At 40.7% G+C, this 288,358-nt stretch overlaps 2 protein-coding genes and 4 long non-coding RNA genes across 24 annotated transcripts; 2 read left to right on the forward strand and 4 right to left on the reverse strand.

Moving 5' to 3' along the window:
* Positions 1 to 340: 340 nt before the first annotated feature.
* LOC131485318 (uncharacterized) lies at positions 341 to 13,921 on the reverse strand. The gene is made up of 3 exons (XR_009248770.1): positions 13,491 to 13,921; positions 589 to 899; positions 341 to 495 (listed from the first exon to the last, which is right to left on the reverse strand). It is a non-coding gene; the product is annotated as an uncharacterized LOC131485318 (long non-coding RNA).
* A 206-nt stretch (positions 13,922 to 14,127) lies between these two features.
* SERP2 (stress associated endoplasmic reticulum protein family member 2) lies at positions 14,128 to 36,488 on the forward strand. Of its 8 annotated transcripts, none has more exons than XM_058684654.1 (5): positions 14,128 to 14,302; positions 14,493 to 14,610; positions 19,472 to 19,544; positions 28,702 to 28,949; positions 35,095 to 35,535. In XM_058684654.1, the coding sequence occupies exons 1-4, from the start codon at positions 14,292 to 14,294 to the stop codon at positions 28,899 to 28,901; spliced, it is 402 nt and encodes a 133-aa protein (XP_058540637.1). In that variant the 5' UTR covers positions 14,128 to 14,291; the 3' UTR covers positions 28,902 to 28,949; positions 35,095 to 35,535. The 8 variants fall into 8 exon arrangements, 6 of the variants coding, with proteins under 6 accessions (XP_058540637.1, XP_058540651.1, XP_058540613.1 ...); XM_058684668.1 differs by having other exon boundaries at positions 14,135 to 14,270; XR_009248760.1 differs by lacking the exon at positions 14,128 to 14,302 and adding an exon at positions 35,894 to 36,019 and having other exon boundaries at positions 14,344 to 14,610; positions 35,095 to 35,318.
* Positions 36,489 to 40,668: 4,180 nt separating this feature from the next.
* LOC131485320 (uncharacterized) lies at positions 40,669 to 56,012 on the reverse strand. Its single transcript, XR_009248771.1, has 4 exons — positions 55,715 to 56,012; positions 46,453 to 46,606; positions 43,619 to 44,362; positions 40,669 to 41,346 (listed from the first exon to the last, which is right to left on the reverse strand). It is a non-coding gene; the product is annotated as an uncharacterized LOC131485320 (long non-coding RNA).
* A 16,145-nt stretch (positions 56,013 to 72,157) lies between these two features.
* On the reverse strand, positions 72,158 to 206,070 carry TSC22D1 (TSC22 domain family member 1). Of its 12 annotated transcripts, XM_058684694.1 has the most exons (5): positions 205,411 to 206,070; positions 201,906 to 204,961; positions 172,481 to 172,637; positions 74,697 to 74,748; positions 73,436 to 73,536 (listed from the first exon to the last, which is right to left on the reverse strand). In XM_058684694.1, the coding sequence occupies exons 1-4, from the start codon at positions 205,618 to 205,620 to the stop codon at positions 74,719 to 74,721; spliced, it is 3,453 nt and encodes a 1,150-aa protein (XP_058540677.1). In that variant the 5' UTR covers positions 205,621 to 206,070; the 3' UTR covers positions 73,436 to 73,536; positions 74,697 to 74,718. The 12 variants fall into 12 exon arrangements, 9 of the variants coding, with proteins under 9 accessions (XP_058540723.1, XP_058540715.1, XP_058540758.1 ...); XM_058684740.1 differs by lacking the exon at positions 172,481 to 172,637 and having other exon boundaries at positions 72,158 to 73,536; positions 205,401 to 205,498; XR_009248784.1 differs by lacking the exon at positions 73,436 to 73,536 and having other exon boundaries at positions 74,729 to 74,748; positions 172,481 to 172,650.
* Positions 206,071 to 212,849: 6,779 nt separating this feature from the next.
* On the reverse strand, positions 212,850 to 240,149 carry LOC131485367 (uncharacterized). Its single transcript, XR_009248794.1, has 2 exons — positions 240,000 to 240,149; positions 212,850 to 215,072 (listed from the first exon to the last, which is right to left on the reverse strand). It is a non-coding gene; the product is annotated as an uncharacterized LOC131485367 (long non-coding RNA).
* On the forward strand, positions 218,433 to 231,511 carry LOC131485368 (uncharacterized). Its single transcript, XR_009248796.1, has 3 exons — positions 218,433 to 218,634; positions 229,429 to 229,570; positions 231,107 to 231,511. It is a non-coding gene; the product is annotated as an uncharacterized LOC131485368 (long non-coding RNA).
* Positions 240,150 to 288,358: the final 48,209 nt, after the last annotated feature.

A 288,358-nucleotide genomic window follows, 5' to 3' on the forward strand; every position in this document is an offset into this window, starting at 1 on the left:
CTCCCCCACTCACTTGCGCACGCGCTCTCTCTCTTTCTCTCAAAAATAAATGAATATACATTTAAAGTGAAATCAAATCAAATCAAGTAGGGTTTGAAGATTCAGAATCTGGAATTCCCATGAGACATTGAGTGGCTCTTGAAATAATCCTGCAAATATTAGTATGTTTTGGCGTTCATATATTCAGTCAATCGATACCATTTTCCTTTCTTCTTCTTGGTCCTGGGGATGAAATGGTGATAGGCAGATATGGTGTCTGTCTTCACGGAGCCTACAGCCCGGAGGGAACACCAACTGCTAATTGAATAATCGCACAAGTGAATGTCAAGCTACACCCCTACAAGCTCTGCCACATTTAATGTGATAAAGGAGATGTATGGTACACGTTCGGGGGGACCTGACCAGGTCTCAGAGGTGATGACCGGCTTCAGAGTAGGAAGTGTTGACATCCATGACCCATGAAGCACAACACTCGGTGGGTTGGCGCCTCTAAAGCTGGGGAAACAATAGGAATGACAACCATTAGGGTTTCTAACTGAGTCCGGCCGTCAGTGCTTTCAAACTGAATCTCCTATGTCCCCTACTGACCTGATCCCTATTCTCTGAGAGCAAAAGACGTTGTCTCCAGCTCTTTCAACTGAACCCAAGTGTGTTCAAAATGGCCCATCCCGTTAATGGCATGGACGTGGAGAATACTCGCGGAGAGCAGAGTCGAGGAGGACTCTGCAAGTATAAACGTGGGTAGCTAGGAACTGAGCTCCGTCCTTCAGTAGCAGCGCTGGAGTTGAACAGCAGTGAACAGGGGAACTTGGATTACAACAGTATATATCGCATTTCAGGCTAAGAGATTCAAGCCATGGTAAAATATCCAAGGGGAACCAGCTTGCAGACTGGCAGTGCTGGGGGAGGAGATAAGAACAAATTGTGAAACTGAGTCTCAGACCAGAATGTATCTGCATTCAGTAATAATGAGTCTTTATGATTACATACCATCATCATCATTTCGCATGGTGTTTATCCCATGCTTCTCCCCCCACAGCAACGTGTTCCCTCGACAGAGGAAGTTTATTGTTCTGCTTAGCTTTACAGAAGGCAACACAAAAGCCGGCCCACAACAGAGGGTTTCAGAACTCAAACCCATGTCTTCTGATTCCAAATTCAGTATTCTTTCACTCCACCAACGCTGCCCTTGAAAGCTCAGGAACTCCCGCCTCAGGCAGCACAGAAGGAAAAGAGGGAATTCTCACAGGTGTTGAGGAGAAAAGAGGGACGGTGTAAGAATGAAAAGCTAGAAAGCTAGAAAGCCGAATAAAGATTTTTTCCCTTCTAGTAACAACCTTACCAAATCGCGATTGATGACTGTGGGCAAAGTGCTATGTTTGGTGATTAATAAAAGCTTGTCCAAGATCAGATGCAATGCTAAATACCTTGCAGCAGACCCGATTCTTGTCCTCGATGAGCTTACTGTCTTGCTGGGAAGTTAGTCAGACTTCAAACACAGGGAAAGAATTTTTTAAGGCAGTCGTACTGCCAGTTGAATGTCTGGGAGAAGAGCAGGAGGATTTCGGAGAAGGAAAAGTTACCAGCTGAATTGTTACAGAGAAGTCACAAAAAATGTCTCACGGGGGAAGATGGGTCCTGAGCAGTTTACATAGAGAAATCATTCTGTGCTCATGCTCTTCTGTTTATTTTTATTTTTTTAATGTTTGTTTGTTTGTTTATGTATAGATGGATGTATTGAGAGAGAGAGAGCAAATGCAGGAGGGGCAAAGAGAGGGAGACAGAGAATCCCAAGCAGTCTCCATGCTATGAGCACAGAGCTCAAAACCGGCTCGAACTCACAAACTGCAAGATCATAACTTGAGCCAAAACCAGGAGTCGGTCGCTTAACCGACTGAGCCATCCAGGTGCCTCTCTTCTGTTTATTTTTAATTACGTCCACACATTTATCCTGATCCTTTAGGGACCAAGATGGCAGAAAACAAATTCATATCCTTTCCTCTATGCTTCCTCTCTCTTGCCAAAAAGTGAAAAATAATAACAACTTCTCTAAACGCAGCGTTGAGGTAGTTACCTGAGCGGCCTGTTCCAGTTCTAGAAGCTCTCCTTCCCCTGCCACAAGAATAAGTTTTATTTACACTCTTACCCCAAAGGAATTTGAAAGTGCTCTGAATGTGCCCAAGGGGCCACCCTCCAACTGTTAACTAAGTCAACAGTCCCTCAAGGAAGTAATTTTGCTTTTAGAAACCGGTAAAGCCCCACCTGTAGCAGAAGAAACATAGTCCATGTGATTCCTATTTCCCAAGAAGAAACTAACCCAATGTGGACAGCGTTTGTTAAAGTGGTTTCCTTATCACCGTAAAGGAATCTCAAAAAGCCAATCTATAACCAGGAACCCAGCTGTAAATCTCTCCAAGTCCACCTGTGTTAAAACAGATGCCTGAAATAAAGACCAGAAGTTGAACAAATCCCTTTCCCCTTGATGCAAAATCCCGTTGCTGCTGTTGAACAGGATTTACAGACCTTGAGTCAATTAAAGGGAATTATATGCGGCACCCAGAACAGGCAAATTCATAGACATGATGGTGGTTACCAGGGGCTGGGGGAGGGGGAGACAGGACAGTTGTTTTTAATGGGAACAGAGCTTCAGTTTGGGGAGATACAGATGTTCTGGAGATGAATAGTGAATTGGAGCACAACAACGCGAACGTGCTTGATGCCACAGAACGGATTAAAATGGTAGATTTTATGTCCTGTATATTTTACCACAGTTTTAAAAAAGGAGTAAAGAGAATTTGTTTCAAAACCTGGAATCTAGAGTCTTTCCTAATAACAGTGACGAAGGCAACTGCCACCTTTTTATGACAAACTAGTTTTTAGTAAACTATTTTTAAAATACCATAAGTGAGGGGTGCCTGGGTGGCTCGGTCAGTTGAGCATCCGACTTCGGCTCAGGTCATGATCTGAAGGTTCGTGAGTTCGAGCCCCGCATCGGGCTCTGTGCTGACAGCTCAGAGCTTGGAGCCTGCTTTGGATTCTGCGTCTCCCTCTCTCTCTGCCTCTCCCTGGCTCATGCTCTGTCTCTCTCTCTCTCTCTCTCAAAAATAAACACTAAAAAATAAATACATAAATAAATAAGTAAAATAAAATACTGTGAGCGAAGGGGAGGGAGACAGTAAGGCTTTTGAAGAGCGTAATATGAAGAAGAATCAAACTGTTTACCAGGAGCCATAGTATGAGTAATTCAGGTGCACCATCATTTCCTGGATTATTTGAGGAACAACTCAGCCTGCCAGATGGTCATTCAGCAACCTAACAGAAGTGCGTTGAGGGTTTGAGCCAATTCTTATCCATTTAAGGAAACTAAGACTGCAGAACTATATTTCGGCGCCTGGAATAGACCAAACTCATAGAAACAGAAATAGACTAGAAGTTACCAGAGGCTGGGGAGAGTTATTGTTGAGTGGGTACGGAGTTTCTGCTGAGGATAATGAGAAGATTCTGGAAATAGTGGTGATGGTTACATCACATTGTGAGTGCCCTTAATGCCACGGAATTGTACCTTCTGGAATAGTTACATTTTATGTTCTGTATATTTTACCACAATTTTTTAAAAATGGTAAACCATCTCAGCCACTTGAAATAACAATAAAATGAAAATCCTTTCCAAGAAAGAAAGAGGGAATCCTGAGGAAAAGGACGAATAAAGAGTTGGTAGTTGGTAGACAGCGGAAGGAAGAAACCGTATTTCACAAAAGGGCCACTGTGGGCATGAGGCAGCACGTAGGCAATCTACCCTGCAGACATCTATCCCGGATCTCTGCTGGCAAGGTCCCATTCAGCCAAAAGTTTTTCTAGCGGCCCAGCCCCTCTTTCTCTGTCCTCCTGTCCCCTTCCTCCCCCTCCTAAACTATTCAGAGCCCTAACCCGTCATTTTCTTTCTTTTAAATTGGCAACCGCCCACATTGGATAAACAAGATACACAGGATGGAGGGGGGTGGTGAAGCGGAAGCACATTGCAGGGCTAAGAAAACAAATAGCCAATGAAGCAGAAGAAACCACAATGTGACTTAGACGAGCTTGGCCCTGGAGAGAAGTGTCCGACGAGTCAATTATTTCCAGATCTCCACCGGCCCTGGGATGGAGAGGGCAAACCGCACCGTTTGTCGGAGTGAGTTCCTATGGGGTGGAGTCCGAGTCAAAGGAATGGATAGAGAGAAACAAGAAGGGGACTGAAGGTCCCTTTTCATTAAGTTGTCACTGGGAAAGCCAAGTCTGTAATAAAGCTTGTTGGGTACTGATTAAGCTCTGCGGGTTTGGGCAAGGAGGAAAAGGATAAAATAGCAGTCATGACATGACACCTTCTCCCTGGCTCTCACTGGAGCAAAGCCGGAAGATGTGGCCCACGCCAGGCACGGAGGCCACAAAGCCACATGGCCACACACTGAGAGGTTCCCATGGGCGCTCAGGTCCGCGCATCTCGGGAAGGCGGCAGAAACAGCAGGAGGAAGGGCGGATCACAGGCAGGTGAACGGGCTCTGCCTCTTTGGCACTCTTAGCCATTGGGAGAAAGACCTAGATGGACCTTGCCTTTCCATGAGCTCTTTCCTCAGCCATGAGCACAGAGGCAAGGAGACCCTTAAAAAAAGTCAGTTGTGGTTTACTGTAGACAGAGGTGAGCAGGGCCCTGTCTCTCAGACAAAGAGAGCTGCTGGATGAGCTAGATGATTTGTTTGTAAGTCCAGCCTACCCTTTTGGCAGGTAGCAGTATAAACACTCGCCCCCCGGCCCCATTGCATAGAGTCAAAACGTGGGATGCACCCTCAGGATATTTTTAATACAGGCCAGCTTTGCTGATGTGAAGTGCACTCACTGCCTGAACGTCAGTGCCTTTGAAACGTTGACTGTGCAGAGCGCTGTGAAAAGCACCGTAGGGAAGGTGACCAGAGAACAGATCATGCAAATACGAACCATGTGGATACGTATCACATGGATACGAATATCAATGACGACAAAAGATAACGCATAAAAGGGGCACCATGACACTGGGTGACCGGGGAAGATGTGTAGATGGAAACAACCCTGGGACTTTTCTGGAGAACCAGGCTTGCCAGTAAAGTGGTGAACTTTTAGTATTAAAACAGTAACGCTAACATTAACCACCATTAACCTGAAAGAAACCTATGTTTGTTCCTCCAGAACAAAGGAGCAACAAAGCCCTCAGTCGACCAGTCACATTTTCTTCCTTCTGGACTTTGTTCCTTTAATTGCCAAACCGTGTTTATGACTTTTACTACAGAATAATGACTACCGTGTTCAAATGAAGTGATTTATTTTAACTACGTGCACTACATATTATCGAAACGAAGAGAAAATGGACCCCACGTGCTCAGATTCTTTGGGTACAGTTTTTGCATACGAAAATTACCAGTCTCAGTTACCAAGCACGATCATGATGAATTTTCCTCCTTTTGACTTTTGCTCTGCACCCCCTTTAAGTGGGAAGTTGGACTGGATAATCCCCAGGTCCCTTTCAACCCCAAAGTCCCATGAGTCCATGTAGGAGGGGGGATCGTGGACTGTCAAATGAGGAGCTCTGACAAAGAGAGGGGAGGGGCGCCTGGGTGGCTTGGTCGGTTAAGCGTCCGACTTCGGCTCAGGTCATGATCTCACAGTCCGTGAGTTCGAGCCCCGCCTCGGGCTCTGTGCTGACCGCTCAGAGCCTGGAGCCTGTTTCAGATTCTGTGTCTCCCTCTCTCTGCCCCTCCCCTGTTCATGCTCTGTCTCTCCCTGTCTCAAAAATAAACGTTAAAAAAAAAAAAAAAAAAAAAAAAAAAAAACAAAGAGCGGGGAGACTGGGCGACCTGAACCCTGACCCACTGCCACCATTGGTATGCCCGTGGGAACATCCCCCCACTGCCCCCCGGCAATCAGCTGTCACTGTGGGCAATGGGAGCACCAAAGAGATGGTACCAGGGTGGCTGGGCACGTTTGGGGTTTTCTCAGGTGTGTATAAAATGTTTTGCAAACACGACTTCAGGACACATTCCTACCACTGCCCACCCCATCCCCCTCAGACCAGATTGTTGCCCCTGAGACCCTCCTGTAGAGAAATCCTGTAGGGTCACCATCTGTGTGCTAGTGTCTCAGCTGTAAACCTGGAATAATAATAACATTGACCTCTCTCCCCATAGTGGCGTGGGGATTGACTAATTAAGCCCTGTAAATCGCCTTGAAAACTGGACAATAGAATTCTCTGCCTGACTGTCAGAAAGAATTCACACCATCCCCCGGGCCTGACCCGAGGGTGGTGGCACAGCTCTCTAGTCCCTCTTTGCTAGTATTTTGTCACACTTGGACAAAGGGCTCTGGAGTCAAAGGGCAGCTTAAACCACACACCCAATATCTCGCTAAAAGGAATTCCTGAGAATCAGCTTAGTGCTGATGATGATTGCCAAACGCTCTGAATCACTTCCTTTTCTCCCACAGACTAGCTTTTTCTTGATTTGTGTTCCCAGATGAAATGGGTGTGTATGTGGGTGTGGGAGAGGGACAATGCCTGTACCCCTAGGCTTGTACTTCCCAGTGACATGGCGGCTCTAGATGCTGCCACGGTGACCCAAATAGGGATTCCCTTCAAAGCTTCCTCTTCCTAGTCCCTGTTTCCTAATCTTGGTTCAGATTTCACTTTGAAACTACTCAAGGGCAGCCCCTGCCTGGTTTTCCACCCAGATGAAGCCGAGGAAACCAGTGTGGCCCAGAGCCCTCCACGTACAAAATCATGCAGGGATGTTGTACAATTAAAAAGCTGCTATGGTTTCTGTGAAAACAGCTCCGTGCAAACATCTGGACCTTCTGCAGATGGTTTACTAATCCATACATATCGCTGCCAATGAGCTCTTTGCAAAATCCTTTTAAAGTATATCAGATGTGACAGGTTTCCAGAAGCTGGGATCCTGAGTTTAATGTGCTGACATTCAGAAAAGCCAATAGCATTCCTGATAATTCACAAAGCTCCTTTCAAGTAACTTTGTGATGCAGTTATTGAAAGGGCAGGACTTTTCTTTAAATCAGACCTGACAGAGATTAAAAAATAAATAATAACTATAAAGAGGAATGAGTGAATTGGATCAGGAAAACACGACTGTTATTTAAAATGGTAATTTAAATTTTCACTGAGATCAAAAACAAATAGCAAATGCAATTAAATGAGGGCTTACACCGTTATCTGTTTTAGACACCAGGGTCACAACTCGGAGTATGAACCTGTTTTGTGTACCTAACACAAGTCGACAGGTACTCTGAATGAATGAAATACCAACTACATAAAATACTGAATAGATATTAATTGCAATACCCAAATCCCCCAAATCTTCTCAGTTTTCCACCATTCTTTCATTCCGTATTCACTGAACACCTACTGTTTGTCACCATGACAGCTTATGGGGTCACCGTGATGAACAGCTGTGGTCTATGCCATGAAGGAGCTAACGGTTTATGAAAGGCAAGGATTATTCATAAATATAAGCCCTCTTTCTCTAAATTGTTTAGAGCAGTCTACTAAAGACAAATATGTCTTGCTAAAAATAATGAAGCTTAGCAATATTATCATTTTTAAACATTTAGATCTTTCAATAATTCACCATTAAAAAGTTACACTCTTTAAATCCAGAAATGGTCAAGAATATTGCCTATCTGTCCATTTTCTACTCTAGTCTCTATTGTGACTCACAGAACATGGAAAGAACTAACCTTGACTAAAGTGACAGCAAAGCTAATTGAATAGTTAGTGCATAAATTCATGACCTTGGCCTCATTAGCAGAGCACTCAATCTAGTAAATATAAAGAAATAAAATGAAGCAATGCTCTTTACCCAGGATTGTTTTGTTCACGGCCATACAACTTGGAAATAATAGCCTGAACACAGTTATATACATTATGGGAGGAGTATACATTGATACAAGTTCTCCAGAGATAACTTGGCAATATCTATTACACATTTGTGCACATAACTTTTGGCCCAGTAACTATACTTCTAGGAAGTTCTCCAACCAATAGATGCATGCGTATTTGCAAAAACACACACACAAGGTTTTTCATTGATTCATAGTAGCGAAAAACTGGAAATAATCTAAATATCCATCAATAAGGGATTGGTTAAATCAATTATTATATCTCCATGCTGTGGAATACCATGCAGCCATTTTAAAAGAATGAAATAGATCTAGACGGTGTAGATCAACCTCCGTGATATACTACCAACTGAAAAAAAACAAAAATAAGGCACAGATCATATTGAATAATATGATACTCTTTGAGATTTTCAAGAGGAGATTAAAAGGATTTTGTAAAGAGCTCATTTAAATATATATGTGTGCATATATAAAGTGTATTATGCATGCATGCTTGAATTTACATAGAAAAGACACACAGTGGTTGCTTTGAACTTTAGAGTCAGGGATGAAAAAGACCAATTTTTCTTTTCGATATGGTAACGCTTGAATTTTTTTTTTTCAGATTTTAATGTAACTAAAAAGAAATTACCTGGAAAGATTGTCCACATGTTCTGTCTCTCAATTCAATGGCTTCTTGTGTTCATCCAGACTTGAGACATTCAGTGGTGTTTAAGTACTTCAAGAACACTCCAAACTATCTGAAGGCAGGGACTATGGCTCGTGGTCTTGACCTTCCTTGGGCAAGTTACCTATCTTTCATAAACCTGTTGCCTCAATGGTATATGGAGACAATAACAGCGGTAGCTAACATTTATTAAGTAAGAACCACGATCCAGCCTCTTACTGCTTTTAACGTGGATTGCACCGAGTCTCGAAACAATCCTAATAAGCATTATTGCTGTATCCCATTTTATAGATTAGAAAAGACACATATCACTAAAGTTATAAGTGGAGGCTTTGTCTGTGTCCAGGGCCCTTGTACCTACTGGGTTGTGTAAGAAGTGAGAAGGTGCATGTAAAACACTTGGCAATGTCCGGCTCTTCAGGAAGTGCTTAGGAAACGTTAGATATTATTCCTGATGTTATTTCTTCCCTGCCAGGAAACTCTTCCAGCCATTAAAAACATGCACCCAACTGAACTGAAACAAGGTAGCTCTGTGCCGAAAGCACTGAGATCCTAGCAGGGGCAGGCTCATGGGAGATACATAGCCACTACTTGGGCTCAGACATGTGGAATCACCTCACATGTCTTCAGCCACGTGTGGATTGCCACGGGAAGTCATTAGGGAAAGTACTGTAGCAGGGTATGTGTTTTCCCCTTGGGATATGAAGGTTTTACTGCCAGTAATGACAAATGTGGCCAGCCAATTACAGACTGGAGATGGGTAATCACATCTTGCATTTTAAGGTTTAATCTGATCACCTCTGGGGTCAAGGAATGACAGTTATCGTAATGGCTAAAGTTTGTTTCCACCTCCACTTATGGACCGAAGTTCAAGCCTTGGAGGTCTGAAATGGAAACTATCTTTGTTCTGCAGTATGCATGTATGCATGCACAGGTGTGCATTCCTGCGTGTGGGTGCGTGTGTGTGTGTGTATGTGTGTAAGAGAGAGAGAGAGAGAGATTTTTTGTGCACACATAAGATGCTCCAAAGCTTGGCCTGTCACCCTGTCTCCAAGTTTACCTAGTAAATATTTCTTTTGAGAAAACGGGGAGTCAGGAGGCCTCAATTTGGCTTTCAGTTCTGCTACAAATCGCTTTGCAATTCCGAGGCTGTGGCTAATCTGTGAAATTAGGGCAGTCTCCAAACGTTTACTTCTTCGTCTCCCCCCACACAACTGAGAAATCCCCAAAGGCAGAAGCTCTTGTATCAATCATCGAATTCTCAGTGTCTAAAATAGTGTCTGGCATACAGTAGACGCTCAGTAAACACAGCAAACGACTGAGTTTCTTTCCAGTGACAATGTGGCGTGAGTCCACGAAATCATAATCTAATGCATTGAGTTGATTCCAGCGCGTGCAGCAGATAACATTGGCTGTCAGCTCTCTTCTTTTCTCTGCCTACCGTGGAGACACCTTCGTGAACATTGGCACCAGAATCTAACATGTGCGAAAGGAGATGATGTTGAGATCTGCCAAATTTTTCTCTACTCCTGCAGTAGTGGAAATGATTTGGATGAAGAAGAAACAAAGTATTGGATGAAGAAGAAACAAAGTATTAATTTGAAGGGCTGGTGATTTGCTGGTTTTGTTGAAGCAAGGTGTGTCTGTCAATGGCCCCAGCCATACTCACAACTGGCCACCCACAACACTTGTCACCAAGGCCTCTATCCTCAGTTCCCCTTGGCGAGACAAGTCAAAGACTGCTGGCTAACAATGTCTGAGGGCTTCCAGTGACATGGCAATCATTCCAGATCTGGAAGGGAAATGACCAAGGAGGACCTTCTGGGTTTTTGTCTGTTTCCATGAATGTCAGTCAGGGTTCTTGGATGCAAACAACACAAACTCTGACCAATGGAAGCAGAAGGGGGGTTTAAGAATTTCAGGTACCACAAATCAAGTGGGATCCGCCCCTCTACCACCCCCGCCTTTACCACCACTCCCTCCAGTGATGAATGCTGCTTGCCTCTTGGGTACCCCACCGCCAGGGTGAACGTTGATTGGTCCCTTGGTTTTTGTGCTGTTTGATCAAAATTCGAAGTTCCAAAAGGAGCATATGATTGGCCAATCTGGGCCTCACCCCCCCCCCTCCCTGCCAACCACAGGCATACACCAGATATACTGCAGGTGCTGTTCCAGACTACTGTAATAAAATGAGTATCACAGTAAAGCCAGTCAAATGAGATTTCTTGTTTCCCAGTGCATATAAAAGTTATGTTCACAGTACACTGTAGTCTATTAAGTGTGCAATAGCATTACACCTAAAAATAAAACAAAGCACATACCTTACTTGAAAACTACTTTATTGCCAAAAGATGCTAACCATCATGTGAGCTCTCACTGAGTTGTAAACAATGATCGCAGATAACTGTAACACATAAAATAGTGGAAAAGTGTGGATATGGCAAGAATTGCCAAACTGCAACGAATGAAGGAAGCAAACGCTGTTGGAAAAATGGCACCAATAGACAGGCTCGACGAAGGCTTGCCGCAAATCTCCGATGGTAAAAAGCGTAATATCCGCAAAGCATAATACGGCAGAGCACAACAACACAAGGTATGCCGTATCTGTCCCAGTGGGCTCCCACAGTGGTAAAGAGGGTCCTAACTCTCACACGGCGCGGGAGTCCCCCAAGCAGAAAGGAGATGTGCACGCTGGTCAGCCACAGAAAAGTGACGGGTAGCCACTACATCACAACCCGGTAGTGTAGCATCTGTGGGCCTTGATAATACATCATTTGTAAAGATGGGTAAAACCTAGAGCCTACAGTCACAAACCCGAGCACTCGAAGCGGGGCAGACTCGTGATGGATAGACATAGGGCTTATTCGAATTCCTGCTCTAAAGGCTGAAAAAATTACCAGCCCAAATTAAATTTTAATCACCGGGCAGCTTCCCGCAACTTCACCCAGAGCCATTTTAGAAGTTGTGGTTGAGCGCCACTGGTGTGCCCTAAAGTTCCTGCTGCCACCACGAATTCAGCCAAGGGGACTTCCGGCTCTTGATCAAGCTTCCATTGCTCTCTTAAGTCCTCCCACCTCCAAAACGCAAGATGACCCCACGCCTTGCTCCTTCTTAGCCCTGGGGTCACTCTGGAACTCCAGGGACACAGCTTCAGACCTTGGCCCCGGCTTCCCAGTAGAAGGGGATGAGCCAGCTCAATCTCTAGTTCACGGCAGCCTGACGGTGGGGTAGGAAGGGACAGAAGCCAGGGTGAGAGGGAAGACCCTTCTCAGCAAATAATGCTGATGTTCAAGGCAATGAGCAGGACTGGGATCTACAGAGTGGGGGCAGGAGGGGAGGCCCAGATGGGTAGGGTGCAAGTCACGGCCGATGGACCCGTCCCAAACCGGCAGCAGTGACTCTACCAAAGGACTTGAAAAGGTGCAGCAGTGTCACTCCCAGCCATCTGTTGCACATGTGTACTTGCACAAGTGCAAGTGCATAAAGGTAGATGTGCAAGGATATTCACTAAAGCATTGTAGACAAACACACACACACATGTGCACACGCACACACACACACACTGGAAATAACTGCCTAGCAGTAATTCAACAAATTCTATACAATCATCCTAAGGGGTATTTGTATATGAATAAAAAATACTGGAAGGGTCACCTAGGACCCGTGGGAATTAGTGAGAAGGGCAACGAAAAACCCTTACTTTTCACTGCACAGCCTATTTCATTTACATGTTGACTGTGGGTACGCAGCCTCTGCTGTATAATTAGAACCACACATTTAGGGGCGCCTGGGTGGCTCAGTCGGTTGAGCGTCCAACTTTGGCTCAGGTCATGATCTCATGGTTCACGAGTTTGAGCCCCACATAGAGCTCTGTGCTGACAGCTCAGAGCCTGGAGCCTGCCTCAGATTCTGTGTCTTCCTCTCTCTCTGCCCTTCCCCTACTCGTGCTCTGTCTCTCTCGGTCTCTCAAAAATAAAAACCTTTAAAAAAATTTTTTTAATGATGTAAAAAAAAAACACAAGCAAAGCAAAGCAAGAAAAAGGCCACCATCGAGCAGGCATTAGGGGTCAAGAATTTCTTCCCAGACAAGGGGTGTGGGAAGGCAGGCTTCTCTCAGGTGAGAACACATTTCTGCTTGCAGGCCCAAAGGGATAACCATCTCGGCCCGTATCTTTTCCTTAATGGTCCCCAGAACCAGGTCTGTGCTCAACTCAGGCGGAGACTTACCTTCCGCCTCCTCCGCGGGAATGTGGTCAAGATTTGTAAAAAGTGAGTCAGGGAGAGGAACTTTCTGGGCCTCACATCACGGTGGGGGATGGGACGGCCCTCTCTCCCCATGCAAAGGCCCGCTTGGTTTGTAGTTCTGTACTGATGGTGGAGATGTTGGCGGGAACTGGTTTGCGAACTCAACTGACCTCTAGAGCCAGAAAAGTCGTGGCCAGACTTTACTAACTGCTAGGTAGATTGTCTTCTTCTGGGCTGCCGAAAGCAACCCCCCAAAACAGCTCGTATCAGAGCTGGGACAACAAGAACTGGGGAGGAGGGCGAGGATGAGCTTAATAAAGGGCCCTTAAAAGAAAGAAGGAACTTCCCCTAAATTCCTACTGACCCTAGGACACTCTCTCCACACAAAACCTTTAGAAGCCCGGCCACAGATGCCTGCAAGGGAAGCACTGGGGTGCGCGAGCCAAAGCCAAGCCTAATGCCTCCGTTCTTCCCACCGCTTCCTGCTGCCCCGGACCTTCCAGGCTGACGTTCCCCGTTTTCCTCAACGCTTCTGAGCTTCTAAGAGCTCACCTCGGTTCATGCGGCACAAGGAAAAGTGAGGGACTGAATCCCTTTCCCCCTGCCCCCACCGCCGACCAGGCAATCTGTAGGGCCCGAACACCAACGTCTGTGGGTCACATACACTTCAGTTTTTATCCCTCCGCTGCAGGGAAGCTCCCAGTTCAGAGCCCTTGGGACGCGGGTGGCTGGAGGAGGGCCAAACTGCTCCAGGCAGGTGGGGAGCCTAAGCTGGTCAAATCCGTCCACTTTAGGGTAGTGACCGCCACATCTGGCTGGGCTGCAGGCCTAGGACCTTCCTCCACTCAGATGCTGACGGTTGCTGCCAGTGTTCCATGGAAGGCCCTCAGCTACCAAGGCAAGATGACAGAGCCCACTCCATCCTCGCACCCACTTATCCGCATCCTTGGGGAGTTCCAGCCCTTTCCGCAGTACTTGAGAAGGGTCCTGTGGTGGGCTTCTCTCGCCCAGGGCCCTTCCCCAGACCCCTGAAGGGGAGGTTCTTTAAACTGTCCCCCAACATCGTGGGCCGGGACTCGCCCTCATTCCACTTGTCTTTTGAGAACCGCCCCCCCCCCCCCCCAAGGCCCGCCGGCCGCTGCCTCCAATCCGGCCCTCGGCCAGGGGGTAGTGGTGCAAGGCAGACTGGCTTAAAGCGCGGCCGCCCCTATCCTGGCCCCGGGCGCCGGCGGGTCCCCGGCCGCGGAGCCCCAGAGCGGCTGCGCCCCCGGCCCCTATGCGCGCACAAAGCCGGCGGCCGCCGTAACCCTCGGCCCCGCAGCGTTCGGCCGCTGGATCCCGAGCCGGCAGGGGCCCCGGGCGGAGCGGCTCCGCGCGCTGCGCTCCGGCCGCCCAGCGCGGGGAGGACGCGCGGCAGCGCCAGCCTCGGGGCCGCGCTGGTTAGGTAGCAGGGGGGACCGGAAGGATGGCGAGGAAGTAGGAGAGGGTTTCCTGAGATGAAAGATTACTTCCGTCCGGGCTCTGGCCTCTCTCTGGAGCCGGCTCGTTGGGGGCTGGGGAGCGGGGTGCGCGGGGCTCGGGGGCCGCGCCTTGCCACCTGCAGCGCCCGCAGCCGGCGGGACGCGCGCGGCCGGGTCGGGGGGCTAACGCGGGGGGATTCTTGCAGGTGGGACTCGAGGGCATTGCCTAGCGCCCAAGCCATGGTGGCCAAACAGCGGATCCGGATGGCCAACGAGAAGCACAGCAAAAACATCACCCAGAGGGGGAACGTAGCCAAAACCCTGGTAAGGCGGGGGCGGCGCCGACCGGGCCGAGCGGGGCAGGGCCGGCAGGGGCGGGGCGGGGCCGGCGGGCGGGTGGCGGGCTCGGGGCCCGGCCTCCCCGCTCCCCGGCCCGGGCCCGGGCCCGCCCCTCCCGCGGGGTCCCGCAGAGTGGGCGCCGAGTGCCGGGCTCTGGGGCGCGGACCTCGCGGAGCCCTGGCGGGCGGCGAGGGCCGGGTCGGTGGTGGCCCCTCAGGGGGTGGCCGCCGGGGCTACCACGGAGGCGCGGGAGAGCCTCCCCAGGAGAGAACTGGGCCTTTGTCTCCGGGAAAAACGGAAAGTCCCATCCTTCAGGAACAGTTAAACCAACTGCGTGACACAGGACCCGGAACCCAGTAGGTGCTAGAACGTTCGATGAATGAATGAGCAGGTAAATGGAGGCCTCCTATCATCACCCCCTTCCAAGCTCCGACTCCTGGCCTCCACCCTCAACAGACACCCACCAGGATAAGGTTTCCCCTCCAGCCTCTTTGTTATGGCGCTGAATAAGTTGGAGGGGCGCAAAGTGCGAAATGAGGTTCAGACCCATGTTTCCCTCCATCCTCCTTTCTCTCCTAATCCTCTTCTCCAGGGAGGCCTCTCGCTACCGGGCTGAAGTTTAAATGCAACATTACTCTTGTTCACCCTGTACATTCTGACTCATCCTGATGGTATGATCCAGAACTTTGGAGACTAAAGCTTTGTAACTGGACTTTAAAGTAAAATCTGTGCCTTATGCACCAGGGTTAGTTTTAACAAAGCAGAATGTCTTCAAGAGAAAATGCCAGGTCCGTGATTTTGGACACTCAGAGGCATGCCTGGGATGAGTTGTTGGGCAGTGTTGGTCTCCAAGTCTGTGAGCCAAGATGCCTGGAATCTGTTACCCCAGACACTTAAGTGAAGTCCAGCTGAAGCTTTGGGTTTGGCTGGAAAAGCTCGCAGACCTGATGAGGCACTTCCTTTTAGCCAAAGAAATGATCCTGGTTTGAGTAACTGAGCAAAAAGCTAGAGCTGCAATGATCACACCAGAATTCTTGCAAAACTGAGTAGTACCACGGCAGAGAAATCTTAGGATCAAAGTCTGTTCTACTCAGAGCTTTATCCACAGTTCCAGGCTTAACTTATGCTGGAAATTCTCTCATTGGGAGTTAGATCATTTAGTTGTGACTGAACAGTAACATGCTAATATACCATTGAATTGGAACCATTTTTCACATAGATCTATTTTTCCTATTTCTTTTTACTCAGAAAAACAAACCTTGCTGTCCAAATTGACCTTGAGAAACAAATTTTAATCGGTGTTAAAGCACTTAGGGTTTTATATCCCTAGGAGGTCACTTCTTCCTAGATATCATACAGACTAGCTGAGGTACTGAAAATCTCCATTTGTGTGGTTCTTCTGAATGAACTAAGAAACTACAGAACTAACAGTTATGAACTAAACTCAGTTGACAACATATCCCACTGCAAAAGTAGCAACACGGTAACTGATTTGCAAAGCTAAGTTATCCATCCCGGCTTGGTGAACTCAAGGTCAGCCACCTTTAGCTTTTCAAGACCATTAGAAGGTGTTTGAGACCTGGGGGAGGGGAGAGGGCGAGTTAGTGGCTTCAAAATAAGAAAAGAAAATTTAAAAATTGGAGGAAAATATTTAAATATCTAGGAAATGTAGTTACTCTCATTTCAACTCAACTCAACTTTCAAAGCTACATTAGGACGAATGTTTAATCTATGGTGTGAGTGAATTTTAATAGGTTCGGATATACCATGGCTTGGGGCCCTTCAGAAGTGCCTGGTACCTGTGAGGATGTTCAAACGGCCCTACTACATTTGTAATGAAAGGCTCCCAAACCAAGCCATGATGTATGTTTATTTTCAGTTGGCTAGGAGAGCCTTTTGGTTAACTTTATTGTAAATAGGCCAGCATCCAAAAAGAAAACCAAAGTACTTTAAGCCCTAAATCTCATTTTCCTAATTACAGGTCAAACCCAATTATACTTTGAAAGAAGTAACTTGCAAGAGATAACTTGTTTGGGAGGAAATTGGGAACATATGAACAGATTCGAACTGAAAAGTCAGCATAAGCAGTCAGAAATAAACCCCTTCAATTGTATGCAGATGCTTCAGTATTTCATTAGCTAATAGCTATGGAGTAAATCGATATTATTCTCCCAGATAGCAGATATATCCAAAAAACAAAGACGTAATCATTTTGTGATTATACGGTAGTAACTTCTCCAGAATGAAGGGGATTTAAAGTTCAGAGTTCTGAGTTACCCTGCTAGTATATAATCATGGGGGAAACGAGCCCCTGACATTATGAGGGAAGTAACATACTCCTATTTGAAATGAACCATGTCATTTGCAAGATTCTGCTGCTTTTCTTACCTTTACCAGCGATAGATTCAGGCTTAGGTGAATTGCCCCCAAAGGGATTGTGCTGGGTACCGCTTCCAAAACAGGAATTCAGAGCTCTCAAAAGAAAAGGATATATTGGTGTTCTTGAGCTCTGAAAGTCCCCAGATCATATCGAGTCACTGGAAAATGCCATCAAACAGATGTTTGTATTACATAGTCCAAGCTCTGCACGTTGATAATTTGTGTTTTTCTGCAAAGGAAAAATAATGGACTCCACTGCTATCTACACCAGGCCAGTAATTCATTTACAGGCTCCTGAATTCACTTGTTGGCTTTGCTGGAGATCAATGAGCTTTTTATACAGCGTTAGTGGGATGACAGCAACAGAACTGGTTTCTGGTCAACCGTGACAGATGGGTTAGGAAGTTAGTGAAAGAGGGTGGGGACGGGGTGAGTGCCGCACTCTGTTCAGGTAACTTTATTTGATATCTCTGTTATTTACGTGATCTGGCCTTGACCTGGCGTTAGGTGCCAAAGAATGACACAGTGACAACACTGGTTCAAGTTATCTTACGCAGTTATCTAAGACTGATTTTGTCCTCGTCTGGTCAAGAGCGGGCACCTATTCCCTTGCAGTGCGATTTGTTTGTGCAGGCGTGGTGGTGGAAACAAGCTCGTCGAGGACAGAGAATCGAAGGGTTTTAATCCTTGGAGTCTGCCTGCCACTAACACTTTAATCTCTACTCTGGTATGGAGAGAGTCAGGGATAACCCTATCACCAATTAGGAAGTATTTACAAAAAAGGTAATATCCTTCCTAGATCCCGTCTTTACTCTGCTTGACCTAAGAAGCCATATTTAATGACGTTTGTGTGCTTATTCATTCTTCAGTGAACGCTTATTGAGCACCTACTGTGTTTAAGTCCTGTGCCAGGCATTGCTATATACACTGACACGTGAAAGAGACACAGTGCCTGCCCTGGTGGGGTAGGGTCCGGTGGAGAGACAGACAGTAGACACATTATCATGAGAATAAACATGAGATACAAACTGGGATAAATGCTGTGAAGAAAACGTACATGGCGATTTAAGTGGTAAGGGAACCCACTTGAGGTAGAAGAGAGAAGGCTGTCTCAGAAAGTAACAGGTAAGCTGAGAACCGAAGAATTGTTGCCTTATTTATAATAAAATGAATTCTTGTATTGACGTGGGTAACAGCCTATTTCTGGCTCACACACGTGAGGAAATGTTAGTGAGTTATTTTCCTCACTCTAACATCTCCCTTTTTATTGGAGAAGATCGCTATTTTTTTGGATGCCTCTCTCAAAAAAAAAATAGTTTTTCCTTGATCGATTTGATTTTTTTTAATGTTTACTTATTCACGAGAGAGTGAGAGACAGAGTGCGAGAAGGGGAGGGGCGGATGGAGAGGGAGACATAGAATCCGAAGCAGGCTCCAGGCTCTGAGCTGTCAGCCCAGAGCTCGACGTAGGGCTCGAACCCAAAAACCGTAAGATCGTGACCGAGCTGAAGTTCTACACTTAACTGACTGAGCCACCCAGACACCCCCATGGGTTTGATTTTAAGGACCAAGCCGTACCTGCAAATAGACCTAGAGGAGTTGTGGATGGTTGTTCTTAATACGTCTGTGTTTTTAGTTTGAGGGGAGCAGGAGGTGTGCAGGGATTGGGTTCATGTGGGCACAGTAGTGCCATTCTGCTCCCCAGGGAAGGAAGAGATTTCTTCAAAGTGTAAGCTTCATTTGGGTTGAGGAACTTTTCTCATTACAAAATGCTGCTTCCTTTGCATACGCACTCACCGTTGCTGTGGTGCTTCCGCCATTCTGAGAATTTCCACAGCACTCACCTTCCCCATGTTCTTGGCGTGTGGAAGGTTTTGAGAAAATGGCTGTTCTGTGACCTTATTTGGAATCCACAGATTCGGGAATTTAAGATGATTCTGTTGGTGGAAACCACCCAGGCTCTGTAATGAGGCAAGTCTAAATTTGAATCGCAGCCCTTGATCAAATTCACAAACTCTGGGTGTCAGTTTCCCAACCACAAAATGGAGTTGATAACACTTGCCTGGCATGGAGTTGTGAGTGGTGGAAAGAGTGGTTGTAGATTGCCTAGGATAGAGCCTGGCATCCAGTGTGCCTTCAACAAATGGAAGCAATTATTAGTACTCTCATTTGGGACTCCCAAATCACTGTATCAGTTGGGACTTATACCCCATCTGTCCCTAGAATACTTAAGGGTGCCAAGTGCGCTGAGTTACAGGAGTATAAATAAGGTTATTGGTTAATTTTTTTCACACCTATCTGGATCCTTCACAATTGGCTTTATTCAGCTATTCCCTGCCCATTGGGCATTGAGAATGGATCCATCTCACCCATCGTGGTATTCCCAATCTTTAGTAGGATCTAGTAGTACCCCACAAATGTTTCCTGAATGAATGAACCTAATCTTACTTTACCCCATTCCCTTTCAGAGGCCGCAAGAAGAGAAATATCCTGTGGGACCATGGCTGTTGGCACTGTTTGTTTTTGTTGTCTGTGGCTCAGGTATGGGTTTTTCGCTGACTTCATAGACCATGCTGTCCTCTGTCCTTCAAAAACACAGGTTTTATTCACAAGAAAATAGACAAAAAAAAAAAAAAAAGTATACACACACACACACACACACACACACACACATTGTTCTGGGATTCAAGTTAATCTCTGCCTGAAGCCTTCATCTTAATGGGTTTTGATTTGGTCTCTAGTCCAGTAGAGCAAATATGAGTAGAGACAAAATTGATATCCTATCAAATCATAATCATAAAATGATTACACTGAGCAATTAAACTGGCTGTTTACACTTTAGAGTTCAGTAAAACACAGCCTAAAAAGGGCATTTAGAACAGAAAGTGGAACACCTGTCTGTCTACCCAAGGTAGATCCAGATTGCAGAGAAAGGGAGAGGCTTTATGCCTTTCTCAGAGGAAACTCTACAGAACTCATAAATAGAACTGAGCCTTTGACCTGAGCCTCAAGGTGCAGTCACCTCACACTGAAAGGTGGCCAAGTTCAGAGAGCTGTGCTTACACTCACGTGCAAACATGTGCACACACAGGGGAGGCTTGAGCAAAGGATCATGCAGTTGTCTCTAGTTGAATTTGGTTACTGGGAGTCTTGTAATTCCTGGTCCCCATGGGTTGGGTCTCTAAGATAGTGGTAAGTGAGGAATAGTGGGGCTACTTCTAACAAGGCAGGCCTTCCGAGGTTCCCGAGATCTCTCACTCGAAGAAGCAAAACTGCGCACCCCATTCCCAAGGATGTGACTCGAAGGGAATATTTTACCCAATACAGGGAATCCCTCTTCTTTAACAGAGTTTAGCCAACCTCTACTGGAATACTTCTGAGGGTGGAGGGCTCACTTCTTCAAAACGCCTATCCCATTTCTGTACAGCTCTAGTTATGTTAGAGACCTCTTGCACCTTTTGAACTACACTGAACTATCTTTTCAGTAGTTCAGGTGCGAACTCCTAAAACCGCAAGGCACGGACTCATTCTCTTCTGAACATCTTGAATCATCTTGACTCTTCGGATATTTTAAAGATGAGTTTAAATTCCGCAAACTACTTCTCTCAACTTCTCCCTACTTCTCTCAACCTAGCCTCAAAAGATGTGGTTTCTAGACCCCTCTTCCGGGTACACTCCATGAGTGTCTTAAAGTATACAACATTTGCAGCTGTAGAAGTTGGTCTAGAAGGGGTGTGACTGCTACAGAAGCATTAGGATTGCCACTGCCCTTGATCCCATCACTCTGCTTCTATTAATGTGACCCAAGCTTCAGTTTATTTTCAGCAGTCACAGCACATCCTAGACTCACATCGAGCTAAAGGATAGCCTGGCCCCTCCAAACTCTCCTTAACATAAGTGCTCTACAAGCTTCAGAGAAGCATGTACATACCTCCCCCCAATCCAGAGCTGTCCCTTACCCCATCACACGTTGTTTATTTTGTTCATGACCCTCATCAACGTATGACATTATTTACTTTGCTTCTTTATTATATATTTCCCACTGCTGGGACATAAGCTCAGGGAAGGGAATGTTTATTTTCCACTAAACCGGTAGATTCTTACAAGTATTTAGCATATAGCGAGTGCTCAGTGTGGTTGGCTGAATGGATTCACGGATGGGTGGATGGATGAGTACAGCAAGATGTTCCCCATACTATAGATATCCAGCTGACTTTCTTGAGACCCAATATAAAGCTTCATGAATATTTCTATTAAAATTTTATTGTTGGTTGTCAGTTGTCTTTTTATAGCAGAGCCACAAAGTCTAGAAATACAGAAGAACATACATAGTAAATGGCTTGCCGAAATTGCATTATCATGTACGATATGGTCAGTGACATATGATATGGTCAGCGTATCGCTTTCATCAGCGATGCGTAGTTCAGAACGCTGTACAAAATTCCGAGGAATATGGTGCATTAATGCAGCATTTCCATCACTGCCTGCATATTCGTCTGCCGTGCGTTGCCTCAGATGATTGGTCTCTGATTTTCACCCAAAAACAAAACAAACAAAAAACCATGTGCCTTTAGCAAGCCATACAAAAATCAAGAAAAATAAATCTATGTGAAAAGGTGATCTGCCCTTTCAGGCCTTATGGCCAGCCTGTAGATTGTTAGATCTTGAACCTTGAGCCTCCTATCTAATCATCTTTCTTTGCCAGCTTCATAGTCTCAGAAAGTATACTGTACCTCCAAGTCACTGATAAAGTCTAGACTTGGAGAAGCCCATGGAACACAATTCGAGACAACTCCCTCCAGGTTGACTTTGAACCTCTCTGCAAAACTTGCACAAACAATCATTGTGTCTTGGGGGCTTGGCGGGGTCCGCTGTGTGCCTGGCACTGTGCCAGGCTTTGGAACAACCACTTTCAGGAGGCTGCAGGCAACGGGAGAGGCAGATAAGGAAGCTGTCAGTTGTACCTAGGGCAAGAGTTCTATGATAGCAGAGTGCCCAGAGTGCTTGGTGGGCACGGATAAGGGACTGTGTTAGCCTGCTCAGGCTGCTATAACAAAATACCACGGGCTAGGTGGCTTAGAAGTAGCAGAAATTTACTGCTCACAGTTCTGGAGGTTGGAAATCAGATTAGGGTGCCAGCCTGGTCTGGTGAGGACCCTTTTTCCGGTCGCAGACCTCTCCTCATATCTTCATATTGTATCCTCACATGGCAGAAAGGGTAGGGAGCTCTGTGGGGTCTCTTTTATAAGAGCACTGATCGCATTCATGAGGTCTCCACCCTCATGACCTAATCAGCTCCCAAAGCCCCCACCTTCTACCACCATCACATCGGACATCAGGATTCCAGCACGTGGATATGGGAGAACACAATCAGACCATAGTGGGGACTTCTCAGTCATACTGAGCAGAAGAGAAAGTTTCCCAGAGGAGGTGCCATTTGTGGTGAGTTTTGAAGGACAAACAGCCAGACAAAGGAAAGGTTGTTCCACATGAGAGATTACTACGTGACAAAGGCACATAGACTTGAGATAGCGTGCCGGGCTCAAGAATGGCCAAAGCCCAGTGGCAAGGACCTGTGAGTCATCACGCAGCCCGTGTTGTCAGGGGCTACAAAGGTACAGAGCCAGTATTGTTTTCTTTTTTGGCGTCCAGATACATATTAACCGGTGCCCTCCCCAGTCTGCACTGTGAGGTAGCACATGGAGGGGGTTAAGTCGATAAAGTGATTTGGTCTGTTTTTCTCAAACCGGTGTTAGTTCTCAATATCCACCCTTTTCAAAGGGCTTGAAAACCTTCTCTACATTACACTTTAATTAAAATCTTGCCAGGCTATCGGTCTATATAGTAGGAACTGTATCTCCTCCCCCCGCCCCCCCCCCCCCAACCTCCGGGTAAATTGGGACATCTGCTGACAGCAGTCTCTTGGAACCCTCCCAGTCTCCATTCGTTTTCTCAGGGATCAAGTACATTGGCTCTGTTATCCTTTCTGGGATGGGAGATCTATCAGGGGGCTGGAATGGGAGCCTGCAGGGCCCAGAGACATGGATTTAAAGTGGCTAAGAGGACACAGCACTTACTAGCATGCCACACCCCCCCTGTCTGAGAACAGCCTGTTCTCTCCCGGTGTCGCTTCTTTAAATCCTTGTCGTCAAGACCGCGTTGCTTTTATGGAGAGGCTAGTTAGGAGTTGGTTAACATGTTACCATGATCCCTAAGTAATGGGCTTCATCTCTTTTTTAATCGTAACTAAAAATAATCCACTAACCCACCTTTAATTTTTTCCTTTTTTTTTTTTTTTTTTTGCTAACTTACCTTTTTTTTTTTTTTTCCCCTGCAAGCCTCAGCTCAAGTCAGGCACTGTTCTCACAGAAATGTGTCACTCTTCTCAGCTTGTCCTTGGTGCTGTGCCCTTCCTTCTATCTTTGTACGCGTGCTTTTCTAAGCCAAACATGTCATGAAAAACACAATAACTCCTTTAGGTCTGTCCCGGTTGCCACCTCGCTGGGATTAGTCACGATTCAGTTCGTCTTGCAGAGCCTACTGCCCTTCTTGAGTTTCTCCTCCTTCAGGTGGTGGGGCCAGTGTCTTCTCTATATTTAAGAGAGTGTCATGTCCTAACAGCTAGCCATGCCGTCTGTGGGTTCCTCTGCCTCATGTCACGAGCCTTCCTGGTGAGAGGATGACGGAAGCCTCGTGTCACTATTCTCTCTGAGGCCAGGTGGCTGGCAGCTCATATGTTGTATATTTTTATACAGACAGGGAAAATATGAAAGCTTCCAATATTAACGAAGGTGCTGATCAATGATCTGATTCTCTTGAAAGACAACGCTCCCATCACCTCACTCTGTTGACCCACTCTTCCCATGATGATTGGTTGGGCAAAGTGCTCTTTTTAGAAATAGTGTCCGTGTACCTAGGATAGGTAAATATTTGGGTCAGGCAAGTAATAAGGAATGCACATCGTATCCGTTCTCCTGGCGAGATTGTGGGAAAGGATCAGGACCGGGGAAACGTTGGCATTTAGGCTCATGCACTCTTATTGGCCACCCTTACTCCACTTCGTGTGGAAAAAAAACAAGTTAACGAACCTCCAAGAGGTCACAGGACCCCTTAACTATACGGGGAGTGATGTGTCACAGCAGTCTTGACCCCTTGCTTCTTGGCTTCTTCCCTGTGGCCTTCCTCATTCTCCACACATGCCTTTAATGCCTGCGGTGCTGATAAGAACAAGATAACAAAAAAGAAGGGAGAAGAACCAGGAGAGCAGCAAGGGTACAGAACGCAGAGGCCCCCTGGCACAAACATGCACCCAGGGAACACTCACCCCCTCATCAGGAAATCAGATAAGAGCACCAGACCTCCTGAGGCTGCCCTGAGGCCCCCAAGATGTGAGTCCAGCCCAGGTACACGGTGGTAGCCTCTAATACATTACCCCGTTGACATGCAGTTGGAAGGAGGCTATCTAAATGCACCCCTCTTCAAAGTAAATTTCCACTCTCCATGATTGCAAAAGGACTCTTAGTCAAGACGCTTCTTTGAAGCCTGACTGGTTGGCAGGAACAGGATGAGAGATGAAGAGGCCTCAGAGAGGAGGGTAGTTCTGGAATCTGCCAGAGGTAGGTTCAAAGGCTAAGATTCACTGTCAGCTGGACAACCTTGGACACGTTATTTACTCTCTGTATCGATTTCCTTATTGATCAACTAGGGATAAGAGTAGCCCCTCCAAAGGGCATTGACTGGCTCCGGGGATATTAAGCGCTGGCCCACAGCTCGACACCTGCAGCCTCAGTCACTACCACCATCCCCATCAGCGTAGCCCCGATAGCGGCACCGTGGGTGGGAGGGACTGGTGTGCCATGGGTGGGGGGGGGGGGCTCAGGTTTCCATTTGCTTTACATCTTTCCCGGCTGGGCCTTCCGTGGGCAGCCCATGAGCAAGGCTCAGCCACTCACATGGGTCTCGCTCTTCAACGGTAGGCCCGGCCTCTTCGCTCCAAGGATGAGTGTCTGCAGTTTGATAACATTCCATTCCGAGGGTGTGAGCCTATCTTTCCATGATAAAGCTTCAAAATCTTCCCGACCTCCCCACGCAGGGGAAAGGAGGAACCCACCTACAGACTAAAATCAACAAACAGGGGTTTGTAGTTTACGTCGATATCAGAAATATCTATTTCTGATATGTCGACCTGAATACACCACTGTTTTGCTATAAAAGTTCTCTTGGTGAGATACAAAAGCTCTGGGAACAGTACGTTCTTTTGAGACACAGTATTATCCAGATAGAGGACATCTCAGGGCCATATGGTTCTTTGTTTTGTATAATTTGGTAACTAGCTGTACGGTTAGTATATACATCCTATCAGAAATCTGAAACCTGTTTCTCAGAAAGCCTGTTACGAGAAAACGTCATATGAGGTTTATGTTATGAGTTATGAGTGTCCTCAGATAATTACTCCAAACTTTTCTTGTTCAAGTCTTGCTTGGCCTGGGACTTTGTTTTGCTTGGGCCTTTTTAACTGGTTACATTTGTCTTTACTTGATTTCCTAGGGCCCCAGATCCACACTGAAGCCTTAAGGATTCAAGCATCCCGCCCCCCGCCCAGCCCCCCTTAGAGACTCTGCTGTGTTTTTCTTCTCTTTTTATAAAAACACTGTCTTCCATTTCTGCAGGCAGTGGGGCCTCTTTCCAGATAAGCACCTAATCCTGTCTCTCCTGGCCCTTGGTTTCAAACCTGCCTCTTTGAGAACCGTGTGATAGCTTCTGAAGAGTGCTGGTTTTTATCTCGAGACTCAGAGACAAGCGTGACCCAGAATGTCTGTCTGAGGCGGCAAAGATGCCATCGCTCAGACCGGCCCGCCGCTATCTCTGGGAGACACTTGCAGTCCTGATGCACTGCCCCAGACCATGAATGCCATGAATGAAGCCAGTCACCCTGCTGTAACCCTGGATTTTCCTCTACTTTTGTCCTCAGCTCCTTTAAGAGTTTTCTAGACAAGGATTCTGAGGCCACGCCCAAGCTCCGGGGGGGGGGGGGGGGGGGGGGGGAAGTGTGCTGCAATTGATTAACAATGTCCATCCTACACCTGGTGTGGACAGCGGGGTCCCGTGCTCCCCCTTGCCATCCCTGGCCTTTCCGTGATGGGAGTGCCATGGGGTTCACAGGACAACTGTCTTCCGCATTCCCAGCTTTCCTCTTTGACCAGAATGCCCCCTGGACTCCACGAGATTGATTAGGTCTTTTCCTTAACACGTTCGTTGTCCAGACAATCGGGCTGTTTAGTCAGCATATACGCGCATCTTGTGATCCTGTAGCATGATTTCCCTTCTCCGAGCCCCGTGTGAAGCTGCACGGTGACAGATGGCAGCGGCCCGAGACCAGGCTCTTTGCAACCTGCTTGTCCCCTCCCCTGTCCTTACCCCTCACTGAGGTTTCTACTGGGATTAATGGAGTCCCCGTTTAATTCCTATTATCCCTTGATTCCCAGAGGGAAACTCTCACACATCAGCCGTGCCCCAGCTCCCTCCCTCAGACCGTTTCTCCCTCATGTATTCCTAATTTCAATTTTATTTCTCTCTCTCTGGCCAAGCCTGATATTCATTTCCTAATTAGGGATTATGAGAATTTTAATGGTTACTGAAGCCTGAGCATTCTTGAAACTGATGAGCTTATATCCCCCATCAAAGGGGAACCTCTCGGGTAATAGGATTAACGAGTGGCTGTTATTTCCTTCAGACTTTTCTATTTCCCCGTGTGAGCATATATGACTTTTATAATATAGAGAAATACAGAAAACTTTTATAATCTAGAAAAAATTAAGTGTATCTTAAGAAGAAAACATCTTGACTAGTGGTTTTTAGCCTGTTTTTAACAAGCAGCCAAACTCTGTTCATATCTTAGGAACAAATGAAAGAGCAGCTGTTCTGGTGGAAGTGGGATCTGTGTGAGTGTGTGTGTGTGTGTGTGTGTGTGTGTGAGAGAGAGAGAGAGAGAGAGTGAGTGTGTGTGTATTTGTGTGTGTGTGTGTGAGTAGGCGTGTGTGTGCATTTGTGAGTGTGCATATGTGTGAGTGTGTACATATTTGTGTGTGTTTACATTTGTGAGTGCGCTTGAGAGTGTGAGCGGATGTGCGTTTGTGTGTGTGTATGTGTTTGCGAGTGTGTGTCTTTGTCTGTGTTTGTGTAGGGGGTACCTCCGGTGTTGCTGGATATTCTGGGTTTTTTCCATCCCCGGACAGGAACAGACATCTGGACCCTCTTTGCCCATCAAATAGGAAGCTGCGTCTGGCCCAGAGCTGGCCTCTGTCATGACAGAGCTCATGCCTCTGAGCAAACGGCCTGCTAGGTTTATTTGGCACATGAGTTGTGAGTAGTCACACTGTTTCTGGGCAGGGACATTGCTTTCATCTGTCGGTTAAGGGGCTGTAGGCTCCCATATCCCCCAGGGAATCTGCCTGTGGACACAGGGGAGGTGGGAGAGATAGCATGTCATAGACCAGGGCATTTTTCAGGACAGCCTATTCAGAACGGATATGAAGAAGTGATTCCCTGAGATGTTCTTGGCTGGGCCTGAATCCCTCCCATTCCCCAGTCTCATGTTTCAGGTGGTCCAAGGATCTCCCTGTACAGAAGGCCTCTCCATTTCTGGAAGGGCCAACACCCCTGTCCTTCCTAGGACCTACTGTTTCTGCTGAGAACAGTGTGGAGGAGGGAAAGGATCAAGCCACGTGTGTGCCAGCTCCAGGGCCAGCCTCCCTGGGTTTGAAACCCAGCTCTGCCACCTACTAGCCATGTGGCCTTATCCAGCTTATGCCCGTTCTAAGCCTTGGTTCTCCCATTCTTAGAAGACATGAGAATGGTCCCTAACTCCTAGGACCTTGGGAGTTGATTGTTAGTCATTATATTCATGGCCCTTAGTCACGCTCTCTCCCCACATCTCAGCCTCCCAGGCAAGGTTCTGACCAAGACTCTGAATGCTCACAGAGAAAGAAAGATAACATTTGGATCTTCCTAGTGATTTTGCTTTATGGTGGTAAGAAAACTTGTAGGGGGGAGCATACTAGCTCTGAGATCCTGAGGAAGCTGTGGTGATGTCAGCCAGAGGTCGGTGGGGTCACCTCTGTAGGGGCAGCGGGAGCCTCCTCTCTATTTCTAGAAAGAATTCTTTATATGAACTAGCTAATAGGGATGAGCAGGACCTGTTCATACAACTGTCTTGGCTACTTACTATACACGTATATTTTCTCTTCTCGTCACATAATCCCTACGAAGGAGCTATGGTACTCGTTTTTCCAGATCGTAAAACTGAGGCTCCTAGAGGAAATCAGCTAGCATCGCACAGCTAAAGAGTGAGAGAGCCAGTACCCAAACCTGAACTCGAAACCCTATTACGCTGCCTTCCCTCCCTCTTACCACTTCTCCCAAAAGTACTACCAAGCAGAAGGTTTCCACCCACCTTAGGCCTTCAGCATATGACCATGTATCGAAAAGAATTCCTGTTAAAACATCTCCTACTTTCCCTGCCAGAAAAGGTGCGTTGTCCAGAGGTTCCACGTATACAGCCATCCTGGGTCTGCTCCCAGATGGATAAAGCCTTGACCCAGCCGTGGGCTGCTTGTTGACTGGGCCACCGGGGCACCCGACCTCCTTACCCTTTTCTGGACCTTGCTCCAGGACAGATTTGAATTCACCATGTCTACAGGTCGACCCAAAACACTGGCCTTTCCTGGGGACCGCCAGAACTGTCTCGAAATTGTGACACCCAAAGTGGCTGTCACTCCCCTGAGACTGAGAAGCAGGATGTTTGAGGAGCTGGGCAGCCTTGGAGAAGGTCTTCTATTTCACCACAAAGGGAAGACTGAGGACATGCCTCTGCCGAGAAACTCCTGCCTCGAGACCTGACATGGACACTCTGGAAAAGATGTCTCCTCAGCCACTGGCTCCCTCAAGGTGACCTGCATCCTCCCTTGTTCCATGCCCTGTACCCTGTGCCTCATGGAGCATTTGGGTTTGTGTCTGGTCTGCGGCTCGAAGAGCGTTTCTGCTGTCTGCCATTTTACTGTGGATAAAGGGCATTACGCTCTTTGCTAACGTCCCTTCTCTTCACAGTGCCTTTCTGCCCTCTATCCCAGGCACCTCTGTCTTTCCTCTCGTCTCCATCTCTGGAGACGCTACCAGGAAATGCTACCGGAAATAGCATCATGCCTTCGACTCCCTTTGTGCTGATTCTTCCTGAGAGCTTAACCCGCCTTTGCGACGTCTCCTTTCTTGACGTTTCTACTTGTCTCTCACAGGACCTATACTTTTTCCTACCAGCTTTTTCATTTTTTAAATGGAAAATAATCAAAATGATGTGATTTCTAGAGTGGTCTTGTCCTCCTCAATGGTATTCCTGTGGCTTCTCTCAATCTCTCTTCTCAGCAACTCTCTTGAGCTCGCTTATCATCAACCTTATTTTCAATAAAAGTGGCCTTCTGAAGCTTCCTGTTATCTTGCAGGCAACTCCGGCAGCCTCCCACTCTCTAGCTGTCTCCCTTCTGTCACCCCTGTGTCCTGGCGCTCCCAGTTAGCTGAGGTAGGTCTATCTCCAGGGTAAGAGTGGGCTGGGATGACACAGTCCCAGGCCTTAAGGAGTTTATGGTCTTTCATGACTTTCCTTCCCTGCCAAAGACCGAGCTCTTGCAACATCGGAATCTAAAAGCAGTTATTTGATGTTGTTTCTTGGTTCACAAAATAATTCTCTGAGGTTTATGATATGTTTTCCTCCATGCTCTTTGCAATTATTCACCTTTCATTTTCCTCCAAGAAATATTTACTGAGGACCTGCTACGTGCCTGGTGCTGAGCTAGGCCCAGGGTGGTCATGAGCAAAATCATCCACGGTCCCTGCTGTCCTGGAGCCTACAGTCTGGTGGGAAAGCAACATAAGTTCACCAAGTAGTCATGTTGAAACCTGCGCGATTTCAGTCATGAAAGCGGAGGAGAGACATGTAAAGCTGTGAAAGCGTATAAGGCAAAAGGCTGGGCAAGTGGTTCTCAAAGTGTGGTCCCTGGACCAGCAGCCTCAGCATCACCGGTGACCCAGTTAGAAATACACATTCTCAGGGCACCTGGGTGGTTCAGTCAGGTAGGCATCCTACTCTTGATCTCAGCTCAGGTCTTAATCTCAGGGTCCTGAGTTCAAGCCCCACGGTGGGCTCCCCCCTGGGCATGAAGCCTACTTAAAAAGAAATACACATTTTCATTTCCCACTCTAGACCCACTGGATTAGAAACTCTGGAGGTGGGGCCCAGCCTCTGTTTTCATACATCCTCAGGAGACTACCATACACACACAGGTTTGAGAACTCTTGCCTCAGATGGTCAAAGAAAGCTTCTCTGCAGAAATAAGTTCTGGATTATAAAGGAAAACTAGGCAATAGGGTAGGGCGGGAGAAGTATTTCGTACAGAAAGAGTGGCATATGGAAAAGCCCTGTAGTAAGAGCAGAGAGTTTTGAAAACATGAGGGATTAGCCCAGGAGAGAAGAGTAATATAAGATACGTCTGGACAGGTTGATAGGACCAGGATATATAGGTCAGGGAGGCCACATCAAGGATTGGGCAATAGGAAGCTTTTTGATGTGCTTGAAACACAGGGATGACACAATCTTACTTGTTTTCATTTATTTTTTTTTTCAACTTTTTTTTTTTTTTTTCTATTTTTGGGACAGAGAGAGACAGAGCATGAACGGGGGAGGGGCAGAGAGAGAGGGAGACACAGAATCGGAAACAGGCTCCAGGCTCCGAGCCATCAGCCCAGAGCCTGACGCGGGGCTCGAACTCACGGACCACGAGATCGTGACCTGGCTGAAGTCGGACGCTTAACCGACTGCGCCACCCAGGCGCCCCACTTGTTTTCATTTAAAGAATAAATCTAGCTACAGTATGGAGCAAATATTGCAGAAGAGCAAGGGTAGACCAGTTGGAGGTCATGGCAGGGGTCTGGGGAAAGATGGCGGTAACTTGCACGAAGGTGGTTTCTGGAGGGATGGAGAGAAAGTGCATAATCACAAGATTCATAAAGTCCACAGGTGTTGGTAATCAGTTGGAGGTGCCGAGGATGACTCTTGCGTTTTGAGTTTATATGCAAGATGGAGGGTAACGAGGCCAAGTTCGGCAGTGGGAAGGGATCCTGAGAAGGTCCTGTTGAGTTTGAAGCGTCTTTGAGCCACCTACGTGTAGATATCAATTCAATGATGGAAGGTGTGGGTCTGGAGCTCTGGGAAGTCAGGGCTGGCAATACACATAGGTGAGTCAGCAAAAGCTAAGGGCCAACTAAAATTGTGGGACAGGGTGAAGTCACCCGGGAAGTGAGAATGTGAGACATGAGTGAGAATAGAAGAAAGCCCGAGTGCTCATTGAGAGGTGTCATTATTCTTGTTTATTGGTCAGATGGAGTTAGGATGACCCCTGTAAAACTCATTTAGTGTAAAGAGCCAAAGAGAAGAAAACTAGAAAACCAGGGAAATATAGTGTCACAGAGGCCAAGGGATGAGAGGGTATAGGAGGGAGTGGTCAACAATGGTGAGTCAGGAAGTCAGGCAGGAGGTAGCTGGAAACTGCCCATTGGATTAAGTGACATGGAAGGCGCTTTGTGTCCCTAGCAAGAGATACTTTCGGTGGAGTGAAGAGAGCAGGAGCTAGAATAAAGTGGATTGAGGTGGGAATTGAAAGCAAGGAAATGGAGAAAGTGAGTATAGACAGTTTTTTAGAAATGGTTGCAAAGTGGAAGAGAGGGCACCTGTTGGTAGCAGATGTGGACTGGGGAGGATTGTTCCGGTTCATTTGATTGTTGAGTGTGAATGTTTCTTGTGTGCTAAAGCCTGAGGATTTCGTTGGAAGGGGATGGTTAAATAAAAGATGTGACCATCCGAGGTCACCAAAGATCAGGATGCCAAACACAGGTTGGAGAGGGCAGGGGCCCTGGGATTCTGTAGCTCCTGCGCTAGCCTGGATTTTTCTGAACCCAAATGACTTGCCCGAGGCCAGATGCCCTGACCTGGAATGTCTGCCTGTCCCTCCTTTCCTTGGCATCTCTCTTCCCTGCTGTCTGGCTTACCCACGGCCCCTTTCCTACAGCCTGCTCAGCTGTTTTCTCAGCTTTGTTCACCCACTGTTAAGTTATTAACTTGTCAGGGTCCAGACTCCCCACTTCCTTTCCCACTTTGAACCCACTGTTGGCTCCCTTCCTGGTCGCTGCCTCGGGAAGCCAGCACGTGGAAAGCCAGGGTGACTCTGCGGGTCATTACTGGCAGGCACAGAGACGTACAATTAACGTAATTGCTCTAGAATGTTGAAGGCTTCTTAAAGACATTGATACAACTGAAAAAGGAATAATAAACGCAACCCACTCTCCCTTATCTCAAAGGTGAAGGCAAATGGTGAACTTAAAACAGACTTTATTCAAAGTAATTTCTCCAACCAGGTTCCATTTTAAAGAGTCACCTGTACACCTGTTAAGGACCATCAGATTTTTACATTTAATTCACGGATTCAGTAGGGTCAAGGGTGATCTTTAGTTCTTAAAGCAGACTTAGGAACTGGTAAGTTGCTTTACCAGAAGTGTTGCTACTCCGAAACAAAAAAAAATCTCATCTAAGACTCTTTAGAGAAATTTGCAACCGTTCCGAAAAGAGAATTGAGTGGCTTTATCATTACCAAGCACTTTTGAAGTCATGAATTAACTTAATGGGGCATGATGGACCTAAGGCACAGACTGTTTCCTATTTGTTGACCTACTTTCCGCTGATAACGATGTCCTGTCTAAGGCTAAAATGAAGGGAGAAATAACATTTTTGAGCATTTTATTATGGGCAGATTTTTTTTTGCTTCTATCATGATCTTCATTCCTTGCCATCCTCTGAGATGCACATTATCTACAGCTTTACCAGTAGAGAAAGCAGGGCTCCGGAACTGTGTGGGAGTTTCCCGAAGTTCACACCACTAGGGAGTGGCAGGTAGCACTTGGTACTTGAGCTCTGGTCTCACGCTCACGCACGGAGAAGCAGCGGTCATGACCGGAGAGATGGTAACAATAGCAGTAGCTCCCACGCATCGAGCCCTCAGTGTAGGCAGAGCCTTCCTACGTGTCGTTATCGTTTAATCCCTATGACAGCACCGCAAGCACCATGGTTCTCATTTCACCCAAAAGGAGGTGGTCTGGAAAACGTTAACTAATCCGTCCGGTGAAGAACTGGAATTCAGACCTAGTTCCATCTGACCCTGCCCTTCCACGGTAGACTTGTTTGTCAAGGTTAGGGATGCTTCCCTGACCCCAAGAACAAAACATGAGGCATGGTAGATATAGATATTCTTTTTCCTAATGTTGTCCAATATACAGCTGCCTCCCAGCACTCCCGTTGAACCGGAATACGGCATGTTTATTTAACGTTTGTTCCTTGTCAGCCCTGGCAGGGGAGGACAGGAAGGTCAGCCATTTCTGTGAGCTTATCCATTTGGGGAAGGTACTTTCTCACCCCCTCAGCAACTTCTGCTGTCAAGACCCACCCCCAAACCTGGGATGGGCCAAGGAAACTTCCGAGCACAACCATAATGGAGGATCACAAGTTGTTGAATTCACTCCTTCGCTGGACGCCGAGAGGACAGTTCACACAGAACTGGCTAACTTCGATTTTCTGTGTAATTCTAAACGGTCTTTGTGTTCAGCTTGGTCGATAGCAACATAGTAACAGAAGAGGGCCCAGCACAGGCTGGTTTGGTAACACCAGAGAGGTGAGCAGAGATCATCACTGAAATAAAGGACGCAGAAGCAGAAATGAGAGCCCAGAGCACAGCCAACCAGAGCTGTTTGGGTCTCAGATCAAATACCTTGCACACCCCGCGCCAATACTCCATCGGGGTCTTAGCAATGACTGTTTTTCATTATGGTCACACTGAACCTTCGTGAAAAATTAATATTATGTCAGGTTTGGTGTATATCCAATTTAGGAGAGTAGTGATGATGCGTGCAGGGTTTTTGTTTTGGTTTAGTTTCGGTTTTTTAGGAAAAAAATGCATTCGTGCTTTATCTTTCCTTCAAATCTAGCTGTCCAAGGAAGATCCCCCAAGGCCCTGTGTGTTACTAACCTCTGCACACCCAAAGCACAGTACCTGGGGCACAGTACGTGCTCACTAACGTTAGATGATGGAATGTCAAGGGCTTGTTTCCCGAAGGTTCTGGATAGCCTGCTTTAGCGTGGCCGCTCAGCTCGTCCCTGTTTATCCTGTTTTTAGACGGGATTAAATGAAATGATACCCAGCCTCACCTCCAAGAAATCATGCAGCACGTTGTAGTGACAGTTCTCACCTGTTCTCGTCCTCATCAAGCCTGACCACCATTGCCCACTGGGGAGGGCGTAACAAAGACGCTGCGGCCTTATTTTCCCCGGGACACATTTAACCCCAACAGCTAGAACCGGGCTGGGGGAGCTAACTCGCTCTTAGCAAGATAAGCGGGGGTGCCAGGTGGGCTTCCAGGCTCCCCACCCCCTCGGTCAAAAAATCCTGGTGGCTCTGGATGAGAGGTAGCGGCATTTCAGAGAAGTTACAGGCAGCCAGAAGATCTCGCATCAAGGGCTACCGGCATCCAGGGGCCCGGTTTGATGCATCTGCTCCAAGCACCTGGCCTGCATTCCCTGCTCAGGGGCCGCTCATTTTCCAGGTCACTGCCGTTTTGAAAAGGCAGCCTCGATGACCTGTGAAATGAGTGCAGTGCCTGTATGAAAGCCCTGTCCCCTCTCCCCAGCAGCCACAGGACACTTCTGGGGAAGGGGGCCAAATCCGTGAGCGCCTGAGGGATCTCTGGCCTGAACTCCTGATGGAATTAGCAGGAGTTATCTATAAATCCCCGAGGCATCCATCAGCAGACAGAGCAAGGCTGCCTTTTTAAAGAAGTTCACCGACCTCTTGTTAACTTAACTCCTTGTTAGGAAATATCTAATCAGCTGGATGCTAACATGTCAAGGGCCCAGGGGTCAGCAGAAGCAGGGTTCGCTGTGGGCTTGGGTTTCCAGCTGTGTGCTGCCTGCTATCTGAGCTGTCTTGTTTTCCTCTTTCAGCTATCTTTCAGATCATTCAGAGCATAAGGATGGGCATGTGAGAAGGCCTGGGGATTTGACCCTGCCCCCCCCCCTCTGGAGGGCGGAGGACCACTTAAGCTTTTAGCCAGGGATTTGTGGGAAGCAAACAGCCACACCGAGTAGAAAAAAAAGGCTCCCTCCATTGTTCCCTGATCACTTCATCGTGGATGTCAGACCACATTGCCTTCTCACAGGACATCTTGGTACATCCGTATTCTCGAGCGGAAAGGACATTTTGCTTTTCTGTTGGTGGGATTGGTAGCTCCCAGATGTCTGCGGCAGCACCCTGTCTGGTTTTGCCCCTGGTCTCACAAATGTATGTATGTGGCCCTCCGAAGGATCACCAGGTTACTTTCTATGGATACAGCCTCTCCTCCGTTGGGGATTGGTTTTACGAATAAATGTCTTTGTTCAACCTTATACCATGTGTGGGTTACAGTGAGAAACCTGAAGTGAAGAACATGCCAGAATAGCTCCAGGTGGGGTTGGGGTGGGGGGTGGGGGACAGGACTAGACGTTTGGGAAGGGGTCAAGGAATCTGTGGCTGGGGAATTAGAGCTAGATTTACCTTCGAGGTCTTGGCCCAGAATGAAGCCCTGGGATGCTCTCATGACCTTGGATTTTCCACACATTTTACTTTTTTACTCTTTTTTTTTTTTTGGTTTTGGGCGGGGTTTTTTTGTTTGTTTTTTGTTGTTCTTTTTTTCGATGCAGAAAAGCCTACACGAGGTTCGTGTCAAGGTTCGATTAGCTGTTATCTGCTCTTTGTCTGTCTTAGGACTTGACGAGGAGCAGGTGTCTGAGGCCTCTTTATGAAAACCAGCCAACCTCAGGACCCAAGAGGGGTGGAGTCTCATCTCACTCTGGGTGGTCAGCCTGGAGGCTGGGAGAGTTTGGCCCAGGGCTGGTGGGTGCACACCTCTCCCTGGCCAGCCTCCCCACAGCCCCTCAGAGTGTGGTCTGCCTACATGGGCATCCCAGTGTGTGGCGGGGGTGGGGCAAGTGGGAGATGCATCTCAAAATGCAGACTCCGGGGTTCTACCTCAAGCCTGCTCAATTTAAGTGCGGCAGATGGGGCCAACGCTAATGTTTTGTACAAGCTGCCTGGGTGAGGCTTACACACTCTAAATTTTCAGGACCACGATCCTGAGAAGGCCCGGCTAAAGAGAAAGTTTTGTCCCATTCCAAGCAGCAAAGACAGCCCCCGCTGAAGCTTGCTATTAAGCGAGGCCTATCCTGTGGGCACGGCTGGCGGAGGAAGGGGAGAATCGGCCTGCTCGGTTGTTCTGACTTCTGCTACGGCCTCAGGAAGTCCGAGAGGTGACCACAGAGATCGGGATCGAGATTAAAGATGTTCAGTGTGCAACTTTAAACAGTCCTGTGTTGCTTCTTAAAATTCCATCTTTGCATTCTTAGCAATTTTGTTCATTCCTCAATATTGGGAGAACTTTAAACATGGAAGCGGTGGCAGTGGCCAGGACTTCTGCCAACCACTCCGGGGGCTTTGTTGGAAATGGTGCACTTGGAAATGGGGCGGGGGGGGGGGGAGCTTTTTGTCCACTGGAGTCTTTTACGAAACCCAGACCCTTCAGTGATATTCTTTAGGGCCTTCTTTTCTCCCATCCTCCTCCTCCTCCTCCCCCTCCTCCCCTCCCTCCTCCTCCCCTCCCTCTCCCTCCTTCCCCTCCTCCCCCCTCCCTCCCCCTCCTTCCCCTCCTCCTCCCCTCCCTCCCCCTCCTCCCCTCCCTCCCCCTCCTTCCCCTCCTCCTCCTCTCCCTCTCCTCCCCCTCCTCCCCTCCCTCCTCCCCCTCCCCTCCCTCTCCCCCTCCTCCCCTCCCTCCTCCCCCTCCTCTCCTCCCTCCTCCCCTTCCTCCTCCTCCCCTCTCTCTTCCCCCTCCCCCTCCTCCTCCTCCTCTCTTCCTGCTGAGAAGAGGGTTGTAGGCCTGCTTCAAAACCAGCAGCCCCAAGGACAGTCTACCACCCTTGTGCTCCCCACCACTGCCACCGCCAGGCCCCTCCCAAGCCAGCAGAAGGCATCTCCCACCACGAGAACTGCACACGAGATGCTCTGTGAGCTGGTCCCCTCATCCTGTTGGCTCTGCTGCCTGTTCTCTTCTAGGTCACTGAGTAAGACCAGTGTACTGTGAAAGATCAGACCTCAGGGCTCCTGCCAAGAGGCCAGAGGAAGAAAGGCTGCTTGACGTAGTTTACCTGGTCTGTGCTCCCTTACATGGCCTAACTCCCACATGGCCTAGTCTTGCTCCGAGTCTGGCCTTTCTCTTCCTGCCCTAACAGCATACCCGCCATGAAAGGCCTTTGCTGGGCCCACGCTTTGCGGGTCTTCCCCCACCACCAATTGGATTTTTCCCACAACAGTAACAGTCAACAGGATGATAATCCCTATTTTCAGGAAAGGGAAACTGAAATTTAGCCAGATCGGGCTCTGGATAAGCCCCGCTGTCCCCAGGTGACAGGTGTGGCCAGCTGAATCAGCTACTATTGGTAAAACTTCCTGTGATTGATTTATCTCCCCAGGCTACTCGGATCATCCACAGATTGGTTTCCTATTACTTTTCAGGGAGCCTCCCCGAAGTTCTCGTGTGTGACAGTCTGCCCTCCCCGGTGACTTCTGTCACTCTTCTGAAAGCGGAGACAGGGCTGCCTAAGTACCTTAGGGTCATGGTTGATTTATACCATACGGCAGAGACGTACAGACATTTTTTGCCACGACCCACGGTAAGAAATACGTGGCAACCTAAAGCACAACGCATCCACCAAAACAAGTTTTCCAGGACTACACTTATCCTTAACATATGTCATGTACTCTTTCTAACTACCCCTCCCCGTCCCCAGTCTCTTTCTTTCTTTGTTTTTTGGTGTTTTTTGTTTTTTGGGGTTTTTTTGTTTTTTTTTTTAATGCTGGTTGCGTCCCCCTCAGCTGATTTTATAGCCCATGAATAGGTTCCAACCCACAGTTTGGAAACGCTGCTCTTCCACCGAAAATCAAGCCCCTAGCGGGAGACGGATGAGCAGGTCTCGTGAGGTGAGAAAGTCTGAATCTCACTTTGCGTGCTGGTGAGAGCCTGGCGTCCCAACGGTCACAGCCAACCAGTACCTCCTGTGATACGTGAGCGCTTTCTCTGGGTATGTAAATTGCAGTGGCAGACCCTGCAAAGAGAGCACTAGCGACCCCTTGAATTCATTGTAATGTGAAATAAACACCACATTCCATTTGTCAGCAATCCCTTGCTGTTCGGTACCATCTCTTGGGGTGGGGAAGGGTGGGGTTTTTTTTGTTTTTTTTTTAATTTTTTTTTCTAATGTTTATTTATTTTTGAGACAGAGAGAGACAGAGCATGAACGGGGGAGGGGCAGAGAGAGAGGGAGACACAGAATCTCAAACAGGCTCCAGGCTCTGAGCAGTCAGCCCAGAGCCCAACGTGGGGCTCGAATTCACGGACCGCGAGATCGTGACCTGAGCCGAGGTTGGACGTTTAACCGACGGAGCCACCCAGGCGCCCCGGAAGGGTGGTTTTTAAAGCTGGAATCCACCCAGGGTCTGCAGAGAACCAGAGTCTCCAAGGACCACATGCATGTGTGTGTGTATCTTTTTAGCGTCCAGAAGATTCTGATGCTGCCCATCCACCAATTAGCATCTGGGAACAAACTCGCCAGCTTAAACTTTGACTTAGTTTAAGCTGAAGCAAAGACTCAGCAGGAATACCCCCAAACTGAGCACTGCATCGACGCTGTGCAAGAGCTTTTCCTGCCCGCGTTTTAAGCCTTTGGGGTTCTCCACGGAGTTCGGCAGCAATGAGACGCTGTGTCTTGTTTTGCTCCAGGTCTTGTGGGTCTTTGTCATCCCAAGTAGATCACACACCGGGGTACAGGGCGCTGAACCTCGACGCCCAAAGCTCTGTCCATGGTGCAAAGGCTAAGGGCTTTTTCCATGTCTCGACCTAAAAGACAATTCTCATCCTATGCAGACACGAGAATATTCTAACTTCGTGTCCGGGTGCCGCCATGTTGCAGTAACAACAGAAAAGCTGTCACTCAGCCAGTGGGTGCTTCCTTCTCGCTCACACAAGTCTGACCGGTGCAGGCTGGCAAAGCTTCCCTGCGAGGGGTGTCTCCATAGGCCAGCTGGCATAACACAGGGTCACCGCAGCACAGAAAGTGAGATGTAGGAGAGACACCACCCTGGCCCCAGAGGTGACGCTTCACTTCCACGCAGCATGACATTGGCCACCGCCAGTCTCACGGCCCAGCCTGTCTGCAGGGAAGACTGGGAAACATTGGGGTGCACACGGGTATTCGGTGAACTCTGTTTCTGCCGTAACACTGACTCTATTTAGCATTTTAGATTCAGTGTTTAGTTGAGGTCAGTTTTCTAGCCATCACCTTTTCTTATCGAGGAAAATTTAGATTTCTTCTAAATCTCACTGCTCTCCTTAGGCCTCGAGGGCCCATCTGTGCAAAGCTCACAGACAGTGGCTCAGAGTAGGCCAGCTGTGTGCTACGGGTAAGTGACCACGGCATTTAGCACCCCAGCCAGGATACTTGTAGGCACGAAATGGGATACTATAAATAATCATACCAGGACACCAAACATAAATGGTGACTGTCCTGGGCAGATCAGGACGTACGGTCAACCTGCCCACGGATTGATGCACGAACTGTCATCTCGAGAGACACTGGATTAAGTTGGAAAGTTTTGCACTTTCACAAGCCCCTTGTCCATAGCATAAGGCAGACTCTCCTAAGAAATTCAGAATTTAAACAATAAAAGTGATACAGGTAACTGACTTGCCTCGGCAGAGCTGTGAGAACACCCAAGGATATCAATCCTATTTGTGTCCCAGGGTGAGTGGGGCATCAGATGGGACCCTGGGCAAAGCCAAGCCAGCCCCTTAATGGCAGGGCCGGGGGAGATGCCTGGAGTCAAGTTCCATCTGTGAAGTAACTAGAAAGTTTCAGCCTTGGATGTTCATAATGCTGTCAAAACAGAGGCATAAACTGTACCACTGACCTCTTGAAAGTCCTCAGTATACACACCTATATGCAGACTTCTATTTTTATCTTACTTGGACCGACACAAACTTTAAATAATTGCATCAGGGACACAATGAGAGCTTAGAACTGCATGGAGCTCCAGAAGAAAAGCCCACATGAATAGTTTTTAAACTGGCCATGAGATTGGTATAACTAATCCATTTCTTCTTGGTGGGAGAAGATGAAAGGAGGTGCAGAGAAGAGAAGGTAAGTCACTGCTAAAAAGAAAAGGCCAGAAAGAAATAAGTGTAGGGGCGCCTGGGTGGCTCAGTCGATTAAGCGTCCAACTTCGGCTCAGGTCATGATCTCATGATTCGTGGGTCCAAGCCCCGCGTCGGGCTCTGCGCTGACAGCTTGGAGCCCAGAGCCTGCTTCGGATTCTGTGTCTCCCTCGCTCTCTGCCCCTCCCCCACTTGTGCTGTCTCTCAAAAATAAATAAAAGAAAAAAAAGAAAAGAAAAAAAGAAACAGGCATAAAGTCATCACCCAAATTTTACTGCAATGTATTCTTAAGCATTTTGCAATCTTCACACGTATTTAGGTTTTTCAGCCCCCCCATAAGATCGGTTGGACCCACCAGCAGCTTTTCTGGAGGGCTTGCTGCGTGCCAGAGACGACTCAGGTACTCATGAGAATACACTTGTACCCTCGTGTCCACCGCACTAAACAGCCCTCGAGGAGGTACTATAATTATCCTTGACTCACCAATGAAGACACTGAGATGCAGAAGGTTTGAAAAACTTGCCAGAGAGGCTGCTGCTGGTGACCAGGGGAGCTGGGACTCAGACCCAGGCAGCCGGGCCCCAGCCTCTGAGCTCTTTATCACGGCACTGCCCTTAACAGGGCCTAATCATAACGAACAGAAAGGGCTGGTTTGGGTTTTGTTTCATTTTTGTTTTCACTGCTGTGTATTCCAGACATACAACAGTGCCTGGAGCTCCATAATGGTTCACGAAAGGAATGAATGAATGAGTCAGCAAGGAGTAGCCTCTTGGTGAATACATACTTTTCAGCAAGACCGGAGTAGTGGGGGGAGGCAGAACTGAATTGTAGAAATGGCCCAGGACCAGAAATCAGGCCATTGGCTTCTCGCCCTGGCTTCTGCCCATCACTCTTTTCTCTGGACCTTGATGTCCTCAGCCATACATTTGAAGATGTCCTGCCCTCTCACGTCACAGGGCTGTCGTGGGAAGCAAATGATATGATGTATGTGACATTGCTTTGAAAAAACTGTAAAATGTGTGCAGATTATATATGCACGTAATTACATCTATGCATACAATTATATATGTAATCATTGCTGCAACCATATAATGATATAATAATAATTGCTCCTCAGGACAGGTGGGGACTGCATAGGTTAAAAAAAAAAAAAAAAAAAGATTCACATTCAAAATCCTACCCCTACCAGGATGCTATCTTAGAACAACACGCTCTCAGCAGCAAGAATGCCCAGACAGGAAAGTGTGGATGGGTCAATGCAATCCATTCCAGCTGATGGAGAGAATTCAAAGTTCAGATAGTATCTCGGTGCCATGATTATCTATATTATTGTTATTTATAATCAATAACAGAGGTTAGGCGAGACTGAGAATTGCTCTGGGCTCTGGAGGACCATCGGAATCTGTTAAGAGGCTGACCGACTGCTAGTTTCACTCTGATTGTATGTTTGTCATCTTCCAATCTCCTCCTATGTCACTCCTGAAGGGAGCGGATGCAGGACATGTGGTCAACTCACATGGAGCTGGAGATTCCAAAAGGATGGGGAAGGGGGGCTGGGGGAGGAAAGGAAGATAGAGAGGAAAGAAAGGAGGGGGAAGGGAGGGAGGAAGGAGGGAGAAGAAAACGGCGGGAGGGCAGAGATTTTCCGACATTTCAGTGATTCGCCTTATCACCCACTCGGAATCCCCGGACGTGATTTGCTTGGGCCAGGCCACAGGCCCTGCCTGTTCCACCTCCCACACTCTCGACCTTCACTCCAGAACCACATCCCAGAGGGATGCATCCTCAGGAAGGATGGGAGAAACTTGTCCAGTTCTGAGACCTGTATTATTTCTGTATGAGAGAAAGCCTTATTTCTCCTCTGTCTTTCGTCTTAACTATCATTTTGATAAACATCTTCAGACTGGATAAGCTGGTGGTGGCGGGGGACGAGCGAGAACAGAACAAAGGTACATTTCTGGCGGTAAGGCGTGAACAGGATTGTCAGGGAGTAAGACGCAGGAAACGGGCGCTAGATGCTGCGGACTGAGCGTGTCTTCGGAGTTCAGAACGAGCAGAGAGCCGGGGCCTGGGGCTGCTTCCTGGGCTCGTAGGCTCCTTAAAGGCCTCACGAGCACGAAGTCACGTCGTGGGGCCCACAGCATCTGGCATCCTCGGGACCCCCCCACCTTTCACACTGGTCCTGGGGGCACAATCTAATTGTCCTTTGAGGAAGTCAAGGTGGTTGCCAGAACACAAGACGACTTTCAATACGATGGTGGCACAGAAGGTATCTGTTTATTAGGCAGACCTCCACTAAATCGGTGTTTGCCCTCTCTTCTGGTAGGTGTTTTGGGAAAATAAAAGGAGAGAGGTTGGTGGCATTGTTCCGTGCTCTGTATGTGGGAAAACTCAGGCTTTTTACATAGTAGGAAAACACTCTGTTTGTTCCCTGCCTAATACGGTGGAGAACCTGGCCGGGGGTTTCTTTGCTGCGAAAAGCAGAGGATGGAAACTGAGCAGGAGCGTGCAGTTCTGTGAATTAAGGTCATTTACTGGCAGAAGTCACCAAACCTGTATTTCAAGGGACATCTCTCCAGCTCTCAGTCTCTTGGGCTGGCCTGCAGCCCTGAAGGGACTGGGCTTAGCTCCAAACCCTCGCAACCTGAGCGAAACCCAAAAGATGCCTCTCCCCATCTTCTACAATCAGGGCCGCTACCTAAAATTATCATTTATTTGTGTTGGAAAAGATTCCTGCTGCTTTCCAACCTGGCCGGCCTCCCCAGGGGCCGAGGAGGGGGAAAGTCACTGATGTAATCACCCAGCTTGGGATTTGCTGCCATTTGCACCCGGGACAAGAGGAAGCCAGCGCACAGCCTCCCCTGTGCACCAATGCCACAGGGAGGCTGGGCAGAGTGCCAGAGGACCAGCCATCAAAGCAGCCCTGAAAGCGAGGGCTCGCGCTTTTCCCTAGTAAGCCACCTTGACAAATATCCCTTGAGGGGGCTGGGGGTGCCTCTTTCTGCCTCTGTCCGTCTCAGTCTCTCACCAAGGAGCAGTTATCGCTACTCTGTGTCTAACACGACAACTTATTCTCTCCCCTGGACTTGGGTGTTCAATTAGCATTGCCTCTTCAAACTGCACGAGCTGTGGCCCGCTGGCTGGTCTCCAGCATGCCCCCCCCCTCAGTCCAGCGCAGGCTGCATGCTGTCCCCCTTCCCCAAGCCAAGCCAGCTCTTGCATTGTCTCACCTGAGAGGCCCGAAAGCTTCTGGATGATCTCCCGCAGCCTCAGAGGGTATGGGACTGACGCAGACGGTCACTGGGCCTGGTGATCTGCCCTTTGCTTGGCGCCGAGGTTCTGTTCGTGCAGCCACCACCAGCTCCAGGCACCAGGACAGTGCCGGGGACAGCAGTGTTTTCCAGGCCGCCAGCGCAGGAGCCGGCCCCGCTGGGGTAGAAACCCTCCTTGGGACGCTTCTCAGCCTCCATGGAGAGAGGAGGTCACATTTTTTAAACGTTAACCCAAAAAGGCCCGCTGTGATGGCCCAGATTGAAAATCAGTGTGGACCCGTGTCCCGCCCTTGACCCTTCAGAGCCATCACAAAGTGGGGCAGGGCCTCAAGGCACAGGTGGGGGACGGAGCTCCAGCCGCACAGCGTCGTCAGGGCCTGGAAGGGCCAGGACCCATCTCCGTCCAGGGAGCCCCAGGCTGTGTGGGCTTCACCCTCAATCCGACACAATCTGGGAAGGGGTTCCCTCTGGCCAAAGATGGGAGGAGACCAGAGGGTTCACAGGGGTAGGAGGGCAGGCACGAAGGCTCGGGCGCACTGCGGAGTCTTTACTATTAGGGCTGAGGCTGTATGTGGCCACCGGGCCCCTCCGGCACCATCCCTGGGACCTAGATGGCTGTTGCCAGGCAGACTCTCAACGCAGTGTGCTGAGGCGCTTCAGGGAATCCAGAAAATCGTGTTCCTTCACACAATAGAGGCTGCGCTATTTAGATTTAAAAATACAATGAGGGAGGAAGAGGAACAGAGTCAGCTTTATGGGAGAAGGGCCAGACAAGGGAGCCCCGCCCAGATTCCACCTTTTGTTGCATCGCTGGGGCTTCCGGGACCAGCTCCTGCCCGCACCACCCCCCCCCCTTCCCTTCCTCTCTCCCGTCCACCACACTCTCCACCTCTGCAATAATCAACAACATCCACATGGCACTTACCGTGCCAGGTACAGTTCCAAGTTCTCTTCAGGACACTTAGCTCCCAAAACTCTCTGAGGAAGGTTGTTTCTTTGCATCATTTCTCCTCTCTGCTGCCTCCGTCTCTACTACACCCTCCCCCACCCCCCTCCCCGCGCCTTGGGTTTTCTCACACACGCATTTACACACACACCCCCCACAACCTGGACCTCTGTCTGTCTCTCACACGCGGCCTCGTCTACGGTTTCCCAGGAAGCGAACCCTCTCCTCAGGGAAGGAACGGCCTCAGAGAATGAAGACCTTCATCAAGTTTTCCTCTTGCTGGACCATCTGGAGATCAGCTGAGCTACCCTGCGCTGGGGTTGCCTGGAGGGGCCCGGGGGGCTGAGTCCCCCCTCACTCCATTAAAGCTTGTGGGAAAGGAAGCACACTCCCCTGCTTATGGCAGCCCCACCGACTCCATGCTGGGCTGCCTGATCTGGCAGGGCCCCGACCCAGAGCCGGGGCTGGCTCTGGGGAGGGGTCTGCCCTGTCTTCTGAGGGAGGAGACAGGCAGAGAGCAAGGGGGGAAACGACAGAGGACAACCTCCCTTCGTGGAGAAGGCCGTGTGGCAGCAAGGCCAATTAGAGAATGGGGACCATGGATTCGGATCCTGGCTGGCCCACTAACTACGCCAGGATGCCTGGCAGATCACCAGCCCTCAGTGGGTTTCCGGTTTTCCCACAGGGAACTGGATTATATTCGTTTTTGTTTTTTTTTTTTTTATTGTTATTATTTTAGGGACGGTTTTTCCCTTTCAAACAAAATCAGAAAAACCCCATGTATAAAAATACACGCGAGCCGGGGCAGGAGGGCTCAGCACCACGCCCTCAGCAACAGCCCTGACCAGATTTGTTCCGTTCATAAGCCTTTCAGAGAGCAGACTGTGGGCCCTCCATGGCATCAGGGTGTGGGAATGTTGAACACGGTTCCCTGGCCACCAGGAACCTACAGTCCAGCGGGGAGAGACCCATGCCAACAGACAATGGCCACACACCTTAATAGGTGACAAAATTCAGGGGCGTCAGTCAGTTAAGTGTCTGACTTCACCTCAGGTCATGATCTCACGATTCTTCATGAGTTCAAGCCCCAAGTCAGGCTCTCCACTGACAGTGTGGAGCCTACTTGGGATTCTCTCTCTCTCTGCCCCTCCCCTACTTGCTCTCTCTCTCTCTCTCTCTCTCTCTCAAAATAAATAACCTTTAAAAACAATAGGTGATATAATTCTCAGGAGCCACCCAAAAACAACCGTTGTTCACCTCAAAGGAAAAGTGATCTACAATTGCTCATCCACTTCTGGGCACATACCCCAAAGAATGGAAAGCAGGGACTCGATGAGATATTTGCACACCCGTGCTCAAGGCAGCATGATTCACAATAGCCAACACATGGAAGCAACCCAGTATCCTTTGGTGGATGAACTGATAAGCAAAACGTGGTCTGCACGTACAATGGAGTATTGTCCAGCCTTACGAAGGCAAGAAACGTTCTGACACATGCCACATGAATGAACCTTGAGAACATGACACTAAGTGAAATAAGGCAGTCACAAAAAGACAGATACCGTATGATGGCACCTGTATGGGGTACCTAGAGTAGTCAGAGTCCTAGCGACAGAAAGCAGAATGGTGGGTGCCAGGGGCTGGGGGAGGAGGAGTGGGGAGTTGTCGGCTAATGGGTGTCGAGACAAGACACCCACAAGACATTGGGTGTCTTCTTCCGGACAACATTCCTGGAGATGGATGGCGATGATGGTTTCACAACAACGTGAATGCATTTAATGCCACTGACCCATACACTTCAAGATAGTTGAGATGGCAAATTTCATGTTACGTGTCTTTTACTCACAATAGTTTTAAAAATTGTTGATGTGGCTCAGGCCACTCTTGATTTCGGTCCAGGTCATGATGTCACAGCTTGTGAGATCGGCCCCCATGCCGGGCTCTGCGCTGACAGCATGGAGTCTGCTTGGGATCTTCTCTTTCTCTCTCTCTGTCTCTCTCTGTCTCAAAATAAATAAACACTAAAAAAAAATTGTTGAGTCTTTGGGTCAAAAGTGGCCAAGTTTCGCATGGGCTGTGGTGGAGAAGTATAGACAAGGCTGCTCAGCCTGCTGGGGTTCCAGGCCCCAGGCCTACCTCTATTCCACTCCCCGCCCCCCCACCAGGCATAAGGAATCTTCTTCATGGTCTCAAGGATTTTGCATGTGCTGTTCCTCTCACCAGACGCTTTTCCCCCAGGTATCTCCCTGGCTCAAACCCACCAGGCTCTCTCCTCAGATGTCACATCCTCAAAGAACCCTTACTAACATCACTAAAATAATGTGGCCATGTGCATGCACACACGGACACACACACACACTCACACACTGCCTAGCACCCACCTTACCTAGATTTACTTTCTTCATAGCACTTACTACCATCTCCTGTGTTGGCATTCAGATATTTATTTGTTTCTTTTCGGACTCCCCTGCCAGAACATAACAAGCTTCACCAGGACAGGGACATTGTTTTTTCCTCACCGTTCTCTCCCCCATGGCTGGCGTATTGTAGGCGCTGCTGATATGAATTTTTTGAAAGAATGACGACGAATAAACAAATGAATGACAGCTCGCCTGCACAGCTCACCAAGCCTCCACTCTGGAGCCCCATCTGGTCACAGGCCCGCCTACCTGGCATTGTCTTTTTTGTATTTACCTCTCTCGAGAACTTGGCCGAGAGGTGATGTCCGACTGAGGACAGGGGTTGAGGATTTGATTCCAAATCGCAGCTAAGGAGGAGCTATTACCACCTTCTCCTCTACTTGGCTTTACAGTTCAGATACCAGGCAAATGACAGATGGTGAGCCGGGAAGGGAGAGTCAATTTTAGAGAACGTAGAACTCAGTGTTTAAAATAGAATCCTACAGTCTTTGAGGTGGAGAGGGCCGCAGACTTGGGCTGGGCTTGAAACAGCGAGACGATTGCAAATGGGCCGCATGGCCCTGGCCGCTACCAGCCCCCGTGACATAGGCCGGCCTGGGTGTCCTCTTGGTCAAGCTCCACAGATAAGCAGGGCACTATGAAATGCCTCTGCTGAGGAGGAGAAGAGCTGCTGTTGGCAGCAAGGGCACAGAGGAGAGGCCCAGGAACCCTCGGACAGGCACTCGAGACGAGCTGTCCTCTCCAGGCTCGCTCCAGAGTGCTCCAGTGATCCCCGACATTGACTTCCATGAAACAGATGCTTAAAATCACTCATACACACCGGCATGCTTGAAGAGCTTTCACTTGCCCTTCCCTGCAAACTGGGCCAAACTTAAAAAAGGCCAGCTTGGGGTAAGAATTCTCCAAAAACCTGAAGATAGAATGGCGATGTTGTTTGCTTTTTTTTCAAGGCCGTGAAGCCAAGTCCCGTTAGATGCACCATCGCGGTGACACTATCACATTCTCATTCATGATGCCTTAAATTGTACCGTTGGAGTCACAGACTGTCCGGGATGGAGGGAATGCCGAAGGTCACTGGGCCAGTGCTGCTTAAGCTGTGGGTTGGAATTATTTTTCAGGTCATGAAATCAACTGAGCAGATCACAAGCGGAATTTGAACTTGACACAGAACAGAATGAAATAGAGAATATCGCAGTGTGTCGCACACGGCAAAGGTAGGCATTACTTCACCAAACTTCTCATTCAAACGTGTGTGTGTCTACAGCATTGCAGTAGGAGCTATGTTTCTTAATATGAATCCTGCCCCCCCCCCCCCAAAAAATGAAAGCTACTCCCTGGGTCCATTTTCCATGGAGGACTCAACACTCCTATACCCAGCCCATGTTGAATCATTTCTTAATCCTCGGATTTATTAAGTGTCCGTGACATGGAAGGTGCTGTTCTGGCCCCGGGGAAACAAAGATGAATAGAGAACAGTGTGTTAGGCAGGGTCCCGGCAGGAACCAGGTGGCATGCCTAATTCGGTAATACGAGGAGAGTTTAATAAAGGAGCTATTTATCTAGTGGGCAGGATATAGGGAAACCGAAAGAGATAGTGCAGAACCCAGGGCTGTGAACAGCATCGCAAGGCTGGAAGGAGTGAGGGAAGGGAGGTGTTTCCAGAGCCCAAAGCCATGTGGAGAGGCCTTTCTGACAGGAGCTGTCGCCTTCAGTTCAGGGAGGCAGCCTGTAATCCTGCAGGGAAGGAGCCGGAGGGATGAACATCTCAGCCTCACTGTCCTCTCTGTTTCTCATCTCCTGCCAACGAACACGCTGGCCTACCAGGCCCAGGGTGCCATGACGCAGTCCACATGGGAAAGCAGGGTGACGGGGGCGGAGAGTGACTATGGAGTTCAGACAGAGCATGACCCGTGCAAACAAAATCTCTGCCCTCCAGGAACTTATATTCCACGGATGGCCAGGTATGTAATCCAAAAAACCCACAGGTACCCCCATGCTGGCAGAGAGGTATTAACGAGGACTTCTGGAAGCACCTGCAAAGAAGCACTTGCCTCTCCGCGTAGGGTTAGGGAGGAGGGCTCGCCAGGGAGAGGACACTCTTTCTGCCCAACGCCCTTCCTTGGGAACCACCTTCTCTGTTTCCCTCCCTGCAGAAAGGGTCCTGGTTGGTCCCGGACATGGTGCTCCGCCCCTCTGCTGCAGGGACCAATCAGAGTGAGTCTTTAATCCCCTGGCCACAGTGATTGGCTCAGGGAAGGGCCAAAGTTCAGTCCCACGGACTCTTACGTGAGAATCTCCAGCTAAGGACCAAACTGTCTCTTGCCTCTGAATTGTGGTTGCTGGGAGGCTGTGAAATTAGAACTGTCGGCTGCCATCTCTCCCCTTTCCCCAGTAAGTGTAAATATCCAACCTAGGGGGGAAATGGAGGCAAGGCAGAGACTCATTTTACTGAGAAATAGTTTATGTTCCGGGTTACTGTACGTTCGGGCATATACTGCATGCATGATCACTTCTCCTTTTAAGTTAGTTGGAGTTGAGCTTCTGTCCCGGCTCAACATGCAAAGAAAACCGCCTATGCAAAAGTGTGGAGGGGAGAAAGCGGATGGCATATTGAGGGACCGGCTGGGTTTGTGATCCGGTGCTGGCAAAGTGGGCAAAAATTGGATAAGGCTCTAACAGTGGGCTTGGGTCAGATGCCGAATGTATAAGCATTCATGAAGGGGGTTAAGCAGGAAGTGACACAAACAGATGTGCATTTTAGAAAGCTCACCCTGAGGGCCATGTAGAGGACAGGTGGGGATGAGCAGGCCTGGGAGGAAGGGGGCTACGGCAGAGCCTGGGGCGACCTGGTGGGCGTGCAGAGCTCAGCTGGGGACACGCGGGAAGGAGGGCAATGCTGGGTTGCAGGAGGGATTGAGGGGAGTGAAAGAGTCTAGAATTCGTACCAAAGTGCCAGTTTGGGTGAGAAGGTGGATGACAACATAAATGGGATCTTACTTCCCACATCTCACAACTTGGAGGGCCTTCTCCTTCCTCAACATCATTTCCTGAACGCAGTCTGGGTTTACCCATCGCATATGTAAGACATGGGGGCCCAGAATAGGACGTATTACCCCAGATGTGGTTTGACCAGTGGAGGACCTGGACCATGACACATTTTCATGAATGGAGCCCATCCATCCAGAGGTTCTTCCTCGAAATCATTTCACTACGGTGACTCGTGAAACACATCACTGTCTAAAACCCCTAAGTCGTCTTTAACACAGGTTCCAGATCGCTTTTGTCATGCGGTGGTGAATATTTTTTCAAGTGAATAATTCTTTTACCCTATCTGAAATGCAAGCCTATGGCATTAAGTTTAGCACGCCTTCCCTGCCTCTGAAAACTACACCTCTCCAATTCTTTTCCTCTGATCGAATTCAACCGGCAAGCATGAAGCGAAGAGTCTGGAACGGGTACTATGGGGAACGCGTGAAAAGGACATGTTCTTCCGTTTCCAAGAAGCTTAGAATCCAATTATATGTCTATAATGAGGTGTACGTATAATTATTAAAAGTCCTTGGAAGCCTCTAGTTGTGAAACATTGGCGTGGAGTGCTCGCTATGATTTTGAAGGGCCCAGGAACATCCACCATGAGGTTCATCATAACATCTTCCCAGGCTGGCAAGTCTGAATGCTTTCACCGTGTCGCTTCTGATTGCCTGTCATCTGTCCACATTGCAGATAGTTCAGATTCGTCACTGGCACTTCACCTCTGTGGCCTTTGCCCTAGAATATGTCCCCTGAGTCTATTCATTATGGGTTGGTACCATTCTCCGCCTTCTCTTTTCTGGGGTTGATCTTTTATTTATTTCCCCAGATCTCACTAACTTCTACAGATGCGCGCCTTACAAGGGGCGGTAACAGAAAGCAGGCTTCTTGATATGCCTTTTGCAGGTGTTATGTAAACTCTCTTAAACTCGCAATTTCCCCCTCCTGTTCAGGAAACTCCCGCCTACCTCAGTACTCATCACCTGAGAATATGTTCCTCAGCGAGTCTTGCTGGAACCACTACGCCATCAACCTCTTTCCGGTTCTCCTGGATCACCTTTTTATTCAATCCCAGGAGCCAGGCCGTGGGCTGTGCTGTGAGTCCCCCACACCATGACAGTGGCCCTTTTCTAGGGATTGTGGGGAGCCTGACACAGAGCTCTCAGGACAGGGCAAGATGTGCAAATCTGGTCATCCTTCCAGTATTTTCTGAGTTCTTACTGTGTATCAAATGCCCTGGGTGAGCAGGAGCGTCCCCCCATCCCCACCCCCACCCCCCGAATGGAGTTGGGAGATGGGGGAAGGCGGGCCAGCTGAGCCCAGATGAAAGACGGAGAAGGCAGGGGAAAATGACTGGCCCGAGAAAGGGAGGAGTGTGGCTTCTCTGTGCCCCAGGGTGCGCGGGCTGGAGGGAATAGAAGAGGCTACCCGATGAAGGGCCAGAGGAAGCCACTGAAGCATTTTAATCATAAGCCATATGCTCAGACTTGTATTTCCTTCTTTCTTAGATAGCCTAGAAGCTCAGAACTGAATTTGCAGCCCACTGCTAGAAACTAGAGGGCCCATCCATGTGCGATTTGGAGATTAATCGACCTCTCCTTCATCTTGTTTTCCCTTAGTCCCCATGTCCTCATTTACTAACTTCCATTGTACTCCGTGCATCTCTGCAAGCCCCGCCAGGTGTAAAGAGATCTACCCTGTGAGCACAGTTACTCTCATAACGCCACCTGAGTGAAACACTTGTACGCCCATTTTATACAGAAGGAAACCTAAGTTGGGAGAAATTCGGGAACTTGCCCACATGGCCTTAGCATCATTTCACTCATTCTGGGGACTTGCTCAATGTCTCGCTTCCCCAACAGATGGCAGATACAAGGAGGCAGCGATGGGGGTCTGCCATTGGGGGGCGGGGGTGGGGTGGGGTGGGCGTGTCCACCTCATGAGCTGGAGGCCCCAGCCCCTGGCTGCCCACCGCTGACCCACCCTCCCTGCCCGGGGCTGCAGGATCCCTTCACCTGAGCACCGTCCACCCCCGCCCTCTGCCACACTGGCCCCTCCCCTCCTGCTTTGGTTCCCTGCCTGCTGCCTCCTCAGAGCCTCTCCTCTGTCCTCCACCTGTACATGCTTTTACAGAAGACTTGTCATTTCACTCAAGTACACCAAGTAACTGGAACCAGCCTAACAGGTGGAACTACATTTTTCGGACTAAAGAAAGCTGAGCAACGATTCTGATCTGACCAACTCTTCATGATGAGTTAACTCAGGTTAGGAGACGGTGGGTGGCTCCCCGCAGCTGGCTAATAGCCATTTTGGGGGCGAGGCTCTGGTTCCCAGGCACCTTAAAAATGTTCTGCCTGGTATTTGTAGTGTCAGTTTGTTCATTTGGAAACATGAAGAGTCCATGTTTAATTGGGGCTGCTCCTAAAACTAAGTCATTTGATATACTTAGAAGGGCTGGTGAGCGTTTGTTTTTAAGAGATGTTAAGCCACAGCCCCGTGATTTGTTCTGCCTCAGATACTCAGAAAACATCCTTACATGCTCTGGGCCACAGCTGTCCTCCCCCTCTCCCCACTCACTCACAATTGTCACGCTGGCCATCTCATCCGCTCATCAGCCTTCCCCCCCCACACACACACACGCACACTAACATCCTGGGGACCCCGGGGAGCCATGATAAAGCACTAACACACTTTGGGCACTTCTATGCACCAGACACTGTTCTGAGCACAGAGCCACCACCGCAGTCCACACTGTGCAGGGGAGGAAACTGAGGCCCTGAGAGGAAAACAATTTGCACAAGGTCACAGGTGGTAGCACTAAGAGTCCCCTAAATGCCTGACTGTAGCAGGTCTCCTTTACCGGTACAGGACCGTCCGTAAAGCTCAGCTCTGGCTCCTGGTTCCCTCTCCTGAGCTCCAAATCCCGGCAACCATTTGCCCACTGGGGGGGTCCCCACCAGGTCATCCCAGAACCAACTCAAAACTGAACTCGACTCCTTGCCTCCAAACTGGCGGGTTGCCTGGCTGGCACCAGTAATGGCTGGTCCTCCGTCCCTTGGTTCCCTTACCCACCACCTGCTACTTGTTCACTTCATTCCTAGTTTCAGGTCCGCTCCTTCCTCCCAGCGTCACAGTCACTGCTCATGGCTACAGTTTCCGAAGTGGTCTCTACGCCCAGTGCCAACCATAGCCCTTGCCCGGTCCCTCACCCCCAGCCTGCCCCCCCCCCAACAAGTGCCAGTGCAGGAGTTCTAAGGGCAAATCGGAGTACCTTCCCACCGACCTCAGCTCTCGGTGGCCCCAAGCATGACCACAATGCTCCCTGTAGCCACACTGCTGGCCTCCATTGGGGCGAGCAGCCTGGCCTTGGCTGCAAGACCTGGTTCCAGGCCAGACCGTCTGGTTTCACATATCTCTGCTCTCCCACCCACTCTTCCTTCCTTGGAATGCACTCCTCCCCTTCCCTCAGTGACCAGGACTGGACGTTTCCTCCTTTGCTCCAAGCCTGCCTCTTACACTTATGCTCAGGGACACCTGAGTGGCTCAGTCTGTTCAGCATTGACTTCAGCTCAGGTCATGATCTTGCAGTTGGTGAGTTCGAGCCCTGCATCGGGCTCTGTGCTGACAGCTCAGAGCCTGGAACCTGTTTCGGATTCTGTGTGTGTGTGTGTGTGTGTGTGTGTGTCTCTGCTCTTCCCCCACTTGCACTCTGTCTCTGCCTCTCTCAAAAATAAATAAACATTAAAAAAAAACATTTTAACTTATGGTCATCTAGCACCCTTTCTGGGTTATGATGACTTACTTTCCCATCTCCCCTCCAGGCAGCGGGAGCTATGGTAGGCCCTCATAGCTCAGTAGTGCAGGTAAGAGTTATATCCGGGTCTCTTTGGATGTAGGTGGATGGGTAGGGTGAGGAAAGAATGAGTGGCATAAAGCTCTGCCAGTCAGTGTGGCATTCACTTGTGCAAGGCCCTCAGCTCTACCCGGGCCCCTGTGGGCCCAACGACCCCAAGCAACTCCATCCTGTCCACATCTGCCACCCCCTCCCCCCACCCCTTCCAGCTTCCCAGCAGCACCCTCAGTGAGCCCCCCACCCCAGTCCGGGACGTGAATCCCTCCCCTCAGCCACCACGTCCTTACCTCAAGGGCTTCCCTTAACTAAACTGGGAAGAGTGGTTGGAATCTGCCAATGGATGGTGAACAGTAGCCCCGCCACCCCCCCAACCCGCCACTACCCCACCCTACCCTCTGCAGTCCTAGAGGGAGCCACCAACGTTTGCTCTCTCTGACGTGAGCACTCAGTAAATATTTGTGGAGCAAAGGCACGTCCTATAAACATTCGTTACAATTAACGCGCAGCTTATCTCCTCAAGAAAAAACTCGTAAAGTTAAGCAAAGCATCAGGATTTTCCGACATTTGAGGTTAGCAGATTTCAGAAGGCTGTTTTGGCAAAATGAATACGGATTCCTTGCCCAGAGTTGCCTGGGCCCCCGGCCCCTTCTAGGTGAGAAGGAAGGGGCCGCTGGGCCCCACGAGACGCTCACTGCTCCATACCTGTGTCCCAGCCCCGGGCGCAGGCTAGGTGACCCACAAGTAACACGCTGCTGCTCTAAGTGGCAGGCTGGCGTGGGCCCTGTCAGACTGGCCCCTGCTGTCAGTGGGGGTGGGGCCCCAGGGGGGAGGCTCCTGATGCTGACTCCCCACCCCCCCCCCCAAGAGATTCAGGCTTCTGATGATGAGACAGGCACAGGCTTCAAACCTTTCCCTTGGGAGCACTTTGCTGTGCCTTGTTGTTTTTTTTTTAAAGTTGCCTTCACTGAATTCACACTGCTGGGAGATGGGTTTGCCCTGAACTTTAATTTGGTGGAGAAGTGATTTTTTGGAAACATACTCGGTGGTCCTTCTGTCAGACACAAATTGACCAAATGTTTCCTCAAAAGCGAATGTGTCTGGCTAAGCTACATACTCCACGCTCCCTGCAAGAGGTTTAGAGAGCCTGGAAGAGCAGGTGGAGAAAAGAATGTGTGTGGGGAAACCCCATGGTGCAGTGCGCCTGAACACTTCCTGTCAGCACTTCCCGGAGTGGGCAGGGGTCTAGTCAGCTTCCCCATCGCTGTCGAGCTGTGATACTCTCGGATCGGCTACGTTTGGTTTCGCTCTCTTTGCAATGGATTATGAATGATTCCCTCTGGTTTGTTTTGTTTCGTCTTGTTTCATTTTGCTATTGTTAAAAGCATCGGCAAAATTTTTGTACACATCTTGTAAAATAATAGTTATTTCCTTAAGAAAAACTTCCAGCAGCGGGACCTCTGGACGGAAGCCGACGCACACATTTAAGGTTGGGGGTACTTACTGCCAAACCGCCCCACAAAAATGTCAAAACACATGCAGGGTGAGCTTTTCCGCACACCTTTCTCGACGCGTTTATTTCTGGTTCGCTACACAGCCTGAAAACAAACAAACAAACAACACCCTTCATCTGACTCCTGGTAACTCGAAGGTATTTATGCAGCTCCCAGGGTCTCGATGAGTTCTTGTCCTAAGGTGAAAAGGAGGCAATTCAGAGAGCATCGACCCGCTTCAAACCTCTCAAGCCAGGCGCCTCCTCCTTGGTGTCCCACAGTAGCCTGCCCACCTTATCCCAGCAGCCTCCTCACCTGCTAGAGCATTCAGTTCGGTGATTTTCCCGGAGACAAATCATTTCCACCTGCATCCAAAGGGCCAAAATTATTCGAAAGCACCAGCACCATGATTCACCTCCTCGCAGTGGTTTCTGGCACCAGGCTCTCGGTCTCAGATGTGCCCACCCAAAGCGACCAAGACTTTGCTGGAGACGCAGGTGCACGGTAGCTGAGGAATGGCGCTCGCAAGCCGGGAAGAGAACTCAGTGCTACATCACCTTGCACGGGGAGGGACCAGAGTGCCTCCTTGCTTCCCCGACCTCTGAGTGTCATTTAGCGTTTTCTTCAGTAATAAACAGGCCACTACCACCTACAGTGGAGACTGGATTATGAGTAGAAATCATAAGTATTTCCAGCTCCATTATGAATGTTGTGCATATTTCAAAAGGCCGTTAAGGTCATCGCCGCCTTGAAATCGCAGGAATTAATGAGAGCTGGATCTTAATATTTAACGTGTGGCTACGTGTTATTTGTTACTGCAACACGAATTTATTTTTTTAAATATTCTGAGAATTGCATCGTAATCTTTTTTACGATCCTGTATAAATTTTAGTATTTAAGCCTTGTTCTAAAAAAGAAAAAGAAGTAATTCACTCCTTGACAAAGACTGTAAAAAAAAAAAAAAAAAAAAAAAAGCCTTGTTCTGAGAAGGGCTCACCATACACCTAAGGCATTCAAGACAGGAAAAAAAGGTTAAGAATCCTGGAGGAGGAAGCTAAGATCTGGGTCCTGTTACCCACGGGTAACTAAGCCTTCTGTTCTGTAATCCCAGAATTACAAAACATTCCTCTGGGGGCAGAAGGATAGAGACCCTTTCCTATTCACTCATTCATTCAGCAGACATTTATTTAGCATCTACAAAGGGAGGCACACTGGAAACAGGACACCAAGGCAGCCCTGGCGAGGAAATTGCTGAGCCTGGCAGGTAAGAGGACGGGCAGGACCCGGAGGAGCCAAGGCTCAGAGAAAACGCAGATTCCAACAGCTCGCGGTTGTGAAATCCACGGAAAGGTGGAAATTCCATTAGAATAATTGCGGGCTCCCCCAGGAGAGCTCCTATCACCAGACGACTCCCCATCCGCCTTGTCAAAATCCTACCCATTCCTCAAGATCCGACCTCTGCTCCCTCCCCTTCCAAGCTGGAGTTCATCTCTCCCTCCCCTCAACGCTCTCCCTGGGACTTCAGCACTGTCGCTCTTTATTTGTGTTATTTATGAGCCTGACTCGCCTCCGGGATCAGAGTCTTCAGGGTGGTGCCGGGTGGCTCGGGTGCCCAGAGTTCTGATTTCGAGTTCTGCCCCCTCCAGTTCTCAGCTGAGCGATTTGCACTGAGCGGGCAGTGCTGCAACACACGCCCACCCAGCCCTCTCTTTCAAGTTTCCTCCTCCATTCCCCACCACTCAAAACGTGATTCCCGGACCCGAGGGCTGCTTCTGCACGGCGGGCTCGGTGGCCCGGTGTCTGCATCTCTGCCGAGAAGCCCTTTTCCACCCGATTTGCCTCATCTGCCAAGACTCAGTCAAGTTGCTTCCTTCTGGAAGCTTTTCCTGACACTCATCATCCACCCTCTCCAGCATCCCAGGCAGAAATGACTCTTTCCTCCTTGGTGCCCTGCCGTATTCGGCACACTTGATTCCAACAGCTGTCTGAGTCCCTTCCTTCAAGGCAGGTACCAGGTCACTTTCTTATTTGCAGCCTCAGCATCTAAAAGGCAATACTTATTTGCTGAATGAAGAAGTGAGTGGAGGAATGGATGAATGAATGAATGAATGCATGAACGAACGAACGAGTGCCCCTCCTCTTCTCCCCACCTCTCCCCGCCTCTTCTCTTTTCCTTCCAGTCACTTTAGGTTCCAGGGTTGTCGTGGTCACTAAGTCTGTGATCACAGATAAGTGACTTCATGCCCCTAGGACTCAATGTCACCTTCTGTAAGAGAAGGGAGGGGACAGAACCAGACACTGTTTAGGGAACACCCCACCTCCTATCTCCTGAGTACTGTGACTTTATTATGTAACCGTGTGGGGGTCAGTCATGCCAGGATAGAAGAACCTCCCGAGGCCATGCCCTCTGTCCCCGGCATCCACCCAGGACCGATGTGCCCACCCTCGTGTCCAATTGGTCACGCAGTCCTCTCCAACCTACAGCCTTTTTGTCTTTAAATCCCACCCCACCCCTTTACCGGAAACCACTGCTCATGCAGGCCTCCGTTTCTCCCAAGAGCACTATATTTTAGTTGCTGCCCGAGTGATGGCCTCCTCACATGAGTCCATCCTGCCTTCCGCACATCCCCCAGGCCACCTGATTTGGGGGCAGAGGCTTCTGCAGAGACCACGAGGTCTGGATTTGCTGTCCGAATTAATTGATGTCAGTTGCTTCCTTCCACAAATCTTCTGTGTGGTTCTATCTTCGGTGCTTTGCTCAGGCCTCCGGGCTTGGCCGTGTAAACTTTCCGCGCAGACCACCCCCCCTCCTGCCTTACACCGGACACATTTGGTTGGTGGGAGGGACCTTCCGTTTCCCAACACCGGCGAATAGGCCTGGGTTTACATCCACTGGCACTTTTTCACCCTTTGCCTGGGAAGACCTGATTCCTCCACCTGTGTTGCTGTTCCAATGTCTTCCTGCTTCCCAGGGGACTGTCAGATATTACTCTATGATTGATAAGTATGTGCAAATGTCTCCTATTAACATTCCCCCCTTGATCCCAGCTGTTTCTCATCTCTTTTCTTCCTCTTATAACTGAGTTCCTTAAAATGCTGGTTCCACTCATTGACTCTCCTTCACCTCCCGCCCTTCATCACCCCGGCCCCTGGCAGAAGTTTCTGCTCCTGCCCACCTACCTGAGTGCATCCTGTCCTTTCCTTGCCGACCTCCAACCTCTGACTTCTGGCCTCCAAGGACGCTTTCCTGGTTTTAATCCGCCCTGGTATCTCTCGATCCCTCTTCTGGATTTCTATGGCTCCGAGCCTGTCTTCTCACTTCTGCCTCTTCTCTGTCTCCTCCACGGGTGCTTCTTCTTCAGCTCCCCCTGCAGCCAGGGTGCCCCAGCTCCCTCCTGGGCCTCTCCTCCTGGACTAGGCTTTTCCTGAGCGGCAGGTCCACCCCTGAGGCTTCGCCACCACTCACAGGAATGACTCAACTCGCTTTCTTCATCTGTGGTAGTCACAGCCGGCCAACTGCTCTAACAAACGCTCTCCACGTGTCCGGGGCTTAGCTGCAGGTCAAGTTTACTCTTTACTGCCTTCCCAGTCCTTTCTGAGTTGGGAGGGAGAATGGGGAGGAGGTGCCCGGCTCTACACGGTCCCTTGGACAGCCTGGCTCCTTGGTTCACTGCTCTGCCCAGCTCAGCTCCCGGTGCCCACAGAGCGGGAGGTCCTGGGGCCAAGCCTGCAGCTGGGACACCCAGCAGCCTGGCTCACGTTCCACGGGCCAGGGAGGTTGGGGAAGGTGGGCGGCTGTGCTCCGGAGGAAGGGAAAGGCATGGGCCAGTCCTCCCGCCAGGGACCCAGAGCTGTTGGTGGGGAGAAATCCCCACTTGGGTACCTTGCAGCTTCCTCCCTTTCCATATTCAAAATGGAAGCATGGGGAAGCTCAGAAAGGGGTCTACCTTTCTCGTCCCGGTGGTGGGACTAGCAGCACCCAATTACCCGAGCCAGGAGGATCCCGGCTCCCCCATCCAGCCCGACAAGTCTGTATTTCCCCACGTTTCTTAGATTCCTCTCTCACGCCTGATCTATTTCAATAGCTCGATAATGGATTTCTCTGCACGCGGTCTCATCATTCTTTGCTTCTTCCTAAAATGGACTTTTCATCGTACTTTCTCCCTTCAACATCTCAGGGTGCTTCCAGGGCCCTTCAGGCTGGAGCCCAATCTCTCTTGCCTCAAACCACTCCAGCCCGTGCTCCAGCTGAAGGAAGCCGGCCTTCCTCTCCCCAAGGCCACAGGATGCCTCCCACACTGCCCTCCACACCCCCCAACCCCCGCCTCCTGGCCATCTCCAGTTTATCCTAGAAGGCACAGCCCAAGTTCACTTTCCCAAGGAGACTTCTAGGACCTCCCCAGAGAGAGTTGGCCACCACCACGATGTAGACTATGGTTGGTCATTTTACGGAATGGTCTCAACCATACGGACCGGTTGAATATGCCAGGGAACATGCCCTTCATCTATGGTATTAGTAAAATGTTTGCACACTAATGGCTCAGTTTGAAGCTATGGAAGGTTAGCTCCAGTTCCTTCTCTAGTACTCCTATAGGACTTTGGGAAGTCAAAATATGCAACAGTAATTATTTCTTCTGAAATTCAAAGTAGGCAACAATAACTCCTGTGGACAAAAATAAATAAATAAACAGACTCCCAAGCTGTTGACAAGAAAACAGAGAAAGGACCTGTATAAATTAGGGATCCTCTGCTTTGCAAGCCATAGAAAACCCAACTTCAACCAGCTCCAGAGACAAGTACAATGTCTAGGGATAGAGCTGGCTTCAGACTGGGATGAATGATGTCACAAAGATCCACATCGCAGCCCAGCTTTCTTTAACGGATCTATATAATGACTCCTGCAGGAACCCCAAGCTCTCTGCTCATGGCTGTGCACGTTTAAGAGTTTCATTTTCAAACTGCTAACCCCAGCAAGGAGAGAGAGAGAGAGAGAGAGAGAGTCTGGGACAAGTTTCTGAGCCCTTTGTGGGTTAAGGTTTACACTAACCAGACCAGGTTGGGTCACCAGGGCAGGGGCAGATGTCAAGCAGGGCCATTTCTGTACCCACATCAGGGTTTCCCAAGGGAAGGAGGGAAAATGAATGCTGGACAGCTAATAGCAAATGGTATTACAACGCTTCTTCCCAAGCAAGCATGGAAGGAGACAAAGATGTCCTCTATGAAGCCATGTCTCTTCCCTCCCTCGGTGACCCACTTCCCAGACAGAATTAATTCTTCCCTCCCTGTGTTCCATGACACTTCAGTGTATACTGTTTTTGAAGGAGATAGTCTTTTGCATTATAATAATTCTTAACATATCTGTCTCTGCCACTGGACTGGGCCTCTTAATAGCAGCAGTAAAGAGTTTTTATTGTTGTACCCACAGAACCTAAGGGACTCCCTAAGCTGGCACATTGTGGGTGCTCAGTAAACAAGGTGGCTTTTATCACTGAATGAATAGTAGCATCCTCTATAGAAGTATTTCATCCTCCAGGGCTGGCTTTTCTGGGTCAAGTGGCCATGATATTGGAGCAAGAAAGGGAGCTGTCTGGTCTATGCCATGGATCTATCTGTTGCCATGCTGGAGAAGGGGTGGGGTGCTTGCTTCTGTGCTATACATTCGCCTGTGGATCCTCTGACTCAATCCATACCCACTGTTACCTGTGGGGTATCTTAAAGGACATAGAATGCTACTGGGCCCTGCTGGCCAAGCACTTGATGGACAGGGAAGAGTTTGGGGCACAGTGCTGTCTATTGCCATTTTCTGGAGGGGATGGGATCCACACACCAGCCCTGACCTATACTGCCACACGCACCCCTCTTTAAGGCACACGGTGAGGGAGGGACAGAATGCCAGACATGCTCCACACGATAGAGCTGCTTGGCTTTGGAAGTGGCCAAAATGGTGGCCAAGAGCACGGACCCTGGTGTTAGACACACCTGGTTTCCATAACACTCATCAGCTCTTTCTTTACACTTGACTTGGCAAGTTACGCATTCTCTCTCCTTCTGTACCTCGGGATAATAACTTCTTCACAGGGTGTGAAGAATAAACGAGATGCTGTATTACAAGTGCTTAGACCACAGTAAGCGCTCAAACAATAAATAAGTAATAGTAATAACAAATGCGGTCCATTTTCCTTTCCCCAGAAGGAGTTTTAGTCTTCATGCTGTGGCACAGTTCAATCATTTCACATCGGCAAAGGAAAAAGCATTAACTGCTCATTTTCAACAGCATGGATCCATGAAGCAAAATAAAACCCAATAGATAACAAAACACGTTCTAGTTGTTTTCTTCTTTAAGGATCTAAATCATGAGCATTTCACAAGCAGGGTTAAAATGAATTAAACCACAAAATGTTATGAATCGGTGTTACTGTCTGGCTTTGGGACACAACCTCCAATGCCTACCTGAGCCGGGTACGTAACCAGATGACCGGATGAGGGAGGCACGCTGGCAACTGACAGTGTGGGGCCATCAAAAGCATGGCAGTCTGGAAGCCCACAGAACAGCCGCCAGCACTCAGCAGGAGCTGATTACTGTCATGCAGGAAACACACTCAAGGTTGCCAGAACTTGGAAAAATATCCCCGGTTCAGAAGGGATGTCACTGACTCACTTTTTTTTTTTTTTTTTTTTTTTTTTGAGGTCGTTGTCTTCAAATGCTGTGGAAAGCCATACCTGAAAGCCAGCTCTGGTCACTAGACTTGATACAGCCAGAGGATCACCAGATTGTGACCTCTAACCTAGCCAACTCCTGGCCAGAGGTGCTTCTCAAAATGGGTTACACTTTACAAGCTCAGCAGGCGGCTGTCACTGCATATAAGCATTTTTCAAAAGCTCTTAGGAAGATAATTTATTCCCGTCACAGGGGAAGGCAATTGCTTTCAATAATTAGATCAAAAGTTATTTTTGCTCGTATGTTGCTTTCCAGCTCCTTCAAAGTCCACCTCAAAGTTTCCGTCTTCCCGGAACCCCTCTGTGATATATTCTCATCTAACGCTATTTACTGCTTCTTGGTACTTGTATGCTCATTGGTTTTTTGTTTTTGTTTTTAGTTTTTATTTTGTGGCACCAGTGCCTTTAAAAATTTTAGTTCTAATATAATTCACATATAGTATTGTAGTCGTTTCAGGTGTGCAATATAGCGATTCAACAATTCTATACGTTACCGGGTGCTCATCACAATAAGTGTACCCTTAATCCCCCTCACTTATTTCACACCCCCCATCCCTGCTCCCCTCTGGTAACCATCAGTCCTCTTTATTTAACAGTCTTGTCTTTTGTTTGTCCCTTTTTTTCCTCTGTTCGTTTGTTTCTTAAATTCAACATACGAGTGAAATCATATAGTATTTGTCCTTCTCTGACTCGCTTCATTTAGCATTATGCTCTCTAGATCCATCCAAGTTGTTGGAAATGGTAAGATCTCATTCTTTTTATGGCTAGGTGATATTCCACTGTGTATATACACCACGTCTTCTTTATTCATTCATCAATTGGTGCACACTTGGGCTGCTTCCATATCTTGGCTATTGTAAACAATGCTGCTATAAACATAGGGGTGCGTGTATCTTTTTGAATTAGTATTTTTGTCCTCTTCGGGTAAATATCTTCAGTAGTGGAATCACTGGATCGTAGGGTAATTCTATTACTAATTCTTTGAGGAACCACCATACTGTTTTCCACGGTGGCTGCACCAGTTTGCATTCCCACCAGTAGCACACAAGGGTTCCTTTTTCTCCGCATCCTCGCCAACGCTTGTTTCTTGAGTTTTTTGTTTTAGCCACTCTGACAGGTGTGAGATGATATCTCATCGTACTGATTGTGGTTTTGAATTGTATTTCCCTGATGATGAGTGATGTTGAGCATCTTTTCATGTGTCTGTTGGCCATCTGGGTGTCTTCTTTGGAGAAATGCCTGTTCATGTCTTCTGCCCATTTTTTTTTTTTTTTTTTTTTTTTTTTTTTTTTTTTAGAAGAGACTTTTCCAACGTTTTTTATTTATTTTTGGGACAGAGAGAGACAGAGCATGAACGGGGGAGGGGCAGAGAGAGAGGGAGACACAGAATCGGAAGCAGGCTCCAGGCTCCGAGCCGGCAGCCCAGAGCCTGATGCGGGGCTCGAACTCACGGACCGCGAGATCGTGACCTGGCTGAAGTCGGACGCTTAACCGACTGCGCCACCCAGGCGCCCCTTCTGCCCATTTTTTAACTGGATTATTTGGTATTTTAGTGTTGAATGGTGTAAGTTCTTTATATATTTTGGATACTAACCCTTTATCAGATATGTCATTTGCAAATATCTCCTCCCATTCAGTAGGTTGGCTTTTAGTTTTTTTAGTTGTTTCCTTTGCTGTACAGAAGCTTTTTATTTTAGTGTAGTCCTGATGGTTTATTTTTACCTTTATTTCCCTTGCCTCAGGAGACATAACTAGAAAGATGTTGCAATGGCCAGAGACAGAGAAATTATTGCCTGTGCTCCCTTCCAGCTTTTTTATGGTTTCAGACCTCACATTTAGGTCTTTCATCCATTTGGAGTTTATTTTTGTGTATGGTGAAAGAAAGTGGTCCAGCTTCGTTCTTTTGCATGTAGCTGTCCTGTTCTCCCAACACCCCTTGTTGAAGAGACTGTCTTTTTCCCATTGCTTATTCTTTCCTCCTTTATTTACAATTAATTGACCTTTATTTATTTTTATTTTTTAAATTTTTTTTAATGTTTATTTATTTTTTAGACAGAGAGAGACAGAGCATGAACAGGGGAGGGTCCGAGAGAGAGAGGGAGGCACAGAATCTGAAACAGGCTCCAGGGTCTGAGCTGTCAGCACAGAGCCCGACGCGGGGCTCGAACTCACAGACCGCGAGATCATGACCTGAGCCGAAGTTGGCCGCTCAACTGACTGAGCCACCCAGGCGCCCCAATTGACCTTTATTACAATTTACAAATAATCGGGGAGGGTTATTTCTGGGCTATTATGTTCCATCGATCTATGTGTCTGTTTTGGTGCCAGTACCATACTGTTCCCATTACTATAGGTTTGTAGTGTACCTTGCAATCTGGGGTTGTGATACCACCAGTTTTGTTCTTTTTCAAGATTGCTTTGGCTGCCAAGGGTCTTTGGTGGTTCCGTACCAATTTGAGGATTACTTGTTCTGGTGCTGTTGCCCACTGCTTTGTCACACTGCATCAGACGGTCTGTGTGTTAGTGTACCAGCTAAGGTAATGAACTAAAAAGCATATGTCTGAAACATAAATAGAAATCTATTTCTTGCTGTCTCGTAACAGTCCTGAGTAGTTCCAGGGTGTAGGGTAGGGGGGCAGAAGAAGGGCTTTGCTCCGCTCAGTGACTCAGGGACCCAGGCTGTTAAAGCTGTGCAGTCTCCCACCAGTTGGCCGAAGGGGAAAGGGCATGGAGGATTGCCAATGGGAAATTTTATGAATCAGGGCTGGAAATGACAAGACAGCATTTCTGTCCATGTTCTTAAGTCTGGTGCAGATTCCATCAAATGGAATTTCCCAGCTGCAAGGGAATCTGGGAAATGCAGTTTGTGCATCCAGGAAGAGGAAGAGATTTTTTGGTCAACACCACTCTGTGCCACAACCCTTCCCTTTAGATCAGAATATGCGTATCATCTTCTTGCCCTCTCAGAACACGTTCACCCGCCCAGGGGGGCAGCAGCCCCCAATCCCATCCAGCTCAAACTCCAAAATCTCTGGGTGAGGCACAGGTCTGGGTGTGGCTCCTAAAGGCCTGGAACTTAGAGGCAAATTGATCTTCCCTCTACGGACAATGCATAGCGGGGGAGGCGGGGCACAAGATCTGCCATGAAACTCCCATTGGAAGCCTGCCCGGTCCTCAGCAGTTATGAAATCCTACTGGTCAGGCATTAAGAAGACCCCCTTACTCTGGCAGTGAGAGAAGTTCCCTCATTAGACCCTGATTCCGCCCTCTGGGAAAAATCCCTGACCCATCATTCTCCAAAGTTCTAGTGTCCTTCTTCTGGAAGGTTTCCTTGCCTGGTACCCTGCATGCTACCTGTAAGCGTGTGTTGGGGAGAATGCTCTCCTGGGGAGCTCTAGCTTCAGCCATCTGCTTCCCCCACTTCTAGCTCTTGTGAGTTCAGGGGCCTGAAGTTTATTTGAAGGTTCCAACAATGTCTTGCTGTAGTTGTTGGTTAAGTCTGGGCTGGCTTCTGTTTTCCTTGGCAACGGAAGTCCCTCAAAAACTTAGTAGGCTCCTGCCCTATTTGTATCTGACCAACTCAATGTGCCAGCAGCAAGACCTGAAATTTTTTTTTTTTAATTTTATTTATTTTTGGGACAGAGAGAGACAGAGCATGAACGGGGGAGGGGCAGAGAGAGAGAGAGGGAGGCACAGAATCGGAAACAGGCTCCAGGCTCCGAGCCATCAGCCCAGAGCCTGACGCGGGGCTCGAACTCATGGACCGCGAGATCGTGACCTGGCTGAAGTCGGACGCTTAACCGACTGCGCCACCCAGGCGCCCCAAGACCTGAAATATTTTTTCAGGACAAGATTGTGTTATGTTTCAATGCTTTGTCTCGCCCACTTCTATTAGCTGCCAGCACATCTGAAACCAAAAGTACATTGGGAGTCTATACCATCTTTGCTGAAGGGGTGAAGCGCCTTGTTTAACGGAAAAGTCTTAATGGGATCGCGAAGCTTTTCCTATGCTAGACAGCCCCAAATTTCTGCACCTTTCATTCCCTTTCCTTTCTACTTACAAACCGGGCAAATACTTTTCTGAGCTCACTTCTTTCTTGAAAGCCTTCGCCAAACACAGTGAAGAGCCTCGAGTCGCTGTTTGGCTCCCCAGAGCTACACACGCTCACCAGACACGGGGGCGGCTTTCTAAACGATCGCAGGCAACTTTTGCTGCCTCCCGGTAGGAGTCTCAACCTCTCAAGCCTCCAGCAGTCTCCGTGTCACCCGCACCCAACTGTAGTCAACGCCATATATTTTGGGCTTTGGGGCGGACGCGCTGTGGTTAAAGGTTCGCCACTGGGGGCGCCTGGGTGGCTCAGTCGGTTGAGCGTCCGACTTCGGCTCAGGTCACGATCTCGCGGTCCGTGAGTTCGAGCCCCGCGTCAGGCTCTGGGCTGATGGCTCGGAGCCTGGAGCCTGTTTCCGATTCTGTGTCTCCCTCTCTCTCTGCCCCTCCCCCGTTCATGCTCTGTCTCTCTCTGTCTCAAAAATAAATAAATGTTAAAAAAAAAATTTAAAAAAAAAAAAAAAAAGGTTCGCCACTGAAGCGAGCAGAATCTAAAATGCCCCATGGCTGAAACAGTCCTGCTCATGTAACTGTGCTGGCAGGTTCCAGATTAGAGGGGCTGCACACTCCACAGTCACTCCGGGACCCAGGCTGACAGGGGATCTGTCACGCCCAGGGCACCAGGCCTTATCTGTTGGGTGAGCAGAAGGGGAAGGAGCACAGCAGATCCCTGAGAATGGGTGTCTTAAAGCCAAGTCTGAAAGTGTGGGGTCACTTTAGCCCTTTGACTGAAGTTGGGTCCTGGGGTCACATCTAACTAACTTCAAGGAAGTCAGAGATGTAATTTAGCCGTGTGTCCAAGTAGAAGAGGAAATGGGATCTGGGGCAACCAGCTTGTCCCCGTTTGCCTGGGATGTCCCTGGCGTTAGCACTGAAAGTCCCACTTCCCGGGAACACCCGCAAGCCTGGGGACACCGGTACTGTTGGTCACCCTAACACCTCCATCAGATCTCCTCTCTCCTTAAGGTGAGAAACTTAAGTCTCCAGTTTGCCTGGCCCCCTAGTCTGCAGTGACTACAAACTACATTTCGGGGCATGAACTCCATGTACTTGAGACAACAGGGAAGATGATTTTAATTGAAATATATGTCATTCCCGGGAATTTGGAGCATGTGTGGCAGAACCTAGTAGCACACACATCTGCAAACACTGTCTTTGCCCCTTGACGGATCAGTCAGTTACAAAACGTAGTGGAGGGAGTTACACTACCATGAGCGAATGCCGCTGATTTAACAAGAGTTCTTGGAAATATTTTTGCCGAGAGGCTGATCTGAGGAATACAGAAGGAACTATTCAGGCATTATATTGCATAAGGCAAATTTCACCAGAAAACAAAATACCTCATTTAGTTTAAAAGAAGCTAGGGGGCTTCTTGAAGTCCTTGGAGGCAAGGACAGTGGCTCACCCACCATATGATCTCTGGCGTGTAGAAGGACTTCAATGAATGTTCTCTGAATAAATGTACACATAGTTTACCCGATCGCCTGTGTTCAGTTTCTCTAATCAAAGAGGAGGGGTTTTGTGATTAAAACCTTTTTGCTGAAGGATGAGCTGCCATTTAGGACAGGAGGCCGGTTCTTGAGACAGACACAGGAAGGGAGTGGAAACTTGGGTCCTGTGGGCCAAATCGGTATAGTAGGTGTGCTTTTGTTCTGCAGTGTCCAAGAGTCAGGAATCTTCAAACGGAGCCTGGATTTCAGTGTCTTGAAGAATTGGAAAACTTGGCAACACAGCATTTCAATCCCCACAGAGCAAAAACCGCATGGAGCTAAGGAGCAGCCGCACCCATTAGATGGGGCACATACTCTCCACAGCACTAACGCTTCCTATTGTCTTACCCTCACCTCAGTCAAGAAAGTTCTGTCATGGGGAGCCTGGGTGGCTCAGGCGATGATCTCGCGGTTGGTGAGTTCGAGTCCCACGTCGGGCTCTGTGCCGACAGCTCGCAGCCTGGAGCCTGCTTCGGATTCTGTGTCTCCCTCTCTCTCTGCCCCTCCCCCAATTGCGCTCTGTCTCTCTCTCTCAAAAATAAACATTAAAAAAATTTTTTTAAATAAAAAAAAAGTCTGTCATGTCCTATAGACATCTGAGTCTAAAACACCTGGATTGAAGCACAGATTTATATTGTAATATTATAGTAACTTTGCATGTTTTAAAATGGCCACCGAACCTTCCAATTGCTATTGATAGAGTCTGATTTCTAATGTCAGTGACTTTGGGCCTGACTGGCATTCTAGAGCACTGTTTCACACTGGGTTTTTCCATAAGAAAACTAATAATTTTATATACTTTGTATACATATTTATACAAATATTAAAAACTATATATTACATAAATATATAAAATCATATAAATATGTAAGATTATGTAAATTATGTGTTATATATAAATTATATAAAATACACATTTTATGTATATCTCCCACCTGTAATTGTGTATTTACTTCCACCAATATTATGTCCAACCATGAAGACTTCTCAACTAATCCCTTCTCTAACTCACATAAATGAAACAGCTGCCTTTAGGTACTGCTTCTGAGGTAAAGAAGAAATTGTATGTTTGTGTCCATATTCTAAATGTTGTTGTTTTTTTTTTAAGATTTTTTATTTTTAGGGGAGCCTGGGTGGCTCACTCGGTTGAGCATCCGACTTCGGGTCAGGTTATGATCTCCCGGTTTGTGAGTTCGAGTCCACTTCCGGCTCTGTGCTGACAGCTCGGGGCCTGGAGCCTGCTTCAGATTCTGTCTCCCTCTCTCTCAAAAATAAATAAAGATTTAAAAAAAAAGATTTTTTATATGATCTCCCGGTTTGTGAGTTCGAGCCCACTTCCGGCTCTGTGCTGACAGCTCGGGGCCTGGAGCCTGCTTCGGATTCTGTCTCCCTCTCTCTCAAAAATAAATAAAGATTTAAAAAAAAAGATTTTTTATTTTTAAGTAGTCTCTACACCCAACGTGGGGCTCGAACTCACAACCCCAAGATCAAGTCACATGCTCCACCGACCGAGCCAGCCAGATGCCCCCTAAATGGCACTTTTTTGTGTGTTTTTGTAATAAAATTTTAACAGTCACCACTATTATAAAATGCTAAGTCAAAAGCTATTAGAAAATAAAACTGCCACAGCTTTATTCCTACAAAAAATACAAAGTTAAATATATAAACAAAAGAATGAGTGACTCAAAAATTATAGAAAAGCTAACATTCCTTGAGCAGCGTGCTCTGAATCCAGCCCTGTGCTTACTGCTTTCCAGCACTATCCTTACAAAACCCCTGTGGAGATAACATGTCCCATTTTGAGCACGAGGAAGCAGAGACCAGCCAGTAAAATACCCTGCCCAAGGTCACTTAGCTAGTAACCAGCGGAGCGACAATGAAAACCCAATCGATTTTAGCCTAAGAAGTTAAATGAACAAACAAAACTGGCATACTCCCCCCTCCCCCCAACCAGCTAGAAGAATAAAAGAGTCATCTTAAAAGGCAGAGGATTGTAGCGTCTTAGGGCAGGACCGAGTCTTCTAACCTGATCCAACTCCTTATTTTAGGGATGCGAAAGCGGGTCTGAGAGGTTCCATTTCTTGTCCAGAGGCTGGTGACCGCAGGGCCCGGCCTGGCGGTCGCGAGGAGTCTCCTCGAGCAGCCTGGTGTCCTTCTCACACCTGCAGAGGAAGCTTCCCGCACGATCTGCTTCCAAGTGCCATTGGTGGGCACACTTCTCCACGCTGCGGCAATTTATCTAAGGGGAGGAAACATCGTTTTCTCTGCCTCCCGTTTCGAATCCTCAAGCCGTTGCTGCTGCTAGAATGGACTTGAAGTTGACGGCTCAAAGCAGGTGTGTTGGCCGGCTCCCAGGAGCTCCAACTACTTCTTCCACATAAAGCAAGGTCAGAGTGGTGTCTACTGAAATTAATTTTCATTTTTTTAAATGTTTATTTTTTGAGAGAGAGACAGACGGACAGAGGATCTGAAGCGGGCTCCGTGCTGACAGCAGAGAGCCTGATGCGCGGCTCAAACTCACGGACTGAGAGATCCTGACCCGAGCCCAACTCAGACGCTTAACCAACGGAGCCACCCAGGCACCCCAATTTTCGTTTCTGATCTCAGTTATAATGAACTTCTATACATTTCTTGTGTAAACTTAAAATTGATTCTGGCATGGCATATTCATCACACAATGACAAAGTTCTGTTTGTAAAGTATGCAAAAATAGCACAGAACTACTGAGCCATAAACATTGTTACTTTGAAACAGAAAGCAGACAGTCATTAAAATCATGTACAATTCCTTGTTTCTCCTTCACTAGACAGCGGTCTCCCCTGCTGCAGCTGATGATGTCATGAGCACCCAGTGTTGATACAACATTCCATTCCTCTTAAAAATCTTTCCTGTGCCACAAAACGTAAGTGTGATATAATCAATTAAATAATAACCCACAGGCCAACAAAGGCCTGTAAGCAAGCGGTAAAATGCCTTTTTTAAATTACCTTAAACATCTCTAAACATCAATCACTTTAAACATGTTTAGTAATTACTAAAGTAACCACGTACGGAAAAACATCTTTTGATTGTAATAATTCATTACTCGCATACAATATTCAACTCCCAAAGTGTCATGGGAGTCTCACATTTGTAATCAAAAGTCCAAAATTCTATTAAATAAGAGAGAAGTAAGTTCTCCATCGTCCTAATACATTGACATGAAAGTTCTCAAATTTTCTACAATTACCACCTTTGCTACTGAGATCTTCATTAAAAACAGACAATGAAATGGTTAGCGATTCGTTACGGTTTTCTTTTTAAAGGAAATGTAATTACTACATTAAGTACCCCTTTACTTAAAGCGGAGTTATATAGCCTTCCAAGTAAAATGACAAAAGACTTTTTCAGGTCCTCTCCAAATTCCCAAGCCATCTTCATGGCCATGGCCACCGGCCTATGGCAGTCAGTTTACTGCTTCAACAAGAGCTCGTGTCGCCACACCAGTTGCCTTGAGCTTTGTTACCACGTGCACTGGCCCGTTCTCCTCCGAAAGCACGGATGTTCCATTCACCTATCAATCTCCTACCAGCTCTACAGTACAAAAATGAAGGATTCAGGAAAGTTAAGTCCTCGTCCTGCCAGGGCTTACCTAAGCCTTAGAGTTCACAAATGCCCCAACTCCTATCGGGTGGAAGGGGCGCTGCGGAGGTCCCGGGGGCAGATTAGATTAGAGCTGATAAACCCACCCGTTCATGTGCTTGCTGATAGGGCTCCAAGAACATCTCAGGCACCAATTTGCCTTGGGTTTCCATCCTGCTTTTAATTTCGGCCTATTTTAGCCTTGGAGCATCAATCAAGAGGGAGTGACTGCCTTGCTCATCTGGTCCCACCTCAACTCCAGTAGAGGAAACACCTGCAGTTTATCCTGTCTTTTGCTTGGACATTTCCAGGAGCTGGAAACTCAATCCACGCTAGGAATGACATCCCAATCTCTGTCACAGAGTTCCTAAAGTGGAAACCAGCTTAACTTCCATCTTTTGATTCTAGAGCTGTTTATTGGGATTATACACAGAGTAAGGCTCATCCCCCCCCCCCCCCCCCAGCGCTGGTAAACACTTGAAAATTAAGGCTTCCACAGACTCCTAGGACTTGACGGCCACAGAACGGAGAGCTTTCTCTCTTTCAATGTCCCAGATCAGCCCTGAGAGGGTGAGACAACTTGTCCAGATGATACTGAAGAAATAAGCTCTCATCTCCTTCACTATGTCTCTCCTCCCCTTCCTGGCTTCATGGAAGGCAATGTCTGTTTCCTTTCACTTCTACAGTCAAGCCGCTAGCACCCTGACTTTGCCCACCCTTTGCACGCCCCTTCAAGATTCTGCTAGTCAAACGTTTTTCACTTTTGGAAAAAGTTGTGGAAGTGACTGCAGTTATGTTAATACTTTCACATGAAAACACTGGTTTAGCAACATTTTATATGCTTTATTGAAAGTTGACAAGTGCAACGGCTAAATACAGTGACACCTTACAGCTGTGTAGAGAACATGCACGGAAACAAATGCATAGAACTACTATACAGGTAATATGCAGAAACCCCTACTGGGCGATCCATTTCATTAGCTAGAAGGGATCATTTTTCAAAGTATTCAACCAGCTCAATCAAAAGACTTCAGCGAACAGGAATTTACTTCAAGATATTCAGCAACTAGAAGATTTCAGGTTACACAAAGTGACTGACAACGCCAAATTCTTACAATTTCTTCAGGTGTGGTTTTCTTCAGGTAGCATTTTTTCTGTAGATCTCTATATAAAAGACAATCCACACCTCTTCAGACAGCCAATGAGACACCTAGATTTCAATCTGTACAACCTAAATAGTAGTTACAGTCCTCTATTGTACAAAATAGTTACACTACATACACAAATATACAATAAGCAAAACAACCTTCATGGTAAGATAGCCTAGGTCCCAGCTACCTGTCACCGTCTCAGAGTTTTGTGTCATCCACTGTTTCAGAAAGAGGCACAGTACTATCGTTTTATGGATTTTTGGTGACAGTCGTCAGTTTGTACGATGAACTATGTTTCCCCTCATCTTAGGTGAGACTATGCGTCAGTCTTTACTCTGACCTCCCTTTCAAGTTCCTCATGGGGAAAAGGAGAGAGGAAAGTCCAGTGGAGCCCCACTGCTTCCAACCCCATGGAGTACACTACGTGCAAGCAGGAGAGAACTCTTGGGAGCGGGGATGGGGAGCAGGGAAGGGATGATGGAAAGGCACACAGCTCCTCAGCATGAACGGAACCACTTCTCACATATCTGCCAAGCTGCATGAGGTCCCAGTATATCCATGCTAATTCTCTGATTAACCTTTAATTCACCCAACTAAGAAATTTCTTCAAGCCAAAAGCACATGAGTGTTTAATACTGGAAAACAGAGACAATGGCATAGGTCAGCCTCACTTCTCTTGTGCAGCGAGCAATGAAATGGGTGACTGTAGAGGTGGATGGATTCCCCCTTGTACGTCTTCTCTGGTCTGTTCAGTTCAGACAGCAGCGGCCAGTTCTGCGGGGGCATGGGAGGCTATGCGGTTGGTCCTGAGCCCTGGGATGCTGGCTGGGCCGGGGGCTGTGTGGTCCCCTGTGGCTGTGTGGTCGCAGGCGGGGAGCCAGTCTGCAGCTGGGCCTGAAACTGGGCAAGCTGCTCAGGACTGGCCAGTGTCTTCAGCAGAGTGTTTTCCTGCTCCAGCTGGGAATTTTTCTCTATTAGTTCTTTGATTTGCTCTTTAAGGACCTCCACTTCCTCTCTAACCGCATACATCAAATGGCTTTTCACCAGATCCTGAAAGGGGGGGGGGGGGGGGAAAGGTTTAATTTAGTATTTCCCAGATTCTGAATTTCTAAAGCATTTTTGCATGATTCTCCGTAACCATTAGCAAATCCGGCCTTTATTTAAGCGGCCCTTTGAGCAATCTACTGAATACAACCACAACTGTACAATACTTAAGTTCAATGCGTAAGGGATCAGGCTTTTAAAAAGCCTATGCTTTTTCTGCAGCCGTTAGCCAGGGATGCATACAGTGAGATCTCCTACTTGAGATGGCAAAAGGCACTGGGGTTCAGGAAGGCGGGGCGGGAGCCTGGCCGCCGGGATGTCCAGGCCCACATCCCCGCAGCAACGGTAGCTGCTTCCCCGCCCCCAAGTCCCTCCTCCCACCCCCCACCACTACCCCCCCACCGCCTCCCTCAGCACCGGCTGCAGCCAGTTCCTACAGAGCATGTTGCCGCATTTTCCTCCCTCCACCCCCGCCCCCCCCTTTCGTGATTAAGCTGACATCACAGAAACCTGGGCAGACGACGCAGCCAATGGGAGCCCGAGTTATTTATAGCTCCGAATTAAAGGTTCGGAGTTTGCCTAGCAACAGTGGGCAGAGAATCCCGTGAGAAGAGCCACAGGCGCTGCTCCAATAACAAAGAACAGCCAAGGCGGAAATAAAAAATAGGAGAAATCCAGGCACAGGCTGAGAAGACAAAACTTTTCTCGGATTCTTCTTCATTGTGCAGTAGCCTACCTCACTGGGGATCTGTCTGTGCAAGGTCTAGAGGGCCCTTGAGATCCTCATTCTGTCCCCTCTCCTTCCCTAGTAAACCTTAAGATTCCTAGTAAAGCCACATCGCTAGAGACGTGACCACGACCAAAGGACGCACAGGGCAGAGCTTCCCTAGCAATTCCCTAGTAAAAAGGGGGGCACTTCGGCAAAAGTCCCGACGTTATGTGAAACCGACTGGGGAAGAGAGAACATTTAATACCGCCAAGGCCCGGATCTCTCTCTGTAGCAGCCATGGTATGTGGCTTCATGCTGGCAGAATGGAGACAGTGCCGGCATTTCTAAATGTATGAAGAGTAACCATCATAACTATGGATGCACTGCTTCCATCCTAATCTCTCGCTTTTTGTAATGTGCCCACATTTAGTACAAATGAGTTTTAATCAGTACATACCATAGCTTGCTCGATTTTGTTGTCAATAGCTACCACACTTGCACCAGAGGAGCTGGAAAAGAGGGGGGAGAAATCGATAAGTGGAATTTTTATAACATCCAAGACAAAAAGGATTTCCCAGTTCCGTGATGTTATTAGCATCATTTTTTGAACATTCTACAACGCTATGGAGTATATCACCCTCCAGAAAACACCAGCCACTCTCTTACTAACGAATATCCCGACATTTCCCTATTTTAGTGAGTCACAAAAGGCTAAATTACATAATGTGGTAAAAGCCTGCTCTCTGGCCAGACCTGCGAAAAGAAAGCGATTCTAAACATTTCAAAAAGCAACATCCATGTCACCGTAGTCTCTCGGCAATGGACAAAGGAATTCGCCTGGCTATCTTTCACCTGCATTATTAGAAGTATCTCACGAGAAAATTTAAAGAAACTATCCCAGCCGACATTTACCTATTGTCAAGTCTCACAGAAGCGTTTTCAGTCCCCAGCAAGGATGACAAGAAAGAAATTGAAAAATGTCTCAGTTGGTAAACTCCTAGATCCATCGCCACTGGTCTACACCATTGGGATTTCATGCAATTGCAGCCAAAAACACCCTCGCGGAAAAAAAAAAAAAAAAAAAAGGGAATACCAGCAGCCTTGTTTAAGCTAGATAAAAATCTTCTAGCTTTCTGCAGCCCAGGGAGAAACAGAAAACAGCAGCCCTAGTTTAAAGAAACCCAGCTTCTAGGGCTCGGCAATCCCGGGAAGATGCTGATCCCAACGCTGTGCGGAGAAACCTCCCAGGTCTACAGCCGGGCTCCACTAAGGTTTTAGACCAGGACTCGAGCTCGGTGCAGAATATATGGAGGCAAGAGCCGCGCCGATTGGCCAGCACTGCATTGGAACCTCCCCCTCTCCCTTCCCCGCCCTCTTCGCGCTTCCCCGGCCAACCCCCCCACCCCCACCTCCTGCCCCTGCCTCCCCATCGGATCCCGCTTTTCGGGTGGGCTGACCCAGGCCGCAGTGGACCCGGAGAGCTGAGGGGCCGCCTGAGGCCTCCACAGCCTCGGCAAGCTGCACCACTGCTTCGACAGAAAACGTCAAGGGGTCCCTGAAAACACAATTGGGGCCCCGCACGTGCTTACGTTTAAGGGAGTCAGACCCCGTCCCAGGAGCTGCCAGTCCCTGAGGCTGCCGAACGGCGAAAGCTTCCTATTTGCAACCAGAACCGTCTGAGCTACTGGGCATGCCCAGTCCCACCGCTAAGACTTGGAGGAGCTCGAGTGTCTCGATTTCAATTATCTTGTTCTTACAGGCAGCAGTAATGGGAGGATTTTATAGGCAGTTTTATTTATAAGGATAATAATCGTACTGTAATAATACTTTTTAAAGAGGGAGTGAATTTTGGAGGGAAAAAAATCACATTTGCTTTTTGAGAAATACTACCTTTCCATGGATTTATTACTTGTGGCAACAAAACAAAAAATACTACATATTCTTTGCTAGGCATGTATCTACTGAAGCAAAAAGGAACCCATCAGATGAAATCTGGTATATCTTCCCAAAATGTCCCTAGAGCCATAAACCTTAAAATCACATCTCCCCTTCTTCCATTTACAGCTAGAAAACTCAATCCACAGGTTGAATCCTACCTCGATCTATTTTCAGTAAGTCCCTAAAGCAAGTTTTTGGAAGTGGCAATTCCTATAAGTCTCAACCCTATGAGCCTTCTTACATCAGAAGGACTGAAATATTGTAAAGTATGTATTTCACCCTGAAGGCCATACTGACCAAGTCATTCCCTTCTCCAAACCAAAATCAAGAGATCTGGGTGTAAAAAAGCTTAACCCTTTGCACATATCCTCTATTAATTTAAAATACTTGCAAGAACGCACCAATTGAGGTTACAATTTAATATACTGAAAATCTAAGGCTTTAAATTTGCCTGATTATTGTAGGTTTCTATAGTTTGCGATTCAATACATTTTAGAAAGCAAATTTAACCTCTACAATACTGCCCTCTAATGGCACAATCCTATAAAACCACAAACAAAAAACTACAAATGGTAAAGACTTCTCTAATCCACAGGCAAGTTGCATCATCACAAATAATTCCAACATAAAATGCGACCGTAGATCAGATATATGTTAATATCCTATTTACACACACGCACACTGTCTTTTCTCTCTCAAGCAGGCATTCTTTCTCAAGTTAGCACCCTTTTATCCTCAGCATCCTTTAATTCAGGAAATTTTAATTGCCATCGATCGGGGCCTTTCAGACATTCTTTTTTAAGTGGACCCAATACTGCCAGCGAGTATTTGGTTTTAGAAACGGTCTAAAGGAATTAGGAACCAAATGTGTTGAAAGTAGTAGATGAAAAGGGCAATTCTCTTTTGGGTTAAAAACCAAAGTGTGACTAACTATAGAAAGGAGTAACATCTTCTTTATTGTAAGGATCCTAATAGTTTCCAAATTTTAAGTCTTTGATTTTGAATAACAATGTTTGTTAGCATTTTGTAATTTATAAAACTTATGAAATATCAAATTTGAGGAAGGCACCCATTGTCAATAAAAAGAAAAAGAGTAAGTGGAAAGCTTAAAAATCAATAATTCAGAAACTAGGGATGTGGTCTCTCTGGGAGTGCTTCGCAGAATTATTATTTACTACACAATAGTTTCTATATTTTGAAAGTTAAGGTTGCCACAAACTACCTGTGTAATTAAAATCATTTACATATTTTTAACTGAACTGCACAGGACAAGTTATTAAAGTATCATCCTAAACTGTAAAAAAAAGACCTTAAAAGATAAAACTATAAAATAAATAAATAAATAAATAAAACTCTAAGGTCATATGCAGAAATGAATTTAAAATTCCAGCTGAAATTTAAGATTACTAAATTAACTGAATTTTATTTATTTACGATGTTCCTGAACACAAACAGAAAGAAACAAGCTGTTATGCTTCCATTTCATTCAACATATCACCCACTGGATTAAGCTACAGAAGCCAGTATAAGCCATCATAGTCCGTTTAACCCGTATCTCTACAGAGGGATATTACAGTCACCTCCAATACTTGGCTATTTTAAATAAAATTGCAAGAAATATTTTGTATGTACATCTTTGATCATTTGTGTATATATTTCTGGAGAATTTGCCAGGGCCAAGAGAACATAAAAGCCCACCAAAATTACTAGAAACCTATTGCCTTTCATATCTTCTACACAAATGTGCGAGATTCCTTTCAAACTAGATTTTTATATGCAAACTGGAAAGACAATTTGAAAAAGAAGGCAAATTAGCTGGAGGAAAACTCCATGGAGGGGAAACCAGGGGTCAGAAATGTTTGAGGCACAGTGGCTAGAATTACTGTCAAAGATTCTTCTCTTTGTAAGACAAAACATCTAAGAGTCGGGTGCTAGTCGGAGCTCAACAAAGACTAGCTGATAGGACGGGAAAACACTGCCTTCAGGAGAAACCCCTAAGGGCATGGGTGACAATAGCCATCTTCAGACGTGGGGCAGAGATCAGGTCTCACTCCCTGGGGAATCCGAGCCCAGGAAACCGCCTGAACATTAAAGATAGGTGTATTTGTTGTTTTCATTTTGTTTTATTTTGCCTAAAAGCCTCTTCTCTGGATTCCAATTCCATCACCTCTGCATACTGGGAGCAAGCAAGCTAGGATGGGAGAAGAGGAGCAGGGGCAGGGCCTGTGTCTTTAATTCATTCAGTAATGCGTGCTTTTCTTCCCAACTTCACCTGACTTGGCCAATATAGGTACAGTTGGAGATCTGACGCTCAAACAGGATAACCTGATTCCCCCTGTGTCCAAACTCCCTGTAAATCTAAAGTGACTGCTGGGGAGGAGGCTGAAGCCTATCGCGCTATGTCTGACCAAATCTTACGGTCTGGGAACTACCAGCTCACTTACCGTCTCCTCCTTTACACTCACTGGGCGCTGAGTGGGCTTACGGGGTGTAGCAAGTAAAGCTACAGGACTTCCAGTTAAAAGTGAATTGCAAATAAACAACAAATAATGTTTTAGTGCTGCATCCCACACACTGTGGGAATAATAAATCATTCCAAAGAAATCAAAATTCAGCGATATCTGAAATTTCCTTGATTTCCATAGAAAAGTTGGAAGATAAAGAGGAGAAAATCTTCCAAAAAGCAGAATAAAGGAGATGGAATTGAGAGAGAAAAGATAAGAAACCAAAAGGATAAATCTAGGAGGTCCAACATCAGAAATCAGATGATTCCAAAAACACAGACCAGAGAAATAATTTAAGAATTTTTCCTCAGCTGAGGGGCACAAGTCTCCAGACTAAACAAGATGACCAAATGGCCACCACAATAAATGAAAAAAAGCCCAACACCAAAGCACAACACATGAAAGTAAAGGTCACTTGGGACAGGGAAAATCCGAAAAACTTCCAAACAGAAAAAACAAGTTCTAAACACAGGAACAAAGATCAGAATGGTTTTTGCTGGCTATCAGGAAACAATGGAGAAAATTCTGAGAGAAAAAATTCTCACTTGGCCAAATTATCATGTAAGCGTAAAGGTAGAACAAAAGCATTTTCAGACATTTCACGCACCAAAATGGAGGAAAAGGTTAACATTTTTAAAAAATAAGGACTATCGTATATTTCAAAAGGAAAAAAAAAGAAAAGAAAAATGTTTCAATAGGAAACATGAACCAGGGGCTCAAACACTGGAGAGAAGGGAAGGAATGAACAGGGCGATCGGGAAGGAAAGCTCAAGACGACAGCTGCTGAGCAAGCCTGAGCAGCATCTGATCTGTAAGGTGCAGAAAGATGGGAGCCTCTGGGAGGAAGAGCTCTGTGGCTGGGAATTCACAGAGAGATGATCCAATTCGGCTGAACATTTGCAAGGGGAGCAGAGCTACAGACAGGTGTAAGACAGATCTAATGGAACCATTGGATAAGTTTGAAGACAATCTTACAGAAAATAAAAGAAAAAACTAGTAGGTTTATCAATAAAATTTACACAACTATATTAATTTTGAAAAACTGTTATCAGTTTAACTTTAAAAACTTAATTGTATGAGGAAGGTGGTGGGAAGAAAAACTGAGCCCTAGGAATGGTTTAAAACTGCTAAATCTGAATCAACAGCTTGATTATAAAATATATAAAAGTGAAAAAGCAAGAAATAACAGTATAAATATATCACATAGACATGAGTAGGTAAATATGAGAAAAGATAAAAATTAAAAGTGGCTGCCCATGAGGAAAAGATGGGGGGGACTGAAAAAAAGGATATATGTTTTCTATTCACTCTGTGTGATCTTTAGGGATGCACAGGTCTTTTCCTAAAGGAAAAGAAAGAAAATGGGATCTGCAGAGGGTTCCTATGCTCCCAGGCTTCAGCGAAGTACTTATCAGCACAACCATGTGAGGAAACTACCCACGATGGGAAAGAGCCACCCGAGTGGAGGAGGCAAAAACAAAACGAGTTTTGGAAATAATACAGGGTCAGGAATTGTTGGTGTTACTACCAGCCAGAGATAAAAACAAAAAACAAAACAAAATCCTTATAAACATGGGGCACCAGCTATTTAGATATTCAGAAGGATACTGTTAAAGTAGATGGGAAAAATTAGTTCTAAACTAAAGGGTGTTTTGGTCTTGTGCAAAGCAGTTTTAAAGAAAGCCTTGAAGATCAGACTGTTTCCAAGTAACTTAATTTTGTCCCAAAACAAAGCTCTAGGATATTAAATAAACACTTAGCATCCAATAATTCACAGTGTCTGGCATCCAATGAAAAGTACCAGGCATATAAACGCAGGGAAATATAATGCATAACAAGGTAGAAAATCAATCAAAATGACCCAGATATGACAAAGATGATATAATTTGTAGACAAGGATATTAAAACAATTATTATAACCATACTTTATATGTTCAAGAAGGTAGAGGGAAAATTAGCATATTAAGTAGAGGTATGGAAGTTATAGAGAAATACATTTCTGAAAATGAAAAATATCATGTTTGAGAAGAAAAATACACTGCATGGGATTCACAGTAAATTAGACAGAGTGGAAGAAATATTAGTGATACATTTGCAATAGAAACTATCCAAAATAGGGGCGCCTGGGTGACTCAGTTGGTTAAGTGTCAGCTCTTGATTTCGTTCAGGCCATGATCTCTTGGTATTTGTGAGATAGTGTGGAGCCTGCTTGGGATTATCTTTCTCTTTCTCTCGCTTCCCCCACCCCCTGCTCATGCTCGCACTCCCTCTCTGTCTCTCTCACAAAAAAAAAAACATACATTGTTTGTTTGTTTGTTTGTTTTTTTAAAGAAACTAAAGTAAAACACAGGGAGAGGGAAAAACTGAAAAAAAAAAAGAATAGAACAAAAAAAAAAAGAAAAAAGCATCATTGCACTGTGGGACAATTTCAAGCAACCAAATGTATCTTTAGTAAAGTCTCTAAAGAAGAGAAAAGGGAGAGAGGAAAAATATTTGAAGAAATAATGGCAATTTGCCCCAAATCTTGTTAAACAATAAATCCACAGATCCAAGAAACTAAGCCTCAAGCAAGAGAATCGTGAAGAACACTACAATAAAGGTGTGTCATATTCAGATGGCTTAAAACCAGTGAAAATGAGAAAATTTAAGAGCAGCCCAAGAAAAGAAACAGATTATACACAAAGCAACAAAGATAATGTAGCCGACTTCAGGTTGGAAACAACACTAGACAGAAGGCAGTGCAGCAATATCTTTAAAGTGCTAAAAGAAAAAATTTAAACACATGTCAACCTACAATTCTATGCCCAGTGAAAATATCTGTCAAAAATGAAGGTGAAATTCATTCTTTTTTCACACGTACAAATGCTGGGAGTATTCATCACGGGCACACCCTACACTGTAAGAAATTCTAGAGCAGGTTCTTCTGACAGAAGGAAAATGATACCAGCTTGCAATCTAAATCTACAGAAAACAATGAAGAGCATCAGAAATGGTAACTAGGTGGTTAAATACAAAAAAAAAAAAAAAAAAAAAGTTCCCTAACAATCTCTTCTAAGAGATAAATAAATGACTGTTTACTGTTGACAGACTCATAGATACAAGAAACAAACTGTTGGTTACCAGAAAGAGGAGAAATTGGGGGTGGGGGCAGGTCAAAATAGATGAAGGGGATTAAGAGGTAGGCAGTTGCAGTTAGAAAATAAGTCATGGGGTTGTAAGGTGCAGCATAGGGAATATAGTCATAACATTGTAGTAACTTTGTGTGGTGACAGATGGTAACTAGACTTATCACTGAGATCATTTCATAAGGTATAAAAATATCAAATCACTATGCTGTACACCTGAAACAAATAGGATTTCGAATGTCACTTATACTTCAATTAAAAAATTAAAATTGAGGGGTGCCTGAGTGGCTCAGTCAGTAGAGCGTCCACCTTGGGTTCAGGTCATGATGGCACAGTTCCTGACTTCGCATCCCGCATTGGGCTCGCGGCTGTCGGCCCAGAGCCCGCTTCCTATCCTCTGTCCCCCTTTCTCTCTGCCCCTCCCCCGCTCAGGCTCGTGCTGTGTCTCTCTCTGTCTCACAAAAATAAACGTTAAAAAAATTAAAATTGAAAAAATATGACTATATTTTGTTTAAGGCAGAAAATAAGAACAGTGTATTGGGAGGCGGGTGGCCAACAACATATGTAAAAGTAAAATGTAAGACAAAAATAGTACGCAGGCCAGGAGGAGAGAAGCAGCGTACTGCATTAGGTTCTTACGTTACTTGAAAATACACTATTATGAGATACATACTAAGAACTCTAAAATACCAACTGAAATTACAATATAAAGAGTCATAGCTAATGAGCCAATAAAGGAGATGAAGTGGAATCATAAGAAAATATACAATCTAAAAAAAGATAGAATAAGAAGAAAAGGGGAATAAAGAACGGAATAAAAACCAATTACCAAGATAGTAGACTTATACCAACTATAGCAATAATCACATTAAATGTAAATGGTCCCAATTAAACACCTTAATTAAATGGTAGAGGTGGTTGTGGTGCCTGGGTAGCTCAGGGGGTTAAACATCCAGCTTCAGCTCAGGTCATGATCTCTAGGTTCATGAGTTCCAGCCCTACCTCGGGCTCTGTGCTGACGGCTCGCAGCCTGGAGCTTGCTTCGGATTCTGTGATTCCCTCTCTCTCTGTCCCTCCCCTGCTCACACTCTAATTCTCTCTCTCAAGAATAAATAAACATTAAAAAATAAAAAAAAATAAAAAAAAAAAAAAAGGTAGAGGTTGTCAGATTGAATTTTTTTTTTTTTTTTTAAAGGCAAGATGCGGCGCCTGGGTGGCTCAGTGGGTTAAGAATTAGACATCAGCTCAGGTCATGATCTCATGGTTCCTGAGGTATCCGGCTCTCAGAGCCCTCTCTGTCAGCACAGAGCCCGCTTGGGATCCTGTCTCCTTCTCTCTCTGCCCCTCTCCCTCTAGCTCTCTCTCAAAACTAAATCAACTTTAAAAAAAAAAAAAAAAAAAAAAAAAGGCAAGACAAAACTATATGCTGCCTGTAAGAAACATATTTTAAGTATAAATGCACAAATAGGTAAAATAAGAGGATGAAAGGTGATATTGTATGCTAACAATAATCAGAAGAATGCTGAAGGCTATATTATTCAAAGTACACTAAAGAGCAAAGGTCATTTCCTAATGAATAAAGGGCCAATTCATCAAGAGGTCATAAAAATCTTAAATGTTCACACTAGTGACAGCAAAGCTTTCAAATACACGAAGCAAAAATTGATAGAATTGCATGAAGATATAGAAAAATCCACAATTAAAGTTGGAGTTTTCAATAACCTCTCAATAATTGGAAAAAAACATAAGCAGAAAATAAGTAAAGATATAGAACGCTTAAATAACACTGCCAACCACTTGACCTAATTTATTTTTGTAGAACATTCCATCCAATAACAAGAGAATACACATGCTTTTCAAGCACACATGGATTTTTTTTCCAAGATAGAGTATATTCTGAGCCATAAATCAAGTTTTAATTAATTTAAAAGGATTCACATTATACCATGTAAATTCTCTGACCACAGCGTTATTAAAATAGAAATCAACTACAGAAAATTATCTGGAAAACCTCCAAATATTTGGAAATACAACAACACATATCTAACTCATGGGTCAAATAAGTAATCAAAAGAGAAATTAGGAAATATTTTGAACTGAATGACAAAAACATGGCATATCAAATTTAATTCAATAAATTTAACAACTTAGATGAAATGGACAAATTCCTAGAAAGATACTATCAAAACTCACTTGAGGAAGAACAGGTAACATAAATAGCTCTGTGTCTATTTTAAAAATTAACTTGTAGTTCAAAATCTTCCTACACAAAAAACCCTTAAGCACAGATAGATTCACTGGTGAATCCTACTAAACATTTGAGGAAGAAATAATACCCATTCTACACAAACTCTTCCAGAAAATTGAAGAGGAGAAAACACTTCCCAGCCTATTCTAGGAGACCAGCATTTCCCTAATAGTAAAACCAGATAAAGACATCATAAAAATCTAAACACATAAAAGGAAAACCACAGACCAATAAACATAGATGTAAAAATTCTTAACAAAATTTTAGCAGAATGAATCCAACTAGACATACAAAGGATAATAAATACATCTTAACCAAATGGCATTTATCCTAAGAATGTAAGGTAAACATGTGAAAATCAGTCAATGTGATTCACCCTATCAATAGACTAAAGAAAAACCATAGGATCATCTCAATAGATGCAGAAAGAACAACTGACAAAATTCAATATCCATTCATGATTTAAAAAAAAAAAAACTTTTAACAGAATAGGAATTGAAGAGATTTTCCTCAACCTGATAAAGGACGTCTATCTATAAAACACACTCAGCTTACATCATACTTAATGGTAAAACAATAAACACTTTTCCCTAAGATTGGAAACAAGGCATGTCCACTCTCATCACTCCTATTCAATCTGATACTGAAAGTAATAGTCAGGCAATAAGGCAAAAATTAATATATAAATAGCATCCAAATTGGAAAGAAGAAAGAGTATCTGTATTCACATGACTATGTACAAAATCCCAAAGAATCCAAAAATAAGTTACTAGAACTAACAAGAAGCATGTTTAACAGGGTCACAGAATATAAGTTCAATATAGAAAAATCAATTATATTTCTATATATTAGTATGAACAAGTAAAACTTAAATTTTACAAAGTTCCATTTACAAACATAAAAAACAAATGAAATAGGTATAAATCCAACCAAATATATACAAGATCTTTACGCTGAAAAACTACAAAACATTGATAAAAGAGAACCAAATAAAAAGGTTAGATATACCGTGTTCATGGATTGAAAGAGTCAATTATTATGTTAATCCCTCCTCCCCTTAACTAATGTATAGATTCAGTGTGATCCTAATCAAAATTCCATCAAGACCTTTTGTGGAAAATGACAAAGTGATTATAAAATGTACATGTAAACGCAAAGGAATTGGAATAACCAAAACAATTTTAGAAGAACAAAGCTGAAAGACTGCACTACCTTATCTCAAAACTTTCTGTGAAGCTACTCTAATTAAGATGGCATGGTATTGGTGAAAGAACAGAGGTACAAAGCAATAGAACAGAACAGAGAGGTCAGAAATAGAGCCACACATATGTAGCAAATTGATTTTCAACAAAGATGTAAAGATGATTCAACACAGAAAGACAATCTTTTCCATAAGTAATGCTAAAACAACTACATAGTCATATACAAAATCAAAACATAGCAAAAAAACCCCAACTTGATCCATTTCTCCCACCAAATGAAACATTAACTTAAAATGGACCATAGACCTAAATGTAAAATCCAAAAATTTCTGTAAAAAAAAAAAAAAATAGGAGAAATCTTTGGAACCCTGAATTAGGTAAAGATTTCTTAGATAGAACACCAAAAATACACTCCATGAAAGAAAAAAGAAAACAAACAAACAATCAACTGGACTTAAAAAGCTCCAGGCTCTGAGCTGTTCACACAGAGCCCCACACAGGGCTCGAACTCACAAACCATGAGATCATGACCTGAGCCAAAGTCAGATCTTAACCGACTGAGCCGCCCAGGTGCCCCAACAATAAGCTGGACTTTATCAAAATGAAGAATTTGTTTTTTGAAAGACACTGCTATAAGAATGAAAAGAGAAACTACAGACTGGAATTAAATATTGCAAGTCACATACGTGATAAAAGATCTATATCTAGAATATGTAAAGAACTCGCAAAACAAGAGAACCTAATTAAAAAAAAAGGCAAAAGATACTTCATCAAAGAAGATATATGAATAGTTAATAAGCACATGGGAAAATACTAAACATCATTAATCATTACAGAAATGCAATTTCAAACCATAATGAGACACTACTGCACATCTATTAGAATGGCTAAAATTAAAAAAAAAATTAAACCTAAAAATACCAACTGTTGATGAGACAGCAGAGCAACTGAAATGCTCATATATTGGTGGCAGGAATGAAAAATGTTACAACCATTATGCAAAAACAGTTTAGCAGTTACTTATTAAGCCACACACTTTCCATAAAATCCAATAATCCCAACCCAAGTTATTAAGTGAAAGGAAAACTTATGTTCTCACAAAAATCTGCAAGTGAATGTTTTGAGTGGTTTTATCATAATCCCTCAAAATTGGAAGCAACCCAGAGGTGCCATCTCTTGGGTTGGGCTCAGGTCATGATCCCAGGGTCATGGGATCAAAACCCCACTTTAGATTCTCTCTTTCACAAGTGCTCTCTCTTTCTCTCTGCCCCACCCCATCCTGCTCCCCCCTCCCTCTCTCTCTCAAATTAAAAAAAAAAAAAAAAAAAAAAAAAAAAAAAAAAAAATATATATATATATATATATATATATATATATATATATATATATGAAGCAACCCAAATTTCAATCAGTTACTTATACAAACCATGGTATACCTTATGTAAGGAAATACTACTCTGCGGTGAAATGAACTGGACTACTGATTCACCTCACAAATGAATCTCAAATACATTACAGTAAGTGAAAGAAGCCAGGCTGAAAAGGCTGCTAAATATATGATTCCATTTAGATGCATTCTAGCAAAGGCAAAACTATAGGGACAGAAAACAGAAGTTGTCAGAGCTCTGGGGTAAAAGAGGGAAGTTTTGTGGGTAACAGAACTGTTTCTTGATGGTGGTATGCCCACTGTTTGTATTTGTCCAAACTTCTAGAACTCTATACTAAAAGGGCAAACTTTACTATATATAAACTATCCTTAGAAAGTGAAAGAAAAGTGACTGCCTCCTAGTAGCACACTGGGAAGAATGAAAAAAAAAAAAAACAAAACAACTGCTTACACACACACACACACACACACACACACACACACACAGAGACGTATTTTTTTTATAGTGGTAAAAAATATATAAAGTTTACCAATGTAACCATTTTTAAGTGCGCAGCTCAGTAGCACTGAGTGTAGTCATGCCATTGTGAAGCAGAACTCTTTCATCCAGCACATCTAGAACTATACCCACTAAACAACTCCTCTTTGACCCTTTCCCTCCAAGCCCAGTAGCCACCATTCTACTTTGTTTCTATGAATTTGACTATTTCAGACACCTGTACATGTATTATTTTGATTAAAAGTATTTTAAAGTAAAAGCAAAGAAAAAAGCTATTAAAAATGATATAATCCAAGGACTTGAACACTTTCATTGAAGAGACCTAAAATGCCGATTTTATAACTAATTTCTCCATAATCGTTTCAAATGTATTACTTGGTTTGAATTTTAAACTGTACTTTTGCCTTCTTCTTAAAGCTGTCAAGTTTGTTGGTGATTAATCTATAAGAGAACTAATTTAAGTACATTGATACTACAGAGTTCCTAAATCCCACAGAGTCAAGATAACATACAGTTCTACAATCCCATAGTGTTAAAAGATTTTTTTAAAAATGCTTGATAAAAAAAAAAAAAATACTTGCTTTAAAGTGAGAACTTCAAAAATCATAAAATGCTAATAAATTTAAATATAATCTTTTATGTGTTTATACACATATAAGGCTTTCTATAAATACATTTTTCTGTGTATTTTCGCTCTAAGCATTTATGATTGCTTTCAAATTATTGTTACAATTCTAGAAACAATTTCCAGTCTCCCATGCACATACCTCTGTTTCTTTGCCTTACTTAACATAACTACTAATTCCAAAAGAATGCCCATATCCTAAAAAGACTCAGTGTCTTTAAGCAACAGGACTTAAACGGTTAGCATTCTTTTTTATTTTTTATCTCTCTGAAAATAAGGTCTGCAAAGCCAAATTTCTTCCTAAATTATCACTTTTCTTAATCTGGAAGATTCTGAACACCAGGAGCCAGAGACAAAAAAGGGCATCTCAGATTTAGAAGCCAGATGATATACTCTATATAAAACATCTGAAGAAATACAAAGTTGTCCTGATTATGATTTTCTATTTCAAGAATCTCATGCAAGTCTCCTATCAAAAATGAATGAATACCATTTCTATTTTACTTTTGCCCAGTTATGGAAAATAAATACTTCAAACTCTTCTTTTAACTTTTTAAAAATAACTAATTACTTTAAGCTACATTTTCATGTTAAACTCCAGAAGATGTCAACAAGGATAAGCAGTATAGAAAGAAGAACCAGTAGAAAGTGGATTAACCATTATTCTATGCACGCAGAAACACTTAGGGCCATTAGAGTCAGTCCTCTGGTGAGCCTAAAACAATCAGAGCTCAACTGAACAGTTTTATTTACAAAGGTGAACATAAATTCAAGGGTATTAACACAGCTACTGAATTTCTAATGTACCACAGTCTTCAGTAAGCATTAACAAATTGGAAAGGTAACTCTGTACGCTGGGGACACAGTGAGTGTTTAATAAGTACCTTCTGCTCTGATCAAAGGACACATTTCCATATTATGGTCTCTCTGGACTCTAGCCCCGGGACTTCAAAGGGCCTGAGGGTTTCTTTAATTGATCTATTCAGAATTCTACAGTCCATTTCCATTGAAATGGACCTTAGTGTGCTCGCTTCGGCAGTACATATACTGAAATGGACCTTAGACATCTCATAGTTCTAAGTTCCTTGTTCTGTAGGTTTCGAAATGAAAGCTGAAAGACATTGTGGGTTTTGTCCAGGGTTTATCTACTTAATTGTAGGATGAGGCATAGAACCAACTTTTGATTCAATAATTCTTTTCTAGACAGGCAGACCAGGAATTCTAGATGGATATATACTTTTATATACATGTCTATTTATGTACATATTATATATATTTATATCTATACACACTATATACAACTATACACAACTATACACGACTTGTTTCCAACTACTGTAAAAGAAGTGGCCACTATAGTACATCTTACCTAAGATACAAACTGGAGTAAAGAAATTGTCTATGCATTAGTTCTTCGGGCATTCCTTCCTTCATTTATTCGTATTTGTCCAATACTAAGCACCCATAAGAGGCCAGGAACTTTGGGCCTGGCACTAAAATTACCAAGATGAATAGGTCACGGTCCCTGCTGTCAATGACCAGGGGGTAGTTGGCGGTGGGAAGATACCCGGGTTTATAAAGAGAATGGGGGTTGGCAGAGAGGAGCCTGAGGGTGTTTCAGAGAGCAGAAGACTCTGCCTCTGGGCCTTGAAACGCGAGTAGGAGTCATGCAGTCAGACCACAAGGTACAAAGAAAATGAGAATGCTCTGAAAAGGGAATGGTCAGGCAAAACCAGGGTGATAAAGCAGCAGGCGGAGCGGAACACCTATGGGTAGCTGAGTGTGGTGAGGGAGTAGGAAGCTGGGAGGTAGTGGTGGGAAGTGTAGAGGGAAGCAGAAAGAAAAGTTGAAGACAGCTTGGGGAGCCTCACAGGCCACCAGGTGGAGACTGGTCTTCAGTCCAAGGGCATGGGGTCTACACAAGAGGATTTTCAGCAGGCAAGTGACACATTGGGATGTGGGTTTCAGCAAGACACCACCCGCTGCCCCCCCCCCCCCCCCGGGTCTGCCTGCCCCAGACCACAGTGTACAAGACGAAAGGAGATGGGACTTGCAGTGAAAGAATAGGAATCATGAGGGCCAAACCCACAAGGGCAGGTAGCGAGAAGAGGGTATGAATGCAAAAGATATTTGGGAGATGGAACAGAAGGACTGGATTGCAGGAGGTAAGGGAGGCGGGAGGGCTCCCAGGCTTCTGGACTATGTGAATGGGTGAAAGGTAATAACATTCACCAGGATGACACAGTGGTTAGACGGCAAGTTCTGGAAAATGACACTGATGGGACATCCCAGGCAGTGGAAAATATGGCTTTGGAATTTCAGTAAGATCTGGCTTGAGTAAATATTTGGAAGTTGTTGGGGGGCAGTGAGGAACTGTGGGAGTGGATGAGATTACTTCAGGAATGGATATGGCTAAGAGGGCGGGGCCGAGAGGCCACAGACTGTTGGGGCAGCCATTTGATATGGCAGACACCTGGGTTTTCTGTGGGCCTCATGGATACCACAGAAGACAGCGAGGCTGGAGCCATTTGGCAAGGCCTTGTCCAGGAAGGGCATCCTGTTGGATGAAGAGACCAGGAAGCAAGAAGGTGAAGGTAGTTTGGCTGTGGAGGGAGCTGGGAATGAAGAGATCAGGTCAGCTCTCCAATGAGAACCACCAAACACGTCTCATGAGAGAGCTTGCATGTGAACAGCTGCCTCACAGGTAGAGCCAACCGTCAGCCAGAGAGAAAGAAAAGCAGCTGCAACCAACACAGAGAAGGGGACCCGGCAGCAGCTGATACACAGCCTTCTGCCTCTCTTGAGCTCCCTAACCCCCAAAGCTGGTGCACTACTTACTGAGAAGAGGAAGGGAAGGATGCGAGAGCTAAACACTACCCCCCGAAAAAGGTGCCAGGACCCAGACTAAGCTTTCTTTTCCTTTTGGGGGTGGGAGGTGGACCGAGAAGAGAACGTTGATTCTAACATCAGAGTCAAGTTTCCAAATGTGAAGAGCTAGGTTTTAGAAAACTGTGTTTAAATAACCAACATGTACCGAGTGCTGATAAGGAAGCCTGGCACCAGTGTGAAAGGGAGATTCAACAAGACACAATTAGTAGCAGTTATTTGAAGAAATAAAACCAAATCGTTACATGTTTACTCTCCCCAGTGGGTTAAGACACTTGAGGAAAGAGTTAACAGAGGGAGTTCCAGAAGATCACAGTGTAAAGCCACCAGTTGGGAAGCAAGTGGCAAATGAAGCCAGTCTCTGAAGGGACTGGCAAGACCTAGGTGAGACACTTGGGAGCACTCTTACCTGTGGAGCCTGTGGGGGTCACCACATGTCCACAGCAAGCCCACAGATCGCAAACACAATAGCCATTAAGGCTGACCAAGGAGAGCACTGCAAGGTCTGAGGTAAGGACACCTGTCTTCTCCCTCTCCTGTCATCCCAGCCTCACACCAGGGGAGCTCGCTCAGGGAAGGGGGAAGGGGCAGATAGATATGGGAACAGACCAGCCCCCTACCCCCATCTCCATTCCAAACTGCTAGAGACTCAAGCTTATTAGCCTGACTTGGCAGAAGTGGACAGCTTTGAAGCAAGTAGGATAGAGAGTCACTGAATAATAGAACTAAGTCTTAAGAACCAAAAGTTACTTAAACAGTAAGTTAGAAAAGTAACTTCAGTTATAAAACCAGAGTGAGATACCGTGAAGCGGCCCCACTAAACGGCAAAAAGGAGGGGCTTGCCAAAGGGAAAGTTGGTACAATTATTAGAAAGATAAAACTGCTGCATAATCATACCCTGGGAAGCCGAGACTTCTCAAACAACTGGTTATAATATATATACATTTTATGTATAATATGTATAATATACATATAATATACATTTTCTTATTTGAGCCTCACAACTACTCTGCGGTAGTGGGTACCCTTATTCTCTTTATTTAAAGAAAAAGCAAAAACACTGAGGCTTAGGGGGGCCTAACAACTTGCCCAAGGTAACACCACGCTTAAACAGACAGGCTCCAAACTCCAGTCAGCGGATGCTGCTGTATATAGAACACGACTCCACTACCAAATGGAACCAAAAGGTGGGCAGTTCCTAGACACCCCAGAACTGCATGGTTCATGCAGTAAAAACACCTGTCCTGAAAGCAGTAAAGGTTCCTTATAGTCATTATGGTTAGACACTATAGGATAATTTATATCTTAAATATACCGATTTATCAGACTATTATACTCGTGTTTCTAATAAAAAGAAATAGTGTTAATTGAATATGCTTTAATTTGAACAGCTTGTAATTGTTTTGAAGGCGAAGTTAAAACACAAAGCAATTCTTCTAGGTCAGTCTCATGTAGAAAATTAAATCCTTAATCCCATTACACACTGAAAAATTCAGTGATATTATTTCGAATGAAACAAGAATGCTTTGCAAAAGTCATGAAAATGGTGTCAGTGACAAAGCATAATTCCTATCATCTACCCCAAGTTAGGATAATTCTGCACAAATTCCATAAAACTAAATATTTCAAATAGACACTGGGAGTACAAGCAGGGTTAATTAAAAACAAGTTTGCCTTTAATAAATGGAGGGGGGCACCAACTAAGTTAACATTTTTAACTTAGTTTTAAGGGATTTTTAAAAATCAACTCTCTAATCAGGATAAGTAGGTTAAATGAGTAATTAACCTGTTTCAACACTTTATTTACTTATATTTTTGGGGGGGGGGGAGCAGAGAGAGAGGGAGAGAGAATCTCAAGCAGGCTCCACATTCAGCACAGAGCCTGACATGGGGCTCGATGCCACGACCCTGGGATCATGACCTGAGCCGAAATCAAGAGTCGGACACTCAACCAACTGAGCCACCCAGGCGCCCCACAATGCTTTACTATGCTTGCAACAGAAAAGATTTCTTAAAATGAAGTATTAAAAGCATATAAAATACATAACATTTGTGAAGTGCAACAGTAGAACAAACACCCACAAACCCAGCACCAAACTAAGATGGTGACCAACACCACTGAAATCCCTGTGTGCTTCCACTCCCCTAAGCCTGAAAGTGTTCAAAGTGTCATCCCCATTTAGTTACTCTGGTTATTGTCTGCATCTCTGCACTAGAAGGCTGGAGAAGGCGGGGGACTTACTGTTTTATTTACCAGTGTGTCCCAAGCACCTAGGTCACAACCTAGTCTACAGTACATGTTCAATATGGTGTTACTGAATGAAGGAAAATGAACAGTAATAATAATCATAATGATAATAAGAGCAGCAAACACTTAATCACACTTATGACCTGTCAGTCTCTATTTCAAACCCATTACATGTAAACTCATTTGATCTCCTCAATAGCTCTCTCATCAAGGAACAATTACCATTCTCATTTACACAATGAGGAAACTGAGGCGAAAAGGAGTTGTGTGATTGAGTTACTTGATTGACGCCAGACTCATCACCACTAAGAAAAGCAAAAAAAAAAAAAAAAAAAAAAAAAACTGCAATATTAACATAATAGATACCATCACATTTTTATAATCTTCAGAATCTTGAAAAACTGGTTTTCACTGGAATATGGAAACAGTTGAAAAAGTGAAGAAAATCCAACAAATCTATATTGAGCACCTGTTCTGGGCCAGGCACTGGGGATTTAGCAGTGAACAAAATCCCCGCCCTCATGGAACCTACATTCAGATGGGGTTAAAAAAGTAACATGAGAAGCAACTGCACAGCATGTGGGTTAGTGATGGTGCCCAGGAGACAAACCGCAGAGTGGAAGCAGGGATACGCACTATCACAGGGTAAAACCTCAAAGTTGTCAAGGAAGGCCTCCCTGAGGAAGTGTATTTTGAGTAAAGACCAGAAAGAAATGAATTAGTCATGGAACAGCTTTTCAAATGGAGAGGACAGTAAGAGAAATGCTCGTCTGATATTCAAGAGTCCCAACAAGGTCAAGCTATCGTGGAGCATCACAGGAACATGCAGTAAGCGATATATGATGCAGGAGATCACCTGTGCTTTGGTATCTTGTCCTCTGTGGGTGGAGAAGATTTACTAAGATCAGAATTACAATACACAGTGCATTTAAGAGGAGCTATGGTGCATTTAATAGCAATACAGTAATAGGTATTACATACCATTTTGTAGTCCCCTAAACTAGTTTCTTCAAGGATTACTTTGGAGCACTTTTCACTTTCCAATAAAAACTCAATCTTTTTCTGTCCGAACGTATAAACAAATGATAGAATCATCTGCCTACAAAGTTCAAGCGCTAGATAGGCAACGATAGCTCTTTTCTGAGTCTTGGTTTGGATCGTTTCATGAAACCATGAGAATCTTGCAGAGAAATTACTTTCTTCTACAACAAAACTGTTGAAAAGTGAGTTAATATGGGAGATGAAACACACTTCTTTCTTCTCAGTTTCTACCTACAAACCACTAAAGAAACATACAAGGGTAGAAGAAATAGGACAGCTGTCAATTTCGACAGTTTGGAGGACTGGAAAACAGATGGTGATTCATCCAGCAGGAACTTAAGCAAAGCATTAATAAAGTCCAGAAGATAGCTGATATGCATTAAAGAGCCCAATACTTGTAAACCACATGCTTCTCAAAGTGCACCATGCCAAGTGGGAAGAGAGTCTGCAGGAAACATGGACCTTATCCCACCCTAGTCTTACACAGCTGAACAACAAGCAAGGGCTGACTCAGAAGAAAAGGAACCTGGAAAAAACAGAGGGAGTGTAGGGAAACGAGGAAACTTTAAAGATCTAAAAGACATGGACATAATGATAGTAGAAAGACAACAACAGAACGCCAAAAAGAACTCCTGGAAACCGGAAAATGGGTATTATGAGAGCACAAGTGAAAATTCACTAGAATAGACAGAAAGCAAAGTTGAATATCTCAGAACTAAAACAAAATACCAAAATAGGGAAGTAAACAAAGAACAGCAGCTTAGAAGGGCTAATATCTGAACAATAGGAGTTTCAGAAACAGAACAGAGACTATGGAGGGGAGTGAAGTATCATAAAATTGTTCAAGAAGATAACCTAGAACTACAGATCACGCTTTTCCTTTTTCTTTTTTTCTTTTTTTTTTATTAAAAAATTTTTTTTTAACATTTATTTATTTTTGAGACAGAGAGAGACAGAGCATGAACAGGGGAGGGTCAGAGAGAGAGGGAGACACAGAATCAGAAGCAGGCTCCAGGCTCTGAGCCGTCAGACCAGAGCCCGACGCGGGGCTCGAACTCACAGACTGCAAGATCGTGACCTGGGCTGAAGTCGGACGCTAACCGACTGAACCACCCAGGCGCCCCTCTTTTTTTTTAAATTTAATTAAAAGAGCCTAGTGGTGCCTGGGTGGCTCAGTCAGTTAAGCGTCCAACTCTTGATTTCACCTCACGTTATGATCCCACAGTTCATTCGTGGGGTCGAGCTCCCAAGTCGCACTCACAGCACGAAGCCTGGTTGGGATCCTCTCCATCTCTCTGCATGTCCCCCTCTCGCACTCGCGCGTGCTCTCTCATTCTCAAAATAAATAAATAAACTTAAAAAAAAAAATACCAAAAGACAAAAAAAGAGCCTATCAAATACAAGCTGTTCTGCTTTAAAACTTGTTTGGAAAACACAAATTTATTCCAAAACAATTTATATATGTTAGAGAACAACTTGAGTATAATGCACACTTCGTGTTTTGCTTATGTTTATGTCTTCGAGAAATACTAAGTGAAAGCAGGAAACTGCACCAGCTGAATGAACCAAGCCACCTAGAGAGACACAAACACACACATATCTCAAACATAAACCATGTATGTCAGGCCACCACATTTGTTGTGCTACAAAGATTATGTTTTGCTATTCTTTTGCAAATGTTAATTTTTCTATACAGAAAAGCACGCATTCAACATCCCAAACATGTCTAATCACCCAGATTCAAAAACACCAAGCAGTGCACACAAAAGAGGAGCTTTTAAGTATCGAGGAAAAGGTGGAAAGAGGGCGTTTTGAGACAAAGGAGAGAACATGCAATTTCTCCAGATCAAGAGGCATAAACCAAAGATAACCCACCCTGAGCCACCAAAGGTAACCCAGGAAAATAACGGAAACTTCTATGGCTACAGCAACCTCAAGTGAAGAACCTTCACTTCTAGTGAAGTCAGCAGGAGCAAGCCCTAAAGAAACAGAAGAAACGGGAAGATTGTTGAGCAGACAGACAGAAGAGCAAATGGAAACAAACGAACGGGAACAACCTTCCTCCCAAAGAGACATCACTATCTGTATACAAAGACCTTACATGGAAATCGGCAAATCCTTCAGAAGCTGCTTCTCTTAGTGCCAGTAGTGGCTGGCCTGGGAGTTTCAAACATCTCTATAATTACCAAAGAGTAGCTGTCGGGAGAGGCAGAGAGTACAGACCAGGGAACTGCAGAATTTCCCGCAATGGTTCAGAAGCAAACTGAAGAAGGCTCTATATTGGATCAAGTTATCAGTTTGATGACACAGGTTACCTATTTTAATTGTATGCATTTAATCCAAGTCTCCCCACAAAATTAGGTTTCTGGAGATTTCAAGGTCCCTTCATTTTAAAATAGAAAAAGTTCTAGGATCTACTTTCACTTTTTAAACAGATTAGTGAAGTCTCTGATTATCTCTGAGTCCCTATTTCTATCACATTTACCCTCCTCATGTTTCTAAGATTCTGATACCAGCAAAAATTCTCCACATTCTCCTAAAAGCAAAATTCTATAGGGCCCAAGAGAGGTAAAGTCAAAATAATGCTGGCTCACCCTTTCTAATTCCAATTAAAGTGTCGCTTCTAAACAACCCTTAACATAATCTATGATGTTATTTTTGGTCGTTTAGGTCTAGATATGCAATTGCAAGACTCAAAGTCTATTTACTCCCTGATTAGAATTGACTTTTTTTTTTTTTAATGTTTTTTTATTTATTTTTGAGACAGAGAGAGACAGAGCATGAGCAGGGGAGGGGCAGAGAGAGGGGGAGACACAGAATCTGAAGCAGGCTCCAGGCTCTGAGCCGTCAGCACAGAGCCTGACGCGGGGCTCGAACTCATGGAGTGTGAGATCATGACCTGAGCTGAAGTCGGACGCTCAACCGACTGAGCCACCCAGGCATCCCTAGAATTGACTTTTTAAGTGCGACTTTAAAGAGCAACAATCAGATCTTGAGCTTTGGAGTTGGACTTTAATTCAAATTTCCAGAAGTTATTTCTTCCTACATAAAATGAAGAGCTAACACAAAGAACCTGGCATTTCCCACACCAGTAAAGGTGAGCAGTGAAGGCTATGACCTTGTGCTCTGGGTTAAATCAAATTTTTCCAAATCACATGTCTCTACTTATTCTTTAAAGTAGAAAATTTCTTGAAAATAGCCTGATATAAACAGTATTATTAGAGATCATATCCAAAAGAAAATGTTTCAGCTGTGAGAACCACCTTACGCAACTTGCTTTATTTGTTCCTAACCATATAATAATAATCCTAAGAACAAATTCATAATAATTAATCATTCCAAGAACCAATGAAGATTTCATTGTTTCGGTAAAAGCGAAAATCAAGATTTGCTTTAATCTCTGTAACATGACGAATTTGTTCACAGAGTGAGTCCTAACATTTTTGTTTTATATGTTTAAAGAGAATCCCCTCTTTTTTTCCCCTCGCCTATTTTTAATGTCCCAAACTATGTTACAGTCCTGGTAGCCTCCTTCAGGAAAGCTGTCTGTACCATCTGAGTCTCTCAAGTGAAAGCTAAGGAGGGAAACTCCCATCAGCTTCTATGACTTCTCTCCCCATGATTTTGGTATGCCTGTTGTTCCAGAAAGAAATCAAGTGAACTCATGCCCAGAACAAGGAAGGGAAGACAGTCTTTCTTTCCCATGATAGCTCCCTTCCACAGATATTTTTTGCACAAATATTTATTACACAGTAACTACTTATTTATTTCACAAACATTTTGTGTCTGGCATTGGGCTAGTCACTGGGCTCCTTTTGAAAAGTGAAATAGTCCCTCTCCTAAAAAGCTGGTAGAAATTGGTAAACAATGTTTTTCCTTAGCAGGAGTGATATAACTTATCCAGTTTTACCACAGAGCACTAGAAGGGAGAAATGTTTTCAGATGAAAACTGCTTTCTTGTTACAAATTAAGATTCAAAGAGAAAAATAAAAGGCAAGACTAAACTTTTAAACTGAATTCAACTAGTAAAATACATATCGAATAACTATGCACTAGGCAATATAGTAAGCACCATACATATTATCTTGTTTAATAGTCAGCTCACCTCTATTACCATGACATATACAGATGAGTAAACTGAGACCAGCAAAGTTAATTTGACCACTGTCACACTGCTGTTAAATGGCAGACCTGGAATTTGAACTCAGGTTTGTCTCATTCAAAAAGTCGATTTCTTTCCCCTGCAATGTAATTATTGCTTGCAAATCTACCACCCTTCCCGGACTGTGGGGCTATCACAGTGCTTAGCACAGGTAGTCACTAAAGAAATAATTTAAGTGTGAAGTAATAAGTATGATAGGTGTTGCAAGAACCAAAGAAAGCATAGGAAGAGGTCAACAAGCAAAAGGGGACAGGGGGAGTATTGTAGGCGTTGGGTAGTCAGGAAAGGTTTTACAAGGGGGTTTTCTCTTAAATTAAATCCTTCATGAATAATCTTACATCATTAGACCAGAAAAAGAGAAAATATTTCAAGGAAAATTAAGAGCATGTCCAAAATAGGCAGAAAGGCAAAGTATCTTTGTGGAAGATGCCCAGAAGTAGGAACATCTGAAATAATTATAGAATGGTGGAAAATGGATGCAGAAGTATCCAGAAATCCTTCAATTATCCAAAAATCTTGAAAACACTGCTAAAGAATCTGAAATTTACCCCACAACACATGAGCTCCAGGCCACCAGAATAGATGCCAGTTATAAACAGCCAATTTTACCTAACTAGTGCAAACCAGCCAAATATCAACCCTGCCTCTAGGAGATGGGAGCAGACCCTGAAGGCGTTACTACAGGCAAATGTTCTGGATTTCACAAAGGTGATCCTGGATACAGCATGAAGGCTGAAAGGAAAAGGGCAAAAGCAGAGACTAGGAAGAAATTCTGGTAAAGGGTCTTAACCAGTTAAGCAGGTTGGGGAGTGATTTTAAAGGAAGCCAAGTTATCAAAATATAATCAACATTTCAAATGATTCTATCGCTGTTAACAAATAAGTATATAAATTACACAGCAACCATTATACAATAAGAATAATCCAGAACTGTGACTCCTAGATTGACCACGTACATACACATGAATGTTATTTCAGCAAAATACCAAGACAATCACTATCACTTAGCTAAGCACCTTGTTTTGTTCAAGTCATATAACATCAAACACTTACTTCACATACAAGCATTTTTAGAAAGGTCCTGCCTAGTAGAAAATATGGCTCTGTAAACTCTACATCACAATGGCCTCCTTTAATCTTTTACGGAAAATAAGAGCAGACTTTGTACAACAAAAGGACGTAGTAATGATGTGTTTCCAGTAAGCCTTCTGAGTCCTTCTTTGTGATTATCTTATAGCAAATGTGCCAGATGTCCGCTGGCCCACACTGCTTTTAGTTAGATGGGTCGTCTACTCCCATGGATCATTTACAAGCCTGCAAATGAAGGAGCACAAGTACAACACAAAAAGCCAAATAAACACAAATCTTGTCATATAAAGATGGATAAATGGAATTTAAAAGTCTAGTATAAGATACAAGATATTAGAAGTTACTCTACTTATGGTATTTATCCGGGTGTTTAAAGAATTTGATATAGCCTCCATTTCCACATGAAAAAAGAGGATATAAAGAATTAGAGAGAGCCCCAAAAGGGCAAAAAGTAACTTAAAAAGTTATAAAACTAGAGTGGAAGAGAGTAAGGAACAAGGAAACAAACTAATGCAATACAATGCCAGGTCCATTAAGATGGTGAATATGTCTGGAAGTATTTAGAAACTCTGCTTATTTATCTTTGAAAAGCAATACTTATGTATAAGATATATAATGTACAAACAGCAAGTCAACATGTAATTATAATGCATGTTCTACTTATTAAGAGTTTGAGAAACTTAAAAAATAATTTAAATCATGCCACTCTTTTCAAGGAAAGAGATCCACTTAAAAATTTTAAACCTTCCTCCAACTAATCCTAAAACTGAAGTTGATCATATAAGAAAATATTGCACCTAAGTTTCTTATTTTTAGACCAAAGGGGTTGATTTTACTTGACAAACTAATAAAAAAGACTTCACCATCTGTGTATAAGCCTAAGGAAAGAAGTATAAATGGATATAAAACTATATGTGACTTCCTAAAATTACAGAATTTCACTTTAAAAGTCCTTGAAAATTTCTTTGAAGAGTGGTAATGATCTAAGAACTATAAATCAAATTCAGGTCATTTCACATATTCTCAAGCTTCTGACATACCTGTATTAATCTTCAGTCTACCCAGAATTATAGAAACAGTAGTCCTAGCTAAACTTCAGCTCACAGACTGGTTGCACTTCTAACTCTAATTAAAAGTTACAATGGCTAAACAGCCCATGTATAAGAACACTATACACTTGAACTCAGAAATAGGTCAATGAGAATAAATTCAGATTAACTACTGAATTTCATTAGGAAGTTTATAGAAAGAAAACTGTTCTCTCTTTCAAAATGGCCTTTAAGGAGCGCCTGGGTGGCTCAGTTAGTTGGGTGGCCGACTTTGGCTCTGGTCATGATCTCAAGGTCCATGTGTCTGCGAGCTCAAGCCCCATATCAGGCTCTGTGCTGACAGCTTGGTACCTAGAGCCTGCTTTGAGTTCTGTGTCTCCCTCTCTCTCTCTGTACCTCCCCCACTTGCACTCTGTCTCTCTCTCTCAAAAATAAATAAACATTAAAAAAAATTTTTTTAATGGCCTTTAAAAGATACGTCTAAATCCTTAAATGTGTGGCATTTGAGTAGAGGATTTAATGAAAAAAATTATATTTGCAAATTTATATTCATTTGCTCTTAAGATATAATAAAGGAGAAGTTTACAGGAATCCTTACCTGCAATCCAATCATAGTCATTATCAGAGAACAATGCCAGAATAAATTAAATCATGAAAGAAAAAAAAGAAAAACCAGTCATTTTCCATACTGCCTACTGTACCTATAATTGAGATATTTTGTACGTATATACATAGTTTACATTTTCATATCTGCAAGATTACACTGGCAAATTTAAAACGCTTATCTATGTACACAGGGAGTACTCAATGTCTGCTAAGTTGGGTTTTGGGAAAAATTAAGTATATTATATTTTATAATCACATGTTTAGAAACAAGGGGAACTAGGGAGTTATTCAACAAACAATAATAGAAACTAAGCAACATAGAAAATACATATCTAATGTTAAGGGAACAAAAAGATAATAGACTATCCATGACCTATGATGACACCTATCAACATGAATGCGTATGTGCAGTAGCCAGCATTCAAGATGGTCCCCAATCGTCTACCCCTCTTGGTTTTCATACCCTTGTAAAGTCCTTTCCTATAATGAATAGTGCTGACCTGAGAATAATACTGCACAAATGATGGTGTAGGATTTCTAAGACTAAGTCACAAGGATTCTGCTTTACTCTCTCTTCAATCATTCTCTCTGGCAGAAGCGAGCTGCCATGTCATGAAGACCCTCATGCAGCCCTATGGAGAATTCCACATAGCAGGGGATTTAAGGGCACCCTGTCAAGAGCCAGCATCAACTTGCCACCCATGTGAGTGAGCCATCTCGGAAGTGGAGTCTCCAGCCCAGTGCCAAGCCTTCAGATGGCTATAGCCCTGGCTGACATCTTGACCGTAACCTCCTGACAGACCCCGAGTGAGAACTGTCCAGCTAAGCCTCTCCCACATTCCTGACCCTTAGAAACGGAGTAAGATAATGTTTGCTGCTGTTTTAAGCCACTCAATTTTAGGATGATTTGTTACAATAGAGAACTAACAGAATATATATTTCAAAAGGCCATGTAATAATAACAGTATTAGAGTATGACTACAGAAGAGGACCAGAGGTTATTTCTTCCTCTACTTACCAAACTTTCTATAAGGTTATTCACTTTCAACGTTCAAATTTTTTCAAAAGCATCCTCAATGCTCCTATCTCTAGTTGCTCCCACCACTTTCATTAGAAAAGTTCTACCCGAGTCATTCATTCATTCAGCAAATGCCTGCAAGGACCAGAAATCGAAACAGTCACAGTCCCTGACCTCAGGGAGCTTACATTCTAGTGGGAAAGACAGGCCTCACTCAAGATGTGTGCCAGAGCAGTCTGGGATTACAAATTGTGATATATAGTCCACTTTGCTTTAACATGCATGTGTTTCTGGAAGGCAAATTAATGCATAAGTGATTAGGAAATGAAAATATGATGTCAGGATAACACAAATATCTTGTTGATTCACAGGGGTTTTTCCTACACAAGAGGAGCCTTGACATCCAGTGAATCGCAACCTTTCACAAGAAAAGAAAAAGCCCTCAGCACACTATAGCAGCAGCAGGAGCCCTTTCATTTGTATTTAATGAAACTTAAAAGCAAGCCCTCCACCAGGAGCTCCCCCCACCAGCTCTGTGCAGCTTTCAGCTTATGCCAGCTTAGCTGACTCTTGTACCAGCCTCACCACAGCCCCACTGGCTTAGAGCTTCATTTCTTCTGCGTTATCTTAGCACCTGCCGCCTCTGCTCTAATTAAAATATTGCTGGCATTTCACTCTACTTTTTTGCGTGTATTTTTAAGATCTACCATGAGAGCTTCCAGCTATATTGAGCTGGTATCAATTTTTTGTTCCCTCCCTGCTCTGGTTACAAAGCTGCCTAAGTGTTGAGTGGTTGGCCCCAACTCTGTTTTCTCCATAAGCTGTCTTATTTTTTGCACGCAAAATGAGGTTTTTTAGGAATATACATATCATGGCATAGAAGGAATGCCTGCACTATTAAGGAAAATTTTACAGTTCTAGGAGACAGTGTAACAGAGGGCCTTGAACAATCTGGGAATGGCATCTACAAAGGTCTAAAGCCCAGAGACAGGTGGACACGAAGAGGCTTACAGACCCTTTCTCTTTCCCTGCCCCAAATACTTTGCCAGACCCCGGAAGCTATATTCACTTCAGAAGGCTTAAGCACTCCTTTGTCTGACCAGACTGTGGTGAGACGGTTGGGGGGAGTTGGGCCTAAAAGCGCTCCTCCGCCTGGGCTGAACCTTAGAGTCGATTGGGAAGCTTTTCACAAATACAGATATTCAGGCCCATCCTGATTTAATCGATCAGCGAGAGTCCTCAGTCCCGCTAGGTTTTAAAAGTTCCCCAGGTGAATTCAATGCGAAGCCAGGGCTAAGAACCACTAAACCAGCAATAATCAAAGGATTGGAGAATAGGTCTTAAGAAGAACTTAAAAAAACAAAAACCTGATATAATTTATGCATTTAAAAACTCTGCAATTGTAATTAGTCAATAAGACTAGCAAGGTACTGTATGTTTTTAACCATACTAGTTTTCCCCAATACAATGTATACAGATTTATGTGAGAGCACAGGCAGGATGGGGAATAAGCAGAGCTGGAGTGTGAAGTCCAAGACCAAGGAGCACTGATCTCCATCTCTGGGAGAGGCAGCGCATAGGGCTGGAACATAAGGGCTAGGAGCCTCAACTCCACTGGGGTGACAAAGTGGGGAGAAACGGGGGTAGGGGGAGGCTCGGAGGAATTTCCAGGGGGATTTAGGTCAACTATTCAAAAGGAGTTCCTGATAGAGCATGCTACAATAGTAACACATACCATTTACAAACATGGCCATGTTCGGAATGTCAAAATAAAGGATAAAAAAAATGCACAGAGTGGTTTAAATCCAGTCCTATCATATGGAGGTAGAAAAGCAAGTTGCAACAAGTTCTCACACCTAGTGATCAGTCACAGGAAGGGATATTATGAAAATACAGATCCCTGAGTCCAATGTCACAGGTGTGGACTGGAATCTCCAGAGGCAGGAAATGATATATACCCAGCAAATATCAATAGTTGCTGCCATCTAGTCAGCATTTCCAGGGCGTCAGGCAGTCTCTTAAGCACTTTGTATGTTTCCTCTGATTTCCTGCAACGACCCTAATGGGTAACTGGGGCAGAGAAGTGAAATAACTTGTCCATGGCAAAGGGTGGATCCAGGTTCAAAGCCTGCAGACCTACATATAGTCTGTGCTCCTACCCACAACATTCTGCAGCCCCTAGAACACTTAGCCCACCCCCAACAAACCACATGATTTTGAGGCTGCCAGGATTTGAGAAGCACTACACCATAATCTCTCAAAGTCTTTTTTTAGCCGTATCATGCTACAAAATCAGGCTCAAAATCAACAGTATCTTTCATTGTTGGGCTCTAAATCAAGAAGCATTATCTCCTTTATTATGAAGAATTTGCAATATGCTAAATGTACAGAAATAGTTTTCCCGTAGAAGATGGGCTTATGTCTAAGACTTCTGCCTTTGACAAAAATAGAAGTTTTATATAACAGTTTCTTCTTGAACACACTTAGCAATTTGCTGTCTTATCAATTCTTCCCTGATAATAGGTCTGCCTTTTCTTTTTCTATTCCTACTGCCATCATCCTAATCCGGACCCATATCGTTAAGACTTCCAGATTATTGCCATATCATCTGGTTAACCTGGCCCCAATCTCTATTCAGCCAGATCCAAACAAATTCATCCTGTATACTGTCTTCCAGGCTAATTTCTTAAAATTTTCTTGCCTTTCTTGCCCATCACCCATTCGCTTAGGAGTCCTCTAATGATTACACACTACCTATAGGATAAAACCCCACCCTTTAGCTTGGCATTCCTGGTCTGCAACCAACTGCCCCTTAACCAACTCGAACTTCTTTTTAAAAAAATTAAACCACAATGCCTTATTTTTAAAGCCCAAATTCCTTCATCAAAACAAGAATCAAATAGATCTGAAAACCACATTTAGGATGAGAAAAATACTTAAATTGTGGGCTAATTCTTTAAATCCCTTTAGTGAGATTCAAACTATCTTACCGTTAAATGTTCAAACTTGGTACAGCCTCAGATGAGCTGCCTGCTAATACGTAAACGTTTTGCAGAGCACGTCGAAGGATGTGAACTTGGCTGAGCTCTTGCACCAGATCTTTCAGGTGATCTCAAAGTTAGAGTTAATTGAGTTTCAGAGTGTACAATTACACCAAAACTGCCCCAAGGCCACAGGGAGGGGTCGGCCTGTTCTTAAGGCATGAATCTTTTATATAATCCACAAAACCAGTTCGCAAATCTTGAATAAGATTATTTTTACTTAAAAACATACAGTACTTTGCCAGGAAGAAAATGCATACATACTAAAATTACAAGCTAGGGCAATTTAACCATATATATTTTAGTCTTGATACATCTACTTCTTCATCTACTATAAGTTTAAAAAAAAAAAAGAAACAAGTTGTTACTACGAAGGAGAACTGAGAAGAAAGGATCAAGTGTCTATGCTCTAATATCCATTTTCAGGTGGAGCTAATTTATTAGTCAGTTCCAAGCCTTCTCTGGAGCGCTTGTAAGAGGTCTCTGGTTACCCCAGAAGGGCTGAATGAAAGATGAAGGCAAAAAACACAACCCTCCATAAGGTGATAATCACTCTGGAGAGCGGAAACGGGGCAGGCAGGTGGATGAACATTTGAGAGAGTCAGAGAAACACAGAGCTGTTATTAGAGACCACGTTCTCTTCCTTTCCCCTTACTCAGTAGAGCTCAGCTACTGCTTTCTTAGTGCTTATGTGAGGTCCAAGTAATTCGTTCTGATATTTAATCCAAGGAATTCTCTATGTAATCTCTTTTAAAAGATTCAAAAAATATGCAAATAATTAATGAAGGAAAGAAATCCAGAAGAAAACCTCTCCATAGTCCAGTCTTTTGTAACAGACTCACAGAACAACTCCAGACCTGGAAGTACACGGGAGGGGAGAGAAAGCCTCTGGCAAAAAGCAGCATCCAGAAAGGAACTGAGAAGTCCAAGGGATTGAAGATTTTACTCAGTGCTTATTGTATCACCAACAAAGACACGAACTGCCTTGGAAGAGCTCTCCAATAACTAGATCAGAAAAAAAGAAGAGTTACCAGGGAAATGCACCGATGCCTAGACACATCTTCTGTAATCAATGTTACCTCATTCGTAAAAATTATATACAGTTCAGAGTCTAAATTATAAGAAAAATTTCTTAAAGTTGCTACACAAGCAGTTACATTGGTTTTTAATATTGCTCATAACTACAGAATCCTATTCCTCACTGTCTGGGGCTACCTTTGCCAGTGGGGCCATTGATGACGAATTTTTAAGGCCTCGCTGTTTATTTCCTTTTCTCAAACAACCTGTTACAACCCCCCCCCCCCCCCGGAAGAAGGCAATGTCTGCCTTCATTTGCTATTTAATTTTGCACAAAACAATCATGTTTTACCACGCCAGGATCTGGCACTTGACATGATTCATTTCACTTTAATAGGAAAAACGCTGAGAAGCCAAAAGCAAGCTGACGTCAGGCACAGCTTTTCAGAGCACAAAATCCAGTCTCTGCTGGGACCAGTCCGCATCTCCTCCACACCACCTTTAGCTATCACTTCATCTTAACACCATCCAATAACTGGAATTCAAATGGCTCACTGATAAAGGCTATGTTTTATTCTTCTGCTTACGAATTCAGGAAAGCATGGAATGTAGTTTAGAAAGTTTTCCACCAGAAAAGTTAAAGTTTAAAAGTTTTGGTATATAAAAGGCTTAATAGTTAGTCACACGGAAAACTTCTGATGTTAGATAACCAAGGGTTTGCAGTACATCAAAGCAAAAAGGATCTACAAAAATGCAATCCTGCCACCTTGTGGTACCCATTCAAAAGCACTTCACCACCACGTACTTGAAAACAAATTTTGATTTTTTTTAATGTGCTTATTTCAAAAAACGTTAACCAAAATAATACAACAATTATTTTTAAATCTTAAATATTGACTTAATGTTCCCTGCAATATATTGAAATTTATTAAATTGTCAATGTTTGAGTTAAAGAAATTGTTTCTAAGGTCAAAACTAAATTCTCTCTTCAAGTATGTATAAGAAGTAGAAATGCAATCGTGAACACTTAGAATTCTCAGCAAATATTCTGTAGCAATTATGGATCATGCTTTTCTTTTTTGGTAGTTAAAAAACCATCATGTTATATAGATGGAACTGCAAAATTTTTACCGCCACAGACATAGCACTGTTTGATCAACGTTAAACTATGAAGTCAAAATATATGTAGCAAATTTCTCCAGTACCTTTACTACATATATAATTCTTAAATTGTTCAGGCTCCTCAATGAGTGCAAATAAAGAATTAAGTTTCTTAACATCATGTTGACATAAATAAGGTTAGTTTTAAAATAGTGGATAAAAATGTGGGACCACTGACATTTTCAGAGCACCATCTAAAATAATTCATTCCTTTCAGAAAACTATTAAGTGAAAACTAGTCTCTTTTGACATATAAAGGGTTGGAAGTTTATTCTGTGAAAATCTGAACACAAATTACAGAAAAACATGACAGGAATATTAGGTTGAATCAGATGAAATTCTATTTATGTAGGTCAAAAACTGTTGAGTGTTGCTTATTGTAATAACTAACATTTTACTGACAGCTTCCTGTAAATGTGTGCTATGTACTTTACCTGATCTATCCTATTTAATAATCCTCATGTTAACCTTGTGAAGGAAGTACTATTATTATCCCCAGCTTACCAAGATAACCTGCCATGAGTGGCAGGGCCTGCCTGCTTCAGTTCCCCACCACCATACCCAACAGAATAGACATTTACATTGATAAAAATAGAGTATCTGCTAAAATGTTTCTTTGAAGATAATCAGATCTTTTGGCTAATTTTTTTTTCTGTTGACGATGACTCTAGACAGCATTTATACCGTTGAAGCTTTCAGGGAAGAGCCAAGGGCAACTACTGCCATTTTTGTGATCTGCAAACAGCATCATTTGAATTCACTTCTTTGACAGATGCTGGTCATCTCTTTTATCTCACAACCTCCTCTTTTTTCATATAAAGCAGGATTTTTTTTTGCCGTGCATGCTGGTATTAACCCCTCAGATACTCATAACCACTGGCATATCTGATTTTTCTCTTCTCATCCATTCAAAAAATACCTGGTTTCATTCTTACCTGACAAAAAACACAAAGTCATAATCTATACCCTCAAAAAATCTGTATTTTAGTAAGAGAGACACAAAGAGATGGTCTACTGCTAAGTATTTCAAGATAAGTATGTAGAAAGTATAATGGAATTTGGGAACAAAGGCAGCTAACTTTGTTTTGAGGTTATCTATTTTTGCCCCTTCCTTCCATGTTCAAAATCATTCTCCAAATAAGCTCCACATTTAACTAGGCAGCTTTGCTAAGTGTTTGTAGTATAAAGTCTTATAATACAAGAGCTGAAATTAGCATTAATAAAAGAAGTTAAAAAACAACAAGTTTTATCAGGGATAGTGAAACTATCAAATATTAAGCAAATAAATATTTCCACCATGTTTTATCTTTTCTGTCCACAAGTCCGAATAATCCACCAAATGGCTACAGGAGAAACAAAGATATCAGTATTACCTATAAATTCTGTAAGTAAACTCAGAAAGATAGAAGATTAAAGAAAATTCAAGAAACAAATATTTGCAAGTCCATTTGCTTTAAATTCCATTGTTTTGACAAAAGCGCCCCCTTTTAAAGTTCTATCACAGCCCTTCCTTTACTCCTTTTCCCCTTTTAGCTTTCTTGATAAAATAAACAGCTTTTCTTAATTTTCTCCCTACACGTCCCTAAAATTGGACATAAACTTCTTTAGAAAACCTTCTTGCTTCAGACCAAGTCTATGATCAGATTTTAAATTGCCAATAAAATATGATATCAGTTTATTAAAAAGATTTCCAGTTTAAAAAAAAAAAAGATTTCTAGTTAAATCTTTAATGAGTATCTATTGCTTTTATGATGAAAACTATTTATGCTAATTCATCCAACAAGTATTTATTGAGCATACTTTACATGTACTAAACATATATAAAAAAGTATAAACTCAGGAGCTAAAAGACTGGGACCTATTCTCCTTAAGCAGCTACCTCTTGACTTCAATTTCTTCACTTGTAAAATAAGGATAAAAAGACTTGCCTTACCTCCCTCACAAGTCATGCCAAGGATCCAAATGAGACAATACATGTAAGAGCACTTACAGAGTATTAAGTTACTTTTAAAGCCAATCATAAGGAAGGCAGTTAATATCACAAAAAAGGTAGGCAAATAAGATTACATAATGCTGTAACTGAGGTGAAATGTATCCTTTATAGCCAAAATAATTTCAACTAACCATTAATTTCAGTGGGATATTTATTTGTGAATCATAAGTTCTGTTTGGTTTCACAGAAGTGTCTTTTTAAAATCATCACAAGCCAGCTATAAAAACATTACATCTTAAACAATAACCTCCCACTGTCTATTTGTCGACAACTAAAATCTAAATTCTTTCAATGTTTTCTTTTTTAAAAAACACTCTTTCCAGGGCGCCTGGGTGGACCAGTCGGTTAAGCATCTGACTTTGGCTCAGGTCACCATCTCATGGTGTGTTAGTTCAAGCCCCACATTGGGCTTTGCACAGACAGTGCAGAGCCTGCTTGGATTCTCTCTCCCTCTCTCTCTGCCTCTCCCCTGCTTGTGTGCACTCTCTTTCTCTCTGAGTGAATAAATAAACTTTAAAAAAATTTTTAAAAAAACAACAATCTTTCCATCTGCATCTGTATTATTATAAAAACAAATATTATTTGACCATTAGTAATCAGATATTAAATGATCTCTTAGCTCACTTAGTGCTCTAAAATAATGTGATGACTTTGTTAGAAGTCATCTTCTAAACGTTTCAGAAACACATTAATCAAAATAAATTAGAATTAATAAGTGAATCAATTTTTTACTAAAAATAATTAGATAAATTTGCCATCCCATGCAAGGGTTAATTTAGGAAAAAAGTTTATTTCTCCTTTAAGATTCAAGAATTTTCATTTATGCTAAGCAGAAAACTTCCCATTTGCAATTTCAGCTCTAAAATCAGTATCCTTTCTTCGAACTGTTAGTATTCATGAATCTACAGATTTAATCATAAGACTTAAAAGTTTGTCCATTATCCTTTTCATTCACCTCCTTTTAAATAAAACTAATTAGGGGCGCCTGGGTGGCGCAGTCGGTTAAGCGTCCGACTTCAGCCAGGTCACGATCTCGCGGTCCGTGAGTTCGAGCCCCGCGTCAGGCTCTGGGCTGATGGCTCGGAGCCTGGAGCCTGTTTCGGATTCTGTGTCTCCCTCTCTCTCTGCCCCTCCCCCGTTCATGCTCTGTCTCTCTCTGTCCCAAAAATAAATAAAAAAAAAAAAAAAAAAAAAACGTTGAAAAGAAAAAATAAATAAAACTAATTATATAATCTATGTCTTTTGATGGTAAACTAACTGCAAAATTCCTAGAAGTATTTTCTCTAATTTTAAGCCAGTTAAGAGCTTACTTTGAAATTTAAATGGTTTTTAAAATGTAATTCTACATTAATTCTTAACTGAAAAATTAATACCAACTACTCTCAAGTATCTTCCATTTACGTAGAACTGAGCAAGTGGATGGGTACTTTCACCAGATTCAAGTCAGTTTATTTCAGCTACAGAAACAGTAGATAAAAACAGTATACACATACGGGATATAGATATACTTATGAATATATACACATATGTGTGTATATACATCTATATACACACTAAAACAGGAAGTTAGAACTTGCCAGCTCTAAAAAACACTCACAAAAATTCATTTCAAAAGAACCATTGCAACGGCAGCTTTACACATACATTTAAAGACCTCTATTTTGAAAACATCCTGAAGGATGGCTGGCATCATTTTCAAGCATAGATAAATGACGGTTAATATTTTCTGACAGAAAAACTCACTATAAAATTCTAAATCATCTACAATTTTAAGTCAACTCGTGATGGCTTCACTTGGAGAATGAAACAAATTAAAAAGTTGTTACCCAACTAAATTTTTAAAAGTCATAAACTAAAACAGGACTCTGTACAATTCGTCTCTGTTTGCACCTGAAGGCAAAAAATTCCTCCCTTCATAATCCCCAAATAATCTTCCAAGTGGTTTTTAAAAATAGCTTTTAAAATGTCTCAAGTGGGGGTGGGGACCCAAATGACTGAACTGAGCCTAATTTCACCCTCCAGGATGGGTACTGAGGAGCCAACCACCTTTCAAGGTAATACAGCCTGCAGAGGACCACAGGGGGGCAACTCCTTCCACAACTACTACTCACAGCAGGTCTAGCACTAGGCTACAGAGTGAGTTTCAAGATGGGCACACCATGGTGGCTCTCCAGGGGCCAACTGACACTCCTGTGGCCCCAGCACAGCAGGAAGGAGTCCCAAAGTTCCAGGGCCCCTCCAGGCAGTTTCTACTTAAAGGGGCAGTGGCCCCATTCATTTATAGTGATTCACTGCTTCAGAGAGAACAAAAATACTATGCATATAGTGATTTGCTAGGTTTCTGAGATTTAAAAGGACTTAGGAGATTTTCTTCAGGTTTTCTTAGCCTGTAACAAGTCAATAGCACATGGCCTCTATTGATCATTTCTCCTTGATCCAAAAAGGCAGAAGAATCTAGGAGGGGATTTTTCAGCTTTTGAAAATGTTTGTATGGGGAGAAAAAAAACAATAATGAGGATTCGGGAATGGAAGGAAGAAGACTTGAGGAAGAGAAAGGGTAAAGGAAGGGATGAAGATAGGAAACAAGGAAGAGAGGCGGGGGGAAGGAGGGAGGGAGGATCAAGCAAACAAGGAAAGCAAAACTGAAGCAAGCAGATAGCAAGGACTCAGAGAGAATCGAGAGTTGTCAGACAGCTTTCCTCTTCCCAAGAGGCCTCGCAGTACTTCCTGCAATTTGTGTCAAGGGAAACACACAGTTGTTCATTTGTTTTTCTCCTGAACAGCCTGCAATGCTACTGCAGAAGGTAGAGAAAGACTGATAAAATCAAAGTAGAGGGAACTGACATCAAGGGTGCCTGGGTGGCTCAGGTGATTAAGTGTCTGACTCTTGACTTCAGCTCAGGTCATGATCCGATGGTTCATGGGATCGATCCCCATGTGGGGCTCTGTGCTGACACTGAGGAGCCTGCTTTGGATTCTTTCTCTCTCTCCCTCCCTCTCTCTCTCTCTCTCTCTCTCTGCCCCTCCCCCAACTTGCTCACTCTCTCTTTCACAATAATAAACATTAAATAAATTTTTAAAAGGTAAATGGCAATAATAAAAGCAAAATGATATAAATTTCATGAAACAGAAAATGTATGCAAGTAAATGTGCCAGTTCGATCTTTTTAAAGACAGCTTAAACTTTAGAAAATAAAGGAAAATGTGTAATAGAAAAATATGATACAAAGGAGTCAACATCACACAGACATCTTTTCTAATCATGAGATTAAAATGAACAATAACAAATACAGTATATATCAAAACTTCAGGATGCAACTAAAGTAACACGTAGGGAAAATGTACAATCTTGAGCATTAGAATAAAGGCTAAAGAATAGTGAGATAAGGCTTTATCAAGAAAACTGTGGGTGGGGGGATCCCCAGCAAAGTAAGCCAAAATACAGGAAAAGAGATAATAAAAGTAACAGCAAAAGCTATTAAAACAGGAAACACACATGTAAGACCGAGGCCAAATATCGGCTCTGTGGAAGAGACTATAAAAATAAACCGTGAAACCTCCAGGATGGTAAAGAGGGAAGGCAGAGAGAAGCAATATTAGGAACGAAAAAGGCATATAACCGTAATTTAAAAGATACAGATTAAAAGAACAAACTGTTAGGAAAATACAATCTACTGAAATAGTCTGATGAAGACCTATGAACTCTAATAGTCCTATATTGCCATGAAATAAAAATAGACCAACAGTGAAAAGTCTTCTCACAAACAAGATCTGCAGAGTTGACAGCTTCACCTGCGAGCCCTACGCGTCATACGGTGACCCAGTCCAGCTGCCCCTGCAGTGGCTATGAGCAGGATCCACAACACAATCCGCCCAAAGTGGCGCCGCCCAGTGACCGCGACAGAACCTTAGCGGGTGGCCAGAAGAGAAGAACATTGTAACGATACCATGTGTTTGACACCAGATAGCTGCGGGAACCCATGTGAGATACTCTTTTGGACTCCCCCAAAAATACTTAGGAGAGGGACAGTTACCCCACACTAGCAGGTGGAGGCCACTGCCACAGTCGGATTATGCAGTCATTAAAACTAATATTCTAAACAAATAATGTTTAAGTTATAAGGGATATGTAGTTGCTAAAAAAATAAATAAATAAATTGAAATGTGATCGTTGACAGCATATGTATATCAGGTATTTTTACTCAAAGTCTATTTAACGTTGTGCTTTAACTATAGACAAACTGTAGAACTCATGTAAGTTATTTCCAAGAAAAAATACATCAGAATTATGACAAAAGAGTAGTTCATTCTGAATCAGTCAAAAAATAAAAAAAAATACTTGTGGTTTGCAGTACACTTAGAAAAATAAAATAGTTCTCTTCCTTTTGTTAATTATCATCTAATAAATGGTGCCAATATACAAAAACAGAAATAATGTGCTCTATTTTTAAAAAAATAGTGAGGATTATTCATAGACTGCATGATCTGACCCTTGGATTATCAAAAATAAATATCTTACACTTGAAGCCAATCTTTATTTTTAAAATCATAGTTAATTATGAGTCAAATTTTATGATTTTATGATTTCTCTATATTTAGTAATTAGGATTTATGTTTAAATAATATATTTAACAGGAAGATATTACCACTGCAAAAAATAAGAATTTTTTTTAAGTTTACTTATTTATTTTGAGAGAGAGAGTGGGGTAGAGGCAGAGAGAGAAGGAGAGAGAATCCCAAGCAGGCTCTGCACTGTCAGCACAGAGCCCAATGCAAGCTTCGATCTCACGATGTGGGAGATCATGACCTGACCCGAAATCAAGAGTTGGATGCTTCACCAACTGAGCCACCCAGGTGTCCCAGAATTATTTTTTTTAAATACACATTCTCCATATATAATAATGGCTCCTTTCTGTCTCTGTCAGCAATGCGCACCCTGCCATGTCCATGCCTTTTCCGGTTAACGCCATCGATCATTCTTTGGATCTCAATGTAAGTTCCTTCTTAAAGTGAGCCTTTCCTCAACCCTTAGACCCAGTGAGTTCTCCCTGTCAAACACTCTCATAGATCTAAAGACTACTGCTTCATATAATTTAATTACCTGTGTGATTAAAGGTAAGACAGCCTGACTCCCTTATTCCACGTGTGCTTTTTTCTCACTGTCCTATCCCCAGGGCCTGACACACTGCCTGTAAGTCAGATGTGCTTAAAAGAGAGAAAGGAGGGGCACTTGGGTGGCTCAGTTGGTTAAGTGTCTGACTTTGGCTCAGGTCATTATCTCCCGGTTCATGAGTTTGAGCCCCACAGGTTCATGAGTTCAAGCCCCACATCACTCTCACTGCTATCAGCACCGAGCCAGCTTTGGATCCTCTGTCTCCCTTGCTCTCTGCCCCTCCCCTGCTTACACTGTCTCTGTCTCTGTTTCTCTGAAAAATAAACATTAAGAAAAAAAATTAAAAGAGTAAAGAATAAACCATGGAGAAAATAGCAAGTATTTTCTTATTTTAAAGTAAAGTCCTTATGTAAAAGGTAAAATAATTTCACCAGATTCCTTGTGAACAAAACTTTTTTGAACTACTTTGAATTGCTTAATGCTTAAATAGTTAAATCACAACATTCTTTTGGAGATGCCAGAAGATTCCAGAAGTTAGAAGTTTGAAGATAGACTAAAATTTACTTTCATTTCAAATGTTTTCTGCACAAAAATATATAAAGAATATTACCACTACTGAACTACACACATTGTTCTAAGTAGTTTACATATCTATTATCTCATGTAATCCCCACAATAATTTTACTTTATCACTTATTACCAGGAAAACCCACGCACAGAAAGACTAAGTAATATGCCCAAGTTTGAGGCATAAGTTAGTAACTCTTTGAGTCAGGCTGGGAATCTGGCAGCCTGGTGCCAGAATGTACATGCTCTATTGCCTCTACAAGAAACAAACAGGATTGCTCAAGTTTTGAAAAAAGTAATACAATGGGGTATTAATTTTTTCACGTTGTTAACAACAATTCTTTATGTAATTAATATAAGGCAATGATAGTCAATGTATAACACATTCCAAAACATAAGCTAGCATCGAACCATTTATGGAAAACTCATGCTTAGTTTGTTTCCCACACTCCACCACGGTACCTAGTCCCTCCCGCTGTGCACACCACCCAGCAAGACAGCCCAGTAGGCACACACGGACACTAATAATCTTTATAAACAGCGCGAGGCAGCGACTCAGGCAGTGAACTACCAACAAGATCGATGAATATGTGCTATGTGTGTATACAGATTTTCAGTCAGGCCCTCCAACACCAAAGATTAAAGCCCCAAAACTGTAGTGACCAAACAATATGGTACTGGCACAAAAACAGTCACAAAGATCAATGAGATGGAATAGAAAACCCAGAAATGAACCCACAACTGTATAGTCAATTAATCTTCGACAAAGCAGGAAAGAATATCCATTGGGGAAAAGTCTCTTCAGCAAATGGTGCTGGGAAACTTGGACAGCAACATGCAAAAGAATGAAACTGGACTGCTTTCTTACACCGAACACGAAAATAAATTCAAAATGTACTAAAGACCTAAATGTGAAACCCAAAACCATAAAAATCCTAGAAGAGATCATAGGCAATAACCTCTTTCTGGATACGTCTCCTGAGGCAAGGGAAACCAAAGCAAAAATAAAATAAACCATTGGGACTTCATCAAAATAAAAAGCTTCTGCACATAAAAGGAAATAATCAACAAAACTAAAAGGCAACCTAAGGAATGGGAGAAGAAATTTGCAAATGACATATCTGATAGAGGGTTACTATCCAAAATATATAAAGAACTTTTAAAACTCAACACCCCAAAAATGAATAATCCAATTAAAAAATAAGCAGAGGACATGAATAGACATTTTTCCAAAGAAGACATACAGATGGCCAACAGACACATGAAAAGATGCTCAGCATCACTCATCATCAGGGAAATACAAACCAAAACCACAATGAGATACCACCTCACACCTGTCAGAATGGCTAAAATCAACAATACATGAAACAACAGGTGTTGGCAAAGATGTGGAGAAAGGGGAGTCCTCTTGCACTGTTGGTGGGAACTCAAACTGGGGCAGCCACTCAGGAAAACAGTATGGAGGGTCCTCAGAAGCTTAAAAATAGAACTACCCCCTAGGACGCCTAGGTGGCTCAGTCAGTAAGGAGTCTGATTCTTGATCTCAGCTCAGGTCATAATCTCGCAATTTGTGAGATCGAGCCCTGTTTTGGGTTCTGCGCTGACAGCACAGACCCTACTTGGGATTCTCTCTCTTTCTCTCTTTTAAATAAACTTTAAAAACAAAAATAGAACTACCCTATGATCCAGCAATTGTACTACTAGGTATTTACCCAAAGGATACAAAAATACTAATTCAATGGGATACATGCACCTCAATGTTTATAGCAGCACTTTCTACAGTAGCCAAATTATGAAAATAGCCCACGTGTCCATTGATGAATGGATAAAGATGTGGTATGTATGTATGTACATATACACACACACACACACACACACACACACACACACACACACTGGAATATTACTCAACCATTAAAAAAAAAATGGAATCTTGGGGCACCTGGGTGGCTCAGTTGGTTGAGCGTCTGACTTCGGCTCAGGTCATGATCTCACAGTTAATGAGTTCAAGACCCACAGTGGGTCTGTCTGTGCTGACAGCTCAGAGCCTGGAGCCTACTTTGGATTCTGTGTCTCCCTCTCTCTCTGCCCCTCCCCCACTCATGCTCTGTCTCTGTCTCAAAAATAAACATTTAAAAAATATATATAATCTTGATATTTGCAACAACATGGATAGAGCTAGAGTGTATTATGCTAAGTGAAGCAAGTCAGTCAGAGAAAGACAAATACATATAGTATTTCATATAAATTTCATCATTTGTGGAATTTAAGAACAAAACAAACAAGCATAGGGAAAGAGAGAGAGACAGAGAGAGAGAGAGGGAGAGAGAGAGAGGCAAACCAAGAAACAGACCCTTAACTACAGAGAACTGATGGTTAACCAGAGGGAAGGTGGGTGGGAGGATGAGTGAAATAGGTGATGGGGATTAAGGAGTGCACTTGTCATGATAAGCACTGGGTGTATAAATTGTAATTATAAAATGTAAGTGTTAAATTACTATTTTGTAACCTGAAACTAATATAACACTGTATGTTAACTACTGAATTTAAAATAAAAGCTTTAAAAAAAAGAAATTAAGCCTTCTCGCTCTGCCATACATGGCTCCATAAGCAGTGCAATGGAACACCAGTAGACAAACAATAAATGAATGGAAAATACACCTAGGTATCTAGAATCAGCAACCCTAACCTTCAGTACATAGTCTAGTAACTCAAAGACTAGTTGAACAGTTTAAAAAAACGTTCATAAAGCCCCCTATGCCAAAGAAATATACTGTTTCTTAGGTCTTGCTAGAGAATTACTGACTCTTACCTAGCATACAATTCTTAAAACATGATTCAGAGATTAAAAGTAACTAAATTAAAAGAGCAAGATGTTACCAGCCGAACGCAGTCTCATGAAGAGATAGTTTCAGCCTAATAAGAAAAATTAGATAGTAGTCATCATATGAGATAATTCCTCATCCCAATGCTGACCCTGAGTCATCAAGCCAGAATCATCTCAGAAGGTAAAAATAAGGTTAGAAGATTACAGCAATTAGTTACCTAAAAATTTAAGTTTTGATTACCTTAATAGTTCTCTTGATACTAAAACCATTGGAAAGCCCACCTACCTAAGTTGTTACCATTTAGAATTTGGGACGCACTGTCCTCTCTCTTGTTATTTATTTAGGTCTGAAATGGACAAAGTCTACACCTCTAGACTGGTTCTGAAAATACTACTATGTAATGAGAACAATTTATTTCAATAACGACAACAAATGGAAGGCACAGTTATATACATTTAACAAAAATGTAACTAGCAAACCACCATTTGAGAGCATGTGATGAACAAAAATAATACTGAGAAATATTAAATAAGAAAAACTGGATCCATAATAGGACCAACAGAAAGGAAATTTGGACTTCATTTTTAAAAATGAAGGGATTAGAGTGTAGGAGTTCCAAAATGTATTGATGGCAGATAAAAAAAACTTTCTTTTGAGAAACTTAAGAATAAGATCTTATAATATTTCACTTTAAAATAACATTAATTCAACATTCACTAATAGAGAATTTTTTTAAAGGAAGGTGAGAAGACCTATTGTTTTTGAGTGCTTGACTTTTTTCAGACAATAAAATGACTAGTTGGGCATTTACTACCATACAAAAATTATGGTAGATAGTTGGAACATAAAAATTTTAGTGAAAGAAACAGACACTAATCAAATAATTATGATACAATGAATCAAATTCCATCATAGATGAAAGAAATTAAGGCAGTAGTAATCCCAAGGCAGTTAAGGGAGAAGCAGGGGCACCTGGGTGGCTCAGTTGGTTGAGCATCTGACTCTTGGTTTCCTCTCAGGTCATGATCTCGTGGGTCACAGGATCAAGCCCCACATCTGGCTCTGAGCTGACAGTGCAGAGTCTACGTGGGATTCTCTCTCTTCCTCTCTCTCTGCCCCTCCCCTGCTCACGCTCTCTCTCAAAATATATAAACATTAAAAAAATAAGGGAACAGCAGAGTTGAGGATGATGTGGGGGGTGCTTATGATACAGAGCACAATCTTGTTACTGCTAACTATGGCAGAATATTGTCTGAAAGGAGTGATAAACGAGGAGCCCAGTTTGGGTGCTACATACAAGTAAATACGTTCACAGGAAAATTGAGGGCAATCACAGTCAGCTCCAGAATTTCTATAAAGGAGTAGTTCAGGGGCAAAAAGGATTAGGAGACACTTCTTGAGGTTGAGTTTCCAAACCAAATATACTACTTTTATCTAAGTTTTTTTTTTAATGTTTATTTACTTTTGAGACAGAGAGAGACAGAGCACAAGCAGGGGAGGGACAGAGAAAGGGAGACAGAGAATCTGAAACAGGCTCCAGGCTCTGAGCTGTCAGCAGAGCCCGACGCGGGGCTCAAACCCACAAAACGCGAGATCATGTCCTGAGCTGAAGTCGGACGCTCAACCGACTGAGCCACCCAGGCGCCCCAGATTTTGTTTTGTTTTTGCACAGATTGTATGTTTGCTTAAGGAAGCTTTAATGTGTTAGCAGGTGATGGAGATTATGAGGGGCTAAAGCCCATGCCCTCTTCCCCTGGCACTGTAAGTCTCTGAATTCAGGTGCCATAGAGAAAACTCAGATGGAGGCACCAACCATCAGTATATGGGTGAGGTCCCTGGCATGCAGAGAAAACCTATAGAGTAAAAAGGAGGAAGGGCAAATGATAGACTCTAAAGAAACACCAACATTTCAGAGGGCTGGGAAGAAACCAACAAACAAACAGTAAATGAGACCAAAAAGGAGACGGTCCAGAGAGAGGAGACCAGGAGTAAATGGCACACTGAAGCCACGGGAAGAGGATGAGGGAAGTAACAGGCAACAGTGCCGAAGACAGAGGCCAAATGACTGAGGACTTGGGTGGGGCTGGCAGCTTATGCAAGAGTCAAAAATTAAACAGAACAGGACATGCTATATCCTGATGAAGCGAAGTCCCAGGGCACACAGGAAGGAATTAGTTATTTATAATGATACACAGAAATTTATGTTAGGATGTGATAAGAACACTAGTTTTAGTTAGCATCATAACTGTGATGCAGACTTTTCATTCGTTCACTCACACATTTGCCAGCACCTCCCAAGCTCAGGAACGACATTTTATCATTCACCACCACACACCCCTCATCCGTACCTTGCAGGCTGAATACACACCCAGCCTGGTTTCACTGAGCTGGTAGATAACATGTAATCAATAAATATTTCTAATGATCCATGAGTGGATTTTATCTTCTTTGTGTCCTCCTAAAATGCCCAAGGGGCCACAACTTCCATAATAATTATAAGGGCAACAACAACAACGATAATAAAGTTGGTAGGGGACTAGTAAGCCAGATCCAGTATAAAAAGTATTCCTTCTTTGAACTCCTAAAAAAAAAAAAAAATTCTGTATAATTTAACAACAGCATACAAATGTTATTGCATTAGTCAAATTAATTCAAAAAACTTCACATTATGGCCCATCTTCTCAGTTATACCCCTTGAGGATGTCACAATTTCCTTGCATCCTTCTCAACTCTTTCAAATATAAAGAGTGTTTAATATTTAATTTTAGCATGAGTAACAAAATTATAGAAATATGTACATGTTCATAAACTTGTAATAAGTTGTTACTGAAAGAGAATCAACGGTTATGTTCTGTGAGTCTACCAAATATCAAGAACGACAGCTTTACATACACATTCTATCATTTAAGTCCTCAAAACAACCCATTTTCCAGATGAGGAAACTGAGCTTTTGGTTAAATAACTGCTGTAAGTTACACGGCTAGTAACTGACAGATCCAGGACCCAAAAGGCCTGTTCCTTCCACTTTACCATACTATCCTCTACTCTAAATGATGTGCAGAAACAGTAAACACTTTGAACATCCATATTCTTAAGTTACATATTTTATTCATATGTTATAGGTTTCAAAAAAAGGGATGAGTTACCAAAATTAAAATATATTTATTGAAACATTATATTTACTTCGAATACACAAGCAATAACAAAAGTAGTAACAATGACAATAATAATAGCAAGTAACATTTATTATTTTGTGCCAGAAGCTATGCTGAAGTGCTTTAGAAGGAGTATTCTGTTTATGCCTCACATAATCCCACAAGGTAGGTACTACTACTGATTCCCACCTACAAATGAGAAACCTGAGGCTCAGAGAAGTTAGTGTTAAACAGTCTCAAGATCACAAGTGGAACAAGTGATAAAGCCAGCATTTAAACTCAGGGAGTCTAACTTTGAAGCTCATACACTTAAGGAGTACATTATATCAACCTATTTTTGCAATATCCTTTTTTTTTTAAGTTTATTTTTGAGAGAAAGCAAGTAGGGGCGGGGGAGAGAGAGAGAGAGAGAGAGAGAGAGAGAGAGAGAGAGAGAGAGAGAGAGAGAGAGAGAGAGAGAGAAAATCCCAAGCAGGCTCCATGCTGTCAGCACAGAGCATGATGTGGGGCTCGAACTCACGAACTATGAGATCATGATCTGAGCAGAAATCAACAGTCGGGCGTTTAACCAATTAAGTTACCCAGGTGCCCCTGCATTATCCTTTCTTAACAAATTGAACTCCAAGAAAATGACCACATTATTTAGACAAAGGTTTTCCTCTAAATTACCAACACACTTAATGCTGTGCTATGCAGATCTGGACATTAATTAAGTAACAAGCAACATATCGAGAAATAGTTTTCCAGAGTCTTTCAACTACAAATGGAACATTCAATTTAAATCCCAATTTTAATCCACCAGTCTTTTTGTAACAATAGTAAATCAATCAGCAAATTTTAAAACAAAAGTGTTACATGGAAAGCTACCATAATCGGCTAGCTTTATTTTTAAAATCCTGAACTGTCAGGAGTACAGTATAGGAAATTTGCCACTGTAACTTTGACAAGAATTATGAAGCAATATCTCCAAAAGTTGGTTAATCCTGAACACATATAGGATATCATTTGAATTTCCCAAAACATGCAGATTCCACAGAGTGGTCAACTAAGTGAGAATATCCCCAGAAATATGCAGGACTTAGAATATGGCAGTGGGAAAAATCCAAATGTATACCAGGAAGTGATTATTCTCACTCAACAGTAGATGGCGCTAAGACATCATATGCTATTAAAAAATAGCGGCCCATACTCTTCTAGAACATTTTTACCTACACAACCCTGGCTTAACCGTAAGTTAAGTACTTAACTTACTTAACTATAAGTTAAATAAAATTTTATTTATATAAGAATCTATATAATTTAATTTCTAAACTATTAAAATCTAAACACACAGACCTCTTATATACAAATCTGGGCCTTTTAAAAAATGTATTACTTAAATACAAAATACAAGTTACAAGATTTGTTAACAAATACAAGCCATGCTGTCATGACATCTGAAAAATTGAAAAAAGAATAAGAATGGGTAAAATACACTAAAATAAATAATAATTGAATGTTTTGAGGCTTGAGTAGGCTGTGAAATTGAAATAATTTCTACGGTCAACTACTGGTCAACTACTATACACATATTTTTACATATATATACTTATTTTAATTAGTCTAGAAGAGGAAAAATGCATAGTTATTTATTATTACTTGTCATGTTAGTCTAGGACAAGATTTGGGGTAAAGGAAGGCTGGGAGAGATCAGGGTTATTAAAAGTACCAGTGACACACATGATAATCGTATTTAATGATTGTGGCATAAGACAGCTATCTCAAATCCTAGAAGTAAATCTCATTATAGGCCTTTAAAGCAACACAGAATAATAGTACAGCAACATTAGTTACTTGGGAGGCTCTTTCACACACCTAACATTAAGCTACACAGGTAGTTCTCTAGGCTGTCTGCTGATCTGTATAAAGAGGATTGATTACTATAGGATATCTTAACTTAAATGACACTAGAGTTATAGAATATACATGAGCATTTGTGTTTTGACTCCTAGCTTTAACACTTAAAGATACTATGACACCTTGGGAAGTCATTTAACATTCAAATCAATTTCTTCACTTATAAAATAGAAGGTGGGATTGTAGTAAGAACTAAAAAATATATATATATTTTTAATCTAAATATATATATATATATATTTTAATCTAAATATATATATACATATATATATATATATGTATATATATATTTAGAGTATATCATTTGAGTGATACACAAAGATTCAGTGAATATTAGACTCCATCCCCTTCCTTTTGCCATATTAGAAAAGTAGTAAGAAGCAGGCAGAAATAATAGTATAAATCCATTTAAGCTGATGTAAATCAAAGCAACAGTTAAAAAATAAGATTTTAGAAGATAAATGCAGATAGACTGCCCTTTTACCACCAAGAACTAATAAAGTATGAGTTTTTGAAAAATGAGTGCTTAGTATAGGCAAGTAAAAACTCAAGGCCATAAACAATCATAGGCACTATAAACAGTGACTCTACCCATAAACCCAAATCATGACACATATATGTAAAGTTCTTTTAATCATATTTCCATTTTTAAATGTATAGCAATTCTACCAGTAACCTAATACAAATTTTGTACAACATTAAGAGGCTTCTTAGTAAGATGATTTTCATTAAGCCTGCACATAATAAATATCTGACTTCAAATTACATTTTTCATTAGCAAGACATTTCAAAAATGTTCTGCTTTTGCAGAAAAAAAACAATGACCAGGATAACTTTTCAACCTAGAATTAGGTACCCAAACCTTTCAAGAACTAGAGTAAAAAAAGACATTTTTCAGATAAACAGAAAATAAATTTACCACCATTTAACACTCACTAAAGTGACTTCCAAAAAATATTCTTTAGGAAGAAGAAAAAATGCTCCATTAAGAGGGGCTGAGTTATTGGGGCGCCTAGGTGGTTCAGTCGGTTAAGTATCCGACTGCGGCTCAGGGTCCAGGAGTTCAAGCCCCCTGTCGGGCTCTGTGTTTACAGCTCAGAGCCCGGAGCCTGCTTCAGATTCTGTGTCTCCCTCTCTCTCAAAAATAAATACACATTAATTAGAAAAAATAAAAAATAGATAAAGCAAGGAGCTTACAAAAAAAAAAAAAAAACAAAAAACGAGGGGGCTGAGTTATAAGAAAAAAGAGTAAATAAAGAAGCTGGTATACATGTAATTAAGCTAAACAAACATTGTCTACAGAAAATAATGTCAAATGTGTGAATTATGTAAAAATGAAATTAAAATTATGGACAATGATATCATGTAAATTGTGGGGAATGGGGAAGGTGATAATTAGTGTTAAAATGTGGTAAGGATTTTGTATTTTTTCTAGAAAAGGTGGGTTTTAAGATATTGATTAACCTTAGATTTTTGTTAAGTTGATTAAAAGAGTACAAGTAGAATGTATAGGTACCAAATAAGGGAGAGGGGGGATAGGAATGTCCCTCCCCTGACCCAAATCCTCTTATACAGTATTTGTAAGAGACACCCCAAAATATGTAAATGCTAAAAGGCAGAAAATGGGGGGAAAAAGATATTATTAGCAATACCAACTGAAGATAGGTGGAATAACCTTGTTAAAATAAGACAAAAGAGAACTAGGCAAAAAGCACCACTAGGATTAAAAAGAATCATGACCTAACAGCTTCAATGCACCAGCAATGCTAAGCTCATATGTACTCATATATATATAAATATATAAAGCAAATTTTGATACAACTATAAGGGAGAAAGGGTCAATCACCTTTCTCTAATATTGTTGGGTCAGGCAGATAAAATTAGATATAGATCTAAACAAAGAAATTTAAAAACTTGTCTTAATGGACACATAGAGAATACTTGACTTCATAATTAAAAAACAGACACAGTCTACAAGCATACAGGAAACCACCTAAAATGTTCACGTGCTCAACCATAAAGCAAGGCTAAAAAAAATTTCCAAGAATCAGTACCACACAATCAAGTTAGCAGCAATTCATTAATACAGAATTCACTAACAAAGTGATAAAATGTAAAAATGCCTACATTTGATGATTTCAAAACACACATTCACAATGGAAACTAAAGCACTTAAAATAAAAAGAAAATGCAGACTTGTAAGACATGCTGCCAAAATATTAGCTTGGGAGGAATTTTATAGCCTTAAATGCTTACAATGCTACTGAAGAAAATTTGAAAATTGGTGAACTAAAATTTCAACTTAGTATGACAGAATAGGAACAAGAATGAACCTTACAAATACAGAGAGAAGGAGATCACAAATATAAAAGCAAAAATTAACGAAATTTTAATGTTTATTAATTTTTGAGAGAGAGAGAGGGATTGAGTCAGAGCACGATCAGGGGAGGGACAGAGAGAGAAGGAGACACAGAATCCAGGGCAGGCTCCAGGCTCCAGGCTCTGAGCTGTCAGGGGGCTCGAACTCACGAGCCGTGAGAGCATGAGCTGAGCCAAAATCGTACACCTAACCGACTGAGCCACCCAGGCACCCCATAAGCAAAAATTAATGAAATTTTAACACAAGATACAACATCAAAGCCAAACTTGGCCCTTGGAAAAAACTATTAAAATAGGTAAAACTCTGAAAAGATTAACGAAGACAATGGGATGCAATATAAACAGTATCAGGAAAGAAAAGGGGATATAACCATAAATACAGAAAAAATTAAAATATAACAGAATACTATGAACTTTAAGACAACACTTAGAAATACCAGATCTAGAAGTTTTTACATGTAAAGTTCTACTTAACAGGCCAAATAACAGAATATAACACTCTTTCCTAAAAACTTTTATATATGAAATTCTTTACAGCTTATTTTAAGAGGCTACTAAAACCTTGAAACCAAAAGCAGAAAAGCACAGTTTGAGAGAAAAAAATCTCTCATTCTCATTCATTTTATGAACAGTGTAAGAATCCATAAAAACAAACAAAGAAAAATAATTCTAGTAATAAATACAAATACATCACAACCAGCTTAAGCTTATCCCAGCAATACAGGAGTGGTTTACCATTAGAAAATCTTTAAATTTTACTTATGGTCTTAATAGATTAATGAGGAAAAAAATCACCTAAAGAAACATTTAAAAACCTTAACAAAATTCCCAATTACTTACTACTTAATAAAACTATACTAAAAACATAAAGAAATTTCTTTTATGACACAGAAGATGTCTACCAAAACCTACAGAACATAATCCTTCTTAGTGGTAAAATGTCAGAAGCATTTGTTTCAAAATTAAGAACAAGATAAATATGCCCAGTACCAGCACTCTCCTGGAAATTCTAGTCCTACATTGTCCAATATACTGGCCAGTAGCCACAAGTGGCCCTGAGCACTTGAAATATGGCTAGTCCAAATTAGGATGTGCTGTAAATGTGAAGTGCATGCCTGCTTGTAAAGATTCAGTACCAAAAAAGGTAAAATATCTCATTAATAATTTTTATACTGATTATATGCCAAAATAATATTGAGTAAAATAAAATAAAGCATATTATTAAAATTATTTTCACCTGTTTATATTTTTTAATATGACTACTAGAAAATTTTAAATTGCATGTGTTCACATTATGTTTCTATTGAACAAAAAGTAGAAAAAATAAATATTGATTGGAAAGGAAGAAACAAAGCTACCATTAATCTCAGATACTATGACTATCTACACAGTAAAACAAAATAACATACAGAGAATTTTAGAATCAATAAGAAGTTTTAGCAAGGTGGCTAATAATATTTCTATACATATCAACACATAAAAACTGTAATTTTCAAAAAGATGCCATTTACAAAAGCAACAGAAGTATAAAGGACCTTAAGTTTAACAAAAGATATGTAGAATCTTACTGAAATATATTAGAGACCCAAATAGAGGGAGAGATTCAGTATGATAAATTCCCAAACTAAGCTGTAGATTTACTGGTACTCCATCAAACTTCCAAAATGGCTTCATGAGGAACCATAATTTTCATATGGAAGAGCGAAGACCCCATAATACCCATGGCATCCTAAAAAATAAAAGGGTGGAATGACTTACCCTCCCAAATACCAAAACTTTTAACAAAGCAATAGTATATTAAAAGAATAGATCAATGAAACAAAGAGCTTGTTTTCTGGAAGGACAAACAAAATAGATGAACTTTAGCTAGACTCCCCAAGAAAAAGAGAGAGAGAGAGGACTCAAATAAAATCAGAAATGAAAGAGGAGACATTACAACTGATAAACACAGAAATACAAAGGATCGCAAGAGACTACTATGAACAATTATATGTCAACAAATTGCACAACCTAGAAGAAATGGATAAATTCCTAGAAACATACTACCTTCCAAGACTGAACCATGAAAAAGTTGAAAATCTTAACAGACCAATTACTAGGAAGGAGATTGAATCAGTAATCAAAAACCTGTGAACAAAAAGAAGTCCAGGACTACGTGGTAAATTGTACCAAACATTCAAAAAATTAGTATCAATCTTTTACAAACTTTTCCAAATAAACACAAAAGGCTGGAGCACTTCCAAACTCATTTTACAAGGCCAGCAGTACCCTGATACCAAAACCAGACAAGGACACTACAAGAAAAGAAAATTACTGGCCAGTATCCCTGATGAACATAGATGCAAATGTTCTCAGTGAAATATTAGAAAAGCAAATTCAATAATACATTAAAAGAATCATACCCCATGATCAAGTGGGATTTATTCCAGGGATGCCAGGATGGTTGAATATTCACAAATCAATCAAAGTGATATATACCACATTAACAAAATGAAGGATAAAAAACAGGATATATCAATAGATGCAAAAAAAGCATTTGATAAAAATTGAACACCCATTTATGATAAAAACTCTCAACAAAGTGGGCATAGAGGGAACACACCTCAACATATTAAAGACCATATATGATAAGCCCACAGCTAACATCATACTCAACAATGAAAAACTGAAAGCTTTTCCTCTAAGATCAGAAACAATGCAAGGATGCTCACTCCAGCCACTTTCATTCAACATAATATTGGAAGTCCTAGCCAAAATAATTAGGCAAGAAAAAGAAATACAAATAAGAAAGGAAGAAGTAAAATTATCACTATTTTAGATGACATCATCTTTCATACAGAAAATCCTAAGGATGACATAAAAAAAACTGTTAGAAGTAATCAGCAAATTCAGTTAAGTCGAAGAATGCAAAATCAGTATATAAAAATCTGTTGCATTTTTATACATAATAATAAATTATCAAAAAGAGAAAATTAAGAAAACAATCCCATTTACATGCATCAAAAAGAATAAAATACCTAGGAATAAATTTAACAGGGAGGTCAAAGACCTGTGCACTGAAAACTACAAGATATTCATGAGAAACTGAAGACAACATAAATAAATGGAAAGGTAATCAGTGCTCATGGGTTGGAAAAATTATTATTGTTAAAATGTCCAATCTATGGATTCAATGGAATACCTATCAAAATTGCAATGACATTTTTTCACAGAAATAGAACAAATAATCCTAAAATTTGTATGGAACCACAAAAGACCCAGGATAGCCAAAGCTATCTTGAGAAGAACAAAGCTGGGAAAAAACCCACGTAATTCCTGATTTGAAATCAGTTACTATTGATAACTATAGGAACCAAAACAGTAAGGGGCGCCTGGGTGGCTCCGTAATCAGAACAGTATGATATTGGCATAAAAACAGACACATAGATCGACGGACCAGAACAAAGAGTCCAAATGGATGAAGGGGACGATGCTATGTACATACATACATAGCACTGTATGGTGACAGATGGTAGTTACACTTGTGGTGAGCAGAGCATAGTGTATAAACTTGTCAAATCACTACGTTGTGCACCTGAAACTAATGTAACACCATGTATCAACTATATTCACATAACAAATTTTTTAAATCGAAATAAAAACAAAAATAACAAATAAAAATAGATCCCAGAAATGAAACCATGCATTTATGCTCAATTAATTTATAACAAAAGAACCAAGAAGGTACATTGGAAAAAGGGCAGTCTCTTTAATAAATAGTGTTGGGAAAACTAAACGGTCATATGCAAAAGAATAAAACTGGACCACTATTTTATACCAGACACAAAAATTAATTCAAAATGGGTTAGACTTGAATATAAGACCTGAAACCTCAAAACTCCTAGAAGAAAATATAGGCCAACTCCTTGATGTTGGCCTTGGTGATGATTTTTTGGATTTGACACCAGAAGCAAGAGAATCAAAAACACTAATCAACAAATGGGGCTACAGCAAACCACAAAGCTTCTGCACAGCAAAGGAATGTTAATCAACAAAATGAAAAGGCAACGTATGGAATGGGGAAAAATATTTGCTAATCATATATCTGATAGGGGGTTGATACCCAAAATATATAAAGAACTCCTACAACTCAACAGCAAAAATACAAACGATCCAATTAAAAAATGGGCAGAGGATCTGAACGGACATTTTTCCAAAGAAGACATACAGATGGCCAACAGGTATATGTAAAGGTGCTCAACATCACTAATCACCATGAAAATTCAAATCAAAACCATAATGAGATATCACCTCACACCTGTTAGAATGGTTATTATCAAAAATACAAGAAATAACAAGTATTGGCCAAGATGTAGAGAAAAGAGAACGCTTGTGCACTGTTGGTAGAAATGTAAACTGATACAGCCAATATGGAAAATAGTATGGAGGTTCCTAAAAAATTAAAACTAGAACTACCATATGATCCATCAATTCCACTACTGGGTATTTATCTGAAGGAAACGGAAAACACTAACTTGAAAAGATATCTGCACCCTCATGTTCATTACAGCATTATTCATGATAGCCAAGACATGGAAGCAACCTATCTATGTATCTGTTGGCAGATAAATGGGTAGAGGAAATGTGATTGATACACACACACACACACACACACACACACACACACACACAAATATTATCAGCCATTAAAAAAGAAGGAAATTCTGCATTTGCAACAACATAAATGGACCTTGCAGTCATTATGCTAAATGAAATAAGTCAGATAAAAACAAATAGCACATGATCTCACTTAGTGTGTAATCTAAAAAAAAAAAAAAATTTAAAAACAACCAAACTCATAGATACAAAAAGCAGATTAGTGGTGATCAGAGACTGAGGTAGGGGGAGCAGAAAGCATTAGATAGATGAAGGAGGTCAAAAAGTATAAACTTCCAGTTATATAATAAATAAGTCCTGGGGATATAAGGAACAGCATGGTGACTATAGTTAATAATACTGTATATTTGAAAAGTTGCTAAGAGAGTAAATTGTAAAAGTTCTCTTCACAAGGAAAAAATTGTTATTATGTGGTGATGGGTATTAACTAGACTTATTGTGACTATTTTGCAATATATACATGTATCAAGTCATTATGTTATACACCTGAAACTAAGATAATGCTATGATGCCAATTATCATCTTAGCAACAAAAAAAACTTTCTAGCACTACAAAGAAGAGAAAGGATGGTCATTTCAAGTATTAATGTTGAGCCAATAAGCTGCCCCTTTAGGGAAAAAAAAATTACTCTTAATCCCTATCTCATACAAAAAAAAATCAGATCAGATGCACTGTAGCTGTGAACGGTAAAACAGTTTCTAGGAAATAACACAAGAGAACCTTGGGAATGGACAAAGATTTCTTAAACAAGGTACAAAAGCATTAACTATAAAAGAAAAGATAAACAAATGAAAGTACATCAAAATTGGGAATTTATGTTTATTAAAAGACATCCATAAAAGAATGAAAATATAAGTCACACAGTGAGAGGAGATATTTGTAACATATCAAAGAGCTCATTTCAGGAACATTTAAGGAACCCCTCAAATCAGTAAGAATACGGGGAGCCTGGGTGGCTCAGTCGGTTAAGCGTCCGACTTCAGCTCAGGTCACTGATCTCGCGGTCCGTGAGTTCAAGTCCCGCGTCAGGCTGTGGGCTGATGGCTCAGAGCCTGGAGCCTGCTTCCAATTCTGTGTCTCCCTCTCTCTCTGCCCCTCCCCCGTTCATGCTCTGTCTCTCTCTGTCTCAAAAATAAATAAACGTTAAAAAAAAAAAATTAAAATCAGTAAGAATAAGCCAACCGGTTAGAAAAGTGGGCAAGACGGATGAACAAGCATTTACAAAACAATACAGCCAAATAACCTATGCTCAATCTCATTAGTAACAAGAGAAATGCAATATAAAACCACAATGAGGTATACTGCGCACCCATCAAGATGGCAAAAATGAGAAAGATTGACAAGTGGGTTTAAATCTAAGTGATGGGTAGGATGTGGAGAAACTGGAACACTCCTACAGAACTGGCAGGTGTGAAAATGGGTTAACCACTGTGGAAAACTGGCAATATTTACTAAAGATGAACACATACAAACCAACAAGCAGTATTTTTTTTTTAGCAGTCTTATTCCTAGGAATATACTCAACAGAAATGCAAACATATGTGCATCAAAAGACATACACAAGAATAGCCACAGCTGCATTATTCATAAGAGTCTCCAAAATGGAAACAACCCAAATGTCTATCAGTAGAATAGAAGAATAGAATGTTATACAACAAAATACTATACAGCTTTGAAAATGAACAGACTTCTATCAAACAACATGAATGAATCTCACAAATAGAATACTGAGCAAAAAAATAAATAGAAGAATATATAGTATATAATTTCATTTATATAAAGTTCAAAATGAATTAACGGATACTGTACTGTAAAAAGTCTGTAGAATAGGTACCTTCCGGGAAAAGAAGGAGAGCAGTAATTAGGAGGTAGTTTGAGAGGGGATTCTAGAATGCTGGTAATGTTCTGTTTGTTTTGTTTTGTTTTTTAATCTGGATGAAGGTTACACAGCCATGATTTTGTGATAATTCATCAGGTAATTTGTGTATTTTCTCACAACCTGAAGGATAGGTGCTTGCCTCTGCTTCACCTAACTCAGACTCTCTCAGGGTGAGAAAAGTGTCTAAGCACAGGGCATTCCTCGAGAACATTAAAAGGCAAATGAATAACCCACTGTTGTCTGAGGGGGAAGATAGAGCACACAAAAGAACAGGCTGAAAGCCTGGGGAGAGAGATGCTCTGGAAGAATTAATACACTGAAAAGCTACATGTAAACTGGGGAATTTAGAATGCCAAAGTACATGCCCAGGACAGGATGTAAGAAGACCCTAAACTCTCATCTCTGGCTGATCTTTAGGGTCAGTACAAGCAGGAGGAGAAGTTTAAGGGAGAACCATTAAGAACCTACCTAAGCTTTGAAGGAGTGTCCCAACACAGAATCAACCCGCAAAGACTGAAAGAACTGAGGTTATCTGGGGGGAAGGGGGGGCTCCACATGTTCAAGGAAATCTGTGCCAAAACATTAGATGACCACAAGCTAAGGAAACAGATACTTCAGAGATCACACAGGACGAAAATATAGAAATAAACCCTATTTTGGAAAGGATAGACTATGGAAAAGAATAGTCTCTTCAACAAATGGTGTTGCCACAACTGGATACCCACATACAAAAGAATAAAGTTAGACTCCCACTCGCACCATATACAAACTCACAATAGACCAACGATCAAGATACAAGAGCCAAAACTACAAAATTCTTAGAGCAAAACATAGAGCAAAATTTCATGACCTTGGTGATTCTTAGATACAACACCAAAAGCACAAACAACAAAAGAAAAAATAAACTGGACTTCATCAAAATTAAAAATTTTGTGGATCAAAGGACATTATCAAGAAAAGGTAACCTACAGACTGGAAGAAAACATTTCCAAAACACATATCTGATAATGGTCTAGTATATACATTACAGACCTTTAGGGTATATGCCTAAAAGTGGAATTAAGAAGATATACAGATAGCTAACAAGCACATGAAAGATGCTTAACATCATTAATCATTAGGGAAATGCAAATCACAACCACAATGAGCTACCAACTCATACCCATTAGGATGGCTGTAATTAAAGATTCAGAAAACAAGAATTGGTAAGGATGTGGAGAAATTAGAACCCTCAAAAATTGCTGGTGGGGACGCAAAATGGTACAGCCTCTGTGGAAAACAGTTTGGTGATTTCTCAAAAAATCAAACACAGAATTGCTATATGACTCAGCAATTCCACTCTTACATATATATGTCAAAAAGAACTGAAAACAGGTAACTCAAACAAATATTTGGACACAAACATTCATAGCAGCGCTATTCACAAAAGGTAGAAACAACTAAATGTCAACAGATTAACAAATGCCAATAGACACACATGGAACATTATTCAGCCCTAAAAATGAAAGCAATTCATAAATTCATAACATGAATTCACGAAAATGAATGAATGCTGTAAGGTAGACGAAGTTGGGAATCATTATGGTTAGTGAAAGAAGCCAGGCAAAAGAGACTACATATCGCATGCTGCCATTCATATGAAATAGAATAAATAAATCCATAGAAACAGAAAGCAGATGGGGGTTGCCAGGGTCTGGGGCAAGGGCAGATGGGGAATTGCTGCTTAATGGATATGGTGTTTTCTTTTGACTGATGAAAATATTTTGGAACTTGATAACAAGTAGAGGTGACACAACACTGTGGATGTACTAAATACCACTGAATTGTACTTGTTAAAACAGTTAACTTATGTTTAATTGAACTTCACCTCAATTTAAAATCAAAACAAAATAAAACCTATGGCCTGAATTAGAGAGCCAAAATTACATTCAACTCCATTTTTCCATCACCTCTCTGAGTCAAAGTAGATTCTACCTTCATTTCAGAATACAATTCTCTCCTCCACCCTTTCCTTGCCACACTGTTCCTGCCTTAATTCAGGCCTATCACTTCTCACCTACTACCTACAAAAGTGTCCCAGATGATCTAGTTGCCAACAATATTGTTCCCCACTTTTAATCCCTCCTCTAAGTTGCTGACAGATCCATCTTTCCAAAATGCAAATATCTCATCAATTTTCCTACTCAAAATCCTTATTTCCATATAGCTTTTAAGATAAAGTGAAGCTCCTTACCTTAGCCCCTTCCTACCCTTCTGGCCTCATTTCCTGTCATCCCTTCCATTATGAGAGGTCACGCTCTTCTACTTCAAAAATCTATATTGTTTAAAGTCTCTGTATTTCCTATAACTGGGAAATCCTTTTCCACGTGAGTAACTTCCCTCGATTACTCCCCAGCTCCCAATTCACTACTTTCACAGTCTACCAAGCATTTATCAGAGAACTTAACACACTACAGTACAATTGGCTTACTTTCCTATAGACTAGATAATCCCCTTGTAGGCCATGAGAACAGGGGCCATGGCTTCATCATATTTTTATCGCAAGCACCTCCCTTGGCGAATATTCATCGAGTCAGTCATTTGCTCAGTCAAACATAAAATAATTCATAGATCTACTCCCCTTTTGCTACTTGGTCTTCATGGCTGACCAATACCTGAGAGAATAATTAGCAACTTGTTTGTGCAATATTTCTGCTAAACAATTCATCCTCAAACTAACTAAACAAGAGCTTCTTGATTAATGCATTTCGTACATGAAAGAATATTTGCTAATCCTTCTTATTAAAAACATTGTTCTAGGTCAATCTAAAGAAATGCAAATTTTCTTTTTTATGAAATAAGACTACAGTCAAGGTAAAAAATCCCTTACTTGGTTTTGAAATGAAAACCTAAGTATAAAAATTTAGCAAACTGTTCTCTCCCTCACTGGAAATACAAAATTGATTTTGGTCTTTAGGACTTAGGCATATCATTATGCTCACTCCTATTCCATTTCATACCAATCCCCTCGTCACACTGCCCTGGGCCCTTAGGCTCCCTAAATCGTTTGGTTGGTATTAGATGATGTTCTAGAAACCAGATTCTTTCAGAAGATTCTTCATAGAAAATTTAAATTTCAAAGAAATTTTCAACTGTTTCTGCTGGGAACACTTGGTATCTGAGAATGCTTTGCCAATCTGGATTTGAAGGTACCCAGGTAAACCCCAATAAGTAGAGATAGATCTTTAGACTGCCTTGATGACTAGAGGTAAACTGGTATTTTGAAATATCTAGAATTTATAAATACTTCCTTTAAAATAGTACTTTGATGACAAACTATAGTTATGTGATTTCATTGTCTATGGGGTAATTTTTACTCTAATAGTTCTAATTGAATCTAATTCTGCCCACATAATAACATCTATAGATTCCCAACACCTTAAAAAAAAAAAAAAAAAAAAGAGCGCCCCCCCCCCCCCCACATTATTAAGTTACTTATTTTTCTTACACTTAAGACTGATTTTTTCCTATGGCTATTTCTGCTGACCCAAAGCATGTTCTCCATTTTCATTAAGTTTATAAATTTACAGAAAAGACTTTGGGCAAACATTTTCTCAATGCCAACAATTGTTGCACTTTGCCTAATTAACTCATTTGTTTTATGTTTTACAGGGTTGGAATCCATAATTACTATTTCTGTCTCTACACTGGCTACTAGAAAGCTCTCAGCGAATTTATGGCCCATTTCTAAACTTCCTCATACGTAGAGTCTGAGTATTATTCTCATTCTGAGCTCCCTCTTCTCCTTGTCAACCTCTCTCCTTCATCACAATATATATTTAATTTTATTTTGTCATGCTAGATAGATTTTTGTAAGCTGCCTTTAACCCCTTCTGGAATAGATCCTAGAAAAACCACACATATGCACTTGACTAATTATCAGCCAGTCTGCTTCTGGGCTCCCAATGTTACAGGAGCCAGACATAATCAGACGTATTCCACAGCTGTTCCACAATTCCTGTGTTCATTCTTGGTTGATGACATATCCATTCCCACTATATATTTTTTTTCATTCTCTTAGAGCCATTATAATTTATCTACCAACAAGTGAGATATCTCTCCCTAAATTTCAGAGATGATAGAGCCAATCAATTAAATTCCCTCACTCTCCTCCCCACAGTCCACCTTAAAATTTCTGAATTAAAATCTCGACCAAAAGAAAGAAAAGGCTCCCATCTGGGTTCTTAATGCTAAAACTTTCTCAATTTTTTTCTATGGCCTTACTTTATCTCCTATATTTAATGGCATCCACTCTGCTGGCTCTTTCCTTCACCAGAGGTTTTATAAAGAACATTTCACTCTCTGCCATTGTCATTTTGGGGGCAGTGCCAGAGGTTCCCGAGGTGGGACTAGAACAGATAAGCATTTGGAACTAGAAACTGGGAGGTGGTGAACCAACAGCAGGCAGTATGGAAAATTTAGTAGGTAAAAAACAGATAAAACCCAGGGTGCCTGGGTGGCTCGGGCACCAAGAGTCTGACTCTTGGTTTCAGCTCAGGTCATGATCTCACGGTTCATGACACTGAGCTTCACATGGGGCTCTGCACTGACAGCACAAAGTCTACTTGGGACTCTCCCTCCCCCTCTCTCTCTGCCCCTCCCCAGCTCGTTCATTCTTCACTCTCTCAATAAATAAATAAATAAATAAATAAATAAATAAATAAATAAATAAAGTTAAAAATATTTACACACACACACACACACACACACACACACACAGATAAAACCCTGACAGGCAACAAGTAATAATTAGGCCAATGGTTGGTGCCAGAAATTTCAGCACACATTAACAGAGGCCCCGACAGATAGGGCACTGACAATGGCACACATGGGAGACAGTCCATCTCTGAGTTCCATGAACAGGCTGACATTTATCAAAGCAAGAACTCTACAAAGAGAAATAAAATATTCTAGGCGCGTGAATTAGGGTGAGAGATGAGGAACTAATGATGGGAACAGAGCAGTATACCAACTGTAAATACTGAGAGATAAAGCATCAGATTTGCACTGCCCCTCTTGCTGAATCTCCCAGTATTGAACTGGAATTGTTTAAATCCTCCCTACAGTCCAACTTGGTCCCAGAGGCTGGTCGGGGGGAAGGGGTGAGTGTACTAGTGGGAGTCCAATGGTAATTTTTACTCTAATAGTTCTAATTCAATCTAATTCTCCCCTATCTCCTGTAGGAGATGACAGAAAATGATCATCGAAGTGACACGTAGGATAAAATGCAGGGAAGGGGAACTCTAAATGTAGGAGGATGAGTTAGGAGTCTACTGTAGTAAAAACAACAAGGAACAACTTCTTCATAAGCATATCAACTGTATCAAAGCCCTATCAGTTTACAAATCTACTGAAACTGTGAGAGAGACAGTAAGTACTCACATGTGCACTGTGGGCTGATACTCCAGTGAAATGGCTCTCTCCCAATGTTACCAAAGATCCTTATACTCAACAGCCAATTTTTCATACTTAACCTATCTAAAATTGTGTTTATAGGACACTATTGATCAAATGAAATAAATGTTTCTCTTCAGCTTGCCTTTACATGCAACAACACAAAATTGCAGCCACAAAAACAAAGGTGTGTTAATTTACCTTTTTGGTATATGGTTAATTTCCATTTGCTATCTCTTGCTCACTAAAAATTTTTTATCTTAGTTTCAATGTATTTATAAACTTACATGACTTTGATACACATAAGAAGGGGTTGTTTTTGTTTTTTGGTTTTTTTTTTTGATGCATAACCTTCCTTTCAAATGTTCCACGCTTTTCTGATTCATGACTAAGTTGTTGATTTTCCAGGTCCCATCTTGGTCCTAGCGATACAAAGTAATGGGATACTTGTTTGAGATGGAAAACACTTTCAGATAACCCTTAACTTCTCCCAGCCTGAAAAACTCTTTACCTCTGATTAAATACTCTTTTTCAGAGTCCAATACCAGCCAACACTTGCAAGCCCTGCTCCACATGATTCATTATATGGTAATGCATTTAGTCCTCGACCAGGGTTACTCCCTGGAATCACTACACACAGAAAATTATCTGAGTAGCTGTTTTCTCAAATCTCCCAAGGATGGCTCATAACTGGTCCCATCCCAGATGCATAAAAAGAGAAGTCAAGTCATTACTTACAATAGATGCCTAAGGTCATTAAGGCTTTTTTTTTTTCCTCAAGAAACCCCAGTTTTAGAAAGGCCACACACAAGTCAACAATCCTAGGGGATAAATTATATTATCATCCCCATTTGACAGTTAACAGGCATAAACTAGTTACTTGATCAAGCTCACATAGTAAATGGTAGAGTCAGGACTCAAATCCAGCCAGTCTAACTCCAGAGTCCTTACTACTCAGTAAGTCCTACCCTGTTGCTCTGAATCCACTTAGTTCTTCCTCCATGTGTAGACTATGTCTTGTGACCTAATCCTTAAGGATTTGCTGTTTTTATAACTATTTCACATGCATACATTTTCTTCACAACAAAACTACAAGCTATTTAGCAAGGACCACAACAAACTTCCCTTGTATTCCCACAGCACTAGGTCCCCAAAAAGGTATACAGAATCTTCAGTTGATTACTGCAACTGATAACAACAGCCATAAGAAATCAGGAAACAGTGAATTCAAATAGGCGAGATCAGATTACTTGATAGAAGTCTTGCTCGAGACAAAAACTATTATTGTCAGTCATTACAGACACAGTAATAGGTGCATATTGAACATAATGAAATCTGAAGATAAGAAATATGAACAAGATTCACATAGCACAGACAATATCTACAATCAACAATTTTCAAGTTATCATGTCATTACTAATATGAAGGTTGCCATTTCAGCAATTCTACTTCCTGATAGTTTCTAATGCTCCCACACAGATACTCTATAAATTACAGGGGAAAAAACAGCAGGGGGCAGAGAGGTGACATATAGAAGTATCTAGAAACCTGTTGGGGCTCTCTTTTGGAATATACAAATCTAGATTAAAGTTAACGAGGCAGAAGAGAAAGGAAGGAAATGATTTCCACCACAGCTGCAAGATGCCATACATAAATACCCTTAAATTTTCATATTACCATTGCTAATAAATCTGTAAATCACCTACTTGCCCAAGAATGTTCTTCAATTTTGCGCGGGGGGTGGGGGGGGGGGGGTCGACCTAGAATATAAAAATCATCTAGTATTTTCAACTCTAAAGCACAGAGAATAGAGAAGTTTACAGCATGAACTCCCAGTGTTTCTACCCAAAGGTTAAAAAGACGAATGAAACAGTAACAGAGGTAAGACTTGGCAAGTGGATGAGCAGCTCATTCTACAGCTGGTGAATATTTCATTACAAGTATCCGATACCTTTCCTCCTTTTACTTAAACACTGATCCATTACAAAACCTAATTTTATAGATTCTTGAATACATCTATATTTTATTTTGACTAGCAATACTTAGAACACCTTAATATTTAAAAATATATTAAATAAATTCATGACAAAATTAAGAGACGATTAAATAATCTTAAGAGTATATTAACATAAAAAGATGGAAATTTAGTTCTTAACTCTGTTAAATTCACACGTTAATAAAACTACTATCATAAGTAATGATTACTCAGTGGGAACTTGAACTCCTAGTGGTTCTTTGTCCAATGCTTCAACCCCCCCCCATAAAACCTAGAGGAAAAAAAACACTTTACTTGGTATCCTCAAATAGAATAAAATATTAAAGTTTAAAAAATAATTTTACACTCTTAGAGCACTTAATCAGACTTCTGTTTACTGGTAAAAATTCAATTTTTCTCCTTGTGGAACAAGAAAAATTAAATACTTAAGGGATATTTCTTCCCTTTTTCCCCATCTGAATCAAACACCACTCTATATTTCACCTGTGGTCTAATTTTAGAGCTATTTTTTTAATATTTATGTATTTTTGAGAGAGAGAGCGAGCAGGGGGGAGCAGAGAGAGAGGGAGACACAGAATCCTAAGCAGGCTCCAGGCTCTGAGCTGTCAGCACACAGCCCAGAGTGTGGTTCAGGGCTCCAACCCAAGAACCATGAGATCATGACCTGAGTGGAAGCTGAATGAATGCTCAACTGAGCTACCCAGGTGCCCCTGATTTTAGGGCTATTTAATCTCAAGCAGATTGATAAAACCAAATTAAATGTCTACCCCTACGATAATGTTTACCATTTCTTTAAACCATATGAATAAAACTGATGGAATGTCAAATATTTAAGCTTCAAACAATATTATCACAATTCCAACATATTAAAATTTAACATACAAGACTGACGGCAAACATTAGTCCTGCACATCTCTTACTCAATCCTAAGGAGGTACTCAAAAACTCCACTCAATATATTTTACAAAAGCCATAGGTATATGGAAGTTAAAAAATCCCAGAAGGGAGACTAAAACTAGTGTTTACAAAAGAAAACGATACGTAACTGCTAACGCTACTCTGGGAGGCTTTCACTTGGAAGGTCATCTCTACTGCATGCAAACTGTTGCCTACTGTAACTCTTAGGGTTTTGTTGTTGTTGTTATTTTAACTTAAAACACCAAAGCTTATGTTTTCGGTGTTTAAGTGCCCAAAGGTTTGCTATTCCATCATCTTTGTATAATTTTGTTTAAAATATACATTTTTAAACTACATGGTTGGGTTTTTTTCCAAACCATATAATTAAACAAGGAAACCGTATACTCTGCTATTAAATTATCCCGGAAAAACTCTGTGACCTCACTTTATGGCTGCTGAAACTACTCTGTACAAGTTTAAACAGCCTTATTTCAAAACCAAAAGTAGCTGTTGTTGGACAACTGGATTTTGCAATAAATTTCAATTTGATTCAGTAAGTAGTTATTGAATGCCTACTATACAAAAGTACCAGGATAGATTCTGTAGGGCATTGCAAATGAGAAGAAAACATTCTCCATTTTAGCAGCTTAGGGAATAGGATATTTTCTTAACATGTAAGGATAATAGCAAACATCTATATAGTACTAGGCAGTGTTTAAAATATCTATTAACTTATGCCTCACAACAGATCTGGGAGCTGGGTACTACTACTGCTCCCGATTTATAGGTGAGAAAAATGAGGCTCAGAGAGGTTAAGGAATCAGCTCAAGGTGCAGTAGTGAGAGATGGGACTGAGATGTATGTGAATGTGGGCAGCGCAGCTCGGGTCCTTTCTTATAACCACTCTGCCCCTGGACTCAAGAAATGAATAAGGCAGGGTGTGGATGAGTGGCAGTTTGTTTTTTTTTAAACCGTCACCAAAAAAACAAACAAACCAACAAACAACACTTATCTTGAGTTTCCAAAAGCAGTTCACATCTAATCAGGCACAACTTAAAACGTGATCCCAGGATAGGTAAGTTTCAGGGGAAGAATGAAGTGGGAATTTTAGGTAAAAAGAGTACATAAGAGCAAGGAGCTAGGATGAAGTAAAATTATTAAAAGCACGAGTAAGTAGTCAGCTAGGACAATAGGAAGCAACTAAAGACTTCTAAGTTGAGTATTGAGAGGGAATTTTTAAATTTTTTTTAATGTTTATTTTTGAGAGAGAGAAAGAGAAAGGGAACGAGCAGGGGAGGGGCAGAGACAGGAGACAGAATCCAAAGCAGGCTCCAGGCTCTGGGCTGTCAGCACAGAGCCTGACACGGGGCTCGAACCCACAAACAGTGAGATCATGACCTGAGCCAAAGTCGGCCATGTAACCAACTGAGCCACCCAGGCCTCCCTGAGAACGAATGTTTTAATAAGACTAATTGCATGACTGGGATGGTTATTGGATGCCCAACGGTCCATATGGTGTCTCCCACAAACAGTCCAAAGAAGCAGTTATCACCTGGGGCTGTGGTGGTGATATATAGGAAAGTGGACGCAAAGGTGACTAAGCTTTAGAGCAAAGATGATGGAAACGCCGGGGCAATCATTCATAGAAGCTACGCACTGAGAAGGAGCTCCAACAAAATCTGAGGCAAAGTTAGCTCCATAGGACAGGGAGATGGGAACAAGGCCCAAGGTTGAAGGTAAGGATTTGGAGTCCTCTGTAGAGTGTGGAGGTGAAGAACTATGGCAAATGCTTCAGCAGGAAGTTGACAGAAAGAAATAGAACTAAGGAGATGACTTTTACATACCCACACCCAGCTCAAGGGAGGGAGGGTAAATAACCAAGAAAGGAGATAAAAACAGCAGAAAGAAAACTAGAGCAGTGCAGTGTCGAAATAAGCAAGGCTCAAAAGCAGTGTAAGAGCATCCTTAGCCAGGTCGAAGGAAAGGAATCAGAGCATCGGTTATCCTGAAGAACTAAGGATCTGAATCCTTTTCAACATTTTGCGCTCATAGTAAATACAGGATCTTAAAAACCTTACAAAGGCTAATCACACAGACACTGATGTTATCCCCTAAAGCGAACAAAAGAAAGTAACTTAAAGCATACAAAATACTACAGAACCGTAACTCCTCACCCTGGAGAAGATAACAGTATGCTGAAAGCAGAGAAACCCACCCTTACGGCTCCCTGTAATGTCAACTGTGTTCGATGTTAGGTAATTTAAAATACTATTTCCTATTGAAACAAAACTGTACTGTGGCGTGAAACAGAAGAGTCACAGGACTTCACAGAAGTTTCACACTTGCCTCAAGTCCCTGCCAGGTTGTCCCCCTAATTGTGTCCTGCCCTTGCCTTCATTCTCCCCAATTTTGATCGCTGTCCTCAGAGCCACAGGATTCAGCACAAGTAGATGGTTAACACAGAGGATGGTATAAGGTGCCATCAGAGCACGTAAGAGGGGCCTTTTCCCAGGCGTGGGGAATCAGAGGCAGATTCCCAGAGCAATTACACAACCTTTAATTTGGGACACAAAAATAATAAATACCAAAAATGAGCATATAACTCTCTAATTTCATTTACACCCTGAAGTTATAATAGATTTGGAAGGAATTAACTAAAAAGCACGATGGTGACAAAATGGTGCTTGCATTTAAAAGAAACCGACAGATGCTTTGTTTTTTTATTTTGGTACTATTAATGACTGTACTTCCTGTTCTCCATATATAAAATAGGAATACGAGTATCTTTCTGAATTCACTATGTCCTTTATCATTAAAGCTCATTTAACCTCACAGGGATGTTCAATGATAGTTGACAGTGAATTCTTGAGATTTACTATATTTAGCCTGGGGTTAGTTAGCTTGGTTACAATAGGATATTAATGAACCCAGCACTCCAGATGCTCATTTGTTCTTATAAGTTTCACTTTTCCATGGAATAAACCTGGCCAGTTATCTTCAGTTGTGCCACAGATGGCCACAATATGTGCATTTAGTAATGAAAAGAAAGAGAGAAAATCAGTATAGCAGTGCCCCCGGGATAACAGAAACAGCTTCCCAACACATCACCCTGCTTCTATTCTTTTTCCTCTATAATCCAGTTCCCCAACCCAGCAGCCAGGACGATCTTTAAAAAAAAAAATTATATATATTAGGCTGTTTCCAGCTCCCATTCACATCCTTTAATGGAGTACTAGTCTCAGTGCTGTAGGAATTTAGCTACCACAGGGCACTACAGTACCTGCCCCTGCTTACCCCTGCAATCCCATCTCATACCACGGTCCCCTGGCTCCTTGTGCCCAGCCACCCTGTGTCCCTTCGGTTTTCTGAATAAGTCACACTCCTCCCACCCCACACCCTGTGCCCTCCTCCCACCTTCCTGTGCCCTCTGCCAGCACATAAGGACACAGACAGACACAGAGACATATCCTCACAGACAAAATTTCTGAGTGAAGTAGTCAAAAAGAACAACGACAAACTGTGTAAATATTGCATGAGGCCCTGTGTGAGAAGACGAAATAGCAGATGAGCATCCATCGTGTAGAACAAAACAATAAGTTTAGGGAAAATGGACATGAATGCCAATAAGCCATAATATTGAATGAGGGACCCTAAATTATTAATAACAACCCAAGAGCCAATATAAACTAAAATCTCAACTATGGCACCCAGACCAGTGTGATTCTATGCTTAGACAAACCAACAAATCTCCACAAAATTATTTTTTAAAATATTAACCAAAATAATGGCTCACTAACGGTAGGAATGCCACAGGAATCTCAAAGCCAACACTGTTATGCTGCAGGACTAATCAAAATGACCAAGAGGGTAGGGTGGTGGTGATGGTTGTCCCACAAAGTGAATGCACTTAATGCCACTGAACTGTACCCTTAAAAATGGTTAAGATGGCAAATTTTATGTGATGGGTAGTTTACCATAGTTTTAAAAAAAGGAAGCAGGGAGGGGCGCCTGGGTGGCTCAGTCGGTTAAGCGACCGACTTCAGCTCAGGTCTTGATCTCCATGAGTTCGAGCCCCGCGTCAGGCTCTGTGCTGACAGCTCAGAGCCTGGAGCCTGCTTCAGATTCTGTGTCTCCCTCTCTCTCTGACCCTCCCTCGTTCATGCTCTGTCTCTCTCTGTCTCAAAAATAAATAAACATTAAAAAAAAATTAAAAAAAAAAAAAAAAAAGGAAGCGGGGAGGAGTAGGAAAGTTTTAATACACTTTTTTTTTTTAATTTTTTTTTCAACGTTTTTTTATTTATTTTTGGGACAGAGAGAGACAGAGCATGAACGGGGGAGGGGCAGAGAGAGAGGGAGACACAGAATCGGAAACAGGCTCCAGGCTCCGAGCCATCAGCCCAGAGCCTGACGAGGGGCTCGAACTCACCGACCGCGAGATCGTGACCTGGCTGAAGTCGGACGCTTAACCGACTGCGCCACCCAGGCGCCCCAGTTTTAATACACTTTTAAGACAAAAAAACAAAACAAAAAAACAACTAGACCTCCTAGTCATGAAAATGATAAAAGCTAAGGATCTGATCTAAGTCTATTAAATCAGTAAGAATATGCAACCGTTCACTAAATTAGTTACTAGAACTAAAGGGGGAGAAGACGTCAAAAGAAGAAATGCAATTAGTTTTAACATGTTTATCATTAATAATCAAAGATTCACATTAAAACAAGGTACTATTTTTACCCATAAAATTAGAAAATTAGCAAATTTAGTAAAAGATAATATCCTGAGTACTCTCATATACTGCTAGTGCAAATATAGTCAAGGCCCTTCTGAAAAGCAATTTGCCAGTATTTATTAGGAGTCACAAAAGTGTGTGTACTCTTGCCCAGTAATTTTATATGTGAATTAACCCTAATGAAACAATCCTAAATGCATAAAAAGATGAATGAACAAACATGAATGTTCATTAAATCTCTATTTATAAGGAAACAGTGAAAAACATGAAATGAATGTCTGGCAATGAAAATAAGGAAACTCTGATTCAGCCACATAATGTTTTTATATAGCAAGTAAAAATATTTCTGAAGAACTTATGATAATGTGGGGAAACATTAAGTTAAAAAAAAAAAAAAACTATGGAAATGTATGTGTAACCAGGTATAACTTCAAATATTTTCAAACAACTTTAACAAAAATCTATGCCCAAGATTTTTCTGTTTTTCTACAGGTGAGTATATGTCACTCTAATAGTTGGGGGGAGAAATAAGGTTAATGTAGCAGCAAATTAGTTCAAATTTACATTTAGGAGGAGAGAATAAGGGAAATTATGAACTTCATAAAACATCCACCCAGTTGTCTTATTTTCCACATTAAGCTACTGACACCCTCAGATCAGGAGATATATTGTATTTCTTGATCTCTAACGTCTAGCACCTAATTAGTTGACATGTAAGTAGGTGCTCAGTATAACAATCTAAAAACACCCACCCATCCAAATGACAGCGTTCCAAAAAGAAACACACACACACACACACACACACACACACACACACACACACACACTTTTTAAACATTCAGGAACCAGTTAAGTCAAAAAGCTGGGATTCTATGTAGTAGTATTTGACTGACTAAAAATAAATGCTACAAACAATAAATATCTTTTTTTTCCCCTAAATTCTAGAGAAAGTGGTATAAATGGTTTTGTGATAAAAAAAAAATAGGTTTTAATTTGACTGCTGAAGGACTGATTAGGTTTGGTTAGGTGAAGAAGCTGGGTAGCATTCAGGGAAGGAGAAACAGCCCAATCAAAGGCCGTTATGAGAATCTTCACATCCCTTAAATGCTGATGTTCGCAAAAGCTCTTCCTTGAACTCCCTGCTCTGATTTTACACACACTTCCTGGGTCATCACCTCTACTCCCTTATCTTTGTTTATCAACCTGAGGATAACAGCTTCCAAGTCAATCTCCTCATTTCAGAATTTTATCCCCATTTTCAGGCTCAAATTTGCATGCTCACTAGGCATCTCTACTTGGATATTTGTTTCAAACTCAACATGCTTACAAGTGATTTAGTCTTCCCTCTGAAAACCTGTTCCTCCTGTATTTCCTATTTCTGTGAGACAGAATCACTTTCCACCTAGAAAAACAAGTTATTCTTAATTTATCCCTTGCCTACACCCACATCCATCAATTAACGAGGCAGGAATTCCTAAGTCTATCTCAAATCTGTCTCTTCATTCCTATCTCTAAAGCCTCTGACCTAGTTCAGACCCACATTCGCTCTTGGCTACATCCTGAAATTGCCTCCTACTTGATTTTCTTGCCTCCAGTCCTGTCTCATGGATCCTCTTCAGGGATCAGCTGAAAAGTCACCTCCTCGGGCTGGCCTTCCCTGCTCTTCCAGACCAGGTTAGGTTTAACTGTGACCAATCACACAGTAATCCCCTACCTCACCTCTCCTCACACCTCTGAAATGTTCTGTAATGGCTGTCTCCCCTATTAAGTCAGCTCCTGCATGAGAGAAGGGACTGCCTCTCCCATACCATTTTGCTTTACTGCATGTAGGACTTAGTCTAAATGATTTACTGTAAAGGATCTAAAAGGTGATTGATAAATAGGAATCCCTGGGCTCTGTATCTTCAAACATGAACCTACTCACTTTTTCAAATATATATAGATGCTTTTTGTGATCAGTATAGTATCAATTCATTTCAATCTCACTGAAAGAAATGATGGGTTTTGTCAGATCTTTTCTTGTACCATATACAAAAAACACAAATATCGGTGACTTTCATCCTTGAAAACATGAAGATAAATGGATTAGGAATAGACTAACAAGACAGAATGAACTATTTAATAGAAAACACTCCTGAAATAATGTGAATTGACTAAAACAGAGATCAGCTTATAAAATCTGGTGGTTCTTTTTTTTCTTTTTCTTTTGATTCAGAATTTGCAACAACCATTGGAAATCCTAACAGCAAACAGAGGAGACATATCCAACTATATGTCACCATGGTGACATGCTGTCAGTGCTATGCTGAACCATGGTAGAGTATCTTTTCTCTACCACCTTCTCCTTCTAAGTTTGCTCTCAAAGTTAACTACTTAAGGTCTTTGCGGGGAGAGAACTCAGAAGACAAGTTACTTAAGTACGTATGGACAACACAGTTTTGAGTTTTGAGAGACAAACCTTGATAGTGACCTACACTAAACTCTTGCAAATGTAGTAGAAAAGTTGTGGAAAGTTTCCTTTCTACATGTGGGTACCTATAGATCATTACAGGTTTGGTAACTCAATTAAGAAGAGAACTAAATACAGAAAAATGCTACCTTTCCTATTACTCATCTTTTGTTTACTGTCCTTAGATTCAAAACATTAAAGGATACTCTAATTAAACTCATGCTGAGTATGAGCTGATCATCTAAAGAAAATATACTCATTAAATGTTGTCAGATCAACAGAAGCTATCTGCAAAAAGATAAAGTTGGATCTACTTAGTGAACTAAAATAAACTCCAAAGGAGTCAAAGATGCATATAGAAAAAATGAAACTAATAGTTAAAGAAAATATAATTTCTTCATACCTTTGGAGGAGAGAGGTCTTTCTGACTCAAAATTTTAGTCATAAATGGAAACTTCGATGAATCTGATTCCATAAAAATCAAAAACCTCTGCAATGGCAATACACACACACACACACACACACAAAATCAAAAAACAAATGTCAAACTGGGAAAAATACTGGCTACTCCCTCTTATCACAAAAGACTAACAGCAACAAAAACTCAACAGAAATGGGCAAAAAATATGAACTGGTAGTACATGGAAATAAATATGAAAAGCCTAAAGTTACTCATAAGAAATATGCAAATAAAAACTACTCCAAGATACAATTTTCACCTTACAGATGGGCAAAATCCAGAAATTCAATTGTATACTCTAAAGACAAGCCAGGAGGGAAAAATGCACTCACTCTCACCCATTGCTAGTGGGAGCATAAATTGGCACAAATCTCATGGTTGGAAACTTGACAGTTTTCCTCAAAATTACAAATACACTTTGATACTGCAAGTCTACTCTTGGGAATTTTACTTATGAATATAATTATGCAGATAGGAAATGACATATGTACAAGGTTACTCATCACAGTATTAGCAAAAGAGGAAAAAACCTAAAAATACAGCAATTAGAGACTGGGTAAGTAAAATATGGTCCACCCATATAATGCAGTATTATGCAATTGTTTAAAAAAAAGAATGAGGAAATAGTCTATTTATTGTATGAAAAAAGGGACAAAACAGTGTGTATAATGTGCTACCTTTTGCATAAAGTTTTAAAGAGTGGAAAAAATAAGAATATAAATTCTGAATTGCTTTAATATGTATATAGAATGTCTGAAAGAACAATAAAGAACTTAATAGTGGCTGCTTAGAGCTGCGTAAGGAAGGTAGATACCACTGGGTGAATATGGAACAGAGATAAGAGCAATACTTCGCAATATGTACTATTTTTAAACCTATTAAAAATCTGTAAAATAAACAAAGCTTCTTCATTTCAAATGAGCAATAATTTCACAGAGGGGAAAAATAAGGATATCGGTATGAATAAAATCCTACGTATACTATATGAATAAAATATAAAATATAAGTATTTATATATGTAAATATGTACATGTGTAAATATGTATATGTGTAAATATATGTGTAAATATGTATATATGTAAATATGTAAATATATAAATATATAATATAAAATAAAATACCTATGTATACTATATGAATAAAATCAATGTATACTATTTCTGAGAGCAGATAAACCTCTTCATGTTGCCCTCTATAGTACTTTGAAAGGAATGGTTGAAACTGAAATGAAGTTGATTTTAATATAAACATAATCCCATTTTCCAAAAGTAGTTTCTAAATGTTTTAGCTAAGCTGTGTTATCCTAGAGTATCCTAGAGTAATGTGTTACTTTACCTGCAGAACAACAGTATCCACGCTATTAAAAAAAAAAAAAAAGGTTTTAAGATGCTCAACATCACTCTTCATCAGGGAAATACAAATCAAAACCACAATGAGATTCCACCTTACACCTGTCTGAATGGCTAATATTAACAACTCAGGCAACAACAGATGTTGGTGAGGATGTGAAGAAAGAGGATCTCTTTTGCACTGCTGGTGGGAATGCAAACTGGTGCAGCCACTCTGGAAAACAGTATGGAGCTTCCTCAAAAAATTAAAAATAGAACCACCCTATGACCCAGTAATTGTGCTACTAGGTAAATCCAACGGATACAAAAATGCTGATTCAAAGGGGCACATGCACCCCAATGTTTATAGCAGCACTACTGACAATAGCCAAAGTATGGAAAGACCCCAAATGTCCATCAAAGGATAAATGGATACGGAAGATGTGACTGACACACACACACACACACACACACACACACACACACACACACACAATGGAGTATTACTCGGCGACCAAAAAGAATGAAATCTGCCCATTTGCAACAACATGGGTGGAACTAGAATGTATTATGCTATGTGAAATAAGTCAGAGAAAGACATATCATATGATTTCACTCATATGTGGAATTTAAGAAACAAAACAGAGGAACATAGGGGAAGGGAAGGAAAGATAAGATAAAAACAGAGAGGGAGACAAACTGTAAGAGACTCTTAACTACAGACAACAAACAGAGAGTTGCTGGTGGGGTGTTGGGTGGGAGGAAGGGCTAAATGGGTGATGGGCATTAAGGAAGACACTTGTTGGGAGGATGACTGGGTGTTATATGTAAGTGATGATGAATCATTAAATTCTACTCCTGAAATCATAATTACACTATATGTAAACTAACTTGGATTTAAATAAAAAAATAAAAATAAAAGTTATCTTGTTGGGGGGCCTGGGTGGCTCAGTCAGTTAAGCCTCTGACTCTTGGTTTCCACTGAGGTCATAATCTCATGGTTTGTGAGTTCAAGTCACGGTTTGTGGGTTCAAGTCCCACGTCGAGTGCCACCACCAGAGCCTGCTTGGGATTTCTGTCTTCCTCTCTCTCTGCACCTCCCCAACTCACACTCTCTCTCAAAATAAACTTAAAAAAAAAAAAGTTTTCTTGTTAAACATCATTAACGTGCTTGGGAATCTGGGGGCACTAGAAATTGATGCTGAATGACGAGGGGCACTCCCTCTTCCTGTTTCCCCTCCACTATGGGTGACTTCTTTCTTTTTTTTTTTTTTTTTTAATTTTTTTTTTCAACTTCTTTCTTAATTCTGATGACTCTACTTAAAACAAAACAAAACAAAACACCTCTTAATAATCTGAGTCTCTTGATAAAAGTTCCTGAAGGCATGGATTCAGGCTCCAAATGGTAACATGGGTATCACAGCTAATGGAAAGTAGCTATGTAGCCAGTCGACAGAAAAACCTAGGACATCCCAATGCATCAGACACACCTAGGTCACCTTCAAAATATACCCAGTAACTGCATTATACCAGTAATGAAACATTCTTCCTTACTTATAATGAGAAGAATATTGCAAGTGACATACTATTTATGTTTGTTAAATGCAGCAAAATGTAGAAAGGGACACCTTAAAAAACACCGCATCAAAAGTACACTAAATAGAAAAGATGAAATCCAGGCACTTGAAATTTCTCCTCTCAAAGACAGGATTTTAAAAGTCAAGTTTTGCCTCTATAATTCCCTTCCTTCTCCCTTCTATTTCTGGAAACAGCAACACTATTAACAACAGGAGCTTCTTAAAAGCAAACATAAGACATTTCAGCAAAAGCAAATTGGTTACTACTAATGAAGAAAGGGACAGCAGTCATTTCCCCAGATCTTTCCAGTTGTCAGTCACCCCTTCTTCCTTCTACCTCCTGATCTCTTAGCTCTAGAACATGGCACCAACTCTAAAAAAGCAATCTAGAATTACAGCTATGTGATCTAGCATGCTCTCCCTGGTCAGAGATCAACAAAGTGTTTATATACACACACATATACGAAGTGTATGTATGCACGTTTGTGGGTATTCACAAATAAATATAGGTATATATATAATTACTTCCTCCTAAAATATTAGTAAGAGTTGTAGAAAAATTAAGTGAGCATAAATTAGAAAATTTCTCGGAAAAAATTATTAGCCCCTACAATTTCTAAGTCACATCGATAACAGAAAGCAATCATTAAATTTTCAAAGTCAAAATGTGTGGGAACATTATTCCTTTTCATCTATCAAAACCTGAGCATTTTAAAGTATTTTCCAGCATAATACTCTTACTTTAAATGTTCACAAATTAGGTAAATCAAGAATACGTCTTCATGTTCAAAAGTTTCCGTGAAAAAAGTTAAAAGTCTCCAGAAGAAAATGAATATGCTATTTCAAAGTGGAGGTAAACAAATTACATATGTAAATCCACAGAGTATTTCTAATAAACAAATTGTCTCATCCCCCTAAAAAGGGTAAAGTTAAAAATAGATTGCTTACTTTATTCATACAGTCCTAGTTATATAGTAGCATGGATATAGGTTATCACTTTCATCAAACTTTGTTTTAATATTTGCCTAAGATTGCACGGTGGTTTAATTCAGAAGGTTTGATACCCTCGGAAATTTAAAAAATTTAAGGAAATTTAAGGTGATGGAAAAATTGTGAACCGTTTCATAAGGCTGGAATTTTAAATGACATGCGAATTATTTTAATTTTCAAGGACTATGAAAAAGAGGTTTTTTTTAACCATAGTCTAAACCAGCAAATTTCAAATTAGAGGGTAAAAGACCATCTATTTGGTGCAGGAAAAACCCTTAAATTTTTTTCTTAAATCAAAAACTTCAGAAAGATGCTGCACCCTGCTGATATTTAGCATGCAAACTGACACTGCATACTTAGTCTATCCCTGGGTCAGATGGTCTCCATCAACTACAAAGTCCAAGGTGTGTTCCACACAAGGCTTCCTCAGTGGCAGTGCTACAAAGGTACAGGAATTTCAGTATTCCTTCGACTCTTTGTCATTTTCCATGTTTTAAATTCTACTGAGGTTTATGGGCATCTGATTAAATGAGTTATTTTATATTGTTTTAAACAAAATAACCCAGGCTTTGCTATATTCCTGCGAAGAAATTTAGAACTGGAATGATACTAACAATGCAAACACAAGCACATAAAAGGAAAATGGTAGAGCCAAAACACTTCTCCCAGCATGAACCCCTTATTCACCACACCAGTTGATAAATGCAATCACGCTAATCAGATCTACGAAAAAAGAACCTGCAAAACTATCAAGAATTCCACATGAAATATAGATTTGTACCCACTACCAAAACCAACAATCACAGTCCTAATAAGAATATACTGTGCTATAATTTAAGAGAATAGGAATCGGGGCGCCTGGGTGGCTCAGTCGGTTAAGCGTCCGACTTCGGCTCAGGTCACGATCTCACTGTCCGTGGGTTCGAGCCCCGTGTCGGGCTCTGTACTGACTGCTCAGAGCCTGAAGCCTGTTTCAGATTCTGTGTCTCCCTCTCTCTCTGACCCTCCCCCGTTCATGCTCTGTCTCTCTCTGTCTCAAAAATAAATAAATATTTAAAAAAAAAAAAAAAGAGAGAATAGGAATCACTAACAAGACTTCTAAAACTTAAACATCCAGAACATAAAGACAAACATCTGTATTTTTTAAAGACCCGTTTAAAGCCATGCAATACTCAACCCAATTCTTTCAACATTTTACAGCACTCATTAAACAGTCCTAACAAATAAAGTTATGTTACATGGGAAAGACTTGCTGTTCCTCCTATGGTAAAATGGGTAAAGGATTAAAAAGAAAAAAAAGCACAGTGACAAAATGCAATCCTTAATCAGTAAATATTATCGGAAGAATTATAGGAAAAATTGCTTAATATATGAAGAAAGAAGGACTGGAGCAAATTATATAGTAGGAAATGTTGGATAGACGATAAAAGACACACACCTTACATGTCTCAGACTATGGTACTTGCTAGATTCCGCTTTCAAAATAAAACATTTTGTATGTATATGTTAAGAATTCAAGAAAAGTTTTACTGGATAACATGTAATCTCAATAGCAAATTTTTTCTTTAATAAATCGTGTGCTTTCAAAATAAAACATTTTGTATGTATATGTTAAGAATTCAAGAAAAGTTTTACTGGATAACATGTAATCTCAATAGCAAATTTTTTCTTTAATAAATCGTGTGTGTGTAACTTCTGATGGAACAGCTGTTTTAACTAGAAAAGGGATTCTCAGACAAATTTACAAAGACAGCAACTCAGGTGAAAATCACTCAACCAGTCACAGGCAAGCTACTGAAGCAAAAATGCTGAAATAAGAAGTGTGCACTTAATGTTCCAGGGTTATCATCTGTGTGGTTAATTTAAAAAAAAAAAAAAAAAAAAGGACCTTTAAAATGAAGAATCATTAGGATATTTCATGAGATAGGGAGCAGCTAAAAATTATTTTATTTTCCCCTATACAGTCCACTAGTTATCTATCATAAAGAACTTAGGAGTTGTTAAACTTAAGAGATGGACTATGGACTTCTCTTTCACAGAAATAAAAACATTCAAAATTTGCTGACCTTTTTTGTAATGACAAAGCAGAATCTTCAAAACAATAAACACACCACACCTGTACCTTCAATGTAAAGGGAATGTTATTAACAGTTCATGAGACGGTGACTGCTTTTCTACAGTAACTTCCTATGAGAAAGGAATTTTAAAGACAAATGTTTTTAGAATATCCCCATCATTTTGTGACTTGTACTGAAATGTTGAGAGTAATCTAAAAACAAACAAACAAAAACTCTCAGATCTGCACACTCAAAATATATACTTACATTAGGGGTGAGCCAAAAAAAAAAAAAAAATACTTAGGAGTTATTGAGGTGAGCAATAAAAAAACAATTTATGTAACAAATTTGGTCCTTTTCCTAATCAAGAAGCCAAAATTAAATAGAAAATAAGATGATGCTCAAAAGCATAGCCAATAAATAGTACTCCATTTTTCACTGAAAATTTATAAGTTTACAATCTACATATAAATACCTTCCTTCCTAGTAGAGCCTGCATGTCATATAATACATCTCCAAGAATTCAAAAGAGGTGTTGAATCTTCTAGCATAACAGCATAACCTCTTCTTCATTACAGGTAACCTGACATTTTTAGTGGACTCAGTGGAAAAGGCAATGAAAATTTTCCAATGCTGATATATACTACAGACCTATTAAGAAACTATACTATGTGAAGATAAATTAATACATTTAAACACAGGTTTGGAATTTAGACTACTTAATTAGAAAATGTGCATAAAATGTCCTTATTCAGACTGTCCTATAGTCACCACCAACACAAAGAGTTCAGAGGACAAAGGTGACTGCTGGAAGGTGATTATTGATTTTTGTTTTTAATGCACTGAATTTTACAACTAAAATACCATGGCTCTAGTTTATATGAAAATTGGAAGTGGAGCTAATTATTTTTAGAAATCTGATAGCCATTACAAGATTGTTTTTAATGACTTTCCAAAGACATTATTAAAAAAACACGAGTTCATTAAGTCACATTTTCCATGAAGAAAAAAAGGGCTTATATTAGAAAATGTACAGAATCCTACCAACTTAGAAAAAAAGACTACATACTTAAAATGTTTAAATAAAAACTGCTTATGAAAAAGTTACTGAGTCCTTATAATTAAAACTTTAAAATTCTAGGAAGTACTTAACAAGCTATTTTACACAGATACATTTTAATCAGTGTGATAATAGTGCCTGACTTTTAACTGTTAAATAAATATCAAGGTTATTATCTGCTTTCAAATGACTACTACAAATTTTACTGAGGAAATAAATGCAGTTCTACCTTTAGCAAAGGAGCATTTCATACATTTCTAAGATGCCAAAGGTAATTAGTTCTCTATTAATTCAAACATATCCATTTCGCAAAATGAACTTATCAGTACCTCAGCAAGAAGAAAAAAGTTCTATACTTCAGTGTACTTTTCACTCTACAAAACGACATGTACAACCAATCTGACTGGATGGGAATAGTCTGTTGTCCACCAATATGCTTTGGCACCACCCAATTTTGAGAATAAAAATGCACACTAAGCTCAAAACTGCCACCAACTCTTCTAAAGAATACGAAGCAATTCAAGCAAGAAAAACAAAAAGAGCTAGAATGTACGTTATTTCAAAACAATGACTCACAGTTAATGAGTATTTTAAGTGATTGCAAAAGACTGAAGTGATTAGTTTATTCCCTTGCTACCAAATGCCAGGTTGCCAGGAGTGTTCATTATTTAGAACCTAGGAAAACAGCCCCTAAAATTACAGAAAGGTTTTTTGATAGATTTTTTTAAACTTTCCTTTGAGAACATCCAATGTTAAGTGGCAAACTGAGTCTTTCCATGATACATTTCTCTAACTGAAGAATAAACTGAATCAAGATAAAAAATTAAATCTGTTATGGAAACGACCTTTTCAACCTCCTATAGGAATAGTGCAGAGGAGAGGTCCTCAAGCGAGGAATGAAAACACAAATGCTGACAGTGGTTAATCTCCCTGTAAGACACAAAAGCATGAGGAAAAAAAGAAAGGATAAATTAATGAAATGAAGAGCTAGCTAAACAAACAAGCAATGATTCACTACACATCACCCTAAATTTAAAAATTCTTGTGATGTTCTTAAACTAAAATTATCACTAAATATCCCTTCCCAGATACAATCACAAGTCAGAATCATTTGAGAGTTCAGAAAGTCATCAAACCTATACTTAAAGCCAAATCACAACTACCTTGAATATTTATCTTTAAAGTCAGAAACAAATCTAATGTTTGTTTTGGAAGGCCTGAAGAGTGGAACCACTGTTAAGTGCCAATTATTTTCATAATGTATCAGAATCTAGAAATAGATTCCAGAATTTTTTTCCTTCAATAACATTTATTTTACCATCATAGAAACGTAGGGGGCTGGGAGAAAATGTTACAATTCAAGTTAATTCAGCTTTTATAGGAAATTCTTTCGATAATATTGTAAGTTTATCTTTCATTAGATTACTTTCTTTTTCCTTAGTGAAGGAAAAATAAAATTGGTATCTTAAGAATCAATGAATGATGGGTATAAGCCAATTAACTGTGCTAAGCACTGGCAAATGATAAACAAAAGCAAACAAGATCCTTGGCCTCTTGGGGTCTTTTAGCTGGAGGGGGAAAATGGCACATAACAATGTAAAACCATGACTATAAGCAATGATACAGTAGGTACACAAGTCACTGTGAGAGCAAATAGATGATCTAACCTAAGAACATCAGAGGAGGTATTCCTGACGTAAGAAAATGACCACTGAGCTGAGACATGAAGGATGAGAAAGAAAAACACCGTGTGGCCAAAGGTGAGACAGGACAGATAAATAGGAACTCGTCTTTCGGGGTTTCACAAATTATAATATAAAGGATTTGTGTCCCTATCCTTCCCATAGATCTTAAGAGCAATAGGAAGTCAATTGAGTGTTTTTATTAAAGGGATAATATTAAATTTGTGTCTTAAGAAAACATCACTCTGGCATACTGTGGCAACTGAATTCAATTAGTGCAAGGGTATATACAAGGAAACAACTTAGAAATGTTGTTAGGAAATTATTTCAAGTTAGCAAATAATGGACTGAGCCAGAGTAGTGGAAACAGGAAAACAGGTTGTTGAGATATTTTAGACACAAAATAAGACTGGATGATGGACTGGGGTAATATTCGCTAAAATGGGGAATGGTAAAGGAAGCCCAAATTTAAGGGGGAGGGGGGGCGAGATCATAAATTCATAAAACATGTTTGAAGTGCTCTTAGAGCACATGCAAAGAGATGCCAAACAAGTATTTGGTCTATAAAGTTGGGCCAGTGTTATTAAACTTGAATCATCATTATAAAGGTAATGAATCTGCAATATGGATACAGACGCCCAAAGAATTGAAATCATGACCAACCTTAGCAATTCCAATATATAAAATAAAACCTCGGTAGAGTGGCAATAGTCTGCAAATGAGACTGAGAACCACCAAAAAGATACAAGGAAATCAGAAGACCCACAGAACCAAAATGTCAAAAAAGAATGACATCAGTTGCTTTGAACGCTTCTGACAAGATAGGAAAATTGTCCATTTGATTTGGTGATGAGTATTATTATTATCAATAGTATTATCAGTATTATGTCAATGAAGTTATTAAGAGGTAGAAACAAGCCCAGAGTGGGTTGAGAAGGCAGCAATGTTGGAAGAAATCAATGGACAGAATGTTATAGTCAGTTTTGGGTACATAGATGATGGGAGGGCAGGGCAGCAGCTACAGTCACCTATTTTTTTTAATTGGAGAGATTTTAACATGTTTATAGGCATATAAGAAGGATCTAGTTGAAAGGAAGCAGGTGAATATGAAAATAAAGAAAGGATAACAAAATGTTAGGACATCTAAGAAAGCAGAGGTGGTATGATGTAGCACACAGGAGGGAGAGAAAAGGTTGAGGGTGACAAAGGCACGTTTTATGTCTGTCATCAGGGAGAGTGAAGCCTCTCTTTCTCTGTACAATAGGAAGTGAGGGATCTGTGGAGAAAAGCTACATGTTACTCAATGTAAGTATATCCTAATGTAATAAAATCTTACTTAAATGAGGTCTTTACATAACAACAGAAACACTTGCATTTATTGCGGGACCTGACGCATAGTAAATGCTATATATATATATGTCCATTTAATCCTCAAAACAATGCTGTAAGTTCATTAGCTCCTTCACAGATGAGGAGCCTAAGGCACAGGGAGGTTCAATGATGTGCTGAGGTAAATGGCAGCACCGCGTCCTCAAAAGCGAACACTGACTCTACAGCCAGTGCTCCATCAATGTGCCACCCGGCCTCCTGGTGGGCATGAGACAGCCTCTACGCACCCACACTGTCCCTACAGAATGGTGGGTTCTTCGGACACACAAGGTCCTAAGTCTCGGACTGCTAGGATGAGAGTTCTGTTGACCCCCACATTAGCAAATAATAAAAATATAAATTTATGGCTAAGAAGCCTAGGCAGTTAAGACTTCATAAACTGACCTTTGTAATCACCAGTTCACACTAGTGAGAAAGAATCCCAAAGATTTCTTTTTAAATCTTTCATCTCTTATTTTCTGGGACAACTATCCAATAGGACCGAAGTGGCATTACAATTCATCTATTTATGTGTGGATGTCCCTCACTAGATTTGGGCATTTCAAAGGCTGCCTATGTCTACTCCATTAAAATATTTGTTCAGTGCCCACTATGTGGAAACCACCGTGCCAGGTGCTAAAGAACAACATAAACAAGAGAGCCACAATCTCTGGTCACTGGAAGTCAACTAACAGACAATATATGCTTTTAAATTGAGAAAAATACTAGGAAGAAATCAATATAAGAATGAAAGGCGAGATGTAGAACTGGATGTTTATAATATAGTAGCTAGAGAAGGCATCTCTGAAAACATTGAAGCTGAGACCTAAAAGCCAGAAAAGGGATATTCCATTACTACAAATCTGCTAAGGTAGAAGGTATATAATTTAAATAATGCAGAGACTAAATGAAATAAGCCCAAAGTTGTCTGGAGAGCAAAAGCAAGGGTAAAATTGAGGAAGAGTCAGGTCAAGATCACTTAGGGCTTAATAGGCCATGATAAAGAATTTGGATTTCATTGTTTTTACAATAGAAAGCAGTTAGTATTGAGCAGAAAACAGACACAATTTTATTTATGCTTTAAAATTATAATAACTCATAGACAGATGCCGAGGTCAAACAATAAGGCAAGGAGACCTATAGCAGTTCAGGCAAGAGGTGATGGTGGCTTGGAGGAAAGGTTGGTAGATGGAAATGGTAAGATGTGGACAACTTTGAGAGAGACTTAGGAGTTAAGTCTGAGCTTTGAAAAGGGAGCAAAAGTAATTCAAAGGAGAAAACACCATCTCTTCAAATAATGGTATTAGAACAACTGGACATCCACATGCAAAAAAAAAAAAAAAAAAAAAAAAAAATTTTTTTTTTTTTTTTGCCAAAGAAGTTAACTCAAAACTGATCGTCTAAATTTAAAACTCAAAACTGTAAAACTTCCACAAGATAACACAGGAGAAGATCTAAATGACTATGGGTATGGCAATAAGTTTTTAGATACAACACCAAAGGCATGACCCACTAAAGAAAAAAAATGATGAAGTGGATTTCATTAAGGTTTAAAACTGCTCCTTTGCAAGAGACACTGTTAAGAGAACAAAGACAAGCCACAGACTAGCAGAAAATATTTGCAAAACACTTATCTGGGAAAGGACTAGTGCCCAAAATATACAAAGGATTCTTAAAACACAGTAAGAAAACAGATTTTTAAAAGGGCAAAACATCCAGACAGACACCTGTCAAAGATGATATACAGATAGGTAAGAAGCTTATGAAAAGATAATTGTTATCATGTCACTAGGGAACTGCACATTAAAACAATGATGCCACCATACATCTACCTACTCAAGTAGCTACGATCCCAAACACCAACAACACAAAACACTGACAAGAGTGTGGAGCAAAAGGAAGTCTCATTGACTGCTAGTGGGAGTGCAAAATGAACGGTTCAGCCACTGTGGAAGAGTTTGGTGGTTTCTCACAAAGCTAAGCATAAGCTTACCGAAAGACTCAAAAATCACACTACTAGATATTTTTCCCAATGAGTTGAAAACGTATGTCCATAAAAAACTTGCATATGAATGTTTACAGCACTTTATCCTTAAGTGCCAAAACTTGGAAGAAACCAAGATATAATTCAATAGGTGAAAAAATAAACTGCAGTAGAGTTATACACTGCTAAAAAGAAATGTGCTATGAAGTCACAAAAAGGAAGAACATTAACTGCATATTGCAAAGTAAAAGAAGCCACTAGAAAAGGCTACATACTGGTATGACTAACTATATGAAAGCCAAACTACAGACACAGGAAAAGTTCAGTAGTTGTCAGGGATTGGGATGGTGAAGGATAAAAAGGTGGACAAAAAAAAAAAAAAGGGGTGAGAGGGGGGACGGATTTTTAAGGGCAGTGAAACTCTTATGTAAGATGCCCTAATGGTGCATACAGGACATTAGGCACACTGAGTGAATCCTAACTTAAACTGTGGTCTTTAATGTACCAAAAGTGGTTTAGCTGCAAGAAATATGCTAAATAACTGCAAGATATTAATTAGTAGGGAAAGGAGGAGGAGGAATCGATATAGATACTTTCTGTACCCTTTGGTCAATTCTTCTGTAAACTTAAAACTGCTGCAAATAGGGGCACCTGGCTGGCTCAGTTAATGGAGCATGTGACTCTTGACTGCAGGGTTTTGAGTTTGAGCCCGTGTGGAATAGAGTTTACTTAAAAAAAAAAAAAAAAAAAAAAAAAAAAAAAAAAAAAAAAAAAAAACTGCTTGGGGCCCCTGGGTGGCTCAGTCAGTTGAGCGTCTGACTTCGGCGCAGGTCGTAATCTCACTGTTCATGGGTTTGAGCCCCACGTCAGGCTTTGTGCTGACCGCTAGGAGCCTGGAGCCTGCTTCAGATTCTTTATCTCCCTCTCTCTCTGTCCCTCCCCTGCTTGCACTGTCTCTCAAAAATAAATGTTAAAAAAAATTTTTTTAAAAAACTGCTATACATAAAGTTTAAAAAGTCCAAAAAAGAAACAAGTGAAGTAACAAATAATGAAGAGACTGAATATGGGATGTAAGGAAGAGACCACTCCATGGTTTTTGACATAATGAGATAAACGATGGTGCCGCACTGAAAAAATAGCTCAGGACTGGACATTTTAATTTGCTTTAATTATCCAAGTGAATATCAAGACTGGAGCTTTGAAGAAGGGCTAGAGGGGAGGGGGGGAGATAAACATTTGAGGAGAGTTAACAAAGGTATATTAAGCCATGGTAATAGAGAAGATCATCTAAGTGTAAAGGGAAAAGAGGTTAAGGGAAAAGCTCAAGGACTGAGCACTGAACTACTCTCCATAGTGTATAAAAAAATAAGACCAGCAACAGCAACTAAAAAGTAAAGGCAGGGAGGGAAATCAGAAGTATATGCTGTTATGGAAGTCATAAAGAGGGTGTTTCAGAGGTAAAAGTATTCAATTACACTGAATTCTGCTACAAGGTCAAAACAGCACAGGTTAAGTGCCCAGTGGATTTGGCAACAGGGAGGACTTGGGTGACCTTGACAAGAGCAGTCCTAGAAGCATTAGATGCAAAAGCCAGATTGGAACAGATTGAAAGTAAATAAAATTTGAGAAACTGTAACATTATGAGCAGACAATTCTTGGTAATAAAAGTGAGAAGAGATTGCATAAGTTAAAGGGGGCGAAGATTAAGTAGTTTCCTCTTCTTAACATGATGTATGACTGAATAACTAGACACAATAATGATCCAACAGAGAAGGAGCTTTGTTCATAAGAGAGAAAGTACTACAGCCACAAAGTCCTTGACAAGATATAAGAGATACATCCAGGCTCCAGAGGACAACAAAAAAAGCAAGATTTTGAAAAGAGGTGTACAAGTGTAGAAGCATCTTAATATCACCAATGTTTGGGACATGCATGATATTTAGTACTAAATGATTCATTAAATGAATCAAATTAAATAATTATAATGGCTTAGAAGGCTCCTAGTAAAGCACCATTACTTGTGTAAGGACAAACCAAACTGAAGGCAAATTCAAACATTTAAAAATGCTCAGTGACTTCCAGTTTCCTTCCAACAAGTACAAGTTGTCACTTCCTGAGCATACAACAAGAAAAAAGCTACACTGAAAATTAACAAATTCTCTTATATCCATCAGAGATCTAAGGTCACAGGATCAACTACCAGCCCCAAAACTGAAGAACTAGGCAAAATACAGATATCAGCAGCTTGCCAGGAGAAACCACCACTGAAGCCAGCCGGGTAGAAAAACATAAAAGGAATTGACTAACTGCTAGAGACTGAGGGCCCATAAACTTGAGAGATTAAAAATTTTCGGGAAATCAACTTTAAGGGGCCTGTTACATTTTCATGAGTTTTATCTCCAGAAGCCCCATCACTTCCTCAAGGTAAAGAACAGAAAAATCTCCTCTAGTTCTGGAAGCAGAAGGAAAAATAACCATTTTGAAGTACATCCAGAGCACATGGTTCTCCTTAACAAAGGGCTGCCCTCAAGGAAAATTATTTAACCAAAGCCTAACAAAATGGAGAAAGAGAAATACCCAAATCAGGCCCTTTCTACCCTTTGCATCTCATAAGGGGGAAGGTAGGGGGACGCTTGTGAAGGTGAAAGCCCACAGGAGAGTCCACTAAAAGATTGAGACCATTGACAGGACCACAAAGAACTTCTATCCCCACACCTTACCCACCAAATCAACAAGAAATTACAACGGAAAGAAGGCTCTGATTCTATTTACAAAGGAATCTATGCAATCAGAGTGGACCTAAAAAAGCACGCAAGAGGTAATTTCAGCCTGACCTATACAGGTAGAGCAAACAATAAACAGACTAACACCTAGTCAGATCAACATAAAACCTCACTATAGACCTATCTGCCTAAGTTCCTTTTCCAAAACATCATGTCCAGCATTTAACAAAAAATTATAAGACACCCTAAAAGATTAAAAACCAACAACCAAAAAAACCCCAAAAATCACACAATATGAATATACAAAGCAAGCATCAGAACCAGGTTCAGATATGACAGGTATGTTGGACTAATAGACCAACAATTTCATATAACCACCAACACGCTAAAAGCTTGAGTGGAAAAAGGAGATAACATGAAAAAATGAATGGGTCATGTAACTCTAAGAGAGAATCAAAAGGAAATGCTAGGACTCAAAAACAAAGTCAGAAATGGAGAATGAATTCTGTGGGCTCATAAGTGGACTGCACAAAGCCTAAGAATCCATGAGCTCAAAGATATGTCAACAGAAACCTCCTAACTGAAAAGGAGGGGGGAAAGGAAGATAATATCCAAAAACTATGGGACAATTTTAAAAGATGCAACATACGCACAATGGTTATACCAGGAGAAGAAGAGAGAAAGAAACTGAAGAAATATTTGAAAAAATAATGGCTGAGAACGTTCCAAAATTTATGAGACACTAGAACACAGATCAAGGAAGCTCAGAGAATATAAAACAGGATAAATCCCAAAATATCTACACTTAGGCATATCACAAACTGTAGAAAATCAAAGACAAAGGAAAAATCTTGAAAGAAGCCAGAGGTAGGAGTAGGAGAGAAGAAATCTTACCTACAGAGGAATAAATCATACAAACAAGAAGAGGAAGTAAAGCAGAACATTTAAAGTGTTGAAAGGGGAAAAAAAACCCTACCAATCTAGAATTCTGAATACAGCAAAACTATTCTTCAAAATTAAAGAAGAAAAAGCAACTTTTGTCACCAGTGGACCAGCCTTGAAAGAAATGTTAAAATAAGTTCTCCAGAGAAAAGAAAGACTATATAGGTCATGGGTCTACACAATTTTATTGTGCAAGAGCACCAGAGAAGTGATTATAAAAGGCAAAACAAAACCTTTTATTTTTAAAATTCTAAATTGATGTTAACACTGTTTGTTCAAGATGACAGCAACAATATTTTGGTTGATTATAGCTTATGGAAAAGTGAAACAAAGAACAGCAATGTTATAAGGGATAGGAGAGAAAAAGCAGGAATACTCTATTATATGATATCTGCACTACCCATGAGGTGGTTATGTATTAGTTGAAGGTAGATGAGTTGTAAATGTATACTGCAAACTCTGAGGCAACAACTAAAAAAAGTTTTAGAAGTATGCTAAGACGAGAGAAAATGGAATTAGTACTCAAGATCAGAAAAAACTAAAAAGGGGGGAAACGCAAAATAAATTTTAAAAGAACAAAGGCAATGAAAAGTTACAAACAACATATTAATCCAACTATATCAATAATTGCTTTACATGTAAGTGGCTGAAATATATCAGTTAAAAGACAGAGACTATCAAGTGGATAATAAAAAGAAGACCCAACTACATGTTGTCTATAAGAAATTCACTTTAAATATAAAGATACATGTAGATTAAAAGTAAAAGGATGAAGAAATTATACCATGACAACACTTGAAGCTACACTAGCTTCATTAATTTTAGAAAATGTAGACTTCAGAACAAGAAAAAGATCTCAGGGATAAAGAGGGTCATTACTTAATGAAAGGGTTAATTCTCCATGAAGACATAACAAGCCTTACTACACACTTGCCTAACAATAGAGCATCAAAAATATATGAGACAAAAACTGACAGAACTGAAATGAGAAAATGATTAATCAATCCACTATTATACTTAAAGACTTCAACACTGCTCTATCAGTAATTGACAGATCCAGCAGATAGAAAATTTGTAAGGGCACAGTTGAACTGAACAACACCAATCAACTGTATCTAAGTGATATCTAAAGAATACTTCAACCAACAACAACAAAATATGCCTCAAGCTCACGTGGAATTCTCACCATGATTAAGGGCCATAAAACACATCATACAAAATTTAAAAGAGTAGAAATCACACTAAGTATGATCTCAAACCACAGTGGAATTAAACTAAAAGTCAGTAACAAATATTTACAGGTAGATAGAAATCCCAAAATACTTGGGAGATTAAACAACATACTTCTAAAAAACACAGTGGTGTAAAAAAGATTTCAAGGAGAATTTTTAAATATTTCAAACTACAAGAATATAACTTATCAAAAACAGTGGGATAGCACAAAACAGTGCTTAGAAAGAAGAGCAATATAAACCTAAGGCAAGCAGAATACAAATTAGAGAAGAAATCAGTGAAACTGAAAATTAAAAGAGAAAACACAAAATCAAAATCTGGCTATTTTGCCAATAAAATTGATAAATCTCTGGCCAGGCTAACAAATAAAAGGAGACACAACTAATGTTACAAATGAAAGAGGGGCCGTTACTGCCAGTCTCTTGGACATTAAAAAGATAATAAGGAATATTATGAATAGTTCTATCACCACAAATTTGAAAACTTAAATGAAATGGACCAATTCCTTAAAAGACACACCTACTGAAACTTACATAGGAAGAAATAAACTGAATAGGTTATCTGTGTTTTAAAAAACTAAGTAATTAATAACCTTCACAAACAGAAAGCACCAAGCCGATGGCTTCATTGGTGAATTCTACCAAATATTTAATGAAATGATACCAACTCTCTGCAATCTCTTTCAGAAAGTAGAAAGAGAAGGAACAATTCCTCATTCTATGAGGCATATCTAGTATCGAAATCAGACAAAGGCATTACAAGAAAGGAAAATTACAGATCAATAGTTCTCATTAACATTGATACAAAAGTATTTAGCAAAACCCAAAGACGTGTATGACACAAAAGTAAATCCTAACGATGTATCAGTATCAGTTCATTAATTGCAACAAATGTGCCACACAAAAGGGGTTAATACGAAGGTAAACTATGGGAGGAAAAACGGTATATGGTTGGAGGTGGGGGTCTCTACCCTCTGGTCAACTGCTCTGTAAAACCAAAACTACTCTTTAAATACAATTTGAAAATGCATACTAAGTAAAAATATCCCTTTTATCTACTTTAAACACTGAGCTTCTATAAGAAAAATGTTCCTGGGGATATGCATTCATTTTGGCAAAGACATTTGGTAATCAATGGTGCAGAATTCTTTATATTTTGATAGATCTTTCAAATGCCATCTTTGTTGCTTACTGAGTATATGCCCTTGGGCAAGTTTTGAAACCTCTGGTATTATTTTTGTGTGTAAAATGAAAAACATTCCCTTTCTCACAGGTCAGCTGGATTAAATTAGGTAAATATACATAAAGCAGCTGGCCAAAGCTGCACACAGGAGGCGTGTGTTTGTTCTTTTCTTTCTCCCTCGCCCTAAAATTCTAATTTACGTAGGGTAATATACCCTATTTCAAACCAGTGTTTCTCAAACAAACCTTTGTTTGAGACACACACAACCCTTAAACAGTCTATGTCTTCCAGGAGCTCAATTTTAAAATTGGGGGGTAAAAGGCTAAATATTTAATTGGTAACTTAAAATGCTGTTATGCTACAATAACACTGCTGTAGTAGAGTATTCGCACTATATTTCAAGAGGCAACATAAGACTATGCCCTCATTAGAATTTAGGCCACATTCTCAGATTTCCAAGACTGCTACTTCACCATCTTCTCTGCTATTTGGGATCTATGCCTAACCTTTCCACTGAAGAACTGCTTTTTGTTTCGAATTTTAATGATGTTACTAAACACCAGTTGATTTTCTTCTCATGGTCAGTCATGTGTCAAGAGTTTAGTTCCAACAGGCCTGGTTACCCTTAAATTATCAAGAACCACTTGAAAAGTAACATTTCACATTATACAAGTCATTTAAAATGGTCATTCTCGTTCATCTGAGTCAGAACTAAGCAAGCAAATACAAAATGGAAGACTGTACTTTTTAAACTATGATTTCTTGAAGTTTTAGCCATTACGATAATATTTTTTCTTTCCCGCTGAACTGCACGCATTTGCCTGTACCTAAAGACTACTAGCCTAATTTTTAGACACCAAGTATTCTGCATATCACTATAGAATGTTTTTGTGCAAGAGAACCTCAACATGCATAAAATTAAGCACCTTACTGGAGAGATATAGAAGGATAAACAAAGTGGCCATGAGTATTCTACAGCCAGTCTGAGCACATCTGTAGTGTGTTGGCTCAATGTCACACATTAAGAAAAACAATGATAAACTGAAGCATGTTCATGGAAGATCTACAAAACCTTCAAGGATTTCACAACTATGTTACATGAATAAGAACAAGAAAATGGAGGTGCTTAAATCTATTTACAAACAAAAACAAGCAAAAAAAATGGGCTTGAAATTAATGGGGATGTAGCAGCCATCTTAAAATACCTGAAGGCTGTCACGTTTGAAGGAAATCAGACTTGCACTATGTTGTCCAGAGCTAGGATCAACATGAGAAGGCAGCAGAATACAGATCTCTGAGCTTGCAGTCAAGAGATAGGAGTCCTACAATTGTTTATCAATTGTGTGATGTTAGAAATATAGGAGATATTCCTGGGTATACACTACTTTGTATGTAAAATGAGGGTGCTAAAATAGATTACCGTCTATGGTAATTTTCAAATAAAATATGCCAAGGAAGCAAATCTTGGATCCACTTCTTACCATTAAAGCATCCTGAATAGGAAATCAGCTACCTCATGAAGTAGTGAGTTCTATCACTAGTTCGTATCAACATTATCATTTGCTCTACATATAAAGGTGAAAGTGGAACAGACAGCAAACTATTGTCCACAAACTAGTGTTCTTATAATAAGAATTAAAGGATAGGGTGAAAGATTATTGTGGTTTCTATGTTACCATCTGTTGAATAAATTATACTATTATTTCTAGGGAAGAACACCTAAATCATTTTTTCAGGTCATTTGTATTGAATATTTCATTTTCCTTTGATTCTAGACACACTAAATACTATATGCTAACACTTTACTCTGAACCTACTTATTCCTCAGAGAATAATAGCATAACTTTCTTCTCTAAATGATTTTATATACTAGCCCTTCAATATTATTTTTTAATCCTTATAGAACAAATTCCCCTAAGTTACAGTATAAATGAATGTTGATAAGACTCAAATTAATTTCTCAAACCAAGTAAAAATTATTCAGTACAACAGTTTTCTAAGTTCTAGATATCATTTAATAAAAATGGGCAAAATGAAGCCAGGCAACAATCTCATGGAATATGTACTCAACTTTCCATACAAAGTATATTTTAATAGCAAAGCTTAAGAAATAGTAAATCAAAACTGGATGATAAACACTAAGAGACCACAAGTAAAAGATAGCTTAAAATATAGGAGGCTAAGTACACCAAAGGTACAATGTCTATAGATGTATCTAAACGCACTCCAAAGTCATATAAAAACAATCTGTGGCTTATCCTTTTTTTTCTGGGAGAGGTTTATTTAAAAAATTATTTTCCTAATTCTACACCTGTCTGAAAATCCAAGGATATCTGTTGTAGTTTACTTCCCCATCAGACATCACATTGAACACAGTCTTTGAACATTTTTCTACCTATGCCATACCTTACCTCTTGAGTAGAGATCCCTTTGATCATAATTCCTGAAAACTCCGATGTATACTTTGAAGTTCCCTAACATTTTTACTGCAGTAATCTAATTACCTTAGATGATATTTAGTGTTAAAAAATTTTAGAGCATCTTTGTGCTTATTTTTGAAAACAAAAATCTTTCACATTTTAGGACTAAATTAATATGTAATCTTTTTAATGGGAAATAAAAATACCTGAATAAAAAGAAAACAAGAAATTACATGGGACATCTAACCAATGGACATTTTGCTCAATTGTTTCAATATAGCAAAATAAGATCTGAGCTTGTATTTACAATAAACTGCAAGGTCAGTACTTTGCCAGTCACACTGCTTATGTGACGTTTACTTTTTTTAAACAAAAGCTATTTTTTAAAAAGTCTCCTCACTAATGAACATCAAAATTTTACACTACAGTTAATCCAATCAATGATGGTGAAACAAGCCTATGCTCTCAACCTTGAAGATACAAAGATAAACCATGTTTAACATTCTGTAATATTTTTATTTTGAAGACCGTGTAGGGAAGCATCCATGTAGTAAGAATTTAAAGTATTTAAAACTCCCATTTCACCATTACTTTTATAGTATGTTTGAAGTTTCTGGTACAGGCTTTTGATTTAAAACTCCACAACCCACTCTTTATACACATATAGTTATGGCTGATAATTTTTTTTGTATTCAAGTAAAAAATATAGCCTTCCATTGAAATATGTCTGTAAATCTTTTAATGGCTTTAATTCTAAAAACAAAATTTTATCCACAGAATCTTCACTCTTTTCACTCCCTTTTCCAAACTTACCAGACTAATAAAGCCAAGAATTTTTAGTTTCCTCCTACCCCACAAACACAGTAACTATTCTAAATCATAATTTCCTTTTTCTTTATTTTTTCAGAGTATAATTTCTTTGGGGAGCCAAACTGTTTCATTTTAATCCACAAGTTGTCATTAATTCAACTTTTATTTCTTGCCTAGGACACCATCACAATGTTCATTTTTAATTTTTAGAGTCCACTTCTTATGTAAGTTTTCTTCAAATCAAAAGGGAAAACCCTCTTGCTTCTAGCAGACTCTGCATAGAAAAGGTAAATTGTTCCAGTGGCTTCAAATAAGTTTATGTAAGCTATAAAGAATCCCAAAAACCAAGCTTTACCCTTTTCCATGTTGTCTTGATAAGGTTAAAAGCAAGAGACTGTTAAATAAGGTTTTTCCTTCTACAATTATTTGTTCAAACAGAACATTAAAACATTTTTCTTTCTCCTGTTAACAGCTCTTGTGAATTGGATAGTTCTCCAATCAGCCATTATTTCCAAATGTTCTTTTCCTGGGTTGAGAATTTGTCTTTTATATGCTATTTTGTTAAGGGATTATATTTTGATCAATCTCACTTCAAAAAACTTGACCATATTATTCCTGATATTTACAATATTTACTCGAGTTTTAATGGTTCGTAAAATGGACACACAAAAACGGTATCTTAAAAAAAAAAAAATCCAATTCTGAAAACAAAGATGAAGCTTATCAGGAAAATGAGAAAAAAGACTAAATAGATCACCTATTTCATACATTTGGGACTGGATGACCCAATGAAGAATCATTTTAATTTAATAGTTTTTTAAAAATTTTGTTTCCAAAAAGGTTAACATACACAAGAAGAGGATATATATTCAGAAATACTTAGAGGAAGACACATAAAATTAAAATACACTTAAAAATACTGTTGTAGTTTTCATTTTCTACTCCTGAAATAAAAATAAGCCATTTATCAGTAAGTGCATTTTTTTCATGGAGAAAATATTTATTAGTTTTCAAATGATCACATAGTACAAATATTACACAATTAGTCATTCTAGGAAAAAAAATTAGCTTATACTAATAATCATAAAATAAACACTGAAAAATATAGGATTGCATAGTGACACGAAATACTGAAAAATCTGAAAGGAAAATGTATCAAAATAAAAGTTTAAATAAACAAATCAGTTCACATTAATATACAAAAAGTTTCACTTTTAAATAGCTTTTAGTGGCATGAGGTGAATTAAATGCACTTACATTTCTTTTGCACACTTTAAGGAACAGAGCTAAAATTTAATCAAAGCATGAGGTTAAGAGATTAAATCACTTTTCATCTTTAAAACTGAAACAAAAGGCTAATCGCACAGGCCATAAACTGGTTGGTACTGTGGTTCCAAGAGTTCAACTAACTTAATTTCCAAGCAAATTTCACTTTCAGTTCCCCTCAGTTCTTTCTAAAATGTTGGGTAGTCATTTTTTAATTTATAGGTGTCTGTGAAGACTCTTATCCAAATTTAACAAAAACAAATCAAGCATACAAAGCTATAATCGTTTATGGGAATTCAGAGCTCCCTACGGAAATTTTAGTTCAAACTGATCTTTTAAACCTTTAAGTACTATACAAAAATTCATAACTAATGGGGGGGAAAAAAGGTCTCATAGAAAGAGAGGCGACACGCCAGGTATAACTTAGCAAATGCGGCTCCTAAGACCTTCAAGATCATTTTAGATGCTTCCATATTAATAACTCTAGGATTCTTATTCCTAAACTTTATACCAAATAAAACAAACTGGCAGCATCAGGTAGCTTTTAAAAACTTCTTTAATAGCTTTTGACTGATCAGTTAATAGATGCCAAAGAGAAAAACAGAAACATTTTGATAACTACTTCCGTTTGGATTAAATGTTTTGCAACACTTATTCACATGTGGAGACTTATGCCCATACTACTAACTGCCTGTGCTCTCTACATGCATCTTTGTTTCAGTATCATTCAAACTTTAGAATGCCTTCCATGCAGAACAATACCTCAAATTTAACAGGTATTTACTACTTTAGAAGACCGAACAAGCTACTTTGATCTCAAGATGTCTCCTCTACTTCTATACTGGAATCTTTGTTGACTTGACAAATAAGAAGGCTCAAGAGCAGAAAAAGATAAGCTAAAAGAGTGTATCCTAATAATAAAAGCAATTTGGAAATAGTTAAGAAGTTCACCTTTTTATTTACTAGTTCCTTTCAGTGTCAGGCAACAAAAAATAATTTTGTTAAGTTTTCTGGATCTCCTATACTACTAAAAAACAAAAATTTGCCTGCTTCATTAAGGTGATTTTCAATCCCACAAATCTTTTAAGTGAAACAGAGAGCTGCTTTTAAAAGAAAGGAGTCTCTCATACTTTCTCTATTTCAGTCTTCTGAATAGAAAGGAATATTTGCATGGCCATGTAAAACTCCAATCTGAAAAAATTATTTCATTATTTGAGCCTTTCCGTTTCCAGACCAAGAGTACACGAGAGTAAATCTTAAAGTTTATAAATGACAAGATCAGGTAGCTCTCTCATCCTTGTGTCTTCTAGATATATTGCGTGGCTCCGTTCACCACTGCCTTCCAAACTGCAGGTGCTGCATGTGTGACAGATATCATCCATGAAGGCTCTGCTAGAAGAGTTCCTTTTGCTGAAGAAGTATGATGTTTACCAGTTGAAAGAAATCTGGGCAATTAGAGAACAAATAAACCGGTCTCCCATTATCAAGATACCTGGAGTCACAGAAGGAATCCACCAAGGAAAAATGAAAACTTGCCAAGGACACCAAAGTCATGTTCTACCCATTGTAGATGATAAGAACTTCCTGGAATCAAATCCTACCCTTGGCATCAAAGAAACTAAGAGAAAACCATCTTAATGCCATGGGAAACATCTAGGACAAGGCTCTTTTGCCACAAATAACATTATTCCTCGGGACTGGAAAACTACTTATGAGTATATATTTAACATAGCTTTCAGGGATAATATATCCTGAAACTTATATTCATTCACATTTTTCTCATTAAAGAATGAAGCCTCAATTTGACAGTAAAACCATAATGGTACTATCATTGTATCTTCTAAAAGATCTAATTAATATGAAGTCCTAAAGTTTGAGGTAGGAAAAAGACCAAAAAGTTCTCTCTAACAGGGTAGGATAACACCTGGACATCAGACTTGTGCAAATTAGGAGAGCTCAGATGTCCAGCTTGCCCAAAGATGAAATACAAAAACTTCTTTTTTACCTTCCGGTAATAAAAGAGCACTTAGAAGTCCACTAATACCATTAAACATTAAAATGGGCAAATATTCCTTTTAAAAATTCCTGTGGACTTACACAGGCAGTCACCAAATCTAGTGCCCCAAATCATCCACTGCTTTAATTATCTGGAGAGAAAATTAAATAAATTTTAGGCCTCTTTTCTGAATGGGCACTAGTTAGCATTCTCAAGAAAAAACAAACAGACTGCAGCCCCACTTGGTTCTTATATGAACCCAAGGAGTACACCAATAGAATTAAATGGGCAATGGACGGACACTCCAATCTATAAATAAACCCAAGTAAATAATGGAAAGCACCCACTTGTTTATTATCCTTTCCCACTCTCTCCAGAAGCTGGATATTCTGCCTCCAAGGGTTCAGTGGAGAAAGTGGACCCCTGACGTCAAAAGCTCTCCGTGGTCTTGGCTGTATCTGTGGTTCTAGGATCACTCCTTGCACCTCTGGTAGGAGAGAAGCACTGAAATAGAGAGCTGAATATAGATTTAAGAAAAAATTCTTATTAAGAAATTACATTCTCTGGTCATTTGAGTTTGCAATGACTTATCCTCAGGATAAAAAGGAGCTACCTTTGGGCACACTTTCTTTAGTGCCTTCTTAATTTGAATCTTTGAAATCTGTCACCACAAATGATTAATTCTTCAGTAACCTATTAAGAAGGGACCTATCTTGGTGTAAGCCATCACACACTCTGTGACAAACCACCCAACTTCAAGTGCAAGACCGAATCAAAAAATGATAAATTATGACTAGAACAAGAGCACAGCAGCACAGTTGTCTTAAAGGGACAGGGAAAGGAACTCGACCTCAGCTATATCAAAGGAGGAGTCCCAGTTAATTCTTCTGTCAAAGAGAAGAAGATGGATTGAAAAGGAGAAACAGAATAATCAAGCATATTAACAGGAACACTACTAAACTTTGGGAATTGTCTAAGAAGCTGAATTTGTTCTTGTTTTTAAGTCTTCAGTAATTTAAAGACTTAAACTACAGTCCCACATTATAGCAATACAAAGCTAAACCTAAATTTTATCAAGCTAGGACCACCATCACTAAAAAAGAGTTTTTCTTCAAGCACTCATATTTAAAAGTGGGAGGGCAGAATACTGTACATAGGTAATACAATCTAAAAATCTTTTTTAAATGTATGATCATTTGGTTTTGGGTCAAGAAGGACCAGGAAATAAATCATTAATGGCTACAATGCAGAAATTAAAGCAGTAAGATATACTCAAATAATAGATGATGACAAAGATACTGGAAAATAGTTTGCTTTATTATAGGAATAAGGTAAATAAGAGAAGGAAGTTCAAAGCACATAGCATCTGATCAAGGAAAAGCTGAAAGGAGAATAAGATAGGCAGATATGTATTTAAAGTTATAGGGACTGCAGGATTTTAACAGTGGAAAACAGATCAATTATACTTTGTGGTACAGAGTGATATATCCCTATTAAATTTCAGATCTTCTTCTAACTAGAAAGGTGCTGCACACTCCTGTTGTATTGAACATAATCACACTATCCTATTTCATGGACATGTTATATTTGGGGATAAATTAAGAAAAAAACTGCTAATCAAGTAATTTTCTTTCTCACGCCAACTGGTTATCACAAGGGTTCCTTACCTGTTAGTGGAACGAGGACTGTGCTCTCTTGTTCTCTATCAATCAACCAACAAAGGTTATAGTCTCAGCACTAAGAAGGTAGCAACCAACCAAAGTTAGTGTTTTAATGCCTTCACTTCCTCCTGGCTCTGCCAGCCAGTTTGGAAATATACCAACACAGCTGAAAAGGAATCGTTATTCCATTACCTAACAACATTTAGACTCAATTTTTTTTTAAAGCCTGAAGAAGAAAGAACAAGCTAACCCTTCTGCTTTAGGAATATATTCAATTCTGTACAAGTGAGAAATGAAAACAGTTTGGACTAAGAAAAGAAAATCTATGATTTAACCATTAAATCTGTGATTTCCAAAATGTAAAGAAGTGAAAAAAGAAATCTAAAAGAAGTCAACGGGGTGAAACTTCCATCTAGCAAGAGGTAGCAAATAAACAAGTACGAAAGTACTTTACAAGCCTATGTGGCAGCTATTTTCTTATTTTAAGTTTCCAATAGATTTTAAATCCTCAGGTCTTTTAGTTTTAAAGACTATACTTTGTGACCAGTAGCTTACAACAGTATTTTACAGTATAATCACATTGAGGAGGTATATGAGGGACGATGACAGGAAGGAAGTACAAATTAGAAAAAGATCTGAATACTAAATATCTCAAGAATGGCACTCTAGGTATTTTCAGGAGTCCAAAAAAAACAAAAAAACAAAAACAAACAAACAAACAAAAAAACCCCACTATAATCCCAAAAAGATTAACAAGGTATTCCACAGTTGGAGTTCTTAAGGTATGACTTTTTAACAGATGAGAAAGGTTTAGAATTAATACATCAGAGCCATCTCATTTATGTATTCATTGTACCTACTGTAGTCCCTCTGAGACAGAGACAGACAGACAGACAGACACACACACACACACACACACACACACACACACACACACACACTAGCAGTACCTACAAAACCCCAAGGTTTTGCTTTCCAAGTTTCCATTTACCCTGTTCAACCATGATCCGGAAGTAGATTATCCTCTTTCTGACACGTCGTCAGGAGGTCAACAGCAGCCTAATGCTATGCCACAAGGCATACGTCAATCACTTCACTTCATCTCATCTCTAAGCATTTTATCATCTCACATCATCACAAGAGAAAGAAGGGTGAATACAGTAAAATAAGATCTTTTGAAAGTGAGACAGACCACATTCACATAATTTTTATTAGGGTACACTGTTATAATTATCCTAGTTTATTATTAGGTTATTGTTGTTAATCTCTTGCTGTGTCTAATTTACAAATTAAACTTTATCATAGGTATGTTATGGTACAGGAAAAAACACAGTATATACAGAGTTTGGTACTAAATGTGTTTTCAGATATCCACTGGGAGTCTTAGCACATAACCCATATAGGTAAGGAGAGACTACTGTATACTGTGCAATCAGGTGCTACAAAAGTCTTTTTTACATTATGAAAAAAATCACCCTCTAGTCTTTTCCAGTCAATTTCCTTAACAAATCATTCTTTTTCATGTCTAATATTTCAATACAAACTAATAAGATTAAAGATTTCCAAATTAATGAGATCTAAGTAAACCTTAACTATTTTATGATACAGTTTAAAAAAATAAATTCAGAAACTATAAAAAAATATGATTTCCCAAATTTTCCAGTTTTCCTTTATTTCTTGAATACTAATCAATAGTAACAATACTTCTGATTGAAAATACAGGTTAAAAGGGAGCATTCCATTTTGGAACAAAAGATATTAACTGCTAAATTTTTTTTTAAGTTACAGGCTCACTTAACTTTGAAAATGAAAAACAACTCCCAGGAAATCATATCTTGCTCAGATTAACAGTGGGCTAAGTTTACAATTTCCCCTTCAATAGGAGCTCTAAACCACTGATTTACTTACCACACCCCCACAGAATTTATAAATTAAAAATACAAACATATTTAAAAAGCCAAATGCCCTTAGGATAGGTTATAGGGCTGGAGAAGTAGATACACTCATAAAAACTTCTCCCAAGTGAGATTATTTTCAAGATATAACTTCCTGATTTTGCTTAAAGTAACAAAACTTACGGATTCAACATACTCATACTCAACATACTCATACTCTGAATAAACAGATTTCCCTAAATAGAAATTATTTGAATCCTTGAGGAGAGCTGATATCTCTCTTGCTTCAGGAGTTAATTATTTATGATGATTGTGGATTTGATCATGTATCATTTATAAAGAAAAATGTAAAGGCACTTACAAAATGAGATCGTTATTCAAACAAGAAAGAACAACCTTTGCGAGACTACCATTGATAAAGGCTCTTAAGAATGACACAGTAGGACCTTACCTAATTCTATTTTAATAAACAGCATTCTTCTATGTAATGTTTAAAGAGATGAAAACAATAAGCACTCCACTGGAGAACCTGTATTTCAACCACTAGAGAATAAATTCTAAAACAAAGCTAACAAAATCACCTGTGCTAAAATGTCACAAAGGAACTCAAATGGATGTTAGGAGGTCTATCAATCCACTAGTACTTCAATAAAATCATTTTAACATTATCCCTAAGTATTTAAATTTTTAAGGATTCTTACTGAAAATCCAGGTATATTCAAATCAGAAACAATAAACCTAAGTATTTCGTATATAAACACCACTGAGAAATTCTCCCAAAATATGCAAACTAGACTATTTGCAATACTTGTTCTCAATACTAAATTATTAAATGAGCATATATTGCTTATTAGTTTTAAGCATTTCTAATACCGAAGAAAGAGAAAAGGCTAAGCCTAATCATTTTTAAGCAGTGAAATGCAAGGTAATGTGTTTCTACAAAGACTATTTCTATTCCTTTGTATTACAACTGACTGAAATTGAACTTGCTAATTTACAGATTTATAGATTATTTATAAAACAAAACATTCTACACTAAACTGGAAGCATGATGTAACATATTCTTATTTTTTTAATCACTAATCATTCTTACTGGTCCTAAGGCACGTCTATTAAAAAAATAATAATAATAATAATCTCACAAACCCCTTCAAGTGCCCAGAACAGTCCTAGCTGGCATTAAGAAAATAAAAGAACATCCTTAACAGAAACCATGAGAGTCTATCTCCAGACCCTAGAAGAGTGCTTGGCACAATTAATTCAGTAAATATTATACAAATGAAGTCTACTGATCAAGAAACAAACAAAAAAATTTTGTCAAGTGGCTGATGTCTAAAGTAGACACTAAAAAGTTCAACTTTCTAATCCTAAGGAAAATAAAATCAAAAGTATTACTTTCATGTACCTCTTTGGGGGTCATCAGCTTCTAGGATTAATTTTTCAATATGGTCAGCAGGAAACAAATGTATCCTAGGATGATACAAATTTTAGCTAACCTTTAACACCCGTTATAGATTTTCTAATCTTCTTTTCCAGATTTAAAATCAGTAAGAAAAGAAACCAGATATTGCCAGAACATCCAATTTTAAAATTTCAGTTTGAGAAAGTGAAATCTTGCCAAAAAGCAAGCAAACAAACAAAACCAGCTACCTTAGAATTAGTCACAGTATTGTAATAACTCTGGAAGGAAAGATTACTTCTAAGCTACAATCTTATATTTATTGTCAAGTAGGTCACACCTCAAAAACGCCAAACTAAGGAAGAAAGCCTGAAACTTTAAGGAATGCATACCAATAGGAGGATATACACTTATCATGGAAGGCAATTTCCTAAAAGAAAGTTGTAATGAGAATGATGAACCCTAACTACTAGAATGTTTCAAGAACTACCAAATTCCAAGATTTACCACTATATTTTCTCTTCGTCCTTTTGGAAAAGATGCTATCCAAAAATGTTATTGGGATTCAAGTTACTCCACTAGGTTTAAACATCAAGTATTTGTCAAAAGATAAACAAGAAAGAGACAAGCAATGGGTCTTCACGTTCCATGATTAAGGTAGAAGATGAAATAAAACAGATAAAGAAACAACGCACAATACATTTTTTAAAGTAGTTAATCCACTATAGAATAAAAGATAAAACACAATCATAAAAAATATATATCGACTATAAAAAAGGCAACTTCAGGATCAAGAAGACCAAACATTTACATTTGCTACTGCCTCTTTTGAATGAAAAAAGGCTTCCAGATTTGACAAAAAAAAAAGTCAATTTTAAGAAAAAGCTCTAAATTACTCTTGCAAATTCTTTTCATAATTAATCCAGCCCATTACTTTTACCTCTTTTTCACCTGTTTATTTTGCTATATGAAATATTTGGCTTTGTTCTTACAACGGCCAGCATATCCTGAAGTACATGTAAGATACTAGGAGGAAAAAAAAAAAAAAAAAAGGATCGTCTTTTGATCACATTTTTTTATTCCAAGATCTTGTGTTGTGCTACTTCCCTAAAGACTGCATTCAGACATAGATGAATATAAAAGACTACAGAAAGAAAAAGTTATGTTTTACGAATTATGCTGCCGTTACGTTAATTCTTTTGTCACACTTATCCACCTATGACAAGAAATATATTATCAACAAAAAAAAGATATTAAAGAATTAAATTCAATAGGTTCTGATCAAGTAAGATTCATTAATGGATGCTAAAACTAATGGGTGAATATATGATGAGAAACAAGGCATTTACAGTGTCTCAAAATATCTCCCCACAAAAAACCTTGCTATTTACAAAGGGGAAAAAGAGTAATTTTTAAAAGTATAGAAACTTGGCAGACACCTCCTTAACCAAATGATCAAGATAACGTCACCAGTAAGGGAACAAATCAATATCACATTTCTCCTGATACAATGCACTGATAAGGACATACTATCATTTCTGTGGTATTCTTGCCAAAAATGCATTATCCCAATCTGATCACAAGAAAACATCAGACATACAAATTGAGGGACATTCTAACTAGCTACTCTTAAAAAGTGTCAAAGTCAAGAAAGGCAAAAAGACAGAATGAAGAAGCATCTCAGATTGAAGGAGACTGAGACATGACAATTAAGTACAATAGTATGAGATCCTAGATTAGATGCTGGACCAGAAAAAGGTCATTTAGTGAGTGGACAATGGTCAAAATTCAAATAAAGTTTACAGACTGGTTAGTATTAATATTAATTTCTGATTTGTTCTATGGTTATATAAAATATGACCATTAGGGAAAAGTGGGTGAAATATATGAGAACTCTATGAAGTAATTTACAACGTTTTAGTAAGTCTAAAGTGTGCACGGCCTGATGCAGGGCTCAAACTCACGAAATGCGAGATCATGACCTAAGCTGAAATCAAGTCGGAAGTTTAACCAACTGAGCCACCCAGGAGCCCCTAAAGCTATTTTAAAATAAAGTTAAAAATAAAAAATGAGATAGTCTGGAGGTACCTGGGTGGCTCAGTCAGTTAAGTGTCTGACTTCAGCTCAGGTCATGATCTCGTGGTTCACGAGTTCAAGCCCCGCACAGGGCTGGGTGCTGACAGCTCACAGCCTGGAGCCTTCTTCGGATTCTGTGTCTCCCTCTCTCTCTGCCCTCCCCTGCTCGTGCTCGCTCTCTCTCTCTCTCTCTCACAAAATAAACACTAAAAAAATGAGGAAGTCTGAATAAGGTACCATATTTGACACACCTATGAAATGTCCACTAAGAAATATAAGTCTACATTTTTTAATTTGAAAAGCTTACACTAATCTTTATTTAAAAGTTATCCTCATGGAAATAACAGCATTGTCATATTCTATACTAGTACCAGAAAATTAATCACATGTTGATAGTCTTAAGTTTTTTAATATCTTTGGTAAATAGTTCTCTATACAGAGAACTGATTCAGAAGAAAGTATATAAGAGATCAAAAGACAAAATATTCCCACCTACAAACAGAAAAACTAAATTATGTTTATGTCAAGCAACTAGCATAGAAATGAACTTTAGACTACAGCAAACATACGATAGAAAAGATGGATAAAAAAACAAAAGCACTTCCAATTTAAATTATTATATATGAACTTACACTGCTGCATTATAAAAATAGAAGGAATAAAAAAATTCTCATTTTTTTCTTTAAAAATGTCCATAGGAAACAAAGCTTAGTGTCATAAGTGTCCCTCTTGCATTTTTTTTTTTACTTAAAAATAATGACACTCCCAAATAATTTTTTTTTTTTTTAATTAAAATCACTTAAGTAATCTCTATACCTAAGGTAGGGCTCAAACACACAACCCAAGATCAAGAGTTACATCCTCTTCCACCTGAGCCAGCCAGGAGCCCCCCAAATAATTTACTCTACTTTCAATTATAAAATCAGTTACAAATATTCATGATCATCTGGTACCTAGGTAGCTCAGTCAGTTAAACTTCAACTCTTGATTTTGGCTCAGGTTCCTGAGTCCAGAACCCCACTGGATTGTGCTCTCTGCCCCTCCCCCTTGCTCACATGCGTGTGTGTGCTCGCTCTCTCACTCTCCCTTTCAAAAATAAACTCAAAATTTTTATTTTATTTTTTAACATTTATTGAGCCTCATATATAGCAAGTAATATATTATGCATTATATCTATACTGCCTTATTCAATCCTCTAATTCTGACATATACAATATTAAAATAATCACAATTTTATTGATAAGAAAAACTAAGGCACAAATTAGTGAAGTAACTCACCTAAGATCATACACCTAGTAAGCAATAGAGAAATTCAAAACCACTTTGTCTCCAGGATCCTGAGTTTTAACTAATTTTATACTTTTCCAAGTCATGTTATTTTCATTAACATAAATATTTTCTTTATAAATACTTAGTATATGACCAACAGCTAAAATAAACATTCTGGGGGCACCTGGGTGGCTCAGTCTTGATTTTCACTCAGGTCATGATGGCAAGCGTTTGTGAGTTCAAGCCCCAATTTGGGTTCCACGCTGCCAGTGCGGAGCCTGCTTGGGATTCTCTCTCTGCCCCCCAACCTCCTCCCCCTTCTCAAAACAAATAAATAAATAAACTTAACAAAACCCCTCCAAAGGCTTTCCATTGTCCTCAGAATAAAATATTCATATGTTAAATAAATATACATACATTCTGTTTTAAGTAGAATTCTGAAATTCTTTCCTTCAATTTCATTTAAACATAGATCAGTTGATAGTTATTTGCTTCGTCATTTCTATCAACCTATGAAAGTTTGACAAGGCAATAAAACTTAGAAAGTGTAGCAAAACTCACTATCTGCAAAATAATCTAGAAACATGTTTCTATTGAGCTTGAAAAACCTAAATCTAAAAGCATATTGGAATGGTAATCAGAAATCTCTCTTTCCTTTTAAGTGTCTACAAAGAAGCAAAAAGCCAAAAGTTTTTTTTATTTGAATTTCTAGTTTGCACATCTATTGACTTGCCTAACAAACAATATATGCAATACTCTTAAATGCATAAGAATTTCATGAAGAGTTTAATGAGTTCAATTATCTTAATGTAATTTAAACATATCTACAACTTAAGTCATCATTTCTATCATGAGCAGGATTAAAATAATAATCTGGCAAAAAAATTAGACTTTATTCTCTGACAGCTCAATTCTACTACCCAGAGAACAATCTTTGATTTATTACAGAGTAAACAATACTCTGAATGGATGTTATAGTTGTCCTAAATTGCAACATTTTTAAAAAATTATTTGCAGAGAGCTTGCAATGTACCTACTGAAATTCTTCTATATTTAAGACGGGATCAAATGTCACCTGCCTCCTCCATCTCAGTTGAAGTCTAATAAAAATCAATATAATATAATCATATAAATGTAAACATATTAGAAGCACTATAACTTTATATAATAAGAACAGGGTGCTTTCCAATTCTTTAAGTTTTTTAAAAGACAAAACAGATATCTAATTACAAATAATGCCTTCAATCTACTCTATTCTATTATATATAATTGATGCAGCCTGCATCAATTATATATATATAATATAATATATATATTATATGTTATATAATTTTATATATATATATATATATATACAAATTATATACCAGTGACAAAAAAAGTCATAATATCAATAATCATTCATGAGTTTTAGAGACAGGGTATCTGTTCCACTGGAAATTAAGAATGCATGTATTGATCAACTAATCAGGTAGTTCATTTCCTAACAGTAATGAGAATATACACCAGTAAAATGAGAAATGCCCGACCTGATATGCCATTCTATATTTAAGTACTGGAAAAATACTTTAATCCTGGTATTTTACTGACCATTCAACACTTTCATATCTGATTCCACTTTCCAAACATTTGGGGTATAAGATTTTATTGTCACAATCTATGTCTTGAAAGGGAAAATATTTCCAAAAATAGTAAAAAAGCACAAAGGGAAAAGAATTATCACCACCATCAAGTTAATAACTTAAGAATATGATTTGATATAATTTAAGAAATACAATTTGATATAAGGCATACAGGAAGTTTAGTTAGCATTATATGGGCTATCAATAAAATTTTGTAAAAGCCACAACAGATCTTGGATTAAGCCCTTGAAAGTGCCAATGCTACTCAAGTTCTCAATACAGCATGTGAGACAACTTCACTTATGGATGTACCTTCATTAAGAAATGAAATTCATGGGGGTTCCTGGGTGGCTCAGTCAGTTAAGTCTCCAACTCTTGGTCTTAGCTCAGATCATGATCTCAAGGTTCCTGAGTTCAAATTCTGCATTGGGTCCTGTGCTAACAGCAGGGAGCCTGCTTGAGATTCCCTCTCTCTCCCTTTCTCTACCCCTTCCCCAGTCATGCGCTCTCTCTCAAAAATAAATAAACTTTAAAAAAAAAAAAAAAAAAAAGAAATGAAATTCATCTATATTCTTTCACATATTTTAACAAGTCGCTCTTCAAATTTTATTGAGTATAGTACTTTAAAGTAGAAAAAAATCTCTTTACAGTCCTCCTTCAGATCTTCTGAAACTGTCAAATGCAACTAGTAGTTTTAAAAATTCTTTCTGCAGTTTTACAGTGGTCTACTTTCAAAGACATTCCCAAAAGAACCAAAAATTCCTTCCTTAATCAACCAATGTATCTTCAGAAACATCTCCAATAATCATTCTTTTCGCCCATTTAATAAATCTTTTAGTCCCCAAAAGACTTCAATTTTTCTCCTCAGAATGGGACATCCCTTTTGATACTCTTAATCCATTTCTCAAATAGGTGCAACATAGGAAATGGATGAATGAGAGATAACATTTAGTTGGCTCCTACACTTTGTTAGCAACATCAAGCTTAACTCTAAAACAGAAGACACCCAATGTTAGTAAAATGTTCTACATTAATGGTAATCAAAGCATAGAACAAACTGATCAGCCTCCCTATCTCTGAATGTTTACAGAGTTAACATGGTAATACTTTCTATCCTATTTACAGATTTCCTCCAAGAATATACTAACTCATGTGAAATCTATTCCTAAGGTCTGCAAACCATTTATAATGATGGGGCCAATTAAATGAGGCTGCAAATATGTCAGTGCTGTAGTTCTCAAAATATGTTCTGAAACTTCTGCCAGATGGTTCACTTGGTATATATACTCACATGACAACAATTTTACTTTTATTTCTAATATAAATCAAATACTTATGAAAAATAGGGTGATATAGCAGAAAAGGAACTGTTAGGGGTAGTTGTAGAGATGGGATCCAGTTGGAGTCTGCCACCATTACTTAACTATATGACGCAGAACATTTTTTTGTATATAAATTGAAGGGGATTAACATTTCCCAAAGTATGTTACAAGGATCACAAGTTCTACAGGACATTAATAAATGTCAGATGATCAAAAAGGTTGCTAAGGTTGGTAGTCAATAAACAAAATTGTCTCTTCTGTAGAATTTCTTGGTCTTTAATACATTAAAACGCAATGTCAACCTCCAAGATATATATAACAAAAAGCATTCCCCAAAATTCCTGGGTTCTAAGAATTGTGTTTTTGTTTTGGGGGGGGGGGGGGGTTGGCTTAAAGAACTGGTATTCCAAAAACACTAGTTTTGAAACTTTTATACTAGATTTAAAAATCCAGTTCAATGAATCTTTGAAACCTAAAAACCAGGTACTGAACTCAATATCTTATTAAAAGCAAACAATTCCATTCATTCTAAGGAGACAGTCTTCAGTCCCATATGGGATTGAGTAGGGAACGGATGGTATTCAAGGCACTATGCCCATCTAAAATAATCTTTACAATGAAAAAGTTTAAGAATCACTTGATTAGGGTAATAGTTCTAGTTTGGAAATATTAACAAACTGCTACAAGACACCATAGTCCTTGCAAGTAACCCCCACCCCCATAAAGAAAGGAAGATGTGCTTTGTAACAACTTTGTTTCTGTAAATTCAAGAATTTCAAAGCACTTCTCAAATAGTTAGATATGATATAGTCCCAGCAGTCTAGGATTCAGAAGACTTAATCCCTGGTGCCTCTATTATAAGTAATAAATTCCCTTTTCTCATATGCATCTAGAATGCTAATACCAGATATATACCATTCTTAGGAGGATTGAGAGTAGTCACTGTTTTCCTATAGGAATTATTTCTCTTACAGAGACCTAGGGGAGAAAGGCTATACCAAAAACGTCACAAAGGTGCAGAATCACTGGTTGAGAAGGCTGTGGTATGTAGAAAGACTGAATATGTAAGCAAGCTTTTAATTTTAATTTACAGTGCTTATGAAAGGAATCATTCTTATTTGCACAGTAATAAAAGCAGCTACCATTTACAAAAACTACTAAGAACTGAGCTAGGTATGCATTACAGCCTTTATCTCCTTTAATCCTCCCAACAACAGTTCAAGGGTAGCTATTACCCCCACTTCACAGGTAAGAAACTTGGGGCTTACATTTATATTTACAAAGGCCATACAATGAAGAGGTAGCATAAACAAGATTAGACATCAGATCTGATGCCAAAGCTAATGCTCATTAACTCTACCTCATTGTGCTCTGTGCTCTTTGTTAATCCATAGCCTAAATTAATCAATTTATTTGAATTAAAAAGCTGTCATGCACACCATATACAGAAACTAAGCATATATAACTCAATTTGAATAATTCAGAAGATATACCAAGATCTTATGATGCTTTTTCAGAGTACTAGACAAAACTCTTGAAGACCAAAACCATGATTTTTCTTTTTATCCTTAGTACTTTTGTTCTGTGCTAGCATACATAACAGGCATTCAAGTATTTCTTAAGTAAATAAATCATCACAATACCAGGAAAGATTAGTACTATAAAAAGCCTTACAGGCTAACAGACAACTGCTTAAACTAGCTTGGGTGTTTTTCTAAAATATTTTATATAGCTACATTTACAGATGTAGGCAACAAAATTCTCTATTAAATTATCAATTATCACCAGATCCTCCTCTTTCCCTTCCATCCTTTTTAAAGATCTTCTATACCTTTCTATTTCTGTTTCTTCTCCCCTATTCACATGTTGAGTCTCTAACTCAGACCACTAAATGGCATTTACAGCATTCAGGTCACATATTTATAACCTCAAATACAGCACAATTTGGGTTTTGTTAGGCCAACGTGTCTACTTGTTAAAAGCTTTTATTTTTGCATATTGGACTCATTTCTTAATAAGCAAATTTAATAAGCTACTGGTAGATCCTCATGAGCTAATAAAAATGTGAGTACAGCTAGAAAAGAACTAAATCTTTAAATACAAGAAAAAACCCAAAGTGGGTTTCCACTTCATAAAAGGCAATCCCACTTTTAAAACATTCTCCCTTCAAGGTGATTGCCTACATGGATTGGGGAGAATGGCAAATTTAGGCTTTCAAAGTATATCAATAAATAAAATGCCTAGAAATGCAATCAACTTGTACATGATGTGAAAGTCATATTAGTGGGAAGTGAAATTATGGAAAAAATGAATAAGATTTATATTACTATTAAATAAATTATTATATCCTTTAAGATCTTTACCATTAACTGTAATTTTTAAAAAATTCCAACTGCTTCTTTCTATAGTTCCAATGTTTATAAATCAGGAAAAATATGATGAAAATGAAGGAAAGCAGTTCTACAGTAAAAACGTTAAAAAATTTTTTTAACGTTTGTTTATTTCTGAGAGAGAGGCAGACAAAGCGTGAGCAGGGGAGGGGCAGCGAGAGAGGGAGACACAGTGAATTCAAAGCGGACTCCAGGCTCTGTGCTATCAGCAGAGCCTGACACAGGGCTTGAACTCACAAACCGTGAGATCATGACCGGAGCCGAAGTTGGACGCCTAACTGACTGAGCCACGCAGGCATCCCTCTATTGTAAAAGCTTTAAATTAAAAACTTTAAATTAAAAGAACACCTAATGCAGTTATCTCATAAAAAAAATAATAAGCTCTTCTAAGATAATAAGCAAAAAGCCAAAGTAAATCCTGTTTTTCAACTTAATATAAAAGCATTCACATATTTCAAAACATTTTCTTGTTCCAATAATAAGCACAAGATGTGAATATAAGCTATCACCATTCAAAATTAAAGACCTGAGTCATAAAATGTACCATTATAATTCAACTAATTAAAGTGAGTTTTATACTTTAAAAATTATCTTAATGTAATTGGATCATGTTAAGCATTAAAAATATATATCCTAAGTATCAACAGCTTATAGTAAAAGCTCACTAAATGAGACCAATGCAAGGCTACTAATCTACTTACTGAAAGGTTCATGTCATAAAACTATCTGTATACTCACTTAGTCTTAAAAATTGGATTCCAATTAAACTAATTTTCCAAATTTAAAGTTTACTCTTCAGCAAAATTTTGGAAAATTTAATCATTTGGATTAGAAAATGTTTTCAAAATTAAGAGAGTTAATTAGGAGAAAATAAGATTAAAAGAAAGCAATAACTAAATTAAGATTGAAAGGATCATCATTAGGAACATCAGTCACTGTACAACTCTATAATGAAGTCTATGGGGCCAAATGTCTCCATCCTCATAGGCTAAGGACCACTTTTTATGGTTGTCAGCTATCACCTCTTGCTGCATATCAGTGGGCCAGGGCAATCTCCAGAATGGTTAAGAGTACAAGCTTTGGAATCAAATCACCTAATGGAATACTTGCTCCCATCATTTAGTAGTTATGCGACCAAGTTACTTAACTTGATAATATTTTACTTAAATGATACATCAGCCAATAATACAGTAAAAGAAAAAGAAATTTTAGAATCATCTGTCATACAATCCTTAAGACCCCTGCAAATTTAGCATCAATCTTATACAAATTTACCAAAAAAAAGAGCTAAAGAGGCTGCCAATTCAATTATTATGTTCCTTCAGTAAGCATTAAACATACTTGTTCCTAAAAGGATTGGGGTTCAGTATCATGGTTAATTATCATGGGATTCAAGAATGAAGACAGGAAACATTAAGCTATCTAATTTGCACTTATCTCCTCATTCTGGGTCCACCCTTCCTTCCTAGGAAAACAGGTAAAGCTAATAATAAAATACAACCAGTTGTACAAACTTACAAATTCTGCTGTCATTTCAGAGAATAACTAGTAAATAATGTTTGGTAGATCCCCAATTTAGCCGAAGAACAGTTTAGGAGTCAGATCCTTTATTCCAAGATTCTACAACAACACGGAGGAGCATCAACGAACAGAAGACATGGCTCCAAGCTGAACTCTGAAAGGGAAGTTAAGACAAACTACAGTGATAAAGTCTAAAAAGAGGAAGAAAAGGAAAAACTCAGACATTTGAAGGCTTATCAGCACCTGAACAGTGGACAGCACTGCCCAAACCAGTATTTTCTCAATTCACCTCACCACCTTGCACCCAAAGCAGTACACCTGGACAAAATCCAGCAAAAAAGGTAACTTATAAAGCAGGATTTTTTCTAAAATAAATTTGCTAATAATATCACTTTCATTGCCTATCACCTTTAAGAAGTAATTTTTAAAGCATGAGTATTTCCTGAACAGAAAGAGAATCCTTGTCATTGCTGAAAATACCACAACACTGCCTAAAAAACACAACCAAGAAAATAAAATTAATTTCATATTAAGCATAAACAAAAACTTCCTTACGATGTAAGTGGGTTGTTACCTAATTCATAATCCTACTTTCAACTGGTGAACATTCAATACTATATGTTTCTTTGGGGTATTCTTAAATTTCTAACTCCTACTTTGCTATCAGGCTATAAGCTGCTACTTTCCCAATGTCACCTTACCTGCCTTAGAATCCCATTTCTTTTCTTTCCCCTTCCTCCCTCATCCGCTTTAAGATGATAAAGCCAGCAAACAGTAAGACTTTAATAAAAAAATAGTATAAAAAAGGACCAAATCTGCCATGCAAAAATAGCCCACCCCTCCTGGGAGATGGGGCACCTACATTGCTTTATTTTTTGACAGCAATTTCAACCAATTTGGAAGTCTTTAGTCCAAAGGATTAAGTTACCAGTGTTCCACCTCTGGATTAGTGAGTGGACTGTTACCATGTGTGGACTGGGTCCTTACCTCCTTAGCACTTCTAATGAGGCCAAGGTCACTGATTCAAACCATTATCTCAGATTGCAACTACAAAGACAATATACCTCGGTTTCCACCAGTGACAGAAAAAGGAATTACTGAGCTCCTGATATCCCATTAGGGAAGGAAACAACTAGACATCCCGAGTAAAGTCAGCAATTCCCTAAAACCCATCACTGGGACTAGGCCACTACATAGCACAAAAACTAAAAGGGGCCCTCCACTCCATGACCAATTAAATACAGACTTCTCAATTCTGCCTTTAAGGCTTTTCAAAGGTAGCTTTGTTTTCTATATTCTTGTATACAGACACCATTGCCTACCAACTTAGGCAATTTCCTATGCTCTTTTCCATAAATATTCCCTATAATTTGAGCCTTTTTGGTGTAGTTTTCTCTACTAAAATAACCTACTAATCCTCGTAGCTATCAAACTTGTCTCAAATGTCACCTCTTAAAAGGCATGTGATTTTTACTTTGATTCCCAATACTGTTTTATTCGTATCTCTCATAACATATATCCTACCCTTGCCATACTTTTCCCATTTATTGAACTTCTATCCCAAGCCATTCCCTAAAATGCTTCAAGCAACCTACAAAGGTAGATATAAATACTACAAAATAAAATACATTATAAATTGGTGAAAAAACTGAAGCAAAGGACCAAAATTAGTAGGAGACTAATATATGGAGCCTGTTACCTATTATCTTTTTCTTTCATGTACATGTGTGTGTGTACACATATATGTATGTATAAACATATACTTATTCTTGAATGAGTATGCTCTCCTTAAGGATAGAAACAGTGCTGTGTAAACACGTATTAAATTATATCCTTTCAAATACATAGGATATTTTGTAATCTAAGAATTTCAAAATGTCCTTTTAAAATTATATTCCTTTATACGTATATTCACACATATATGAACATAGTCTCAAAATTTAAAAAGGCAAGTGAAGTGAAAAAAGGTACCAACATATAAAGGAATAAGTTAGTTTGATGGCACTTTAAATGTCAGTAAAATAATCAAATTACTCACATTTAGTGTCAATGACAGCACTAAGGCTTTTAACATTTCAAATAACTGCATATGCCATTTCCCTTTTTGTAGAGACATAGGAGTGCTCAGAGGGATAGGAAGAAATAATTCCTCTTCTTTCCACTGCCTGGAAGAGACTGGCAATTGAATATATGAAAAGAAAGCAGGCAAAAGTCTCTATGATCACTAATGTGTTAAGAACCAATCCTAAAATGTAAGTCCACATTCACTTGGATTTTTCACTACTAAGTATATTTGGGACACATCTGCTTTGGATTAGACACAGATGAACCCTATGAAAACATTAAATTGCCAAACATCCTACCTGAAGGTTATAACCACTTATCCTTCAGACCTTTAAAACTACAGCTATAGATAACAGCCTTTCTGGGAAATTACGCTATTTTTGTCTGTTTGTTTTTCAAAAGAAAACACGAAAAGAGAAATACGTTGTTTTGAGGGAACACAGGCTAGGAAAGTGAATACAGTATTTTTATAAACTGAGAAATCTGCTAACCAAAGGGCTTCTGTACTGAATCATTTTATATTGAAAATCACTATTCTTCTAATGTATTTCCTTCATGCATTAACAAATAACAGAAAAAAACATAATTTCCTCACTGGCCCGGCCTTTTCTGCTTCCAAGTACCCCACTACAATCCAAATTACAGATTTCTTTTATACTAATATAAATTAGCTTAGCATAAATTGAAGGTGATTTAGTCAACAAGTGTTGAGGGCCAGATCACTCCCCAATTTAATCTTCAGTTACTTCCTATCATTTCCCATGACAAACTTACTCTATTAAGGCCAACTGTTACATTACCGATGTTCTGAATGTTTTTCTTATTTCTTCCCCTTTTTATTAATACTCTCTTGCCTGAAACGTTCTCCTTCAACCCAAAGCTTTCAAAAAGTCCACTCAAATAACTCTACATCCCTCACCCACCAAAGGTCAATTCTATCCCACCTGTAAACATTGAATGCAATTTCCTATGTCATTTTCAAGACTAGAGTTCCAGTTAGTCTAAGAAACATTTTGTGGCACCATCTGAGAATTCACTTAGCCTCTCTGAACTTATTCTTCCATCTATAAACCAAGAGTTGAACAAGAACACAAGATTTCCAGCTCCAAATTTCTGATTTGTTGATTTCATATTTCATGTCATTTAAAAATGTTATTTAGCTCTTATGTTGTCATATAATTTCTCCATGTATATGTCATATACACTCCCTGAGGATAAGAACCATGTTTCATTACATCTTATCAACACCATTACTATGGAATAATTTACTCAATAAATCGGTATTGAGTAACTTAGCATTTGATAGGTTGGTGAAGGGGAAGCATAGAGAATCTAACATAACAGGCAAAGTAATATATCTGCGGAGAACTGAAACTTACTCCTGTATATCAGAATGGCCATGCATATAATGGTAATAGGATGGCAGAATATTTGGCAGTAATGATATCCCTCTCCTGGATGTTTGGTGGGGAAGGGGCTCTGCACATTGTCAATTCACTTATTCGACAAATATTTCAAAACATAACCATGAACCAGGCACTATCACATGCAGTGGGTAAAGTCCTTGTTCTCATGGAGGTTAAATTCTTGAGTGCAAGAACAAGAGTAGCATCCCTGCTCACACTTCCAAGATCAAAATAAGAGTTTCTGAGGGCTGAACAAGAAATATCTGCAGTTACCAATGCCTTCCAATACATGAAAGCTGACTGAGAAAACAACGGTCAGAACAGCTCCATTCTGATCACATGCTACAGAGGCCAACAGAGCACAAAGGTTGTGAAAAGCACAAATTCTGGAAGGAAACCAGACTGCCTGGATTTAAATCCCAGCTCCCACTTACTAGCTATGTGACCCTGAATAAGTTCCGTAATTATCCTATGCCTCAGTTTCTTCACCTGCAAAATGAGGATAATAATGGTACTTACAACCAATAAGACTGTTCTGAGAATTAAATAAGTTGATTTATGTCAAGTGCTTAAAACAGTGTTGCACATAAGTACTGTAATTTCCAACTCTCCTACAACTATTACCACTACTCTTACTACTAAATTGTTACAATCTGTGAACAAGCTAAAACAGTACATAATACGTAGTAGTAACTCAGTATTTAATCAACAACTAAATAAATGAATCAGAGACTCAGCTTCTTTGTGAAAACTGAACAAAAGCATCCTATCAACTTTAAGACTGCTAGGACTCAAGGGGATATAATCTATTTCAAAGTACTTTGTTAAAAACACCCCCCCCCCAAATCATACAAGAGTAAGGTTTTAATACTATCACCAGCAGAAATGTATCATAGCCGTATCACAGCAAAAATTTAGTGCTAGATTATTTAAGTTGTAAGCTTATACCTTCAAAGCATTCCTAACTAGTTAATATGCTGGTTATTACCACGTGAATGCACACTAAGAAAGCCTAATAACCAAAGAAATTAGGTAAGTAGATGAGCTGGCAGGAAATGAAGTCTCATCACAATCAGCAGTTTTATAATCAATCCAACTAGAACTTACTCAAAAAAGGAATACTCAGACATGTACCCACGGTATCATAAGTTCCCCAACCGGAGTGGTGAGTTAATATTACAAAAATAATCCAGGAGACCTGGAAAAATAAGATGCTATCACATCTATCTTAACTATGTGAAGTTCATAGTAACCCTTTACTCTATGGCTGCATGGAAGAGGAAGGACAATACCACCCATACCACGGTAGATCCACACCATGATCTAACCACAGTAAATCTTCTCCCCAGTCAACACCTGCTGATCATTGCACTACAACATCACATTCCACATCTTCCCTTCTGTTTTTAATTACCCCAGCCTTAAAAGTAAAGACCTCATCTCTTAATGCTGTTTTACTCCCATTTAATACCCATACATAATCAATTAATTTACTGCTAATTCTGATCACTGTCAAACCTTTCTCATCTCCTTTTACATAATCCATTACTTACCTGTTCAATAATAAGTAACCGTAATGACTGTAAGTAATATAGATCAGTTAGGAACTTTAAACAAGTTACTACTTACTTTAAACAAACTTACTACTTACTAACCTGTTTAATTTTTTTTAAATGTTCTTAATACAAACAGATGACCTTTTTATAAGTTCGATGTTTATATTTTCAACAGCTGAAACTGAACCAAAGGACTTCCAACACAATACTTGGATACTATTTAGGAATCATTATACGCTGAGTAGATGAACCAGTCAAAAGTGGATAAAGAATACTGATAGTCTAACTTTGAAGTAAATCAGTTTTTCTTGGTCTTATTCCAGTTGGAAAACTTTTACTGGCATAAACAAAAGTAAATACAAAATAAGCATAAACATAAAACAAAATGCTTGTTTAAAGCAATAACTAAGCATTGCCTTTTGGGCTCAAAACACAGCAAAAAGTAATCAATTAATTCTGATTCATCTCTATTCAAGGAGGAAACAATGGTATCACATGATCATCCATACAGAACGTATTTACCTTTCAAATATACCATAACAGTGTTTTTAAAAAGCTGTCCTTCTCTTATGCCAATTTGTTTCATTTATTCATTAAGCAAATTTTTACTAAGCATCCACCTGTTAAGCACTGAGATATACTTTGGATATATAATAGCAAATCAAACATCTCTGTCCATGAAGCTTAAAATCATCACATAATCACATATGCACAGAAAATCATTAAACTGTAATAAACACTATAAATAATCAAGGTACTATTAAAGAGTATTTACAAAGAACCTGAGTTTAGATTGTTATGTCAGAAAAGGCCTATCAAAAAGTGACAGTACACTTACTATGATGAGCACTGAGTAACACACAGAATTGCTAAATCACTATACTGTATACCTGAAACTAACACTGCATGTTACTTGTACTAGAAATAAAATAAAAATTTGTATAAAAAAGTGACAGTTAAACTTTAAGAAAGAATGGAGGGAAGGTGACACAGGGGATGTTCAGGTTGAAGGAACAGTGTGTGCCTAACCCTAGAGGAAGAGTAAGAATGGATGGCAATTTGAGGAACTGAAAGAAGGAAACTGAAAGTCAGGGGGAAAGTGGCAAAATATGCCGGCAAGAAGCAAAAGCAAAAAGTAATTACTTTCAAAGAAATGGGAAGGCTTTAAAGGGTGTTGGGTAAGTGAGTGATCTGAACAGATTTCTATTTTAAGAATATCATTCTGACTACAAGATATAATATTAGACAAACCCAAGAATGTATGCAAGAGGCTAGTGAGGAAGCTACCGCAGTACTTGAAGAGGTAAATATATTATCGTGTTATCTTAGACAAGAGTTGTGGCCATGGTGGGGGGAGAGGGATAAATTCAGGATATATTTTAAAGGTTATGGTAAGGATGTAGAGGGTGAGGGAAAGGGAGCTATCAAGAATGGCTCTCAAGTTTCTAAAGTGAAGAATCAGTAAGAAGTAATAATTATATTCTTAACAATAGAGAACTGAGGGTCGCTGGAGGGGTGTTAGGTGCAGGGATGGGCTAGATGGGTGATGGGCATTAAGGAGAGCACTTGTTGAGATGAGCACTGGGTGTTGTACAGAAGTGATGAATCACTAAATTCTACTGCAGAAACCATTATTACACTGTATATTAACTAACTAGAATTTAAATAAAAATTTACAACAAGCAAAAAAGAAATGATAATGATTAAAATGAAGATGACAGAGCAGAAAGAAATTTGAGAAGGTAGGTAATGAAGAAAGAGAAGTTTATGATCTGTTGAGAGGCCTATGAGAATACATGCAGAGCTGTTTTACGAAGGCAGATAACTGGATCATTCTAACATGCAATGAGAAGTGTGGGCTAGTGGTGCGCATTCAGAAACTGATAGCATACAGGCGGTATTAAAGCCATACAGCAGATGATTACTCAGGGAAAAGGCAGTAAGTGTGAAGAGGACTCAGAAATTCAAAGGAACTCCAACACTGAATCTGAGAGAATAGGTGAATCTGAAAGAGACTGAAAAAAAGTGGCCAGAAAGGTGGGAAGAAACTGTACCAGGGGATGGCTGAAAGCGAAGGAGAATGTTTCAAGAAAGGAGAAACAAAGCTCATCTAGCCCCAATGACACTGAAAATCCAAGTTATGATTTCCAGGTCAAACTGGTGAAGAAGAAAGAGTGGAAGGAAGGACACGTAAATATATGTGAGACTAGGAAAAAAAGTCAACCTAGATTCTAAAACTAATTACATAAAGCTCTTTAAAATAATGTAAACATGCTTTAAACTGTTTTCCCCTCATGTAATTTCTTTTAATGAGCCATGAAAGCATACTCTTACCATGACATATTCAATGCTAACACCATGGTGACGCAGCAAAAACCAACCAGCAGAGCTCTAACATTGCAGCATGCTTCTAATATTGCAGCACCACACGGGTCATGCTTTGCATAGTTTCAAATTTTTAAATTCAACTTCCTATACAAGAAACAAAATCTACTTGTTTTGCAGTTCTACAAAGACTGAATTTAAATTATTAGGAAATTAAAATGGTTTTCCTGAAAAGATAATTTTCACACGATTTTCAAAAAAAACATACTAAAATTAATTCATTTAACACTTGAATGTCTTGCATGCCAGGCACACCAGTGTGATGACTTTAAACACCTTTTTTCTCACCAAGGGCTTATAGGTAAACGTCGGTATGTTCTACGGTAATTCTGGTACTGGTAGTAATACATAAATCAAAGAAGCCTGCCTATTTTCAGGTTTTCAGCCACTCTGATATATTTATGGGCATCTTGTTGGCTTTATTAGAAATACCAGAAGATTTTTAATTAGAAAAATTATTTTCATTATTAGCTGTTTTAGTATTATGTATGTAACCTGAGACAATCCCACCTCTCTAATAAACTAAGTAAGCTTCAGTTTATTCACCAGTAAAACGGAAAAAAACTTAACTCACAAGGTTGTTGAATTGGCTTAACATGTTAATAAATACTAACTGAAGCTTATCCTAACACTTCTAATCACTTCTGTGAAGCGAAATACTGCGTTATATACTGTTCTTATTTCTACTGGATATAAGCCAAGCAATTCGACTTTTAAAATTTATATACTCATAGATCAAATCTTGAAGCAATGACTTTATTAAAATTAGTATCATTTTTTACATTTAATTGTGCAGTATTCTACAGTTAAGACAGGTGCATAATGATAGAAACACATCTATTTTATACTCCTTTTCTAAAAACACCACTAAAATTCCAAAAAAAATGAATTTTTAAGATATAAAGACATAAGCCCATAAAAAATGACAGAATGGGTAAAAAGACAATAGCAACAAAAATTTGGAAGCTGGAAAGCAGATGGTTGAGTGACAAATGACTTAGCAAACACTCGAAAATCAAATCTTTAGCAAACAGTGGAGAAAGCCAAGAACAAACCCAATTTAAACTGTAAAATCCCCAAAAGACCCAGCAATTGGCAGCACCACGTACATCCGAAGTGGGATATGGGGGAGAGAGGGAGCTAAAATAAGGAAGACTGTTTAAAAGTCTGCTTAACAAGTAACCAGCCCCACTGATCCCAACTGCCCCCTCACCAATCCCAACAAAAAAACTGAAAATATGTAGTCTGGAAAATATAAAACAAAATATTCCAAGTTTCAAAAAATCAGGTATAGCTGTAGGCAAGAAAACATACTGAAAACAGGGTGATTGAAGAAATATATATAGGGAAGCTGAGATTCTACCAAGACCTTTTACCCAACTCCCCTCCTATATCCCCCACAACCTGCACCTCCAGGCAAGAAAGAGCCTTCTACAGGACATCTAACCAACTCAGAGGAAAGGCATGAAGATACTGACATCAAAAGTGCTCCAACCACACAGCCCAGCCTGGTTACCATAAAGTAAAGCTAACAAGTCTCACTGAGGATTTCTAATTAGCATTTTACTCCCCTACTCACACACAACCACCAACCAACTAAGGAGAGGCTATAGAACATGAAAGATAAAGACCAAAACAGATACAAACTAAAACACAAACCAGGAGGGCACAGGTCACACAGGGAGAAGAAATCTTTAAATAAAAAAAAAAGTAATATTTATATATTCAGACAGCTATGAGAAAGTACTATTGTTATTAGAACAGGATACGATTTAAAAGGGGCAAAGGCAAAAAAACAAAAAGCAAAGGCTTTGGGAAATTAAATATATGGTAATATAGAAAACTCAACAGAAGTAGAGCAAAAAAGAAAATGAGATAGAAAATAGGAAAGAAAATACAAGAAAATCAGAAGTCAAAAAGGTCCATTATCCTAATAAGGAATTTAAGGAAAAAAAAAACAAAAAACAGAAAATGGAAAGAAATAATCAAGACCTCATTCAAGAAAAAGTCCCAGAATTAAAAGATGTTTCCAGACTACAAGGGCATACCAAGTACTCAGCAACCCTGAGGGTAAAAACAAACCTACCCAAGGAACCATCACTGTAAAATTTCAATACTGGAACACTGAAAACAGATTCAACCTTAAACGCTTTCAGAGAATTAAAGAATGAGAGAGAGCAAGAGAGAGAAGGGTAAACAAGTCAGAAAAAAAGGAAAAACAAAACATATATATACAGGTCACATACAATATATAAGAAATCAGAATGGCTTCAGACTTCTCAAAAGGAATATGGAAGTTAGAAAGCAATGGAGGGAAATTATAAAATAATACAATTTTACAATGTAGTATTCTTTACCTAACCAAACCACCTTAAGTGTCAGGGTAAACTAAAATCATTTTTTCTTTTAAAGATTTTAGCTTTACGGAATCTCTGCACCCAACATGGAGCTCAAACTCATAATCCTGAGATCAAGAGTTGTGTGCTCTACCAACTAAACCAGCCAGGCACTCCTTAAAAAAAATTTTTTTTTTTTTTTTTTTTAGGTAATCTCTACCCCAATGTGGGGCTCAAACTCATGACTCTGAAATCAAGAATCTCATGCTCTACTGACTGAGCCAGACAGACACCCCTAAAACCATTTTAAAATATCAAGTAAGCCAAGAATGAACATGACAAGGATCACTGCAAAATGAAATCCAACCACAGGAGAAAGTGAAGGGAATCCCACAATAATGGATGTGTACCAAGGTATAGAACACAATTAGGTCCAAAATGGAGGTCAGAGGAATATAAGAGACTGCCTAAGGAAGATAAAATTGATAACACCTGATATGTCTGAACATCTCAAGAGACATTTGATGCAATGTTAAATAATGATAATTACAGAAAAAACTAAGCCCGGGGTGGGGCAGAGACATTGAACTTCAGCCAGATCACCCTATGGTAAAACAGTCAGTAAGTCACACTGAGACTAGATAAGCTCTTTAGTCTCCTAAAGTGCAAGCAGATGACCAAGAATTACCAGACCTCTGAGGAAAGGCTCTATCATAAAAGGCAAAGCAAAAATGGGTAAAAAGGCATACAAAAATGGGGGAAACAGAATTTGGAAGAAACAGGAAACTTATCCTAGGTAGTATATAGAAATATATATACTACATATTCTAGTACATTATATGTACTAGATAGCTGGGAAGCTATCTAGTGGAAGGAGGTAGGCAAGTGCAGTACATTGTACAGGACATGAAGACTGATATTTTATAAGAATACTAAATGATCAACAATGATGTAATCATAACTATTCAGAGGAAAGGGTACTTGGAGGAAGGGGGATCAGCTGAGTAGGTGATAAAGTTAAATTTTCATTTTCTTTCCAGAAGTTCAAAAAGCCAAAACACAAGCACAAAGTATTTTATTTAACACACACTATGTAGGGCATGTGAGTTAGACACAGTTCTAAGGGCTTTCCAAATTCATTTCCTATAACAACCCTGAGGTAGGTACTGCTATCCCCATTTATTGAAATGAGCAACATGAGGCATAGAGAGGTTAAGTAGCCCAATGTTACATAAAACTAGGTTCAAACCTAAATAGTCTTATTCCAGAATCTATGCTCCTAACCATCTAGCCATGTTGCATATCGAGTAGCAATACAAGCATGTTGTCTACAACTAGGAGGTAAACGTAACAATCATCCGAAAGAGATAAAAGTGACTGCTTTGGGGAATGGAAACACGGAAAGGAAGGGGGCAGGAAGCTTTTGTTTGTTTTGATAACCATGTAAATTATTTGACTCTTTAAGTTGTGGAGGTACAACCTAAATAAAATTAAAATGTACAATTTAGTACTTTTATTTTATCTAATGTTGCCATCCTCAGAAGTAGGCAAAATGAGTATTACTCCTATTTCATAGATAAGAAAACTTTCATTCCTCTTTAATAAATATTCGAGGGCCTACTATATAACATGCACTGTATTTAAAAAATAGATACCAATTCACCTCAAATAATGATGAGGTGAAAGAGGTACAAAAAGTCTTTTTATTCTTTTCTCTTCAATTTATTGTATAACTTACATGATCCTGTATCTCTAACAGCTGTGCTTAAGACAAGGCATAATATAAATTGTAAATTGTGACAGAAAAAAAGAGAAAGGTCTGCTCATTAATTTGTCCAAAAAATATTTAGTTCTTGTCCTTGAGGAACTCAGTGTCTTATGTGGAACATAATTATAATTGAATGTGTGCAGTGCGTTCAATAGAGGAGCACTAAAAAGTGTCAAGGAAACATTCCCTGGGTGAAGACACTGCTTCAGAGGGAACGTTTCTGAACGGAGTCTTGAAGGATGAACAGAAGTTTGACCAATTTCACACAAGAAGCTGTACTAATAGTTGCAAAACACAAAAGACTATAGACCAGTGTGGAATACCTACACCTCCACTGTGTTATAAAGGTGACTTCATATTAAAGGCTAAAATAAGACATTAAGATTTTTTCAAGGAGCTTTAAAAAAAAAAGATACATAATCTTAATGCCTGATCCATGTTTCTAAGTTTTAGTGTTGCCCCGTGATCAATTGAAATCATTTTCCACATGTCTAATAAACATTTTAAATTTTAAAGTGTTAAGAGTATTATTTCAAAAGAAGACTAAAGAACAACCACCTTTCATTTGTCTTACCGCCAAAAAGTTTCACTGTTAACATGGTTTTTAAGTCATAATATTGAAATTATAATGTACCCCTTTCTCCCACGAGACAGAAATTGGTGACCAAGCCCCAGACAACGCAAGTGACATGGAAGCTATCATGGGAAGAAAAAGTAGAAAGATTTTTTTTTAATCGTTATCACTTCTTTCTCTTGTAGATAGTCTCAAATTTCCTTCCAAGGGCAAACTTAAATGAAACTTTTCTTTTTCCAAACTTTAGTGATAAAAGAAATAATTTGCAGTAAAACACCATAAAGAAAATAATATGCATGTGTTCCTTTTTGACCTTTATAGGTATTTTAGGGGTGAAACATTTTAATTTTTTAGCATTTAAAGGATGCCTCTGAATCAAAAATTTTCTGGTTCTGATGACTTAACTTTGATGTTAACTAACAAAGGATCAAAAATGTAGTAAATTCGAAACAGGTAGCGTCAACTCAACTTTATGCCAGTACTTGATCATACTTCTCAGTATCTCTTTTTGTCCCTTAAATTCCAAACCTTTCTACATAATTTGCCCCTAAATGATCTTCATCTCAGTTACTATATGGAAAAATTAATTTTGTACTAAACATCTTAAATTGGGCCTCTATCCCTACAATTAAAAAACCTAACTGTAAGTAGCAACATCTGACTTTAATTGTCTGGAAAAGCAAGTTGTGGAAAGCTCTATCATGCCCTACCACCAGGGGAGAAAAAGGAGAAAGTCATGTCAGGAGACCACAAATGGTAATTAACAAAAATCATGGCAGGTTTCAATTCAAAATGTGTGGTTTTCATTTGTGCATTTCATCTGTCTTTTATTTCTCTGAATTTAGTATCCACATAATATACCTGTTTTTTTAGGGGCTTCACTCGATCATGCCTCTTAGACTCAGAAAACATTAATATTTGGTGTAAATAGTTCTTTAAATTATGAATATTAGCAATTACAGATAAATATTAGCATATGGAACAAACTTTTATCGATGATTATAATGACTATTAAAGAAACTACCTCCCTAAAAGAGCTCTATCTACCTTTTAAGGACAATTTTGTACACAAGATACAGATTACATTTGGTTCGGTAACAATGTTTTAATTATATGATTACTGGAAAAATTACAAAAATCTCAAAAGACAAGATTTTAAATTATTTCAATTAACCATGCCTTTGCCTTACATCTGTAAAGTAACTTAAAAATGTTTATCATGAAAACCTCACTGCAACATTTGGTCTTTGTTCTTTTTCTAAAACTGTAATTCTTTTGGAATACCCTCAATTTTTCCAAAGTGAAAACCAAAAATACACATTTAGAATATAAATTTCCAATTAGTTTGGTGAAAGTTCAATCACAAAAATCTCCAACTAATACTAAAATAATTAAATATCTTTAGAGCTTATTCAGAGTTCCACAGTTAAAATGAATAGCCTTTGTCATTAACTCCTATGATACTATTTTGATCAAGGTTAGTCACAGACCAGCAAATCTGTGAAAAGAACATTCCTTTAAAATTCAACTTAGTTTAAAGCAATGTAGAATCATTAGAGATTTCACAACTTTTGCAGTCAGCTTCAAAGACACAATTGGAATCAATAGCGTATTTAAAGCATTATTTTCAATTCAAGTAAGAAAACACTAGTGGCTTAATAATGTATTTTGACTATGTTTTTATTCTTTTTTTTTTTTTTTGGCAACGAAGGGAACAGGTGGAGTAGATTAGCAGGGGAGCAAAGTCTTATGTTCATGCGTCTATAAATTCAACCCTCCAAGACTTTTCCTACTCTTTAAAATGGCTACCACCTTGATCTATACAAAAGAAAAAAAAATGTACAGGACACTACTATCAAAGATAAATTTGGTTATTTTGACAGTGTTTACCCTCCTGCCCCCCCCCCCAATATACTTTTTAAGATTCCCATTCCTGTTCTGTTCAGATAAAATGACCATTAAATAAGTACACAAAAGTTGGTTAATTACAGTCTGTGAGGGCAACCTATAAAACCGAGACTAGGTCATCTTTCCTACGAGGTCTAAGAAAAGCACGTAACATTATCTTCCACAGACTAAGATCAAACACAGTAGAAGTGAAAAGGATTGCCCAACCTAGTAAAGGAGAAACAACCGTGGGAACCACAACCCCCACTCAAGAGATGCTCATAAGGATTTAGTAATTCAAGTGAATAGATAAATATTATATGGCTTAGCAAAAATTTTGTTACTAATCTTTTCAAAAAGCATTTTATAAATAACAAAAGCCATTTGGTGCCCCTAAACCTATGCTTAATATTCAATAACTACTGTCAAGTAGTTTACATATTACTTACACCCATTTGCTATCCACTCTGAAACCATTCCATAACACTCTTGCTCTAGGAAACTTACCATAAAAATGCATTTTCACATACAAAAATGGAAAAATATGTAATGCTTTCGACAAATCTTGTGCATCTATACAGCTACTAAATAAATTAACTCTGAATTTGTTGAATGTCTGCAGAAACATGGCATGATCTTACCTCTCATCCTCGCCATCCACCAGGGGTGTCGTCAGCGGTAGCACCTTCAACGGGAAAAGAGAAGCAGGGGCTGCTAGGCTGCTGCTACTCCCATCTGAAACTGCTGACATTCCCCCACTGTCACCACTGATAGTCTGAGGTAAGCCAACTAAGGAGGGTTCCGCTGGGCGCCTGGCATCTTCAATTTGGCTTCCAATTGCCTGAGCTAATGATTGTGCAGAGAACTGAGTAGAACTTAGTGGTATCTGTTGTGCCAAAGGCAGATTTATGTTACTGGCTATCAAGGGAGGTTGACTAACACTTTGAACCAAATTACCATTTTGAGTGGCAGGGGTTTGTGCTATATTCTGTGGTGGAACCAAGTTTGTTGGGGCAGAAGGCATTCCAGAAGGACCAGTTGAACTAACCTGACTTGTAACAGAAATACTACTAGCAGAGGGCAAAGGACTAACTGCAGGCAACGGCTGCGAAACAACTTGAGCTACCGATTCTACTCCTTGTGGCTGGGGAGGCACAGTTAACAAGGTACTCTGGGGTGCAATGACCAATTGTTGAGGAAGGCTTGACGCACTAGTTTGAACTCCCTGATGAATAATCGCAGTTTGAGCAGGTGGAACTATTTGTGAAGATGGAGGAGCACCTTGCTGAATAACCGAAGGTGTGACTTGGGTAGAGGGCTGCTGCACTGCAGTAGGTATGTTTGCTTGTTGACCGATATTTGCAATTTGACTGCCAGTAGGTACAACAGATACTGCTGTTTGAGCCTGGCCAACAGGCTGGCCGGATGCCCCTGCAGGTTGTGCTTGGATTGCCGCGGGCTGCACTGGCAGCTGGATACTCTGTGGCTGAGCCGTAGGAATCACTGTCGCTCCTGCTCCCACTCCTGCAGAACTGGGCTGTCCGGAGGACACTGCTGTTTGAAGAATCGGCTGCTGCTGCACATACTCTGAAGGGTTCTGAGCCACGGATTTACCATGGCCTGGGACCATCTGGGTAGAGACAGTCGGCTGCTGTTGTCCATACTGTAACGGTTGGGGTGGTGCTCCTGGAAGGGGGGCTTGCACTGGAGGAACCGTCTGAGAATACGGTAGTTGGGGTTGAGCCAGACTGGAAATGGAAGGCTGCTGACCTAAAGCTGAAGTTACACCAACCACACTAACAGGTGACGGCTGGATACCAGTTGCAGCACTGATAGTGGCCTGTAGAGGTACTGGCTGAAGACCTTGCTTTTGAGGATAGCTCAGTTCTTGAGACTGTAATTGTACTTGCGTGATCTGTGACTGAGAAATACTCTGTGGAATGCTAACTGCTGAAATACTCTGGGGACCAGTGCTACTGAAATCCATCTGGGGAAGAGCCATACCTTGAAGAGCTGGTTGCTGCTGCTGCACCACCACAGTAGGGGCTCCCATCTCTCCGCTTCCCACACTCTCCGTGTAGTGACTCAGTGTGCTGACACTACTGCTCACTGAACTCCCACTAGTGCTCTCCCTCTCCGAAGTCACTTCTGTCGGGTTCTGTTTCACAGTTTCCACCACTTTATTTATCGCCACACCTTCTGCAGCAGGTACAGCATTTTCTTTTTCATAGAACTCGGTGCAAGTCCATCTGCCTTTTTTAAAGGGTTCAGAACTAGAATCTAACTTCACAACTCTGAACCTTGACGTGTTAACTGTTGGTGGCTGCTGCTGACCCGAAAGGGACCCCGCAGTCATCCCTGCAGCTGCACCGGGGGCACTGTTAACAACAGCGGAGGAAGATATAGTACCATTGCCCATGCCACTCAAGATATTCACATTAACACTGCTGCTAACTCCAGGCCCAACACTCACAGTAGCAGCACTAGGAATATTGCTTGCATTTATATTAGCATTACCAAGTATGCTGCTTGTCACACTAGGATTAAAACTACCCACGGCAGTAATGTTGACATTACTCATTGTATTAGTGCCAGTAACAGAACTTATACCTATACTGCCAGTAGTACTTGGAGCACGGATATTAGTCATTACAGATGCAGGTGAGCCACCGGATGATACAGCAGAAGTTGGGGCCGCTGCTAGAACACTGTCAGAGCTTCCAGCTGCAGAGAGTTTTCTGGATACTGGACTGGAGGGTGGCCCTCCAGGAATGGATGTACTGGCCACACCAGCATGGGATGGATGGTGATGCCCATGGTGTAGGTGGTGCCCATGATGGATGTGATGGTGGTGATGGAGGTGGTGTGGATGAGCATTCCCATTGATCACAACGTTCTGTTGTGGAAGGTGAGGCAAATGAGGCTGCGGAAGGTGGGGCTGGTTGGGAGAGACTGCCCCAGGTGTCTCAGCTTCCTGGAAGTTATTCAGAGTCTCTTCTGAGGAGCTGCGTTCAGGCTCCCCTAAGTCAGTAGCCCTGGAAAGTGACACATCAAGGATCTCGGAAGAAGAAAGATCTTCCGTGTGAGACTCATCCAGGTCATCATAGCTCTCGGTGTCCTCTGCGATACTGTTGTTAGAGCTGATGCTGGCGGAGATCTGAGCCGGGGTAACGCTAGTTATCTGGAAGCCACTTTTCTTTTTCATTTGAGTTCCGCCTGGCGCAAGAGGCTGTGCCTGCAGCTGAGCCTGAGAGAGGAGGTTCAGGCTTTGTGGAGGCGGAGGCTGTGGTCCCGACGTAGAAGATGCTGCAGGAGCTGGCGGCTGGAGCAGCGACGGAGGCGGAAAATCCTCGGAAGATGTGGCACTACTACCAACGCCGGTACCTGCTGCATTGAGAGCAGAGGCGCTGCCACTACCGCTGCCCCTTCTAGGGAACATTGCCGGGTGCGCCATCTTCCTAGCACTAATGTCTGCAGCGGCCGCGGCCGCCGCGGCGGTGGACTCAGGCGGCTGGTGCATTGTGTCGGGTACCGGGGGGCGGAGGAGGCGAGTGCAATTTCCTTCTGCACCGTAATCTTTGTATTCAAGACGCCGGGGAGGAAAACGGGACCTGACGCTCCGCCCGGCGCGGTTCCTCCTTCTCCTCCTCCTCCTCCTCAGCCGAAAGCGCCGGCAGCTCCTGCCTTCGAGGGCGAGCTTCGGGAAGGGAGGATGAACGAGGGTGAACAGAGCGGCCAGGGACCCGAAGGGGGGACCCCTTCAGTCCTTCGCCATTCACTTTCCCCTCTAGTCTCACACCCCCCTTTATATTCCGCTTCACGTGGGGTGCGGGGCAGGAGGGAGGGGAAGACAAGGCAAGGGGGAGACAAGTGGAGGGGGTGGGAAAACCGAGAAATGCCCACCTTCTCCCGACAACTCAAAAGCCACCTCAACCCCTCCTCCCGCCGCGGCGGCGGCGGCGGCCGCTGCAAAACCCTCCCGGTCGCTCTGCACGAAAGCAGCGCGGAGCGAGTGTCGCCTTCCCCTCGCCACCCCCAGGGCCGCCGCCGCCGGCGAGCCCCGAGCTCAGTGTCGCTCAAACCTCCCCTCCCGGCCCCGCTGTCCCCGCTCGGCCCTCCCCCCACGCCCCTCGGACCCTTTCAAACCCCCTGGGCTCGCGGCGGCTGTTCCGTGAGCAAACGCTGGCCGCGGCTGGGGCCGGGGCGGCGAGGCTCGGAGCGGGGCGGCGGCGGGGCGCCCGGTACGGTGAGCCCAGCAACGAGGCGCGGGCGGGCGCGCAGAGACGCCGGGTCCTCGCGGAGCACGGCCGGGGCGCGGCGGCGGCACTGGCAGCGGGAGCCCAGGGACCGCTCCATCACTGGCAGCCATGGAGCCCGAGCATTTTCCTCCCTCAGGGCAGGCGCCTCGGCTCGGCACACGTCCTCGGGGAGGAAGGGGCCGGCGCCCGAGCCTCCCCGGAGGGCGGCGGGATGTGCGCTAGCGCAGAGGGGTGCGAGCTGCTCCTGTCCTCTTCCTCCTCAGCCGGCTCGTCCTCACCCTGCTGCTCCCGCGGCCCGGGCGGGAGGGGGCCGCAGGCAGCGGCGGCTCCTTTCTCGGCGGCGTTGGTGGCCAGACGGGCTGGTGCAAGCGACTGCAGCCGACGCCGTTCAAAGGAACGAGAGGTGGGGTTGGTCGGTGTCGGCAAACGGGGCGGGTGAGTGGGTGGGTGCCGAGGGAGGGCGGCGGGCGGGGAGGGGGCTGTGGTGGTTGTTACTAGTGCTCTTCTCCGGCTCCACCGTATCCCCCAGTCTCTCGCGGCAACGGGAGAGGAGGGACCAGCGCCCGAGCGCAGGAGGAGGAGGAGGGGCGACCGTCGGCGAGAGGAGGCGGCGGCGGTGGTGGCGGGGGGAGGGGGCAAGCAAAGGAGAAGGAGGGAAGATGGCGTCTGCGCATGCGCCCCGGCGCCGCAGACATAAAGCCGGGTCCGGCGAAGAAGGAGGCGGCGGGGCTTCGGGCCTTGCCGAGTGCTGGGTCTCCCGACGGAAATTGCCGAAGACTCGCGGCGGCGCCGACGCCGAGGGTGGTGGGGGTGGGGAATTTCGGCCGGGGGAGCGAATCCGGGTCGGCCAGTGAGTTTCGGCCTGAGTGGGGGGTGGGGCAGGGTGGGGGCGCGCGCAGGTTAAGTGTGTCCGCTCTGTTCTCTCACGCGGCCGGTGCGCGCGCGCGCGGGCACGCGGCAGGGGAAGGGGCGCGGTGGGGTGGGGCCCGCGGAGGCTGCTGGAGCCTTGGGTCTCTGGCGTACGCGTCCTGGATGGTGTTCCCCCCGCCCCCCTCCCCGCCTGCGGAATGGGTAATGAGGCTTTTCTCCGCAGCAACAGCATCACGAGTTTCAGTTCCCAGGAGCCCGCCGCCACCGCCACGATACGACATGAGTCAGGCTTTCTTCCTTGGCGCGTGGCGGAGCCCTCCCTCCTCCCCCTCGCCGCACCTGGGCTCACCCCCGGCCCGCGTCGCCCGCGCCCTCTAGGCGGAGGCCCCTGTGCCGGGAGCTGCGCGGTCCACGGAAAGCCGAAGTGTCTTCGAGATAGGTGCTGCCTTTTGTGCAGTGTCGTTGCGGCTGCCATGCAGTCCCCCCCTCGCCCTTCGACGAGCAGGGAGGGCCAGCCGCCAGCGGGCAGGCAGATGTTGCAGCTGTTTGCTGTTAACTACCTAAGTGCCTCCCGGGTAGGCTCTCCGCTAGAGAGGGCGTGCTTGCAGTCCATCCCTACCTGGAGGGAAGAAGCAGCCCAGCCCAGTAAACTAATTGACCTCAACAGGTGGAGCTTATCTCCAGCAGAGATGTCTTTTCGTTTAATTGTCCAGGCTATATAGCCCCCATAGGTTTGAGTTAAAAGACAAAGTCCTAGTGGTAACACAAGTGCAGTGATAAATGAAGACTACCTTTTAGGGTTGGAAAAGAAAAAGAGCCTACTGTAATTTCAGTTAAAAAAAAAAAAAAACCTGCATGGTCTGAGCATAGTTCTACAAAGCAACGTTAGGTTTGATTGGAGGCAGTTTACTGGAAGTTGCTTCCCTAGCATTACACGTCAAAACATTCTAGCTCTAAACTAGAATGTACTACTAAGCGAGAATGTACTTCTCGCTCAGGAATTAGCAACAAACTGATATGGAAAACCCTAGAGAGTTGGGTTTGTTTTTTTTATTTTTTTGACCTAGGTTGTTGAGCGACTAAACTTTTATGGTTAGACTTCTAATTCAGGAAATCTCACAGATTTACAGATCTATAATCCTATTTCAGGAGCTTGTTTAAGCATAAAGAGCTGAATTCTCTTGCAGAGTTTTATAGACCTCTAGTTGTCAATTCAGCGCATTACCTTTAGGATTCTCTAAACTATTTTCTTCATTCCATCCCTCAGTGTCTCCATTCTCTTATATTACTGAACAGAAATGCACCCTCAACGTCCTGGGTATATCCTGTATCAAAGCCATGATGTATTGCTGTTATTTCTGTGGTCTCCGCCCCCCCTCCCCCCCTCCACTCAACCAAAACGGCAGGACTACATTTTTCACCTTAAATTGCTAATGTGGAGCTCTGCACTAGGTACAAAGTAGGTGCTCACAAATACTGAAATCGGTGTGGTAATGAAAATCAAATACATTTGAAGAGATCGTACTTGTCTTACGATATTCATAAATATATGAGTGATTGTATTTTTACATACCCATGGCCATTTGTGTATTTTACCAAAATCATCTTTTTAATACCCTCGACAGCTTTTGTTGCAAGTGAAAAGGATGGTTAATAGGGGCCATCCTTTGTCGAAATGTAAATCTGACATACTATTTCAACAGTTTGTGAATGGAAAAAGAAGCTATCTTAGCCACTTGAACCTGCAATGGAATGTAGATAGGCAAAATGTTTCTTTGGACTAGTGTGAAAGAAAATGCTCTTGATCTCTAAAAATGTTGCATTAGGTCCACCCCAAACAACAGCTCAACACCCCCACTTGGACCCTAAATACCCTCTATGATTGTGCTGATATGGTTAGAAGCAGAAGAAACAAAGTCTTAACCCAAAGTTGACAGAATGAGGCGAGATAATCCTATAAAAGCAGATGCTTGTTCTGATAACCAGTAGTAAAGGATATTGTTTAGGGCTGTTTTGATGGAAGGGGAGTAACATTATTTCTTTTAAAAGGAGCTTTTTTGGTGACGCCTGGGTGGCTCAGAAAGAGTCCGACTTCAGCTCAGGTCATAATACAGAGCCTGGAGCCTGCTTCAGGTTCTGTGTCTTCCCCCCCCCCACCCCCCCGCCCCTCCCACACACTCTGTCTCTCAAAAATAAATAAACATTAAAAAAAAATTTTAAGGAGTTTTTTTTTTCTTAACTTCCAGGAGAATGTAAGTCATAAGAAAATAGTCTTTTCAAATGTATTTCGTTTTTGTCTGCCATATCACTTTGCAATTCCTGTGTAGGCTCTATCAAGCCTCACTCAGATATAAAGAGCAACTCCACAATTATGGAAACTTGAATTTTAAAAACCTCTATATATCTCTCAGTTTCCAGCATTTCTGTGACCAGGAATACCTGAATACAAGTACATTAAAACAAACAAACACTTGAACAGCCAGGTATTTTCATGTTACCACCTTTTAATGAAAAAAGTCTGGACTCTTTTTGCATTGATATTAAATGCCTACTGCTATGTGTAATGAAGTCATTAAATCCTTTGAACTCAGTAGAGTTATCCTTTGCCTTTCGAAAGACTGAATTTCCCCTGTTTATATCCGGAAGGTGTAGCTCTGAATTCCTCTCTATTGACTAAAAGATCAGTCTACGGTGCAGTGTTCGCTTTAAATCTAGTTGTTGCAACGTGGCAAACTAACGTGTATATTTGGCTGTGTTGATTTTCCTACCATAAAATAGAAAATTGGCTATTATAACAAGTCACCTGTTTGTGAGAACTGTGAAATAGGTCAGTATTTAAAACCAAGTGATTCTCCAAAAGTAATTCCCTCAAAGAGCAGGAAGGCTGTGAGTGGCAAAGGCATATTTTTTTTTTTAACGTTTTTTATTTATTTTTGGGACAGAGAGAGACAGAGCATGAACGGGGGAGGGGCAGAGAGAGAGAGAGACACAGAATCGGAAACAGGCTCCAGGCTCCGAGCCATCAGCCCAGAGCCTGACGCGGGGCTCGAACTCACAGACCGCGAGATCGTGACCTGGCTGAAGTCGGACGCTTAACCGACTGCGCCACCCAGGCGCCCCGGCAAAGGCATATTAAAGAGAAATGTGTACAGAAAATATGCCACTGTTCCACCAGTAATTCTAGCTAACCAGTGCTTCAATCATGCAATATTACTTACCTGTAACTTTTAAATGTCATCTGGAAAAAAAAGTCAAAATGGTAAACAAGTTATAAACACGAAAGTAAGCACGCGTGCTCAAGAGCAGGGCGGGGACAGAGAGGGAGAGAGAGAAAGAGAATCCCAAGCAGGCTCTACATTCAGCAGGAAGCCTGCTGCAGGGGTCAAACCCACCAACCGTGAGATCCTGACCTGAGCAGAAATCAAGAGTCAGACACTTCACCAACTGAACCACCCAGGCACCCCTCTCTGGAAGATTTTTTAGATGAGACCAGAAATAGTATATGCTATTTGACTTTTGTAAATAGCACAAAAGGCTTATTTTGAAATTTCTTACTCAAATTTCAGTGAGTACAGTTTAGCTTATAATTGATTAGTTTTTGCAGCATTTGTTAAATTTTCAATGTTTCTAGTTGGGGCGCCTTGGTGGCTCACTTGGTTAAGCATCCGTGTCCTGATTTCAGCTCAGGTCACAATCTCACGGTTGGTGAAATTGAACCCTGAGTCTGGCTCAGCGCTGACAGCGAGGAGCCTGCTTGGAATTTTCTCCCTCTTTCTCTGCCCCTCCCCTGCTCACGTGTTCTCTCTCTCTCTCTCTCTCTCTCTCAAAATAAATGAATAAACATTAAAAAAAAAAAAAGTATGTTTCTGGCCAGTGAAACAATTTTATATCCTCAAAGGAGATATGCTTACAAAATAAAAGAAGTTTGAATTCAGAAATTTTAATTTACGATTTAGGGGTCACACTGCTACACATTAGCTCATTTATTTAAAAAAAAAATTTTTTTAACGTTTATTTATTTTTGAGACAGAGAGAGACAAAGCATGAAGGGGGGAGGGACAGAGAGAGAGGGAGACACAGAATCGGAAACAGGCTCCAGGCTCTGACTGTCAGCACAGAGCCCGACGCAGGGCTCGATGCAGGGCTCAAACTCACGGACCTCGAGATCATGACCTGAGCCGAAGTCGGCCGCTTAACCAACTGAGCCACCCAGGTGCCCCACATTAGCTCATTTAATTCTATCGTTTGAAGGAGAAGACATTATCATTCATTTTAGCAGTGATCACAGAGAGGTTAAATAACTTGTCCAAAGTTTATACCTAAATCTGGGTATTCAGGTCCTCTTAATTTCAGATTCCACGCCTCTGTGTTGAGACATTTTTCTAAAAAAAGCAGTCTGAACTCTAGGGACTAGCATTTTTCAAAACTCTCTTGGAAATTAGTGAGTGTTCTTTTAAAGCTTTTGAATGCCAAGAAAGATATGCTGCACACACACTAATTGCATACAGCTTTTCCACATGAAGAGAGTAAAAGACTATTTCCCTTGTTTGACCAAATGTAAATGTTGCAGATTCTGCTATAGTCAGTCTTTTCTGACTTATGAATGTGTTAACTTGGAGAATTGTCTCGCAACTTAAAAAAAAAAAAATCATTTTTAACTTCTGCTACAAAACTGTGAAGTGACATTGAAGAAAGAAATAATTTGTTAATTTAGTTTTTTTTTTTAATCTGTAATGAAATAACACTCTAAATCTCCCTAGATGAGAGCTAGTATTTATTTAATGCCTGCTCGGTGCTACGTATTATTCTAAATGCTTTAAGTGTTTTGTCTCCATCCTCGCAACAGTATAAAGTAGGGACTATAACTCCCCCATTTTACAAATGAGTAAAGTGAGGTGCAGAGAAGTTGGCAAGTAGTGGGACTGAGATGCAAATCACTTGCACAGCCCTTCACAGCTGCCTCCAGACATATTGTTAAATCAGCTTCCTGCCAATTCTAGCTCCAAAGTTAAATTTCTACAGAATACTCATGTTTTGATTTTTCTAATGAGATATCTTCAAAGAATCTGGGAAGCATCGTTTTCTCCCGACATAGAGACATTCTAAGAAAGAATGTACATTTTACAAGAATCTACTGTGGCCACGTAGGAATTGGACATAAATGAACAGAACAGCCATTTGATAAGTTGGATGATCCTTCGCTGATCAAAAGCAGATGTCGAATGCTTGAAAAAAAGGCATTAATCACACATAATTGAGGAATGCCGTCTATATAGGACAAGATAAATGTTTTCCCATTTTAGCAATTAGCATTTATTGAACACGAGCGCCTGTAGAATAGAGACAATAACAGCCTAGCCTTTTCAATATGTTCTAAGAACCAATTTGTATTTGTACATCTTTTCGTATACTTAAAGTTATAGAAATAAACACATTCATTATTTTTGTTTGTATCATATTTCTAATAAGACCTCCACCATACATGAACCAAAACCAGGTCAAGAAGCACAAAGAGCAGCCAGTATCTCTTTGTATTTAAAGATTACGTTCTTGAACACAGGTATATCTCAAGCTCAACGCTCAAGGAAAAGGAATGGCTATTGAAGTCATTCCTTAGTATGGAATTTTCCTTTGGTCATTCATTTTCTCCCTCTGCTCTGACTTTATCTTTGAGACGAAAATTGATAGTTTTTATTAACATACTTAAATTGACGTTTCCAGCTAATTTCACTATAGAAGAAAAACAGGAAATCATTAGTCTTAAAGGCCAAAATCTTTTCTTATTTTAATACCTTAAAAAAAAGAAGAGAAAATCCTAGATGCATATAAGCCAAACTGGAGTCAGAAGCAGAAGACAAAATACTATTAATATTATGACCACATGTTGTTACAGGCAACAGCACTGCTTACATATGGAAGTTGTTTACAAAACCCTTCTATATAAATGATAAAATTAGACAGATTTAAAGAGATATTAGAATTTCAAAGAAAAGCGTGAGATTGAATTTAGGAGGGAAAAGCCCAACATAATTGATTTGTTTTATTCTACACCATACACACTTGTCAGAATCAAAAAAGTTCAGTATATAACAGAGTCAGCCTAAATATATAAAGTTAAATATAAAGTTAATTGCAAAGATGCCAACCAAGCTTTCCATCAAAAAAAAGGGAAGAGAAAGTCCAGGTGCTTTTTTGCTCTAGTTATTTATAGATAGGAATGAGATCACATGATAATGCCACCTCAGTGGTTTAACTTTGATTTTAAAAGAGTTTCTGAACATCTTCCTTATTCAAGTTATAACCGGCATTACAAAAATAGTTGTTAAATTATACCTATATCAATACATATTTGAATAAAATGAGGTAATGTTCTATGTTATCCCAACACTGATCCCAAATTATTTGACAAAAACAAGAGTTTTGAAAGAAATACTTCCAATGAAAGGCATCTTGAGAAAGGAGCTAAATTTTCTTTATTTTGTCAAGCATATGATAGGCACTCAATAAAAAGAATTTCTTAAATTCCACATTATGTAATAATGTTCTCAACATAATTTATCATATGAACTTTACTACTAGACTTTTCACAAGATGTTTCTGAAGCACAGTAAGTTCAGAAATTATGACATTAGGAAACCAGCTCATTATGAAAATTTTGGTCAAGGGCATTCAATGGTATTAAATTTCCTTCTCTGTTCTTTCTGTACTTGATCTCTGTAAAATTCTCCTTGTCCAACCTAAGCCTATAACAACTTGCTGACTACTCTTTTTCATGGAACATCATGCCCAAAGCATTTTTTTTTTTTGTAAGCAGCAAAGTCCAGTGAAAATGGTAAGAAGATATGAGTTGAATCTCTATCTCCTTTTCTGATAGCTTTGCATTTGTTTAGGGACAGTGCATTATGTTAAATACTGATGAGAACTGAAATCTTCAGCATTTGCAGGTTCTGGAAATGCATTCTTTCCATCCTAGTTTAAGGATATGAAGAATTCATATGCTTCTTCCAATCAAATGAGCTCCAGAGCTATTTTCTAAGAACTAACTTGACATGACTAGTCACAGACCTCATACAAAGCCTACCATGAATAGAGTAATTTCAGATAAAATGATCCATTGTTTAAAGCTTGACCTAGTTAATATGTCTAAAAACTTACTGGCTGTCTATCAGTCAAAACTTCCATTTTGAAGTGTTAATATCAAATGAGGGTTTTGCTATTTTTTTTGCACTTCCTCCTGCATGAAACATTTTTTTTCTTTTTTTCATGATTGTAAAGGATAATAGGACACTGTTGGCATGCCACTTTGGTATATTGATATTTTGAGCTGTAGGTACTTAGAAAGCAAATGCAGGGCTTTCTCTGAGCTCCCTTTATCTACCTGAAGACATATTCTCCAAAAGGAACTCAGTTGTCATAGATGCCCTCCCCTGGAGTTTCCTCAACCAAGGAACATGATTCTTGTCCTGGAGAGGAAACTTCCAGTCAACACCACACTCAGACAAACTTTGTCACAAACTACCATGCCTCTCATCTATTCTTCTAATGGCCCAGTTATCTTTCCTAAAAATCATTCACTGTCCCCCAAGAGGCCTATATCTCTGCTCCCCTTTTCCTATAAAGATAGCATTTAATCCTGAATTCTAAAGACACCTCAGAGAGTTATTCATTGTTCCTGAGTGTCTCCTGTGTATACATGAGGTATACCTGTTAATAAACTTGTTTGTTTTTCTCTTGTTAATCTATTACAACGGTCTCAGCCAAGAACTCAGAAGGGTAGAGGGAAAATTATTTTTCCTCCCCAAAATTGTCAGAATAATAAAAATCACCTTTTATTATATAACTTAGGTTAGAATAAGGAAGCTACCTTGCTGATCATTATGGGTACGTTTTTAAATGAAGTACATAACATTTACTTAGCATAGTATCCAAGTGTCCAAAGGCTCTCAGCTCTGTAGGATCTTCAGAGGAGGCAAATCACCATTTCCACCCAGATCTGTCTTATGAAAATATCCACAGAAAATAGTCTTTGGCACTGTTTCCGATGATTCTGTTCTTTTTTTTATTTTATTTTTATGTTTATTCATTTTTGAAAGACAGAGACAGAACACAAGCAGGGATGGGGTGGAGAGAGAGGGGGACACAGAATCTGAAGCAGGCTCTAGGCTCTGAGCTGTCAGCACAGGGCCCGACGCGGGGCTCAAACTCACTAATGGTGAGATCATGACCTGAGCCGAAGCCAGACGCTCAACCGACTGAGCCACCCAGGCGCCCCCATCAATGATTCTGTTCTAATAAGACATTAACATAGCATTCATCTTATTACAAGTTATACCAGATGAGTCAATCATTTAAGACTCAGACCTTAACATATTTTCAAATGGCTTTGACCTACAAGTCAAAAATTTTATAATGTCGCGTAGGTTTTATAATGAACATCATACCCCATTTCGCTCTTCCCTTCCCATTCACCTCCCCACCATCCCTTCCCCCACTTTCATTTTCCTCGCCATATCTCACAAATTGAGATTACAACCAGCTTCACGTTGATGAAACCCCAAAATAGCATACTGCTTCATTTTCTTCCTTGTGATAATTGTGCAGCAGCAGTCAACTAAAAACACCCCTCGCTGTTCTGTTCATCCGAAGTACATGATGAGTTGTATCTCATGAATAATAGTGCTGCAAAAACATAGACAGTAAAAACAAACAAAAGCATATTGACTGATTAAAAGAAAGAACTTTCAACATCTCACAAATACACATTAAGAACCATGGCTGATCTCATCTGAGTTGTATTGCAGACATGTTTCACTTCATTAGGTTAAACTATGGGGTTTCCCCCCCTGAAAAGCACCTAATGTAGAATTAAAGTACATAATAATCTGTGGCCTGCTACATGGGTAAGAACTAGAAGATAGGAAAGGCAGAGTTTTGTTCTCCTTAGAAGAACTAAGAACAGGAAGGATAATTTGATCCAACTTCAGTGTCATTAATTGAATATCTACTGTCTGGTCTTTAGGAGATGAAATTGCCTATACAGTGGTCTTTTATATAACAGTGAACACAAAAAAGGAGACCACTTTCTCTCCCTACCCTCACCCCCAACTCAAAGGTATATTTGCATAATCTTACTGTAAACAAAGGGCAAATGGAAAGGAGCAGGAGAACAATTTGGTTCATGTTTCACCAAAGACACTCTTCTTCCAGGTTGTAACCAGAGACTTCCAAATCATCGCAAACACCTCTTCATCCCCTAACTACCTACAGGCCCAATATAGATCTTCGGAAATTAGATGAGAATAATTTTGGTGTGGGGCACCTACCTGGCTGGCTCAGTTGGTAGAGCATGCGCCTCTTGACCTCAGGGTTGTGAGTTTGTGCCCCATGTTGGGTCTAGAGATTACTTAAGTGATTAAATAAATCTTTTTAAAAAAGAGAGTAATTTCAACATGAAATAATAGCAGCATTATAGGTTAGAAACTATGACGCCTCACTGATGCATACATCTGCTGGGAAATGAGCATCCGATAGTGCCCAGAACAGATGTAAGAAACTGCAATTATGGCTCCTTAGTATGATAATTGATTCTAAGTAAGTGTATGAGTATTATTAGTTGTCTTAATTTTTTGTTGCTTGGTTTTTGCTTTTGTTTGTTTTTTTAAGGGCAGACACTTGGAGGTAAAAAAGTCTCTGTATTCTAAATCTAACAATATTAATAAGATGACCAGGAAAATATACCAAACGCAGCCTGAAGAGGATAGTAACAACACACTAAAAGATTCTTTGAGGCTGTTTGTTCCCTGATAAACCTTTATGACAGCAAACAACCCTGCATAGAATAAAATTGTGTCCCTGTGTATTTAACATTCACCAATTTTATTCCATGGCAGCCTATTATCCTTACCGGGGCAGATGGAATATTCCTAAGGAGAAAGACTAAAAACTAGGTTTTATTTTTAAAAATCAATAACAGTAATTGTCTTTCTCTGACCAACTTATTTTGCTTAGCATAATACACTCCAGTTCCACCCACACTGTTGCAAATGACAAGATTTCATTCTTTTTGACGGCTGGGTAATATTCCATAGCATATGATTTCACTCATATGTGGAATTTAAGAAACAAAACTGACGAACATAGGGGAAGAGAAGGAAAAAATAAGATAAAAACATAGAGGGGGGCAAACAGAAGAGATCCTTAACTATAGAGAACAAATGAAAGGTTGCTGGAGTGGAGGTGGATGGGGGATGAGCTAAATGGGTGATGGACATTAAGGAGGGCACTTGTTGGGATGAACACTGAGTGTTATGTGTAAGCGATGAATCGCTAAGTTCTACTCCTTAAACCAATATTATACTATATGTTAACTAACTTCAATTTAAATAAAATCCTAGAGGAAAAAAAAATAAAAATAATAATTAGTTATTAGCTCTACCTTTAAAGCACTAAAACAAAGTTTTTAAAAACATGAACTTTTTAAAAAGTTTTTAAAACATTTTTTTTTTTTTTTTTTTTAAATTTTTTTTAACATTTATTTATTTTTGAGACAGAGAGAGACAGAGCATGAACAGGGGAGGGGCAGAGAGAGAGGGAGACACAGAATCTGAAACAGGCTCCAGGCTCTGAGCTGTCAGCACAGAGCCCGACGCGGGGCCCAAACTCACGGACCGTGAGATCATGACCTGAACCGAAGTCGGCTGCCCAACCGACTGAGCCACCCAGGTGCCCCTTAAAACATTTTTTAAAAGTTTTAAAACATTTTTTAAAAAGATTTTATTTTACTTATTTAAGTCATCTCTGCACCCAGTGTGGGGCTTGAACTCAAAACCCCGACATCAAAAGTCACATGCTCTTCCAACTGAGGCAGCCAGGTGCCCCTTGAGCTCCGTTTTCAACAAGGAAACCAGGGAACACTTTAAAAGCTTAAACTTGCTTGTCCTCTTCAGGAAAGGCCCTCATTTGATTGACTTTGCTGTGGCTGTTCCAGGGTCAGAAGGCAGAGCCTGAAGCCTATTGCACAGATTAAATTGCATTTTGATCAATATTTTAGGTACAGCCACCACTTCATTATCTGCATGTGAATTTCCCAAGGGCAGTTTGCATTCGGAGACCATCTTGAACCTCTCAGTCAATACCAGTCAGGTCCCCATCCCCAAGCTACAATGTGTGCACAAGGGATGCAAAATCATTGAGAATTTGGTCTAAACCAAAAGAAAAAAAAAAAAAAGTTTAGGCAGTTAGGCAGGCAAATCCTTTGGGGGGGTAGGGGAGGAAATCCATTATAGTATTATACTCTATCCACTATTTTGGAAGAATTCCACCATTACTTTCTTCTAATAGCAAAGATAATGAGGAATTGACTGCTGTTGTTTCAATGAGGTCTCTCTGCCCACAAACATTTGTTAAGGACTTGTCTAAATTGTAGCTCATTTTAATTTTTTACTTATTTTTAAAGTTTTTTTTTAAGTTTATTTATTTATTTTGAGAGAGAGCAAGGGAGAGAGAGAGAGAGAGAGAGAGAGAGAATCCCAAGGAGGCTCTGCACTAGCATAGCAGTGCAGGGCTCAAACTCACAAGCTGTGAGATCATGATCTGAGCCAAAGTCAGGTGCTTAACAGACTGACCCACCCAGGGGCCCCAATTGTAGCCCATTTTTAATGTGGAACTGAAAACTCCACTTTTGCCTACAGACCTTGTAACAGAACATTCTAGAATGATTATAATCATAGCTCAGTAGACAACATTATACAACCAACAGAAATGTGCAATAATCAGGTCATCAAAGAATAATAGGGTCAGTAGTGGAGCAAGTACTCAGGGGTACTGAAGTAATGCTCAGAAAGTCTGCATGGGGATAGAATTTAAAATTAATATAGAACTCTCAGGTGCCTGTGGTAGATTGAAGAGCAACTAGAAGCCTCTGGAAGATTAGGCGGACCCACTCTTAACCAAACCCCTTTGCATTTAACTTCTGGGGGCATCTGGCTGGCTCAGTCAGCAAAGCATGGGACTCTTGATATATAGGTTGTGAGTCTGAGCCCCACTTTGGGTACACAGATTTTAATAAACAAACAAACAAACAAACCACTTCTGTCTCTGACTTGGCCTCTTTATTTTTATTTAATTGGCAGGGGGGTGGAAGCTGGCACGCCTTCTTCAAACAAAAAGGAACCCTAAACATATAGAACCTGGACTCCTGAACATCATTTTATATGATTACTGTCTTCTTCTGAGGCGTAAGGTAGTTTCCTAATGACAGTGACCCTGATATACAAGTTAAATGACAGATACAACCAGAACTTACATTGAAGACTCTGCCATCAAATGTACATTAGGGAATCATTTCGTATTACTATTAATTCCTAAAATGAATTAGGGGTTCATTTTCTATAAAATTCCTACTACTCAAATGATGCAATTCAAGTGAAAAATACAAATCTATTGGTACAACATTGTCAATTATTCAGCAAGAATTTACTAACAAGTACTATAGATTGCATATATCAAATATCCTGTATGTCTTAGGCTGAGTATCTCCCAAATGGGAGACAAGGCTTGCATGCAGTTAGTTTATTTGAAAAAATAGGGCCAGGAGGCAGGTATATCAGCTGGGGGGAAAGGGAGTAAAACAGGGAAAGAGGAAAAACCAATACGAGGATGTATCATTGAGTTGGTTCTCATGGAGGAGGCTTAAGCATGCTTTCGAGGAGACAAAAAAGGTTCACATTTATCTACCAATTTCCATTCTCCATTGGTCAAGTGTGGTTCTATGGAACATCACATCCACTGCCCACCACCGAATTTTTTTTTTTTTAATTTTTTTTAATGTTTTTTTTTTTTTATTTATTTTTGGGACAGAGAGAGACAGAGCATGAACGGGGGAGGGGCAGAGAGAGAGGGAGACACAGAATCGGAAACAGGCTCCAGGCTCCGAGCCATCAGCCCAGAGCCTGACGCGGGGCTCGAACTCACGGACCGCGAGATCGTGACCTGGCTGAAGTCGGACGCTTGACCGACTGCGCCACCCAGGCGCCCCCCACCACCGAATTTTTATACAGGCATGCGTACAGAGCCTGTTCTAATGGTGCTCCATACCAGTGGGTCAGGGAGGGCACTGTCCTATCACATTTACGCAAAGCCACTCAAGGCCTGTATGGAATTAGTAAGTGGTTGAGTAAGAGGCAGCTCCCAGAGGACTTAGCAGAAGCTTCCAGTTATTACTGTGCTTCAGAACCAATTGGCACAATTGGAATTAGCATATAATTTTCTAATTCTGATCAAATATTTTTTATTTGAAGTATAGTTAACATATAATATTATATTAGCTTCAGGTGCACCATATAGTGATTCAACAATTATATATGTTACAAAATGCTCACTGTGATAAGTGTAGTTACTCTCAGTCACCATATAAAGTTATTACATCCCTATGCTGTACCTTTCATCCCCATGACTTATTTTTGTTATAACTGGATGTTTATAGTTCTTAATCCCTTCCCGATTTCACCTATCCCCTCCCTCTACCTCTCTCTCCTCTGGCAATCACCAATCTGTTCTATTTGTGAGTCTGTTTCTTTTTGTTTGTTCATTTATTTTCTTCTTTAGATTCCACATATAAGTGAAATCATATGGTATTGTCTTTCTCTGACTTATTTCACTTAGCATAATTCCCACTGAATGGCAAGATCTCATTTTTTTTAAGGCTGAGTACTATTCCATGGGGTGTATATACACCATAACTTCTTTATCCATTCATCTACCAGTGGACACTTAGGTTACTTCCGTATCTTGTTTATTGTAATAATACTGCAACAAACATAGGAGTGCATCTATGCTTTCAAATTAGTGTTTTTGTTTTCTTTGGATAAATACCCCCAAAATGGAATTACTGGGTTGTATGGTATTTCTATTTTTATTTTGTTGAGGAACCTTTATACTGTTCTCCATAGAGGCTGCACTAATTTACATTTCCACCAACAGTGCACAAGGCTTACCTTTGCTCCACATCCTTACCAACACTTGTTATTTCTAGCCTTTTTGATTCTAGCCATTCTGACTAATGGGAGCTGATATCTCATTGTGCAAATATCTTTTAGCTAATATTTTATAGAGTCATTTAGATTTACCAAGAATAACCTCAGTAACACTTTTGTGAACACAGTGAAATCTCAGTCATTCATACTGCATTCATTGTGATTCATGGACTGAGAGCAAATTTACATTGGTATTACCTATTTAAAAAAAAAAAGAAGAAGGATATGCTTAGAAATTAAGCATATAAACCTGACTCCACAGAGCATTTTGAAATATTTACCTTTGCCCATCCCCCATTCGTGATATCTCTCTTTCTCTTCCCCCCTCTCTCTCTCAAAAATAAACATTAAAAAAATAAAATAAAATATTTACCTTCACCATCACTTCTAGACATACAATTATATGTTGGCAGTTGCCTCTAAAACCGGTCATAGTAAACACTAAGTAATCAATTGCTGGAAGAATGAAAAATTTAAATTGTAATTACAAAGCATCTCAATCCGTTAATTAAGCAATAGGTCATCTATGATCCACTACTAGCTTGACTCTAGCCGTTGTGTGAACTTTAAATTTATAAAAGTATGCTTTAGAGAATTAGTCAGTAAATCAGATGTTTCTCTCCATCTAAATGCCTCCAGGAAGTTTGAACTAATGATGTGTCTCTTGATAAAAATAAGGAAAATCTAAGGATAGAAACAGTTAAAATTCTATTGACTATTTCTCAGGTAATTCTAGTAAACTTCTCATACCTTTGATGTCTCTTCAAATTGAGATTGTGTTTCATCTGGCTAAAGTCTTTTAAACTGTATCTTTTTAGGGCGCTTGGGTGGCTCAGTTGGTTAAGCGTCTGACTGCGGCTCAGGTCATGATATCACCACTTGTGAGTTCGAGCCCTGCGTTGGGCTCTGTGCTGACAGCTCGGAGCCTGGAGCCTCCTCAGATTCTGTATCTTTCTCTCTCTCTCTCTCTGCCCCTCCCCTGCTCACACTCTGTCTCTCTCTGTCTCTCAAAAATAAATAAACATTAAAAATAAATAAATAAACTGTATCTTTTAAACAACTGAGCTATCATTCATATACCATAAATTTACCTGTTTTTAACATTTTTTAACATTTTTTTATTATTTGAGAGAGAGTATGCACACACACACACATGCATGCAAGTGGAGGCAGGACAGAGGGCAAGAGAGAAAAAATCACAAGCAGGCTCCAAGCTCAGCAAGGAGCCCAATGTGGGGCTCGATCCCATGGCCCCAGAATCATGACCTGAACCATAATCAAGAGTTGGATGGTCAACCCACTGCAGCACCCAGGTGCCTCACCTGTTTTAAGTGTGGAATTCAATGAATTTTAGTATATTTACAAGGTTGTACAACCATTAATTACCACTAGGACATTTCCATCACCCCAAGAAGAAATTTCATTCCCATTTACAGTCACTCATCATTCTTTCAACCCTAGGCACCACTACTCTACTTTCTGTGTCTATATTTTTGCCTTTTCTTGGACATTTTATATCATAAGCATGATGCATTAAGGGTCATCCCTGCTGTTAACCTACATCTTTTACAACGAGCAAATATGGTTGTTCTGTATGTTGTTTGCAAACTGAAATCATCTTATTTCAGTTTCAAGGTAAAATTTCTGGGGGTGCCTGGGTGGCTCAGTCAGTTGAGCAACGGACTTCGGCGCAGGTCATGATCTCATGGTTTGTGAGTTGGTTTGTGAGTTGGAGCCCCGCGTAGGGCTCTGTGCTGACAGCTCAAAGCCTGGAGTCTGCTTCAGATTCTGTGTCTCCCTCTCTCTCTGCCCCTCCCCCTCTCATGCTCTGTCTCTCTCTGTCTCAGAAATAAATAAACATTAAAAAAATTTTTTTTAATTTCTGTTACATACAATATTAAATAAAGCCATTTAAAGAATTAAAGAATCACATACAAAAACTTAAGTGAAAAATCCTTTTTATACAACTTTTATTATCTGCCAATTGTAAAAATAATAGGCTCAGCATATTAAAATACTGAATATAGAGAACTACAGACAAGTATAAAATTTTATGTTAATTTTAGGATAAAATAAAGCCTCTCTTACTACCTCAATCCTTTCTAATGTTGCATTTAACTTTAAAATATTATTTTCTTCAACTTTCAAACTATTTGAAAAGTTGCAAGAATAGTAAGATAAACACCTTATACTCCACGTAGATTTACCAATCGTAAACATCTTGCCACTTTTACTTTTTCTTAGAATAACTCATTATCTCTCTCTCTCTCTCTCTCTCTCTCTCTCTCTCTCTCACACACACACACACACACACACACACACACACACAGGAAAGTTACATGACACGTCAACCCTAAAGACTTCAACATGCATCTCTTAAGTACAACAACATTTTTCCCTGTAATCATAACACTATGATCATGCTCAGGAAATTTAATGTTGACACTGCTATTATCTAATATAAAGCCCACATTCAAATTTTCCCAGTTATTGTCCCATTAATGTTATAAAACTAAAAATATAATAATAATAATAATCCAAGTCAATTGAGAAAAATTCATTGCACCCTCCTTTAATCTGAAACAATTCCCTGGCCTTTTTCTTTTCTTTTCTTTTCTTTTTTTTGACACTGACATTTTTGAAGATTGCAGGCAGACCAGTCATTTTTCACTACATCCCAAAAGTTAGACTTGTTTGATTGTTCCTTCATAATTAGATCCAGGTTTAGCTTTTCTGGGGGAGAGGGGAGGCCAGGAATAGCATATATATTTTGTTCTATCTTCTCACTGTATTAGAATATGCCTAATCATCTTTTAAACATAATTATTATAATTTTCACATAATTGTCATATTATATACAAATGTTTATGCCCTGCCTTTCAAAAATAAGCATATTATAATTTCCCCATGATATGAAAAATTCTTCAAAATCACCACTTTTGATGGATACATAATCCATCATATAGTATTATCACTTATTTGATAAATACATTCTTGATTATTACACATTTAAGTCATTTCCATATCATACTATTATAAAAATGGTATACACGCTTAGGCATATTATTTGGCCACATACATGATTCCTTTCTTAGAATACATTGCTAGAAATGTAATTACCTAATATTATTGGATTAAAGGTATAAACTCTTAAATATTGACAAATTAAAGAAATGTGACACCTAGCCTTCAAGAAGGCCCCCAATGATCCCTGCCTCCTGGTCTTCCTACCTTTATGTGGTCCTTATCCACATTTACCAAGATTGGTCTGTGTGACCAAAAGAATACAGCAGAGCAATGATAGGTCACCTGCAAGGTTAGGTTATAAAAGAAACTATAGCAGGGTGCCTGGGTGGCTCAGTCGGTTAAGCATCTGAGTTGGGCTCTGTGTTGATCTCATGGAGCACCCCCCCCCCCCATCAGACTCTGTGCTGACAGCTCAGAGTTTGGAGCCTGCTTCAGATTCTGTGTCCCCCTCTCTCTGCCCCTCCCCTGCTTGCTCGCTCTCGCTTTCTCTCTCAAAAACAAACATTAAACAAAAATTTTTTAATAAAAAAATAATAAAAGAAACTATAGCTTGTCTTGGTCACTCTTCCTCTAGGGTCACTAGCCCTGAGAGAACCCAGCTGCCATATTGTGGGGACAGACTGGCAGCCTATGGAGAAGTCCACACGGCCAGGAACTGAGGTTGTTGGCCAATAGGCATGACCCACTGATCCTGGCCAACAATCTCAAGAGTGAGAGTAAAAGTAGTTTCTCCTGCCCGAGTTGAGCTTGCAGTGACCACGTCCAGCTACGGACTGCCCTTCCTAAGCAGCAGGTTAAGCAGTCCCTAGGTCCCTGATCCACAGAAAATGTGAAATGATAGATGTTTATTGCTTTGAGCTGCTAAGTATTACAGTAACTTGTTACTACAAGCGATACACAATTAATATAAAAAAGTGTAAATCATCTTATATTCTCACCAGCAGGGCACGAGGGCCTGTCTTGCCAAACGGAATTGCAGTCTTTTAAAAATCATTGTTAATTTCAAAGATTTCTTTTTAAAAGGCATCTCTTGGGGCTCCTGGGTAGCCCAGTTAGTTAAGCATCAGACTCTTGGTTTTGGCTCAGGTCATGATCTCATGGTTTGTGGGATCGAGCCCCTTGCTGGGCTCTTCTCTGGCAGCATGGAGCTTACTTGGGATTCTCTCTCTCCTTTTCTCTCTGCCTCTCTCTCTCAAAATAAATAAATAAACTTTTAATAAATAAATAGGCATTTCTTTATTTAAATTTGCATTTCTTAGACTATCTGTGAGGTTGAAGTTTTGTTGTTGTTTTTTTTTTTCAAAAAGTTTGAGTCACTAATTCATGTTCTGTGAATGGATTAATCTGTTTACTCTTTCTGTACAAGTTTTGCCCAAACTTTCTATAAAAGTTTTCTTATTATTATGTATGAATTCATTTCTCTTTTCCAGTTATATTGCTGGTAGAAATTTTCCCAAATTATTTTTAATTCTTAAATTTTATTTAAATTCAAGTTAGTTAACACATATGGGGCTCCTGGGTGGCTCAGTTGGTTGGGCGTCTGACTCTTGATTTCATCTTGGGTCATGATCTCACAGTTTGTGGGTTCGAGCCCCACATAGGGCTCTGTGCTGGCAGTACAGAGCCTGCTTGCAATTCTCCCTCTCCCTCTACCCTGCCCCTCCCCTGCTTGCTTGCTCTCTCTCTTAAAAAATAAACTTAAAAAAATTTCAAGTTAGTTAGCATATAATGTAATAATTATTTCAAGAGTAGAGGGGCACCTGGGTGGCTCAGTCAGTTGGGCGTCCAACTTTGGCTCAGGTCATGATTTTGCAGTTTGTGGGTTCAGGCTCTCCATTGGGCGCTGTGCTGAGAATCTGGAGCCTGGAGCCTGTTTCAGATTCTGTGTCTCCCTCACTCTCTTCCCCTCCCCCAGGTCATGCTCTCTCTCTCTCTCTCAAAAATGAATAAACATTAAAAAAATTTTTTTAAATAATGTTTTCAAGAGTAGAATTTAGTGATTCATCACTTACATATAACACATAGTCTTAAATTTGCCATCTTAACCATTTTTAAGGGTATGTTTCAGTAGTGTTAAGTATTTTCATACTGTTGTGCCATAGATCTCTAGAACATTTTCGTCTTACAAAACTGAAACTCTATACCCGCCAAACACTAATTCTGCTACCCAATTTCTCCCAGCTCTTAGTAACCACCTTTCTATTCTCTGTTTTTATGATTTTGATTACTTTAGACATTTCCTATGTGTGGAATCATACAGTATTCTTTTCTGACTCACTTAGCATAACATCCTCCTGGTTCATCCATGTTGTAGTGTGTGATAAGACTTCCCTCCTTTTTCCTTTTTAAGGCTGAGTAATATTCCCCTGTAGGTATATTCCACATTTTCTTAATTCTCTCATCTGTTGATGGGGATTTGTGTTGCTCCCTCCTCTTGACTATTGTGAATAGTGTTGCAATGAACCATGGGTATGTAAATATCTCTTTAAGATCCTCTGAATTCTTTTGGACATACACATACAAGTGAGATAGCTGGATTATATGGTAATTCTATTTTTAGTTTTTTAATGGGGCGCCTGGGTGGCTCAGTTGGTTGAGCATCTGGCTTTGGCTCTGGTTGTGATCTCACGGTTATTGAGTTACAGCCTCACATCAGACTCTCTTCTGTCACTGCAGAACCCACTTCAGATCTTTGGATTCTCAGTCCCCCTCTCTCTGCCCCTTCCCCACTTGCACTCTCTTTCTCTCAAAAACAAATAAAATTAAATAAAAAAATTTTTTTCAATAAAAATTTTTTAAAAAAAGAACCTCCATAACGTTTTCTATAATGGCTGTACCATTAATCACGCTTTTTTTGAGAGAGAGAGAGAGAGAGAGAGAGCACACGTGTGCAAGCAGGGCAGGGGCAGAGGAAGAAGAAGAGAGAACATCTCAAGTAGGCTCCACAGCCAGTGCAGAGGCTGATCTCACATCAATGAGATCATGACCTGAGTAGAAATCAAGAGTGGGACGCTCAACCAACCGAGCCACCCAGTTTGTTAGTACTTAATTTAGAAATTTTGCATCTAAAGTTATAAGTGAGGTTGGCCCATTATTTTCTTTCCATAACTTGCCTTGTCTGGATTATTTCCAAAAGTAAGGTTTTGGTTTTGTTAATAATCTATGTCTTTATTATTTTTTATTTCCTTAATTTCCATTGTTAATTTCATTATTTTCTTTTTTACTTTGTTTTTTCCTAGCTTTTTGAGATACACAGATAGCTCAATTATTTTCAATCTTATATTTTAAATTCATTTACATACATGCATTTCATTCTAATTAATACTAATTACCTTTTCAATTACCCACAACTTTTGGTATGCTGTATGAATAAAAATATTTTATAATTTCCATTATGGTTTCCCCTTGAACTTATGAGTTATTTAGGAGAGTATTTGATATATTTTAGTTTGTGACTCCAAATTCCATTGTACAGATAAAGAAACTAAAGTCCAGAAAAGTTAAACATCTTGCTCAAAATTGTATAGCTAACGTGTGGGCTGAAATTAAATCTCCTGATTACCACTGTATTTTACCTTTCCAATTTCTTTTTTTTAAACTATTTTTAATGTTTATATATTTTTTGAGGGAGAGAGACAGAGCACGAGCGGGGGAGGGGCACAGAGAGAGGGAGACAGAGAATCTAAAGGAGGCTCGAGACTCTGAGTTGTCAGCACAGAGCCAGATGGGGGGCTCAAACCCACAAATGGTGAGATCATGACCTGAGCTGAAGTCAGACGCTAAACCTACTGAGCCACCCAGGTGCCCCTACCTTTCCAATTTCTTAATTCATATTCTTATCCTATCAGAAAGTTTCCTGAAATTAAATCAACATTGCCGTTAACTTACATTACACCGAGAATCCAACTTTTACTAGCCCCCTCTATTATCCATTTTTTCTAAATATATTTAGACATTGTCTCTCTGACTTTCTTATCCAGCTGGATTTATTAATTTCTAGCTATATCATGTGGCTTAGTGCTTAGCACATGTTAGGCTCTCAATAAAAAATTTATTGAGGGAATTTTTGTTTAATGAATGTTTAAAGAATATTATGAGTGCCACCTATAAGCTTTATTAAACATCAAATGACAAGTACTGGGATGAAAGGAATTTTTCTGGCTTATCATAGCACAAGTTCAGGGGACTAATGATAAAAAATGAAATGAACAAGAAACCAGAATTGATGTCGAAATGAGCTACGATTCCATGGTCAAAAAATGTGTGTGGGGGGAGAACTGAAATATATGGATAAATAAAAATGAAGTAGAAATAACAACAACCAACTTTTATTTAACATCCTATAAGAAATAGATTTATTATCTCCACTGTATAAAGGGGGAAGGGAACCCCTGAGTCCCTTGTCTAGGTGACAGAGTTGCAAGTGACAACTCATGGATCGGAATTCAACTTATGTCTGACTCCACAGCCCATCATCTTTGCAATAAGCCACAATTTTCTCCAAGGCCCTGTCTTCCCAGCTCTAGCCCACCCCCTGGTTGTAATTGGGAAGTAGGAGAGATCTCTGAAGCAAAGGGAGGGGCTGGTGGTATCGGGATCGATCTCCAGTGAATACAAAATAGTTTGGTAGAGGTCAAATACTACCACATTTTTTCTTAAAAATATTTTTTTTAACACTTATTCGGTTTTGAGAGAAGGGGATAGACAGAGCATGAGTGGGGGAGGAGCAGAGAGAGAGAGACAGACAGACAGACAGACAGACAGAATCTGAAGCAGGCTCCAGGCTCTGAGCTGTCAGCACAGAGCCCGACTCGGGGCTCGAACCCACGGACCATGAGATCATGACCTGAAGTCGGACACTTAACCGACTGAGCCACCCAGGCGCCCCATACCACATTTTTTTCGTGTCCTTGAGAATAATCTTTGGCAGGGGTGGAGAGGAATTAGACAGTTCTGCTTTTAACATACTGTTGACCTCTTTTCCTAACACCTCACTAAAGCTCACAAATGGAATCTAATGTCAGAACCTGCAGTGCCATGTTAAGAATATTGTAATATCTTACAATTAAAGAGCTCCTTTGTGCATATTTTCTCTGGGCATCTTTTTAAAATCTCTGCATTTCCCTTTTATTATTTAATAAAACTATGTTAATTAATCTTACCAATGTAATCTGATACTGCACAATAGCGATTGTCTTCTTGGTTATTTAAATATTACATCTTACATCTTTGCTAACAACTATCTTTTCATTATTTTATACATTTATCAAAGCTGTTTCATTCCTTTTGTACCAGTTTCTGATTTCTTCCTTGAACATCCTCCTCCATAACGTTTAGGATCTGCGAGTTGGTAATTAGAACGACCATTCCTCCATCTCCAACTTTTAGATTGTTTGCTTTTTTCCCCTTCAGTTTTGTGACTTCTCCTTGATCACTATAATCATTATTTTTTTATAATAGGTGTATGTGGTCGTTATAAAGAAATGTTCTTATGACATGGAGAAATGTTCATTTACAAAGTTAAAAAAAAAAAAGTAAAGCAGAATTCAACATTGCATATAAGATGTGACCCCAACTAAATGAACATTTATATGCTTTACTTAGATTAAATTTTTAAAAAACTAGACCAAACTATTGACAGTCATCACTTAGTGGTGAGATTATAAGCAATTAAAAAAAAATTTTTTTTAAGTGTTTACTTATCTTTGAGAGAGAAAGAGACAGAGACAGAGCATAAGCAGGGGAGGGGCAGAGAGAGAGGGAGACACAGAATCCAAGGCACGCTCCAGGCTCTGAGCTGTCAGCAAAGAGCCCAACATGGGGCTTGAACCCACAAACCACGAGATCACGACCTGAGCCGAAGTCGAACACTTACCTGACTGAGTCACCCAGGCGCCCCGAGATTATAAGCAATTTTTAAAAATTCTATGTACTTTTCATGTTTTCTACAATGGGTACATATTATCTTTTGCCAGACCTGGGTCAGAGCCCAAAGTCAGAATTGAGGCCAAAAGGACAATTTTGCTGAGGACTCTTGCTGCTGCTAAGGGCTGTCCATCCATAGAAGACTTCCCCTGCCAGCCCCGTCCTGAGGCAGCTGCTTCTGGTGGGCAGCTGGTAGGTATGCGTGGCGTGCATGGGGTGTGGGTGTGTGGGGCAGGGAGGAGAAACCCAAGAGAGAGGTCTGACAGTCTGATATCTCTGGGGAGGGACTGGAGCTCTCTTCATCTGTGGTTAGAAGCAGATCTCACTTGGAATAGAATGGAAATAAATATCAGGATCCAGATGAAAGCTGAATACCTCGTATCTATATTGTCCAATTCACTCTCCACCTTGAGGTTCATTCCCCTGAATGATATTTGAGGATATTTGAGCAAGTTCTGGTCTTTTAATTCAGATTAATTGTGTAATATTTAATATGTTTTCAGCATCCCTTTGTCTCAGTTTTCTCAAGTCATTAAGGGCCTAGTAAGAATCGTCTACTATATCATTAAAGTGTCATGAAGATATAGGAATAAATATCTCCTATTTACTTTGCCACTTAGAATGTAGCTCTTTGCCCCAAATTATGTTGCCTTTCTAGGTTAGAAAGCCGTAGTGGGGGAAGAGTGCATACCCTTTTCTTTCCCTTTTAACTATCCAGACTTTATTCCATTATTCTTCTTTCTGGGAAATGAGACAGAAGAAGTGAACTCCTGTCATCTTAAAAGGTTTGTTTAATGACCGTCCCATGTGAACACACGCAGTCTTAGCTGAGAAACATGATTGCTGCAACCATATAGGCCCCTAAGACGGACTCATTTATCAAATATTAAAGAGTCATTTCATAGAATGGCTTTTGCGGCCACTTTTCAATAGAAGTGAAGCCTGAGCAATTATAAGAAAAGCAAAGAACGCTTAGGTTCTTTTACTGAAGGGGTCAGTCATCTAGCATTTGGGAGACCTGACATCATCACCTATGTGAGTTTCCCCCCAAGCTAAATTTGCACACGGAGCAAAAAAAATACACCATTTCCCATGGCAAATAAACATAAAGATGAGACCTTTTCAAGGGGCTATTTTCTAAGACTTAATATCTAGAGCTCAGTTCTTTTTAAATTTTTTTTTTTAGGTATCTAGAGGGAGAAAGAGTGTGCGAACCAGGGGAGGGGAAGCAGGAGAGAGAGAGAGAATCCCGAGCAGGCTCCACGATGAGCATGGAACCCCACCTGGGGCTTGGATCCCACAACCCTGGGATCACTATCTGAGCCAAAATCAAGAGTCAGGCACTCAACCAACCGAGCCACCCAGGAGCCCCTAGAGCTCAGTTCTTGTGCATTGATTCATATTCGCTCATATCCAGCCTCAGGCTTCCCATGAGTTGTTGGATTAATAGACTAAACCGCTGAGTAAAGTTGAAAGGGTAGAGTTTGGATAATATATCATTCCTGCATGATCCTCCTTATCGTATCTAAACTGACAATCAATTCCGTTTGGCACAACATATGACTCCACACATCAATTGCCAGAATATAATAGTAATGTCAGATATTTATAAGGGCAGAGAGATTAGAACTGATAAAATAACAAAGTAATTGTTAAGGTCTGTATTGTATACCGTGGGTGTACAATTATTATTTGTGCTCATTGCATCTGATGTTTGCCCATTGCCAGCAGCATGGTGCCTTTCGTGCACATGGCTTGAGGAGGGAGCCATGGATCTGTGCTACCGGAATGCTGTGGGATTGTCTTCTGGCCATCAAGCTAAGACCCAATAAGGCCAGCATCCCAAGCAGGATTAGGGCTGAATTCTAATTCAGCCTTCTCTCTGGAATTGCTCGCCCACCAACACAGAACTGGTATAACTGGGCCACGCTGAAAGTCTGGCCTGCTCACCAGATATTGGCAGCAAGCCATTCTCTATGGAGATGTTTGTTTGATGTTCAAAACATGCAAACTTAGCATCTTTGGTCAAGGAGAACAATAACCTTTTCTTATTCAACATAAACGATGATCCTTTTTTACAACAACAGCAAAAAAGTCCATAAAAAACTCAGTTTGAAACCAGATTTTTTCCCCAATATGAATAAGAGTTCAGTTATTTTCTCCCCTAAGCTTTGGAAGTGCTCCTCTCTTTTTGGACAGTTTTGTATCTCCTTTCCAGTACAGATGTCTATTGCCTTGAAGGCTTTCACAAGAGAATTTAATCCTTGGCAGTGAAAAGAAAGAATCCCACGGGGCAAGTGGAGGGGCGGGGAGGAAGAAGAGACTGGCCAAGTTGAAGGAGGTTGATTTGAATGGAAAAATCCTTTAGTCATGCCAAAGATGTGAAATTATCAAAGACACAAAGATCTTATATAGAAAAAAACTATACAGAAAAAAACACAAACTCTTTCCGTACCCCAACTGTGATGTCAATTCTACAATAGGTTATCCTTGAAAAAGAATATTACTCTCACCTTTTGGAAACCCTGTGCTACTTTACAGTGTGAGTTATATTTGCTCCTAGAGATCTGAAATGAGTAAACACTAATATGCACTCTGTTTCAGGTTTAAGCTAGGTTTGTCCCCAATACCTACTGTTTCAGGAACCAAAAATAGATTCTCAGTGGATCGCATCCCAAATCTTAGTTTCAGCATTTATTTCCACTTATCTTCTGCCTTGACTGTTTCAGCTAGCGTTCTTTGATGGCAAGCAATGGTAGCTGCTCTGGTAAACTTAAGCAAGAAAGGAATTTTGGGGGAAAATTGGGGAAGCTCCAAGGATTGAGGAGAGGAGGCTAAAGACCCAGTAGTGGAAAGGACAGACCCAGGCAGCTTACATGAGTCTTCACACCATGAACTTCTCAACTGCTGCATCTGAAACAAAGGATTCTGAGTCCAGGAAGAGAGAATCTGACTGGCTTAACTAGGTTCAACTCTTCGCTCCGTTCGGGGGCTGGAGGAAAACAGAGTATCTGAACAACAGTCCCACCAGATGGCATATCCAAAAGTGAGGATGGAATTACCAAAAAGTAAATGGAGATGCTATTATTGAAAGAATGGGGACTGAAAGCTGAGCAGCTAAGGGAAGTAAACCCAGAACAGCAACAACAAAACAAATGTGTGCCAATCCCCATCCCTTTCCATTTCACTGTTTCGTATGTTTTCTGCTCTTTTGTATGTTTCCCTCTCTTCTTTTTTCCTTTATCTCTTTCTGTCTTTCTTGCCTTTTCCTTATCCTTTAAGGTTCATCTGTTATTGTAGCTGAAATTTTTGTCATCATTCTTGCTTTTTCCTAGAGATCCTACTATCAAAATTATATCACCTAAACAACTGATTCTTGTGGGCAGTGGTGTTAGCTGAGTAGGGATCAATCAAATCAATGTCCACATTGATTTTTGAAAACATATTCCTGAATTTATCCCTTTTAAGCCAGTAACTCACTCAGCTGCCTACCATTATGCTTCTAATTTAATTGTTATAAATGAATTCCTTTAATTAACACAAGGAGGCTTCAGGAATTTGTGATTGGAAGGATATTAATCTAATATTTACTATTTCCATCTTATCATGAAATCAGTCAACCTGTTATCAGAGGAAGCCAGGGAACAGCTCACCTGGCTGACATAAATGTGCCAGAGTAAAATGATCATTTACGATGGAGACAGAGGTTACAGGTCAGACCTCAGATCTGTATCTTTCTGACTTTGTGAACTTGGTTTAATTATTTATCTTCCTCAAGCTTCTTTGATCTCATCTGTGAAGTGGGATATAGTTCTCATCACATTTGGTTGTTACAAAAAGTCAATAAAATTATAATTGAAAAATATTTACCATACTACCTGGCATATAATGGGTATGCAGTAAAGGTTAAATTCCTCATTCTTCCAACAAATATTTAATGAACATCTACTATGCCCCACACACCATGCTAGATGCCAAGAATGGGAAGAAAACAGACATGCTTCCTCCTGCTTAGAGGTTACTTTCAAGTGGGAAAGACGCATTAATCAAAATCCAATATAGAAAGTATTGGTACCAAAAAACAGATTAATTAGAGGGTCACAGACAATGTCTGCTATAGGCTCAATGTTTGTATCTCCCACAAAACTCATATTGAAACCTAATCCCAAAAGGGATTTGGAGGTAGGGCCTTTAGGAGGTGATTAGGTCATGAACGTGGACCCCCCCCCATGGATGAGATTAGTACCCTGATAAAAGAGACCCCAGAGACATATGTTACCCCTTCTTCTACAGAAGGACACAGCAAAGAGATGGCCATTTACAAACCAGAAAGCAGATCCTCACCAGGCACTGAATCTTCTGGTATTTTTATCGGAGGCTTCCTGGCCTCCAGAACTATAAGAAATAAAAATTTGTTGTTTATAAGCCACCGAGTCTGTTATTTTGTTATGGCAGCCGAAATGGACTAAGGCAGTGACACTCACACTATATAAATTAACTATAGATGTGGGTTAATTAAGGGAAACACTCACATTCAGTAAATCAGAGTAAACTCACTGGAGACATGTGATTGACAATTCTGGGTATTCTGGAGAAACTTTACCGTCTCTCATTTTACCAAAAAGGATTTTTATTAAAGAGATGATATTTCTATGTTTGCATAAGAAAAAGAGGACAAATTGTTTTGCTTGATAGAGAAGTTTCAATGATAGGATTTTGCATGCAATCTTTGGGAGGCTGAAATCATGTACTTTAATGATGTAAGCATTGAATGAATTAGGCTATGAGCAGTCAGTCGTGGAGGCGATCAAGTCAAGAAAAAGAGACAACCCAAGAGATTTTAGGAAAAAATGTTCTTAGTGTTTGTGGCAGACATTGCTAGTTACATACCAGTGTCTTATTTACCCTTCTTTACTAAAAGCACTCCAATTTTTTTAGCTTGGCCCACTGTTTCCCAGATAAAAGTCTACATTTCTGAGTTGCCCTTGTAGCTAGGTGAGGCTACATGACCAGCTAGGTGATCAGAAGACAGCAGAAGTGTTATGTCGTCTGAAAAGTCTGCTAAAATTTAGGGGCATTCTTATACTTCCCTTTTCCTCCTGAACCCTCCTGTCAGGAACTTTAGCACCATCTTAGGCCACGAATGAACCTTGGGACTTAAAGCCATGTAGATTCACGCGACAAGATAGAAAAAGCCTGGGTCCCTGGTACTTGCTGCCTTCATCCCACCCTTGCACTGCCTATCTCCAGACTTCTTCCATGTAAGTGGGAAATAAGCTGTCTAGTTTAAGCCACTATTTTGGGCAATCTTTATTTTTAAGCAGATGTTCAAATTTAATCAAAATTGATATATTGCTTGGATAATATGCTAAATGTTATGGGGGGTATAAAATAAACGTGTCACATGGCCTTTTTACCTTAGAAGTTTATATTGAGTTGATCCTTAGATTTATGCAAAGTTATTTGAGAGTTGTAGGCGATAAAGTTGGAGCGGTAGCCTGGAGCCAGAATGCATAGGATCTTCTGGACCACCGTGAAGTCACTGGACTTTTATTCTATTTATAGAGAATTTCAGTGTCATCATTTGACTTACATTTTTAAAGGATCAGGTTCTTCACTTCTGGCATGGTACACTGGGTAATTTGAACAAACACTCCCACGGAAAACAACAACAAAAACAAAAACCCCGGACAAAATGTTAGAAAAAAAAATTCCTTGAAGGCATTGGAGAACCAACAAGTTAATTAAGAATTACAGGGCCAAGTTCCAGAAGAAGACAAATCACAGACATAAGCTTGGCAGTTAGGGAACTTTTCCTATAGAACCTTTACCAATTCTGGAAGAAGTGACTGAGAAGTTGAGAAATTCATATTTTTGACAGGCTTGTGAAGCTGGGGCGGGGGGGTGGAATTGAAATCACAAAGCATTGGGGAATAAGCCTGGTAAACCATTTGGGCTTTGAAGTGATACTTAAATAGGCTACCTTACAGAAGTAAGGGTGAACTGGGAGTCACCCTTAAGTTCACCCTTAAGTGAATTTCAATTCACCCTTAAGTGAATTGAAATCACAAAGCGTTGGGGAATAAGCCTGGTAAACCATTTGGGCTTTGAAGTGATACTTAAATAGGCTACCTTACAGAAGTAAGGGTGAACTGACTTTCACAGGGAGTGAATCACTGGTTCAAATCAGCTTAATCATGCAATTGGATTGCTACAGCCCCTTGCTGCCATAGAAGCAAATTTCTGTGAAAACATTTCACAGCCAAAATAGCCAAGTACACAAAAGGAGACATGAATGGAAACCTAGATAAACAAGAGAAAACAGAAATAGACCCACTGAGGCTCCATCCAGCACAGAGTTAAAAATAGCTATATTATAATTTAAGAAACAAAACAAATGAACATATGGGAAGGGGGGGAAGAGGAGAGGGGGAAACAAGCTGAGGCTCTTAATGATAGAGAACAAACTATGGGTTGACAGAGGGAGGTGGGTGGGAGATGGGCTATATGGGTGATGAGTACTAAGGGGGGCACTTGTGATGAGCACTGGGTATTGTATGCAAGTGCTGAATCATTGACTTCTACTCCTGAAATCAATACTGCACTGTATGTTAACTAACTAAAATTTAAATTTTTAAAAAAAGGAAACAGAAAAAATAAAAATAGCTATATTTAATATGCCAAGATCAAAAAAGACTGAGATTTTGGAAGTGAACTGAAACTCTAAAAATGAGCCCCCCCAGAGTTTATATCTGAAAACTACAATAACTAAAATTAAAAAGTCAATGGAAGAGATTAATAACAGATTAGACAAAGCTAAAAAGAGACTTAGTGAACTGGAAGATGGAGCAGAAGAAAATATTCAGAATATACAGAGAGAAAAGTTAGAAAATACAGAACAGAGGATAAGAGATATGAAACCTACAGTGAGAAAGTCCAAGATACATGTAATTAGGGCCCTAACAGGAAAGAGAGAGAGAGAGAATGGGGCAGATGGCATATTTGAGAGACAATGGCTAAGAATTTTTCAAAATTAGTGAAAGACATTGAGCCCATATTCAAGGATCTCTATGAACCCAGACAGGATAAATAAAAGAATTCCACACCTAGATTCATCAGAGTAAAACCAAAGACAAAGAGAAAAATCTTAAAATCATGTGGGAGAAAAAGGAGCCACAAATTTCAAAGCAACAGCAAACTTAGGGCTAACTTCTTCATAGACTTTTGGAAGCCTGAAGAAAATAGATAATTAAAAATGCTGGAAGAAAATAACTGTCAACCTAGGATTCTATACCTAATGAAAATATCCTTCAAGAATGAAGCTGAAATAAATATCCATACAAGCAAAAATCAATAAAATTCATAGTAACAGATTCATAGTAAAAAAATACAAAGGATACATTTTAGGCAGAAAGAAAATTATCACAGATAGAAGCCCAGAGATGCAAGACAAAATAAAGAGCAATGAGAAGGTTAAGTATGTGAAAAAACATAAATAAAAATTGATTGTATAAAATAACAATAATTTATGGTGGAGTTTTCAATAAATATGAAATTAAACTAAAACACAACAACACCATATAAGTCAGGAGAAGGACAAATAGAGTTTGAAGATTCTAAGGCTCTAAGGCTCTTAACTTTGTCTGGTAAGAGGGTAAAAATACCAACTAATATTAGACTTTGATAAGTTACTACTATAATCTCTGCAGTAAAAGAATAATACAAGAATATATAACAAATAGAGGGAGGAAGTTGGAATATTTACATAATAAAATCAACCCAAAAGATGAAAGGAAATGAAAGAAAACAGACCGTAGAACAGGAGGAACAAATAGAAAGCAAATATTGTGATGGTTGGTATCAACCAAAATATATCAATAATTATATTAAATGTAAGTGAATTACATGTTCCAATTGAAATACAAAAATTGTCAAACCGGATAAGAAAACAAAATTTCATTACATGTTGCTTACAAGAAGCACGTCCTGGGGGTGCCTGGGTGGCTCAGTTGGTTGAGCATCCAACTTCAGCTCAGGTCATGAGTTCAAGCCCCGCATCGGGCTCTGTGCTGACAGCTCAGAGCCTGGAGCCTTGAGCCTGCTTCGGATTCTGTGTCTCCCTCTCTCCCTGCCCCTCCCCCACTCATGCTCTGTCTCTCTCTGTGTCAAAAATAAATAAACATTAAAAAAAAAGCTAAAAAGAATTCTTAAAAAAAAAAAAACAAGAAGCACATCCTAAATACAAGCACACAGAAAAGGTGAGAGTAAGATGAGGGAAAATGGTATACTATGCAATTATATATTTTTTTTACATTTATTTATTTTTGATAGACAGAGAGAGACAGAACACACGTGGGGGAGGCGCAGAGAGAGGAGACACAAAATCAGAAACAGGCTCCAGGCTCCGAGCTGTCAGCACAGAGCCCAACGTGGGGCTCGAACTCACAAACCGCAAGATCATGACCTGAGCCGAAGTCAGACGCTTAACCGACTGAGCCACCCAGGTGTCCCTACTATGCAAATATTTTAGAAGAATCATTCTAGCTGTCATGAGGGCAATAAGTAAGAACTATGGGCAAAAAAGGCAACTTGGACAGAAGCATGAGATTTATTTCAAGTGGGAAAAACAGAGGTCAAGAGATTGCAATAGCTTAGATGCTCTGTGAGGTGCACTTAAGTGTAATAAAGCACTGCAGAAAGACTGCAAATATAAAAAGAAAGAAGGTATTCCTAAGAATGCTAGGTGCAAGAATTAATATCTCCCCTACTATATCTCTCCCCTTATTAACTACGTGCTATTAGGGCCAAACTAAGGACAAAAGAGTCCTGGCAAAAGGACAGAGCACTTCCAAGACTCATACAAGTGGTCCCAAAGGATGTAAGAAATGCGAGGTTAAAGGCCATCCCACTTTGCTGTACTATTCGGACCTGCCATAGACTGCACTCATTGTAGGGCTGCTCTTGCCATGCTACTCTAAAAAGTCAAACTTTAACTCAAAGATATTCTTTCGGAAAGACCTGTAATTTTTCAGCTTCAGCAATACTGGCTTACAGATCCTTGAAATAACAGGACTATTCTTTAATTTCCTTCGTTCCTAATCCCAGCAACATGCATACTGATACCCATTGTGAATGTTTAACTCTCAGCTGCTAGCACAGAATGGAGAATACATTGTCATTAATAAGATAGTCACCAATCGGTGAAAGAGTGAGGAGAAGAATAAAGAAAATTCTTTATAAATTCTATTTATTTTCTGGTCACATTGTTAGGAATGACAGATTGGTTAGGTGATGACATCCTTATTAACTCATTTATCACATAATCTGGAAGGGATTGATATGTAACACATGCATAGATGTTTTAAGCCTTATTTTGTAACTGATGCTGTTTGCTTATCCTCCCATTCTGAATACCAGTATCTTGGTTGCAAAGTTACTTAGAGTCAGTTAGTTTAGATGCCTTTCAATTAAAAAAACATATGGGGGCGCCTGGGTGGCGCAGTCGGTTAAGCGTCCGACTTCAGCCAGGTCACGATCTCGCGGTCCGTGAGTTCGAGCCCCGCGTCAGGCTCTGGGCTGATGGCTCGGAGCCTGGAGCCTGTTTCCGATTCTGTGTCTCCCTCTCTCTGCCCCTCCCCCGTTCATGCTCTGTCTCTGTCTCAAAAATAAATAAACGTTAAAAAAAAATTTTTTTTTTAATAAAAATAAAAAAATATATATGTTATGGAAACTGTAATTAAAATATAGTCTTCAGGTGGCTCAGTTGAACATCCAACTCTTGATTTCAGCTCACGTCATGATCTCAGTGTTGTGAGATCCACTCCTGTGTCCATCTCTGTGCTGGACATGGAGCCTGCTTAAGATTTTCTCTCTCCCTCTCCCTCTGTCTCTCCCCAGCTTGCACTCCTTTCTCTCTTTCTCTCTCTTTCAAATAAAATAAAATAAAATAAAATAAAGCAAAATAAAATAAAATAAAATAAAGCAAAATAAAATAAATAAAATAAAATAAAATAAAATAAAATATAGCCTGCAAGTGTTTTGGTGAAATACCCAATATATCTCATTAATTATTTCAATTAGAGAATTCTTGGTTAATAGTTAACAGAAAACCCTGAGTTAAACTTGCTTGGGAGCTCCCCTCTACTTGCTAGATGAGGTGTTGCCCAATTCATGAACCAGTTAATAAAGCCAATCAGATCTTCAATAAATAAATAGGTAAACTGGCTTAAGCATAAGGAAACATTACTTCACATGAATAGAAGTCCAGGAGCACAGGACTCAAGATCGGTTGATTAATAATTCAACAAGGTCATTAAATACTGAAGTTCTTTCCATTCACCCACTCTCCCAATTTCAGAGAATAGATTTGGTTGAGTATATTCCCAATAAAAGAAGAAAGGCCATCTCTTCCTCTCTTTCATCAGAGTGAGAAAACCTTTTCCAGAAGCCTCTCAGCAGACTTTTCCTCACTGGGTCACAAGCCCCTTTCCTAATTGGTAAGGCGAATGGAATTACCACAGCCAGCCTCGACTGAACGTCTAGGGTGCGGGAAGAGTGGTGAGAAGTCAACGGTAATGAGTACTCTGCCAGGGCCCTGCTGACAGAGGAGGCTGTTTCTCACCTCATCTGGTCCGTGTCTTCTTCCTCTGCCCCTGAACTCTGTCACTTCTGTTCCTCTGTCCACTCCATACTGGCCCATGCTAGTGTTTTCTTTCTGATGTAATGTCTGTAGAGCATTCTCATTCTTTTTATTTCTTTGCCGGCAATCATTAAAAATACACATTTTACAACCAACCCGGACTTGCCAAACGGAAGGTGGGTGAAACAGAGCAAGGGGATTAAGAGACCACTTATTGTGATGAGCACTGGGTAATTTACAGAATTGTTGAATCATTATATAGTATACCTGAAATTAATATAACACTGTATGCTAGTTATACTCCAATAAAAAATATACAAATTTTAGATTAGAGGATCTTCATCAATTTGAGGTCTGTACCTCATTATTTCTGTTCCTATAAGCTGTTAAGATTTGTGCAGAACTATACCTACCTCAAGGAGGGAGAGCTCTTTTGTCTTCTCTTTAAAAACAAGACTTTACCACCTGCTTTTAACAATAAAATTTGGGGGGCACCTGGGTGGCTCAGTCGACTGAGTGTTCGACTTCAGCTCAGGTCATGATCTCACAGTTCATGAGTTTAAGCCCCACGTTGGGCTCACTGCTGTCAGCAGAGCTCACTTGAGATCTTCAGTCCTGCTCTCTCTCTGCCCCTCCTCCACTCATGCTCTCTCAATAACAAAATAATTCATGTCGCCTTACTATCGAGGAAACGACAGGTGCTTTCTCAAGGATACTTCATTATCCCCACAAAATATGTTCCCTGTGTTTCTTTTGGTATACTAGTTGCAAACATATTCTTTGGCCTGAGTAAATGCAGCTACATCTAACCAGTGGCTGCCTCACTGGAGTTTTGTTAACTGTTTTACATCCATTTATGTGTGGATTTCAAAGACAAAATGGTTATATTTCCAACTGTCTCACTAAGTTATAATTATATAAGATTATCAAATGATATGTCTCAAAGGCCGATAGGTCAAATTATAATTATTTTTTAGTCTAATTATGAATACACTTTGCCTAGAAATAAAAAATAATCATTTTATTACTTAATAAAAATGATTTTATTAATTTGTGTAAGCAAATAAGCTGAAACTGGACAGTTTTTAATATTTTGTATTTTACTTTATATATGATGCTACACCTGTAAGAAATTAGTTAATAAGAATTTTTTCTTATGTAATTGAAATAGAATCTAATGTCTCTCAACCTCCTCAAGGAAACAGATTTCCCCCCCCAAAAGGCTTAACAGTATGAATTTAGGTCTAAAGAAAGGCAGAAAAGCTTCTAAATTCAGAGTAAGTCAGGAGAGTTTCTTTTTCATTGCCCTTTTCCACTTCTACTGTCTGTAGTCATTACTCCTTTTTCATTGTCCCCTTCTGGAAAAGCAGAAAAAACCCTGGTTCCCTGTGGGCCCTCAGGGAGACTAGGTTTAATTAAAGTCTGAAAAGCACATTTGAAAGCGAGGACTATTAAACCAGAAATAATTTGTGAAGTGTTTTACCCCAATCTGCGTATTACCAGTAGTTGAAAGACAAAAGAAAAATGTAGAATAAGAAAAATAAAGAAATCAGGGAAATATTAAACCTAATGGTCAGTTATCTACTGCAATCAGGTTCCCTGGGCACCACCTGGTAGGAAGGGATGTGAAGCCTCATTGGCCATTAGCTGTTGATCTGGAAAATCCAAATGAAACATTCTTATAGATGCTGTGATGGAAAAAGTACGTGGTCATCACATGTAATTGAGTGAGTCCTGCATAGACAGCAGTAAAATCGTCACGAACAAAAACCTTTTGCACTCACATCACGTGCATGTGCAAGGCAGCATTCCATGCCCCTCAGCCACTTGAGGCAAACTAATGAAGGAGTCATCTCGTGTCACGGGCCATGTTTCTGGAAAGGTCTATTTCTTCTTGTCCTCTTGTATATGAGATGCTATAAGCCATTTCTTTGAAATTTGAGTCTTGTGCTTCTATTTTTGTTTTCTCTTTGATTTTCTAATTGTTTTCCACTCTGCACAGAAGTTAAATTTCAGAATTAATTTATCAAGCATAATATCCATTAGCGGGATTACCACTTGAGAACTGCCCAATTTTTCAGTATATTTATCAATCTGTTAATTGAAGAGTTGGCAACCATTATATTTTTAAGTCATTGTAGTATCGAACTCAAGGAAGATGAAATTTTTGAACCACAGAGGTTGAAATTCAGTGTTACTTTTATGTTTAGTCACTGAGAGCCAGTTCACACTAACGGGTCCTGGACACTTGGTTTTTGGGTCCTTTTCTGGATTTCACCTTATTTTAAGAACAGTTCCAACCTATAGTTGGCAACTTTTCACATATCCTTGTTTGCTAACCAGGACTTTGTTACCGTAAGATTTAAACAGGCACCTGTATTCAAATTAATAAAGATGTTGATAAGCAAGAAAATAATTAGAATTAAAGGGCAGTCATGGGTTAATAATCAATTTAGAAGAAATTATCTAAAACAAAGATTGACCTGTGCTCTAATTGTTCCTGAAGTATCGTAAAGTTGAGGTGGAAACTAAAGCAAAAGTTTTAGAAGCTCTTTGCTCTACTAAATGTCTTCCATTTTATCTCCCTTTAAAGCCAAGGGAATAAGGGTTTTCAAGACTCAACCCGAGCATTTTAAATTTTCTGTTTTGCATTAAAATGTTCTCGTTTCTCACTTTACTGTTGATACATCTAAAAAACTAATACAGCTCATATGAAACAGCCCTTCATGAATTATTTACCCTATGAGGAAAGATAATATTCCTAGTCTACACAGATGTACATCTTATAGCCACTGATTTAGTTATCATATGCCTTAGAGACATTCATAAAGTGTCAGCAAATGTCAACAAAATACTGATGGCAAGTGTAATAAATGACAAAATGCTGTTGAATTTGTATAAGATTCTGGATGGTCTATCTGAATTCACCTTTGAACGATGGCTAGAAGGAAGATAATATTAACCCTCCTCTTTAAATCTGCAGAAGAAATCTTATAAAATGATTTATAAAGTTTTGAAATCTTGTGAGCATTTTAAGCAATCAAGAGAGATTAACACTATTTATTCCCATATTACTATTTATTTCCCATATACGCCAGAGACCAAAAGAACCAAGAAAGTACCATAGGGCATAAATGTCACCAGAGATAGGTTAGCGAGTCTCATAAAAACACCATTTTGATTTCCATCCAAGGAACCCTTCTAACTATGACTGTGAATTTGAAAATAACTGTGAGGTTGACAGAAGAGTATGAATTGTCCAAGTTAATTAGCTTCATTTTCTCTGGTTTAATCCCTATTTTTTTTTAAGCTAGCACTCGTTTATCTTTATATTGTAATGAAGTCTCTCCAATAAAATAACCGGCTCTAACAAATACCTTACGAAATCAAAGACTTATTTAAAAAAAAAAACTACCAGCAAATGGTTACTGGATTTTTCCCACTTAAATTGTGCCACAGAAAAGAGAAAAGAGTATCTCCCTGGTTTACAAAATAAATTACTCCCTATTACCCAGGAAAAAAACAAAGCTGGAAATGTGCAGTGTTAGGAGCAGACAGAATCATTGTGTAACTGAGACACAAAAAATCTGGCTTATGTTTCTACTTCCAGCACTGACATATCTCCCAAGATTGTTACCCTGCCGGTCTCCCTGTCTCAATCAAATGCGGTTCTTTCTACTTGTTCAGATGTAGTGGCATAAGCTTAAGTCCTGGAAGTGCCAAACAGGAACCATGGCAACCTTGAGCAATGACAAGATTAACACGTCTTGAACAAAAATGAAACTCCTCCTTTCGGCTTTTAGCCCCTAGAGGAAATATTTACATCTTGGATTTCAATCCTATGAATGCAAATACCGTCCAGTTATTTACAGGGTGTAACACATTTCATTTCCATTGTTATCGCAACCCAAATAGGTTGGTGAATAAGAAAATAATTTCAGAGAGGCAGGAAAGAGCGTGGTCTTTCAGAAAGGATGAGAACTGCCTGGCCCAGCTTAGAGTTTGTCTAGAAGAGGAATAAGACGTGAGGTCGGAAATGCAGATTAGAGAGATTACAAAAAGCCGTGAATGTCAGCCTGATGATAGCAAAAAATGTCAGCGAAAGTTTATACAACACAGTATGCATCAGGCATAATGCTTAGACCTGACATGGGTTATTTTATTCATTCTTCACAACCAGGGCTGTGAATCAGTCGGTATGCACCGTTACCATGAGAACTATTATTATCCCCTTTCCAGGGAGTTTGGGGAACTTGGAGAACTTGCCCAGGGTTACATAGCTGGGAAGTGGCTAAGCTGGTGTTAGAATCCAGGTCACTCTGAATCCATACGGTGAGCTCTTGGACAGCCTAGAGTTTGGTTTTATTCTACATGTTTGCAAGTTCAAAAAAAAAAAAAAAAAAGTCAAAATTATAATATGCAAGAAAGGACCAAACAGTTCTACAAACTTATTATGAAAAATAGCTATCTTTGCTCCATGTCCCTGCCATTATTTTTTTTCTTCCAGGAGACAAGCCCTTTCAACTCCTTGATTGTTTCTCTTTTTAAATTCACCTCTAAATCTTTAAATAACATTGCTGGACCGCTACTGAAATAACTACTGTTTCTTCATTTTTTAATGTTATATATGATCTACTTTTATTATGCACAATAAGGATTTAGCTCTTTTTCTTCACTTCCCTGCCTTTACCACAAACATAACATACAACCGCCACATAAACAAGTGATTTTGTTAAACTGTATTCACTATTTACATTATTTTGACTAGGTAAATACTACTTACAATTGAACCAAGTGGTACTTACTAACATTATACCTTTTCCTTTCTTCAGTAACCTTTTGTTTTCCTGGGGTTAATATATATATTTATTACTATATATGTATTTATTATTTATTTATTATATATATATATTTGTATATAAATTATTTTACCTGAAAAAAAATTTTAATGTTTATTTATTTTTGAAAGAGAGAGAGAGCAGGGGAGGGGCCGAGAAAAAAAAATGTTTTTAAAGACTTTATTTTTCAGAGCACTTTTAGGTATACGGTATAATTGAGAGGAAGGTACAGAGATTTGGTATATACCCCCTGCTCCCACATGTGCATAATCTCCCCCACTATCAACATCACTCACTAGAATGGTCTATTTCTTACCAAGGATGAGCCTCCAGTGACACATCATAATCACCCAAAGTCCACAGTTTACCTTAGGGTTCACTCTTAATGTTCTATATTCTATGGGTTTGGGCAAATGTATAATGATATATATAATATCATACAGAGTATTTTCACTGACTTAAAAATTCTCTGTTCTCTGCTTGTTCATCTCTTCCCTTCCCCCCTATATAATATATTATATATATTATATATAATATATTATATATATATTATATATAATATGTATTATATTATATATTCACTATTTACATTATTCACTAATATATATCATTATATATTATACATTATATAATAATATAGAATTATTATATTATTATAATTATGTCATTATTGTGTATTACATATAATATATATTATATATAATAATTTAATATATATACTATTATATATATTATATAACTTTAATTTTTTGTCTCCAAACAGTCCTCATGAGGTGTAACTCTCTTCTTAAAATGTTCAAATTTGCCAGGTGCAGTATCAATTTCACGTTCTTGGAGACGTCTGTCCCAGGATCCTCTGACCTCATTCAGTTTGGATGGACTACTCTCTCCATGCAGGGCAGCTGTGTCCCGGGACCTCCCTCCACCATCCTGCTAGGTATTCTCCTGGCCTGTCTTTTTGGTTAGAGTCCTGGATTCCTGAGTCTCACATCCTCTCTTTGTTCACTCCTTCTCTTGGAGGAATACATCTTTCACTACTTGCTGAGAAAATGTGGCTGGGAAGTGAGTTGTAGAGAACTTTTATTTACAAAAACATCACTCTTCTACCCTTAAATTTGCTAGGTTTGGTTGGAAATAGAATTCTGAGTAAAAATATCATTTTTCCTCAGAGTTTTGAAGATATTGTTTTATTGCCCTCTTCTGATGCTGTTGAGAAGCCTGAAGTCAGTCTGATTCTTGATCATTTGTATGTAATCTATCCCTCCCATTCATCCAAAGCTGTACTCTCTTATCTCTGTTTTCTTAAATTTCATGATGAAATGGCTTGGTGTGGATAGATGTTTATCTACTGGGCTGGAAACTCGGTAAACCTTTTCAATCTGGAAACTCATAATCTTTAATGCTCAGAAATGTTTTGAATTATTTCTTTGATAATTTCCCCATCCTCAATTTTCTCTGTTTTCTTTCTGGAAACCTTATTTAGATTCGATCCTCCTAAAAGGACCTCTTTTCCCCCTGCCTATTTTCCATCTCCTTGTCATGTCATTTTGTTTTACTTTCTTAGAGATTTCGTCAACTTTATGTTATAACCCTCTTACTGAGTTTTCAATTTATGTTATAATTTTTATAATTTCAAGGAGCTCCTTTTTCTTCTCTGAAGCCATTTTTTCCCCTATAGTTTTTCTTGTTTCATGGTCAAATTATCTTCTCTTACCTCCCTGAGGATCTTAATGATAGGTTTTTTGTTGTTTTCTTCATCCTGAACCATTTTTGTTTCCTCTAAAAGACTTTCTTCAGATATCTACTGATTCTTGATTAACCATTTTTTCGTTAGAATGAAGCACTTAGAAAATCTCTTTATTTTTATTTTATTATTATTTTTCTTAAGGAATCTCCCCACCCAACGTGGGGCTCAAACTCATGAGCCCCAAATCAAGAGTCACATGCTCTACCAACTGAGTCAGCCAGTCACTTCTTAGCATGGAGCATTTAAAAAGCCTACTAGCATGGAGCATTTAAAAAGCCTACTAGGAGGTCTGTGCCATGAGTAGGCCTTGCTGATGATAGACTTTGGTGTTGGGGCAATCTGTTAGAGCTGTTTCATTGGGAAGTGCAAGGGCAGGGTTAAATTTTATGTGTCACCTTGGCTAGGTTTGGCTTGGTCCAGTTGTTCAGTCAATACTACTCTAGACATTGTTGTGAAGTCATTTTATAGATGTGATTATCATCTACAATCAGGTGACTTTACATGAGATTATCCTCAATAATGTGGGTAGTCCTCATTTAATCAGTAGAAGGCCTTAAGGGCAAAAAAACTTCCCGGAGGCTTCCCAGAGAAAAGTAATTCTGCCTCAAGACTGTAACAAAGAAATACAGCCTCAGTTTCCAACCTGCTGGCCTGTCGTATAGATTTCAGGGTCAAGACTACAATATCAACTCTTGCCTGAGTGGCCAGCCTACTGGTCTGGCCTGTGGATTTAGGGTTTTCTGGCCCCCTACAGCGCCATGAGCCAATTCCTTAAAATAAATCTTTTAATATAAATATACATATATCCTATTGATTCTGTTTCTATGGAGATCTCTGACTGGCACAGGAAGCCTCTGTTGTCTGTATAGTTAGGCTTTTCCTTTTGGGCTAATCAGATTTCTTTAAAAAGGCTCTTATGGTCTCTTCACTAAAAAGACAGCCTGACTGCCAGTGGGATGAAAAGCTGTAGGATTTTTCTCAATCCTCTGATTTCATCGTGGTACCCCAAACTTAAACCATGCCTGGTAACTCCTAAATCAGAAACTCTCTGGTTCCTCTTCTGTAAACCCCTTTCCTGTAAATTATGACCTTCATATGGACGAAGAGAAGACATTACCACATGAATCTCTGAGCCCATTCATTTCCAGTGTTAACTTAGAAGTTCTTGAATATATATCCCAAATATATTTTATTTGTTTTTTTTAAGTTTGAGAGAAAGGGAGAGGAAGAACAAATGTGTGTGTGTGTGTGTGTGTGTGTGTGTGTGCAAGTCAGGGAGGGGCAGAGAAAGGAGAGAGAGAATCCCAAGCAGGCTCTGCAAGGTCAGTGCAGAGTCCCCTGCAGGGCTCAATCCCACAAACCATGAGATCATGACCTGAGCCAAAATCAAGAGTCAGACACTTAACCGACTGAGCCACCCAGGTGCCCCTACTTCCTTCTTCATACTTTTATGTATTCTTTAAATTTTTTTAATAGGCAAATATTATATATAATTAGGAAAATAAGCTACTTCAATTGAGAGACAAAAGAAAAAAAGAGTGTCTTAATAGGGAAAGAAGAAGAAAAGTAATACAGGACTTGCTCTAGGCACAATGAGTAGTACTTGAAACCATCAAGGATACAAAAACAAAATTAAAAAGGGGGTAAAGGCAGGGTTGGATTACACTTTATAGGCAATCAAATATAAACAAAGAGAAATGATGGACTGAAAACTTTGGGAGACTGAGTGTCCCATTCAGAGCAGCCACTAAGCTATACTACATGTTTATGTTAATTAAAGAAAAAAAAAAAAGACCTGCTTCAACCACTACTTGACCCCTTGGTCTGACACCTTTGTGCAGTGCATGACCTCCACAGTTGTACCAGATAGTCCTGGATCCAGCGAGGAAAACAAGATGTCTGGCAAAAAGATAATAGAGATATGGAGAAATAGCTCAATACGATGATAATGTTCATAGAGTTAAAATGAAATTCTGAGAGCCCAATATTTAAAATGGCTTAGTCTTGGGGTATCTGGCTGGCAGTCAGTAGAGCATGTGACTCTTGATCTCAGGGTCGTTGAGTTCAAGCCCCAAGTTGGGCATGGAACCTACTTTAAAAAAACATAATAAAATGGTTTAGTCTTGTGGATGTGAAAAATCCCAAGGATGTTCCACTTATCTTTTCTTGCATCCTGAAAGTTAGTGGCTTAAAACAACAGGCATTTTATTATGCTCATGACTCAGTGAATCAGGAATTTGAGTAGGACATAGTGGAAATGGCTTGTTTCTGTTCCATGAAATCTGGGGTCTCAACTGGAATAGCATGAATGGTTGGAGATGGCTAGGATATCTCTACTGGGGCCATACGTCTGGAACTTCCTTTCTTCTCATTGAGGCGTCTGATGGGAACAGAGAGTCCAAGGTGGCTCCTTGACTCAGGTCCAGTGCCTAAGCTGGGATGGCTAGAACAGTTGACAGTGAGCCAGCCTCACTCTCTCTGCATAAGTGGTTCATGCGACTGCAGTTCTTACATGGTAGCTGGTTTCCTCCAGAGAGAGAGAGTTCCAAAGAGAGGGTATGCCCGCCAGCGTAAGCAGAAGCTCTAAGACTCTTATGAACGTCTTGAAAATCACAGTGTGCCCCTTATTTTTTTGTAGTTTTTATTATTAAAGTACAGTTAGTTGACATACGGTATTGTATTAGTTTCAGGTGCACAACAGTGATTCGACAGTTCTGTACATTACACGGTGCTCATTATAAGTGTAGTTCCGTCTGTCACCATACAATATTACTACAAAATTATTGATGGTATCCCCATGATGCACTTTTCATCCCCATGACTTGTCTATTTTATAACTAAAATTTTGTGCCTCTTAGTCCCCTTCACCTGTTTCACTCGTCCCCTGCCCCCTCCCTTCTGGCAGACACCAGTTTGTTCTCAATACCTGCGAGTCTGTTTCTCAGCAGTACATTATAATGACCACCTCAAATGTAGAATTTTATCAGATAAGAGGTTGTCTCATGAAGAAGGATCAGATAGTTTATCTGCACACAACATCGTGTACCTGAGATATTGTGATTTACAAGAAATGTAGTTGGTCATTGAGATAACCGAAAATTAGTTCTCGTATATATTTGGTCTTTGTTCATGGTGCCTGGCTCATGGCTCCTAAAACCCCTGGAATTTCCTGTGATAAGAGGGTTCAAGGTCTCTTTTGTTATGTTAATGAGTGACTTTGGGGAAGCCTTTAGGTAACCTGTTAAGCCAATCATGTGATTAGAAGGTCAGTCCCATCTCCAGCCATTGCTAGAGATTCAATCAATCAACGGCCAATGATTTGATCAATCGTACCTATGGAATGAGGCCTCCATAAAAACCTAAAGAACGAAATTCCAGAGAGCTTCCGGGTCGGCGAACACACGGAGATTTGGGGAGAATGGCACACGTGGCAAATCTTTTAAGCTTAGAGTTAATTACTTACAGACGACAAAAGTAAGTAACTAAGATCTGATAAGAGACATGAATCTAGTTTACGCATTTTTTATTTATGTGAGATTATAGTAGTTTTTATATGATTACTTCAGATTCCAACTTGCAACAAACACACACACCGATTCTCCATCAACATTGGTAAACTCCTCCTGAATGATTCTTGCTCTCACCCTGTACATTTGGTACTTAACTATTTATTACTGTCAAATTTATTGAATAGCTGGTTGCATTGACATATAAATATTGTTTATGTCTTTTTTTTTTTTTTCATTTTAAATATAGGAACACCTCCTCTCCCTAAATTTAGATCTTAAGCTTCCTGAGGGCAAGATACATTTCAGATTTTGGTGGGAAAAAACATGGACTTAGAGTCAGATTATGGAAATTTGGACAATCTTTTTTGAGCCTCAGATGTTTTCATTTGTGAAAAAGGAATTAATAAGTACTGATTTCACTGAGTTCTTGTGGGCATCAAATAGTGCGCGTGAAGTTCTTGGTGAATGCTAAAGTACTAAGTCACTGCTAAATACTCTATTTCTTCGTGTCCTTCACAGCAAAACCACAGTAAGAGCTAAGTGAATATTCATTGCATGAGTGAATGAATGGATGTAGAAGTCTGAAAAATTATAGTTTTCGATGATTTTTTTAAACCAGCAACTATCTGAGGTGGCCGGGACAACTCATGTGCATGGTCTTGTGGTCTCTTTACCCATTTCATGGCCTCTATCACTGATGGGCTGCTCTCAAGTCTGGATGATCTTCTAAAGGGTGTGTCTGGTGGCTTACCCATAAGCAGCAGAAGACCTACTTTCCTTAAAGTGGTTTAAGCAATAACAGGCTTATGACCTCCATAACTAGAACTCTACAGAGGGGCAGCTCCAGGTAAGCTTAGCACAGTGGCACGGTGATGGCCTCAAGGACCCAGGTGCTTTCCTTCTTTCTGTTCAGCAGTTTACCGTTCTCAGTGTGTGGCCAGTGTCTCCTCTCCTGGCCCCAAGGGATTATAGCAGCTCCAGGCATCAGATGTGGGTGCCAAGATGTCCAGCAAAGGGAACAAGTATGTCCTCCCGTGCAACTTTTTAACTAAGAGGAAAAGCTTTCCCAGGATTTCCAAAGCAGACTTACTCTCAGGTACGGATTGGGTCAAGGTGCCCATGCCTAAGTCAGTTATTGGCAAAGAGAAGACTATTGTGATTGCCTTTGATATGTTTCATGCCCCAGAGCTGAGAAGGATGTAAACACCAGAAGGGGTTGGGGGTGAGACTGGCTATTGGGTAGACAATGCACAGTGTCTGGCCACAAAAGCAACACCCATTATTCTTTGCTAGCCATGCTGAACCTTGACTTTATACTGATGGGGCTCTAGAGGGACTTCAGACATGGGGTAGCAGCTCTTACCTTTATCCAGGCCTATAAGTGTAAGAGGCAGAGGAGAAGAGTTTGTACATCTTACCTCTTAGCTTTCATTGTGCTTCCTGGGAGGAAGGAGGCTTTTGGTCCACTTTCTAGCTCTTCTGGGTCTAGGCTAAGAAAAGATGAAATAGAGGAAATTGGGAATTACTGGAGAACAAAGGCACATTATCATCATCATCATCACCTCCTTTATTGTCATCATCATTGTTGCTATCATCATCAGGGGCCTTTAAGAGATTCCCACTTGTGGTGTCACTATTCCAAGCTGGACAGAAACATCTGGGTCAACACGACCTCAAGCCGTCTGGGCTCTGGGCCTCAACCTTTGTTCTAAAGGTACACATTTAACAAAAGACATTTGCATGAGGGACTCGCTCCCATGGCACTTGAGATGTGTTAGGGGTCTAGGCACACCTGTAGGCAGGCTGTGAGTTTTACTCAGTCCCACCCATATCCCCCTCCATGAGTTGCCATCCTTCCCTTTCTCTTGCACAGATGATGACGCATCAGTGGCTCATGATACCAGAGCTGAAAGCTACTGCTTTGGGATTTACAAACCAAAAGAATTAATAATGCAGATAAAAATTCTGGCAACATGCTGAGAGCAAGATTTTTTTTTTTTTAAGTGAATAAAACCATTGAACCGTTCTGTTATGTACTGGCCATAAGCAGGTGCCTCTGGGGAAGAAGGAATGGGGACCTGTAGGGTGCCTCTTGGAGTAAGAAAAATGTCACCTCTCCTCAAATAATTCCAGAAATGCCTACTTGTTAATATGTACTTCGTGTTCTTAGTCTGATTGATCATCTTTGGCATCAGTGACTAAGTCACTCCAGAAAATGTTGGGTATGTGTTTATATTACAATAAACAAAATTCATTTCCCTATCACCGTTGTACCTTACTTTCCTTAGTTTTTATTTAATTACCAGTTAGTGGGGGAGGGGGAATCTACCTTACTGAAGAAAAGATTTGTCATATTTTCCCTGTTAAAATCTCAGATTTATCTATTTAAAAATTATTTGCATAAGTGAAGAATAACATTCACAGGTTTGGTGTAATGCCCTTTGTACTGTGTGCAACTAATAAATCCTTTAAAAGTTATAAATAACAAATTAAAGCAAGTTTCTCATTGGAAGTCAGTCTGTGTTGGTACAATAACTATATTTGGTATAACTGTGTATTACATGAATGTTTTCTTTTTTTTTTTTCATTTTTTTAAATGTTTATTCATTTTTGAGAGAGAGAGAGAGAGAGAGCCAGAGAGAGCACGAGTGGGGAGGGGCAGAGACAGAGAGGGAGACACAGAAACCAAACAGGCTCCAGGCTTCGAGCTGTCAGCACAGAGCCTAAAGCGGGGATTGAACCCACAAACCATGAGATTATGACCTGAGCTGAAGTCGGACGCTTAACTGACTGAGCCACCCAGGTGCCCCACATGAATGTTTTCTACATGTCTTTACTCCCAGCTACACATATTGTACCACAAACAGAATGGGGAATATGAGTTTCTTAAAAATTGGAATTAAAATAGAAAATCTATGTAATATGAAGTAAAAGCTTGGCAAATAAAATTATTTTTATTCAGCTTGATTTTTTTCCCATGCTGTGAGTCAAAACGGAGGCCCACTTGTGGTGTTAACCCTTCATCTGTGTTTATGGTACAAGAGTGGAGACTAGAAATTTCTTCTCTTCTCTTGAGATAGGCAGAGCATTCTCCTCATGGCCACCTCTGCCACCATAACTTCTGTGATCCATCCTACTCCTCAGTGTCCAGAGAGAGCCATTGACCTTAACGGTGATGGTGCCACTTGCTTGGTAATGTCCCTGAACTCTGAAAGATTGACCTATCCTGTAACACCACCAACACATGGGTAGCACAATGTGTCTTACAACGAAGGGATCCAATATGTACTTCAGTGGCATAAAGATTATTTCAAGCTAAAAACATCTGAACAAACCGCTGCTTCAGAAATAAACCTTATCTAAACTTCCGGGGACATAAGCAGAGCCTCCCAAAGAATACAGCTCGTAAGTTCCCTCTCCAGGAGATTTATAGTCAGAAATCAGTCTAATATTATCACCTAGATGAGTAATTGCCTTACAAACTTTATCTGAAACTGTCATACCTTCTGTCTGTTTCCCCTAGAAGCCCCTTTTCTCTCTTCCTTTCTCCCTATTTCATATATAAACCCCTATCTCTTGCTCCTCTGGGAGCCGTTTCACCTACAGCCTCCTGTGAACGTAAGTAAGTGTTGTCTTTTCTCCTGATAATCTGAACTCAAGTTAGAAGAAAAGTTTTTCCTCCCAGCCACATGACCTCACCTAACCCTTACAACAACCCTATTGTATTTCCACTTGCCAGGTGAGAAAACTGAGCCCTGGAGAGGTTCAGAAACTTTCCCAAGGTCACATAGCAGTTAAATGGCAGAGATGGGGTTCAAATGCTTATTACTTGAAAAAGGAAAAACACTGCCAATTTTTCTGGTATGCTAAGTACCCAATGGTGGTGTCCTGGAACAGCCAGGTGACAGGGTCTGTTTCCCTCTTTTCCTTGGATGTCTGGAGCCATGAGGGCAGAGATGCGGCTCCCTGGTGGAGGCAGCAGGCTAGGCCCAGACAATTCAGTGAAAGGTTTCAGAAGGAGCTCATCTGAAGTATAAGAGCTGAGCGAACGTTGTGTTGTGTTAGTACCTGTGGTCAGACTACAAGGTGAGAAGGAAGAGAGAAGAAATTGCCACATATGAGGATGGGCGTGAGCCAGCCTAGAGGCTGGGAGATTCCCCCCAAGGTCAGGCAGTTCTCAACTGTATTCTCCCCATGGCACCCAACGCAGATGAGGTGCTCAGGCACAAAGCCCCGAGAAGAGGAGCTGTAAAGTGATTTCCTATTCTCCTGGGCCCATTAGTAACCCCTCCATCCTCATTTTCTCCTCCAGGGAAGCTCACTGGAATGGACAGGAGTGAGAAAGATGTTATTTTAAGAATAACCATTATCATGCTCACATTTATTTCACAATAATAACGGATGCTACTAATAAGACTAGAACTTTACTTGTAGTATTTGGGGTGACACGTATTCCGCAACTGATCCTGATACCCCAAGATGTCTCAGCTAACTGGATTCTAGAAAAAACAGTAGTTTGGCCCACCAGGAAAGTGCCTAATTGTACGGGGATTAATCCAGTACTCTAAAAAAGAATGAATAGCCACAAAGTATGGCAGGCACAGCCCCTCTCCTCTCATTACCTGTGTTTCTCAGGTCTGATCTTTCTGGGCATCTTCTCCTAGCTCTTGTTGCTTCCCACCTTGGCATGCAAAGACAAACACCAGCACGGAGATGCACCGTGCATAGAGCTATCACCTGCTTTGCTAGTCTTGAATATGGAGGAAAAATTACACCGCACAATATGAAGTTATCAAGCTACCCATGTATGCCTGTGAAACAAAGATCAGGTTTCAAAAACAAGGAGGGAAACTTGGGAAAGTCTTAAATTGAGCAACGGCTTCCATGGCCCTTGGGGCTGCCTCCGCAGAGGCAGTTAATCATCTGCCTGAACAATCAAACCGATATTCGCGACCTTTCCTTCAGCTGTCTTCTGCTGTTTCTCCTGTCCTCCCACAGTCAAAAGGAAGATAATGGGATCATTTCCTTTCGAAAATAAACATGAATATGAACCAAGCTCATAAGCGCTTTGTTATTAAAATGAAATCCTCTAGGGAAATTCTGTTTAGGTATCAAAATCATAAGGCTGATATTTGGCATTATTTATACTTTATAGCATCTTTACAGGTATCTATTGATCTGATCCATCAGAGCTTCTATTACATTGTGTCAAGCAAATGAGGAATAAATTTCTTCTGGAAGAAGCAAAGTGTTCATAGTGTTCGTTTCTGTATCCTGGAAGGGCTGAGACTGGAAGTGTAAGCTAGCTGATTAAATTTTCACAAGTCAGTTCACAGAGCAAAATATCTAGTATCCTCCAGAGTATGTTAGAGTAATATCTCTATTGACATGTCCTGAAATTAAACTCAAAGTACTCAAAACTTGGGTGATTTTCTCAAGTTCTTTGATGTCCTTGAAAACTGAAATAGATTCTCTTAGGTAGTTGTTTCTCAGACCCATCAAGAATTCATTGTACCTGCAAAGAGGCCCACACTGTTGGCCTTCTCGAGTTTCTCTTCGAAGAAACAATAAACAATCCCTCCCTGAAGAGAGGTAAGAATGAGTTTGCCTCTCAGGTTCAAAGGAGATGGGAAGTGTGAGGTGAGGTCAGGGAGCACTATGGCAGTCGGTGGCTGAACTTGAATCCCATCCAACAGATATGTGTCAATGATGACTGCACTTAAAAGACAGAAATCCCAAACCTAAAGGTCCTCAGATTTCAGGGAAATTGAAGCGCCTTCCTTATTTGCCTTTAGCGATTTGCTGTTGTAACAGCAGCATGAAACTTTCCTATGACTAAACCTTTCTTGGCCCTGAACAATCATGGCTGAGTGAACAATCCTCTGTTGAAACAGGGGCTGGTCATCTACTTTGTGATTTTCCAGGTACTTTCCTCTAGGAAACCTTCCTTGAACTTCCAGCAGGCACTGAATTCCCTAGCACTTGGGGCTCACCTCTAAGCACCCACTACATCATCCTGGGTGCATGGGGTGTGTAGGGGAAAGATCACTCTGTTGGCAGTGCAGTGGGAGGGGGCACAATGAGGGGACCAGATGGAAAGCTCTTCCAACAGAGTGAGGCGACGAGGCTCCAAACGAACAGAGGCAGCAGCAGTATGTATGGAGAAGAGATGACCAGCCAATTTAATAGAAATGTTAGGACATAAAATCCACAGAACTTAGTTACTGATTGTATATGCAGACATAAGGGGAAAGGGGGCTTCAGATGACAAGCGGGTGGCCATCCTATACACTGAAGTTGGCAATACAGAGAATATGGAATTTTCAGGGGTGAGGCTCTGAAATGGGTTGAGGGCTGGACATGCTGAGCCTGAGGTTTCAGGGGACTAGGATAGACATGGGAAGCGAGCAGTTGTATCAGACTGAAATTCAAAGACAGGTTAGGACTGACTATGGATGGGGGCTTTGTGGTGAGGACAGAGGTGTACCGCTCCGGTCCTTCCCCCCCCCCCCCCCCCCCAGCCCCAGAGAACCTGCTGTAAGGAATGTAGTTGGCGGACAGCCTTCTGCTCCTTCACTGCCGCCCACTGTGGTGCTCCAGGATCCCCACCTCCCTGGGCCGTTCCCCTGGGGTGGCGGAGCATGGATCACCCTGCGGGATTTCCCCAACACAGACTTTCTCAGGGCCACACTGCAATCGGAGGTTCTCCCCACCTGATCCTTTGTCCTGGCTCAATTTCACAAAGGCGCGATCAGCCTGAGGGTCCGAAGGCTCTCCCTCTCTCCTTTATCCCTTACAGGCATTTCTCAAAAAAAAAAAAAAAAGTCTCTTGCACATCCAATTCCAGTTTGGTGTCTGATTCCTGGTCTGAACTGACCCAGGAGTCATCAATATGTAGGTAGGCAATCATTAAAATCTGGTAGTAAATTAGATAGATCTAGGAGAACACAAAGGTGAGATAAAGATCATTGAAGTGTTAAAATTAATAGAAAGGGTTGAGGGGAAAGCTAACATTTAGGTGCTAATAAGAGAGACTTCTGGGGGCGCCTGGGTGGCTCAGTCAGTTAAGTGTCTGACTTCAGCTCAGGTTATGATCTCAAGGTTGTGGGTTCAAGCCTCTGCTGTCAGCACAGAGCCGGCTTTGGATCCTCTGTCTCCCTCTCTCTCTGCCCCTCCTCTGCTCACTCTCTCTCTCTCTCTCAAAAATAAATACACATTAAAAAATTTCCAAAAAAAGGGGCTTCTGGGACTTGGCTGACTGGGTTTGAATCAGGCCTCAGTTCTTTTTTTTTTTTTTAATCCAAGTTAGTTAACATATAGTATAATAATGATTTCAGGAATAGAATTTAGTGATTCATCACTTACATATAACACCCAGTGCTCATCCCAACAAGTTCCCTCCTTAATCCCCATCACCCATTTAACCCATTCCCACCCAACACCCCTCCAGCAACCCTCAGTTTGTTTTCTGTATTTAAGACTCTCTTATGGTTTGTCTCCCTCTCTGTTTTGTTCTTTTTTAATGTTTATTTTATTTTTGACAGAAAGAGACAGAGCATGAGCAGGGAAGGGGCAGAGAGAGAGGGGGACACAGAATCTGAAGCAGGCTCCAGGCTCTGAGCTGTCAGCACAGAGCCCGACGCGGGGCTCGAACTCACGGACGGCAAGATCATGACCTGAGCCGAAGTCGGACACTCAACCGACTGAGCCACCCAGGCACCCCTCTCCCTCTCTGTTTTTATCTTATTTTTGCTTCCCTTCCTCATATGTTCATCTGTTTTGTTTCTTAAATTCCATATATGAGTCAAATCATAGGATATGTATCTTTCTCTGACTGACTTGTTTCACTCAGCATAATATACTCTAGTTCCATCCATGTTATTGGAAATGGCAAGATTTCATTCTTTTTGATCACTGAGTAATATTCTATTATATATATATATATATATATATATATATATATATATATATATACCACATCTTCTGTATCCACTCATCTGTCAATGGACATTTGGGCTCTTTCCATACTTTGGCTACTGTTGATAGTGCTGCAATTTCTGGGTTGTAGGGTGGTTCTAATTTCTAATTTTTTGAGGAACCTCCATGCTATTTTCCAGAGTGGCTGCACCAGTTTGCATTCCCACCAGCAGTGCAGAAGGGTTCCTCTTTCTCCACATCCTCGCCAACATCTGTTATTGCCTGAGTTGTTAATATTAGCCATCTGACAGGTATAAGGTGGAATCTCATTGTGGTTTCGATTTGTATTTCCCTGATGATGAGTGATGTTGAACACCTTTTCATGTGTCTGTTAGTCATCTGAATGTCTTCTTTGGAAAAGTGTCTATTCATGTCTTTTGCCCATTTCTTCCCTGGATTATTTGCTTTTTGGGTATTGAGTTTGATAAGTTCTTTATAGATTTTGGATACTAACCCTTTATCTGATGTGTCATTTGCAAGTATCCTCTCATATTCCATTGGTTACCTTTTAATTTTGCTGATTATTTCCTTCACTGTGCAGAAGCTTTTTATCTTGATGAGGTCCCAATGGCTCATTTTTGCTTTTGTTTCCATTGCCTCTGGAGACATGTCAAATAAGAAGTTGCTGCGGCTGAGGTCAAAGAGGTTTTTGTCTGCTTTCTCCTCAAGGATTTTGATGGCTTCCTGTCTTATGTTTAGGTCTTTCATCCATTTTGAGTTTCTTTTTGTGAATCGTGTAAGAAAGTGGCCCAGTTTCATTTTTCTGCATGTTGCTGTCCAGTTTTCCCAGCACCATTTGCTGAAGAGATTATCTTTTCCATTGGATATTCTTTCCTGCTTTGTCTAAGATGAGTTGGCCATACGTTTGTGGGTCCATTTCTGGTTCTCTATTCTGTTGCATTGGTCTATGTGTCTGTTTTTGTGCTAGTACCATACTATCTTGCTGATTACAGCTTTGTAATACACAGCCTGAAGGCTGGAATTGTGATGCCTCCAGCTTTGATTTTCTTTTTCAACATTACTTTGGTTATTCAGGGTCTTTTCTGGTTCCATTCAAATTTCAGATTTGTTTGTTCTAGCTCTGTGAAGAATGCTGGTGTTATTTTGATAGGAATTGCATTGAATATGTAGATTGCTTTGGGTAGTAGTTGACATTTTAACAATATTTGTTCTTCCTATTCGTGAGCATGGAATGTTTTTCCCTTTATGTGTTCTTCAATTTCTTTCATAAGCTTCCTATAGTTTTCAGTGTATAGATCTTTCACCTCTTTGGTTAGGTTTATTCCTAGGTATTTTATGGGTTTTGGTGCAATTGTAAATAGGATCAATTCCTTGATTTTTTTTCTCCACTGCATCATTATTGGTATATAGAAATGCAGGTGATTTCTGTACATTGATTTTTGTATGCTGTAACTTTGCTGAATTCATGTATCAGTTCCAGCAGTTTTTTGGTGGAGTCTTTTGGGTTTTCCATGTAGGGTATCATGTCGTCTGCAGAGAGTGAAAGTTTAACTTCCTCCTTGCCAATTGGATGCTGTTTATTTCTTTTTGTTGTCTGATTGCTGAGGCTAAGACTTCAACACTATGTTGAATAACAGTGGTGAGAGTGGATATCCCTGTCGTGTTCCTGACCTTAGGGGGAAAGTTCTCAGATTTTCCCCATTGAGGATAATATTAGCTGTGGGTCTTTCATATATGGCCTTTATGATCTTGAGGTATGTTCCTTCTATCCCTACTTTCTTGCGGGTTTTTGTCAAGAAAGGATGCCGTATTTTGTCAAATGCTTTTTCTGCAAGGCCTCAGTTCTTACTAGTGAGTCACTCTGGGCAGATGGGTTAGCATCACATTCACTGTTAATAAAAGGAGGAAATGCTAGTACTCATTAAAGGTTTGTTGTGAAGACTAAAATGTGATAGTTTATGTAAAGTGCATAGAAAACTATCCGCACACACTGAGGTTTCCATCATCAGACATCATGGATGAGGAGCCCCTGGAGCTGCTGGGAACAGCCAAGAAGGAAGAGAAGGGCCAACATAGTACACCACAAAGCTAATGGAGTAGCAGTTTCCAGAAGGAAAGCAGTTTCAAAAGTCATACAGAGCCATGAAGAACAGGTGAAATGAAATTCAGTAGGCTTGGAAATGAATGCTAACTTTACCAAGAGTTATCCCAGTGGTGTCAGGAAGACAAGCCAGAGCACTGTGGCATGCGAAGCAAACAGTGGGTGAGAAAGTGAGACATCTCCAGTCCTTCCAGAAGCTTTAAAGTAAAGAAGAGGGGGCTGTGGTCAGAGTGGCGCTCAAGAGCTGAAGAGGAGGGTCAAGCTTTTTCATACACAGAAAATCAAGTCACCAAGGATAAGAAGAGAAAGAACTTTTGGAAGACAAGAGGTCCTTAACTGGGAAGGAATGGGCTCCAGAGCACAGAATGATGACTTAATCTGGCCAGCAGGAAAGATGGTGATGCTCTGAGACCATGTAAGTAAGGCTGAGAGCAGTCTGAGAGGTCAGAAGACAGGAAGGTGAAGGTGTTCCCAAGCAACAACCTCTATTTTCTTTCTATAGCAGTCCCCAAAGTTGCATCTGTTAAAGGTGAAGACAGAGGTGGGGAACGCAACTTGAAGAAAGTGGGAACATTTCATTAATATGTTCTCCCCTAGCAATGACAGGAAACCACATCTACCAAGTACCTCCCCTGTGCAGATCCTGGGCTGGGAACTTTCACATAACTGCCATCCTTAATCTCCACCATCATCCTATGGAGTAAGCATCATTATTCCCATTTCACAGATGAGGAAAGCCGAGGCCCAAAGAGATTGAGTCATGGGTCTAAGACACACCAGGTCTAGCAGAGTGCTTAGTAAATATTTGTTGAATGAATGGACTGCACAGACCACGCTCCTTCAGATTTCTAGTTGGTTGCACACTTGTATGATATTTTTTCCAACAGCCTTTTGGCTATTGAGAGTATTCTTATGTCGTTAAGTCATGAATCAGTCATAGCCTCCAAAAATGTCACAGTAATGAAAAATGCAAAACATGGCTGGACAAGGAAATGCCTATGCTACTTTATTTACCCCCAAACAGAAAAGCTACTTAAAAGATTATGACTGATGGGGACATGAGATTTGGTTGGACAAAAGCACTTGAAACTCCAGTCGCTAACATTTCCATCCAGGACCTCCCTGAGAGTCAGAATTGATGTGTGGATTGTTTTAGTGTTGTTGTTAATAATATCTGGACGAAAATGCCTGCCAAAACATTTCACTAGAGGATTTAGAATATGCTTTCCAAGTCTACAACTGAAGGGCAGCCACGGATGTCAGTGTGTGCATGTTGGCATTCTCCAGTTCATCTGGCTGAATGAAAAACAAGCAATTGTGGCTTCAAGAACACTGTGTATTCTTGATACTTTAGAGTCAAAGTCTAATTTCCATTCTTCTTGTTATTGTATAAGTCAAAAAGAGAGTGGTTCAAACAATAATTTGAGGTAAGGAACAGATCACTAGACTCTAAGTTCCTTATGGACAGGGATTGGGTCTTACTTAAATTTCTGATATTTGTTTTAGAGGATGCAACGTGTGCTAAATAAATTCTTGTGGCATTAGGTTGAAGTGCTTCAACCCTGCAGACGGCAGAGTGGGCAGAGATTGGTGAACCATTTAAATCTGTTTCCATCTAGAGCAGAGCACGGAACTGTCACACAAAGATGCTGTGCCCATGAACACTCTAATTCATTATTGAGGTTCAAAATGAATTATTAATCTCTGAGAATAATCCAAAGCCAAGGTTGTCTGTCACTGTAGCCAGAGGAGAAAGAGCAATCTTCCTAAACTGTATCCTTTTTTCCCTTTAAGTCTGTTTTTGCAGCTCTTTAGAGCTGTGGTTTTAATTCTCATTCTATCCCTGATTTACTGTTTGACCTCAAAATGAGTCACTTATTCTCAGTTAATAGCTTAAGTTTCCCCTTCAATAAGAGCCAAAGGGGCCTGGCTACACAGTTAGCAAATATCAAGCCTCAAAAATTGGATGTGTTATTCAGTGACATCCATCATCTTTGTAAGGCTAGTGGAAAATAATCATAAATACAAAACCCCATTGGAACTCCCTCAACTCCTCCCAAATTAGCTCTTGGAGGTTGCTCAGGCACTATACAGTGTAGTAAGGAGGCAAAAGAAGGAAGCTGGGGATGGTTGCCCCAAACCCAAAGGAGAAGATGCCCTGGCAACAGAGGGCAGCAAGGAGAAGACTCTGCCCCCTGGTCAGAGCGACTGTGATCTCCCGATCAACAACTTGCCACCTTGAAAACAGAACAATCTAGCCTCTGCTTTTGAAAAATAAAGGAAAAAGGCAGCTGTGCATGCCAGCTCCCAATGTTTAAAGTTAAATGAAATGAGATGCAAATTTACACGGTAAATCAATTATTTTGTAATTATTGTCTTTATTTGTAATAATTTTGTAAATTGCAATTATTCACATTTTCCCGGGAGGTGCCACTTGCTTGTGTTAAACAGCAACCACCCCCCAAATTCTTTACCTAAGACAGACTTTATTTTTAAATTTTTTTTGTGTGTGTGTTTATTTATTTTTGAGACAGAGAGAGACAAAGCATGAACGGGGGAGGGTCAGAGAGAGGGAGACACAGAATCGGAAACAGGCTCCAGGCTCTGAGCTGTCAGCACAGAGCCCGACGCGGGGCTCGAACTCACGGACCGCGAGATCATGACCTGGGCGAAGCCGGCCGCTTAACCGACTGAGCCACCCAGGCGCCCCAAGACAGACTTTAAAAGATTAGGTTTACATCCTGCGGTAGCCATCGGAAAGAAAGAGCAAGGTACACCTTGTCGCAGAGAACGATGGGCTACGAAGGATGAAGCCGAAGTAGAGGCTGCAGTTTTCTCCGCAAGGCTCTAAGTGCTCTGTGGCAGCCCGGACCGGATTTACACGGGAAGAAACAGATGCACACAGGTGAAAGCCCAAGTCCCTGTTGGAAAGATCTAGAAATGCCCTGGGTGGATGACTCACCTCTGTTACAACAGAACATGGAGCACTTCACCCCAAGGGTGTGATCAAGGACAGTGGCCACGGTTGCATCGCACATGGTGTTCTCCTAGGGGCATTGGACAATCCAAAACCCTGAACCACGGCAACACCAAACTCCTCTCCAGCACGGGGGCTCTCGCTCACTGAGGGTGTCAGCCCTTGAATTAGGCCGCATCTTCTTTCACCGTGCGGCAAGCCCACCTGCTGGCCTCTATACGCACCAGGCGAGTGCATTGGGGTCGCCGCCCCACATTTCTACTCAGCGCACGGCTCTTACTGGGTAACGGCACTAATGGATGGACACTTCAATCACATACGAAAACCTCTAAAGCTCCACTTGCGAGGACTGTAAATCTTACACGTAGGATTCCTAAGTGACTGATGAGATGGGTTCTCCACACAGTAGAATCTGCGTGATAACAGTAGTTTATAATCTTGTTCTCTTGTGACAGTATTTACATGCTTCATGATTTACAACAGAACTCAGTAAATATTCAATATGATAAAACATCGAAATTGGAAGTAATGACTTGTACATGGGTAGAATAGAAACTGCTATTTCTCAATGCCTACTGTAAAAAAAATGGAACCACGAAAGAGTCTATCTGAAAACAACTATATACTATTTAAAATAACAATCGGGCCACTGGGTGGCTCAGTTGGTTGAGCGTCCAACTCCGGCTCAGGTCATGACCTTATGTTCATGAGTTCAAGCTCCCAATGGGACTCCTTGCTGTCAGCGCAGAACCCGCTTTGGATCCTCTGCCCTCTCACTCTCTGTCCCTCCCCTGCTCATGCTCTCTTTCTCAAAAATAAATAAACTTAAAAAAAAAAAAAAAAAAAAAAACAATTCAATCTCACCAGTAACAAAATATTCCAACTGAATGGTACCCAGTATTAGAACCAGGATGTCCTCCGTTGTCCTCTACCAATAGCACAGATCCGGTGAGTAGCAGTATGATTGAGATTTTTATTCCGTTCATATGTCAAGATCTACTGCAAAGGAGGTCTTCTTGGCCTCAGGTAGCTCCTCCAAATTACCATTTTAGAGAACTAAGGTCAGACCTAATGTACTGATTTCCTTTTTAGTTTGCTCCTCATAGAGCAGTTGCTTAAGGGGTAAGTTTCTTTTCACCCTCTTTCCTCTAACCCCATCCATGGGCAATTACTGCTCTGTTTTCTGTACTCTAAATTAGTCTTCACTTTCTAGAATTTATATAAATGGAATCCTGTGGTATGTAACCCATTTTGTCTGGACTTTTTCACTCTGCTTCATTTTGAGATTCATCCATGTTGTGTGTTTCAGCACTTTGTTCCTTTCTATTATTGAGTGGTGTTCTCCTGTATCTCTCTCTTTTAAGTCTGCATAGACTCATTGATTTTTAAAATTCAACATGTTATGCATATTCTTTTTTTTTTTTTAATTTTTTTAACGTTTATTTATTTTTGGGACAGAGACAGAGCATGAACGGGGGAGGGTCAGAGAGAGGAGACACAGAATCCGAAACAGGCTCCAGGCTCTGAGCTGTCAGCACAGAGCCCGACACGGAGCTCGAACTCACGGACTGTGAGATCATGACCTGAGCCGAAGTCGGACGCTCAACCGACTGAGCCACCCAGGCGCCCCTGCATATTCTTTTTTTATACTCAATCTGTGCCAAATTTGACTAGCTGGAAACTCTGAAGTTCATTTCTGTGATATTTTGACACTAATTCCATTAGCGTTGCATACTCCTTATTTTATGACACAAGATACTCCATATTTACCTTAAACTTTTATTCTACCAGCTCTAACATGAGCCATTACTCAAGTAGCCCTGGTTCTTTTTAGTGGGGGAATGGTAATTACAAGGCAAAATTTGGGCGTTGTATATGCTCATTTCTTCTAGGATATCATTGGTTTTAGGCCCTTTCAGTGGACAGGTCAGGAAATCTCTTTAATTTAAAAAACAAAAAAAAAAAAGAATTGGGGCGCCTGCGTGGCTCAGTTGGTTAAGCATCTGACTGGCTCAGGTTATGATCTCATGGTTTGTGAGTTTGACCCCCGTATTGGGCTCTGTCCTGACAGTTGGAGCCTGGAGCCTGTTTGAGAATCTGTGTCGCTCTCTTTCTGTGCCCCTCCCCTGCTCACACTCTGTCTCTTTCTTGAAAATAAATAGACGTTAAAAAAAAAAAAAAAAGAATGTATACTGATATTTTAAATTCAAACCCAAACCACAGGTTTTCCTTCATTTCCCCCAATTTCATGTTATCAGTCTTGCTTATTTCACAGTGTGAGCTCTCTGGTTCCCACTCTTAGTGTAATTACTCATTTACTCTCTTCTACAACACACACACACACACACACACACACACACAGTTTCATAATTACAACACCAACATAAATTCTGACAATAAATTTACTAAAATTTAAAGTTTCCTGGGGCACCTGGGTGGCTCAGTTGAGCGTTCGACTTCAGCTCAGGTCATGATCTCCTGGTTTGTGAGTTCGAGCCCCGCATCAGGCTCTGTGCTGACAGCTTGGAGCCTGGAGCCTCCTTCAGATTCTATGCTTCCCTCTCTCTCTGCCCCAACCCACTCACATTCTGTCTCTGTCTCTCTCAAAAATAAATAAACATTTAAAGAAAAAAAATTTTTTTAATTTCTTTGTTTCTCTTTGACCTTGGAACATTTCTTAACTAACTGGGTAGTCAGAGTCCTGGCTTCAGAGCTACCTGAGTGATTTCTCCCTTTCTTTCTTTCTTTCTTTCTTTCTTTCTTTCTTTCTTTCTTTCTTTTTTTTAATTAAAAAAGAATTTTAATGTTTATTTATTTTTGAGAGACAGAGAGAGACAGAGGGCAAGCAGGGGAGGGACAGAGGGAGAGAGGGAGACACAGAATCTGAAGCAGGCTCCAGACTCTGAGCTGTCAGCACAGAACTGGATGCGGGGCTCAAACCCATAAACCGTGAGATCATGACCTGAGCCAAAGTCAGATGCTTAATCAACTGAGCCACCCAGGCACCCCTGGATGATTTCTTTTCTCTCTGTGGTTAGGTTACCAATTTGATATGCGGTTATGTTCATTTGTTTATATTTGCATTCAATTTGAATGCTTGGTTTCATTCTTTTAAAGTTAGTTTCATTTTTGAGTATGTAGAAGACATGGTTCAAAAGTTAAAACTTTCAGATGCTTTGCTCCATCCCTATCACTTCCATCTGTTTCCCCCATATCCTGAAAGTAGACATTTTCATTAATTTCCAGTTCATATCCTTTGCATGTTTCATTGTGCAAAAATCAGCAAATATAGTATTTTATATTTTCCTTTCATAGAAGCTAGCACGTTATGTACGCTTTTGTGCCTCGCTTCTATTTTCTCTTAGCAATATATATTGGAAATCCATCAACTCATAACAATCTTTTTCAAATCTTTTTAGGGTTATATAGTATTCCATTATGTGGGTGTTTTGTAGTTTTTTCAACCATCTTCTAAGAATGGACATTTAGGTTGCTTCCTAATTTTTCTATTACAAAATTTCCATAATGAAAAATTTTTGTACACACAGTGTTTCCCACAGATGGAGATCTACGTTCAAGGTAAATTCCTAGAAGCGGCATTGCGGGGTCAAAGGGCAAACGTATATGTAGTTTTGTCAGATGTTGCCAATTCCTTTGTACAGGAGCGCAGTAAAATGTTTCGACACACAACGGTGTGTTGTGCACCGAAGGTGGTCAATGAGAGCTGAATAAGCGACTAACTGAATGAATAAATGAATTAGTGGATAATTCTTTTCCACAATATCGACACTGCTAATGCACTTGACGGGAGACTGGGACTCCACGAGGGCAAGAACATTTCTCAAAGCCACTCTACAGGTTGGCATGGAGGACATAAAGGATTGATGGCAATGCAGGCAAGCAAGAAAAGATGGGATGCTAACCTCGAACCTGTGAAAAAACAACCAAAGCACATTTAATTGACATCCACAATGTGCCGGGCGAAGTAGGTACAGAGTACAAAGGTATGAAGATACGGAATACAAAGGTATGATCTCACAGAGTTCAAGGAGCTTACAATCTAGGGGTGTCTGTAGGGATACAGGACACACACACACACACACACACATTGACAAGAAAGAGCGGGGTGTCATAAAGATCAAAGGGATGGGGTAGAACTTTAATGCACCAGGAGTTAGGAGGACAGAAAACAAAGAATCGCAGTTTTGTAGTGAGGGGTGGGAGACACAGTAGACAGGATCTGTTGCAGTCCTGAGACCTGATTCAGACAAGGCTGGATTCAAATCTATGAGGGTCTAAGGAACAAACTTGGGAATTTATGCTGTGTTCAAGTAAACTAGTCTGGCTGGAGCAGGGAGGTCATGAAGAGACTATTGGAATACATTGTTCGAGGCCCAATTTGGGGGAAGCCATGAACGTCCTGTAAAGAAATGCAGTAGATCATGGAAGCTATCATTTTAATTTGCATTAAGTTCGCATGCTTTTTTATGACCCTCTTTCTTGTTTCTTCGGACTAGTCCTTACCCTCTCCCTGGGCTGATATGGTCCTGGTGAGTGCCAAAACGGGGTGAGTCACCTTCCCCAACTCCAAAGGGCTGAGAGGAGTCAATCAGAGGACCTCAGGAGGGGAGCACAGGTGTTGTTTAGAGATGGACACTCTACCGTCTGAGTGTGGGAGCATTCAGAAGTGTCATGGGATTTGTACATGTGCATGGGGAGAGAGAAGGCCCTCCTTCACTGGGATTGCTGAGCTGGGGGGATGGGCGTGAGGTAGTCAGTAGTGCTGCTCACCTGGTGGTGAGAGCCAGCGTGCAGAATTAAGCTTGGCTGAGACCAGCAGCAGAGTGGAATGCCGTAGGGACCAACGGGGCTCTCACCCTACTTAAAGCTCCTGGGTCCATCCATGCCTGAATCAATGGCCCCCTCCCAACTCACCGATTATGTGTAAACCAAACAGATTTTCTTTTTGTTTAAACTAGCTTGAGATTGGTTTCCGACGCTTTGATTTGAAAGAAGCTTGGCGGATAGAAGAGGCTTGGATTTCATGCCACAGATCAAAGATTCCCAATTTGGATTCCTTTGATCACCGGTCCTAGAGATCTTCAGAAAAGGAATTTTGTGGTAAAACTAGTCTGGGAATACTGCCTTCCTTAGCCTGCTTTGTAGGGTCATTAACACATTAACATATTAAATACGATAAGAGGCCTTCCTGTGAAGTACCTGTTGCCTGTGCTGGAAACCTTCCATCTGTCCCTCCACTTCCACTTTGCATCATCTCCCCCCTGCTTGGGTCCTCGCAACTTCTAAGGACGCTGTCTATCATCAGTGGGACTTTGTGGCATCATCGAGGTTTGAGCAGGAGGTCTTGGGTGCGGGAGAGTGAGGTGGGAAGTGTATTCATTCCCCTGACTCTGCCCGATCGAGTCACCTTGGGCTGGCAGCCTTCCTCAGCTCAAAGACCCGGGTCCTGTCCGTCATCCCCTCTGCACACGCAGGATAGCCTTTCTATACCTCACCCTTCAGCCCAGGGATGGTTAATGGCTTCCTGCTGCTACCAGCCCTGGGCCACTGTCCCTTCCTTTGTGGTTGCCTCAGGCCTTGCCCAGTCGTTGACTAAAGTCTCCGGACACGACTCACTTGGCACAAGCCACTTGTTTTCTGCCGGTACCTGACTGAAATATTACCATTAATTAATGCACTATTTCCTAAATTTATTAAAACTGCAACTACTTAAAAAAATTGAAGAACACCTGTCCCTGTCCTATAGAACACAGGTTTTGACCACATACTTGGCAAACGCCTTCCTAGGTGGTAGCTTTGAGGCGGGATTCTGGAAAATTGAAGGTAGCCCGAGAGCATTCCCTTACAAGAGCCCGATGTCCCTGCCCACTGGCACGTCTGATGGCTTTCAGGTAGGCCTCAGACTTTACTACCTGGGTATACAGCTCCCTCTCTCTCCATGGGAACCCCTCTCCCTGCTGCTCTCCTATAACAAAGTCCACTCTTAAAAAAAAAAATCCCAGCTCACATCACCACTGACCCATGAACATTCTCAAAGTGCCGGAACTCACCGTGACCCCCTCTGTCACTCGTGCGGCTGCCGCATTTCACCGTGTTGCACAGCTGCCCACGTATGTGACGGTGAAGATCATGCATTAAACTTTTGCCTTGGTGGTTACTTGTCTCAAGTTTGATTCGTGCCTCTGAGGCTCAGTTGTAAGCTCCCTGATGGCAGCGACTGTATCCCTTCTTTACCTATCTCGCAACTTCTAACAAATGCCTACTGTTCAACCAGTGCAACAACCCTCTTTCTTCTCTCCACTGGCCCCGTGGACTAGGCCATTTATTTCCACTCAGTTCAAACCCCATTCCAGTATAAGGCATTCCCCGGTCATGCAGCCAAATGTGATTTTCTTAAGTTTCTGAAGGGTTAGCACTAATTATCCACCAAAGAAAACGCTAATGCCCTCTGCCATGAAGGGTGATCTGCAAGTATTGCATAGGTCCTATTATTAATAAACTCTTCGTGTACTTCTATCTTAGAGCCTTAACAAGATTATAAGCACTGTCATGGGGGTCAGTTGTGTCCCCCGACAATTCATATGCTAAAGCCCTTATCCCCAGTCCCTCTGAACGTGGCCTCATTCGGTTGCAGGTGAAATTAGTTAAGATGTGATCATACTGGAGTAAGATGGTCTTGTAATCCAATATAACTAGTATTCTTACAAAAAGGAGGGGATTTAGACAAACATGAACACAGGGAGAATGCCATGTGGAGACTGGAGCTATCATGCCACAAGTCAGGGAATGCTAAAGATTACTGGCAATCCACCAGAAGCTAGGACAGAGGCCTAGAACCGTCTGCCGCACATCCTCACCACACCTGATCTCAAACTTCTGGCTTCCAGAACAGTGAGACAATCGATGGCTATTGCTTAAGCCACTCGGCCTATGACACTTCATGACAGCTGCCTTAGCAAATTAGTCCAAGCTCCTTGGGGACTATCTTGGAGCCCCATAGAGGGTTCCAATTGTAGATCCATCACTTGTCTCTTATGGTGCTTCTGGTAATTAATTCTTTTCTCTGTGCCTCAACTTACTCCTCTGTAATGTGGAGATAATAATATCTCTTTTGGAAAGTTGCTTAAGGAAGTAAAGATAATACATTAAGACGCCAGGCACAGTGTTTGACACAGTGAAAGTGTTAATAAGTTCTAGGTCCGACGCTTATAATCCTCTTATTTTACAAATGTGGAACAGGGGTGGGGGCGGGGGAGGAGGGAGGCACCCGGGTGGCTCAGTCGGTTAAACATCTGACTTCAGCTCAGATCATGATCTCACAGTCTGTGAGTTCGAGCCCCATACTGGGCTCTGTGCTGACAGCTGGGAGCCGGGAGCCTGGAGCCTGCCTCAGATTCTGTGTCTCCCTCTCTCTCCGCCCCTCCCCCTCCCCCTCCCATACTCTGTCTCTCTGTCTCTGAAAAAGGAATAAACCTTACATCTACAGGTAACTGAGCTAGGTCATATCTGAAAACGTACTATTCCTCCCTTTTTTGTACAAAATTAAGTTTCTTTGAGAACGGTGTAAATCATCTGATTGATTTGTATAAGAGAGTATAATTAAGAGCATTAGTTAATGAGCAGAAGTTATAGGAACAGGCTCCTAGAACACCACTCCTTTGTATTCATGGATACTCTGTACCCTGTTATCAAATGATGCTTGGATTAATTTTAAATCCATATGCCTCCAAATGTAGCGTCTTCAACTTACATACCTCTCTTAATACCTGTTATTCTGTTTGTAACTTGCTTCCTTCTCGTTTTGAAACGATTGAATGTGAAGCCTGCCACAGAACAATTAGTGTCTTCCCAGGTTAATTAGATGAAATACGTACTATTCCTGCCCCATCATTTTACTTATTCTGGTGACATAAATCAAAATTGGTGATGTCTATCACATCCCAAATTTCTTACACAATTGGTAATCAATGACTATGCTTTTTTATGCATCAACACACCGCTTATCCAATTATCTGTCTCTCAACATGTTGCAAAATCAATCATGAACTGAACTAGTGGGGCCCAAGGAAGGTTCACGGGCCTGTAAAGAGGTTGAGGATCCTGTTTCAAATGCTGGTTAGATCCTGATGAAACTATCACTGTAAGATGGAAGGCTGGCAAAAAGAGTGAAAAGAAAATGTGTGAGAGGTGAGCAAATCCTGAGGTCTCACTAGATTTTCCTGTTCTCTTCCATCATGCTGTGACAACTTGCATCAGAGAAATTTCTTCTTTCAAAATTGCAAAGTAGATGGAAATATCTTCTCTTGAAACAGAAACTTGGAAGCCCTTACTTCGGGGATGAAGCTGTCGGGAAATTAAACTAAAGTCAACATTTGACAGGTTAGCTTCATTTTTTATTTTTGAGGCCCTAATCCCCCTTCTCCTAGCAACCTTTCGTATATGTCAGACCCACACACTATTTTGAAACTGAAGGGATGGGGAAAGGAATCTTCAAAGAAAAAAACGGGTAGGGGTTGATCCTCAGGCTCTGAACCATCCCCTGCTCTCAACTTTTCCTCAAGGACAGTTAGAAGCTCCCAGGGGCCAGCAGGGCTGGGTGGAGGTAATACTGTGTGCTCTCTTTCATCATCTGGCAATTTCAAAAGCACTTGCCTATCTTTCCAAGAGTGGTCACATCAGCCAATCCTTCCTTGATTTCTATAATCCCATGATAAAGATCATTGTTGACAAGAGTACAAAATGTACTGTACCCTTCCTCCTGTCTATTTTCTGTTTTCAGTTTCAAAACGGGTATTGATGGATTGGTCCTCGGCATTTCTAAATGCCAGGTGGCAAGCCTGGGGGAGGGGTGCACAGGGGGGAATGAGGTAGAGTCTTTTGGCTGTAGAAAACCTTTATTCTTCTCCAGCGGAAGTTCTAGGCTTGACTTCCATCAACCTTAAGGGCTTGCAAGGGCTTTAGGGGACTCCCGAACCCCTTGAAATCATATGCAAGATTGTGCATGTGTGAATAGGTGCATTTGTGGGGAAGAGGTACCCAAACCTCTCAGAATATGCTACTTTAACAATAAGTAATGACTCGCTACTTCATAAAAGGTTTTCTTAACTTAAAAAAGTACTAATTTAACTCTAAAGAAATAACTAACGTGAAAGGTTAAATGAGTTGATTTTATAAGAACTTTGTAGTCAACTATAACTCTTGGATACCTGAGTATTAAAAAATAATATAGTAAGAAAGATAGTGCCTTAAATGTTCAGGATATTGATCTTATAATGACTTATAATGAACACGGTGATTCACTTCAACAAACAGTTATTGAGTATTAGCTGGAGTGAACGTATAAAACTTGGTAGAACACTGCCTCTGACCTCAAGAGATTTACTTTCTCTGATGGAACAGAATATACAAATAACTAAGGCACAAACAAGAGAACCAATCCTGCTGCAGTCTGTAGAATGAAATTAAATTGGGAGGCATTGGAGAACTGGGAGTTCCTCTGGTTTGCTTGAGAAATAATGAGGATATGAACTTGTATGGTGGCAAAGAAAAAGGAGAAAATAGATGTGAGGAGTGTGGATAAATTACGTGGTCTGAAAATTTACTTGTTTCATTCATTCATTCATTCATTCGTTCATTCCCACAGGCTCATCTTTTATTGGATCAGGTAACTGTTAGAGGTATTTGGCAAAAAATGAGTAGAGGTTCTGCCCTCACAAAGTTCTCTGACTAGCCGTGAGTATCTCCTTTAATGGAGCAACTCAAACATTAGTTTTAGCCCCTGCAATCGTTCACAATCTCCCCCCAAAAACCACTCACTCCGTGTCCTTTCAGATTCTGCCTCCTGGACTGTTCCCAAGCCTTCCAGTTTCTGATCACATCTAATTTTCTTGACCATGGTTCCACCTCACTCCAGGTCTCATATCTGGCTTCTCAGATTCGCTTTTTACGTCCTGTTTTGGGTTAGGCAGACTTCTTGTGCTTTGGGTAAATTCATGCCTAGTCTGGCCAAGCCCTGTGGTCCTGGCAACCAGGCACGATCCTCATGACTGCCTCCGTTGCCAGTGAAGAGTTTAGACCCAGACACTCAGAGTCCAGCCATAACGGTGGGTGGGTATAAACTAAAGAGGATGCAGTGGCATCATGCTATTCTTATGAGTGGGGTAATATCCTCCTGGGAGCAGAATCTGATGAGTTCAAGAGTGTTTAATAGTAGTCGATTGACCCTCCTAAAAGAGCATCCATTGGTTTAGGCCAGTAAGAGTTCCTCCAGATGATTAAATGACCAGCTGTCAGAGTCATAAAGGGTTAAGTTAGTGCAGAAGGGGGCTTTAGAGATCATCAAATTCAGCCTTGTTGTTTTTTTACCAAGAAGGAAACTGAGGCACATAAGCTTAAGACCCTCAGGGAGTTTTGTACACATTACTCATGCCCAGTGCATTTTTCCAAACAGCGCACTGCCTCACCACAGTTCAGTTATAATCGAGAAGAGAACACGTGTGTCATTTTGTTTCTAAAACTGTCAGGAAGGAATACATCTTGAACATCCTCCTTGTGTGATCTATCAGAGCCCTGGATACCAATGTGCTTCCTTAAGGATTCCAGAGGAAATAGCAATGAGGCCAAGGAGGAAAGTGGGTTTGAGAAGAGGAGAAGTAGGCATGATAATCTGGGATGTGTCTATTGTATGGACAAGTAAGACGGAGACAGGTTTGCACAGGAATCCTGAAAAGATGAAGTCTCAGTACACATTGGGGAGAGTATCTAATAATCTAGATCATTCCTAATAAAATTGTGGTCTGGGAGCAGCAAGGGCAGAACTTCTGGGTGCCCACTAGAAATGCTGCTTCCTGGGCCCCCCTCAGACCCACTGAATCAGAATCTGCTCTCTTAACAAGACCCCCAGAGATTTATACGCAGAGCAAAGCTTGCGAGGCAAACAAAGAACTGCTGACTTTGGCCTTTCCTCTGACTTGCTTAAATCACATTGAATGTTAGACAGCAGAAATTGAAAAGTAGGACAAATGAAATTTGCATGGATACATGGATGAGGGTAAGTAAGCAAGCACAAGAGAGAATCAATGCAAGATCACAGTAAGAGTTCTACTTCTTGAGGGGAGTATGTACTTCTAAACAACTCTTTTCCTCTGAGCTTTAATTAATTGTTTTGCCTTCGTTCACTACATTGTGAAAGGGCCCCTGTTTGCAATTAGGTGGCTCTGACAGATGGGGTAGTGATTAGGTGCTTCTGCCCAAGAGACAGGAAAGTTACCTGTGCCCAGGAGTGTATTTCTCCCATATGAGATGCGAACCCCCCTTTTTTAAAGAGGACAATAGTGTATTTTGCTTCCTGATGAAATTCCTGGCAAAGAGTTCAAATCTTTTTTGTTTTTTAAATCATTTTAAAGAAATGTAAAAATGGGACAGTGAACAAACAAAAGTTGGATGTCAGCTGCCATCATTCGGGTTGTAGGTTACATGGGTAATTTACACTTTTCCAGATTCGAAGGAGGAAATGGAGACAGGAGTTCCAATCCTGGATGTCCCTCTGTAAACCTGCACAGTTTAGAGCTTCTAAATCCCAATTAGGCTGCTTGAACCAACTGAGATGCCACAAATGCAACCTAGTGGCTTTTCCCATGGGGAGTCAGAGAAGTGGAAAATATTTCAAGCAATTTGGGCATGCTTGCATAACCCTTTTGTGGAAATTCCTGCACTAACAATTTGCAATTAAAGTGAAAGTGAGTAAAAATAGAATGACCTCTCATTTCAACAATGACTATATTTTCTAGACTCCACTGTGTGAATGTGCTTTACGTCTGACCCGTACACAATGACCAAGAAACAAAAACTCACCAACTTTCTACATTCCTGGCAGTATAAAGTATGCCTCAGGAAGCAGGTTCCTGGTGTAGCGTTAATGACAGTCTTTAGCTAAGACATAAGACACGACTGCATAAAATGAAAGCAAATCAACAGCCAAGCAGGGCCAGAAAAACACATTTGAAGTCCAAATTAGAGTTATAAATTCATGTTAAAATTCATATTATTAACAGATATTGTCTCCCAGTCGGCCTGATGCCTGAAATTCCCATGTTTCTGAGTCACTCCCCAGTTTAGCATGAGCTGCGTGATGTCTGGGATTAGAAATTAATTTTTCTCAATCTAACAAGAGCCTCCTTAGAAAAGTCACTCTGCAAGACAGAAAAAAATATATAATGTATTACACAACAAAATACATCTATTTCTATACTTAATGCTGTGAGTTATTTGTGCTATTTCCTTCCCATAGCTTGTGTAAATAAGCGTTTGATATTAATGGGAAAAAGTTTTGAGAATCATTCTGCTAATATCATTATGCCACGATTCTTTCAAACATTTCTGAGATGGCATCATATAGTTATAGGTTTCCTTTGAAATTTTATAAACTCTGTGATTAATGTGTAAAGTGTTTATGTCATTTGATGACTAAAAATATCCACGCAAAGATATTTTCTGGGATTGAATCATCTACATATGCTAAACAATTCAGACAGAACTGAGCTGTTTGGCAGAGGAGAAAACCTGTGAGTGAAAATTAGTTGATCAGTTGATGAAATGAAATAACAAACAAAACAGAGGCAAGGTCCCACTCAGCCTGGGTCCAGGGGGCTTTTGGCAAGGGGTGAGCATAAAAGAACAAACTGGAGCCTGATTGTGAAGGATATGGAATGCTTTACTAACGATTTTGGCAAAGGAGTCTTGTCAAAAGCATTTAAACAGGGTGGCGATGTGAATTCTCTAAAGATAGCTGGCCCCAGAATGCGGTGGCTAGAAGTGAGGCCAGTTGGAAGGTTATTGAAATCAGAGAAAAAATCGTGAGAGTTTGAACTAAACATAGTGAAAAGATGCAAAAGAGGCAAAAAGGGATAAAATGCGGAGATGGATGGAATTTGTAGTTGGAGCTGTAGGTGACAGTGGGGTCGGTGGTAACGGAATTTTCTGCTTTGACTGGAGGTGGGTGAGTTTTCCACTCACAGAGTTAGAGGACACAGGGGGAAGGAAGGGGACCAGAGACTGTTGGAAGTGTATAGTTTAAAGGCCCTCTGGGTCTGGAGTTAGGGAGGGCCCACACTTGTGTCACGTGTTTTGGTGTTACTAGCTAAAGTTGTAGGAATACATGAGCCTGCTCAGGCAAGAAAGGTACACGACATCAGAGGGACATTCAGAGCAGGGGAGCAGGAAAAGGAAGAGAGAGAAAGGAGTTTGAGGGAAATTAGTTACAACAGGAGAGATTCCAAGAGCCAGTCTGCAGAAGGACGTGCTAACGAGAGAGAGGAAACAGACTCAGCTCCTTGGAGAGTGGACTTTGACCTTTGAGGAATTTAGGTCCTAAGGAATAAATTGATAAGTCACAACCTATATAGCCAAGGTTTGAGATGTTACGTGTCATGGAGCGGACAGTGCCGTGGTCCATTTACTCTGACAAAGCAGAAACTATGGAAATACACCCTATTGGGGAATTCAAGTTGTGTGGGATGGAGGGTGCAGGGTGGAGGGCAGCTGGCATCTTAAACACAGTCACATAGGCCGGCATGTCATTTGTGGGGAGAGAGCTCGGTGCGCAGCCTCAGCTCAGGATGCTGACTGGTGGACAGAGGGGATAGAGGGCAGGCTTGGGGGAACCGGGGGTAGGGTGTTAGAGTCATTTTTCTACAGTCAGGGGAAGTTAACCCTGATAAGAGCTGCCATTTCTTAAATGGTTTTATGTGGCTTCACATCCATTATTTCACTGGATCTGCAGAACAGCTTTGCAAGGTACAATTCAAAAATGAGGAGGAGGCTCCAGGTCTATGGGAGAAAGTCAAGTCTGAGACAAAGGAGGCCATGGGAGCCCCAGCCCCGGGGCAGGGAAGAGTTGGTGTTCTGAGGGAGATTATGGCGTGCAGAAGGGGACTTGTCAGAACCTAGGAGTCTTTATGACTTTGACAACAGAAAGGAGGTGAAGCAACCATTTCCCAGGGACATGGGGCCCTAGGTCTGGTCAACAGCAATGACAGGCAGGGAGCAAGTTGGGAATGGCCATTGCAAGATGGTGTGTTTAATTTAGGGATGGTGGAAATTCAATGTGTATGTGGATTAGAGAAATGCCAGTGAAGAGAAAGAGGGGGAGATTGGCGATGAGTGATACATCGAGAATCAAGACCACAGGGAAATGGATCAGCCCTGGAAAGAACCAAGGATGGTACCTCCCCTGAGACAGAAAGGAGGGAAGGTTGGGTAAAGACATCATTGACTTTGACGAGAGGGGATGGGAGCTGAAGAGGTATAGACCAAACAACTGCCATTTTCTTACTGAAGAAGGAGGATATATCATTTCTGGAGGTAGGTGGTGAGATTGTAGAAAACTTAAGGAAAAATGATAAAAACGCAAACCAAAACATCAGGGAATGTGAAAAAAAGTTGTGTGTCCAGAGATCCAGAGTTGGGGAAAAGTAGCCACTGGGAGGAAGGTCAGTTGCAAGCCCTAGGAGGTGGTTACATACAACTCTTTGTACTTGAGCACACGCACATACAAAAACTCTCCAAAATGCCCCACACAGAACATAGTTATCAGCTGCGGCTCATCAAAATAGTGTGTTTAGAGACCCATCATTTCCTCGTTCCATAAACTGACATCTCTGTTTGCTGCTCCAAAGAGCAAACGTACGTTTTTGCCACTCTATGTACTTAAGCCGTCTTCCATTTTTTTGGTCATTTTTAAATATCTTGACATTACCCTTTCTAAGTTTCTATCAGTCTTTTAATACCTGGCTCATATTCTTTGCAAATGATTTGCTAATGAAATGCTTTTTGTTCAGAAAGAAGCGCTCATATTTTCACTGGGATCACCATCATAAACATTTATCAAATGGGGACATTCTGTAGTGGCCAAGTAAAGCAGAAAGGTTGAGTTCCTTCCCCCCCCCCATCCCACCAAATCTGGTCTTTTCTTAGTTTATTATGTCAGAACGTTGGGCTGAAATCCGATATTTAATTCATACTTTTTCTTTCTTTCCACAGAAATTATAGTTTTTACCCTCTGAAAGTATTTAGCAAAATACACTACTGGGGCTGCCTTCAAAAAAGACCTGATGGGCAGATTCAGTTTCTCTTTAGTTTCTTACTCCCTTGTTCAGTCCCATCCCCTTGCAATTCAGCTGCCACTCCAGACACTTGTGGTATTTCAAACCATTCTGGACTAGGGTCCTCCATGGAAACATCTCATTAATCATGCGGTGGGGGTGGGGCCAACCCTTGTAAAGACTGGTAATGTATGCAGACTCCGCCCCATCTACACCATAAGGTTTAAGGGGTCCACATAAGACCCCTTGGTCAAAACACTCTTGTATCCAGGTGCCCCAAGATCTGAATCCTTTGCATTCAGAGTTCTACCTCTGAATTCTTTCCCCATCTTCTTTATCCCCCCACCATCTTCTTTAAAACACAGAAACTTCTGGAAGAATAACTCATTAGAATAGGTCTCAAAAAGATGTTATTGTATATTTAAATATGTATGCATACACTTTTTCCTTCTATTGAAATTACAATTTTGTGTGATTATATTCTGGTACGTCAGTAACATAACTCCTAGGCACAATGGAAAGAAGACTCAAAATATGGTTAAATATTTTCTATCCTGTTTGAGGCTGACATCTGGGGGTGGTGGGGGTACCAGGCCAAGAATTATGATCTAGAATACCGGCATCCTGTAACACAGCACTTAAAGTACAAATAAATGAAGAAATCCATTTACAGATTAGTTTAACATCATAACAGCAGCCATCTTAGTTTTGCAAAAAGGTAAGAAACAGGGAACTCTTAGTAAGACTGGAAAACAAAAGACTCCCCACACAGATAAATGCATAGGAACAAGTGAACCCCTCCTTAGAAATAGTCACTAAGGACCTTCATGCTTATAAGCGGAATTTGAAATTAAGGATAAAGAATCTGTGACCAGTTCAGAACAAATGTATCAAATATGCAAAGTTTAATGCTAAGAATTATTGGATCATATCAAAGTATCAAAATAAAGAAGAGGTTGAGAAATCCAAGACTGAGCAAGTGCTGGAATTTTTGCATTGTTCTTTTCTTAGTTGCCTAATGGGAGATGGTCTCCCCTGGGGCATGCAGGAGGGGGGAATGCTGCTGCAAGGAGGTCTCCAGTGGGATGTGGACCCCCTGGGAACAGCAGCCTGCTGTGACAAAACCAGGGAAGGACAAAGGAGCAAGGAGAGGGAGCACTAGCATGTTTCCAGAAGCTGTCCTATTAAAAGCTCCAAACCTGCTCTCAATGAGGGAAAGAGAATCTTTTCCTGCTAAGTTCTGCGGTCTTGGTGGACTCAGGGGGATGGAACCACAAGAATGCTTCCATGACTTTGTTGAAGACCCTATGACCTTTTTACCTTGGGACAATTTCACATGTTCTTAGAATGACCTTCAAGCAGTGGGATTCTTTTATGTTCCACTTTTAGGACTAATCAGAAATCTTTGGGCCCTGAGGTCCCTTTCAGGAATTTCATGTATCTATTATACTTCTTAAACCACCACAATTTCTCCCAACAGAGAGGTAGCACTTTAAAAAAAAAAAAAAAGATAAACAATATTCTGCTTTTCGGTTAAAGGGAAGTTTGGAGATTAAAAAGAAAGAAAGAAAGAAAGAAAGAAAGAAAGAAAGAAAGAAAGAAAGAAAGAAAGAAAGAAAGAAATTGGATGGCTGATTCTTTATTTATTCCCAAATTTCTCCCTTGCCTTCATTACTGGGGGTTGGAGAGGGATTGGTCACATGACATGGTTTTGGCCAATGACGTCAGCAGGAGTCCTCTGGGGGTTTCTGAGAAATGTTTGGCTGTACTGGTTAAATTGATGGATAAGGAGAATGCCGGCCTTATCCCCCTTCTTCCTACCTTAAATGCAGGTCTGACACCTAAAACAGAGGCCGCCATCTTGTAATGAGGAGGAAAAGACCAGGAGAATTGCCAAGATACTGACCCTGACATCACAGAGCTGCTGAACCAGCTAAGCCACCTACCTCCAGGAGTCTTGCTATGTGAGGAAAAGTAACCCACCATCTGCTAAAACCACAGTGAGTTGGATTCTCTGTCACAGCCATCTGCATTTGTAACTGATACAGGATGATTTTCATAGGTTTCACAGAAGGGAGATAGTTTTGTCCTGAGTTTCTTCCAATAATATATAGCATTTAATTAAAAATCAAAATACTTCCTAACCATGAATATCAATCTGGGAATAGGCTTATATAATGGCACATTAAAGCCATCTGACAGTCAGTGAAATCCAACTCAAAATGAAAATAAAATCATTCAATTCACTTTTAAATTATTCGATTTATTGATTTACCACTAAGAATTAGAAGTAATTCAGGGTTTCTAGAGTTTGATATATTGATTCTTTGGCTATTAATCTTATAGAAACTTCATACCAACTCATGATATGAAAAACTCCTCTAATATAAAGATCCTTTGGGTCTGATGAAACTTTGCTTTCTCTCCAATTAAAATAAGACTCTTATAATCCATTTAATCTATTTAATAAGTCATTGCTCCATTTTGTAGAAGCCAAACTACCAGAGTCCCAAACAAAACACAGGATTAAGGCAAATTTCCAGTAACTTAAGGCAAAAGATGGAAAATTTGCCTCCTCAAAGGTGCATCCTTGAAGAGAGCCAAAAGGCCTTAGATTCAGGCTTCTTCAGTGTGGGCCACAAGCCAAGCGCATTGCATGGATCCTGGAAGCCTGTTAGAAATGCAGTTTCAGGCCCCACTTCAGACCCATTAAGTCAGAATCTGCATTTGAGCAAGATCTACAGGGTTGTGTGTGCACATTAAAGTGTGAGAAGCACAGTCCGACAGCTCCTCAGCCCTCTTTTTGTCAGACCACCTGGTAAAGGCAAATAATGAACCCTCTGCATCTAGGGCAGGAGCTGATGGGCCATAGATTGGTCCATCCACAGATGGAGGCAAATGATGACAAGTGGTAAGGAGGAAAAGAAGAGAAAGAAGCCTGGACTTGGGGCTTGGGATGACCTCTCTGTCCCACCTCCATGAGGCTATTATTCTGTCTCATAGGGATCAGCCTGCTATAAAAGCATTCCGCAAGGAAACATTTCATAAGCTATGGGTTGCACATGTTTTCTTAGGGTCTGGGATCTTTTTCTTTTTTAATACTAAGTTTTAATTTCAATGGTAATCTTAAATAAGAATTAGGATTGTCAGAATCACATGGAACTCTGAGTATATCCACGCAATACTTGTACTTCCAATGAGGATGCTATGCGGACAAAAATTTTGCAGGAGTTTGAAAAGAGGAAAGTGCTGAGAGAGTTGATTCACTAATCCAATGGTCAAAGTTTTACATTCAAAAGAATCTGCTCTACTGCAGTCAGTATGTATTCCTCTTGTAAGCAGATCCCATCATTCTACGTACCAACTTGCAAAAATTCATTAGCAGCAAGCATAATAGCAAATATACAGTGAAGCATATTTCTGTTCCTTATTCAAGCAGTAATTGGATTTGTTATTCATTTAATGTATATTCCAATTACACTGTGATGTTAACTTTGTCTTCAAAAGAACAAGACAGTGTTACAGAGCTGCTTTTAAATTTGGATTTAAATTCCTGGATTTCTCACTGACAGTTTTGCTTATGTGTAAGATTTTATTGAACTAAAAGAACAACATCTTGAAAATGTTAACACTATCTTGATGATGATACTTAGGTGACTAGGTATTAGTAGTAGTATTGTTGAATTCACATTAGTATTATAGAAGTCACAAAAAAGAAACCAAAAAATATATAAAATCAGTGATGAGGCTGTGCTTGAAATCTCATTACAGCAAAACAACATTTTTTTATCACATTAAAATTGTTGATCTGCATATTTTAGTTTTGTAGCCTTACTTGTATTTAATAAGCAAATTTGTTTTGCCTTTGTCGGCGTATAACAACTATGTACATAAGAAGCTTTGGGGCGCCTGGGTGGCGCAGTCGGTTAAGCGTCCGACTTCAGCCAGGTCACGATCTCGCGGTCCGTGAGTTCGAGCCCCGCGTCGGGCTCTGGGCTGATGGCTCGGAGCCTGGAGCCTGTTTCCGATTCTGTGTCTCCCTCTCTCTCTGCCCCTCCCCCGTTCATGCTCTGTCTCTGTCTGTCCCAAAAATAAATAAAAAACATTAAAAAAAAAAAAAAATTTAAAAAAGAAGCTTATATCTTATTTTATGACTTTACATATTTAAGTAACATAATAAAAATAAGTCAATAGTGGAAGTTTATGATAATTCTTTTCTTTTAATAGAGAAGTTATCATTATTTAAATTTGAGAAACATCCCTATAAGAGGGCTGTGTATCTGATTTTGCTTGCACTGGGGACTGGAATCTGGACTGAAGGGTCCTGCACATTCTGTATAGTGCATGTATCTACAACATCTGTTACCATGCTTTGAGAGGGTTCTTGAATGGGGCATTTTATGAAGATAACAAAATCCATTGGCCAAAATAGTTGAACTTGCACAGCAAAATAAGAACTGTTAGTTCATTTATATTCTGCAGAATTTAAGTAGTTTTCAAATATAAATAAAACATTACAAGATAAAAGAAAAATAAACTGGACAACAGGAGTAGAGCAAAGGAAGATAAGTGTATGAGAGTCAGAGAGGGCCTGAGTGAGGTTAGTACTTAAATGCATGCCCTGGAGCCCCAATGTCACACATAGAATGGCTTGTTTCAATTCGCCTTTCTTCATAGGATATACGTGAACCCCGCCTCCTTTATCCACATACCCTTAGAATCTTTCACAGAGCCTAGAACATTGTAGCTATTGAATCAATGAGTGGAAAGTGTGGATCAAAACAGGAAGGAGGGAAACAATAAGTTATAAAGACAAAAGTAAATCAATTGTTCAACAGATGCCTAAGTATACCTGAAATCGAGAGGGAAAATTTTTCGCATGGGTATCTATATGTGTATATTTTCCTGTGCAGTTGACTTGGGCATAAACATACTTTAGAGATCAAATACAAATAACTAGAAATAAAACTATCAATATCTGTATCACCATTAAACAGAGATCAATATCTATATATATAGATATATAGACATATAGATTATATATATGTAGATTATATATATATCTATATCATATAGATATAGATAGATTATATATATAGATTATATATAAATATACATATATATATGGCTAGTGGAATATATGGCTAATATATATATATATACATATATATATATATATATATATATATATATATATATGGCTAGTGGAATAAGAACAAATCATTATAACCAAATTCCAACTTATATCCACATGCTAAAACCTTAGGAGCCTTATGATTACCTAAAGAACATTCCAAACAACGTAATCTAATTTGGGCAGGGCATTCATTGTTGTCAAGTGTACTCCTATTGGGATGAATTTAAGTAGTAATCAATGAACAGGTCATAGATTATATGGTTGAAACACACTTCCTTGCCCCATACTTAAAGATGGGCTCTTCTCTGTCTACCCTCCCACCTATCTCTTATCCCACAGCATTTAATTGTATATACCTTTCCCCAAAATGTGTACTCTGCACAGGATGAGAATTTACATAGCACCAACCCATTTATAAGATGGCTTAGTATGTCCCAGATGGTCATGTGTTCAGTAAGTAATACGGCAGAACAGTTACAAAGGGCTTACATACCATGCCCCTTTGCCATTCCATGAGGTTCTGATGGGTCTGTCAACCATAGCAATGGCATTTCTAGGCTCAGGGATTGTCATGGGATAGAAGTATGTCTAATAAAGGTCTTTGTTTGGGCTCAGTATATGGATACTGGGAGAAAAAAAGCTTACTTTTTTTGCTTGAATTGCTAATTTGGAATGTTGAGGCCTAGGATTGTTGGAAGACATCTGTAATGGTTAATTTTATGTGCCAACTTGGCTGAACCATGATGCCCAGATATATGGTCAAATATTATTCTGGAAGTTTCTGTGAGAAAGATTTAGATGATATTAACATTTAACTAGCTGGACTTGAGTAAAGCTGATTGACCTTCATGATGTGGGTGGAACTCACCCAGTTAGTTGAGGGCCTGAATAGTCAAAAGACTGATGTACACCTAGAAATAGGAAATTCTCCAGCCTGATGACCTTTGGACTTGAACTGTAACTTTGCTCTTCCCTGGCTCTCCAGGCAGTTGGCCCACCCTGCAGAGTTTGGACATATTAGCATTTGGACTAGAATCTGGACTGAAGGGTCCTGCACATTCTATATAGTATGAGCCAATTGTATGAGCCAATCAACTACTTAAAATAAAATTTTAAAAATCCCTTTCTATATCTACCAGTATAAATATACAAATCCTATTGTTTTGTTTTGTTTTTTTCTCTAGAGAACCCTGACTAATACACCATCTTTCTTATGTCTTGAGGAAAGAACAATAGTTGTGGAAAAGATGAGGCCAACAGAGAGAGAGAGGCCAAATGATACTCAAGCCTCTGGGTCCAGTTCCCTATCTGGACTTTAAGTTTTACATGAGCCAATATATTTCCTTTATTTAATTGGTGTTGGGTTCCTATTATATGAAAATAGAATCCTAACTAATACAAATTTCTATTTCTTTTCTCCTCCTCTTTCTCCTTCTTCAAATTCAATGGCAAAGGATACATGTACTGGTTATTTTCATTTAGAATAACTATCACTGAAATTTCCATCTAAAAATGAGTCCCAAGCCCCTTGCCATATGTTCTACCTATAATCACATAAAACAATACTTCCTTACATTGGCCCTGCATTTTAAACATTCGAAAAGCTTTTCACATGTACTTTGTTATGAGATCTTGGAGTTTATTTTTAATGACTTTGACCTATACAAAATGCTACCCAAAACCTCCGCTAGCTAAAGATGTGGATAAGTAATCATAACATTAATTGCACCTACTTAGTAAAGTCCATTATATTTGTGCATTCAGCTTGCCCAGCTTAGAAAGTCAATTTTTCCAAAGGTTTGGAAAATTACCGTGATGGTGAGGCTCAAGATCCAGTTTACATTTTGAGTTCTAAGATGACCAATAGTTCTTTTCATTCAATAGTTTAGTTTCTTGTCTTGTGCTAGAAAGAGATCTCAGCTCTTTTCTTCCATGGCTGTCCATTTGTTATTATGAATTGATTTCTTTTCCCCGTTGCTATGTTCCTGGTCCTGCCCTTAAGAAGAACAGATTGCCCTGTATAATATTTCAAGCCACTTGTGTTCATCAATGATGTAGATAATCTTAACATTAGTCACTTTTGAAGCAAAGCATATGTTACAGAGGCCAGTGCTTTCCCTTCAGAATAAAAAAAAAATGTTCAAATTGCTTACAACTAGTTATTAGAAATAAACACTCAAAGACAGCAAAACAGAGCAACCAGAATTACTCTGCTTTAATGCAGAGAAGCAAAGAGAGGAATGTATCAGATGGTTGTATTCAAAAAGAAGAGAGTCAAACTTGGAAAAGTTTCTTGGTTCCTTTCCAACTTAATATTTCTTGTTTTGGGGTGCCTGGGTGGCTCCGTCAGTTAAGCGTCAGACTTTGGTTCAGGTCATGATCTCGCGGTTCATGGGTTCAAACCTCGCGTCGGGCTCTGTGCTGACAGCTCAGAGCCTGGAGCCTGCTTCAGATTCTGTGTCTCCCTCTCTTTCTGTCCCTCCCCTGTTCACACTCTGTCTCTCTCTCTCTCTCAAAATTAAACATTTAAAAAATTTTTTTAAAATATTTCTTGTTTCTTATATACACATTATAATGTAATTACTTCTGGATTAATTAGCATTTGTTATAAAATAACTATCTCAAAGCACAATATATTAATGGTTACAGTAGAGCAACAAAGAGTTTTGCCGGGCTTCCCAGATCGCAAATTGTTAAAAAAAAAAAAAATTCCGATGATCAGTTTTAGGAGTGGTTTTGCCATGCTCTAAAATAACATTCTGTAAGAAAAAATTTTGGGAAGGTTACAGTAATATTTTTAACACCAATCCATCAAGGTTGACCCTGGATTTTAGAAATCTGAATTACTTTGGTGTACTTTGTTTCCAGGCCGAAATCAATGCTGTTCTGACTCATTTTTTTTACAAGAATTTAGATGGAGACACTCAGATTATGAATATCTGTGGTAGAGAATTGGACTGAAACCTAGTATTTTGTCAAGTGTGTTTCTTTTTTTTTTTTTTAGTTTAGTTATTTATCTTGAGAGAGAGAAAGAGAGAGAGAGAGAGCATGAGCAGGGGAGGGGCAGAGAGAGTGGGAGAGAGAATCCCAAGCAAGCTCTGCGCTGTCAGCACAGAACCCAACATGGGACTCCAACTCACAAAATGCGATATCATGACCTGAGCTGAAACCAAGAGTCAGATGCTTTACCAACTGAGCCACCCAGGTTCCCTGTGAAGTATGTTTCTACGGAGCAGGAAATGGCCACACGATTTCAAATTTTTACAGTCAGCATTATGGGAAGGCAATGAACACTTTGTTCACCTTCATTCACCCATCTTTTCTCATCTCTTCACCCTTCTCTTTCTTATCTGCCCATCAGTTTGCTCTGTCCTACCTGTTAATCAGTTTTCTTCAATGTATACAGAGCCCTGTCTAAGGTCCTACTTGAATAGTTTATCAGAATAAAGTTTATGTCATAATTTAATGTCCTTTTTACCCTTGTGGATTCTCTCCACCCTGAGCTTTTAAAGTCAATACTTTAGGGACACCTGGGTAGCTTAGTCAATTGAGCTTCTGACTCTTGATTTTGGCTCAGGTCATGATCCCAGGGTCGTGGGATCGAGCCCCATGTTGGGCTGTGTGCTGGGCATGAGCCTGCTTGGGATTCTCCCTCTTTCTCTCTCTCCCCCTGTACCCCTCCATCTCCCCCTAACTAGCTCTCTCTCTCTCAAAAAAAAATTTTTTTTTTTAATAAATAAAATAAATAAACTTGATACTTTAGATTTAAGCAATTTCTACAGTGGCAGCTTCCTCACTTTAATGAAGGGTGACTGGTATCCAGGCTACTCATGAATTCTGGCTACTGTGTTTTATTTTATTTATTTTTATTTATTTTTAACATTTATTTATTTTTGAGACAGGGAGAGACAGAGCATGAACGGGGGAGGGTCAGAGAGAGAGGGAGACACAGAATCTGAAACAGGCTCTAGGCTTGAGCTGTCAGCACAGAACCCGACACGGGGCTCGAACTCACGGACCGCGAGATCATGACCTGAACCGAAGTTGGACGCTTAACCGACCGAGCCACCCAGGCACCCCAAGGCTACTGTGTTTTAGATGTCACACCACACACACTGTCATGAGCTTTTTATTCCTCACTCAGAAGTGTAAAATAATTTTGTATTAAGGGTCAGAACTGTGACACCAGTTTACAGATGGAAGAACTGAAATTTGGCCTGAAACATAGGCGGCATCTGAGTTCTGTACAGAGATATTGTGCAGACAGCCACAAAAGAAATAAAATAACACACAAGTTTTATTAACATTAACAGAAGTTTCTGGATATCGGTGAAAATGAAAAGCCAATGATATTCACGTTTAAGAATTTTGTTAATTCAGCAGTGAGGCTTTTCCAAACCATCGTGGGTGGCCAAAATGACTGCTCATTCAAAGCCAAATGTTACCCTGGAATGCCTCTGCAGAGCAGAGAGAAGAAATGCAAAGTTTAATTAAAAAGAGCTCCTCAAGAGCTAGAAGATCAACCCTGTTGTTTAATTAAATTGTAGACATTTTGGAGAGCTGAATATTTAAGTGATAGATCTTATTTCTCAGGCACCCTTTGTCTGATCTTGGACTCTCCCCACAAAGTCCAAAGCCAGCCAGATAGTGGATGTCTTTTTCTCCCCAGGGAGACTGTGCAGTATTCTACAATTCGACTTGCTATTCCTTTTCCAGGTGTTGAGGAGCGGGAGGTGGAGGGGCACTTTCCTCCCTCTTGTCCTCAGTGGGGCTTCCCTCTAGACCTTTTTTTGGCACATTTGGGAATGGCCCCGGAATCCAGCCTTGAAAAGGTCACAGGAGTCAATGGGGGCCCAATTGGAGCCTGGATGATTTTGGAGATGCAGAGAGGATAAGGTAGCATTTGCAAATCCTTGCCTTTAATGTGTCTACTCTTACAGTCACAACACCAGGATAGGCAGACTGAAAAGCT

Source organism: Neofelis nebulosa, chromosome 1 (genome assembly GCF_028018385.1).
Source record: "Neofelis nebulosa isolate mNeoNeb1 chromosome 1, mNeoNeb1.pri, whole genome shotgun sequence".
NCBI classification, from domain to species: Eukaryota; Metazoa; Chordata; class Mammalia; order Carnivora; family Felidae; genus Neofelis; species Neofelis nebulosa.

What these genes read in the sequence shown, in the direction of transcription:
- TSC22D1 (XM_058684694.1), bottom strand. Translation starts at nt 205,620, where the DNA reads ATGGAGCGGTCCCTGGGCTCCCGCTGCCAGTGCCGCCGCCGCGCCCCG. An exon ending in GTGGATGGCGAGGATGAGAG is followed by an intron (nt 172,638 to 201,905) that starts GTAAGATCATGC and finishes TCTCTATTTCAG; the next exon opens with TGCTTCTCTCCTACCAGAGG. An exon ending in TGGGAAAGGATAATAAACAA is followed by an intron (nt 74,749 to 172,480) that starts GTGGGTGCTTTC and finishes CCTCTTTTCCAG; the next exon opens with CTCCTCTGGTGCAAGTGTGG.
- SERP2 (XM_058684654.1), top strand. An exon ending in GGAACGTAGCCAAAACCCTG is followed by an intron (nt 14,611 to 19,471) that starts GTAAGGCGGGGG and finishes ATTCCCTTTCAG; the next exon opens with AGGCCGCAAGAAGAGAAATA. An exon ending in TTTTGTTGTCTGTGGCTCAG is followed by an intron (nt 19,545 to 28,701) that starts GTATGGGTTTTT and finishes CCATGTCTACAG; the next exon opens with GTCGACCCAAAACACTGGCC.